The sequence below is a fragment of the Furipterus horrens genome, unplaced genomic scaffold (assembly GCF_987537825.1).
Source record: "Furipterus horrens unplaced genomic scaffold, mFurHor1.1.pri manual_scaffold_11, whole genome shotgun sequence".
Lineage (NCBI taxonomy): Eukaryota > Metazoa > Chordata > Mammalia > Chiroptera > Furipteridae > Furipterus > Furipterus horrens.
In genome coordinates this window covers 77,488,911-77,770,841 of record NW_028327181.1, presented here as the reverse complement: position 1 = coordinate 77,770,841, position 281,931 = coordinate 77,488,911, and the positions used below count along the sequence as shown (strand labels likewise).

The following is a 281,931-nucleotide window of genomic DNA, read 5'->3' as shown; positions in this document are numbered from 1 at the left end:
CATTTTGAATTCACAGATATGCTGCTCTCAATAAACTCAGATGCAGTGGGTCAAGTGCCTCTGCCTTGACTCCCCTCTCTCAAAGAACAGAGAAATTCCAAGAGCACCCCTCCCCGCCAATGCCAAAAGGCAGCCTGGCCCAGGGCCCACCCTCTTCTTCCTTTAGAGCTGCCTGTTCCTCAGGCTTCTTCTCCCCCAAGCCCTCCATGGACTGAGCAAAATCTTCCCAACTCCCTTTGCTCTTCCTTCTGTGTCCAGGGACAAGCACTCAGTCCTCTTCACTTGGGAGGAGGAACCAAAACCCACAAAACTGGGTCTTAACAAAGCTTACTGATAAAGGCCCTCCTCTATTTACCTTTGTCCTCTGACGTGAGGATGACGGCCGTGGGGGCAGTGGCAGCTCACATTGACTAAGTGCTAAGTCCTTTGGGCCACAGATCTCAGAGGCTGTTACCTGATGCTTTCTAGTCTATTGATCTCAGGCTACAGGGATGGCTCTCTTATCCAATCCCACAACCCCTTAATTTTACGAAGGGAAAACCGAGGCCCCTGAAAGCCAAGATCAACTTGCCCATGATCACACAGAAAGCAGAAGAGCCCAGGCTGCTGGTTGTCAGCGCCAGCATGTGTGGGTGGCAGGTAATCACATGGGCCCCGATGCCACCAGGTCTGAGTTGCATGCTAGTGATGCCACACACCACCTCTGTGACCTCACACAAGTTACTCAGTGTCCCTGCTCCCCTTCAGCACTGTTTAAGTGGAAGTGATGAAAATACTAGCACTGGCCCCATCTGTCTTTGTAAAGACTACACATTCCAGTGTCTGGAGCCAAGCAATGCACTCAATACGTGTTCCAGAAGTCTTGGCTTCTTTTTTACTCGTCAATTACTGAATGCAAAACGACTATTATTATTCAGGACATTGAATGGATTTTCTGGCGCTTTCTGCTGCCTTTATGTTTAGACATTGTTTCCACCAGAAGGCGCTCTGCTTGGTACCAACCCTGCTCAGCAGGCAGTTAGCATCTCCCTCTCAGAAAGCCTCCCACTCACCCCAGAATGGGGACCTTCACCAACTGGCATACCTATGTGTGTGGGGAGGGAGGGAGTAGAGGGATGGCTCTCCTAACCCCTAAGGAAACAGGCACCATAATGTCTCATCTCTCTTCATTCTTAGCTTTCTATATTTACCCTCAAAACACTAACTCATTTTCATGTTCTTTAAGAAAAAAAAAAAAAAAAAGGAATATGAGGACTATTACAGAAATCACACCCTGGCAACTTCCCTCAGTGATTAATTTTGAAGGGGGGTGGGTCTCAGGACCCAAGCCTGGTTGTATTATAAGTACATCAGATGAGGCATTGATTTTATTTTTCCAGTTCCTTTTAAGCCTCAATTAGATTAATTGTTGCAATCCCTTAAAAAAACAGATCAAACTAATAAAGCACCTACAATGACATCTGGTACATAACAGGCACTTGGCATATTTGCAGAAAGGATGAATTTAGAACAAGACATATGCTTCTTAACCCAAATAGAAACACTTCTTTTCCTCAATTGAGAAATAACTCTCACGGATGTGTGTGTGCGTGTGTGTGTATACTTTTAATTTTTATTAATTTGAGTGTGAGAGCGAGAGAAACATCGATGTGTTGTTCCACTTATTTATGCATTTATTGGTTGATTCTTGTATATACCCTGACCAGAAAGCGAACCCGAAATCTTGGTGTATTGGGGAGATGCCCTAACCAACTGAGCCTTTGAGCCAGGGCCTCTCAAGGATATCTTGATGGAAAGAAAAAAGCAGCCTTTGTGTTCTTTCAAAGACACATAAAGCCAATACAAGTTTGGGTGTGTTCAGATGGGCTTTAAGCTAATAGGCTCCTGGGAAGGCAAGTTAAGTTTTGTGCCTGGCTGAAGACAGAGCCTCTTCTCCTTAGGTCCATGAAATAACCAAAAAACCCAATTTTAGGCTCCTTATGTCTTCCTTTGCCTGCTTCCTCTCCTTCAGGAGAGAAAGCCCATGGCCCGACAGCCCCCAGACTTGGGACAATGGATCAAAGTGCACTTGAAGGACTTCCCTCTCGCCCAGGGCCCAGAGCTGGGTCTGCCAGTTTCTGGTTATTAGGCAAAAGTGCACACATTAACTCAGTCCTGAGCACCCAAATATATGACTCATAGGCAGCCCTCTGCACAAAAGACACAAAATGAAGAAATAAAGAGCAAAGTGCCAGAGGCACCAGGAGCCTTTCTGGAACAAATTCCTTCCTGGTCCAGTCTTCGGAATCCGGATTCTCCATTTCTGGAGGAAAATCACTTTCTGTGATATAAACACCAAAGGAGAGTGGGAGGCACTGGAATCATGGTCTAGGGCGATTAGAAACAAGCACCAAAAGGCTACAAAGGAACGTCTTTCCTTCATTTATGAAGATTTACCAAGAGGGCCCTTTGAGAAGCAGAAAAGTTCCCACAGGATCCTCTCCAAGGATTCTCCCAGTTCTTTTGCTTGGATCAGATGGTTAAAAACATATCCATCACTGTGGTTTCTGTTATTTCCATCTGAGTTCCTTCTTTTCAGGTGACTGTGCAGATTTGACAAGTAGCAATTACAGAAGAATCTAAGGAGACACTTGTGGAGAAGAGGCCTAGAGCACCGGAGGGCTGGCTGGGAGGAAGGACAGACCTACCCTCTCATTCTGTGAGGCAGTGAGCCTGGCTTGTTCTTCTATATGGCTGCAAAGAGGTATACTGTGGTTCTGGGATCTGGAAGAAGCTGTACGTATTTGACAAGAGGTGGTATGCAGGCTCTCATTCTCCCGCAGCTTCTGATTCTCTCTTTGCAGCTTCTGTTTTTCTCTCTGCAGCTTCTTCTTTTCTCTTTGCAGCTTCTTCTTTTCTTCCTGCCACTTACTTTTTTCCATCTGCAGCCCCTGAATTTCTTCCTGCATCTGGTGGACACAGGATGGTTAGTCAGTCATTATCACAGGGACCTCTGAGCACCCAGTGTCTGTGGGACTGGCATCTGTAGGCAGACGCTGGTCAGGGTTTCACCAAGTGCAGGGTAGAGGGTTTCCAGACCTGGGAAGGTGACTTTCTAACAAGACTGACTAGCTTCCAGTTTGGGAACATTTTCAAGCTGTGCCTGAGGAGAAGGAAGAATTGAATGAAGGCTGCAAAGATCAGGGTACAGGGGCTCTCTGTCAGGTGTGGCCACCCATTGAAGGGCAGTCAGGGAAGTTGAGGTCATTCAAAAATCATCAAATGGATGTTTTTAGATGAAAACAAAAGGTGAAGAAAATGTGGTAACATGCTACCTCTGGTGTAAGAGCAGAGAGAACATGAGACTACTTATATTTGCGTAAAGAAACTCTGGAATAGTATGCAAGAAAATAATGGAAGTCATCACCTGTGGACAGTGGGTGTAGGGTATAGGGAGAAAATGACAGGATGGAAGGGAGACTTAACTTAGTGCATCTTAAAATATGTCTTCTGCTTAAGGAATAAATTTGAATGCATTTCCCATTTTAAACTGTTTGAAAAGCAATAAATTCATCAGATGGGATTACTGGAGTTGGGTGGCTACTATGTGCCCCACTCGGCTTCATGCACTTTGACCACCTGAGCTCTGTAGGCAGAACCTGATGCTGTTGTTAATGGGCTTCCTCTTCGACTTCCTTCTCCTCATGGGCATTTTTATAGAAGCTCTTTTCCCTGCCCTGAAGCCTGCTGCTCTCAATTCACTGGTCCCTGTATCTGAGCCCTCCCATTGGGGCTCCCCCTGAACTATCACTGAGGTCCACAGCCACCCAATTCTCTCCTGGATGGGATTTCAAAGGAGGACCTGACACAAAATAACTAGGCAATTCATCTGAGTTTTATAGCAAAAGCCTCCTTGGAGGGCCTCGTGGTGTCACCGCCCAGGGGACCACAGAGTGAAGGTTGTGGTGGTTCGGAAGAGAAGGCCTGGAGCCTGGAGCCTGGAGTCCCCTGTTCCTGGCCAGGAGGCTGCTGTCTGGGCAGCTTACTCTTCCATGCATTGGGAAGAGTCAGCAGCCAGGAACAATATCAGCAAAAAAATGCCTGCCTACCAGTTCAAGGTTAGGGGGGAATCGGTGTGCTGAAGGCTAGGGGGAGATCATGAGAACCAAGCCCCCCGACTGCCTAGTAAGAACTACCTCTCTGCTATCGGCTCCAAACTGTCTTTTCATGTCATGAACCATCCTCTTGTGTTCTCTCTCCTGAAAAAAATGACAGGTTTACAAACCGGGCCCCTCACATAATAAAATATATTATAAAACTATAGGAATTTTAAAATACTGGCTCTTGATTAGGAAACAGATCAGTGAGAAGAATAGAAAGTTTAGACAAAGAGGGAATCTTAGTCTTGGGGAGGGTGAAATCTTAGTCTAGGAGAGGATGGATTGCTGACTAATAGCGTTCACACAAGTAGCTAAGTGCCTGGAAAAAAAAAAAAGAGCTATGAACTTAGATCCTTATTTCATATCTTAAACCAAAATAAAATTTAAGTGGGTCAAAGATTTAAACATAAAAATATAAGTGACTGTCAGCAAGAGGGTGGGATAGAAGGTTCCAGCTCTCACACCACCCACAGATGAGATGACCTTTATGGGAACCCAGGAATCCAGCTGACAGGTTCCAGTACCTCAATGGAGCAACACCAGAGAATAGATGCACTGAAGAGGAGAAGAACAATTTCTCATTACTGTGTCACCCCTCCCCCAAGGAAGCACAGCTCAGTGTTTGCAAACTTTCCCATAAGGGGAAAAGCATCCCACAACTACCCCAGCCTTGAGGGATGCTGCCCAGGGAGCCCATTTCTGTCTCACCACCCCCCAGAACGGAGGCATTGGTGTGGCTGAAATCAGCATGTGGCTCTGACACACAGATCTCAGCAACCAGCCACAGATGCTACTGGCTGGTTGTGAACACCAGGAGGTGTGGGAGGAGAGATGGTAGAAGGGTAGCGTATTTGCATGCAGTTGAAGTTAAGTTGTTATCAGCTTAAACCAGACTGCTCTAACTATAAAATGTTTTATGTAAGCCTCATACTAATCACCAAAAGTAACACCTATAGCAGATACAAAAAAGATAAAAAGATAAAAGAATCAGAACATGCCACTAGAACAAAGGGCATCAAATCACTACAGACAGCAAGAGAGAGAGAAAATAACAAAGTAACTTCAAAAAAAAGAAAAAGTCTTAACAAAATAGCAATAGTAAGTACTGATCTATCAATAATTATTTTTTATTTCTCAATTACAGTTGACATACACTATTAGTTTCAGTGTACATACAACATTCAGAGAAGGAAAACTCTGACTCCAAAAAACCTCCGCTGCCTTGCGGCATACCTCTTCAGGGGAAAGGCTAAGGGAGTAAACCCCGACAGAAAATCCGGAGCCGGAGTCCCTAAGGCGGTTTGACGTTGTAGTCAACACCGGCAACTCCTGCGGCGCACCTGAAGCCAAGCTGTATCGACTCCGTCTTTCCCTTGGACCCTTCAGCTGCGAAGAGAGGGGGGGTCTGCTGCATGGGCAACAGCAGACCCTCCATATCACCCTGCCCAGGCTCTGTAGCTTCAGCTTCACTGGAGAGGACACTCCAGCGTCATCGCAAGATGTCGATTCAACACGGGAGGAGACAGATACCGTGTCACTCCCGAGTCGGACTGCATAACCATTCTCGGCGGTGCAGATAGACTCTTAAGAAGCTACACCATCGTCTCTCGAGACGGACGGCTGCCGACGACGACGACGAATTACAGGAACCTACATGAGCGCAGGTCTCTCACACAACTTGTATTTTCTACACCCGAGTAAAACAAAGCTCCACGTCAGTTTGGCATATACGGGGCTCCCTCTTCCGCCTCCGCTCTCACTTATAATAAAAGGATCCTTATATAGGGCTTTACAGCTTTCAAAACACTCTCATAAGTCCAAGTTGCAAAAGCAGGGCACGCTGAGCTCAAGCAATTGGGGCCCTGAGAACACCTGCTGCCATCCCTCCCCAAGCTCAGCCCAGGCATGCTGCTGAGTTCAGTACCAGTAGAACCACACTTGATATCGATAGATCTTAGTTTTCAAAACACTTTCTCAATATAGCATCTTACCTGAGCACTGTAGTTCTCCTTTGAGGGTGGCAGGGTGGAAACTAGCATCCCATTTTAAGAATAAAGGAAACTGAAGCTCAGAGCACTGAATGATTTTCCCAAGACCCCCTGCCTCTGACCGGAAGATGGCATCAGAACTTCAACGCCTCCCAGCACAATAACATAACAACAACAGCTAATGTTTATGGTCCAGGCAGTGCAAAGCACCTCATAGGCATTTCAACCAGAAGGTCGAAAGAAGCTGATGACCTTCACTTACTGTTGGGTCCCCAAGGATGTCAATCAAAGTGCACTTCTTGGGCACTTACTTACCTTGGGCCCAGCAAAGCAGTGAGGCAAGATGAAATTGCGTGAAACAGAGAGCAATATTTATGGCCCAAGTTAGTAAACAGATGAAACTTTCAGAGCTGTAGTCACTCAGAGAAGAACCAAGGTGAAAGATTTGGAGCTGCACTGTTAAGTGCGGTAGCCACTAGCTGCCTGTGACTATGGAGCACTTAAAATGTTGCTGGTCCAAGCTGAGATGTGCTATGAGTATTACATACACTCCAGATTTTTAAAACTTAGTACAAAAATAAGGTCACTAAGTATCTTATTAATAATTGTTATATTGATTACATGTTGAAATTCTAATGTTTTGGATATGTTGGGTTACATAATTTATTAAAATTAGTTTCACTTGTTTATTGTTACTTTTTAAATGTAGCTACCAGAAAATTTTAAATCACATATGTGACTCGCATTTGACAGTGTTGGTTTGGAATAGTGATTAGTCATCAACTTGTTTTAGATGCTTAACTAGCATTTTCTTTTTCTTTGTTTCTTTTTTAAAAAATATATTTTTATTTTAGAGAGAGGGGAAGGAAAGGAGAAAGAGAGGGAAAGAAACATCCATGTGACTGGCTGCCTTCTGCAAATGCCCTGACCGGGAATAGAACACAGAGTCCACAACTCAGGCATGTGTCCTAACCAGGAATTGAACCTGTACCCTCTCAGTTTGGGGGATGACATTCAACCAAATGAGCTACACGGGCCAGGGTTGCATTTTCTTATTTAATCTTTGCATCACCTTCATGATTTCATTAGTATTCCATTTTACAAGTGAAGAAGCCACGGTTTAAAGGATTAAAGTATATAGTTTTTAACAAGAATTAGTTAAAATTGTATGTATTGTAATGGAAAATGTCCACAATAAAATTTTTTTAAAAACAGTGATCGTCGATTGTCAGAAAAATAAAATGTTTATATAATTTATTTTAAATAAAGACATTAAGTGATTTGCCCATGACCATCCAACTAACTGCAGAGCCAGGACTGAAACCCTGGACCTATGACAACTTCAAGTTCATGCTCTTATTCTCCTAAGAAACCATAGAAGCAAAAACGCTTTGGAGAGCTTAGGCACTAACTCCCACCCATGTTAGCTCTGTAACATCTGCGGTAGTCAGCCAGCTAGCATCTGCTCGAATACCTTCAGTAATGAGAAGCTCATTACCTTACTAGGCAGCAAGTTCCATTGTTGGCCGTCTGGTTATTAAGAGTTTCCCCCATTACATAAGGAGAAATCTGTCCATCATAAGTTTGTCCTTCAGTTCTGGATTCTCCTAGAGAAGGAGGACAGAAAGGCTGGGCTGGCTTTCACTGGTCTCTAAGGAGAGACCTCAGGTATGGGTCCAGCAAGTTCCTCACTGCTTCATGGGGTAGGGAGCCCCAATCTTCCTACACCCCTCTCCTCCCACCTCTACCGCCCAGCACTTCCTGCGGACTGACCCAGCTAAATCTTGCTTGCTTGGCACACACTGCCTCCAGATGTGGCTGTGAGGTCACAGCTGCAGCAAATGCCTGAATTTCCATTCATAGTAAGGCCTCCCACCGCTGAAAGGGTAATTATCTGCCTGCTGCACCGACAGGTTCCCATATGGTGAGGGCTGGACACTGTCTCTTTAGAAAAGACATCAGACAAAGCAAGCTTCTGGTCTGGCTCTGACAGACTTCCTCAGCTACTCTAAGGAGGAAAAAAGGAATTGCTTGGGTAGGAGTTTAGGGGTAGGAAGGAGAGGCACGGGGAGGAGAAGAGGAGAAAGAATCTGGGATGCTACTGAATTCCTCACTCTCCTTTTTCTAACACATGCTCCTCTGCAAAATTAATGGGGCTGCTCTGCCAGCCAGAGCCTGAAAATATGCCCAGGTAGACAGAACCCTGAGGACAGCTGGGAAATGCCGGCTGCCTACTGACAGATGAAAATACAAGACAGAAAAACAAGAGGAGGGATCTGCAAACAGGACACCGCTTGATATCATCTTTGGGACTCTGCTTTCCTGGTCTAATCTTCCCCTGCTCACTGACATCTTCAGCCCCTCACAGTGACAACAGAGCTGTGAACCCAGGAATATTGACAGCCAAGAGAAGTGGCATCTCCAACCTCATTGCCTCCACTTTAACCATCAAAAAAAAATTAATAATAATAATAATAATAAAAGAAATGCCTTTTAGGAGTTTTAGTAATGGATCTGAGCCTATCATTTGATCCCCAGTTCTACTGCATCTCCCAAAGCTGTGGCAGACCCTGCAAGTTCAAGGCCATTTACTAGCAACCAGGATCGCAGGTTGTTCCTAAGAGTTGGCACAGCTAGCATGGTTAAGCTCGAGTAAACCCATAGTAGCAGTAATGATTGGCAACCATGTTCCAGCTTTGCCCTAAGTGCTTTATATCATGTGCCACAAATTTGTGAACATTTTAGAAATGTGGAAACTAGGCTTAGAAGAATGAAATGACAACATCATCCAGTCAAAAAAATAGTAGAGAAGGTATCTAAACCCAGGTCTGTCCTGCTTTAAAATCTGACCTTACAAGAACAAAACAAAAATTTTAGTATGGAAAATTTCTAACATGCACAGAGCACCAGCAACTAGTACCATGAACTGCAGCATACCTGTCAGCAAGTTATAATAACCATCAACACGGCTGTTCTTGCTGTAGCTCTAAGCCCACTCCTCTCCTTTATCAGATTGTTTTGAAGCAAACATTAAGCATCATGTCATTTCATCCGTAAATATTTCAGCATGTATCCCTAAAAAATAAGGATGCTCAAAATCTGCGCTCTTAGATCCCTCAAAACAATGATGCTTGGTGAGAGATTACCAAGAAAATGCCCAGAAAAATTGCAAAATTTACATCACTCCAGAGGAGAATGAAGCATTCCCAGCTTGTGGCATTTTGTCATAAAGTGGGGGCAGTGTATTCATTACCTGCTAAGTCCACCATGTCCATCTGGCAGCCCAGCTTAATGGGGACCTTCCCACTGGCTGCATGGACATCCCTTTCATGCCTGTTATCTCTGAAAAATATCTACCTAAAGAAAACATGACCTAACCAGTTCTTCCCAACTGTGCTGTCTTAGGACTTGTTTCCTCATTGGCCGTTGTATGTGCACGGACTAATGTTAACATTTTCTCAACATGCCTACTATGTGTCAGACGCTGAGCTAGAGGGTTCTGTATGTACAAGGAACCTAACACTTGATTTAAATTTTTTTTATTTTGCCCTGGCCAGGTGACTCAGTGCATTGGAGCATTGTCCCATTACACCAAAAGGCTGCAGGTTCGATTCCCATTCAGGGCACATACCTAGGTTTCGGGTTCGATACCTGGGAAGCAACTGATTTCTCTCTCTCTCTCTCTCTCTCCCTCCTCCTCTTCCTTTCTCTCTAAAATCAATAAATATATCCTCAGGTGAGGATTAAAAAGAAGCAAAAAAATTATATTGATTTTTGTGGTTTGAATTTCCATCTGGTTTGGAATTCCAACCCAAACTGAAATGTTATGGAAGGGACTCTATAGATTTCCTTCAGGACTTGAATCCACCAATCAGCAGCATTTCCTGAGTGTGAGTGTGTGTGTGTGTGTGTGTAAGCCACCTTGCAAGTCACCCTGGGGGGTACCAAGAATAGGATGCAGCTCCTGCCTCATACTCCAATGGAAGAAATTTCTCTGTATTCAAGTCTGCAGAGAGCAGTCTCCTTCTCTCACGCCACAGGGTTTGCAATCCTGTCCTAAGGAGCTTGGAATTCTGGTTGGGTGGATAAGACAAGGCACACAAATAAGTAAACTTACAAGGCAGAACAGACCAACTGTTACAGCAGATGTAAAAGTAACATGTCATGGGAGTTGAAAGCGATAGCAGTAACGCGTGAGGAGGGAAAGCAGAAAAGCGTCGGTGGGGGCGGTGGCACCGGGGATGTGGCCTGTTTCCCAGGACTCAGGGCCGTTTGCTCTACACGTCATGCACAATAGGCAATGGAGACCACAGAGCAGGCTCTACTCTGCAGTTCCTTCTCCCCGGGGCACTGGTGATGGCCCTTACCAAGGGTAGCTGGCTTTGGTCCTGCCTACATTCTTCTTTCATCAGTCCCTTGACTGCTCTGTGTCCTCTGTACCTTACTGTGGGAGCCTTCTTGCTGGTGGTGACAGCTCCCAGAGCTTGCTTGCTAACCCAGAACGCCGGGTGATGCTGCAGCTCTCTGCATCTCCAGCAGATGGGTTTGCTCATCAAATCATCAGCTATCCATGCACTGTGAGAATGACAGGGGATGTGAAGCACCATTGGAGGAAAGAGTTACATCTTCTGGGGTCAAGGCTGGAAACAGACTTGTAGTCAGGATTTTTACAGGCAGAGGTGATGGGGAGGGAACTATAAGAAGAAAGGAGAGGTGAGAACAGAGCATTTTCAGAGAAGTCCAGCTGGAGGCTGGGCGGTGGTAGAGGGCAAGGGGGTGGAGGGGATCGTGGAGGTGCATCTGTAGAAGCAGGCTGAGGCATTTTGTGAAAACGCATAAAAAGATGCTGAGGACCAACACAGGCGATGAGGAGCCAATGAAAGACCTGGCAGAATTGTCACCATACTTTAGGAACGTGTTAACCTGGTACGGCAAGTAATACGGAATGGAATGGAGGGCGTAAAGGGAGGCTAGAAGACTGCTAGAAGGCCCAGGGTATCCACACTGAATAATTGTCTGCTTTCTTATTCATGAACCCCATTGGAATGTGGGCCCCTTGAAATGAGCTTTCTGCTGGCGCTAAACATCTTGAGGAATGGGCCTGCCCTGCATTAATTTTTTGTTTTCCTAGTGCCTGGCATATAGGAGATGCTCAATAAGTATTTGTTGAAAAAAGAAAAAGAGAGGTAAGGATGAAGGGAGGAAGGGAGGGCAGAAAAAAAGCCAAATGTTGTTATAGGCCATGGAGATAGCTTAGGGGAGAAGTAATGAAGGCCCTTCTGTAGCGGCAGAGGTGGTAGGAATGGTCAGGTGAGGAGCCACAGATGTGCCAATGAGAGCACCTACGGGACTTGGAAAGTGACTGGGTGTGGGAGGAAAACAAGAGCAAGGAATCTAGGATGGCTGGGAGAAGGATGGGGCTATTGATAGAAACAAAATAGGAGGAGAAGCAGGTCACTGATACTTTTCATTTTGGACATTTTGAGGTTCAGGTCCCGGCAGGCCCACCAAGAGTAGCTGTCCAGCCAGCAGCAGGACACGGGGAGCTCAGGAAGGCACTTGCAGTAAAAGCACATTCTGAAGAAGGCACACGTCTGCAAAGAGGTCCTCGTGGCAATCATGGGAGTTTGTGAGGTCAGCCAGCAGAGAGGAGAGAAGACGAGAGGCTGGAGGGCAGAGCCTTGAGGAATGCCAACACTTATGGGAAGGGAACAAGAGAAAAGGAAAATTGAGAAAGTGCAGGATCAGGATGGCGAGGAGGAGGTTTCCAGCAGGGGGAGGTGAGCAGCCCGGCCAGATGCTCCAGCGGCCCAGTGGGAGGAGGTCTGAAAGACTGCCCGCTGGATGCAGCAACAGGCAGGCAGTCACAAGAGCCCTCAGAGGGCGTGAGGACTCTGGTGCACTGAGAGCCGGATCCAGATTGTGCCGGGTAAGAAAGGAGTGGGTGGTGAGAGGCAGCAGGCAGCAGGCAGCCTGCGGAAACATGCTGAGAAGGGCTTTGGCAACCACGTGGAGGAAGGAAGGAAGGACCATGGCTTGAGGAGGGAGGGTTGGAGGAAGATGGCCTTTCAGAATGAGTGAGAGCAAAGCATATCTGTAGGCAGAAGAGGAGGAAGCAGTGAAGTGGGAAAGGAAGGAGGCAGGAGACACTGGGAGAGCAGAGCAAGGTCCCAAAGAAGGAGGGGAAAACCAAGAGAGCAGATTTTTTTAAAGTCTGCATATCAAAGCAGTTCATAAGTGGAGATAATAGCAAGTCCTTCCATGTGAAAAGCAGTGAAATGCAATCCATAAAGCATTTTTATATGCTTTCCTTCATTTAATTTTTGTGATGGGCACATATTATTTCTTTGAAAACGCAGGGAGTTAAATGACTCACTCAAGATCACACAACTAATAAACAGAACTTGGGATCAAAAAATCAATCAAGAGCCATTCATTGATTAAATGCCTGCTAATCCTGCACAGTGTTAGATGCCAAAGATTAAACAAACAAACAAACAAAAAACAGGAAATAGCTCCTGCCCTCAAGAAGCTTACAACCCAGTAGACTGAGCTCCACACTACTGGCAGATATGCTCCAGGACATAAGTGTGCCCAGCAGACAGCACTAATCCAGATGGAGGAAGAAAGAAGATAAGTTGGATCCAAGGGAGGCTTTCAAGAGCAGGTGATATTGGGTTGAGTCTGGAAGGATAAACAGGAAAGAACTGGATGAGAAATGGGCAGTGAGAGGAAAGGCCTTCCCAGCCAAGGAGATTGGTGTGCAAGAGCCTGGGGCCTTTGGGAGCTGTGGGCAACTCTGCTGGAACATGTGGCAGGCGTAGCAAGGTACTGGAGAGGCACGTGCCAAGGTGGGGGTGGGGGAGCAATGCACGCTGCTCTGAGGACTTCTAATTGTGTCCTTAAGTGAGAGCACCTGGGAAGGGTTTTAAGTAAGCGAAAGCTATCCTCAGCTTGGCATTCTAGAACAAGTACTCTGGAGGATCGCTGAAGGCAGTGTAGAGAGAATGGGTTAGAGGAGGATGTTACAGGAAGCAGGGAGACCAGTTAAAATGCAAAAGTAGTGGTTTAGGCAAGAAAAGATAAGGGCCGGCCTAGACTAGGGCAGTAGCATTTATAATGGAATAGAGAATGAATATATAATATAACAATGTAATATTACATTTATACATTATATATATGTAAATATGTATATCTATGTGTGTGTGTGTGTATGTTTGAGTAAAAACTGGACAACCTTAGAGGAAGGAGATAAAGAAATAAGGAAACAGAAAGGCTTAGAATGATTCTCAGGTTCTGGGTTGAACAGAGGCAGGGATAGAAGTAGATATTTGGTGGAGGTGGGAAGTTGAGTAGACAAAAATTTCAGGACATATTGGTCTAGGAAGCCCATGGGACATCCAGATATGGGATCTGGAGCTGACCTGGAGATACATCTTTGAGGTGAGTGTTTGGAGGAGAAAATGGTCTCTCACACAGCCCTAAGGAGCATTGAAATTTAAGAAGTCAGTAAAGAGACTATGAAACTGGAAAGTTGGTGTTCATGCTGCCAGTTACTACCAGAACCAATCAGTAGAAACAGGGATTGAATCTTTATGGGCGCTTTATTCCAACGGCTGGCAATCTGAGAAGACAGCAGATTATATATGCTAAAAAACTGTCTTGACGTCTCATCTCAACCTTGCCTTTTTTATAAGGAGAAGAAAAGGGTAGGCAAGGGGTTTAGAATTCAGGAAAAAAGTAGGTGATGGGTTTGGAATTCGGGGGGGAAAGATTAATCAGATAAAAGCTGCAGTCTGGAGATTTCCCTAGCATCCCAGTTATTCTTTACCTGCATCCAGACGTTTTCTCCCTGGAGCACAGAGGCTCAGATACCATCTTGATCACTTGCAGTCCTCCTGGGGCACAAAGGCTGAATTGCTTGTGGGCCTCCTGGAGTCAGGGTAGGTCCGGTCATACATTCTGGTTCCTGGAACAACAGCTTTCTATATAAATTAATCACTAAGCCTATAAACTATAACTTAAAGCTAAAAGAAATGTCTAACTCTTGAGTTCCCCATTAAATATACCAAGAAGGAGATGAGGAGAGGCCAGAGAGAAAAAAAAGGAGAAAATAATGTCTCAGAAAACTGAGATGAAGCAGGTCACCCTAGAGGATGCTAGTGAGAGTAATAAAAGTACTATTTTCATTTGCTTTCAGGGGGAGGGCAGACAGTTTCCTCCAGGCTGGCCAGAGAAGGCTTTAGGAAACAGAGGGAAAGTGAGAAAAAGAAAGGGCCTTTCAAGATGAGAAATGGAGAGAGAGTTGAGTCCATCTTCTCTTTGCTGTGTTTTCTTGACTCTTGATGCAATAATCAATGCATTCATAGAAAATAAAGCATGTTATTTGATGAAATGTGGAGAATCAGATGTTCAAAATGTGTCTATTATGTGCTTCAGAACCAGACACACTGAAAATGGAGACCGTCCAGTGTGATCATGCTGTCCTTAAAAATGTTCTTTTGATAAACACTAAACTGTTCTATATACCAGAAATGTTAATGAGGAAAATAAACAATAGGGTTATTTAGGATCATTTCAGAATTGAAGTTGAAACCATAATAGAAAACAAGAAACGAAAATAATCCAAAACTGCATGAACATTGCAGACCTCAGCTGCCCTTTAAAATTTTTTTCTCTGCCTAACATGACATAATTCTTCACCAGCCAAAGATATCAGTTTCACACACTAAAATTCAGCAAGTATGTGTCATACTTAAAGGATGGGCTATTGAGAGGAAAAAAATAACATAAAGAGAAACAATGCACAAAGCAACGCACATAAAGGTCTGAGTATTTGTCAGAGAAACTTTAAGAATATTATTGAAAAATAAGTGATACAGACTTGCATTTTAGATGGTAATAATGTACACAGGCAACCTAACTCACTCTCCTGCTGAAAACAACTAAAAATTCTGGATAAAATACTATAAATATTTTCTTCTAAGTACGTGAATAAAAGTGACAAATATTCAGCCAAAACCAAATGACAGTAGGAACCCAGAGAGATAAATGGAGCAGTTGCCTAACCAGTTAGCGTTCAATTTTCAAGAGCTAGCCCTGACCAGTGTGGCTTAGTTGGTTGGGCATCATCCTGGAAAGTGAAAGGTCACCAGTTCAATCCCTGGTGAGGACCTATGCCCGGGTTGTGGGCTGGGCCCCATCTACCAGTTGGGGCATGTGAGGAGCAACTGATTGATGTTTCTCTCCCTCCCGTCCCCTCTCTCTAAAAATAAATAAATAAATTGTTTTAAAAAGCCCTGAGTGGCATGGCTCATTTGGCTTGAGCCTCATCCCACAAAACGAAAGTTCGCCAAGAGGAACTGAGCAATACATAACCCAGGAACATATAACTCAGAAGGTGGCTGTTTGGAATGAAAGTGTTTGGAGAAGGCAACAGGATAATGATTTACTTGTGACTTTGATGAGTTCAGTGCACATGATAAATTTTTAGATGGGGCACTAAAAGCCTAGGAATAGGATATTTAGCTTCCAATCTAATAGAGGGGAAACAATGTAGTGACAAAAGTAATCAATCTAAAAGAAGTTTAAGAAAGAAGAGGAAAAATAAGCATAAAAACAGAAAATCAAACAGACAACTAAAAAAAGAAAAATAATATCTCGGTAACTGCATTAAGTGTAAAGCAATAAACACTACCATTAAAAGATTGTCAGAATAGAAAAAAAAATCCAGTTCTCTACAATTTACAAAAAACCCACCTACAACCTAAGAATGCACAAAGGTGAAATCAAAAGAATGGAAAAGGCACATTTAAGTAAGTACTAAGTAAAAGAAAGCAGATGTACCTCTGTAAGTATCAGAAAAAAAGTACTTGAAAGCAAAAATATATTATTAGATATGAAGACATCACTGTACAATGACAAAAATGTACTTCAAAAACGGACAGACTAAAAGGGAAACTTAAAATTTATCACCATAATGGTTGATGGCAATATCTTCAAGTGATCAAGAAACCAATCAGTAAAAAAAAAAAGAAAATCAGTAAGGATTTATGAAATTTGAAGAGCACAATTACTAAGTTTAATTTAATGGACACATATAGAACAATACCAAAGCAACATTCCAAAACTTTACAAGGACAGCACAAGAAAGGAAAATCACATACCAAGTTCACTCATGCACATCAATGCAAATATAAAACTGTTAGAAAACTGAATTCATTAACATTTAAAAGAATAATACATTATTACCAAGTTGGATTTACCCCATGAGTGACTAGTAGGTTGAATAATTAATTGATTTCTTAATATTAATTTTCTTAGCTGTGATAATATATGTGTTTTGTAGGAAAATGTCCTTATATTTAGGAGCTGCATGCTTTATGGGTGGTGTGTCATATCTGCAAATGGTTAAGAAAAAATATATGTATAACATATATATGATACATAGTAAAGCAAAGATAGTAAAATGTTAATAATTTTTGTACCAAGTCATAGGTATATAGGTTTTCATTGTACTATTATTTCAACTGTTACATACATGGGAAATTATTCATAATGAAAAGTTATGGAAAAAGAAAGACAAGTAATGAAATTTAACACATTAACTGAGTAGGAGGAAGAAGTCTTTGAAAAAAATAAACATATTACATTCATGATCTTAAAGAAGAAAAACTACTGGCAAGCATAATGATGGTATATAAAAATCATTTCCTTTAAGACTGGAAAATAGAAAAGGATGGGTAATTTTCAATATTATACTGGAGACCATCAGATAAGATCAAGCATGAAAATTGGATTGAAAGAAGCAAAACTGTCATTATTGATAGCTGATATAACTATTTACATTGATTTAATAAGGGAACTTAGCAAGCAAGTGTATTAGAAACAAAAGCAATAAATGAAAATCAAGTGTATTTCTATACATCATCTACTGATAACAATTGTAATTTTAAAAGAGATCTCATTTATAATGAAATCAAAATTATAAAGTACCTAGGAATAAATCTAACAAAAGATATGTCAGGCCTCTATGGATAAAAATTATAAAACTTTCTTAACAGATATTAGAGAATACTAAAATTAATAGAGGGCTATACTTTGTCCATAGACTGCAAGACTTGCATTCATAAAAATGTCAAGTGTCCTCAGATTGATCTAGTGAGTCAATACAATCCCATTCAACAGATTGTTAATGTTTTAAAAGGAAAGAAATTTTGACACGTTACAACATAAGCAAACCTCTAAGACTTTACGCTAAATTAAATAACCCAGTCACAAAAGAACAAATATTGTATGATTTCACTTACATGAGGTATCTAGAGTACTTAAATTCATAGAGAAAGAAAGTAGACTTGTGGTTGCCAGGATCTGGGGAGAAGAGGGGAGGGGAAATTAACTAGTATTACCAAGTACAGTTTCATTTGGGAAGATGAAAAAGTTCAGGAGATGGACGGTGGTGATAGTTGCACAAAGTGTGAATGTACTTAATGCCACTGAACTGTACACTTAAAAACAGTTAGGCCTTGGCTGGGTAGCTCAGTCAGTTAGAGCATTGTCCTGATACACAAAGGTTGTGGGTTCAATCCCTGGTCAGGAAACATATAAGAATCAACCAATGAGTGCATGAATAAGCGGAACAACAAATCAATGCCCCCCCCAACCCCTCTTCCACTCTTTCTCTAAAATCAACAAAGAAAAAAAAATTTATTATTTTTTTGAGGTTAATCCCTGGCTGCTGTGGCTCAGTGGATAAAGTGCCGGGCTGCTAACCAGAAGGTAGCTGGTTTGATTTCTGGTCAGTACACATGCCTGGGTTGCAGGCTAGATCCCCAGCTGGGGGCATGCGAGAGGCAATAGCTCTCTCCCTCTCTTTCCCTCTCTCTTAAAATAAATAAATAAATCTTTTTAAAAATAGTTAAAATGGTGTTTTATGTACAGTTGGCAACTTAAAAAAAAAACAGTTAATACAAAATTCCAGATAGTATTCATCTCTGGGCTGAAGAAAAAAGATACAATTGGAGAGGTGCCCAAGTGGGTCTTGATAATGCTCTTTCTTGGCCTGGTAATAAATCATAAATGTTCATTTTACTGTTATTTTTAAGAACTAAACATATTATGAGTTATTTTCATAGATGATGCAATATACACGCTATATTTCTCTTAAAAATTTAAGCACATATACACATATGAAATTAGGACTATAAACATACATATATGGTAAAACATTATGAAAAACAGGGGACTTTATAAACATAAATTCAGGATAATCATTACTTCCAAAGGAAGAGGGAAGGAGAAGGATCTTGGAGAGGACCCCAGGGAACTTTACACATCGTGATGATGGGTTTTTTTTCCTTCTAAAACTTAGGGCTGGATATACTTGGGAGTCCATTACATCATGATCCTTTATTTCTAATATATATTTTGCAAATGTTCTTTTTATTTGTTCAGTACTTAATAAATATAAGTTAAAATAAAACTCTAACACTACACTTTTTAAAGTTTTGGTTTTATTTGTAAATCTGGCACAGTGTCAAACACTGAAGACAGCTGCTTGATTAGACTTGCCTAGGCTGCTTTTTTCCTAATACCTTGTGGTGCCGCAGTGGTCTGAAAAAGCACTTGTGATGTGATGAGCAGACAACTTTAGTGCGTAATAAACTATAGTTCTCCTTTATACAAGTGAATAAAAGGAGAACGTGCCCTCATTTGGGGTATATTAAAGTTTTGCTGCAGTTCCTCCAGTTCCTTACAGGGTGGAAATTGGGCCATTATGTCCTTTGGCTGCATTCAGCCCATTAGCTTCCTTTGCCTTTTCCCAACATCAGCAAAGGAATAATACATAAAATACAACTAAGTAAATAATCCTGTCCTATTTGACAAAGGTAATTTTTTTTCTAGGATAAAGTACTAAGCATATCTGCTGTTATAGCAGAAAGTGAATAGAGCTTATCATAAGGGATATAAGAGAGCCATTTGGTTGAGCCCCCAGTATCAAAGGACCTCACATTTAGATCCTTGGCCTCATCTCCAAATGAAATAACAGTCACAAAGACACATAAACAAGACTCAATGAAGACATTTGTTATGAAGCTTTAAGCATATGTCCCAATATCAGACCACACTTTCTATACTGCCCTATGAGTTAATATTTGTTGTAAGTCCTATCATTATTTGTGACCAGCAGTTATATTGCAATGTATTTCTTAGTTTGGCATTGTAACTTATTAAGTATAAATATTTAAAACTTTATCACTAATTTTATAACACTGCTTTGGTATTTCTTCATTCTGTAATAAATCAGAAACTTATAAAAGTTAGGGTTGCCAGATTTAGCAAAGAAAAATGCAGGACAGCCATTTAAGTTTTAATTTCAAATAAAAAAGTAAATTTTTAGTGTATGTCCCTGCAAAATTTTGGACATACTTGCACTAAAAAAGTGTTGGTTGTTTACCTGAAATTAAAATTGAAATGAGTGTCCTGTATTTTATTTGGTAGCCCTATTAATGGAACTACCCAGCTTGTCCACCTCTGTGTTCCCCTAGAGTAGATGGAAAAAGAAAATAACACTTATCAAGTGTATGCTATGCAAGAGCATGACAAGTGTGATCTCATTTAAACCTGGCAACAAACCTATGGACTTGACAGTGAACACAAAGCTTCAGTAATTTATTCAAGGTGAGACAGCATGAGGAAATGAAGAACAAAATTCAGGTTTGCTTCCCAGATTTGTGCTTTTTCCCCAGCAGTGCACATCCTCTCCAGAAAGCTTCCAAATGGCATTTTTAAAATAAAGGTTTTAATAAAAAGGGGGAAATATTCCAAAGGCTTTTCTATCGTAACTATTTTATATGAAATATATTTTTCATATCTAATTAAATGTTTTGCCTCAAGTGTAACGTGATTATAAGTAAAATTTGCATAACCAGACATGTTTCAAAGAATTTATTTCAGTGAAGAGTCTTGCCTTAGGAAGTTCAGGTAATCTCTTGGGATTTACAGTTTCTTCATCCGTAAACTGAGGGTGTTCTGAGACAGCTGAAGTGCTTTCCAGTTCTCTCTACCTTTAAGGATATCCATGCCTCAGTAGAGAAAATATATTTAATGTTATACAGCTCTCTGCTACCACCTGCTGGAAAAATTACAGCACCTATTTCTGCTTGATAAGCATTCTATTTATTAATCACAATAAATCCCTTTGATCTTTAGGCTTGTTTGCTTAGTAATTTCAGTCAATTAATAAGAATTACAGTTTTCTGAGTTTTCCCAGTTTCAGTGTTTTCAATTAGTGAAGAATTCCAAATGAGTCAAGCCTAAACTTTGACTAGCTGGAAATTAATTTCTTAGCAGTTTATCCCACAGGAGAGTATTAGTCACACTTGTCCCGTGGTTTGCAATGCTGTCCTGCCAAATCTTCTCACACAGAATTTGCTGAAATTGCTATTAGTGTCGCATTCATGAGGTCTGATAAGAAGTATTTAATAGAACAAAAAAGTTTTTTCTTAAATTATCTTTTGAAGATTTCTGAAACATTTCATTTTGTGTTTTGAGAAGACAAGGATATAATGTCCATCTACTTTCACATATAAACACACTGCCTGGTCTGCACGCACATTGTTGTTTAATCTGACTGCTTTATGTCTAGAAAGTCTAGCTTTTTAACCAGAAAAAAATTTTCCTAAGTTAAAGGCTCAGTGCTGGCCTTAATTTTTTTACATATAAACTTTTTTTTTTTTTTAGAGCAGTTTTAGATTTACAGCAAAATTGAGTAGAAGGTACAGAGATTTTTTGCCCCTTGCCCCAATACACGCAACAACCTCCCCCAGCAGCAACATAGCCCCACCACAGCGGTATATTCGTTAAAATTGATGAACCTATAAAAATACATCATTGGTTCCCAAAGTCCATAGTTTACATTAGGGTTCACTTTTGGTGTTGCACATTCTATGGGTTTTGACAAATGTATAATGAGATGTGGCCAGCATTAGAGTACCATACAGAATTGTTTCACTGCCCTAAAAATTCTCTGTGCTCTGCCTGTTCATTCCTCCCTCCTCCAAAGCCCCTGGCAACCACTGATCTTTTTACTGTCTCCACAGTTTTACCTTTTTCACGTGTCCTGTAGTTGGAATCATAACTGTATGTAGCCTTTTCAGATTGGCTTCTTTCACTTAGTAACATGCATTTAAAATTCCTCCATCTGTTTTCATAGCTTAATAGTTCACTTCTTGTTAGCATTGACAAATATTCATCTGGATTTACCAGTTTTTTAAGTCTAATCACCTACTGATAGACATCTTGGCTGCTTCCAAGCTTTGGCAATTACAAATAAAGCTGCTATAAACATCCATGTGCAGGTAATTGTGTGAACATTAGTTCTCAACTCCTTTGGATAAATATTTTGTATGAAATGGCCAAACTGTCTTCCAAAGTGGCTGTACTATTTTGCATTTCCACCGGCAATAAATGACAGTTCCTACTGTTCCACATCCTCACCAGCATTTGGTGCTGTCAGTGTTTTGGACTTTGGCCCTTCTAATAGGTGTGTAATGAGATCTCACTGTTGTTTACATTCGCAATTCCCTGATGACATTTTACAGGGAGTATTTTTTCATATGCTTATTTGCCATCTGTATATCTTCTTCGGTGAGGTATCTGTTCAGGTTTTTGCTCATTGTTTAATTGGGTTGTTCATTTTCTTATAGTTGAGTTTTACGAGTTCTTGGCATATTTAGATTACAGCTCTTTATCAGATGTTTTTGGCAAGTATTTGCTCCCAATCTGTGGCTCATTGGCCTTCGTTTAAAAAACAATTAAAGCCACTTTCCAGAGTTCCCATCATAACGCTAAAAGTGAAGCCCAGATAATTCAATCACAAAATATAAAATATGGGATTAAATTTACTGCTACTTTAGAGTTGAGCTGGCTTTAGAGGGTGGAAGCCAATAGCCATTTCCTTCATATCTGAATCCATGTTATCTCAGGATTTTCTTGTAGAGCTGCCTAGAGCTTGATGCTGTCTAAAGGTTAATAAAATCAGAATCCCATACCATTCTAAACACTAATCTTGGAGGAAGGCATCTTTTAAAAAAAGATTGTGAAAGAAGGTAATACTGACTAACTGCTGTGCTATTTGCTCCTTCTGCCTCATAATGTCCCAGACAGAACTATGAACTGGTTTAAACATTTGAGTACGCTTATTACCGTCTTTCAGTTTATGATGATACTCATTTAAAAATATCCAAAACTACTTTCCAAGTCTCCTTCGTCTCTCCCATTTGTGGTACAGTAATATACAATAATACATATTTTAAATATTTTTTCTAATAATACATATAATATGGGCTCATTCCAGAGAGCTTGGAAAACAGAAATGCACGAAAGAAGAAACAACTTACTTGAGTCCCCCTTAATATTGCCATGCAAAAATAACTATGGCTGACATATTAATAGTGTCATTCCTTCTAATATTTTATATATTTCTATATATTTTCCTCTTAAAATAGTATAGTACTGTACATAATATTTCACAGTAGACTTTTTAATACAGCATTTTTCCAGGCAAAATTTGACATGACCTAAACATAATTACTCAAATTGGCTTCATGCCATGATGCTGGAGTTGAAAACATTGGGAAAGACCTTAACTCCTTGGACCCTGGTGTGCTTGTCTGAAGAATGAAGAATTTCTTGCCATTCTCCTGCAAAGCCTATTTTTGGATGAGAGCTTGTCACCATGTCACACCTAGGGACTCTATGTAATAGCCCCTAGTTTTACATACCCTTTTAATTTTCGTATTAGTATATATTTTTCCAACTGCCCTATGCAAATCACTTGAGTCTGCCTTATTGTTTTTGCTAGCAATTTTTGTGATTCAGCTGAGTTTAAAACTTTTTAAAATAAAATAAAAGAGTAATATGTGGATACATAGTATTTTGTTGAATAAAATGTGGAGGGGTTCCCCAAAAGCAGGAGTATATAGGGCCTACAGGGCTTCTAAAATGCCCCTCTTTTAGGCTGTCTGTGCCTACCTCTCCATGATCTTCATGATGCCTCGCTCTACTTGCTTACTAAACTCAGCCAGCCAGCCTTGCAAATTCCTTGACTGTATATACCAAAATCTTGCCTGCTCTTCCCCCCCTACCTTGCCCCCCAAACCTTATCCTGACTGGCTCCTTCTCATCTATTAGTTTTCAAATTAAATGTAATCTCCTCAAAGAGACCTTCCAGACCTGTCTATTTAAAGTAGGCACAAGGGCCCACCCCTATCTTCCTATTTTCTGGTGCCTTATTTCCTCCATAGCATTGCTCTCTATCTGTAGTTTATTTTGTCTGTTTATTCTGCTATCTTTCCCATTAGAATAACAAGCTCCATTAAGACAGGAAACTTGACGTGTCCTTTTCTGTGTTGTACCCTTAGGACCTACCCCAGTGACTGGCGCAGAGCAGGCTTCAACAAATAGCTACCGAATGAGTGAATAAATTAATGAGAACTTAATCTTCAAGGGAGGAGGGCCAAGCTAGAAAGATCTGTCTTGGACTCGGTCTTGCGAGGCTGGAGGCACTCATTTTCTTCTGACTCCAGGCATTCAGATAGATTTCAAAAGGAATGTTTGGAGGCTTTTTTCCAACAGAAGTTTTGATGAAAACTTTTGTAACTTATCCCATTGGGGTGAGGCTGGGGGAACTAAAAAATCGACTTAAAACTAAGTTGAATAGAAAAGGAAGTCGTTTAAGGGCAGATATATGGCTCTCTAGATTGGGGATCTTCCTTTATAGCTTTCCCTGCCCAGAGTCTAACGGCTCCACCCCTTCCTGTCTTCAGCTAGGAGTGAAGGGTGACTTTTGGCCTGGGTTCCGGCTCGGAGGACCGCATCCTCGTTAATTACGTATTCAAGATGAAGGAGGGCACTATGGGAGCCAGGGTTCCTTATTATTCATGAGGGGGCGGGGCCTCCTTCCCGCTGGGGCTCCTGGGAGGATTCTAAAATCCCCTCGAGGCCACTGGGGCTCCTGGGAAGCCGGAGCGCCGCTCTGGAGCAGGCAGGTCCGGGCCTTCTTTCTTCCCGGAGGGAAAGTCTTGAGGACATTTTTTTTTTTTTAACGTTAAGAAATTTGAGGATAGTGGGGCAAAACGAATAAATCCCATCTTCCTGTGGTTCTTTAGCCGGAAAACTGACAAAATCTGTGGTAAAAAGAGATTTGTTTCCCCAATATTTTCTTCAGGTAGTTCCAACTTCTGAGGGAGTGAAGGGGTAAGAAATGCATCCCAGTGAGGTTTCTCATATTGCCCCGTTTTTCTTTTATGGCCTCTCTAGTTTACCTCTTTGGCGATATTTTGGTCTAATATCCGAGCAGATGGAGTGGGTCTCTTAAAAGGGTTTTCTTTTAAAAGTTCAAACAAAATCGAAATCCCGGTGAGTTGCTGTGGGACGGTTTTTTCTGAAGGCGGGGGGAAGATTTATACAAGAGGGCGCTCGAAGTCTGTCACAAATAGTCAGAAATGAGTGGGATGGACCCGGGCTTGAAAACACTGTACTGCTTTTATTTTGGTTTGGGATTCTCGTTCTCTAGAGGAGTGAGAGGAAACCAATAATTTAGGATTGCACCTTTAAATTTTTCAAAAAAGCCTGTTATCTCCCCCAAAACGTTCAGGTCTGAGAGGAAAATATAAAAGTGTAAAAAGAGACTTTGGTTTAAAACAATTTGGGCATTGTTTTAACCCCCTCAGAGGTTTAATTATATATATTTTTTCGGTAGTTGACGCACTCAGGCCCCTTGGGTACCCCCTGTCAGTGAATCTCGGAAGAGCTCACAAGCCCTCAAGTTCCTCAGAGAAGCAAAACCTGGGCCAGATTTATGTTTTATAACAATGATAATGCTTTAAAATGCCTGCTGTGAGGGGAAAAAAAAAAACCCAACAACCTTATGGATTAAATAAATTAAAATTCTTCTATTTGGTGGAATTATATGCAGCCCTTAAAATATGTTACTTGTAGAAGTATATCTATTAGCGTGGCAAGAAATTACAATTTTGATTACAATTGGAAAGGATTAGAAAACTATGAACAGTGTCACCCCCTCTTCTTTCTTTTTCTTTTCTTTTTTTTTTTTTGTTAAAAAGAAATATAAACGTGAAATTTTGGGATGATATAAACCAAAATGTTTATAAGTAAATTTAATCTTTTTGTTTTGTTTTTGCTGTATTTCGTAAACATTTTGACAAGGCACATGTTACTTGTATAATTTTAATTATTATTTTTAAAATATCTACTAATTTAAATGGCCGTTGAATGCTGAAGTGCTATGATATGTATGGTCTTAAAGGAGGTTCACTGTATGTTTTTCACTAAGCACTACATTTCTTGGCCATGTGTTTAAATGTGTAACTGATTTTAAGTTGCTATAAGTTGCTATGTAATCTTTTAAGATAAATAAGTAACAATGTGATTTTAGCAATTTTCTGACAAAAGGAGAAAATGCATTTTGGTCAGATATACTTGTAACTCCATGATGAAACATATTAGTTGTTACTTCATAAACAAGGAGCTTTAGATGGGAGTTGTGGTTATCCATATGTACATGTACATTACGTGTATATATACAAAGGACAATGTTTTCTGGATTGGAGCATTAGTGACAATGTCAGTGTGTGATGAACAGTTTCTTTTTTTAAGTTATTATTTAGTATAACTAAATTATCAGTGATTTTAATAAATTCTCTCTAAGAAATGTTCATTTTGAAATCAAGTTGTGTAAACCCTTTCTAAGACTTATCAGTAACTATTATTAACCAAAGGTGAACTTGAGGGAAATGTATTATTTATTTATTTACTCAAGTTTTATTAATTTTATTACTTTAATTTCACTGCTTACAGTCTCTTTTATCTTTTTGTTTTTATTATTTCTAACAAAAGATGTCAGTGCTCAGTTTTAAAGAAATAGAAAAACATTACTACAAAATTTTAAAGCTACATCAATGTTTTGATTTTTTTTAATGTAAAAGCAACATATCAATGGACAGATATTGAATGTGTTGAATTTTTTATACTGGCTTCTTTTGTGTTAAATCTTTTAAAATGTTTGCGTATTTCTTAGAATATAATTTATTCAAATACATTCTCATTTTCTAGTAAAACTCTTAATCTACCTAAAATATTTGACTAAGAGGGAAAATATTTTAAAATATTTCATATTATGCTGAGATGAATAATAGACTTTACTGGTGGGAACTCCATAAACTGGACACCATATTAAAAGTTTTGTAAATATAGAGAAATAGCTATTTCCCATGAAAATATCAACCTGTTCATTAAAAACAAACAACAACCAAAAATCCCCAGCTTTTCATCACTATAATTTCCTTTTTTTTTTTTGTTTTTTTTTTGTCTCTTCTACTTTGTTTTTCTAACCAGGATCAATTCACAAGATAAGGAAAAAGATGGCGTCTAGAGTAAATACCAGTTTCACTTTGATTCCCAGCCAGAAAAATAGACGTCGTAATCGTCGATCCAGCTGTGTTTCCAGCACCCTTTACTCAGATTCTCAGCCCTTATCAACACTTGGAAATTTTGAAGCCTTGCCATTGGAAATATTCCAAGCAATCTTAAGATATTTGCCAGGTGAGGTTTGGGGACTATGACCAGGCTACATAGACACTCAAATATTTTTATTTTTCCCAAGAACTCGTTTGTCACCTTTGGCACCGTTAGAATTAATAGTGCTCACATTAAGTTTATTTTCTAAAGGTTCATCGTTGTTAGGTAAGGGATGGGATGAGAAAGTACAATACTCAAACTCTTTAAGCATGCTTCTCATTATAATGACATGGTAATGTGACTGTTACATGCCAAAATATTTCTAATTTATTGAACACTGGATTTGAAACAATTTTAGATTTTCCTCATTATTATACTATTATTTAATATTATTAATGAGCTAACCTAAGTTATTACATTGTACTAATAGTGGTGTTCTTGTATTTAAGCCATTCATATATATGTATATTTTTCCTTTGGTAGTGAAGGATATCAGCATACTAAGCATGGCGTCCAAAACATTCAGCCAGCGCATTATTAATTATATTTCAACTTCAAAAGGAAGCAAAAGGCTTTTACTACAGGACTTTCATAACCTTGAGCTGCCTGGCAAGAGACAAGACTCTGCTATATTGGAACACTACAGATCTCTAGGTGATGTCTGTAATAAGAATTGTAACAAGTAAAGAACTATACTTAATTAAAGGGATTTTATTACACAATTCTTAAGACCCATGGGAAATGGAATATTTTCTAATATGTATCTATTTCTATGATGCTTTTATTCTTCAGTGTGAGGATTTTCCCTTAACAACAGTTCCTTACACTTAAGTTTAAAGATGAGAGAATGCACTTGAATAAAAAGTGTCACCCCTTGTGATTTCATGTGGATACAATGTCACTTATGCTTATTTTCTAGGTGGCTTGCCAGTTTAAGAAATTGATGTATTTTCTATGCTTTATTTTCCATGGATCTAATGAATTTTATCTTGATACTTCTTTTCCCTTACAACCATAATCTGGTCCTTAAAATAAAAATTTGAACACATTATTATGGAAGATCACTTATTCTTTTATGAAAAACAATGTTTTTTAAAGCACTGTACACATTTACTAATAAATCATTATGTTGTGATTAAATTAATCTCATCAAAGGAAATTTCTATTATCTTTTTTCCTTTGATTTGTATTCATTTGTCTTTCACTCCATTTATTGATTTTTTTTCTCCCTAAGAGCGCTGAAATAAAATTCTAATTTTGACTTGACTGATGACACCAGTTTATTTAGAAATCACTTTATGATTAAACAAAGCATGGCAATAAAACCAAATATCGAAATGATGTTGAGATTTAAAAAAGGCATACAAATAAGTTAACTAAATATTGCTTTTTAGTAGCCCAAGGATGCCTAGCTTGAAGGTAATAAAATAAGACTATATAGGTGTGCAAATATATAAAACTGTATTTGACAAGTATATTTAATAAGACTAAATTAAAAGTATATAATTTGATTATAATGTTATTGGCTTCAGTATTTATGGTTCAGCTTAGTAAGTCTGTAACAGAATAAGCAATTACTTTTTGCTACTTGTTATTGTAAATATCTTTTTACAAACATCATTAGGTGCAGAGAAAGTGGTACTTGATTGGGTAAAAGAGGTTATTCTTTGGTTTTGACATGAAAGAATTTTATTCCTTGACCAAGTCTCAATTGCTTAAACAAACAAAAAAAGCATTAAGACAATTATATGGATAAGTCAGTTAAAAATAAAAATGTATATTGATCTTAATAGCTTTTTAAAACAGTTTTATTCATGTAATGATTTTCACCTTACATTTAATTTTGATGTAGACACCTGGCTTATGACTGATTCTTTAGGTAAATGTTTGATGTACTTACCATTTTCTCATGTTGCTATTCCTATCTGATCTGTTCTTATTTTCAGACATTAAAATAACATTTTCAGAATCGTGCTCTTTGAATATTATAAATTTTAATTTGCTTCTTCATGCAAAGCAGAACAGATGGCCAGTGTGGAAAGAACATTACATCTGACTCTTTTAGCAAAAAGAAATTAAAGAAGTTGGTCTCTAAAGGGTATCTCAGAGCACCTCTGTTTTAAAAAAAGTCAGTCGGTATTGGTTTTTATCGTAAATTGCAACCCTTAAAAATAGGAGTTTTACACTAGAAAAGGCAACCAACATACAATCATAGCTTACAGTTCCCCAGCTATGATATGCTGTGGGCCTGGATGCCAAAGCATGAAAGGAAAAGAACTCAGCCTAAAAGCCAAACACTGAAAATGTCTTTTTATGCACAAAATAGGGAGAGTTTATGTTTAAACTTAACTCTGGTCATGTGTTACCCAAAGATAACAACTTCTGAAAATAAATTAGATTCCCATATATTCTACAGAAGTATATGAAGTAATATTTATATTAAGTTAAAAAGTAAATACACAGAAGATGAAAACTGAAGAAAGTAATGGTATGCAGGTATGTATTTTCCTGCAATATATCTTATTTTTAATTTGAAGACATTTGCCCTCATTGGAATGTTAACAATTTATTGCCATTTTAGGAAAACAGACTAAGTCAGAGGAAACAAATTATTCACTTCCTGTCACTGTAGTTGAAATTACGTATCTCACTGGGAAATTGAAGGACTTTTTTTTCTTTTTAAAATATCTGAACACAAAATTCTAAACATTCTTAACATGCAAGCCCCATAAAAGGATGTATTTGAAGAGAAAAATAGATTTTTAATCCAAACTAAATATTTTCTGTGAGCAAAAGTGACTTAAAACCTCTGAAATTTTAAAGACTTATGACTTTAAATTTTTTTTATTTTCAGAAAAGAATACAAAATCTCTTTTTCTATTCTTTCCATGTTTTGCATTAACAATTCAAAACATCTATTTCTGTGGACATGAGGTTAATTTCAAGAGATATTGAAATATGTTTTCTATGGAATAAAAACAATATAAAGTTTCCCTAATATATTTTATGTCTTGTTATTGTATCTTTTTTAATCTAAATAATTTAAAACTTTTCCATATCTGTCCTATAGTATCAATTTCACAATATTTTATAAAATTTTATGCCAGTGCCTCTTAGGTAGACATCAAAGTCATTTAGTCATCAACATATAAATGTTTTACACCCTCCCTAACTTTCTCTAACAAACCCTATCAGCTCTGTCCACTATAGTATATCATACTTGACTTTCAGGAAACGTTATGCTGTGCTTTATAGATATTTTTAAATTGATTGCGTTGTCACCTTTTTTCATGTTTTTTGTTTTTGTTTTTGTTTTTTTACTTTCTCAGGTTTACTATTTAAAAGATGTACATTGCTGCTACCCACAAAGGAAAGACTAAAGTACATTCACAAGATACTCGCAGAAGTAAGATCATACTTTATTTATTTATTTATTTAGATAGAGAGGAAGGGGGGCCATGGGGAGAGAGACAGAATCATCATTTTGTCGTTCCACTTACTTATGCATTCATTGGTTGATTCTTGTATGTGCCCTGAAGATCGAACCTGCAACTTTGTCATACTTTCGAATTAGTTCACAATCTTGATTTTCAGTGAAGATATTTTATCATTGTCTTATACTCATTTAAAATCTATCCTTAATTGGTAGAAATTCATGAATTAGTACTAAAAAATTGATCAATGTTAATTTAATACTTTATCAAGTACTCAAAGATTATAAAACACCAAAATGTAGTACTGTAGTCTTTTACTTATTATAAAATAATTTTATATATAACTAAGTGCAGTACATCATTTAAATTTATTAGGTTTATCAAAGTATAAAAGTATTTTTACCCCACATGGGAATCAGGAGGATTTTTTAAAGTGGTGATTTAGATATTTTATTAAAATGAAATAATTTCTGAATGTTAAAGTCTTACTGTTTAAATATACAAAAACATAAGAAAGTATTTTAATATATAAAATGAAAGCCCTTTTATGATAATTTATGACTTGTATATGTGTATTAATGTGTTAGGCATAATCTCTATGTAAGAAAATGAGTTTTACTATACAAACCCAAACATACATACAATGCTGATGGCTCAGTTCTACACTTAGAATGTGCAAACTATTTCTGATGCCCTGGCTTTTTTCATCTCAATATTTGCATTGAATTCAGGTCTGTATTATTTCAGCAGCTTCCCAGATTATCATTCTGCCATCCAATTTCCCCAGTCCCCAAGACATTCTGCACACTAAATCAAGGTTATTCTTCCTAAAGCAGTTAATGCTTACATATTGCCATTAAATTTGAATGTCAAATCATTGTATAGTTCCACTGAAAAGGATGAATTAATAGTTGTTCTTTTTACAGATTTCCTGTTTTAAATTCAATGGCTGTGCAGCTCCTATGCAATGTTTAGGATTATCATGTTATGGCATACTTTTACAGGTACAGTTCTTTCTTAAGTGAAAGATGAAAAGGAATGTTTTTGAACTGTTGACAAGTACAGCATGTAATGTTCCATTGGTTAATAAAAATAATAATCATTTTTAAAAAGAACAAAATAAAATTGTAAAGATTTGAGAATGTGTCAATCTAATAATGTTTGCTACCTCAAGTTTTCTTCTTGGATTTCTCACTGGTAAGAAATGTTACATTGCTCTTTACCAATGTCCTTAAAGTTTCTAGCCATTATTGTAAAGACTAGAAGTAGAGTGAGGTGAGGTGTGTATGTGTGTGTGTGTGTGTGTGTGTGTGTGTAATGAGTTTTAAGTCTTAGGTTATTTATTTAAGATGTGATTTTAGAAATCAACTGTATGAAAAAAATTTTTAACTATGGGAGGTGATAGATGTAACTAACCTTATTGTGGTAATCAATATGTACAATATAAAACTACTACTTTGTATACCTTTAATTTACACAATGTTATGTCAGTGATAATAGAACTAGAAAAAAGAAAAAAATCAGCTGTGTATTTTAAGAACATTTTTTACTAATCTTTTATTGTAAACAAGGAAGATAATATCGTAATTTAATGTTATTCAATATTAATAATATATTATTAATATACTATTCTAAGCAACGTACATGTACTAGCTCATTTAAAACTTACAACAACTGGACTCGCTTACGTATATGGGGTCTCTGACACTCTCATGCTCATGGGATTCCCATACATAGATTTGGTTATGTTTTCGTGCTAAGCTCTTGCTAATGTCTCCTGTCTATTTGGTTATTAGATAAACCAAAAGAAATTAAGGGTAGAGGAAAATTAGTTTCTCAGCTGGTGCTGTGAGCAGGATGAACTCACTTGCTGGAACCCCACACTTCCCCACAAGGTTGCTACAGATGAAAAGATCCTGGGGCATCTGACACAGGCTGGCAAAAAAAAATTTGTCAGTCAGAAAAATAACTTGATATGAAGAAATTTTCATAAGAAATTTTACCTTAATTGTTTGGAAAAACTAAATTAAATAGGAATGGGAAAGAGGGGGGGAAAGTACAAAAATTTGAATATGAAAAGGAAATATATAGGTTTGTGAAAAGGAATCATGAGAAATGAAATTTTAATCAAGCCCTTGATTACTTAAAGAGAACTGGATCTCAATAGACATAAGGCTTTGACTAGAATATCATATTTGAGAGAGACATGCACAGACTCAGATATGACAAAAAACTTAAAGGAATTCAGATTGACTTTGGAAGCCAATAAAGACCCCCTGGGGGGGAAAAGAAACCTTACAACAACCTTATGAGGTTTACAACAGTCTTAACAACCATCTTGATTATATCCCAGCCTGCCAGCCTGTCCCAAAGAAATGAAAAAAGTCTATCTTGGACAGGTAATATGAACACATGTATTTACGTAAAATTCAAAAGGTACAAAATGATATAAAATGAAAAGTAAGTCTCCCTCCAAGGTCTATCCCTTGTCCCCTGAGTTCCCTTCAACAGAATTAATCAATATTAGTGGTTTCTTGTATGTCCTTCCAGAGATAATAAGATTAATTTTTATACTACTGAAATCCAGGTCAACTATTTTAAGAAAAATTTATGTGATTGATGAACTTTTTCAAAATCTAATTACACTTGACCCTTGAATAACACCGGAGTTTGAGGTGCCAACCAATGTACAGTTGAAAATCTAGGTATAACTTTTGACTCCCCCCAAATTTAAGTTGTCTCTTGGTATTCAAGGGGGATTGGTTCCAGAACCCCACACAGATGCGAAAATCCGTGGATGCTCAAGTCACCTATATAAAATGGTTTAGATCAATGCATACAGTCAGCTCTCCACATCTGTGTCCTCCCAACCTCTCATTGAAAAAACTGTACATATTTCTTGAAAAAACCTGCGTAAAGGTGGACAGTCCAAATCTGTGCTGTTCAAGGGTCAATTGCTTAATATTATACCATTTGAATCTCTTTTTCATATATGTTTAACTGTACATTTGGGTTTACTAAAAGATAATTATTAAATTTTGTCCTAATAAAATTTTTCTGCTTGTTCACATCCAGATGTCATAAATGCTTATAAATTTTCACCTTAAATGAAATCATTATCATTTGTAAGCGCTATCATAAATGATAGCTAGTGGAGGTCAAAGGGTTTCTATTATAGTCTAAAACTAAGCCACAGTATGCTTGTGAGTCAGATGCCTAAAACTGTGTTCTAGGGCTTGGGGCCTTTGTTATTTTCCTCATAGTGTCAGAGTTCAGGATTTAGTACCATTTAGAAGTTCTCTGAAGACATACTCCCTTTACAAAACAAAGAAATTGAATTTGGAGCATTTCTGTATTTTGTTTACGTAAAATTTCCTACTAATTTCAATAGTTCCATAGTGGATAAAAATTATACATCACCTGGATCATGTTCTGTAACAGTTATATGCTCTTAAGGCAGTTGTGACTTATATTTTAATTTGATGGTCTGAACACCTGCATTGTTTCCTTTATTTTATTACCCTCAGATTTTAACAGCAGGTTGGGATGAACGTGAGTGCCATCATGTTTTTAACTTCTTATGTGAACTGACTAATCTCTCCCGCAAGGTGCAGACTACTGTCTTATACAAACCAGGTAAAGAACCACAATTCAGAAATGACATTATACAGAAATTAAAATAGAAAAAAAGCACAGTTCAAAAGTGTATTTAAAAATAAATTGTGGCATTCATTCATAGTAAAAGAAGAAAAAAGTTTAAGGGGATGATAAACACTGAATTGGATAATGAGGCTCAAGTGGCATGTAATTAGAGAAAGAGAAATACTCAGAAGGCTTCAACTATATTAATAATATTTTATTCCTTAAGCTGGATGGAGGATGCAAAGTTGTTCATTATAGTAGTCTTTAAAGCTCTGTATATACCTGAAGTATTTCATATTTTAAAAATTATAGAACCCTACAATCCAGCAATTTTACTCTGAAAAACTCCCACAATGTGCACAAGGAGACATGTATAAGAATGAGTATTGCAGCATGTAGCCATGGAAAGTGAAACAGCCTAAATGCCCATTGTCAGGAGAACAGATAAATGAATTTAACCATTAGCAGTTAAAACAAATGAACTAAGAGCCATGTGTGTTATAGGTAAACCTCAAAATATAATTTGAGAGAAAAGGTTACTAATTGATACTTTCAATATGAAACCATTTATAAACATATTAAAAACATGAAAAATAATTATATTTTTTATAGTTACATGCATATGTTTGAAAGTATAAAAATAAAGTTGGGAGAAGTAATAGGTAATTTTGTGTGCCAACTTGAGTAGGCCATTGTATTCATTGTATTCAGATATTTGGCCAAACATTCTTCTAGATGTTTTTCTGAAGGTTTTTTTGTTTTGTTTTGTTTTAAGATTTTATTCACTTTTAGAGAGAGGGGAAGGGAGGGAGAAAGAGAGGGAGAGAAACATCAGTGTGTGGTTGCCTCTCACACACCTCCAACTGGGGACCTGGCCCGCCACCCAGGCATGTGCGTTGACTGGGAATTTAACCAGCGACCCTTTGGTTTGCAGCCCGGCACTCAATCCACTGAGCCACACCAGCCAGGGCTGAAGTTATTTTTTAGATGTGATTAACATTTAAGTCAGTAGACTTTGAGTAAAGAAGATTATCTTCTATAATGTGGGTGTTCTTTATCCAATCCAAGCTGCATCAGTGATGTTTTATTTACTTTTAAAAATATGAAACAAATATAGCAAAAAGTAAAGTTTTGACAAAGCTAGGTGATTGGTACACAATATTTGTTATAGTATCTCTGCTTTTCTGTCACCTTGAATTTTTTTTCATTTGTTTTATTTTATTGTTGTTCAGTTACAGTTGTCCTAATTTTTCCCCCATTGCTCTTCCCTGCCCAGCCCACCCCCTTGCTCCCACAGTCAGTCTCCACTCTTTTGTTCATGTCCATGGGTCCTTTATACTTGTTCCTTGATTATACCCTTCCCCTTCTTTCCCCCGTTACTCCTCAACCCAACCCTCTGGTCATTGTCAGTTTGTTCCTTATTTCCATGCCTCTGGTTCTATTTTGCTCATTTGTTTGTTTTGTTCTTTATGTTCCACTTATAGGTGAGATCATATGGTGTTTGTCTTTCACTGCCTGGCTTATTTCACTTAGCATAATACTCTCCAGTTCCATCCACCCTGTCACAAAGGGTAGGAGTTCTTTCTTTCTGCTGCTTAGTATTCCATTGTGTAAATGTACCACAGTTTTTTGATCCACTCATTTACTGATGGGCACTTAGGCTGTTTCCAGTGCTTGGCTATTGTATATAATGCTGCTATGAACATTGGGGTGCATTGGTTCTTTTGAATTGGTGTTTCAGGATTCTTAGGGTATAATCCCAGCAGTGGGATCAAAATATTTTATTATAAAACAAATTATGGATTAAAAAGGCAGATTTGGAAGTCCAATGAAACAGTAACAAAATTAAATTTATCATGTTCCTCCCTTGATCAAAAACTTTATTAACTCCCTGATATATACTGACCTTCACATTCTAATCCTAACCTACTTTTAAAACTTTATTGCCCATTGCTCTCTATATCAGTTTGATATAAAGTAGGCATATTGCTCTACTCATTGTGTCTCAGGCACCTCTTACACCTTTCTACCTCATACCTTTTATTCATTCTCTTTTTTTCTTGAAACACCATTTTTCCTTCTTATCATTTAGGACCCAATTTGCCTGACTTCCTCTGTAAAGTCATTCCTGATTTCCCCAGACCTGCGCTAATCTTTCTTCTAAACTTCTGTGTTACTTGGCTTAACACATCAGGGGATACTTATTTGTATATGGCCTTAGGTTGTTGGTAGAATTCCCATTTACACTTATCTTACCTACAAATAAGTAGAATATAAATGGTATAAAAATGTAAAATGATGCCACCACTATGGAAAAGTTTGGCCATTCCTCAAGAAGTTAAACATAGAATTATCATAGGGCGCAGCAATTCCACTCCTAAATATATACCTAAGGGAATTAAGAACAAGGACATGGACAGATTTTTGTATGCAGTGTTCTTTGCAGCCGTATTCTCAATAGCCAAAAAGAGGAAACAACCAAGGGTTCATCAACAGATGAACATATAAACAAAATGTGGCATATACAAATAATGGAATATTATTCAGCCATAAAAAGGGTGATGTTTTGACATGCTACAACACGAATGCACTTTGAAAACATTATGCTTAGTGAAATAAGTCAGACACTAAAGGACAAATACTATATGATTCCACTTATATAGCTACCTAGAACAGGCAAATTAATAAAAACAGAAAGTAGATTGGAGATTATCAGGAAATGGGGGAAAGGGAGTGTTATTGCGTAATGGTTACAGAATTTCTGTTTGAAGTGATGAAAAGTTTTAGAAATAGGCAGTGGTGATGGTTGAACAACATTGTGAATATAATTGATGCCACCAAACTACACTTTTAAAATGCTTTAAAATTTTGTATTATAGGCATTTTACCACAATTTTTAAAAATAGTGATGTAATATAATAAAAACTATTGAATTATATGCTTTAAGGGAATAAAATTGTATGGTATGTAAACTATACATATGTCAATAAAGCTGTTAAAAAAACACACACACAAAATGCCATTTGATACCCACTAGGATAACTAGAATCAAAAAGTCAGAAAACAAGTGTTGGTGAGAATGTGGAGAAATTGGGACCTTCATACATTTCTGGTGGAAACACAAAGTTGTTCAGCCACTTTAGAAAATAACTCTGGTAAAGCCCTGGCTGCTGTGGCTCAGTGGATTGAGCATCGGCCTGCGAGCCAAGTGTCGCAGGTTCGATTCCGAGTCAGGGCACATGATTAGGTTGCACATCAGGTCCCCAGTTGGGAGTACAAGTGAGAGGCAACCACACAGCGATGTTTCTCTCCCTCTCTTTTTCCTTTTCCCTCTCTCTAAAAAATAAATAAATAAACAAAACAAAAGAAAACAAAAAAACCCAAATAACCTCTTTATAAAAAAAAAAAAAAGAAAATACTCTGGTAAGTTCTTCATATGATTAAATACAGAGTTATTATATGACCCAGCAATTTCACTCCTAGGTATATCCATCCCCAAGAGAAATGAAAACACATGTCCACACAAAAAGTTGTACATGAATGTTAATAGCAGCATTATTCAGAATTGCCAAAAGAAAGAAACAACCCACATATCCATTAGTGGGTGAATGGATAAGCAAAATGTGATATATCTACAATGGAGTATTATTTAGCCATAAAAATGAATGAAGTACTGATACATGCCAATACATGGATGAACCCTGAAAACATTATGCTAAGGGAAAGGAGCCCATCGCAAAAGGTCACATACTATATGATTTCATTCATATGAAATTCCAGAATAGGGAAATCTATAAACAGAAAGTAGATTATTGGTTGCTTAGGACTGGGGATGGCTGAGTATGGAGGGATAGGGGAGTGATTGTTAAAAGAGCAGGATTTCTTTTTGAGGTGATCAAATGTTCTAAAATTTACTTGGTGTTGGTTTCACATATCTGAATATACTAAAAACTATTTAATTGAACACTTTAAATAGACAAATTGTATGGTATGTAAATTATATCTCATTAAAGCTGTTTAAAAATAATTCCTTGATAATCTAAACTTTTACAGAGGAAAATTAAGTAATGCTTTCATATACAAAGCATATTAATGATGTATATCTTTGACCTATCCATTATGTACATCAACCTTTCTAGGAAGAATGGTTTACAAGTCTTTTGTCTTCACAGGAAATGCCCGAAAACTGGAGTTAAGGATCAGACTGTTCTGTAGAAATGTTCTGCTTGATCATTGGACACAGAGAAGTGATTCTGCTTTTTGGTTGACATGTATATTAAAACCATGGCCAATGGTAAATCAGGCAAGATTACTGTATATCATCTTTGGACCTATATCTCCTCAAGATGGTAAGCATCTATTTTTTAGCAACATATGTTACAAAACTGGTTAATTACTTTTACTTTAAGAAACATATCTTTTTGTATCTGCTCAGTTTCATCATTCCTAATGACTGAACTGTTTTCATGATTTCATAGATTTATAGTACATTAACTTGTGCATAACTTAAACTTCAAGAGAGAAATTGTTCCCTGAAGGCCATTACCAAATATATTCCTACCATCTCTGGTTTACCTACAGTAGATGCTTTTCATTTTTAAACATTATCTTAAGATTATATTTGCACTGGAGGGGACTAATAGTGCCAGTAAGTCAAAGTAGCAATTGAAACTGATGTTTTGCTTAATTTTTGGTGCATAATGTGATTTGTTTTTGCATTTTTTTGCCTTTCTAATGAAGTTTAGATTAATGTTAAAATTAACATGCAGTTCTTTAGTTCACATTGTCTCATATCAGGAGGTAATCAGTTTAAAGTATGTTGAATAGCAGCAAGAAGCCAATCTGGGATTAAATTTTGTTGTGTAATTCACAAAGAGAATTGATCATAGGTAATTGACTGGATTACTCTGTTTTGATGTAAATATTTGGAAGATCCTCAAATATAGCATGTTCTCTTTTTTAGATTTTATTTTATTTCAGTAAGATTATATTAAGTGTTTATTCAATTTCTCTTACAGAGGAAGCACTATCTCTGAACTAGAACATTGCTTGGTGAAACTACCTTTTCTTTATTTCATTTAGCTATTGTTGCTGTGCTTCATCAATCAGTCAGAGACATTCAAATTTATATTTGTATCAAAATTGATTTTCATTATGGAGGTAGCATATATAAGTAACGAATTCTATTATGCAACCCAATTTCCTTTTTAAACAATCCCAGAAGTCTTTATCACAAATCCAACTATTCTGTCATAACCCAATTTTTGTTTCAATTATCGTTCAGGAAAACTGATTTGGCAGAAAATGATAGAAGAACCTACAGATGAATCAAGTCTGAAAGGTTTAGCTGATGCCATTAAATTACTATATGAAACGAGCATCAGAGAGTGGACAGCAGATGATGTTATCAGTCTTATAGATGAACTATCAGGTAAAATAATATATCACACAGAGTAACAAATTTATTATTAGAATACAGTTATAAATTATAAGGGTAATTCTACAGGTAACAAATGACTTGCCTATTTGAAATCATTAAATGTTCTAAAATATTTAAAGAATTTGACATTGTATGTAGACAAACATATAATTAACTTACTTTTCTTCAATTGTGAATGTTATAAATATTTATTATTATTGTTATTATTATAAAACTTCATAATTTAATTATTCCCATTTTGCAAGTTCTCAGAAGTACCTTACTACCTTATATAAGAAGAAACCCTCTCCTAATGGTATGGCAGAGTTGAAACAATTTTTCCCATTTACACATAATCCTTGAGATTCTGAAGTTTTCAAAATTTCTTTCCTTTCAAAAGACTAGGCCACCTTGCCTGTTGATTTATCTATATGTAGGAAAAATGTTTTGACTATATTACTAGTACATTTGTAAGAGTTGCCATGACATGGCAATAATCTCTGTCTCCAGTTAAATGCTGTAATTGAAAACTAAAGCATTTTTTTCTGAGAGCTTTTCCCTTGACACTAATTGTGTTATTTCCAATGAAGTGATGTAATGTTACATGTAATCAATGATGTTTACTCTAGCTATTGTGCAATCTCTCATTAAATAACTGTTCTTCCTCTAATAAAAGTGATTCCTCGTCAGTGGCTTTTAGAAAATAATGCACGTCTCCTAATCCTGAGTGGGAAGGACATCTGTTTCACTTTCATGGCTAGTAAAGCTGTGAATGGACGGACCACTGAACTGGCAAGACTGATAGTCTTTTTGGCTTTGGTAAGTAAAAAATAAGATTTTCTCTAACAAGTTGTTTAACATTATAGTTGACCTGCCAGGGAGCTGTGCTGAAGGGGATTGAACCCACAACCTTGGCGTATCAAGACAATACTCTAACTAACTGAACTACCTAGCTAGGGCCCAAGTTATATTCTTAAAAAAAAAATTCTGTTAAAAAATAAAGTGTTCCATTTGATTTGCTTCAGAATAATCAATGAGCAGCAGGGAGAGGATGGGGTAGTGAATGGAGATGAAAGTAAAACAAGATTGGTAAGCTGGAAAGTGGGTACAGGGAGGGTTCATTATACTGTTCTCTCTACATTTTATAATTAAAATGTTTTTCAAAACAAAACATTTAAAATATATGTAATATTTATTCATTTAACACAAATTGAGTTTTTACTGTAGACCATACATTGTGTGAGATTCTAGGACTATGGAAATTAATAGGACAATTCTCTGACCAAAAGCTTCTTACAGACTTTTAAGAGATATCAAGGCATATATATATATAAACACACGCATATATATATATATGTATTCTTATTCAATGGGCTAAGTGTAAAAATATATGTACAAAAAAATACAAACAGAAGTAGCAAAAAGGAGCCAATATTGGGTGAGTGTAGAACATAAAGAGGGCTCTCCCAATCCCAATTCATTTTTAAAAATGAATGGCCATTTCCCAGGCAGATAGACAAGGCAAATCATTTATCTTACTATCATCGCAGATGTCAGCTCAACCAATGCATCAAAAGCAATGAAATAATCTTCCAGTTGACTGTTGTGAGAAATAATTGAATGTAATTCATTTCCTATGAAATGGAGACAGGCTCATTACCAACTCAACTGCTTAAAACATGAATGAAACTTCTATGGCTCTTTTTAAAATGTGAATAAAACTACTAAATTTACTGTATTTTAAATATAAATATTTATTTTAATAACTGAGCAGATTTCCTCCAAAAGAGAGAGAAAGAGAATTTCATGGCCATATTTGCAGGACTATAAGCAGCTCAGTATTATTGCTGAAAGGTAAAATGTACAGAAGAGGGAAAGGAAGAGGCCAGGTAATGAAGGGCCTTACACAGACTGTGGAGCTTGAACACATCCTCTAATAGGAAGCTGCTGAAAAGTTTAGGAAGGGGAGAGACATGATCAGGTTCAAGTTTTTAAAAGGTCACTAAAGTGGCACCATAGCAAACACAATGTAGAAGAAGTTGCTAGAGGTTAAGAATCCCCCCAAAAATCCTTCCCTGATTACCATTTCAACTCTAATCATTAATTTTCCCTAAATTGCCTCAGATTTGTCTTCTCTTTATCTTCATTTACTAATAGTTCCCTTAAGCCATTTTATGTGTGGAATAGGTCACCTCCCAAAACAGATTGCAGATTCCTTGAAATCCAGGACTATGTCACTTGCTTCTTTCATAGTGCCTTGTACCATGCCTTACACATAGTAGTCAATACATCTTTCCTGTCAGATTAACGTTATTTAGTTACACAACTATAAAGTTTATTTCCATGCTGTATATTATTTGGTTATGTGAGCTAAATTGGCCATTTAAAGTATTAGTAAACAAACCTTTTTCTTTTTAGATTTAACTATTAACATGTAGTCTTTTCTTCAAATATTTATCTTTTAAATAATAGAGAAATATTTTCTGTAACTCTCAAGATGGAAAGCTGACAATACTATGACATTCTCTTGCCTGTTGAAAGTTCTTATTTTTCTGTTACCCTGATTGGACTTCTTGAAAATAGAAGCACTGTCTTTATGGCTTACCATTGTATGTCCAGCTCTTAGCGTGTGCTCAATAAATATCTATTTAATGAGTGAATAAGCAGAAGTCATATATTTCATCTGTTTAATAATTGTTTTCAATATTAGTTCTTACATTATTAATATTCTACAATAAGATACAGAGGACAGATGGACAGTTGTCAGAGAGGAGAGGGGTTAGGATCTGGGTGAAAAAGGGGAAGGGGTTAACAAGTACAAATTTGTAGTTACAGAACAATCATAGAGATATAGATTACAGTATAGGGAATATAGTCAATAATGCCATGATAACTATGTATGGGGCCAAGTGACTATTTGAAATATTGGGGGGACCATTCTAAAGTACATGATTTTCTAACCACTTTGATGTACATCTGAAACTAATACAGAATAATATTGAGTGTAAACTATAATTGAAAAATAAATTAATTAAAAAGATAATATTCTATGATAATCATGAACCAACTTTTATTTATGTCATACATTTTCCACTAAAATTGTACCATTTGAAAGTAAAGGAGTGTTAGAATATAAAAAAATTCCCCCTTATAGACTCAAACAATGTCATGTGTAATAAATTATGTAAAATCATAAACCATCATAGTTAATATAATTTTCAAATTCTGTACCTTTCTTTACATGAAGATTTACCATAATGCTTTGTATGTCAAATCAGGTGTGTGAGAAAGAACTATACTGCATGGATTGGACAGTTAAAATAATGCAAAGACTCTGTAAAGTCTTTAAGTCTTCAGTGGAAAAACATAACTTCCTGAAGAATGTGGCAAATGCATTTGCATGTATTATAATGGAAATGCTGCATTTAGTTATATCTGGTGAGTATGCATGTAGATCGTGCACAGGTGTGAATAAAATGCACTCTAGTCTCTACTTAAGACAGGGATAATTGTGTGTAGACTTTTTTCTAAACTAAGAATAGAAGGAGTAGACATTTTTTGTTTGCTTTTTCATAAGATATATTTAGTTCCTGGTTTTGTCACTTTTTAAATTGGGTATTGGTTTTAGTGGAAAACAAAGTTGAAGACTCTGCTCTTAAAGGAACCAATTTCAATTTTGCAGAGCAAAAAATTTTAACTTGCTCACTTATCAACTATCACAATCATCATGATAATATCCTATATTTGTATAGTGATTTTCTTTTTTGAAGATTTTATTTATTTACTTTTAGAAAGAGGAGAAGGGAGGGAGAAAGAGAGGGGGAAAAACATCAATGTATGAACGATTCATCAGTCAGTTGCCTCTCATACACCCCCACCTGGGGACCTGGCCCACGACCCAGGCATGTGCCCTGACTGGGAAATCAAACCAGCAACCTTCCAGTTCATAGGCTAGCGCTCAATCCACTGAGCCACACCAGTCAGGGCATGTATAGTTTTAATATATATTTTTCACACTTTTATTAGATAGCCAACATGATAATTAATACTATTTACAGATGAGAGAACTACAGCTTAGAGAAATTATCTGACTTGCCCTAGGTCATAATTACTTTATGCAAGTCAGATAAAGTTATTGCTGACTTGCAATAACTTTATTGCAAGTCAGCAATAAAACATGGACCAGCATCCTTTTTATCTGACTTCTAATTCAGTGCTCTTATAGAATTCTGTGATTTCAGTGGTTAACATCTGACTTAGTAAAGATCACTAACTAGTCTTCTGTTACATATTATTAAGAAAAATGGTAACATCTGATGTTTTAAATAGATCATATATTTTAAAATTTAACTGTCATTTTCCCCCTACTGTTCATTTCTATGTGTGATATATAGGAGACCATGATGAAGAGGAAGGAAGCTTTTTGAATTTGTTCCATCTTGTGCATGCTCAGGCTAACTTCCATAAGGAAGTCCTGTATTTGACCATGGATTCTGCCTCTACCTAAATACTCAGAAAGCCTTGCATTTAGAGACTACCTCACGGAACTAACAATTAGAAGAATGCTACTTTTCCACAATCAAAGAATAGTATCCAAGGGACTTTTTACCACCTAAGTAATTCTGAAATTGCATAGAATTTTAGTAGCAACTGTTTAGACCACTATTAATATAAAAATTATAGGCAAACTCAAAAATATATTAAGATTTCTCTGAAAAACAAGTTGTGCCTCTCCAGATTTTGGTAAACCTAACACCTAACTAAATGGAACATTAATGTCCAAGAATCGGGAGCCAGTCAACCTGCATGTGTGGATCTTTGAAGCAAGAGAAAATTTTGTTTTGTAGTTGAGCAGACCCAAATTCATTAAACAGCATGTATCTCTTCACTTTGCTTAGTTTGTGTAGACATAGCCTAGAATGTTTTGTGAAGGTTTGCAATATTATGTTTTGGAATGTGCAGATATAAATCACATTTTTTACCACCTTCTTGGCATATGGTTCATACATGTTTTGTATGCACTAACAGGTCAAAGCCAAAGGAAGTATGTATGTGTATATACATATTCATATATATGTGTGTATTTACACATACACAGAATATCTTTCCTTCTTTAAGACAAATCATACAAAAACCTATCAATAGGGAAGTATACATTGTTTTAATACAAATCATCTTTTATTTCCTGGGGACTAAAGTGTTGCAAGTAAGGAAAAATATAAAATGAAAAAAAGAAAAACCTAATCCGCTGCCAGAACAATAGGCATAAATAATTTGCACTTCTTCCTAAGGCTTTTCTCCCTATCTTAATGAATAGAACTTGAAGGAAACTGGAAGCATGATGTTTAGAGCAGCCCATGAGTAGAGTTTTTCTTCACTCAAGTAAATGAATTCCAAAAAGCTCCAGGACTATTACAGTCTGTCTAGCATCTGCCACCACCACTATTATTATTAAAGTAGAAAATAATAGTGCCTAACGAGGGCTGAAATAATGCTAGAGCCTTCCTGGATCTCTCATTTTCTTTTCCTGGGGTTTGATCATTTTACTTCTGCTGAAGACACACCCCTTCCCACTCAGCTTTTTTGGAGGCTGGCTTTCTTTTCCTAAGCTCTTGATTTAACTTACCTCTTGAGCTGGTAAAGAGAAGAAACATTAAAAGATATAGAAATTACCCAAAGTAGTAAGGTATAAATTGTAGAAAATACTCAAATACTTGGCAAGAAGGGCTCAGTAACAGATTTAATAGGATTGAGGAAGAGTGAAAATTGTGGAGAAAATATAAACCGTGGTAACAAGATTTTACTGTATTTCAGTAGCATAAACACTTAACCTTCTTTTATGGAGGGTCAGAAATTAACTGCCTTTCTTTGATGGATGGTCCAACTATAATTCCATCAGAGGCAGGAATTGTTTCTCCAGAGTTTATAGCATTTGCATATTTATGCAGAAAACAAAATCCTTGCTTTTATCATGGTTTCATTTTCTTCCTCTCAACTTCATTTTCTTTCTTCCAATTCACAACTAACTTATGAAAATTAAAAGTTGTCAGATAGCAGAGAACAAAACAACACCTTAATTAGGTTTTTCTTTTCACTCTCACCCTTTTTCTCATATACTCTTTGAAAAACAATCCACTTAGGAAACACTGGTGATTCCGAGTTGAAAATATACTCCATTAGATTATTTGTGGGGAAAAAATACTAAAATTTTAATATAAATAGTGAATATTTTAAATATTTTAGTAGATAGATATTGTTTCATTCTCTTAAGAGAAGCAATTGGGGATTGTGAAGTTTCCTCCTTTGACTTATCCAAGTTTTTAGAAACTTTACAAAGGAAAAATAGTTTAATTTAAAAGATATTTGACATGGATTTTGAATATCATAAATGATCTGACCTGCTAGTAATTTACATTATTATGTTATTTATGTCAATAAATATTGTGAAGGGTAAAACACAAAGCTGTTACAAAAGTCTCTTATGTTATTGGATAGCTTACTAGCAATGTAACTTCTTTACTGTTTCCGTAGCAGGTAGCTGTGAAACTAAGAAATCAGGCTGTGGACAGAGGCTCCTTGGTTTATTGAGACATCATTAAAATAAGAAAGATGACCTCAAAGATAGTTGTATCGGAGAGTCCCCTAGGCTAAAAAGAAGTGCCAAAGGACTAAGAACACATTTTTTTTTTTCATCAAGAAAGCAAATATAACTACAGAAAATCCCTCAAGTAACTGGACTTTTTGAAAAAGCTTAGTTTAAACCTTGAAAGCCTTTTCTTTCCTTTTTTTTTTTTTATTGTTGTCCTATTACAGTTGTCCTGAAAGCCTTTTGAATTAAAACAACAACAACAACAAATACTTGTAGGCATTCTAAGATTACTGCTTTCTTCAAGGTGCACAAAACTGAGAAATATGTATTGTTATTTTTGAAGTATTATGTTTATGGTAAAATGTCCTTGATACTTAAATATTTATTTTTTGCTAATTTTATTTAATTTGTTATTTATTTATATTAATAAAATTAAAATTAGAAACATTTTAATTTGTCCAGAGTTTGTCATTATGCAAGTCATTGTGTAATTCCTTTAAATTATTTCTTGTCGAGGGATTTATTTTTATTTAAGCTGTTAATTATAGCCCCACAAATGATCAAAATATAAAATGTATTAACAGAAAGTAATGTTATAATTAGCTATATACTTATATAAGTGTATTTATGCTTAGTAGTATAGTATATGAATTAATTAAATAATTTCATTTACTAGCAACAACTCACAAATTGTATAAACATCTGTAAGTAGAACAGTATCCTATATTATTCTGCTATTTAATTTGGAGACCAAATTCCCAACCAATTAATATTTCAAGTGCTGCTGAAATAGATATGCTACAATTATCACAGTTTCACACCAATGTCAAAAAACAAATATGTAACTAGATATCGTGTGTATTAGTTGCAAGTTCTCATGACTACAAGATCTAACAATGTTTTTCTAAGAACAAAGAAATTGTTAACTATTTCTAAATGTATCTTCCTTAGTATGTTTGAGTTTATAATGGAAGTCGTGTCAATGACTTTTTCTGTTTCCCTCTTTATATATGACTTTGATTTTATTTCTGTTTACAATAGATGGGAATAAAACTAACTTAGAAGAGGTCATTCTAGGCTTAGCAAACATTTGGAGGTTGATAAAGACAAAGCATGTAATTTATAAACAATTTTCCACTTCAACTATTCTTTTGTACTTTATTAAGAGAAATTCCTATTATTTTTTAGTAATTTAAATTAAAATGATACTCTTAAGGGAGTTTAAAGTTTAGATAATGCTAATTTTAAGCCTTTTAAAAGCAAACATATTTTCTGAAACTGAAAAAATTATGTCATGTTAAGTTTCAAACTTAGATTTGGATTTGAGTTCATGTACACAGAGTAATGAGTCTTAAGTGATTCTAACTTAATAACATTATTCTTTTCATTATTTAACTGTTTCCAAAAATATATCCCCTTTCTCCTGAAATAAAATACATCACTTTTCCATACAAACCCCTTATTTTTAATCAGGAAAGCATGTATTAGTGAAATGATTCATAATATTATGCCACATTATTTTTTTCTAAGTAATCTACAATTATCTAGAGATTTTTTTTACTACATTGATACAGGCCAAGTATAATCCCCATTTCAGAGGACATGATTGCCCTATGACACAGGTTTGAAAAATGTATACAAAACCTTATATTACAGAAGTAACTTTTCCCACTGTTTTATTATGTTTTAAGATGCCAATATATAAATAGTTTAAATGTGAAATTAAAAAAAAATTTATCAAAATGGTAAACACTGTAAAACGCAGTTATAAACTGGCATGTTATATAGCATGGATATAGGCACAAAGTCATAAAATTTCTTCCAAAATATAATTATTTCACAAGTAACTAAAAATATGGGTAATTTGTCCTTTTATTGTGCCCAGTGCCAGTGATATATATCACTGGTGTATGATTGAAATTGGCTGATTGTTTTCACTGAATTGATTTGGCGTTTCAACTTTGTATGGATACAGACTGAAGACCTTTGAACTCATAGACTTCAGAGAAAGCTTGATTAGAGACTGTCTTACTTGGATCCCTTCAAAATACTGACGCTTGCCCTAATTACCTAGGTAAGGACATAGAGCTGCTATCTTGACTTGAAGGAAATTTTAGTTTGCAACACAAAGCTAAGCCAGAGTCAGAGGAATATTTTACTGGGAAATGTCATGTCAAGGACTCCACAGATAAGATATCCCTGAATGTATTAATGTTTAGAGCCATGCTTTTTTAATTAGCGTATCTGTCAGATTACCTGTTTTTATTACATACCATTATGTAGTACTATAGTTATTATTCCCTTAACAGCTTAGGCGAAGTATCAGTGATATATGTTTGGGGTAAATAGTCATTTTCTCCTTACAATGTGCCAAAAAAGAGTTTTGCAGTTGAGTTTTTATCCTAAAATATCATTTGGAGAGAGCAGAAAAGTGGACTACAGGTAACTATTAAGAGTTATTTTTCGATGGAATTTCTGTTCTCAAAGATGTTGTTTCTAAGATAACACATCCTAGAATTGTAGAATTTTAAAATGTAAAAAGACGTTAAAAATTTTCTAGTCCATCCCTTCCATTTGCCAGAATAAAATGAAGCCCTGAAAGGTTCCATAACATATTAAAGGTCATATAATTTGTTGCTTAGACCAAGTTTCTAAAATAGTGTCTTTTATTGGCCAGAATTCTAAAATGCAAGTTTTCATTTTATTTATGACATTGTATTACACTACCTCAGTTTTATTTCTTTTTAAACCATGGAAATTGAACACAATGTTATGAATAAAAACTTAAGTTCATCTTGTTTATTTTTAAGCTAAAAGATCAATTGTAGAACAATTATGATGGATTTTTCAAAGGAATAGATACTACAGATTTGGGGCTCAAGTCTCCACTGGACCCCCAAATATATGGTTTCTTCAACCTTAATTGGACATAAAATATGTAGAGAGTGTTTTTTTCCATAAAAGGGAGCATTCGACAATTTTAAAAATATTTATTTTGGGGGTGAGAGAGTTTTTCCCAAGTAACAAGATAGGTATAGCCATCTTGTTTCAGTAATTTATAATTCAGCAGGCACAAAGAATGAGGCCTATATAACTGTTTTCTCTCTTTAAATGAGAAGCTGGAGCACAAGTGGTAGGGAGTGGAAAAAACAAATCTTAAAAACTCAAATGACAAATTCCTCTGGCTGGAGACGAAAACAAGGGAAACCACATAACCCCAGATTGTGCAATCTATAAAGACAGAGAGATGAAGTGGCTACGTGAAGAGAAACAACGTGCTCAAAGAAACACCTTCGTGTGAGGGAAAGGAAAGACTTAAGGAAAGGCTAGCAACATGAATCTTGAGAAGTTCTCCATAATAATTTTAAAGAGTCTACATTTCCGCTCCGTGTTCTTTCTCAACACCCTTTATAGCTCAAACGGACACAGCACCTGCCAGCCATGCCCATGAATTTCTGATGTCCCAGCCCAGTGCCTCAGCATCTGAGCTGAAAAAGCCCATTGCTTGACAGGGGTTAACCGTATCCGGAAAGCTCTGGAAGAGGTCTGCTGGAAGGCAGGACTGCCGCTGTTGCTATGAGGCATCTTGTTGGACTGGAGACCAGGAGCTGTGGGAAACCCAAAAACAACAAGGCTCAGATGGGAATGGCAGCAAAGGTCTAGGTTCCTACTCCTGGTCTTAGTCTCTGGGGACTGAGAAAGGCAACAGGAGTTTCTCTCTCCTTTCTGTGAAATCCCACAGTTGCGAAAGAATAGACAGCTCCCCCAAAACCCCACTCCCAAGTAAATTTCATTTCCTATCCCATCCTCAAGTGAGAATGAGTCACTAAGTAATGCAATTCTGTAAGCATAATTGTAAACCACTCTGTCGGCATGTAATGATGTGTTTTACCTTAACTTACCCGGAGAGAATGGACAACTTGGAGTTTGAGCAACTTGAAGAAAAAAAGTACAAAATTATAGTCCCTCCCCCCACGCACACCACTCCCAGCCCATTCTACCTAAAACGCCTTCACATTATGGGTTTCATTTTTAAAAAATCATTTTAAATTAGGTCGCAAAGAAAAAGTTGGCATTTCTTATTCCTTTCAGAGTGGTCTGAGAAATGCTACATCAATGCATCTGAGAAAAAAAATTAGAAAAACAAGATCTCTTTTAATTTTGTTTTTGAATCAATACCCGAAATAATGGCCAGAAGCGAAAATCCACCGGTGCGTCAGCAAGCAGGATGCTCGGCCAGTCAGCTTCATCCTTCGCCCCTGAGCTGTTCTGCGGCCTCCCGCCGCGGCTGCAGGCCACTAGAGCAGATAGATAATGTAGGAGAGAATGACCAGGCCTATGATAGCAAAGAACATCAGGATGAAAATATCCAGCATTATGGAGTCCTTGGCCGAGGAGGCCTCTGGATTCCAGGGAAACGTGAGCTGTGAGCACGGAGGTTGCAGTCAGTGGAGAGAAATGTCTCCCTCCCTCCTTCTTCCGCTGCTCAGCCCTCGTTTCCCCCCTCCCCCTTCGAAGGGGGAGACTAAGGGATGCTGCAGCTCCATCAACAGCTTACTTCCCTCCTTCCCCCGCCCGCCCCCCTCCACCAACATACCACAGCCAACCAATGATAAAGCCTGGAAGCAGGTAACCAAGGAACTGCTCACTGAGACCAGGCAGAATTGAAGAGGCTCAATTTCTCCCCAGGAACCCAATCCCACCCCTTTGTATCTAAGTGGAGTCTGCATGATATGGACTTAGGAAATCTGATCTCTATCCAGATCCCTTAGGAATGAATCTTCCTTTTCTTCTCGCACACCCCCAGCAAATTAGCTCAGAAAAATAATGGTTGGGAACTGGGTGGGCCATTAGAAAGTTGTAAGGGTCCTGTTATGGAGAGACAGGGACAAAGGTCCCATGTGAGCCTTGGCTGGCATCTCTGGGATGGAGCTAACACAGGATTTCTAGACTGTACCAGCTATTGCACGTGGTGTAATTTTAACCTTCCTACACGTCTTTCATAGATAAGGCTCAGAGATGGTCAGGAACTTGCCTGATGTTTCACTGGAAATGGCAGAGACCAAGATTCAAAACTAGGCTTGCACACTCCAGAATCCATCTTGTTCTCTCTTGCCCAGACTGGCCCTCCTTCTTAGTCTGAAGTGCCCCTCAGCCCTACTTGCACTGCTCACGTTGGGAGGCATTTTTGCTCAGATCACTCCATTTACAGTGTGAGCACCAGAGGCCTCCCCTCCTTCTCTATTTCTTGTCTCTCTGGTCATTACCCACATTCTTGTTCTCTTTTGTATCCTCCTTAGAGGGCTCCCATGGTGTTACATGCAGAGAGGGCACCAAAGAATTTGCAGGCCTATCCCTGTGTGGTAAGTGTCTAGAAACGCAAATTCAAGTGGCTTCTTCTGAGGGGAAAAGAAAAAATTGACATTTTATCTTCTTAAGCTGGGTAGTGGGTACTCAGTTATGAATTGTGTTGCTTTTATTCCTTTTTATGTCTTAGTTCCTGTGACATCTCTGAGGCCTAGGATCTATGGCTCCATCCCAAAATAATTCTTTCGAAGGGTCTAGGGTGAAGAATTAGTATCCCGGCTTCTCATGCTAATAGAAGGGGGTCTAGAAACTCCTCCCATTGGCCCATCCCCAGGAGGCAGAGTGCTGATCCCCTCCCAAGTAGACTGTGCCCTCAAATAGCTCAAGTGAATGGAGCCTCCTGGGGAGAGGGGGCTGCAGCTCCCACACAAAAAGGGGGCAGGCCCACAGGAGGCAAGATTTGCCGACTCATTCCCTTCTAGTGGGAAAATATTAGGCAGCCAGCTCGTTCGGAGGAGAAGCAGGTGTCAGTATTGTCTTTAATTATCCCACCGAGTGAGTGCTGCCTCTGACTCCACACTGCTCAGCCCTGCTGACACACACAGCCTGTCATCCTCCTGATTATTATCATTCCCTTGATTAGAAAAGCTCAATTCAGGCTCAGTACGGGGAAGCCCTTTTCCTCTCCACCCTGCTGTTAGCTGGAAGCTAGGGAATGCCTTCATTCTGCACCCCAAGTGGGAAACGTTCCTCTCCACAGAACAGCCAGACTGACTGGTGGCACCGAGCCAGGGCGGAAGGGTCTGGATTCCTTCTCTACTACTGCCCCCTCCCAACCCGACAAAGGGAGGAGGCCACCTGGTCTTCTAGTCAGAGGTTAGACCCATGGCACCTGCAGCAAAGAACATAGCACAGGAGATAATAAAATGAGACGTGGGTACACAGCCCACCCTAGCAAGGTAGCATGAGGCCATGAGCATCACAAGGGGGTCCTAAGACCTCCATTCCTGGAGCTCCAGTCCAGCTGTGTGACTTCCACCAAACCACCGCCTTTCTGGGCTTCAGTGAACCCTATCTGGAACCTGGACATTGCGGAAGTTAGTTCTCTCACAGGGCTAATAAGATCAAATAAAAAACGTGTTAAAGATCACATTCATAAGGCATCATGAATACAACAGCTTTGGGTTGTCAGACCACCTAACAGACAGCTTCATCCCTGTCTTATCCCACTCTCTCCATCATTTCATTCCTCGAGTATGTGCCAAGTTCCTACTATGTGCAGGCATAAAGCTAAAACTGCCCACCTGCTGAGCTCATTTATTAATTCAACAACTATTTGTTGAGCAGCTCTGCCCCTGGCCCTGGGCAAGCACTGGGGGTTTAAAATGAATTAGACCCATTTCCTGCCCTGTGAGTGCCCTGGCCAGTGGGGAGACAGTAAGAGAATCTGTCACCAAGTCAGTCAGCAGGAGCAGGTGGGTGGGGACCACTCCACGAGGAGGATGTAAGTGCCAAGGCAAATTGCCACTCAAGGCTGACAGCTTCCAAACTGGTCTCTCTCCCCAAAGGATGGAAGGGCTGCTGGGGGGGACGGGGGGGATGACAGGCCATCACCCCAAAACAGATGGAACACACACATACAGCTGCACATCAGAGCCAGAGAGAAAACAAAGTCCACAGGTAAAAATTATACTTTTATTTGAGTCACCAGATTCACTTGTGGTCCAAGTCAAATGTTCAGAATTCTAACAGGCCAGAAGGATCTGATCCCAAACGCAAGCCCACAAGGGAGGGGACCAAACAGACCAAGAAGAGACAACCACCCCATATAAAAAGATGAATGATGGCTTCACACACACAGATGAAATGTTTGGACAGAGGCAAATTTCACATGGTCATTTGTTTCTTTTTAAATACAGGTTTGTGGGTGGTATTTTCCAGCTATTAAAAAAAGGGGGGCCCCAAAGTGCTTATGTAAAGGGGGAAAAAGGCAGAAATTAAGCAGTAGTTTTCCCTAGAGGGACATGAGGAAGAAAACAGGAAGCAGTGTGGAGAGAATTCACTTTCTCACTATTGAGCTTCTTGCGTTTTATTATTGGTCCACTAACATTATAGTCACATTCTAGTTTTGATGTATCTTTCTTGGGATATGGGCTAAAAAAACTTCTGTGAGCTGTAAGAGAAGACCTGGGCCTCAGCCCAGCCCCCAGGTTCTGTGCTCTTCTAGGGATGGATGGTTCTGGAAAGGAACAAGGACTTCCTGCAGCCCTGGGCCCCTCAGCACCAGTGTGACAGTCCCTCCTCTGGGGTGTATAAGAAAAGGTCCCCTATTTTTAGGATGGGAGGAGCAGAGGGCCGGCAGCAAGATTCCAGTGGCTAGCCTGCCTTGTTTTGGAAAGAAAATGAAGCTGAGTGAAGATGCTATTTCTTGCTCCTTGAGGCCTTCTTCCCACCCACCCCACCGCAGGTCCTCCAACAGGATGTGTCTCTGACCTTTGGTGCCACAATCCCTGTTGTGCTTTGAGATCAAGAGGAAACAGGACAGACCAAAGCCTCTCCCAAGGATTCCAATATTGTTCCCTCATCCCCCAAAATGCCCAATATGAGACCATCTCTCTGGCCTCAGCTGGCTGGAGCCGAGCAGAAGGGGTTATTGGTCAGGACGGGGTTCCTGCCCCCCCTCCCCTGCCATTTCCTCAGCTCTCTGATTTGAGGTAAATATTCCCCACTTAACGCACAAGCAGCGAGGACTTGACTGTGCCTGTGGCCACTGCAGGGTATGAGAATGCAGAGGTCCACTACCTACGGGGCCTGAGTGGACTTGGGGTGAAGACGGGAGAGGGAGAGCCGGAGGGTGACGAGGACGCCCAGAGATTAATAAAGCCAGGTAAGGGTTGTCACAGCCACCAGCAGGGGACAGAAGGGACTTGGAGATAGCACCATCTTTCCCTTCCTCATCCCAGGGTCTGTGCTTCCAGTTTTGTAGGCCTGGGACCCTCTCCCAACACCTCAAGGGGGCTTTAGGTAAGTTAAGGGAGAGCCCCCAGAGTAAGGCACCCACAGTGTGGGTAACACAGGGTCCTCTGGCCCCTACTCTGCAGCACGGGACACAGAGATAGGAGATGGAAATATGCCTGGAGCCTCAATGCCATCCCCCTCACCCCCATCCCAGCAGGCTATATGAGCCCCCACTAATCTCCAATCACCCTCTTACTTCTGCCCAGCACACACTGCAAGAGGGGTAGGTGGGCTTCCTCCATTTGGGGATGGAAGGAGGAATTTTCATCCCAAAGAAAACATAAGGAACTTCTCTCCCTAGGACCTCCCCTCCCTCCTCACTGTGGGTTTTGAGGAAAACAGCAGGGAAAACAGTTCAGTGCACCCTAACATAAGCCCGCACCCTGCCCCTTTGCTCACTCACACTAGCTCACACCTACAGACACTCACGCTTCTTCCCCCACGTACTAAGTCCTGGAGACACGGAGGATCCTGTGGCTTGGCACAGTTCCGGTCCACTGGGGGACGAGTCAGGTAGGGGAGGTCACAGGGAGGACACCTTCCCGTGAGGAGTGGCCCACCCAGCCCCAACCTCAGGGGGCTGAGCCTCCAAGGCCAAGAGGCCTGAGGCTTCCTTGCCCCCTTTCAGGACTGCAGCGTCCAGCCAAGGAGGCAAGCCGGGGCCCCTGGAGGTTGGGGGTAGTGAGGAAGAAAAGGGCTACGAGAGAACACCCTGTTCCCTTCCTCCCTGCAGCTGTCCCTAAAAGTAAGCAAGGCCGGAACCTGACCCAGGCCGTCTGTCCTGGAGAGCTCCTAGCCACAGGAGAACAAGATCACAGTGTGAGGAGGAGCCCTGTGAGGATACATGAGCCCCAAGCGGGAACTTTACCTTCCTCTGTTGTCTTTGAAAAGGGGAGAGGGCGGCGAGGGGGCCTCTCAGAGGGCCCACAGCCCCATCTTTGAGAAGCAAAGCCCTCTCACTGGTGCCTACACAGTGGCAGTCCCCCACCCGTCCCACCCCAGGGGAAGGGCAGTGGGGCCCCAATCCTGGGAATGTATGGAGCCTCTCCCCTGGGAGGCCTGGGGGTTTGGGGCTCACCCCAGCCCTGGAATGTTTGGGTGTGTGAGGAGGTTGGCGGGAGGGTCGGAGGGGGCCCAAAAAGAGAGAAGGCAGAGGCCCAGGAGCCAATGGGTCTCCCATTCCAGGGCAGCCCCCATGGGTCTTGCTTGGCCTCCCCCAGGAAGGTCCACACCTGTTCCATCCAGAGAGACGACCAAGACATTGGTCAAGGGGAAAGCCTGCCAGAGGAAGGAGCCCGCGAAAGTGGCAGAACAAGGCTTCAGTTGGCAAAAGAAGCTGGAGGAGGGTGGGAAGAAAGAAGCTGTCGCAGACTTAAAAACACAAGAGACACTGAAGAGTGGACAGGCCACGCCCGCGACGATGCGGTGCCGTGGAATGCACTGAAGGGGGGCGGGGCGGGGCGGGCCGGCGGGCTCAGATGGCCTCCACGTAGTTGGCCGGCAGCATCCCTGTGTCACCGGTGCGCTCCACGGTCCCGTACATCCAGCCATCATCAATCTGCTGCACGTTGACGATGGTGTCCCCATCCTGGAAGGAGACCTCGTCCTCGTCAGCGGCGCTGTAGTCATAGACGGCGCGGTACCGCTTCTGCAGGGGTGAGGGAACAGTCAGCCCAGGGCCCAGCGCCCCCGGGCCCCAGCCTTCCTTCCTGTCTGGGACCCTAGGGAGAGCCTGGGTGAGCAGTGAGCCAGAGCTGGGAGGCAGGGAAGGGCTGGGCTCTGCCTTGAATTTTCTTACCTCTCTGTCTTACTTTCTGAGCATCCAATTAGTTGATATCTACTAAGGCAGGCACAAGACAGGGACTGAGGTTACAACAGCCCTGCTCCACTTCTTGAAACAGGAATGCAGTAACGTCCCATGGACACAATGCCAGTTAGTTTCACAATATGATATGCCTTGTACACTATTATCTGTATGATAGGCACCACTGTTTCTTTTTTTTTTTTTTTCTTTTTTTTTTGAAGCTGTGATAAGTCTGGCTTCACTCCCAAGTTCAGGACAAAGACCTATTCTTGGGAAAAAAATCTCCAGGTGACGTGATAGATTTCCACCGTGCAACCTCAGCCAAAGTCTTATGCTTGAGCTCTCGGATATGTCCAGTAAAAGCACATGACTTCCAACTGTGGTCTTGGAGGTGGCCAAGATTCTAACATACTCTCATCTTACTGCCCTTGATGTTGAATGATCTCTGGGGAGTCAGCTCAACCTTTGTGTTCCCCAGGCCAGTTCCCTGGGATCTGCATGGGACTGGCTGTGAGGCCCAAGTGCCGACTAGTCCGGAGCTGGTTGAGCCCCTCAGGAACCTCCTGTATCCACTGCTACGTGCCACTGCCAGGACCCTGGGTCAGGCCTGTTTCCAGTCTTTGGTTTGCCCTCTCTAACTGTTCAACTATTGTGATTTCAGAGGGACTTTCCAAAAGGCAAACTTGATCATGTTACTCCCTGGCTTTAAATCCTTCAAAGGTCCCCCATCCTCTTTAGCACTAAATTTTAAACTTTTCCCCTCAAGCAACAAAAACTTATGCCATTCGCCCCCAAGTCTATGGGATAAGAGTTCTCTTATCATCAAGTCTGGCTCCATCTTTTGGGCTGAGAAGCCACCATCTATGCCTGTATTCTACAAGAGCCTCCTAACTCATCTCCCTGCTTCCACCCTCAACTCTCTACTACCTCTTCTCAACAGTGGCTAGAGCGACTTTTTACAAACACAGGTCAAACTCCTCACTCTGCATGGCTCACCAGTCACAAAGGCCTTCCTGCGGCCTGTAAGTACTTACAAGGTCTGACCTCCTCTCCTACCCTCTTCCCTTCTCTAGTCCCCATAGCCTTCCTGCTGGTCCTTGAACTTCTCTAGCATATTCCTGCCTCAGGGCCTTTGCACTTGTTAAACTCCTTGCACCACTCACTCCTTCACTTTATTGAGGACTTTGCTGCTCTCTCCCCCCTTATGCTACTGTCTCTTTCTTCATAGCACATGCCACTATCTGACCTTCCGTTGTATATCTACTAATTGCTTCCTTGTTTTCCTTTCAGACTAGAATGTGAGCTCCAAGAGGGGAAGAAGATGGTCTTTTATTCAGAGTAAAATCTCTCCTGTCTAGGACATGCTTAGTATGTAAAGGATTGGCTACTTTAATTCTCTAAGTATTGTCCCTCCTGCTCTTACATGAGCTACTCTGAATTTCCAGACACCCAGCACAGAGGAGCTGAACTCAGCCAGAACCTCCAAGGGGCGGCTCAGCCACACCTGTGAGTGGCAGGACTGACAGACTGGAAACTTCAGCTCTAAGGACTGGTAAGAACGCCTCACTTCCTAACTTGCTCGTTCACTTACTCAGCAAAGCTGACAAGTGTCCACTCTGTGCCTGGCTTAGTCAGTGAACCAAAAGGACAATGCCCTGTCCGCCCAGAGTTTCAAGTCCAGAGGGGGACATAGAAGGTAATAAACAGAACTGTTTTTAGTTGCAGAGAGTGCTCTAAAGGACATCACTGACAGCGTGACAGAAGTGTCAGGAGAGACCCACTTGACAGGAGAGGTTTGGGAGGCCCCTCAGAGGCAGAGGCAAGCTGAGATCTAAAGCCCATGTGGGGTGGTCACAAAGAATAGGGAGCAGAGCCCAGGTCTGGGAAGCCCCAAGCAGAAAGGTACTTTGTCTTTTCCGAGATAACTGGACTAAGAAAATCTGGGTGTGCATGTGTGGGGAGGGTGATGGAGCTGGAACACAGGGCCCCACGGCCCTGCCCTAGAGGCTGAGATCCCTATCATCAGCAGATGACAAAGGAACTTGGGTCAAAGGTCAGGGAATGCCAGGCCTACTAGGTGGGGTTTCTAAGAAAAATCTATGACTTAGATTCTTCCCTAGGCTGGCCAATTTCTGGCTGCGCTGGGCCTTTGACCTCTACTTCCACTCTTTGACCGGAGCTACTCACCCCGCCCCCGCCTGGGGCGCTGCGCTGTATGGAGACTGGGGCTGCGGGTTCCTTGTAGCCACCATAGGATGGGGTCACCTGCTGCTGCTGGGGCGGCTGGTAAACTGGAAGATGGGAGGAGACAGCGCTCAGGAACCATCTTGCCAACACAGCCCCTTCCAGGGCCCCGTCCCTTCCTCCCCAAAGCCTGTATCTTGTATTTCCACCTGCCACAGCCCTGCTCAACCCCCACTTCTCCAAGATGCTGTCTGTGTGTGCACACTTGCAAGTGTTGTATATTCTACAGCAGAGGCTGTGTGTTGTCCCTCCCACCCCCACAACCCCATCACAGAGGGAGCCCAGCACAGGCCCAGTCTCCATGCTCATGACCTTGGTGAGGGGTGGGGATGGGACCTGATCAGGGGTGGGGGGGTGGTGTGTGTGTGTGTGTGTGTGAATGAGGCTTCCCCCCATCCTGTAGCTGGCCTGGCCTCAGGTCGTCTACCCCCACAGGCCTCATGCTCACGTGGGGCGCTGGTCGGGATGTGGTGAGGCTGCTGCGGCTCTTGGGGTCTCCGGTAGCTGCTGCTGTCCTGGGAATCTCGGCGCTCAGGCTCTATGCCCTCACCCCCACCAGGGCCCATGCGGCTCTTTTCAAACTCTTCGTGGTATTTTATCTGAAGGGGCAGAAAGCACTGGGTAAAGGACCCACAGAAAACCAACCTAAGCTCCCTCCCATTGTCACTGAAGATCCTGGGATGGGAGAGACTCCCAGAAGGCCCCGGGCAGAAAAAGCCAGGTTCTTGTGGGAGTGTACCAGTTGTGTGTCCTTGGACAAGCTATGTAACCTTGCCAGGCCTCAGTTTCCACCTCTATAAAATGGGACATCGGTGTCTACTCCAGGTGTAGCAGGAAGACGCAATGCGATGACGAATAAAAAAGGTCCATGTAAACTCCAGTACCAGACAAATATGAGTAGTCATTTTCATGTGCCTGTGACAGGGACTGGGGGCTGCCCTGCTTCCACTCTGGTCAAGGGCAGCAAGAACAGCAACTCTGTTTATTGAGCACCCACTAGGTGCCAGGCACTGTGCTCGGTGTTCCATACCGTGGCTCATTTGATCGGTCAGCACCTATGAGTGGGTATATTACTGTCCCCTCCCTAACAGAAAAGAAGGAAACTAAGGCACTGATAGGCAAGGTGAGTTGTCCAAGAATGTGCAAATTCCAGAGCCTGTGCCCTTAATCAGTAGGTGATTCTGTCTCTTGTAGGCATGAGCAGAGGACACCAGAGCCCAAGAATGATCTGCTGAGGACCACAGCCTTTGGGGACAAGAAATGTCAGGCTGGATGCTCTCTTGGAGATGGATTTCCCCTCCAGTCAGATTCCAAAAATGGGCAATAAGAGGCCTGGAGAAATCACACGCCCCAGCACTCAGCAAGAACTGGCTTGAACTGAACATGCCAAGACCCTGGAAACCGTCTAGAGCTGCGTTTTTAAAAATCTGCTCTTGAGATGATCTGCTTCCACCCTTCCTGAGCTGCTTGTTAGAAAGCAGGTTCCAGGGCCTTCCATGGAATATACAAAATCAGGGCTGGGGTTCTGGACTATGCATTTTTAAAAGCTCCCAGGTGAGCCAGAAGCAGGACGAAGTATGAGAACCAGTGATCTAGAGCAGAGGTCGGCAAACTGGTCCAAGGACCCACAGCCAATTTGCTCAGGGTCCGTGAGTAAGAATGATTACTTCGTTTTTTAAATGTTGGGGGTGTGGGGGGGTCCAAGAAGAATATTTTGTGACACATGCACTTTCTATGACATCCACACTTCAGTGTCTAGAAGTAAAGTTTTATTGGAATACAGCCACACCCATCTGTTTCCCTATTATCTGTGGCTGCTTTCATGCTGTTACCACTGCAGAGCTGAGCAGCTGCGATCAAAGCCAAGTGGCCCACTAAGCCTAAAATATTTACTCTCTGGCCCTTTACAGAAAGTTTGCTGACCCCCGCTTGCCCAAATACTTGGACTGCAACATGTAAAATGTGTTAGCACAGTCCTCCCAAATTATGTCTATTTTATGAATTGCATACAAGTATCACTTTACAAATATTGAAAGTATATCGTAAAACTTACACAAAAAATACAAATAAAAAATAGTATAAGATGAGAAAGAACCATGTCAGGAGTTCTAAGGTTTTCTCCCTGCACCCCAGTGGCATGTTGCCCCTACCCACCTTATAGACCCGGGTCTGTTAGCTTTTCAGAGAGAAGACTGGTGGGGAGGGAGGAAAGCAAGCGAGGGGAGGTACTCAGGCCCGTGGTTTCAGTGTTCTGGGAGGGCTGGGCTGGGCTGGCCTGGGTGTAGGGGAGGAAGTGGGACAGAGAGTGACAGAATAACTCCCCCTCACCCCCAGAGGACACTCAGAAAGCAGGACACTGATGAAAATTGGTCCTGTCCCAGGCAGGCCCAGGCCTGAATTCTCTCCATGCCTCAAGCCACGTCAGAAGCTGGTTCTCACTTCCTCTTCACCAGCATCCTGCCCTGTGATTTTCCCAGTGGAAAATGGGGTGGGGGAAGAGGGATAGGCAAGGAAGGGGACAAAGCCTGCTCTCTGTCCTGGAGCAGAAGGAAGCAGTGACCCTGTGCCCTGGAACCTTGACCAATGCCTGATGAGCTGTCCAGCCTGGGGTAGGCCTCTTTGGCCATCCACTCCCACCTTCTCAGCTGCCTTCTCTCCCTGTCCTTGGCATAAGCTTTGCAGGGAGGACAAGAGTTAACACTTGGCCAGGCAGGGCTTACACATTAGTAACTGAGTCAAAGGTCTGTGGGTATAGCCCATTGGGCACACCTGCATCCCTCTGCTGGCTCAAATGATGGTTACGCACTATAGCCTGGGCTTGGAAGAGAAGGTGGCAGCAGCAAAGCCCAGGATGGGTCCAGTCTGGAGGCACAGAGCGCTTCAATTAGGTGTTTGGGTCAGGACCAGCCCTCTCCTCTTCCTGCCCCCTCCCTTTCTGCCCAAGCGGGGACCCACACTGAGATGGTAAAATAATAGACCGAGCCTGTTACTGAGGGGACAGAGCCAGCCCTGGCCAGACTGAAAACTCATCAGATCTCTGAACTCCCTCTCAGAAGAGTGCCCAAGGGTGAAATTCTCAGATAAGGGAAAAAGGTGAGTCTCCCCCAGCCCGACTCCCTCAGTGATCCCTACCCAGCAATGAGTCAGGGGGACATGAAGAGGGTTCACCCTTCCTGAGGCCTCTAGACTCATAAGGCAACTGCCCTTCTGACTTTTGTCCTAGGAGCGAGGAAGGTCCACTTTCTGTGTTTACTTTCTGTTAATGAAAGGAGGCTGGACCTGGAGCCAGTGACCAGAGAGGGAAAGTGCCTATGTGGAGGTGGAGAGAGGACTGCATGGGCCAGGAGGTGGACTGGGGGACAGGTATCCCTGATGCTGGGGGCCCAGCTACCCTGGGCACTAGACCTCTTTTCTGAGTGTGACTATCTACATTAGTAGAGGAGTAACAGAGATCCCTGGGGAAGAGTGTAAGTCTGGTCCCAGCTCCTTGTATGAGCCAAGGCCTGGTGCTATCCCCTATCAGTATCCTGCAGACTCAATCCTTTATCACAGGCTATAGCGTCCCTCTATCTCATCCCTGAAAGATCATGGGCCCTTCACTAATTTGTGTGACCTTGGGAGAGTCCTGTCTCCTCTGGGCTTCAGTTTCCTCATCTGTGAATGGTACTATGGTACCATCTGCTCCCAGGTGGTCCTAAGGCTCTCAAGCAGCTCTAGGAACCTAATGAAACTCTAGAGCTGAAAGCAAGTACTAATGTGTATGTTTCACAAGTGGCTAGTGAACTCAATCTTGCTCCTTAAAAAGACACTATATGGCCCTGGCTGGTGTAGCTTTGTGGACTGAGCGCTGGCCTACAAACCAAAGGTCGCAGGTTCGATTCCCAGTCAGGACACATGCCTGGGTTGTGGGCCAGGTCCCCAGTTGGGGGTGCATGAGAGGCAACCACGCATTGATGTTTCTGTCCCTCTCTCTCTCCCTTCCCCCTTCTCTAGAAATAAATAAAATCTTTTTTTAAAAAAATACACTATACATGGACAAATATTTATAAAATTAGAGCCAGCTGACCCAGGTGGGTGACATGGTGGCAGCCTGAACATGAAAGAACCCTCTCCTGACTGATGCATGTACCACCTGTTATTGTGGTTATTAATAACCTTCACATTTGCTCATATGTTCACAAAGGCTCTTCGCACATTATCTCCCTTGGCCTGAGTGACAATCACCCTAAGGAATAAATCAGTCAGGTCTACCTTAGTTCCCACTTTACAGAATAGGACAACGAGGCTCAGAAGTTAAATGACTTCCTGAGACAGATCTTTCATTACTCAGTAAGGGCTGAGGCTGGTGACATAAGGACAAAGCTACAGCTGGACAGGCCCTTCCTGAGGACAAGTGTGGAGCAGGGTGACCACATGCCCACACGTCTGCCCCTGGTCCTGGTTCATGTCCCCTATTCTGGAATAAATACGAATAGCACCCTCTCACTCTCAAAAGAGATGATGATCATAAGGTTGCCCTAACTTTGAGAGGACACCAGGCATGTGAACGCAGGAGAGGCGGCACAGAGGAGGTGGTGGGCTGGGAAGAGTGAGGCTGCAGCTCCCTTCTGCCTGGGGGCACCTGGCTAAGAGGTCAGCACAGTATTCTCAACTTCCCTTCCCTTCCTCCCCAGCAAAGGAGGAAACTGTGTTGTTAATTTGCTGACTGACGTAGTAGTTTGAGAAGCAAATGGGCACATTAAAGGGTGCTAGCACATCTGAAAGGGAAAGAAATATTTTCCAGACTCCAAGGGCCTGGCTCATCCCTGCTCCAAGCTCATCAAAGTGCTGATCTTCTAAGAGCCCAAATGGAGGTCACTGTAAGTCTGGAAATGTCAGCAGAGCCCTAGCTAAAGAACCATCCTGGGCCCCCCCCCACGGAAGGACATCACACTCCAACTGTGTCATGACATCCAAATGAATGTGGTTGAGGGGGCCAGGCCGAAGGACCACGCCCACTCATCCAGGCCCCTGCTAGCCAAGACTGCAGGATGACTAACTGAGGGTCCACTCTAAAACTAAAGAAAATACACTTTCCCTGCTACCTGATGTTCTCTTTTTCCTAAGTCCCCCTGCTCTCCTGGTGGTGGTAAAAAAACAAAGGTCTGACTCCACACATTGCTCTCACATGATTCTGTATCATAGCTAACAAGAGAACATCAGGCTTTGAATGGAACAATCAACTCATTAGCCAGGGTCTATTTTTATAACGTCTCCTATTTGTTGAAGGCCTATTTGGTGCCCTTATATGCTTTATTCAGTTCCTTTTCTCCATCCAAGAAAAATGTATAGTATCATCCCCAAGGCTCAAGAGATGGTAAAAAGGTGGGTCAGAATCCAGTTCTAACATCAGATCCTTAGTTCTCAATCACCACAGAAACTAACAATATTTTGTTCTTAAAACAAATGGAAGTCTGTGCTCAATCTCATTAGTAATCGGAGAAATGCGAAGTTAAAACCATAATGAGATACCACTATATACAATGAAAATGATTAAGACAAACAAGTCTAAGGATGCAGATCAATGGGAACCCTCATCACTGCTGAGAGTAAATCAGTACAGCTGCTTGGAAAACAGTTAATTATCTGGTAAGGTTGAAGGAACATCCGCTCTAAGACACAGCAACTGCACTCCATGCTAACACTAGGAACTATGAATGAGAATGGCTCTCTCCTTCCTTCCTTTTATTTTTTCCTCCCTCCCTTTATTTATTTCATTTTATTTCAGGAGAGAACAGGGGAGCATGCTGGGAGAGGGTAGAGAAGCAAGCTGGGAAAGACCTGGGGAGTGTGCTGGGAGAGGGCAGGGAAGCATGCTGGGAAAAGCTTAGGGAGCATGCTGGGAGAGAATAGGGGAGCATGCTCAGAGAGGACCAGGGAGCATTCTGGGAAAGGGCAGGGGAGCATGCTGGGAGAGGCCCGGGGAGCATGCTGGGAAAGCCAGGGAGCGTCTTGCCATGAGGATGTACATAGTGCATAAAAACAATCCAAGGATCCATCAACACCAGAATCAGTAAAATGTGGTATAAGCCTGAAATAGAATGCGATCTAATAACGAAAAAGAAGAAACTACATGTAGATGAATCTTTAAACGCGATGTTGCCCTAAAGAAGCGAGGTACAAAAGAATACATGCTGTATGAACAAAATCAGTTAAAACACCATAACGTTTAGAAATGCATGATTACATATTAAAATTACAAAGACTAGCACACACTTTGAAAAATTAAGCTATTCTACAACAAGCCTGCCTTCAGGCCATTTGACTCTGGGGCTGGAATTTTTTTGACTTTGCTCTTTTCTACTGATAAGGCCCAGGCTCTGAAGACTGAAGCTAACCCAAGGAATATAAGCTGCTAATTATTTTTATCTAATCAAAATGCAAAGGATTTCTGCCTGTAACAAAGATATCTCTGAAGTTTATGGTTTTATGATCCTGTAGGACATTAACCAGGTCTGTATCCAGTTGTATCCAGCACTTCCTTTTCCTGACTAGGCATCACCTCTGCCTGTCATATCCTCCAGGTGGTTCCTCATAAATAAGTAAAATATAGGGTAGATGCTCACCACCTGAGATGTATCTGAAAACTCTTTTTACATGGGTACAGTAATGTTCTGTTTCTTGATTTGCATGGTGAGTACACACAGAGGGTTTACTGTATGGGTCACTGGGTGTTATATTTCAAAGAAAAAAAAAGTTAAAAGACATAAAATTATATAAAGAAAATCAGTATATAAGTAACTATGTAGGTAAATGAAAGCATAGCTTCTCTACTTGAAGGCAGTGGTTCCCACAAAGCGGCCTGAGCAATTCAAGTTCCCCGTCCATATAGCCATTTGAGCTCATGGCCAATGGCCAGGATTCTGAAAGGATAAATTTTACCCCATGGCACGCAGCTCTGGCCTCTCAACCCTTTAGATGACTTTAATGAAGACACAATTACTCACCAGATATATAACTTACTAGTATCCTGCCTCAAATTTTTCCACACATTTTCCATCCTAGACCATGGCCCAACTTTTCAGACAAACTTGACTCCATGCCCCTTAGCCACAATGTAGAGAGCAAATAGGGCTACCTCTAAAGTAATAATAACAGACAATATTTATCAAATGCCAAGCACTTGACGTTTTCCTTGCAACCACTTTTTAAGGCAGGGCCTGGCGAGGCCCTAAATGATGGCAGCTGGGGTTCTGCTCTCACTGGCTCTTCCCACATCACCGTCTTGCCTTTCAGCGGGAAGGATGACAGACCACATGTAGCCAAAGCATTTAAACACCACCTCAGGAGACCAGACACCTATTTTTAAAATGCACTCACCGATAAACCCTCTAGTCTGTAGCATAGTCCTCCAGGGAGGCAAATCATCTCTTTGAAAAATAGTCTGACCTCTGGAAACAGCTGGGAGTCATTGGGTGCTGATCTAGCCACTGAGGGACAAGCCATATATATAGGAATACTATTTTGGACACAAAACAAAAGGTGTGGCTCTAAACATGGTTTAAGTTCGCTTAGAGTTGTGGGATGCAGCCAGGCCCCGCTCCCTCTGACTTAGGACTCGTCATAGCTTTTTCAAACTCTTAAGTGACGGTTCTCAGGAGTCAGTGAGTACCAAAGTAACCCAAGGAATCTGTTTAAATGTTGGTTCCTGAGCCCCACTCCCAGAGATGCTGATTCAGGCAACCTAGGGAGGAGATCTGGGAGCCTGCATTTTCAATAAACCTGCTCCAACGAGTCTAGTACAGTTGGTGGGAGGCCCACATCTGACAGACTCTAATTGCATTCACTGAAACCAAGAGTCTTCCAACTCTGTGGTCACACCTCACAGGTCGCAGCTAAAGCTGCAAAAGCAGAAGGAGGTCAGGTAATTCATCTCCCCCACCTCAGAGCACAGGACAATCAGCTAATTGCAGCCCTGTGGTTAATGATAAGATGGTTATCTCCTTAGGTGTGAATGTCTTGGCCACAGTGAGTTCGGTTACCAGCACTCCTCAGACAGTAATACCTCCAATAACTGGTGGATGGGGGAGGGAAGAACAGGTGCCATAGTCTGGGTGTAGAGTATTCTGGAAACCTTCCAGAAAGGGAGACAGGAATGATTGAACTTGCTTTTAATCAGCCCCCTCACACACCCCAGGGGATCAAACCCACAGATTGGAAGCACTGAGAGAAGGTATTAGGGTTATTAGATAGGGAGCAAGGTCAATGATAAAAGACAAGAGTCTTCACAATGAAAAGCCAAAGAGGCTGAAGAGTCAAGATTCCAGCTTTGTGAGCCAGTCTGGCTTTTCCACACTACCTTAGGCTTCCCCCTCCCTCCAGTTTTTCCCTGGGGAACTCTAAGATACAGACCTTCTTTTCCTCTTTACCTTTGGCCAGGCCCTGACTTGTAAAGAAGGGAGTGGAGGAGGGCGGGGGATTAGAGCCCTCAGAGGAACACCCTCTTAACCCCAGGGAAGCCCTCTATTTCCCCACGCCTTGAATTTCAAAGGTCAGGTCAACAACCTAGTAGTGAAACCCATTCAGTGAAGTCTGCAACCAGCAACTTCATACAATGAAAGAAAATATATGAATGCCCTCCAGTAGTAAGGATATTTTCATGAAAGTTATAAGTCTGTTTTCTCTCTACATAAATAAGCAGGCCTGTTTGCAGAAGCGGGGGGTGAAGCGGGGGCAGTCACAATGTACAATGTATGTCAAGGGCAGGTTGCAGTCAAACTTTGAAAGCCACGGTCTTGAGCATGGCTGGTCCTCGGGGCTGGGACCCTGGCTTCTGAAACTACCTGAGCCATTATTGGAGCTCACTCTAAGCACAACCCAGCCAACCTCTAAGAGGGTCCTGACAAGGAGGCTGGGTAGAGGAATGGGGAGTGAAGTAGGGGGATGGAAAGCACAGGGGTGGATGCTGGTTGGGCCACCTCGAAATCCAGATCCTCTGCAACCTCTATCTCTAGTCCCTCAGCCCAGAGTGATACGTGCTTCATGTGTAGAATCTTCTGGCCCAGCGGCCTGGGCATTTTCTGCAGCCCTGTGCCCCAACACCCATGCACCAGTCTGCAGCCCATATTCATATTCCGTACAGTGGCTCACAGCGGTGCCCCACCCCCACATGCCCAAAGCCCGAGAGGCAGCCTCCCCACAAGCCCAGAGTGACACAGGCTGCAGGTCTATGGCTCAGCCAAGCAGGAAACTGAGGTCTGTTCCCTGGCCGCAGGTCCCAGGGGTCCTGGGGGTCTACCACCCACTCTCCACGCCCAGCCTGGCAGCAGCCAGACACTGCTGACCGTCCTGGGCCCAGGAGACTACAGGGCCCGCAGGCAAAGCTGGCTGGGGTTTTTACACAGGAAGGAAGAACAAGCCAAGGTGGGGGAGGAAGCTGAGGGAGGGCGGAAATGACTGCAATGTCAGCACCCAAAGGCAGACAAGGAGGAGGGTGGCCCCCCTCGTCCCTGCCACCGTTTTGAAGTTCTGACCTTTGTGCTCAGACAAAACAGCTAGCCTGGACCCTAACACCCACCATAGCAAGGAAAAAAACCATAAAATTTCAAAGAGTGGTGGGGAGTCATTGAGCACATACACCCTCCCTAAACCCCTCCCCAAAGTACAGTCCTTTGAAGGTGGAAATACTATGTGGGCAGAGGGTGGCAAAAGAAGAGTCTAGGGTACACAGAAAAGAATATCTGGGAACCCCACACTCTTCCCTTCGCTTTGCTCAAGCAGCTGTCAGGCCCACCCAGGGGCCTTATTCATACCTGCCAGACTGGCAGGGAGGGGACAACGGGGAAGGGTAGCGGGTCGGTGTGGTACCATAGGGGCAGAGGAGCTTACGTTACTGATCTGGTCCTGGGTCTTCTTGATTCTCTGGAGTTCAGGCGTGTCTGCCACCACACTGAAGCCTTTCCCCTTGTTCTTCTCAAACTCCTCCTTGTAGCGCACCTGGAGGACCCAGAGGGGAGAGGAACTAGAGTCAAGCCAGGGAAGCAGAGAGGGCCCTGGCCTATGGCCTTCCTGAGGCAGCAACCAGCCAGGAGGGAGATCCTGACCAGAACTCCCCCGCAGTGACAGCCAGCCTCACCACCCCCCAACTCAAAACAGAAGCCTTACCCAAAAAGTATTAAATAATGATAATCCATTAATATGTATTCAGTGCATTCTGAGTGCCAAGTGCTTTACATGAACTATTCCATTTAAATCTTCCCATATACTATTATTAAGTCCATTTTACATATGGAAATTGAGCCACACAGATGCATAGTCCCATGCCCAAGGTCACACAGCTTAGCAGCAAATGTCCAGAGCCACCAAGATGCAAAGCTTCGTCTGCCTGACTCCCGACCCTTCACCACCAACCCATCCTGCCAGAAAGCTTAGGAAGAAGGCTCGTTCCAGAATTTCAAAGTCTGCCCCAGCCCTCACCCTAGCCAGATGGGCCCTGCCCGCCAAGAGCCCAGGGCAGTTTTTAAGTGTTCAGCTAAGTGAGGGCTGTGCCAAGGGACAAAGCTGGTGCCCACAAAGGAGGGCGGGGAGACAGCCACTCAAAGACTCAGTCAATGAGCCTTTGACAGGCCCTCGCGGCTTCCTGGAGCCTGCTAGGTCAGCTTCTGAGGTCAACACCACAGGAGAGGACAACGCTGGTTTGGGACAATGGACGGTACTTCAGAACGGGGTTCCAAGCTCTAGGGAAGAACCCCACCACCCCACTACTGCTTTCCTCTTCTGAGAATGCCATGGATCCTCTAATTGAGGGACTCAAGTCAGACAGCAGAAAGGACTTTCCAAACATTCAAGGAACTGAAATATGAGGGTTATCTTGTTCTCCCCCAAGGGATTTAAAGAACAGAATGGAAGCTGTAAATGCCCATGGGACAGAGAACTACTGCCTGGCTTCCAGAGACTTCACTGTCCGCCTCGGCAGCCAGCTGTCCTAAACCCCACCAGCTGCCTGGATTTCCTCCATAGGGGCTGCACTATCCTGGAAGCAGGTCAGCCCAGGACATGAGGCCTGGGACCTCGGGAGTTTCCAGGATCACAAGCCCAGGCATGGAATCATCTGGTCACAGTGCCAAGCTGCATGATGACCCCACTGACAACACACATGTATGCAGCGATGGCCACACCTGTCAGTTCCTCTGATACCTCCCAGGAGTCAGGAGTCCTAGTTTGTCCCCTGGAGCCCCCAGCTCATCCATCCGTGGGCTTCTTCCTAAAAGGTTCCAGGAACTCCTTTGTTTTTATCCAGAATAAAAATAAAGGCCTGGATGTGCTAGTTCCCATCAAACGGGAAGTTAACCCAGTGGATAAAGGTACCAGCCCACCCCAAGGGCCCAGAGCTGCCCAGCACCAGCCCATCCAGGGAGGCCTAAGCCAGCATGGTGACTCTCAGTGTTGGGATGAGGAGGGGAAACCCTCTAAGAAGGGGGCATCAGGGCAGATAAGGCACTTAAGAGTCAGAAAAATGTAACTCCAGATACAGAAGCCCCAAATCCAAAGCCTCTGGCCTCAGTTTCCTTTCTGGTAAAAGGGCTGTCATAGGAATCATGGGGAGGGGGCTTCCTATCCCCAAGCACAGCCAAATGCCAGAGAGAGCTGGTATTAACACAGGCTCGGTCTCCCACTTGCTAAGTGACCTTGAGCAAATGACTTAACCTCTTGGGCCTTAGCTTACAAATCTGTAAAACAGGGATAATAATATCACCCCTTCCAGTCAATGGTGCAGACTGCAGACAGTCGATCTGCAGCAGCCAAAGCATCGTGGAGCATGCAGCAGGGCTCACCACGTACTTTGTTAACGTCCTAAACAAATGCCTGTCCCCCATTCCTTCCTCTACTTCCTGGCCTGGCAAGGGTCAGGACCCTAATCCAGGGGAATAATTGCCGTGGCAACACTGTGATGACATCAGCCAGTTCCCAGGCTTAGGAACCGCCTCTGTCTTTGCTGGGGAAAGATAATTCATTTATTTCTGGCACAGAGGGTCCATAGAGGGTGGGGCTGGGGTGGAGTCTGGGGTGAGAAAAGACAGGGCCACTTTGCTGTGTGTTCCTAGGCAGGTCAATCTCTCTCTCTGGGTCCCCCCCTCCAAGAAGGGCTAACTAGCTGATCTCTAAAAGCCCTCCCAGCTCTGGATGTTGTGACCATCTTTAAGCACCTACAGCCCTTAACTAGGGAAGATCAAGGTGGGGAAGATTCTCTGAGAGGATATTTGGTGCTGGAGTGGGTGACAGGTAAAAAACGGGGAGCCAGGAGTATGGGGAGGGCCCTGCCTGGAGTCCCTCCATAAGGGCTCCTCATCACCCAAGCAGGAGTGTTCACCCTCATCTTGGATGGCTTGCCAGGATGTGACAAGGGTCTCTGAGGAGAGAAAGGACCTGTCCAAGGTCACTGAGCCCAGTTGTTGGTAGGGTCAGGAATGCAACTCAGTGCTGTGGCTGGATGAGCCCGTGCCTGGGCGGCACCTGGGCCTCCCAACCTGGAAACTCCCAGCGCAGAGCCAGGACAGCTGCTTGAGTCTCCTCAAGCCCAAACAATCACCACCTATGAAACTCTACTTTTTATATGTAGATTTACTAAATATTCTCCCAGGATCTATCTTGTTCATCCCTTAGCCCAGCAAACAGATAAAATAAATAACTGTTGAGTAAATGATGAATGAATTGAATGTAGACACAAAATTTCCAAACAAACAGGCAGCACAATTTGGAAATTAACTGCCTTGCTGACCCAAAGTAAGAGGAAAGATCATGACTTTAAAAAAAAATTCATTGAAAAAAAAAATACAATACCAACAATTTCCACTTATTTTGTGCCTGCCATGTGCTGGGTCCACATACTCTATAACCCACTCCCATCTAACAAAAAAGAAACCAGGTTCGACAGTTGACACACGGGGAGGAGCGCTGATGAAAGAGGTCAGTGCTGGAAGCAACCATCAGGTCACTGCGTCTGTGCCTCAGTTCTTGCCTCAGCTTATGTCCTCCCCTTTCCAGGAGAATAGTAACAGCGACCACTTATTGAGTGCTGGCTCTACCCCAGGAACTGTTTGAAATGCCTGATGCTAACATCCCCACAGCAACCTTTGGAGAGAGGTAATCCCCATTTTACAGGGGAAGGCACTCAAGCTCAGAGACTTTTAAATAACTTGCCCAAAGTCACACAGCCAGTAGTGGCAAATCCAGCATTTAACCTCTGAGCAGCCGGCTCAAGTTAAAACTGGCACAGGTATGTTATCTGAGGTCACAGGATTCAAGATAAGAGCAGGGACCCTGCCCCAGGACATCATGGGGCTCTCCTGTTTCCTGTGGCAAGTCCCAGGCTGGGCTACACCCCGGAGGGGTGACAGTGAGGGGAAAAAATGAAAGAGATGTTCTCTTTGCACTTCTGCCTGGGTCCAGGGGGCTGCACAGCCACCCCCCGGCTCAGCCCCACCCCAAAGATACTGCCTCTATTCAGCCTGGAGTGGGGGTTGGGAGGGCTGCTGGGGGCGGGTGCTGGGGCCCAGCTGCCATTTCCCTGCCTCGGCCAAGCCTGGCCAGGACCACCCAGAGGGTCATTTCTGGTCAGCTCTGTGGTTCCTTCCCCCGCAGGGGAGGCTCCAGGTGTCCCAGACACCCAAAGTACCACTTGGGGAACCAATCTGGAGCTGGGAAAACAAAGCTGAAATAGCACATGCAGCTTCCCAGGGACAGAGAAGGGCTGAGACACACGGCTGCAAGCCCAGGAAGGGGCCCTGGACAGAGACCAGCTGACACCCTGGTGGGGTGGGGCAGGGTAGGCAGAGGAGGCTCCCACTTCCCTTCCCGCTAGCCACAGGCGGCTAGTGACGGCCCTGCCCCCACAGCAGTCACAGGAACCAGAACCTGTCACCACCCCCAGCCAGGCCAACTCAGCCCTTCCAAGCCTCAGAGCAGCAGGCCCAGCCTCTGACTTCTAGGCTACTGGGGTTTGCTGTCCCCATTTTACCAAAGAAGAAAAAAAAAAGCCACAAAGTCATGAGAGGCAAGCGGTGAGGCTCAGACCACACAGCTGGCGGAGGAGGGGAGACAGAACCAGGCCTGCAAAGAGGGCAGGCCCTGCCTCCCACCTCTGCCTGCCCCTGCCCCAGCCCCCAGCCCCCAGCCCAACCACGGGAGATGAAGAGTAGAACTCTGCGCTCAATGCAAAGCTCTATCTAACTCGCAGGGCTCAGACCAGGCACAGCAGGAAGAGGGTGAGCTCAGGTCCCTCAGCTCCAAGTGACCACCAGCCCAGCTCTAAGCCTCTCAGATCAGGTCTGTGGGACCAAAAGTTTTCACCAGAGTCACCAGGGCAGTCAAAATAGATTCCTGGGCCCCACCCAGCAGCCCCTTGAGTGCGTTCTAACAAGTCCCCGACCCTTCTGGCCACTGGTGCATCCTGTAATCCTGGGCTGAGAGCCTGGGGGGCTGGGGAACTGCTAAGAGCAAAGAGCTTGAAATCTGCATCTGGGCAAGTCACGTGGCCTCTCTAAACCTGTACGATGGGGACAACAGGAGTCCCATCGTCATCAGCTGCTTGGGAGGATTAAATGAGGTCAAGGCCTGGCTCTCAGTGAGGACCTAATGGAGAGTGACTGCTGTTCTCATGATTTCCCCAGCCTGCCTGAGAGTCAGGAGCCCAGGAGCCCAGAAGATGACCCAGAAGGGCCCCTGGGAGCAGGGGGGTGCCCCTCAGGGATAGAGTTCCAGGGACAAAAAAGACCTGCAGCCAAGCTTTAGTGAAACCAACAAAGGCTGAGGGAATTAGCCGGGCTTGAATTTCTCCTCCTGAGAGTATGGACGTGTGTGTGTCTCCCTTGCCTCTGCCTGAGTGTGTGGACACACTCCCGCACCCCTGGACCCACACCTTTACCCGCTGTGCCTCTCCCACACCTCTTCCCCCCAGTTCCTTGGGGTTCTGACTACCCCATCAAGCTGTGGGTTGAGTACAGTTACCCCATGATGACGCTCTGGCCTGCCCACCCCATGACGCTCCCTCTACCTCTGGACTCCCTACAGGATGGAGAGTCTGGGGCAGTAGGCAGGGCCTGGCTAGGGTCTGGCCAGAATCTCCCCTGTGCAGACTGGGCCCAGGCCCCAGGGCTGTCTCAACCCCTCTTACTGCCAGCTGGGCCACCTGGGTCTCCTCAGTTGTCAGAGCTCTGGGGTCCTCACCAGCTCTGCCAGTAACTACGGCTTTCACCACAGCAGGGGTGGGACCGGGCTGGCAGCTGTGAGCTGTTGCCAAGGAACTGACCAGCTTCCCCACTTGTTCCCCATCACCGTGGGCCCCACCTGGGCTGCACATGGTCAGGGTCACTATACTCTAGAGAGAAAAAACCAGAGCCCAGATACTGAAACCTCACTCACTCAGTTTGTGAGTCCACAGCTCAAGGCCAGGGCCTCCCTCAGCCCTGGTTCCCTCCTCCGGCCCCCAGAGTAGCGTCAAGGATAAATGAGGCCAAGGAACTCAAAGCACTTGCCAAGCTACAAACATTCTCACCAGCATGTTTCAAGGTAGCGACAGTGCTCCTCCGGGAGCTGGGCGGAGAACTGGAAAGAACACAAGTCTCAAGAGTTAGACAAACCAGCATTCAGAGTCATCAGCGTCTCTTTCCTCTTCCACAAAGTGGGAACGAACGGTCCTGCCAGCTGCACGGGGCTGCTGTGAAGGTGGAGCGAGCTCATGTGCCCAGAGCATTAGGCGCTCAATATACCGGCTGTTAATGTTGTTCATACCTCTGCTGCTACCTGTATGATCTTAGCAAGTCCCTGAATGTCTCTGAGCCTCAGTTTCCCCATCTGTACAACAGGAATACAGCACCTTCCCCACTGGGAGCGGGAGGGTTAAATGAGAGAATACATGTAAAGCCCCAGACAGTGCAGGGCTCATTCTCCCTCATGAGACCTACTGACAGACAGGGACCCAGAGAAACTATGTCAAGATCACGCAGCAGGAGCCCCACTCCAGAAGGAGCAGGAGTGGTCCCCCCTGCAGCCCAGGAAGACCCTCTACAACATTTTCCTGGCCCTGGGTACCCTGCCCATTTGGTTAAGTTTCCCAAGGGGTCTTTGCTGACCCCCACTCCCCTCCTCATAGTCCAGGCCAGATTTGTCCCAGAAGCTCTCACAGACCCCCAGGCAGAGTCAGGTGTTCTCGTCTCAGGGCTCTTATTTCTCAGTATCCCCTAAATACTGAGCTCTCCCGGGGACAGAAGCCCCACCTCCTCCCCTATGGCATGTCACGCACCATTCCCCACATAGCAGATGCTCAGTGAAATCGGGCCCAAGGAGACAAAGGCAGATAAGCCAGCCGGACCAAGGCCACCTTCGCAGCCTGCCCCCTCGAAGAAGCGTAGGAGGTTTGGGGCCATGGATACAGAATGTGAGCTGTGTGAGCTTAGACTGGCATGAGCCCAGAGAGGTGGGTTCCCTCCTTTAAGGGTGGGGGTGAGTGGAGAGGAAGGAAAGGGGAACAGCTGCCTAGAGGAGGTAGGCTTTATGGGCCCCACGTGAAATTTCCCAGGGCAGAAAGAATCAGACACCCACCCCTCTCCAGCCCACCTTAGGTAAAAAGTGAGGGCATGGTCTCCCCCATTCCTTTGATAAAGTCAGGAAATATGAAGTAACTGTGTACGGAGTTGGGGGCAGGGAGACAAGGCAAGTGCTAGGGTTTCAGCACCTTGGCCTTGCTGAGTAACCCCAGGGGGAAGGAGCCCTTGCCAAATGCAGGAGTTACAACAGCTTTACCTCCCCACCAGGCCCCAGCAGCGGCCCGCCCCCTCACCTGACTCTGGAGCTCGCTCTGTTGCTTGAGGCGGAGGTTTTCCGGGGTGTCGGCCACCATGGTGAAGGATTGCTTGGGGTAGTGTCTGCAGGACAGAAGAAACAAGTTGAGGTCACTTGGGGGAACCAGCAGGAACCTCTAGGCTTCTTACAGACCTAACTCTCTCCTGTCACCTTCCTCTTATCCCCAGGCAGTCCCTGGCCCTGCTCCAGAAGCAGGACCAGTGTCCACTGCCTATGCAGAGGACAAGTGTCTCTCAGACTCAGTCTGGGCTGAACTGGGAGACACAACAGGCCAGAGTGGCAGGCAGGCCATGCAGAACTGTCTTGAGCAAAAGGGAGGCCATGGGACACCCTAAGGGTTTCAGATTGCCATTGTTTTGGGGATATTCCATACCTTAAAGTCTACCAATGAGGGAAGTCAAGAGGGCTAGAAAAGATCCAGGGGAAGATGAGGATGGTGTCAGGACAAAGCTTTCAGTTAAGATCAGAAATGGAGACCAACCAAGGAGACGAAGGGCAGGAGAGATACAGAGACAGGAATAAAGGGAAAGTGAAACGCATATCCAGGGGGCTTCCTGGAGGAGGTGGTGTGAGAGAAAAAATGCACACATCCAGAGTGGTATTTCCAAGAACCAACTTAACTGGAGTATACGCGAGAGATCAGCCTGATGCCAGAGAAGAGGTCACCCTTGAGTGACAGATAATAATGTACCAACAGTTGATGTTTGCCCTGTGCAAAGGGCACACATGCCTTAGTTCATCAAATTTTACAACCACCCTCTTGTCCCCCTTTGAAAGATGACAGAACTGAGGCTCAGAGAGGTTAAACAATGTTGCCAAGGCACAAGGCCAGTAAGTGCTAGCATTCAGATTGGCACCCAGACAGTCTCCCCAGGATCCAGCACCCTGAACCAAACCCTTGAATCTCCAGACACCAGACAGACCACAGCCCTATCCCCCAGAAAGAGGGCTGGCTTGCAGGTAGCAGGAGGCAGGAAAGCCCTTAGAGCCAAGTCTGCAGGGACCTCTTGGGCCATCTGGTTCAACCCTCATTTCCCAGAGGAGGAAACAAGTGTGCTGGCACCAAGAACTTAGCAGTTAGGTGCCTTCATAATTAACTTACTTATCACATCGGTTTATCGTCTCCTCTCTCCACTAACCTGTGAGGCGAGGTGATTTATCCCAAACTCCTAGAATAGTGCCTGGTATCCACTAAATATTTGTTGAATGAATGAAGGTCACACCAGGCAGAGAAGCTGGGTGGGACTAGAACTCAGGTCTCCTACATCCCACCAGGTCATCACAAAGTCCCCAGCAAACCAGCTTCAAGGAGAGGCAGTCCCAAGTCACTGTGGTTTGTGTATACATGCTGGTATATGAGGACTGGGGGTCCACATGGGCCCCAAATATTTCAGGGACTGGTGGGTGGCTTCTCTAAATAGGAGCTGAGATCTGGCCATTTTCAGCCCTAGCTGACCACACCCCACCACAACTGTGACTACCAGTAGGTCCCTGATCACAGGCTGTCCCCAGGTAAAGGAGGACTGCCCCATTCCCGGCATGTTCCACTCCAGTCAGCAAGGAATGCCCTAGAGCTGGACATGAGCAGCCCTCTGGTCTCTGTGCCGTCACCAAGCCTGGCATGTCCTCCAGCCACCATGCCACCCTGAACCAGAGCTAGCGGTGAACACATGACTTCCCTCAATGAAGAGTGGGACTCGGGCTTTGAAGAACTCAACCAAGGGGGTGGGGGCACAGTGCTGGACTCTGGCCCTGCCACTGACTTGCTGGGTGACCGGCAGATCCTTTTCCCCTCTAGGCTAGTTTCACTATCTTGGACCTAAGTGATTCTAGCTATGGCCCAACCCCTAGCCTCCACTGCCCCGCCTGGGTCCTGCCTCCTAGGTCAGCCCAGGCCCACAGCTGACCCAGCAGAGGGAGGAAAGAGGGGAGACTGAAAAGTAAACACAGGTGCTGGCAGCTGGCACGGGCTGTAGATGAACGTGAGGCTAAGGCTGTGGGTCCAGTCCCCAGGCTTGGCCCAGTTCCACGAAACCAACGGCCACCCCCAGCCAAGGAGTGCCATTCAAAATTCCTGAGCAGTTCCAGGGAAAGGGAGAATCAATTGGGAGTCTGTCCCCAGAGGTTAGAAAGAGAACAGCAGGAGGGATCTAAGTAAGATCTCTAGCAGAACTGGGTGGCCCTGCAGTCTCAGGATGGAAAGTTTCAGAAATGACCCTCCCACCAAATAAGCAGCATTCTGAAGGCATCGAAGGTGGCGTCTGTGGTGAGGAGAGCACCTGTTAAGTACAGATTCCTGCGGCAGAGGAGGGAGTTTAGATCTTAACGCAGGGGGAGGGCCCGAGGAGACCTCCAGGGCAGCTCTGGCCCAGAACTTGATGGGTCAATTCTGAAAAGATGGCACTAGTTAGCACTTGGTGGGGAAGGGTAGCTGGCAAACACATGTGCACGAGAGCCAGTCTGCATACCTGGGTTTCCCATTTGCCTTTGTGTACACGGTTAAAACAGAGTGCCAGCTCCGGTGGCCCAAGGACAGCTAGACACATGTACCTGACATGCACCCCCACCCCAGAGTTCCGAGGCTCCTCCACATATGGCATTATTCCTCACACACGATTCATGTACAGATGAGCCTTCTGCAGTGACACGTGTCTCCTAGACACAGGGGCTAGCAGGTACACACGTGACAGTGCGCATTACAGGCCACATTCACACACATCTTACTTCTCCCTATACGCCACCAGAGGGTCTCAGGAGCCGCTCCCCTCCTCACCCCTCCACATGCAGCAAGTACCTCTGGGTAGGGTTGGTGGCTATTTCATCTTCTCTTTGGAGCCATATGACCCCCACATCTGTCTCAGGACCCCCACAGCCAGAACACTAACCCCCTCAGAAGGGAAGGGGGAACCAGCCTAGATGTGTTCTTGGATTAACGTGGCAGAGGAAAGAAAGGGATTTTAATCTTGTATCAGATTAACTAGATTTAAGAGGAACTTCAGAGCCCCCAATCTCTTATCCCTGCTTCCTAAACCCCAACCTCAGGCCAGAGGAAGACAGGCAGGCACGCGACAGCTTGGGCTATATTCCTCCTGCTGGGTCAACTCTGTCCCCTCCCCACAGCCCCCAGCCCTGGCTTGACAACCCTGCCTTTCCCTTCCCCTGCTCACTGAGCTTCAGGTTCCCATGGCAACCTCATCCTCAGCTCCAGGCAGGAGAGCCAGGAGAGCAGAGAGAGAGAGGGTCTGTGGGGGTGGGGAAGAGACAGACAGCAAGGGTGTCCTCGACTGTGACTGCAGAGGACCCATGAGGGCAAAACAGGGAGAATGTGTCTGCAGGATCCTTGGAGACAATTTCGGTGAGGCCAGGAGCCACAGTGTGTGTTTGGAGGGGCAGACATGGCAACGCCAGTGCCGTGCCCCTCCCCCACCAGCATGACTGCCCTGGAAAGGGCTCCAACTGATTTGACCTCCTTCCAGGAACAATTGCTGGAAATTTTACCTTTTCGCTCCCTCTCTGTCCTCAGGTAGAAGCCCTGCCCACCCACGTCCCTCACATGCCAGTCGAGATGAATGGACGTGTGTGTGCCCCATTGCAGGCACTAAGGCAGAAAAGGGGCCACCCGCCTCCAGCTAGTGACCCCACTGGCACCCCAGCCCCACCAACAGACTGGGCCATGGCGAGGGAACAAGGGGCCAGGAAGGGGAGAACCAGGCGTCCTAACCCTGGCCTGGAGCTGGGTCCAGAGCACAGCTGCTCTTTGTCCCTTCCTGGGCCAGCCTCGCTGTTAATCATTCCAGGCGGTGGGCCCTCTTGCAATGCCCCTCCCCACCCTCAGGAGCAGAATCAGCTGCTCTGGGAAGAGAGGCGTGGAGAGGGCACAGAACAGGACAGAAGTCTGGAGGACAGGGGAAGGGATCTAGCACCCACGAGGGCAAGAACAGGGACGGGGCAGGGAAACGAGGCAGCTCTTAGTGGTCGCCTCGGCCGCCAAGAGAACTTACAGGCACACAACGTGATTTCTTGATAGACTGTGACCCGTGCACTTTCCCTCTTGAAAGCTGCCACGGAGCTACGGGCTAGAAACGGCAGGTACTGTATCATCAATGTGCCCATTTTATAGATAAAGAAATTGAGATTCAGTGTCAAGGAGAGAGACCTTGCCCAATGCACCCTCCCGTCTACCACAGCTCCCCAGCCAGCTAAAGGCAAGCCGACATTTTTTCCCAGGTGAACCCCAGTCTACCCCCAACTCTCAGGCCTCTGGGGAAAGATATGCTTGGCAGGGTGGGTGCAGTACAAAGCAATTCATCTTTCAAACCCAACCTGTTTCCAAGCATGGCCGTCATGAAAGACCCTCTGGGATCTCTCGGCCACCCCCAGTCAGAAGCCACCTTCTCCTTATAACTTTCCCAAAGCAGGAGTCTTGAGAGTCCAACAATGATGTGCAGGGAGGCAGGGGTTATCTGTCTCTCACGACCTCTGAGCCACCTTGTGAGGACAGAGAGGATGCTGAGATGAGAGGCTGCTGGGCTCCTGCTTAGGGGCTTCCTAAGGACAGGGACAGTTTGTAGGGCACACCCCCACCCCCGGTCCTGCCATTAGCTGTGTTCCAGAGGCAGAATGAAAAGACCAGAGAGCCTGAAAGCCCAGCGCCCCCTTCTGCATGCACCTATTCCAGCCTCAGACTCATTCAAAACCACAGCTTTTTGTTCAAGGAGGAACAAAAATACTCCAACAAAAGCAACAAGGAACCTTTGGTTTCACCAAACGGGGGGGGGGGGGGGGGGGGAACAGTCCGACATCCTGCCTCTGGAAGGAGCTGCTGATCCCCTGCTGGGAACACTGCCCATGGGTGCAGGGAGGGCTCCCTTCTAACCCAGTTTCTCACCAGCCCTCCAGGCCTAAGGGCTGAAGTGGTGGGGATAGGGAGCAACAAGGAGGCATTGTTTGACCAGAGAAAAATAATGAGCGGCCAAAAAGATCAAGGCTAGACATGAAGAAGAACTTTCCAGCCCTCAGGGGTTGGAGACAGACTGTAAAATCAAAGCCAGCTACTGCCCCTGATGGCAATACATAAAAAGAAATGATTCTGCCAAGCTGCGCCAGGCATGGGAACACTAGGCCTCGGTTTCTTCATCTATGAAGTGGGGGTATTAGGAGCCCTAGGTTCCTTGAGGCCCTGGCACCTGAGTGCAAGGCTTTGGGGGTGAGAGACAGGTGTGGGGGCTGCCTAGAGGCCACATCTGGCCACTGTGGATGTCCCTTTGAGCGCGCCTCCCTGTTCCAGACACACACCACACACACCCTCCCTCTCCTGGTGCTACCCTGGCCCCCTTAGCCATCTGATCCCGTCTGCCCTGTCAGAGGCAGAAAATTCTGGACAGGCGGGAAAGGTCCAGGTCCCAACCTGGATCTGCCCACTAGTGCCCCATCCCCTGAGGGCAGCTGGGATTTGAGACAGCTTGCTAGAATCCAGAGACACTGAGCACGCAGCTCCACCAGCACAGGCCCAGCCCACTTTCTGAGGCCTGGCGGAAGGAGCAGGACCGTAGTCCCTTACTCCCCAGAAGCAGGCACATCTCCACCCTTGTCAGCCCTCGCCCCACACTCAAAGAAACTAAAGAACGAACCCTGGTATCTGCAGTCAGTGAAGAGGGGAAGGATACAATGGAGCACCCCCCTTTCTTTGCCAGCCCATGCCCACCGCCCCACTGGACACCCCAAAAGCTGGTTCCCATCCTGTCCTGCATCTCCTCCTCAGGGCTGAGCCTCTACTGAGTCATGGCCCCCAAGGAAGAACACATTTCTCCCCGCCCCCCACCCTGCCCCTGACCTCCAGACTCCTAGACTATTTCCACGAAAACAAAGCAGCAGGTTTGTAGTATGGACATACTTGTCCTACTTTCAAAAATGTAGTTTACAAAACAAATAATCAAGGGTTATAATATAGCCCTCTCACCAAAATGGAAGACTCACCCACCTACCTAGAAGCTTCAAGGAAGAATTCAATCAACTGGTTCTTCCACTGCTGACTCTCATGCGAAAACAGACGTACACGCCTCTACCCAGCCACAGCGATGTCTGGTGGCTATGGTCTGAGAAGTGCGATCACAATCACACCCTATCTAGCTGACCTCCCTGGCGTTTCTACCCAGCCCATGACCGGCAATGTGTGTGCAGCTGGACATGCACTAGGCACACGTGCAAGTGCATATCCGCAGGGGCCCACCACCGCCCAGCAGGCTGGCTGTGAGTTCTGGCCTGCATTCTCCCCACTGCCTCACCCTAAGGCAAGTCTGGTGCAAGGAGAGAAATACAAGAGGCCTTTTTGCTGCTTACAGTCACTTTCCAGAACATAAATTAGTCTTGAGATGCCACTGGGAAAAGATAAACAGGTTTCTTCTCTCTAGACCAACCCTCCTGCGAGATCCTGGCTCAGGGACTAGCCAGGGACAGGCAGAACCTGGAGGCCTCCCTGAACACCAAACTCACACTCGCTCACTGGGTGGGCCCAACTTCCCGGCCAAGTGCCAGGGGAGACCACCTGCCTCCCTAGGTTCTAAGCAGGAGGGGCTGCTGAGAAGGAAGCCAAGCCTGGTCCACAAAGCAAGGCCAGTATTGGAATCAGGACAAAGCTATCCCCTGGACACCCCAGGATCAGAACCTGAATGTCACTGGAGGATGGGGCCAGAGGCAGGAAGAAAACAGGAAGGAATGAGAGAGAACACTCAGCACAGTCCCTGGCACATAGCAGCTACTCCATATTTTTTGGTCCAGCGTCCCAGGGCAGGAAGTTTTAACCATGGGAAACCCAAGGCTCAGACAGGTCTACAAAGTGCTCTTTACAGGCTAGGCCTACATCTGTTTTATCCTGGAATCTCCATGTCTGAATTGCTGGCACAGACCAACTGCTCCGCAGAAGCTGGCTGAGGGAGTGTGAATGCCTTGAGCAAGGTACTACTACAGCTGGAGCGAAACAGAGCAGGACCACAAAGCCCCAGTCTTCTCCCACCCAGGTAACATCCCAGCTGGGCTCACGGTCAGCTGGGCATGGCGCGTGCCAAGGCTGTAAAGGATGGGGGAACAGGGAAGGGTCTACCTGCTTCTCTGGCTAGGGATCAGAAGATAGACATGGAATCTCTGCCTAGGCAGGTTGGAAGTAGCATCCAAGGAGGGGTGCTTCATCTTCTGCCTCCCCTGAAGCCCCCCAATCAATGCAAGGGAGCTCCTCACCCCACTTACTGCGGCCTCCCCAGAAGAGGGTGAGAAAAGTACGCTGAGACTTTGGCAGGAGGCTGAGAAAACAAGGACACGCCTCTAATTTCTTTCTCCCACTCCCAGCGCTCACTGAATTCTAGGCTACTGCAGTCTTAGGGAAGAGCTGTACAGAAGCATCAGTCCCTGCCACCCACTAGGCTCGGAGCTCAGCCAGATTTCTGCCTGGAGGAGTGGGGGGGTCAGACGCTGCCAGTAAAAGAGCCTCAGTGCCCAGAACCCATCCTGAAGTGGTCCAGCAGTCAAGGGGTTAAAACTGCCCCAGCCTCTGGCTTTGCTGAACCCCACCCCACTCCCCAACAGAGGGAGGAAGTGGCAGAGAATCAGGGCTTGTGTGAGCCCTAAAGAATTCAAGGAATGTCCCATTTCCCTTGGGGGGGTGGGAGGGGTTGGGGGGGTTGCGGGGAGGACCAATGTAAGCTAATAGGAGAGAAGGAGCAGCTGAAGGAAGAGCAGGGGACCCTCCTACCCCAGGCAACCTTCCCAGTGCCCCAAGTCCTCCCAGAAGGGACAACACAGATGTTACTTCTTGAGTGTAAGATTTTATCAGAAATCTGTTTTCCCAGCACCTGGCACAGGTTGGCATGTAGCAACCTGGCAGGCAATACATACCTTATGAATGAAAAAATCACGAAGGAGATGAGGCTGTGGCCTTAGCAAGGGATTGGGGGTGCAAAAAGGGAGAGGCCGCCTTTCAAAGGGGTTTAAGATCCCCAACCCCTCTTAGGCAAGTCCCAAAGTTCCCCTCCTGGGTAAACTTCAGCTGCAAAGAGCCTCCTGACTGGGAATTTTAAAAAAACCAACAACAAAAACTGAACTCAAGTCAGATGCTGAATTGTTTTGAACACTGATCTTGCCACCTACTTGTAGTGACTTGACCTTCTGAACTCCTACCTAGCAGGGTGGCTGTGAGGTCCTACATGTGCATGGACCAGCCTGAGTTGGTGCTGAGTTTCCACTTGCTAGGGACACAGGGTCGCCCTGAAGACGGAAGGTGCTGTACTCTCTGGACCTACCCTACCTACTTCCCTGCAGCAAGCCAAGCTGCAGGTCCCAGTGCAGAGGGAACAGAGTCTAAGCCACTCCACTGGAAAAGACTGGAGGTCCCCACTGCCTTCCTCACCAGCCAGGGAAGAGCTCTGTCCCGGGCCAGGCCACCCCTTCCTGCCGCCGCCCCACTTCTCAAGAAATGAACACTCAGGAAGGGCTGTAGCCAGAAGCCCCCAGAGACTCATGTGCAGGCTCTCTGGCAGGAGGCAGGTGAGAGATGGAGACAGTCAACTGTTCTTATGGGGAGACAAATGAGGAAAGGAGAAGCAGAGAACACAACTGGGCAGAAACAGGGCAGGCCACTTTTTTTTGAAGGACCACACTGGCCCCATCCCTCGAAGCAGGATGCAGCGGGAAGAACATGCCTGTTTTACTGAGTTTGAACTAGCCTCTCACTAGACATGTAATCTTGAGAAAGGCCCCTCCCTTCCTCAAGCCTCAGTTTCCTTCTCTGTGAAATGAGAAAGAGTCCTTCCTTCATCCAGCTGTGCTGAGACTTAAATGTGACTGACACTAATCAGGCAGAGAGCAGACTTGCTCAGCAATGTCACTATGCGTTTATCAGAACAGAAGGAGGAATGAGGAAGGGGCCCGGAGACCCACCCAGCCCCAGGTCCGAGGCAGGACTCACGCGTTGCAGTAGGGCTTCTTCTCGTAGCCCTTGTAGTTCTTCATGTTGAGTGTCATCTTGCAGGTCTCGCAATGGAAGCATGCTTTATGCCAGAACTGGGGACAGAGGCAGAGGGAGGACACCCATCAGATACTAGGACTTCGGGAAGTGGGCTCAGGCCCTAGAAGGAAAGCTGCAGCTCCACCGGGGGAATGGAACATAGGATCACCCTGGGTGAGCTGGAGGATCTCAGGTCAGACTCTGGCAGCTGATGACACTCCCCACCCCCTTCCCCAGTCCCCGCTAATCAGCCATTTGAGCTGTAAGGAGGGGAGAAGGGCAGAAGAAAGTAATAGTGGTGCTGAGCTGTCCCCAAAAGGTCGGTTCCACCTCCCCAGACCATTCCTGCTGCCCCCAAGCTGGAGAAGCCTCATTGCTTATGCAAAGCTGTACCAGGGTTGCTAAGAAGCCGCTGCTGAGCATGAGGGGCAGCTCCTCAGCCTTGACAAGGCCTAAAGAAAGAAGAGGGCCCAGCCCCTGAACACCCAGGCCCAGAACCAGGCACACCTAGCTCCCACCCCAGGGTCTCCAGCTCTGACACCTCCTACCTCCTGTGGGATCCCGACCGCGGACAAGGGTGGGTACTCCAGCTCTAGCACACCCTCTCTCCCTTCCATCACCCTTCTCCCAGACCTCATTCAGTAGGAGAGCACCCTGCAGCTGGTCTCCCTGAGGCACTGAAGAACTCTGCTTAAAAGCCTTGGAAGGGGAACCCCATAGTGGCATCAAAGCTCTATGCTGACTAGCTGTGACCTTGGTCGGGGCCTGCACCTCTGAGCCATATCCAGGTCCATAGAAGGGAAAGATACCTGTCCCTCCTGAGACTGCTGAGGATTAAATGAGGGATCACCTGCAAAGCACTCAGCACAGCACCTGGCACCTCTAAGTGCCTGAATGTTAGATGCTGGGGACAGCAGAGATGAACCTCAGCCAGGAAGGCTGAGTCCCACACTGGAGGTTTGTGTGCATTGTGTACAGGTGAGGCTTCACTGTGCCCAGCCACAGCTACAGTGTGGGTGAGGATAAGTGACAGGTAAGTCTCCAGCAAAGCCAAGGAACCCAGAACAGAGCAACCAGGACCAAGGCAGCAGGGCCAATGAAAGGGAACACGAGGGAAGAGGAAAGGATGCAACGGAAGTAACCCCATCCTAGAAAAGGTGGATGCTGGGCAAACCTATGCAAATGAGATGTAAATCTGCCCCTGGCAGCCCAGGACAAAGCCCTGGGATCTGCCCTGACCAGGAGTCCAGTTTCCAGGGCTCCAGGATCCAGGCAGCCTGGGTGACCCAATGACCTGTGTCTGCCCCATTTCCTAGCAGTAAAGTGAGACACTCCTGACCCCTCAGAAGCGGGCCAGAAGCCAGGGGAGGGCCTGACGAGTCGTCTGAAGGTAACAAGCACAGGGCTGCTTCTTGGCCATTTGACAAGGAATACATCAAGGCAGTGCTTTTCAAAATGTGCTTCCCTGCCAAGGGTGCTTCTGGGACACTTTGGAGAAGGGGACAGAATAAAGGAAGCTGGGAAGTTGGGAGACCACCTCGCCTACCTTGGCCCACTTCAACCAGAGACCACGGGGTAATTTGAGGATCATCGCCTTCTAACAGGATACCTCCCCTGTAAAGGAGACTCAAAGGAATCTCCAATGGTAGAAGAGTAAGTGAAATGATAGGAGAACCACTGATTTGGGAAGAAGGCCAGCTGAAGTCTGGAAGTGAAAGGGTGGCTGGTCTAAGCTTGGCCCCCACCCCAACCGGAGCCTATCCCAAAGCCCAGCGTACATGGTGCCAAACTCCAACACATGTAACCCACCAGAAAAACTAGAATAGGGTAGTCCCTGCCCCCTTCAGCCCTCAAAGTGGCAGCCCCTCTACCATCCCCAATGCCTGGGAGGCACTGGCAGAGCACCCCAGCTCTGTCACCAGCCAGTCTGCTGGCCTTTGCCTGCTTGGTTGCACATGCCCTTGCCTGCGCCCCCACTTCCCCCAACCCCCGCTGGGGCCTGCCAGGAAAAACATTTTCTGGAATCCAGACCATGACCCACTTTCTCACACACACACACACACACCTGCAGGAACACACACTGTCCTAGGATTGGGGACCTGATTGATTTGGGGGAGACAAAGGGAAGAAGACAGATATCCCTATCGTGGCAGATAGACAGGATCCCACCCTGGAGCCAAGGCCAAGCCCCTAGGAAAGAGGGGCAGGGTATACTGACCAGGTTGGGGTACAGGGCCAACACCCAATCCAGGAGTTCCACAAGACCCCTCCAGGCTGCCATTTGAAGGGGAACCCCCACATGAGGGGACAGTGCCCATTTCCATCTCTTCCCCACCTCAACCCCAGAGACCCCGTGCTTTCAGCTAGATACAACAGAGTCTAGGGTGGTGGTTGTCTGTTCCCATTCACGAGCTCAGTCCACTAAACTTGGTCTCTGCAGCTGTACAATGGAACTAAAACCAGGGTCCCTCACAGGTGCTGGGAGGAGTCATGAGATGACTCGTGCTCTTAGGTGGCTTTAGGTCACTTCCCTCACTCTCTGGAGGAGGGCTCCAAGGTTCAGGAAAACCCAGCAGCTCCTGCCACCATGTCCTCTTTACAGGGGCAAAGTGGAGGGCAGTGAGGACAGGATACGGCGAGTGACTCCACAGCGCCTGTGGACCAAGCCTGGACCAGGCACTCCCAGGAAACCCCAGCCCTGTCTCCATCAGGTCTGCCTCTTCCCCCGCCCCGTAAGCCCTGTCCCTCAGAGAAGCATTCCTGAGACTCAGGACTCGGGATCCGGAGCAAAGTACACCTTTGGGCAGGCAACTCTAATCCTTCCCACTGCCCTGGAAGTCCACTGGTTCCCTTTCACAAGAAAGCAGACCTCTGGTGTCTGTTAGGACCCTCTCAGCACATCTCCCAGGCTCCAGCTTCACCCTCAAGTCTCCCTTGCCTGCAGCTCCAAAGCTGAAGGCCCACTCCACAGAATACCCACTCCATCGAAAGGTAAACAGAGGCTGACGGGGCAGAAGCAAGATCCCCTGCACTTGGGCGAGGCTTGGACCAGCTCCTATCTCTCTGTAATCACTGTGGAGGTGGGGGAAGGGCTGCTCCTAGCTCTGGGTGAGGGAGATGTAGCTAGTTTCAGGTCACTGTGCCTGCAGCCTGGCATCTTGCCCTCTGCCCCCAGGCTGCATGGGCAGTCATGACTCAGGGTTGGAGCAGGAGGCCTTCCTCTCCCTTCCTGTCACCCAAGGTAACAGTTTGTCCCTTCTCTAGGAGCAGTGCCAGCTCCACCCTGGTTGGGTCACCAACCTAGGTCAGTTGGCCACCTGGGCCCCTGGCTTAAAGTGATAGACCTTGGCCACACCTCCACAAAGTCCCAGGGGGAGATGGTTATTCCCATTACCCCAGTTCCTAGAGGGAGCATTCCTCAGGCCAGGGTCAGGATGGGGCACCACCCCTGTGGACACTAAAGAGAGTGTAAGTAAAAGTACTGTTTTGCCAACATAACAGGCAGAAGAGCTGAGCAGAAAGAACTGCAGATTTGAATTCCAGCTCTGACTGAGAGGGGAACAAGCCACCGAACTGTCCGAGCCTCTGTTTATGGGGTTCATCATGTAAAGGAGCAACCACACCTGTCGTGTGAGGCTGCTGCAAAGACTGAGCCAGGCACGTCGCCATATGTAGTAGCTACCGTGAGCAGACGACCACAGGTGATTGTGCGGAACTCTGAGCTGGGAAAATGCGGCAGCACAGTTGCAAGGACTTGTCTCCTGTCGTGTCCCACTCAGCCTCCTTCTATCTTGCTGCCCTCATGGGAGTGAGAGGGCAGGACAGGGGGCAGTTCAGACAACCAGAGGCAGGGAGCCCTCCTAATGAGGGACTCCAGGGAAACTGGCACCCAATAATCCTCTACCCTTCCAGAATGAATGTCTCTGCCGCTTTCAGGAGCCCAGGAAAGCAAGTCCAGGGATAGGGGCAGGGCAAGATTCTTGACAAAACAGGTTCTGAAATACAAATGCTTCCTAACACGGTCTGGGATAGAAATCCACCTCTCTCAAAATGTAGGGGACATTTCGAGACACAGCCCGTCTCCCTCCTCAAAGGCTTGTGGCAACCCTTCACAGAGCCTGGCACAAAACAGGTACTCAATAAATATTTGTCCAATGAATGAGTCAATGAGGTCACCCTGTTTCTCCCCCAACTCTACGCCCCGATGTTCTCTGGGGAAGGAAATCTTGATCTCCTTCCTCAAACACTGTCACCAGCAATACATATTTATTCAGCATGCAAAGCACCCTGGGTACTGCAGATTGGGGGCAGGGCGGCCATCAGAGGTGGCGTGGCCTTTACTACCCACCTAAGTCTTTGAGAGATAAGGCTCAGGAAGGAGAAAAGGTTAACACCAAGGACACAGCTTGTGCTTTGGGTCAGATTGTGGGCTCAGTGCAGTATGGAAATGGTAGTGTAGTAAAATGGGTGGGTCTAATTCGGCTCTCTTACTATCAATGGAAAGCCTTGGGAAGTTGGTTAGCAACCTTGTCTGTGGGACTGAATGTTCCTCCTCTCAGGTCTCAGCCCTCGGGGCACCAGTTCCCCAGGAGGAAGTGCCAGTCCTTACTGCCTGGAGGGAGTTAGGAGAAAGAGGTCCCATACCTGGATATTTCCTGCCTCCTGCTCAGTGTAGGCAGTGGTCTCCCTGGACCACCTCCTATAGAGAAAGCTCTAAAAAGAGAGGAATCACCAATTCCCACTTCCCAAGGCAACCCGCACCTGACTGTCCTCCTCAGCTAGGGCAAGAGAACAGCTAGCTGGGGAGGGTACCTTGCAGAATCCCTCCCCTCCTCCCCCCTGACACACAACACCAAAGTTCTTTACAAGGGGAACCAGGTGTGGAGCTAGACACAGTATCTATCCCAGAAATGTAGGGGGTGCAGACTATACCACATCCCTTCGGAGCACTTTAGTGCATTGCCTCACCTCCAAGGAAATAACATCATCATCTGATTGGTGAGAACTGAGGCCTAGAGTCAAAGCCAGTGGGAGAACACATGGAACGTGAACCATGTCTCCCAACTCCCAGGCTAGCAATCTCTCCATCATATATTGCTTCTGCCTTATATGGGTGAAAGTGCCCACAGCCTCTTCCCAACTCATGACTGTGGAGAAGGAGAGCACAGGGAATTCAAGTTAGAGAGGCCAAAATCCCTACCACCAAGGAAGGGCAAAAACACCAGTGTGTGAAAGCAGAGAGTTCTTCAGTTAGTGCCTCTGAGCTCAAGTCCTGCCCTCCAGAGGGTGGCACAGTCATGGGGAAGGTAGGCACCCACATCCTTTGTGTCCACAATACACTCCTCTCCTCCTGTCTGGCCAAACCCAGGAGAAACAGTGAAACAGCAGTAGCCCCATATGCACCCTTCCTCCGAGAAGGCCAAAGGTCACTGAGGAAGCTCCAACCAACCCCAAGGGGAAGGGGAGAAACAAGTATCCAATGAACTGCCCCTTCCCAAACAAAACTTGGCTTCAGGTGGGCAGTGAACATGCTCTGCACCCCCCTTCCATCCCATGCCCCCCACACCCTGCCATTTCAGATGAGAAAGAGGGAGTATTTGGACCTGGAGCCAGCTTTGGGAAGTGGGTGAAAGGCACTATGAGGAAGGAGACAAAAATCACAAAGGCCCCTCCTCCAGACTGGGGCAGGATGCAGAGGCAGATTTTGCTTCAGGATCTAAGGGAGCTTAAAAGAGGGCAGGATCCTACTCCAAGCTGCTGGAAACACCCAATTCTACTCTCCACCCCCCTCCAAAAGTATAATGACAACCAGATGAACGAGTCCAGCATAGGTGGGGGGGGGGTGATGAATCGTAAGGGCCCTCAGGGGACAATGAATTTCCAGAAGGCCACCCTCCCCTCCCCCCAAACACCTCCCCCTTTTCTTGCCTTCCCCTGAACTCAGCCAACCCCACCCTCCATTGGGTAAACCTGCTTTGAAAAGTTAGCTCTTTGTTCTACAAGCCTGTCTCAAGCTCTGAACACAATTTCAGAGAATCTCTGCGAAGCACCCCCCCACCCACTCTACTCCAGCATCCGACCCCGCCCCGCTCAGGCTGGGCAGCCCAGCACTGCGAGTTGGCCTCTAATTTGAGGTGGGGGTTGGGAAGCTATAACCGGCGGTCCATTATTCGCTGAACCACGAAGGGTACTACAGATCGTCCAAAAAGGGGGGTCTTGCAGTGGGGCTCAGCCTTATCCGCAGCCCAATTCACCAGATGCAACACTCGCCGGCTGTTAGCCACCGTCCTCACTCTCCAGGCCAAGAAACCCAGCCATTCGTGGCCAGAGCGGACAGTTTTGCTGGGCCCCCCAGCCTCTGCCCCGCCCCCCCCCGCCCCCTCCCCGAGAGCCCCGCGCTTCCGCCTACTTGGCGCTCCCGGCGGCGGGGAAAGAGAGAGTCAGTCTCTCACTCTCCCGGGCCTAGGGGGCGGGACTGCACCCCTAACCTCCCCCAGCCCCCACCCCTTGGCCTGGCTTCTCTACCCCTCTTCCGTTCTCTCAACCCCGGGGCACAGAGACGACTCTTCTCCAATACTGGATTGCCCACCACGCGTGGACTCCTTGCCTCGCCTCTGATCTCCTGGTTTCGAGACTGGGGTCTAGTCCCCCACACCCCATGACACCGCCCTCCCTCTCTTGTCCAGGGATCGCGGAGATTGACCTGGCCCCCCTCTCTTCCCCTAATCTGGAGCACTGTTCGAGGATGGCAAAGACGCGTCTCCCAGTCCCGGGGCTCACCTTATCCAGACAGTTCACCTTCTCGGTGGGATACACGATCTTGCCGCACCGGGCGCAATTGGGATTCATGGCTCCAGGAAAGGCTGGGGCGGGAACGCCCGAGCTCGCGCGCGTTCTCTTGCCCCGGAGCGAGCTGGCGCGAGACTGCAGCGGTTGCAACTACACAGGCGGTGGCGACCGCGGCTGGAGCTAGGGAACTGGCCTCCGCCTCCGCCCTCCTTCCCCTAATAAACACAGTGGGGAGGAGGGGCTGCACCAGGGCGGGGACGCGCCACGGGCGCGGGCAGGGGCGCGCGCGGGTAGGCGCGCTCCCCTAGAGACTTGGAGCTGCGCGAGGGCGGGTTCTGGGTAGGGCAGCGAGGCCTGGGGTGCGCGCCTAGGTGCTCCCAAGCTGGAGGCGCCCTGGAGAGACAGCGGCTTCGCCCAGAGTCCTTCCTGGTCTGAAGGCGGCACGGAGCTGGTCTGGCCGAACATCTGGGGCGCCCGGGCTGCGGGAGGCGGGCAAAGCTCTCGCATCCGTCGAGGGTGGGGTTGGAACCTCCTGAACGCCCGATCAGATTCACCAGATTCGGGGACTTTCCTTTGTACCCGTCGGTATGAACCTACCTACGGAACGGGAACCCCCGTGCCCCGCCCCTCGGTTAGCCTCCCTTCCCCCTCACATCCTTTCCCACTTCTGTAAGGCGGAACCCGTCCTTCCCGCCTGTACTCAGCGCCTCGCAGGCGGAGCTAGTTCTTCCCTCTCCGCGCCTCTGTCGTGCAGCTTTCCCTGGGTTCCTTAGATTCAAGCACCTTACGCTTTCCCCTTGACCCCCTCTCCTTCATTCCTTTCACTTTACTCTTACTAACCACCTTCGGTGTAGCAGTGTCCTAGTATCCAAAGAACTATCTCCAAGACAGCTAGCAATGTGGGGGTATAGCTCAGTGGTAGAGCATTTGACTGCAGATCAAGAGGTCCCTGGTTCAAATCCGGGTGCCCCCTGGCTGGTTTTTCTTCTCCCTAAAGTAGGTCCATCTTTCTTGACTCTTTTATTTTAACATTGGGTCCTGGATTAAAAGAAAACAAACGATTTTTCAAAAATTCCTTTCTCGTTTTCCAACCTTAGTGGAAAGCTTTCAGTTTTGCTTTGTAGAAGGAGGAAGGGTGGATATGCGCACAAATCACTTACAAAAAGCTGCGCGTCACGAGAGGTGTCGGGATTTCCCTAGCCACAGGTTCCTGGGACAAAATGACTACCCCAAGCTGGCATACCGTTTCCGGTGGGGGTGTGGGTGGGTCAAGAGAAAGAAACCCACAGACACAGCCTTTCTCCAATTTCAACTTTCTTTATTAACAGCGACATTAATGCCTGTGTTCACCCTTCCCTATTGCTCGTAACACAGGGAGAGTCAAAGCACTCTTGAGAACGTTAAAATGCCCAATGCACACCCATAAGCTCATCTTACTTTACAAAAATAAAGTTATCTGCTGATGCAAACTGACATAAAGTAATGCAGTGGTTCTCAGACTTGAATGCATCAGAATTACCTAGAGGGCTTGTTAAAACATCCCCAGTTTCTGATTCTGTAGGCCTAGAGTGAGGTCGTGAGAATTTGCATATCTGACAAGTTCCCAAGTGATTTTTGATGCTGCTGGTCAAGGGACCGTACTTTTAGAGCAACTAAACTAGTAATACAAGTCTACCGAGTTTCATAACCTAAAGGCAGGGACAGGTATTATTGGTTGTGTCACTGACAGTATCAAAAACAAAACAAAACACGTAAATGAGAAGAAACTAAGGGCGTCCCCTTCGACTAGGTTTTGCCCCAAAAAAGGAAAAATAAAGGAGAAAGGGAAAGGCATGCTGCTTGGGTCAGGGGGCAGCTGCGATATTTTAAACCCGGAATCTGGCTGTGTCCTCCCTCGAGGCCCCAGAGGAACACTCCCAGGCATTTTTCCCCACGGCTCCCATTATTACTGCGAGATGCGTCTTGAGGCTGGACATGGGCAGAGCTGCAGTCCTGATGCAAAGCCCAGATCCCAGATATAACCAACTTTTCACTCATTTCCTGGACACAAGGCCTCAAACTTAATACCTGTAGGTTATCAGGCCAAAGGCTTGCCTTTGGGCTAATACGAAGTCCACTTTTCACCTTTTATCTTATATCTGTGTGTGTCTTGTTTAAGCTTTGCAATTTTATAAACCTGAATTTGAATTCATTCTCCTAGTCTAACCAGCCCAAGTGTGAACTAGGCAAAATGACATTGCCGCGCCCATCCCCGAGGCCAATATATATATAGCCATTCATTCATTTATTCAAGTATTTCTTGAGTGCCTACGTTGGGATAAATGCCAGACATACAACAGTGGACAAGCTGGATGTGGTCACTGCTGTCGTAGTGCAATAGGCTAATGACATAAACAGACAATAAACAAGCAAATATACACATAAAGAAATGCTTAGAAACTGTAGCTGTGCAGGTTTGATTCTGACAGAGAATAACAGAGGTAGACCTCACTAAGCCTTTTTTCTTTTTTTAAATATGCTTTATTGATTATGCTGTTACAGTTGTCCCAATTTCTTTTCCCTTTGTTCCCCTCCACCCAGTGACATCCCTCCCTCCAGTTGTCCAACCCCCCCTTAGTCCATGCCCATTGGTTGTGCATATAGTTCCTCTCCCAATAGGTCTTAAACAGCCTTAGAGTTGGGAAGAGTCCGTTGCTTACTTTCCACCTATTCAGAGTAGAGGTGGGCTTGTCGCTACTGAGTAGGGGAACACATTTTAGAAGTAGTAAAGTCATCCCTGTGCAACCTCTGGGTGGCTCGGTATTTTTCACGTACGGAGGACATTTGAAGGGGAAAACTGGGTAGGTGGAAGGGACAAGTGGGTCCTCAGAAGCTGCAGACAAGAGTCGGATTATTTTGGGTTACATCTGAGTGACTGTGAGAAAAATGTGAAGACCACGTGAGGGGGCACCCGGATTTGAACCGGGGACCTCTTGATCTGCAGTCAAATGCTCTACCACTGAGCTATACCCCCTGTAGCTGCCATGCTCTTGCTAACAAATATTTAATAAATTCTTTTTATACCTAATTTTTTTGTCATGAAACTATTTGTTCAAAATTAGTTACTTCTCACTAAATTATGCTGAATTTACTTATGATAAGGAACAAAATTAAAAGACCATCTGAAAACATGAACTTGGTTACCAATCCATCTTTTCTAGGCTAAATTCTTTACTCAAAATCCCTCCCACCATCCAGTTTACACTAAGAAGTGAAAGAACAACCTCTTGCAAAACTGCATAGGAAATCCTTTCCCCTGTTCGCTCTAAAAAAGAATACAGACACATTTCCACTGTGAGACTTCCCCTGGCTATACTCTCTAGTGGTTCCTCTCTCTTTTTATGGAGCAACTACTATGTGCCCCACTCTAGTTACAGAACATAGTTTCACTAGAAAGACACAAAGGTTCTGACTCTCGCTGAGTTTAAAATGCAATGGGGACAGACTAGGAATAAATGTACAAGTGAATAAACAAGGAAATGCCCAGTAGTGATAAAGGAACTATTAAAATAAATTTTTAAATATAAACAAGATAGTGCATTAGCAAGGTACCAAGGGATCCTATTTCAGGTTGGAGAGCCACAAACCATGGAAGACCTCTCTGCACAGGTGATTTTGGAGCTCAGACCTGAATGGAGGGGGGTGGGGGCATTCCAGGTAGAGGAAATGGCTACTACAAAGGTCCTAGGGCCAGAGTGGCTAGAGGAAGATGGACAAGGGGACAGTGATTTGAGAGGGCTGGAGAGGGCCTTGTAGGCCACAGTAAGGAGTTTGGATTTTACTCCATATGGAAGAAAAGCCAGCAATGAACAATTTTGAGCAGAGGGATTTGAAAGCATCACTCACACTCCTGTGGAAAAGAGTTACAGGGTACCCACATCAGCAGCACATATACTAAAATTGAAACAATAAATACAGAGAAGATTATCATGGCCCCTGCACAAAGGGGACACCCAAATTCATGAAGCTTCCATGTTTTTTATTCTTGCATTCTTTACCCTTCCATCACTGTATTGATTCTTTTTTATTTTTAACGTAACTTAATTTTTTTTAATGTATTGATTTGAGAGAGAGAGAGAAAGAAATCGGTTTGTTGTTCCACTCACTGATGCATTCATTGGTTACTTCTTGTATATGCCCTGACCTGGGATTGGGATGCAACTTTGGCATATCAGGAAGATGATCCAAACAGCTGAGCCACCGCCAGGGCTATTGATTCTTTAAAAAAAAAAAAATTAAACCCAACCCCTGCTTCACTTCATCTCTCCAAAGTATTCACAACAGAACATGTTTGGTCTGTTTTTAGTTTCTTGAAGAATTTAGTCTTCCATCAAAAAAACAAAGAAGGAAAAGATTTATAAGAAGTCAAGAATAGACATAGAGAATACATACAATAGACTATTACCCTTAAAAAGAAGAGCTTGCAATATGTGACAACATGGTACATCATGCATGAAATAAGCCAATCATATAATAGGACAAATACTGCATTATTCCACTTATATGAGGTATCTAAATCAGCCAAATTTATAGAAGCAGAGAATGGAATGGTGGTTGCCAGGAACGAAGAGAGGGAAATGGATAGTTACTAATCAATGGGTATAGTTTCAATTTTGCAGAATGAATAAATTCTAGAGATCTGCTGTACAACACTGTGCCTGTAGTTAACAATACTGTATTGTACATTTAAAAATTTGTTAAGGGAGTAGATGTCATGTTGACTGTTCTTATCACAATAAAATGAAAGAAAGAGTGGACACAAAGAGATGGATTAGGATTCTATTGCAATAGAGCACGTGAGAGATGGTGGTGATGCCTTAATCTGCAGTAGTGTATTAGTTCCATATTGCTGCTGTAACAAATTACCACAAATTTATTTGCTTAAAACAACACAAGTACACCATCTTACAGTTCTGGAAGTCAAAATTCCAAGATCAACCTCACTGGGCTAAAATCAAAGTGTTGGCATGCCTGCAGTCCTTCTGGAGGCTTTAGGAAAGAATCAGTTTCCTTGACTTTTGTAGCTTCTAGAGGCCACCTGTACTTTTTGACTCATGGTCCCTTCCTCCGTCTACAAAGCCGAAAGAGTAGCAATTTCTCACTCTCTGATCTCTGCTTCCACTCTTACATCTTCTCTCTGATTCTGATCCTCCTGTGTCTCTCTTATTAGTACCCTTGTGATACATTGAGCTCACCCGGCTAATCCAGAATAATCTCCCCATTTTAAGATCCTTAATTTAATCACATCTGAAAAGTTCCTTTTCATCATGTAAGGTAGCATATTCACAAGGACTGGGATGCGGAAATACATGGAGAGCCATTATTAGCCTACCACAGTGGGAACAGCAGAGCTGGAAGGAGTGCCAGCATCTAGATTAACTATGACAGGGAAGCCACATGCTTCCTGTACATTGGCTTGGAGACCATGAGAGGATGAGAAGAATCAAGAATGACTCTTTTAGTTTTTGTCTTCACTATCTAGGTATGGTGATGTGATTTCCTGAAATAAAGAAGACTGGGAGATTGTACATTTAGAAAAAAAAAATCAAGAGTTTCTTTTTAAAACTCTTAAACTGATAGTAATAAAATACAGCTTCCTATCTTCATGAACTTCACACTCTGGTATGGGATCAACATGTTAAGTTTGAGGTGCCCCATAGATATTTAAGAGGAGGTGTTAAGTACGCAGTTGGAAGTCTGGTTAATCCTGGAATTCAGGGAGAGGTCCACGTTCGAAAAAAATTGGGGGAGTCGTTAGAGTACAGTTGGTAGTTGCTGAAGGAGGTAGTTGATTTCAGAAGTGTGCTAGATTCAGTTCATGCCTGTTAGTGAAAACTGATGGTTAATTTTTCAGGAATTTTTAAAGCCAGTTGACTTCTCTTTCATAGCTTGAAATCGGCAGGTGGGAGTACTTGCACATTGGGAAATCAGGTCCCCCAGAAACAGTTGTTTGAGCATTTGCCAGCATACCACCGCTTTTGTCTGATTCTAAATTTCTCCAAAGAGAAAGAGGCTAAGCTCTTCAGCTAATAGAGTAGGGGGTGGGGGACTGGGGTCGGGGGAGGAGATAAGGTGTGTAAGGTTTGAGACAGGAGACAGTATGTACAGGTCACTTTGGAGAGTGAGAAAGTGAATCTCTTCAGTCAGTGGTGTAGGAGTGCTAGACAGAGAGCCTGTTTGAGACTCTAAGAGTGACACAGACGTGTAAGGTTTCCTCCAACAACACCCAGCTACTTCGGGTACGGCCTTGTAATCAGATGAGTTTAATTAGGATTGTGGTTTGGCCGTTAAGTACAACCCAGGGCTTATAGTGAACCAGACACTGTACCAACTACTGTGGGGAATACAAAACAGAATGCAACATGATCCTACCCTCAAGGAACATACAGTCTAGTTGGAGAAACAATATATATATACACACCAAGAGGGAAAATAACTGATAGTCAAAGCTAATGCAGAGTAGCAGAACTGCAGAAAAAGGTAGTTGATAATGAGAAAAATGAAGTACAGACTTTCCTTAAAATCGGTAGCGAGAAAGAAGAAATGGACAGGAAATATTTTAAGGATATTTTTTGAAAATTTTATTTATTTATTAGAGAGAGGGGAAGAGAGGGAGAAAGAGAGGAAGAGAGAAACATCGACCGGTTGCCAGTTGCCTCTCTCAGTCCACAACGGGAGACCTGGCCTGCAACCCAGGCATGTGCCCTAACGGGATCAAACCGGCAACCTTTTGGTTTGCAAGCCCGGCGCTCAACCCACTGAACCATATCAGCCAGGGCGGATTTATTTATTTATTGTTTATTAATTCTTTTTAATTTAGGGGAAGGCTGTTGATCTTTGAAAGAGCCAAAGAAGAGGAGGAAGCTACTGAAGATACTGGAGAGAATGGGAAAAGTGGGGGCGCCTCTGGTACAGAAGCAGAGAGGGCCTTGGGAAAGACAAGGGAAGCACTTCGCTCGTGCAGAGTACTGGCGGCAGCTCAGGTTGCAGACAGGCAGGATGGAAAATAATCCTGAAGAATTCCCAGATGCCGGAGGTAGAAAGGGCTGTAGTTAATGTAGGAAAGGACCACCATCGCACACACCCACAGGACCTTCAAGCATGAGTCAAAGCGGACTTTGCTCTTTTCTTTCAGAACTTGGGTCCTGATTGCTTCTGCAATGTTTTTTTTAGTTCTTTAGTATCTCTCCGGGAAACCTGACGCAGGTGTTCACAAATACCAAACTGCTATTAATTAGCTGAGACATGTCTGGGCAGTAAACGCTGCAATTAAGCTGTAATCGCACCCTCCCCAGCAGAGGGGGTATAGCTCAGGGGTAGAGCATTTGTCTGCAGATTGAGTGGTTCCCCGGTTCAAATCCAGGTGCCCCCTGGTGGTCTCACTCTTGAGCCTTACCAGCCTCACCAGCCATCAAGAGAGTAACACATAAAGGTAACCTTAATCAAGCAATGGTCTTTCCTGGAGACAAGAAAAACGTAAGAAGTGGATTTCACATTGCAGTATACCAGTGTCAATTTGGAAATAAAGGGGTTGCTGTACAATGTGATATCCACAACCTTTCAGATGTCCTTTCATGTGCAGCTTTCCAGAGGCTACAATGGTATGTGATATTCCCAATGGTTTAAAAGTGGAAACATGAAAATCCAGCTTTCATTAACCCAGATATTAAAGGGATTTCCAAAAGCACATAAAACAAAGCCATTGTTCTCATCAATTTATTATCATTTGGGACAATGTAGCTATTTTTAGGATAATTTTAAATGAATTAACAAATAATTAAACATTCACAATTTTAATAACTAACCTATACAAAACTTTTTGGGATCCTCAATAATTTAAGAATGTAATGTAATCTTCAATGAAAATGTTTGAGAACAATTCTCAAGTGGTGGCTCAGGGCAGAGAATGTTGGGGTTGTGAAATGGCACAGGAAAAAGATAACCTTTGAACAGAGTTTTGAGGAACAAGTAGTGGATAAAGCAAGAAAAAGTCCATAAATCCTAAGCAGTTTGGTATTGGAGTGTGAAGCGTAAGAGGCAAAGTGACAGGAGATGAGGCCAGGGAGAAGATAAGTCATCTCAGGAAAGGCTCTAGTGCTATTCTAAGGAGCTTGAACTTTATAAGCACTAGAAAGCCAACACAGGGTTTTAAGCAATGGCAGATTATGGTCAGACCATTTAGAGGCTGTTGCAATAGCCTCTAAAGGGCAGACCTTTGGATAGAAAAACTTAGGAAGTAGAGTCAAGTCAGCAGACCTTGGTGATTAGGTCCAGGAGTCTGGGGGAAGAGGAAAATGAATTGTGTCCCTGTTTTCTGGTTTAGACACTGGTGGTAGCACACCAACCAAGAAAATACAGGCAGAAGAGCATGTTTTCTGAGAAAATTATGATTTCTGTTTTGGACAATTTCAGTTTGAAGTGCTTGTCGGGTGAAGGTGTCCCAATCATCAGTTCACATGCAGATGCTCCTTGACTTACATTGCGGTTGCCTTCCGATAAACCCATCACAAATTGAAACTATTGTAAGTACAAAATGCATTTAATACTACTTTGTAGAGTATGGTTGTTTACCCTCGTGATCACATGGCTTACTGGAAGCTGTGACTTGCTGCCACTGCGCAGCATCACTAGGGCATCATACTGCACATCTCTAGCCCAGGAAAAAAAATTGAAGTATGGTTTTTACTGAATGTGTATCACTTTTGCACCTTTGTGAAGTTGAAAAATCTTAAGGTGAACCATTGTAAATCTGAGACAATCTGTACTGGCCACAGCTAAGAAGAAATGTCTGGGCTGGAGATATAGACTGGAGAGTAATTAGCATTTAGATAGTAGTTGAAACTATTGGGTAGGGGTGACCATCCATAGAAATACAATAAGAATTGACCATGAGGAAGGAGGAGAGAGCAGTGTAGCACAGTGACTTAGAGCCTATGCTTTGGAATCGGCTAGATTGGGTGGCATTCCAGCTCTGCCTCTCATGACCTGTGTGCTCTTGCACTCATGGCTTGACCTATTGCTCAGTTTTCTCATCTGGAAATAATAATACCTACATCACAGGGTTGTTAGGAGGATCCCAGAAGGCATATTCCTATAAAGTTCTTAACTCAATGACTGGCACTTATTAACACTCCATGAATAGTAACTTCTATTATTATCAGCATCATGGAAACCATGAGTGAAGAGTGTTAAGAACATGGGAATAGTCCCACTGTGAAATGCTGTGGAATCAAGCATAAGACTGAGGAGTGTCCTTGGATTTTGAAAGCTAGTAGATCATGGTGACCTTTCTAGTATATTTCAGTATGTATAATTTCTAGTACAACTTCAGTCATGTAGCGAGGATATAAACTAGTTTACAGGTCTTTAAGGAATGTGTGAATGCAGGAGGTGAGGAAGTAGAGACTAATCATTTCCCAGACCTTTGGTTTTTATAAACCATTGAAATTTTTTAAGAAGAGTGGCATTTGGAGAGTGAAAAGTTGGCATAGGATTGAAAGGAACATTTTCAACACCATAAAAGAAGAAAAGATACTCCCAGAAAATTAGGCAGTCCTTTAAGTTGAGCAAATGAAGCTTTACAAAAAATACTACATTTCCAAATATTTCTAACTTGGCCATAGATAAATGAAAACTGTATATGAGAACAATACTGTATATGAGAACAATGAGGTAGACTTCTTCATTAGTTCAGCAATCATTCAATATGTATTTATTGAGCCAGGTGCTGTGCTAAATGCTAGGGATGTACTGTCAAACAAAAAGGACATGACCCAGCCCCTATGGAGCTTCTAGACTAGTTATAGATTAGTTATAGACTAGTTGGGGGTGGTCGTTCAACAAATAATCAACAAATATATATATTTAAAATGTAATAAATAGTATTAATGGAAAATACAGTGTGTTAAGAGGGCTTATAATATGGGAACCTGACTTAGTATGGGGGTCAGAGTAGATTTCCCTAAGAAAGAGATATTTAAGTCGAGATCTGAAAAATCAGTGGACATGAAATACATGATGAAGTTAAGACAGCATAGAGTATTCCAAGCATATGTGGGCCCTATGGGTATTTAGGAGCATGGACGGTATCTGGGACTAAAAGCCAACCCTGCAGAGCAAGAAACAGCATGGTGCTAGATGAGGTTGACAAGGTAGGACGATGTCAGATCAGGGCCTCATATGCCATGATATGGATTTTAACTTTGATTATAAGAACAATAGAAACCATTGGAGGATTTTCAAGAGAGTGACATCATAATATTTATATGTCTGAAAAATTATTCCTGGCCATTGTATAAAGGGCAAGTGAGTGGAGGAGGGAGAAACAGAGGCCAGGAGCAATGTTAGGAGGCTTCAGAAGTAGTTTAGGAAGAGGTGGAGGTGGCTTAGGCCAGAATGTTAGTAGAGGAGACAAAGAGAAGTGGATAGATTTGAGAGGCATTTAGAAAGCAAACTGAAAAGAACTTGGATGAGAATCTCAGAGGGACACCTGGATGGATGGTGGTTTCATTTATCAAGAGAGACAAATATGGTAAGGAAATCATATGTTCAGAAATACACAGAATTAGGTTGAGAAGTGAAGGAGACAGAAAATTAAACCAACGTTTCTGTGTTCTCTACTACTTTTGAACTCGTAAAAAGGAGGTTCTAGTAGCTACAAAAGCTGGAAGGATCAAATGAAGGTATTTGAAGAGTGATAGAGAAATTTATAAATTCACAGGTTTATAGACATTTTTATTTTTAATTCTCACCCTATGGTGTATTTATTGATTCTAGAGAGAGGGGAAAGGAGAGAGAGAGAGAGAGAGAGAGAGAGAGAGAGAGAGAGAGAGAGAGATTGCCTCCTGCACCCTTCCCACCAGGAACCAGACCAGCAACCTAGGCATGTGCCCGGCTTTATAGACTTCTTAACATTGATGTGCCCCAGAGCTCAGTCCATGGTGTTCTTTATTTACTCTTCTTTGTAATCTCATCCTCTATCATGGCTTTAAGTATATCTGTATGCTGACAATTCCCACATTTATATCTCTTTCTCTCCAGAATTTCAGGCCACTGTGTCCAACTTGCTATTTTAATCTCCTTTTGTTGTCTAAACATCTAATTTGACACATCCAAAACTGAACTCCTACTCTTACCCCACAAACCTATTCCTCCCATAACCTTCCCCATCTCAGTTAATGGCAATGTCATCTTCCAATGGGTCAGATCTAAAGCCTTGGAGACATTTTGACTCCTCTCTTTCTTATACACCTCACAAACACATCCAAAATCTTGATCACATCACAGTATCTCTACTGCTACTGTAACAGAACCCCTAGGCTGCTCCGATTGAAACAGAACCCACGGGCTGTTTAATTAGGGGCCTGATTGCCCGCAACTAGAATTATAACTCTCAATACCAGAGTTTGGTGAAAAGAAAAAAGAATTATTTGCACATAGTTCTGTCGCCCCCCCCCCCCAGACCTGGCCAATCTTAGGAAAGTCAGAAACACCGCTTCCCTCCTTCCTAGACACAGTTCAGCTTTACCAGTAGCTGCCAATCACTCAGTTCTGATTGGGGAGGTCCTTTCTGTGCTGTGGTGCCCTCCAGCTCTCAATGCAGAACCACCTGGATTCTCAGCCTCCTTGCAAACTGCCTTCTTCCTGCAAACCGTATGGATCTCCTCTCCTTCTCAAAACTGCATGGCGAGAGCTTCTTCTTTAAGCAGCCTGGAGACTCCTTCTCCTCCAAGCCACATGGAGGGAGCCCACGAGAGCCAGAGCCAGCCTCTTAAAGCAGCCTGGAGGGCCCTGCTCCTCCAAGCCACATGGAGGGAGCTCACCAGAGCCAGAGAGTGAGCGAGCCCCAGAGAGCCAGAGAGCCAGCTAAAATGTTCGCAGCTGCTTATCTTATCCCTGACTGCCTCCTCTGACCCAGTGGGTGTTGCAAACAGTTCCGACCATTCACCGAACCCTACGCAGGCTCTGTCTGCTCCTTCGCACCATCCCACAGTCCAAGACCCCTCCCATCTTCCTGAGCCTTGGAAGTAAAGCGGCTCTTTGCAACAAAGTTTCCAGCTACTAGCCCCAGGCATGCAAAGGCATCCTGAAAGCTGCTTCCTTTTCCCCATCTCCCAGCCGCAAACTCTGGGGTTTGTTTTTGGACTCCCCTGTTTCTGTAACACTACCACTTGAGTACAAACCACTTTGCCATTTTTATTATTCAGGCACACTCCTGCCTTAGAACTTTTTATTAGCTGATGACTCTCTAAACTGCTCTTCGCTGGACATTGGTATTACTAATTTACCTTAATAAAGTCTTTGTTCTAATGTCAACTTCTTCCATGAAATCCACACTGATGAGTCTATTTTAAATTGCAGTCTGTCCTTCCTCCCACTTCCTGATGTCTCTTACCTTGTTCTACTTTTATTTTTTCATAACACCACCTAACATACTATATATTGCAATTAATTGTATCCATTGTTCAAGTGTCTAATACCCATCTCCACCACCACCCAGCAGTGAGCCCTATAAGGGCAAGAATGTTGATTTGTTTTGTTCCCTGCTATAGTCTAATGTATGCCCAAGACAGTATCTGGCATAAAGTGGGCACTCAATTAAAATTTAAATGAATATAGTGTTGACAGAAAGAAACCAGAAGAATGGGGGAGATTGAAGCTGTGAAAGGGGTAGTTAATAAAGCAAGATAGGGGTAACTAATAAAGCAAGACATCTAAAATACAGATGGGAATGGGACCAGGCATAGATATATGGAATTGCCTGTAGTGTTAGAATGGCACTTCTCAATTGTTTCACATCCCTAATGAGATCATTTAGCGTTTTCCCTACCCTTCCCATGAGCTGTGTTCTTTGATGGCTCCTAGAGCACAGCTGTTTTCATCATTTCTGAACCTAGTATCCCACGAGGTCCCTGGCAATAAGTGCTTAAATGAGGTTGTTGAGTAAATTAACAAACCAATGTTTCCGTGTTCTCTACTTCCGAACTCGTAAAGAGGAAACGCGAGGCTTCATTCATTTCCGCAGCCCTCAACCCCGTAACCACCCGCTTCCAGGATTTACTACGTAATAGCAGCGCGCCCTAGGGGAAGAGGCGGGTTGAGCAAGCTCCAGATCACGTGATGATAATGGGCCGGTCGTAAAAGTTCATATCCCAGCATCCTTTGTTTGTACTTCCTTTCTATCCCTTTCCGGCGTTCAAGATGTCGAAGCGAGGTGAGGTTTTGGCTCTGGGGGATCCTTCGCCATCTGCGGCGTGGTGTCTGCTCGTCTTGCCAGGAGCGGCGGCTATGGGCAGCTGGGGCGCTTTGCTCCTGTTCGAGTGGGAGAGGGTGGGGAGGGGCACCGAAAGAGCACTCCCTGGGCCTCCGAAAGTGGCGGTGGGGGCGCCGGGAGAGTTGAGCTGGCAGGAGCCGGACATGATTCCAGACCCAAGCCCGCAGGACCGGTTCGCGCCTAGTGCTACCTTAATGGGGCAGCATCTGGACTGGCTCAGGTCCCACAGTGCGCGTCTTGAGCGGTCTCCCACCCTACAGGAAGTACACACTGTGGTGCAAAAGTTGGGAGAGAGGGTTGAGTCACCCAGGCCCCTTCATCTCAGTTTTAGTGTGGTCGTAACGAGGAATTGGCTGTTTGAGAACTGGTTGGCTCATAGGGAAATAAGTGGAGCCCTAGCGAGAGCGAATCTGTAGCGCTCTGTTTGCAAAGCATATGCGAATGAATTTATAGCCTGAGAAAGGGAACTCTGAGGCTTGAGCGGACAGTGATCCTTCTGTTGTTTCCCTTCCTACTCACAGGACGTGGTGGGTCCTCCGGTGCGAAATTCCGGATTTCCCTTGGTCTTCCGGTCGGAGCCGTGATCAACTGTGCTGACAACACAGGTGAGACCTTCGGCTGCACCCTGCCAAGCTACCCCTTTTAAAAGCACTCATTGGGCCTCTCGCTAATGACCCACTGAGCCGTCAAAGAAGGGCAAAGTGAAAACACCACTTTTGGGTGAAGTGGCAGCATGTTGTGCTGTTTTGCTTCAATCGGTGGTGTGACAGGATGTTCCACTTTGGGTGACGGGGAGGGGAGGGGAGAGGCTGTGAAGCGTTGGGGAAATATTACACCAGCAGAGCTGCCTAGTAGGTCCTCAAAAGAAGGTCTTTCCTGCTTACATTCTTTTATAGGAGCCAAAAATCTGTATATCATCTCTGTGAAGGGGATCAAGGGACGACTGAACAGACTTCCTGCTGCTGGTGTGGGTGACATGGTGATGGCCACAGTCAAAAAAGGCAAACCAGAGCTCAGAAAGAAGGGTGAGTAGACTAACCCAACCCTCCTATCACTTAGTGGACACTTGAAGAGTTCTCCCTTTCTTGAGAAGTGAAACAATAATTTTACCATTCAAAAGGCCTGTTAAAGCTTGACTTCCTTTGATGGGCAGTGTGAGATAAAGAGTCTTAAGGTCTTCATTGGCTTCCAGTATAAGCTGGAACCTTCCCCCGACTCCCCATGTTTACCCTGCCATTTCCCCAGGAAGTTCACCTCACATCACATAGCTACACCCGTGGAAACAAAAGCGCCAGGTGTGTGACATTTAGGATTGTCTCTTATATTTAAGGTCTTCAGTTCATTATTGATTCTCTTGGCTGCAGATGAACGTGCTGATACTTGGTAAATAAGTTTTTTTGATAGGTCGTTGAGAGCACAACCAGGTGAGATCACAGCATTGAGACTTGTCTCCTCAGGGAAGTGCCATTTTCTGGAACTACTGATTTGAAAGAGAACCATGATACCGACATACTTTCTCAAGTGGTTGTTGATTACGCATGTAGAGCATCTGCCTTATTACCTCGCACGTTGTGTGTGTGGAATAACAGATGGTATTTCTTATTTGTTTTCTTTTATTGTTTTATTGATTTTTAGAGAGAGGGAAGGGAGAGGAAGAAATGTCAATTTGTTGGTCCTCATATTTATGCGTTTTTTGGTTGATCCTTGTAAGGGCCCTGACTGGAGATGGAACTGGCAACCTTGCTGTTTCAGGATGATACTCTAACCAACTGAGCTATCCAGCCAAGGCTGGTATTTCTTATTCTTTAAGACAGGTTCTTTTTAAGATGAGATCTACTTAATTTTGTGATGTCAAAAGTTGGATATGATTGTTTCTAATTTCTTCTGGTAGAAATTAAAACAGGTAGCTGCTCCTTGCTCAGTTGTAGGTTACTTCCCAAAAGTTTTCCTGCTAGGTTTATGAATTAAAGGGGGAGGCCCAGGAGAACTTCTGACTTGTGATAGTCTGTTTGGCTTTAGAGCTTCTGATACTTGGTGCACTTTTCACTCTTCATCTCCTGAGTTTTTTTCGTGTTCATGTTTAGTCTGTCTCTGCACTGGGATGTCTTGTTTTTTCTGAAAAGTTCTAGCCATCTTATACAAAGGTGACAAGTCTCAGCCACATGTCACAGTTACTCCTTGTGGGTTCCCATATGCCTTTCCCCTCTCCAGTTTTTAGCTTTTTGGTCAGAGATCTTACTTTACTAGGTTTTAATATCCTCTTGAGGGTTTGGTAGGCAAGGGGTTAGTAGCATTGTGCTTAAGCATTGATTAATCAGTGTGTAGATTGGGATTGGCATGCACCTTGGACAGGCTTTCCTTTTAGAACACTTAACTGTTCTGATCTGTGGCCTGGGGGCCTGTCAGGAAATGGCAGAGCAATTGGGCATTGCTGTGGGTGCTATGGCGGCAGGATGTGCTGTGGGACAAATCAGAGAACATTTTATGGTTCTAAAAATAGTAATGAATTTCCAACTATTAATGTCCTCTTTGGTCCTTGTTTCTGTTCAATGAATACTTCCCCTCACTTCAGACTTGACGTGTGACACAGAAACATGGAAAGGGGCAGGATGGAAGTCCAATATCCTGATTTTATGTGGCCTTGTTATTCTGCTAAGTTCATCTCTGAGAGTTTAAATGGTTTACAAGTGGATGAGGGTCCAATAGAGGAGACGCTCAGTAAATATTAGTTATTTGTTACTTGTTGTCGTCGGCAGTCGTCCGTCTCGAGAGACGATGGTGTAGCTTCTTAAGAGTCTATCTGCACCGCCGAGAATGGCTGTGCAGTCCGACTCGGGAGTGACACGGTATCTGTCTCCTCCCGTGTTAAATCGACATCTTGCGATGACGCTGGAGTGTCCTCTCCAGTGAAGCTGAAGCTACAGAGCCTGGGCAGGGTGATATGGAGGGTCTGCTGTTGCCCATGCAGCAGACCCCCCCTCTCTTCGCAGCTGAAGGATCCAAGGGAAAGACGGAGTCAATACAGCTTGGCTTCAGGTGCGCCGCAGGAGTTGCCGGTGTTGACTACAACGTCAAACCGCCTTAGGGACTCCGGCTCCGGATTTTCTGTCGGGGTTTACTCCCTTAACCTTTCCCCTGAAGAAGTATGCCGCAAGGCAGCGGAGGTTTTTTGGAGTCAGAGTTTTCCTCCTCTGATGTATATACTTGTTGTATATTCTTGTTAAACACTTGATCAGAGGCTGTCTTACGTACTGAAGTCAACTGGGCTCAAGGATAGCCACTGTTATTTTCAGCGTCTGAACTTGAATGTGAAAATGGTAACCTTTATCCTTGTTTTACAAGATGAAAACTTAAACTCCAGAAGATTAACTTGTTCAAAGTCTCCAGGCTAGTATCAGTCAAGATGTCTGTTAAAAAGCTACTTATGACCCTGGAGGAAAATAGTTCCTCCAAAAGTTTGACAAGGAAAACGAGTTGTTCAGTTAACCAACGCTTAGACCTCCAAGAGATAATCACTGTTAATATTTGGTTGAATGCCCTTCTTTCCTGACTCATAAGCAAAACATTAGCTTGTAAACTTTCCTGTGTAAATGGAGCCATTATCTTCCCATAACCCATTCTACTCGCTTTACAAGTGATTGTTCTATATTTTAAAAACTGCAGGTATGCATAATCGTTTAAAATGGTCCTGTGCATGTGCCATACGATTTTTGGGTTAATTCCAAATGTTTGCGCTGCTAAAAGAGAATATGTATCCTGCAGTTAGGCATTTGAACACATAGCTGGCCTCAGGCTGTTTGAACAGTTAAACTCGAAACATAGATATCAGAACAAATCATACAAATTATGTCAATATGAATGACAATATTACAAAAGAATTGAAGAGATTCTTATTCATTTTATGGTAAACCAAGATAAATTCAGTGTGCAAAAACAGATTCTGATAAGGTACCTAAAATGCATGGTACTATTACTGACAGAGAAGAAAAAAGTCAAAACTGGAACAGATGGCAATGACCACAAATCAAAATCCTCGTCAGGGAACTCCAGATTCAGATAATACCCAAGGAGATGCAACATCAAACCCTCAGGTCTCTGATTATCCTCGACTATATCCCTTAGTAATTTACTAGAAGACGTTAATAAGATGATGTTACCCATGCTGTTTGATCAGTTCCCTGGTTTCAGGGAAGTATATTTGGTACCTGAGAGGCATGACATTGCATTTGTTGAATTTGGAAATGACTGGCTGAAGCTTCCAGGGATGCTTTACAAGGATTTAAGATCACACTGTCCCATCCCATGAAGATCACCTATGCTAAGAAATAACGTTTGGGATGGTTGCCTTTAAAGGACTTGGTATAATATTTATAGTGCTTGTTTATACCATTTGGTCAGGTAATTTTAATGGTTGGGGGATGGGGTAGTGAAAGTGAAGTTTTTGTGCAGGTTTTTTTTTCTTTTCTTAATCAGTCTTTAGTCTTAGTGAACTATGAGTTACGAAGGCGTCAGTTTTGTATAATAAACTTGGTTATATTTTTTAAAAAGACATCTGTGGTAAGTATAGTTAAGATCCTGGGTGTACTTGTGGAGTGTGTGTGTACATAAGCACAGTAGCAGTTAAAGGTTTTCTTTAGGTAAATTAATTGGTATATGAGTTCATATTTGTAAAACATAGAGTATGGAACATTTAATACCAACAAATTCTTGGAAGTGGTAATTATTATAAAACCTTGAAGTTTTATATATACTAGGATGGAATATTGCCTAATGAATTAATAGCTTGGCCTTCCCACTTACTCAGTCTGGAGTTGGGGGTTATTCCTTGTTCTGTGATACTAGGATCGTTGACAGTATCCACCTATCAGGTGAAATGGGAAAATGTATAGGAAGTGTTTAGCAAGTTTCCTACATCTTTTCAAATGGGAAATGTTGGGGAGCTAGATGACAGGTAAACTGCTTTCTTGTGGTGGCAGCGGGACCTGACAGATTAATAACTGTCCTTTTTTTTCCTTCTTAGTACATCCAGCGGTAGTAATTCGACAACGAAAGTCATATCGGAGAAAAGATGGTGTGTTTCTTTATTTTGAAGATAATGCAGGGGTCATAGTAAACAATAAAGGTGAAATGAAAGGTGAGGATCTACATTGTTCCTTATATCGTTTTTTTTTCCCACTGTGTGGTTGCCTCTCACGCCCCCAACTGGGGGTCAGACGTGCAACCTAGTAATGTGCCCTGACTGGGAATCGAACCAGCAACACTTGGCTCGCAGGCCGTCGCTCAGTCCACTGAGCCACAGCAGCCAGGGCTGTACCTTATATCTTTGAGATTGGATGATTTAATTCTTGGGTCAGTAGTATGAGCAAAGGAGGACCCTCTGACCTTATCCAATATCTCATTCTTCTCTGCAGGTTCCGCCATCACAGGACCAGTTGCAAAGGAGTGTGCAGATTTGTGGCCCAGGATTGCATCCAACGCTGGCAGCATAGCATGATTCTCTGGTGTATTTGTAGAGAAAAAGAACATTAAAAATTATTTCCTCCCAATGCTTGCCTTCCTGTTCATTTGTACGTGTCATTCTTTATCCCTGGCTGAAAATTAATAAATAAATTTACAAGTTTACTGATTTTTAGAGAGGAAGGGAGGTACAGAGAGAAACATCGATAGGTTGCTTCACATACACATTCCAGCAGCACCCTGACCAGGGATAGAATTGAACCCACAACCTTTTAGTGTATGGGGCAATGCTCCAACCAGCTGAGCCACCCGGCTCGCTCTTCTCCACACCACCTAACCCTTGCCTCCTTCGTAAAACAGAAACTACTTGGCAAACTTTCTGAGGGCATATGTAAAAAAAGATAATTAGTCCTTATGCCTTGGTGAGTGTGCAGAACATTTGGAACGCCCCAATAAAAACTAGGTATTTGGGTTTGGAGTCCTTAAATAAATGGCAGAAACTGCTTATGACAGTTTACTCCTGGTAATGGCTGAGCAGTTACAAGGGTATTCAAGATAAGTTAGTGTTCAGGTCCTGGACATGTTCGTGGGGTTCAAGGAGTGATGTGAGTAGGAACTATTTACATTTGTATATATGCAAACTTGCATTTATAGGTTTTCTTGGGAGGAGATTTGCGTGTAAATGAGCATATTTGTAAAACCTGTCACATGGGAAATACCGTGTAAATTTGCTTTTGTGGAAGATGATTTAAGTTAATGGTATCTGTAGGTTTTTTGCCATATCTTACAGGATGGCCATTTATCAGCGAAACCCTAGTTTCGGAATAAGATAATTGTGCCAGCACAATAGGCATATATCCTGGCAAGTTCTGCCTGAAAGTATTGAATATTGTATTTTTTCTTTCCAAATCATGATTTAGATGACATATTCAGGGTTTGGGAAAAAGGAGCATGCAGCTGGTTTGAGTCCATAGTCTAGCCTAAAGATGTTGGAATAGGTTTTTTTAGACTAACATTTTGTGTTCCTTTTCTATATGTGAAAATAACTCAACCTTAAATGGGATATAAGGTAGGTATAATGCAAGGCTGAACTTAACAGTACATGAAGACCCTACCTAGCACATAATCACTTGGTGAGATGAGTACCCTTTTGTCTAAGCTTAGGAATGGAATGTACCAGGACTAGGGAGTAGTTTTCAACCAGAGGAATTTAAAAAAATGTGTCCAAGCTATATCCCAGGCCAATTAAGTCAGACTCAAGGTAGGATTAGATCGCATCAGGACTTTTTAAAGCAGACCAGATTTCCAAGGTGCAGATAACACTAAAAACCAGTGCTCTCTCTAGGCAGAGCCAGTCTTGGTTTTAGGGATATATCTGGAAGTCTAAAACAGACTTGGCTTCTCTGCTACCTCATCTTTCAGCCTGGTGAATTTCAAGTCTATTGTGATAAGCACTCAGATCCATTGAGAATGAATCCTTTTACCTCATTGTGAGAGATACATAAGGGCTATCTGGAAAAAGTTCAGCCATCATTAATAAAAGAATGGTTTGTACAACGTCGATGTAACCTGGCAGCAAAGGAGAGTGGACTGGAATGCACATGTGTGAACAATGTCAATTCTACCAGTCAGTGGGGCCAGTAGATGCCATTGAATGAACATGTATACCGTGTGGTTACCGCTTTTAAAATGACTGAGCAAGTAGAGCAATGAATCCATATCAAATTTTGCTTTGAACTTGAACATTCCTCTGTAGAAAGTATTTGGATGATACAGAAGGCTTTCAAGGATGATGCAATGAGTGCAGCACATATAAGAGTGTGGCACAAATGCTTCAAAAAAGGTTGAGAATCTGTTTTAAGTGATCCATGGTCTGGAAGTCCTGCAACAGGCAGAACACCTGAGAGTGTTGAACGTGTATGAGTTGCAATCAACAAAGATCAACAACTAACAGTGCAAGAACTAGAAGTTGACCCGGGGATTCCAAAAACTCCCCAAGATTTTGATGCAGGATCTTGGCATGAAATATGTTGGGGCAAAATTCACTCTGCAGCTTTTGCTATCAGAGCAAAAGGAACATCATGCTGCGGTTGCTAATGATTCAAACTGCTACCAATGAACCAGATTTCCTGAAAAAGGTCATCAGCAGAGATAAATGGTGGATCTATGGCTATGATCCAGAGACGAAGGTCCAGTTGTCCCAATGGAAGTTGCCTGTTTCTCCAGTCCTGAAGAAGGTACAGCAAAGTTGCAGCAAGATCAAAACCGTGTTACCTGTGTTTTTGATTGGGAAGGTGTTATCCATCACGAGTACGCCCCTCCAGGCCAAACAATAAGGAGCACTATCTCAATGTTGTTGGCTGAGAGATGCAATACAACAAAAATGGCCACAGCTATGGGTAACTGGTGATTGGCAGCTTCATCATGGACAATGCACCCCACTCATGCAACACCTCTTGTGCAGAGCTTTTTGGTGAAACAGCAAATCACCCAGGTGACTCAGCCCCTGCACAGCCTGGATTTGGTCCCCTGCAACTCCTGGCTTTTCCCAAAACTAAAATCACCTTTGAAAGGGAAGAGATTTCAGACCATTAATCAAATTCAGGAAAAAAATACGGGGTAGCTGATGGCAATTCCAACAAAGAATTTTGCAGAGTTTTGAACAGTGGAAGAGATGCTGGGAGAACTGTGTAAGGTCCCAACATATCTACTTTGAAGGGGACTGAGGTGTCATTGTCCTATGTACAATGTTTCTTGTAGCTTCTTCAATAAATGCCTCTATTTTTCATAGTACATGGCTGATACTTTCTGGACAGACCTCATATATATGAAATTATTCACCCTACTGCATCATATGTGAAGTGCGAGGGCTGGCCTGTCATTTTTCCCACTTGTCCGCTTGTGTCCACGTTTTTTCCAGGTTCTTTTGAAGGTTTAATAGAATGGACTCAAGACTACAGACTTATTATCTCCTATAATTTCAGATTTAGTTGCTCTGCTGTCATAGTGTAGAAAGATTAAATATGTGGTGTATTGAATTGCCAGGATTGGTGATTTATTTTTTTTAAGACTTTATTTATTTAGAGAGACGGAGAGAAACATCAGTGTAAGACAGAAATGTTGATTGATTGCCTCTGGTACATGCCCTAACCTGGGACCAAATCCACAACCCAGGCATTTGCCCTGATTGGTAATGGAACGAGTGACTTTTCCATGTCCAACCAACTGAGCCACACTGGTCAGGGTAGGATTAGTGATTTTTGTGTATAGATATAATACAACCTTTTTCTGAGAAATGCATGTGCCTTTATATAAAAATATTAATAGTGAATAAAAGAATCCCTCTTTGAGCCCTGGCCAGTATGGCTCATTTAGTTGGGCTTGGGCATCACACCACAAAGCAAAAGATTTCTGGTTCAATTCCCTTTCAGGGCACATGCTTGGGTTGTGGGGCAGGTACCAGATTTGGGCGCATGTGAGAGGCAACTGATTGATGTTTCTCTCACACATGGATGTATCCCTCTCTTCCTCCCTTCCCCTCTCTCTAAAAATAAATAACACACACACACAACTGTCTTTGAGCCTGTAAAATGAGGTTAATAACACCTCAGAACTGGTTTGTATAGACGCTTTGCTGTGTAAAGCATATATGTAAGGGTTTAATCAAGGGAAAATTTGGGGAAGTAAAAAGAATAAAGAAGGAAATAATCACCTGTAGTCATAACTAAAGAAAATTATTGTTCACACTTCGCTGTATCCTATCATATATAACGTTAGCCAGAGAAAAAGTATGGTAATGTGTCAATCTAACTTTTTTGGGGGGCAGGGGGGGTCAGCTAACAAGAGGAGGAATACTAACTGATGAAAACTAGGTGCAGCCCTGACTGGTGTGGCTCAGTGGATTGGGTGTCCTCCCACAATCCAAAACGTCACTGGTTCAGTTCCTGGTTGGAACACATGGTCTGGGTTGTGTGCTAGGTCCCCAGTTGGGCTGTGCAGGTGGCAACTGATGGATGTTTCTCTAGCACAAAGGTATTTTTCTCCCTCCTTTACCCTCTCTCTAAATAAAATATTTTTTAAAGAATAAAAAGAAAAGAATTGGGTAGTGAAGGGGGAAGTGCTTTTTGTGGAATTAACTGGAAGTCGGAAGACCTGAGTTCTGGATCTGGATCTGCCACTGAATGGATTTAGGGACTATTCCAACGTTGCTGAGCTTCAACTTCCAGTTCTGTAAAATGAGAGTTGGAAGTAGATGCTATCTGAACTCTCTGATCCATTCTGGGTACAAGATTTTCAAGGAACTGAGTTGGGAAAATGTATATGATAACGTGGGAACAGAGAACCTTCCTCTTAAAGAAAAACGGGAAGCTGGGCCTGACTGCACTCCCATGGCCCACATTCAGTAATCCTCTCTTCTCCCCTTCCATCTCAATCCTTTTGCGTGGTCTCCTGGTCAGCCCTCACCTCAGGGCCATGAAAGCAAATTTCCCCACAACCCTAAGAGCCTACTCCATTGGATGGGGAACAGTAGGGTTTGTGTCGCAGGGCTCAGGCATCTTGACACCACGTAACAATGAGCAGGGAAGTCCCCACCTAGGGCCCACCACTCCCACCAGAGAGGCCCTCGTAGGCTGCGGTGGTTGGGATGGCGCAGTTGTGGGAGTGTCCTCTGCGGCTGGAGAAGAGCTTCATCTTGGATGGGGTGGCCGTGAGCACCATGGCCCGCACCTATGAGCACTTAAGGCCCAAGCTCTGGTCCGCGATTCCGCCTTACAATGCGCAGCAGGACTGCCACACCCGCCGGTACTTCAAGAGCCATGTGGTCCCTCCCATTTTACGGAAAACTGATCAGGTAGAGAAGCGCTCAATAGCACCCCACTGTCTGCAGTCTGTCTGCAGAGGTTGGCCCTGGTGGCGGGGCCGACTTCCTAAATCCTGGCCTCTCTCACGCGCGTGAGGCTTCCCTACTCCCACCTCCCTCAGCTTTTTTTTCTTTTTAAAATATTTTACTCATTTATTTCTAGAGAGTGGAAGAGAAGGAGAAAGAGAGGGAGAGAAACATTAACGCATGGTTGCCTCTCGCGCCGCCCCTAACCGGGGACCCAGCCGGCAACGCAGGCATGTGCCTCGACCGGGATTCGAACCGGCGAGCCCTTGGTTCGCAAGCTGGAGCCCAATACCCTGAGCCACACCGTGCGTGCGTGTGTGTGTGTGTGTGTGTGTGTGTGTGTGTGTGTGTGTGTGTGTGAGGTATTGAGCCTGAGCTCACTGGGCTCAGAGAATCACCTCCCACCCCCAAACTTGAGAATGAAGTACAGTGGAGAATTTAACTGCGGGCTCACCGGGAGCACGCCCTGGGCCCCTACTTCTGAAGGGCCCCGCAAAACTCCAACTTTACACTTTTTTTTTTCTAATGATACCAAGTTTGGTTTCATTACTACTCTGCATAAAATATGGTTAACATGTATTTTTATTTTCCCTCACTTTTTTATAAGGGGTCCAATATTTTCTGTGCCTGGGGCCTCAACCGACCTTAATCCGCTTCTGGAATTAACTCATTTTGGGTTTCTGTAAGCCTAGGAAAACCGGGCTCAAATCCTGCCTCTAGGCGCTTTCCCTCCAGGGAGCACGTCGGCACCTTTCCCGTCCTCTTCCTCTTCCCTCCAGGAGCATTGATGTACGCTTCTCTCTCCTAAATTCCAAGGCCCCTTCTTTTGTCTCTGTAACTTGTTTCCTGAGCCCATTTCTTCTACCGCTCATTTCTATCTCTGTAACTTTCTAAATAAACTTTCTCTTATTAAAAAAAAAAAGGAGCCCGCCTCTCCCCAACCGGTTTCATTGTCCTTTTTGACATCAGGGACCCGCCCTTTGGGGTGACCTCATGCTGTAAATTCTCAAAAAGCACGAAAACCCATGTGACCTCAGTGAACAAGGCAAAGAACTGTTTAGACCCACCAAGTGCCACGCCCTCTTTCTGATGACGTCATAGTTGTACCGAGGCTCACTACCTGGGACCTGTGAGCTCAAACCTCCCCAGGACTTTTCCTCAGGGATATTGCCCCTTCCCCTCCAAGCAGACTACTTCCCTGGGATCAAAGATTCTGAGGCTATTTGCTGATGGTTCCAATCCTTTCACCACTTTTGCCACCAATATTCGTGCTTATGTATATCGCAGTGGTACGAATACGACTTAATGGGGTTATTCTGTGGACACATCTAGGGTTGGTTTTTTTTTTCCTGTGTGTGATCCTGGGTGTTCGTGTTTATGCATACGTGTTCAGTACACGTATATATGAACATATATCTGTGTGCCATGCTTGAGTGCATACTCGCTGTTTACTCATGTAACTTTAATGACAGAAGGAGCCAGAGTTTGGGGGGTAAAAAGAGAAAAAATATTTAAAAGCTTGAAAAGAATATAGTGTACACACTTTTGAAACTCAGTGTTCCATTTTGTAAGTAGTTAATTGCCATGACCACCATTTATGGTAGGTATTATTTTTATTTAAATAAAGATAATGTTCATTGAATCTTTACTGTGCCAAGCCCTTTGTTTGAACTATCTCACTTAAATCTCACAGCGACCCTCCTTTTACTGATGAGGAAATTGAGGTTCAGAAAACCTGTGTCATTGGCATAGGTCACATAGCGTGTTAGTGGCAGAACTGGAATTGGAACTTGTCTGGCAGCACTGAGCTCTTAAGTGCTAACTAAGCTACACAGCCTCTCCCTAGAGGCAATATAGATCAATAAGTGTATTTCATCAGTCTGACCCTGTTACCCCTGACTATGACCTCTGCCCACTCTCCCCAACAAGCCTCAGGGGAGTGGGCACTGTGTGTCTGACAGTCTCCTGTATTCTCTCCCTCACTCTCAGGATCATGGCGGTACAGGAAGGGATGGCTGGATGGTGGATTATTTCCACATCTTCGGGCAAGGACAGAGATACCTCAACAGGAGAAACTGGGCAGGAGCAGGCAAGTGCCACCTTGCTGTCAGCATCCCCATGGTCCCACCTAGGAAGAGTGGTGTGCATCTCACAGTTTTGAGAGAGAAACTGGGCAGAGGAGATACCTGGTTGGGGGGAAGAGGGCCAGGGAATGCACCCTCCAGCTTTTCTTCTTACACATGAGCAGATAGTACGTCATATTTAGTAATTGAACACCTGCTATATGTTAGGTGCTTTTTACCCTCATGCTAACTCCATGTTGCAATCTGGGAACCTGAGACTCAAGGAGTTAGTGTTTGCTGAGGAGGGCTGGCCTGGGATTAGAATTCCACTTTTTCTAACTCTAAAGCCTATATTCCTCTCATTGCTCCTGAGCAAGCTGTGTCCTGATCATTTTCCAGGCACAATTAAGCAGCAACGGGAAAGGGAGAGTTGAGAGATGTTTTTCTGACAGGGTAAACCCTCCTCCCACCCCAACTCCACCACCCTTTGGCTGCACTCCAGTCACATGACCCTTTGCACCATTTGGCCAAACTGAGCTCATCCATTTTCTCCAGATGCGTAGGAGGCAAGGGTGAAAATGTCTCAGTTCTCCTAGGAGCAAGGCAAGCTCGGCCAAACCCAGAAGTTTCTGTCATTCCTGGATCATTCACCCTCCTCTGGCATGCTATTCCTGGTATGAGGTTGGGTTTCTAGGAAGCCATCTGTCCCCTTGACTTCACCAACCTGTGGCTCGAGACATTTGAGGATTGAGGGTTCAGCTAGACATGAGAGTCACAGTGACTAGCTGGGTTGGCATCCTAATACCAGCCCTGTGGGAGTGGAGAAAGCAAGAGGGGGCTGAATGCAGGTTCAGGCCTCTCTCTCCACCCCCAAGGGCATTCCCTCCAGCAGGTGACCGGCCATGACTACTACAATGCTGATGTGAAAATGAACAGGGGGTTCAATGGTCCGTTTGGCTATCGCAGGAACACCCCAGCCCTTCGCCAGCGCCCATCTGTCTTTGGAGAGGTCACCCAATTTCCTCTCTTCTAACACCTGAATTTCTATGACCGATGTTTAAATGAACTCTCAATGTTATTCTATATAAAAATGGTTTTTACTTGTGCCTCTGAGTGTGTTGTTTCTTCTCTGAGGCAGGGGGAGGGGGCAAGCTAGTTTCTCCACTCTGAGCTTCTCTTCCTCAATGGGGAGGAGGTGAGAGGACAAAGTGCTTCTCAGGCCTGTGCCCTTACAGTCCAGTCAATGAGTGCCAGGCTTGAGAGGCCTCAGTTCTCCCTCGACAGTGTGATAAGCAGGAACAATACTACCTAACGCTCAACAAAGCTCTTCCCTGGCATCAGCAGGATCCGTCTGAAGCTGGCTACTGCTTCTGAATGGAGCAAGCAGTGTGGCCACAGGGATTGGCTATTGGTTGCCCTAAGAATTATTTACTGATTTTCCTTTCGTCCCAGTCAAAAGAACTGACATTTCCTTCTCCTTTCCACTTTGAATTCAGCCAGAGGCTGGGCGTTAACAAGGTGATATCTGGGGTGTTTTTTAACCTAAGGATTCTGACCCAGTAATGCTGTGTGTGTGGACACTTTCTCTACAAATGCTATGTCAGTTTCCCTTACAACTAGTTTCCAGGCTGTTTTTTCAAGTGCCCCAATCCAGTGTATTGGTGGCCAGGAGAAAAGCCAAAGCAGATGATGGATACAAAAGAAGGTGGGGCTTTAGAACACAGAGTTTGCCAGGACTTTAGTGTGGGTGGAACCTCATTATATTGAGTCACCACAAGTGGACAAAGAGGACAAACAAAGCAGGTTCAGGGGGTATAGCTCAGGGGTAGAGCATTTGACTGCAGATCAAGAGGTCCCTGGTTCAAATCCGGGTGCCCCCTTCCCATTATTTTTCACTTCCATTATAAGGACTATAAATACCTCAAGTTCCAGCCACAAAGTTACTAGAGAAGACAAGTAATTCTCAACTCATGTCCTGAAATACTACTAATTGCTTCCACATTCCAAATGACCAGTTAAGAGAGACCTTGGAGAATCTTCTGGAATTCAGTTAATACACATTATGTCACCCCAATAAATTTAAGAAAGAAAGTCCCTTAGGAAATTCTAAATCTAAGATTAAGTCAGAGCTATGAACATAAATTTAGCAATCTGATGTATGATAGTAAAGATAAAGGCATTCATACAACATGCATTTTTGAGAGCTTAGTACATGCAAGGCTGTAGTGAATTTAAAGAAGAGCATCCGTTTGGGAACTTTTCGGTCTAGTGGAGGCTGACACATTCACACACAGCTATCACAGGGAAGACTTTTGTTTGTACCTCAAGAGAAAGGTACCTTTTGAAAATACCCACTTTTTCTAGAAATAATTTCAAACTGAAGCGTTTACACAATTTGAAGGGATATTTCTGCCTGATCTGAAGAGGATTATTAACCTGTTGCTCGTGTCACTGTATAATCCTCTCTCTACAGGATTAGGGGCACTTTCTTCTTAGTTCTTAGAATGGAACAGATATCCACTCTGGCCACTTTAAGCAGAAAAGCAGTCTACTGGAGGGATGGTGGGGACTCAGTTGATAGAAAGCTGGAGAACCTAACTCAGAAAGCAATTAACTAGGAGGTGCTGCCAAGCAGGAGAATCCAGCTCAGTTCTTGACCCTGAAGGTGCCCACTGTTGGTGCCACCAATCTTGGGCTCCCATCGCTACACCTATGGATATCATTCCAGCTGTACCTGCATCTTCAGAACAATTCCTAGAGTGAAAAAAAAAAAAAAAACTAAGTGGAATAATTTGACTGAGCTGTAGTCTGACGCATGTGCTGATTTACACCAGACAAGGGGAGGAGGGAGTGTTGCCTCACCAAGTTTGACAACACAAGGTACTTCCCCAGATGTGGAGGAGTGTTTGAGTGCAAAAATGAATATATCACCACAACACCTTTTCCTCCCCAGAGAAGCCATTGTAAGGAGAGAATGTGATCATTTATTGGTTTCCAGTTCTAGCAGTCAAGAATTTGCATTCTTATATCCCTTTATTTCCCATTTCCTAAAATTAGATCAGATTTTTGTATTATATCAATTATGTTTACATTGTCATGATCATATAAATACTATTTACCAATGAGTCAATCTATAAGCATTATGATAGTATTTCCTTCCATGAAAAAAAAAATTGGGGGGGTATCAAATTATTTGAAGGAATGGTACACATGAAGGACAGAAGTGGATGATTTGGTACAAGGTATAGAAAAGGTAAAGGTAACTCCAACATGCATGTACTGCTTTGGTGGCCAGGGAAATCACTCTCATGGCTGTGGAAAGGCAGCCTAAGTCTTAGCTCTCTTTGCAGTCTCCCAGAATGTGCTTGTCAGAGAGATATTCTTTCATGCCAGATTCAGGGTCCCCCAACCTGCACAAGTTGGTTATGTGGTCACCCAGTTATTTTCAAATTATTCAACAGCCTCACAGTACAGTTACTCACCTGGCCCAAACCTATCAAATTAACTTTTTTCAAAGCAGTCTTCTGACACCTTCATTCTTCATTCTTCTGCTTGAGGGTGTTTAGGGCTGCCACCCAGCTGGTGCCTTGGGAATTTCTGTTCCCTCTCTTCTGTGTTGCATTCTCTCTGTTTCCTGGACACTGTCCTCCTTTTTCTTGGTTTCCTCCTTTATATGATGGAAAATAACCCCCAGGAGCTTCCTGAGAAAGAACATAGGGGAGGTAAAATGTTTCAGTCCTTGCATGTCTGAAAATAACTTTATTTTCCCTGAATGCTTGAGAAATAGTCTGTTTGGGAAAAGAATTCATGAAAATGTCTTTCAAGGGTTTGCAGATTTTCATAATCTTCTAAAGATTCTCTTGATTAGCTTGATGTCATTCTTATTCCCATATGTGACTTTCTCTGCAAAATCTTAGGATTTTTGTTCTTGATGTTCTGAAGTTCTTCAATGATGTATTTGGTGACCCCTTTCCATTTAGAGATTGTCATATCTTAAGTGTTATCAATTTCTCCTCCATCATTTAGGGCCTATCTCTTCAGCTGTAATTCCTTAGGAGTGATGACTTTGGTATGTTTGCTCCTCTTCACCGTGGCCAGGAAAGAATTTTCACTTTTTTTGCATTCATTCATTCACTCACTTGTTCCCAGTAACCATAATGCAAAATGCCTACTACATGCTAGGCATACACTGGATGCTCCTTATAGGAGGGAAGTTGTTGGCTGAACAGTAAACATAATTCTATCAATTCACACATTTGGTCAGATGAAAGCTGTTTTCAGTTTCCTGCCCTGTTTGTGGTGTCTCTATTTTGACAGACACTTGCCAGGACAATATTTGAAGTTGCTTTTAACACACCTGACCACTTAAAACAATTTAGATGTATGTATTGCAGCAGTAAAACCTTTCTTCACACAGAAGTCCCAGTCTCAAATCCAATGGTTCCCTATGGAATAAGTGAATCTTTTCTGTCCTCCTAATATGTAGTCTCTAGAAACTCTGGTGGCTTTGGATCCAATTCTACCTGGCATTGCTGAGGAAGATTTTGAGGAAGGTCAGCTGAAGAGGAACTTGCTTTTCTAATTTCCCTTCCTTTTGTTCTCACAAGGCCCCAGCTACAATATTCAGAAGGTAAGAACAGGTCACAAATGAATCAGGAGAGTCTCAAACAGGCTGTTGGGGGTCAGAATTTACCGGAGTATTTCATACAAAGCAGCTAGTCCCTGCTTCAATTCAATGTTTTTCCCCCAGAAATTTCTTTCTCTAAGAAACTAATTAAACCCAATTGATATTACAGGCTTGTTCCTCATTAGACAATGTACAAAACTGATACCTGAAATGATTTCATGCTTCTTCCTTTGCCACTTAATAAGAATGGCTTAAATAGATGGAGTTGCTGCCACACTCCAGTGCTGTGGCTTCACATTTTTTTGTCACTTTGCCCCAAGTAAGTGCAATTTGACAGCAGCTAGCAAACAGGTCACAAAACAAACACTGAACCACAGAGTGAAAAAATTATCCCTTTTCCAATTCTTTTTCATTCCTGAATAACTTAAGGGGAAAGTTTTATTTGGTGTCAGCTCTCTAACACTTCTGAATTCTCTCTTTTTTAAAAATCAAAGACAATAGACATATCTAGTTAGTGTTTAATAATATTCTACTTGACTTTCCATTCTGTTTATGGCAAGTGATACTGATTTTAAGTAAAAGGTTTATTGATATAATTCATATAAGTTGAGGGAGTTCCAGGATGGTAGTTATAGGAGGGAAGAGTGCTGGACTAGAGTAGGGATAGGGAAGAGAATGAGTCCAGTTTTAGTATCTTCTGGATATTCAATTGAAAATGCCTAATAGCCAGGCTTAAAACCCTGAGCTTAGAAGACAGATATGACTGGAGATAATAAATTTTGAATTCACCAGCAAATATATAACTGAAAGCCCTGGGAGTAGATGAGGTCTTCCAGGGAGAGTGCTCCGTGTGAAAAGACCTGTTAGAACCTAAGATGCAGGATGATGAAGAAAACGTTCCCTGAGAATGGCCTAGTAGAGAAGAAAAGGAAAATCTGGAGACTGGTGTGGAGAGTCAAGAGAAAAGTGTTTCCATAAGGAGAGTGGTGATCAAGCTGAGGAGGAATGTGTCACCTGACTTAAATACAAGGGGATTACTAAACATCATGCCCTGGCTGGTTTAGCTCAGTGGATTGAGCGTCGGCCTGCGAGCTAAGTGTCGCTGGTTCGATCTTCCAGTCAGGGCACATCAGAGAAGGAAAACTCTGACTCCAAAAAACCTCCGCTGCCTTGCGGCATACCTCTTCAGGGGAAAGGCTAAGGGAGTAAACCCCGACAGAAAATCCGGAGCCGGAGTCCCTAAGGCGGTTTGACGTTGTAGTCAACACCGGCAACTCCAGCGGCGCACCTGAAGCCAAGCTGTATCAACTCCGTCTTTCCCTTGGACCCTTCAGCTGCGAAGAGAGGGGGGGTCTGCTGCATGGGCAACAGCAGACCCTCCATATTACCCTGCCCAGGCTTTGTAGCTTCAGCGTCATCGCAAGATGTCGATTCAACACGGGAGGAGACAGATACCATGTCACTCCCGAGTCGGACTGCACAGCCATTCTCGGCGGTGCAGATAGACTCTTAAGAAGCTACACTATCGTCTCTCGAGACGGACGGCTGCCGACGATGACTAAACATCATGGGAATAGTTGAGAAAAGGGATGAGGTTAAGGAGATGAAGTGGAGGCATCTTGTCTCCTGAGTGGAGACAACCTGTTTCAAGTTTGGAACGGAGAGCAGAGTGCCAGTAGCAGCTGGGGGAAAGATAAGCCTTTTTAATTTTGTTTTGCTGACGACAAAGAGCAAATACTGAGGGAGAGCCAGGAGAGAGGACGAAGTCGAGAAATACCAGAAGTGAGGGGTGGGATCCAGAATGGAAGAACTGCCAGCCTGAGACAAGACGGACGCCTCTTTCATCGCGAACTAAGGAAAAAGAAATGGTGAAGCTGGCCGATTTCAAAGGTTTGGTGCTGGACAGACAACGGAATTTCGGTTCAACTGTTTCTACTTATCTCCGTAAAGTAGGTCTGACTTAAGGGAGTCGCGCTACCTCAAGGTTTGAGGAGACAGTGCCGGTTTAAAAAGCCTTTTGGAAAACCGGGGTGTTGTGGTGTGTTCCGGGGCGAGGCGGCCGAAGCTGGTCAACGCTGTGGCCTGGCCCGGAGACGCGGAGTGCAGCTCCGAGGGGGACGCCGTGGCGCGCTGCCATGGCAACCGAACGGCTCCCCGAGGCCCACAGGCTCTGTAACTGACCAGAGTTGCGGCGTTTAAACAGACCTTTCGGGATATCAAGTGTGGTGGCAGCGCGAGGCGTACAAAACCAGACGATTGCTACTGCGACCTCCGCACCTCCAGTTGCGAAACTAAACATGACGCTACTGCTACGCAGCGCCACAGAGTAATAAACGTCATTGCTCCGCGACGCCGTCGTGGGAATAGGACGCCCTCCCGGAAGTGGGCTCTAGATCCGGCCGTGAATGTAGCAGCCGGTTACCCCTGAAAATAGATCTGGGGAGGTCTCTCCTGGACTATTTCTATACGTTTTCTCTCTCTCCTTCCTGAATCTTCTAAGTCCACTTAGTAAGGAAACGCCTCCACCGTCATGGGAGGCGGAGACCTGGTAAGTGAGGGAGGCCTCGGCTTGGAGAGACGGAGACGGGCTAGGGCTGGAGACGGAAATGGGTGGGAGTGGGTAACCTTGTCCACGCAGCCTTGCTTTCGGGGGGAGGGAGCAGATCGCCAAGGCCACGGAAGGGCTGAGCGGAGACTTGGGAAGGTGTGCCAGGTGTGTCGCCAATGGTGGCAGGTGTTGTTTTTGTGCTTGTTGGCGGGGCCATCCAGGCTGGAAATTCTAGGAAAGGGCGGGTCACGCAGGCATCATTTTGTATGTCTTGTCTTGGGATACATCTCCCTCAGCAAGGCGTTCAGAGCGATGTCCTGGGCTGTAGTAGGCGTGGTTTGTGCCACCATTCTTCTTTCCTTTGAGCCGTGTCCTGGGATCCATTTTAAAACTGAAGGGGACCCTTTTCCGTTTCTCCTTCAGTGCAGCATTCTGATCTGTAGTGTCAGAGCTTTCTTCTGAATTTATAGCACTTAATATAAGTTAAGTGGCAACTTCTCTTAAACAGTATAGTTCATTTGTAGGGGCTTAGATCCCAAATAGGACAGTGTGGCCCACAAGAGCATGGTGCGAGATCAGAAAAATGCTAACCTCTTGAAGGGTAGCTAACTGATCAGCAAATACACCAATTTAGTCACCTGTCCCGTAGCTGTATTAGAGTTTGTCAGGTGTTATTGATTAGTATGAGTTCCAATACTCCCGTCAGGTTTCCTCAGATTTAGTGTATTCTTAAGATAACCACATTTAGGGACAGGAAAGTTCTATCCCAGGGTTTCCCAGCCTCAGTGGTGTTGACATTTCGGACTGGATAAGTCTTTGTTTTATTTGTGTGGTCCTGTAATTGTATGATGTTTACCAGCATCCCTAGCCTCGAGTGAGGAGTACCACTTTCTCCCCCAGGTGGGACAGCCAAAAGTGTACAGACATTGCCAAATGTTCTCTGGGGAGCAAAATCACCCAAGTTGAAGAGGGGAGAGGGTGACCAGTAGGAAAAGGTTGACAGGGAGTGGAGGGGTAAGAAGGAAGGAAGGAGGGAAGGAAGGACTGGAGGTCCTGATGAGGGGAAAGAAAAGACAAGAAGGGAGAGAGAAAAGAAAGGGAGACCTCACTGATTGAACACCTTCCACATGCTAGGTACCTTGTGTACATTTTCCCATTTAGACTTATTAACTGGTCTCCTGGTCTCTAATCTTGTTCCTCTCCAGTCCACTCTTCACAGGATAGCTCCTCATGCCTCTCACCTGCATATGACTGTTGAGTATTCCCTACTGTCAGCTGAATAAGTCCAACTTCTTAACATGGTTAACTCCTTAATCTGTGACTTAGCTGGCTTCATCTTGAGCCCCTGTCCATCAGCTTACACTCCATCTCCAGCCACAGTAATTTATTTGTGCTCTGTTCTTTCTCACTACTGGGCTTTCACCTGTGTGTGCTGTTCCTTCTGTTTAGAAATCTTCTTCTTCCCCTTTTTCTACATTACCAGGATAATATGTAATTGTTCTTTGACATCACTTCCTCCAGGAAACCTTCCCTGATTCACGGAAGCTGAGCCAGAGTAGTGGCTCTTGGGGAGGGTGGAGAGGAGAAGCATTTCTTGAGGCGAAGGTGAAATTCCTGGGAGAGAAGGTTGAAAGAGGTCCTAGGTGGGTTTGTAAACTGTGCGAATATAAGGCAGGTTAAGTGAACTAAAGGAAAAGAAGGTTGTGTTCATAAGAATGAATGTTTCTTTTCAGAGTCTATACCTTTCTGTCTCTCTGCCCCATTCCTCCTGTATTGCCATCACTAACCCTCACTTGGCCAATGGAAATCAGACTCATATGCATTTCAGGTTAAAAGTATTTGAAGGGAATTCAGAAAGGGCCTTTTATATCCCAAAGCTTTATGTTCTTGAACAAAAGACCCCTGATATGGGAGAGATTATTGGATACCAGCCTTGTCATTGTTAAAGATGTCTTGCCCTTACATAGGCCTGCCTTGGCACGATTATGGTATAGAAGGGTAGGTGAGGCAGGGCCAGTTATACACTTACACTTACCACTTGCACACTCCCTGAATTGTTTTCTCCCTCCTTTGAACTGCCACAGAATCTGAAGAAGAGCTGGCACCCACAGACACTCCGCAATGTGGAGAAAGTGTGGAAGGCTGAGCAGAAGCATGAGGCGGAGCGGAAGAAGATTGAGGAGCTTCAGAGGGAGCTGCGGGAGGAAAGGGCCCGGGAGGAGATGCAGCGCTATGCGGAGGATGTTGGCGCTGTCAAGTAAGCCAGGAGCTGAGGGTGCGGTGAGGGTGCAGTGGGCAGTTTGGACTGGGGTTGTCCTTCTATGTAGGGAACTGCAGAACTGGCCTGCAGGTGCACCATCCAGTTGTTGCATGATAGCTGGTAAAGGGAATGGGTTTTGGAGTCAGACTGACCTGGATTCTGAGGCTGGCTTTGCGTGTCCTAGCCTAGCCATGTAAGTTGGGGCAAGTTTGGGAACCTTGGTTACCTCAGGAGGCCCAAGAGAATGAGAGTTCCCAGTTTCTAAGGTATGTTGAAGATCAAATGACATAACATGTAAAGGGCTTAGTGTAGGCCAAGCTCATGGTAGCTGATTGGCAATAACCATGACTGGGGATGATTGCTACTGCCTGCCTCCCAGTATGTGTCATGGTCTCATTCCTGCTTTTGTTTGCTTGTATATTGCAGGTTCATTTTAGGAGATGGGTGGTGTGTTTGTCAGTAAAAGCTGTGTGACTGTGGACAGTCCCACCCTATTTTACCCTACCCATCTTGCAAAAGGAGGTGGGAGTAAATGTGTTCTGTGAAAAATAAAAAACATAAAATATGCAGTGCATTCCTAAAATCAGAATTGAGTAAAAGCTACAGGTGGACTAAAATTGAGTCATCTACTATCGTTGCTCTTGTTTATGTCCTTGTGGGCAAGTCTCCAGGGTGATGTGTAGCATGTGGCCCCATTGGATATACAGGGCTTTTCCTTAATTTCATGACAAGAGGATTTGTGACATTCAAGGTTTTGTGTGTGCATGTGAGACAAGTTTCAGTTCATGGAAATGGCAGTGGAACTTAGGCAGGATACAATTACATTTTTTCAGGATAACAAATTGGGGAGAATGCCATCCTGACTTAAGTATGAAATTTGAAATGTTTTAAAATAAATAGAGTTTGAGAATTTAAAAATATATTTAGGGAATTAATATGTAAAGTAAGAGAATGAAATTTTATAGTTTTTTTTTTTTTTTACTGTAGACACATTAAATTATTTTACTCTATACACTATATAAATTTATATAATTTGCATTATAATTTAATGTGAATAAATTTCAAACATTTGAATTAATTTCTGGACAGTTTATAAAGTGAACACACATTGTTATATGTGAAATTTTAGTTTTTGTGAACCCTTGATTTTAAAACAGTATCTATTTTAGAATGAATACCCATTAGTCATAAAAGTTGACTTCCCCTGTTGGGGCGTGTACCAGAGGCAACTGATCAATGCTTCTCTCACATCAATGTTTCTCTCCCTCTTTCTCTCTCCCTTCCCATTCTCTAAAAATAAATAAAATCTTAAAAAAAATAAAATGTCCAAACATGTAACCATGAAGATTTTCTTTGTGCTCATAGTTGTTATATAGTTTTAAACAAAAATAAACATACAAATTGAAAATGTCATATTCGTAAAACATTTAATTTACTGTTATAGATAATACTGTTTTCATAAAAATACTTTGTTGCTTGCGGTATGAATGTGGTATTGACTGCTTCAGCACATGCTCTTATGAATTCAGTGTGCCTTCATTGTCTGCTGTGTGAGGCTTCAGTTTTCTCACCACTTGCTTCCGTCAGAACCACAGGGAAATATTTGTTTGGCATGGTCCCGTGACATGATATGGCTCTCCTCTTTTGGCTTGAAAGTGTAATTTTCTTATGAGGTTATTTCTGGTCTTTTTTCATAATCTCCTCAAATGTAATATAACCGCTTGTGCCAATATGACAGTAAGCACCAAAACACACAATGAACACAACTGCATATGTGGTCACTGAAATTGTTCTTGGTGATGAGATGATCAGGAATATGCTTATTGTTTCAGATTATCTTCGAAATGAAGGGTAATATAAACACTTTGTAGAGGAGACTTGAGAAGCCCTGAGCAAAGATCCATGCCCCACGTTGAGAAACACTGTTTTTGCTCCTAAATTGAGTTAGGTGATGAAAATTATCTCTCCACTAAATGGTAAGCTTCATGATGGCAAGCACCATTTCTTCCCATGTGCCATGTGAAATACTGTGTTTAGCCCATGCTAGGTGCCTGGAGAATGAGTCCTGCTCTGACCAGCTGCGGTTATTTCTCCCTTGTGTTCAGGTTTTATGTGTAGGTTTTGCAAGGAGTCAACATTTTCTTTTCCTTGAACTAGGAAAAAAGAAGAAAAATTGGACTGGATGTACCAGGGTCCTGGTGGGATGGTGAACCGTGATGAGTACTTGCTGGGACGACCCATTGACAAATATGTTTTTGAGAAGATGGAAGAGAAGGAGGCAGGCTGTTCTTCGGAGACAGGACTCCTCCCAGGCTCTATCTTTGCCCCATCAGGTGCCAATTCCCTTCTTGACATGGCCAGCAAGATCCGGGAGGACCCACTCTTCATCATCAGGTACTGATGACGGTCTGGGAAGGGGGTTTTATTGTAGAGATTCTTAGTAGAGATGTCATGTAGCCTCCTCTTAGCTTGGTTTCCTCTTAGCTTTTGACTATCATGTGAAAGGATTTGTCTCCATTTGGGCTTCATGATGTTGGGAAGGAGGCTCCATTAAGGGTGCCTGGTGTAGGCCTTTCAGGAAGATAATGCAAGTGGACCAGACCAGATTTATTCATCTACTGTTGACCCTAAACAAAAATAGGAGGTAGAAGCAAGGTGAGAAAGGTTAGCAGCTTCTTGGAAATTTGGTGATATATAGAGAGTTGGCTAGCTGGGTGAACAGGTCTTTTTTCCTTCCCTGCACCTTTTTTGCGCAGAATCTTTTACAAAGAAAATGTAGAATCTCACTTGAAACCCTAACATGTAACAGATCAAAGTAGCTGCATATTGGGTGCTAAATGAGATCATGCTATACATATTATTGGGGGGGGGGTTAATTTGCAATATTTTATTTCAAGTGGATAAGGTTGAACATTGAAAAATGTTTATATTTCTGTTTGAAAATTCGTTTAAAGTTATTTATATATTGAAGATATTGCATATGTGTATATAAAGCTATTGTATAGTATGTGTGCATGTAAATATTTTCTCCTGTTAGCTTCTTAGTTAATTAATTGTGGTAAGATATGTATGTACACGTATATATATACACACACATATATATATAAACAGAATTTAACCAGAGGGGCGGGGAAAGAAAGGGAAGGGCCTAGTCAAGGAACTAGTATAAATGACCCATGGACATGGACAACAGGGTGGGATTGACTTGTGGGAGTGGGGGGCAGGGAAGTCGAGAGCAATGGGGGAAAATTGGGGCAACTGACAACTGTAATAGAACAACAATAAAAAAAAGAAATTAAAAATATATATATATAACAGAATTTACCATCTAAACCATTTTTAAGTCTGCATTCAGTGGCATTAAGTACAGTCACATCCTTATGCAACCATCACCACTGTCCATCTCCAGAACTTTTTATCTTCCCAAAGTGAAATCCTGTAGTTATTAAATAATAACTCCTCATTCCCTCCTCCCCCTCCCCAGCCTTTGGCAACTGCAATTCTACTTTCTTTTTATTTTTTATTTTATTGATTTGTAGGGGGAGACACAGAGAGATATCAACCTGTTGTTCCACTTATTTAGGCATTCATTGGTTGACTCTTATAGGTGCCCTGACTGGGGATCGAATCTGAAACCTTGGATTATTGGGGTGATGCTCTAACCAACTGAGCTACTTGGCCAGGGCTCTTGATTCTGCTTTCTTATCTCTATGGATTTAACTAGCTACTCTAGTTACCTCCTGTAAGTGGTAATTGTTCTTTTTTGACTGGCTTATTTCTCACAGTATAATGTCTTTAAGCTTCATCCTTGTTTAGCATGTGTCAGAATATCCTTCTTAAAAACAAATTGTAGTGAGATACACATAACATAAAATATACCATCTTGCCCTGACCAGTTTGGCTCACTTGGTTGGGCATTATCCCACAAAGCAAAAGGTTGCCAGTTCGATTCCAGGTCAGGGCACATGGCTGGGTTGCAGGTTTGGTCCCCCGTTGGGACGTGTACGAGAGCAACTGATCAGTGTTTCTCTCTCACATCAATGTTTCTCTCCTTCTCTTTCTGCCTCCCTTCCCCTCTCTCTAAAAATAAATATTTTTTTAAATTGCCATTTTAATCATTTTAAGTGTACAGTTCAGTAGTGTTATGTATGTCCACATTGTTGTGCAACCAATCTCTGGAAGTTCTTCACCTTTGAAAACTAAAACTCTACCCATAAACAACACTCTATTTCTTCTTTCCCTCAGCCTCAGGAACCACCATTCTGCTATCTTGTTTTATGAGTTTAACTACTGTAGGGTCCTCATATAAGTGAAATCAAACATTTTTTGTCTTTTTGTGACTAGTTTATTTCACTTAATAATGTCTTCAAGGCTCATCCATGTTGTAGTATATGTCAGAATTTCTTTCCTATTTAAGGCTGAACAGCATTTCATTGTATACATTTTGTTTATTCATTCATCTGTGGATGGACTTATTTCCGCCTTTTAGTTATTGTGAATAATGCTGCTATGAACATGGGTGTACTAATGTGTGTTATAAACTACTTTTTTCACCTAATCATGAAATGGAACATCTTTCTTTGACACTGTGTTTCTATAGCATCGTGTTTATGTCTGTATTGTATGTATATACCATAATTGATGAATACTCTTGGTGAATCCCTAACAATTTTTATTGTTATAATATGAACACCTTTATAGTGAACACCCTTCCTTCCTTATTTCCTTAAGTAACAAATTTGTGAGACCAAAGAGTCTGTGCAGGCTGTGATAAGTGTTGCCAAATTGTCCTCCAGGAAGGTTGACCAATTTACCCACCTGTGAACAGTGTGTGAGAGAGCAACTTTTTGAAAGAGGAATTCATCCTCTTTATTTCCCAGGCGGTTATTATGCTAAACAGTGGATATTATATTGGAAGGTTACAACCAGCCGATTATACAGCAACCAGTTGACACACAGGATGACACCCATTTATTTACTTGACCAGTTGGGAAGCCTTGAGTGTGAAGCCTCACAAGAAACACACCAAACTTTTGCACCACAGGGGACCAGTGTGGACTTTCCCCACAACATTCAATCCTTTATGCAGATTTGGAGATTGCTGGCTTCCACATCATCATATAGATTTTAACATAGGGCCTGTCTCCATGCATTTAGATAAAAGATTGCTACATAAAATTGTGAAGAGTAGAATGAGTGACTTAATCTCCTTTCAAAAAGAAATTATGATTTTTATAATTTTCTCTTCCTTTAGGAAGAAGGAGGAGGAGAAAAAAAGAGAGGTATTGAACAATCCTGTGAAGATGAAGAAAATCAAAGAATTGGTAAGTAGTGCATCATGTAAGCACCAGGAGTATGTTTTAGCTACTTAACATGAGACCTTCTCTCTATTTATTCTTACCTTATGAGAGGGAAAACAGAATGGCTTAAAAAAATTAATTTTTTGCTCTGACCAGTATGACTCAGTTGGGCGTCATCCCACATACCAAAGGGTCACCAGTTTGATTCCCTGGGGGCATCTGTGAGGGGTAACTGATCAATGTTTCTGTCCTTCTCTTTCTCCCTCACTTCCATTCTCTCTAAAAAGTAAGAAAATAAGTAAATAAAAATTTTTAAAAATTTTAAATTGATTTTAGAGAGAGAGGAAGGGAAAGAGAGAGAGAAACATTGATTTGTTGTTCCACTTATTTATACATTCATTGGTTGTTGTATGTGGCCTGACCCGGTATTAAACCCTGCAACTGTGGTATATTGGGATGACATTCTACCCAACTGAGCTACCTTGCTGGGGCTAATAAGTTTTGTCTTTTAGAGACCTTTTCCTGGTGATTTTATTCAGTCTTAATTTATCAAACTTAATTAAGTTTGATTTCCTCTTTTATGTCTTTTGGTTGGGAAAGTACAATGTGATGTCATTTTTCCAGAAAAAGAGGAATATGGGTTATGCCTGTGGAAAGCATATTCAGATCAGGTGGTAGAGCCTCTAGGGCCCATTGAATGTTCACATGATATATTATATGATTGTTTCTTGGATCAGCTGGTAAGGAAAATTTAAAGATTGCTCTTGCAGTCCCAATTACTTTTAATGGAGTTCTTTTGACATGAACATTGCTAGGCAGTGTAAAAACACAAATTCCTAGCCCCACCCACCAGAGATTCTGTTCACTAGTCTAGGGGGCATTTGTGCACACCCTGGGTTAAGACCTTCTCCCTGTTGACACGGAAACTCCTGGCCCCTGTAGATCCAGAGGATTGGAGTCAGGTAGTTTGTGCTTAATGCAGTCCCCTCAGAAGGACTGACAGGGGTATCAATAATCTGGTATGTTTCTCTTCTGGGCATTTCCTAGTTGCAAATGAGTCTGGAAAAAAAGGAAAAGAAGAAAAAGAAGGAGAAGAAAAAGAAGCACAAGAAACATAAGCACAGGAGCTCAAGTAGTGATCGTTGCAGCAGTGAGGATGAGCGCAGCTCAGGGAGGTAAGCATGTGGAGGCAGGCCTCCCTCATCATTGATTCGTTCACTCATTCATTCCGCAGACACCAGCTGAACGCCTACTCCGTGCCAGGAACTGCCAGGTACTGGGGTTTCAGTGGTGAGTTCATACACGGGCCCTCTGCCCAGAGCTTGCCACCTAACACTAGAGTTCCTTTGGAGATCTTGGCATGACCCCATACCCCTATTGATCTTTGTCCAGACATCCTGGATATGAATTTTATTTCAGCTTGTGATTCCTCCAAGACTGAAGTGAGTTTTATGTAGGCTTTTTTTTTTTTTTTTTTTTTTTTTTAATGCATTAATGGGCCCATCTGGGCCCATTCTGTATGTCTTCTCTGTAGTTAGCATTGTCACTGATGATTCACTCTTAGTCCCTGGAATGGCAGTACGAGGTGAGAGAGGAATGTGTTCAAGCATTGGGGCTAAAAAGCCGGGCCCGTGGTTTTTCACAGGAAAACACATGACTTATGCTTATATATCTTCCAGCAAAGACAGTCCGAATAGAAAGACATATTCCCAAGTAATGGCTGGGAGGTGGGAAAGTTCACCATCAAAGCAGGAAGCACATTTCAGCACAAGAGATTTAAACTGGACTTTTACACATTTTTCTTTTCACTGAATGTGTTTTAATCTCTTAGATCTCAAAAGAAGATGGCAAAGTCTTCCTCTGTTTTGTCCAAAGTTCCTGGGTATGGCTTACAGGTAAGAGTGTGGCCTTCTCAAAGGGAATGGGACTGTCGAATGTGCCAGCTTGACCGCCTTTTTGGATATAGAGCATTTTTAGCAGCCGGTCAAACATGTGGGAAGAAGGGAACTTGAGCACCCAAGAGCAGGGCTGCGGGGGAACAGGTCCTTTCCTTATCCCTGAGTTCAGGGCTCTCTGAGCAGAGAGGCTATATTACCAGTGGAGCAGTTAGGCATTCTGTCCATCGCTCTGCAAATAATTTACATGCAATGCATACATTTTAAGTGTATAGGTTGATGACTTTTGACAAATGTACATCCCTCTGGATTCCTTCTTTTCCCTCAGTGTGTTTAACCTTAGGTACTGTCTTCCGTGCTCTGCCTCTTGCTCGTCCTTAGGCTGTAGTGAAGAGCCAAGCCAGTTTAGATGGTTGGGTGGGCACATTCTTTCAAAGAATTCTGAAGATAACTTTTCTAAGCTTGTATGGTTCTCTGTGGAGGGATTGGTTTACCCAATTGTGTCCTTATAGAACCTGAGTGCTCATTCCTTTTGTTTGTTTGCTTCACTGCGTTTTCTGAGCTGCTAGGTTTTCCTATGAGTAGCTTTTCTTCTTCTTGATACAGATCAGGGACTCTGACCATAGCCAGGGTCTTCGGGGTCCTTTGATGTTCGAGCCAAAGGGAACGCATGGGTGGAAGAATCACTCCAGGTCCAGAAGCTCCTCCCCCTCACCTCCCAGACATGCCAGCAAGAAGAGCACCAGAGAAGCAGGGTCTCGGGACAGGAGGTCTCGATCCCCGGGCAGAACGTCACGGTCCCCAAGGCCAAGCAAACTGTGAGTCTGGGAATTCACTGAAATAACCTATGCATGCATGGGGCCTGGTCACAACAGGGTATTTGTTTTTGGTGACATCTGTTCATTAATTTTTCCAAATGTCTTTGTTATTCCCTTTATATCATCCCCACCCCCGAGCCCCCCACCTCAATGTAAAGCTTAGGCTCCTAGAACTACATATTTATTTATTTGGAATCTTTAGAGCAAGTTTAATAGAAAATCCTTTGTACCTTTATGCCTTTGTTTTTCTTCCACTTCTGCCCTCTCTTCTCTTCTATTTGGGTTACAGTGCTAACACAGTTAGCTTTTCTTCCATTGTTTTAGGGGTATGATAAAAGCCCTTGTATTGAAAAAGCTTTTCTCTTCTCTGCCCTGTGTCTGTTACAGGCACAACTGTAAGGTAAACAGGAGAGAGAGAGGCCGAACTAAGAGCCCATCACCTAAAAAAGAGGTCTACCAAAGGCGGCACGCACCTGGATATACCAGGTGAGTCAAGTGGCCACTAGATAAATTTCAGACCCTGCAGGCCTGAGTCTAGGAGTAGGTTCAGACCAGGGCAAGTGGACAAACTATATCACCTTTTTGCCCAACCAGCTTTTTAAATTATTCCTGTCACCTTTTAACAGCCGGCCCCACCTCCCCACCATGGGAGGCACCTTGAAAGGATGAATTAATTGACTGTCCCTCAGTACCTGTAAACCTGTTATTTCTCACAAAGATTTCCATAGAGAAGCTTTTCTTGAGAGAGTGTTCATTCCTTGAGGTACCAGCTGAAAGGGAAACCAGGTGCTCTCCTCAAGGACAGACACCCTACAATGAGCCATCTGTGTTTGAGCTGGGCGTGGAGTTGGTCAGATGATACAGATGTGCAGCCCTAGGACCTGAGGCTCTGCCCGTGAAAATCTATCCCTGTGGGTCTTTGTTGTTCTTAGTAGAAGTTTGGATGAGATGAGCAACTTCTGTGAACTTCCTTTTACTACCCCAACAAATTGGCTGCATGATAGAATCACGTGGGCAGCTTTAAAAAAAATTCCATTACCCTCCAACATCCCAGTCCTGTAACATCATTATCTCTGCGGGCTGGCCCGGACATCAGTATTTTTAAAGCTCCCTGGTGATTCCAATGTGCAACCAACACTGCGAACCATGGAGCGTCCACAACATCTTATATTCACTGCGTTGTTAGAAGAGAGATGGTCCCTAAGGTCCCCTTTTAACTATGACCTGGTTCTCTTTAAGTGTCCAGGGAACAGAAACTTTTAAAAAAGATTTGAATTTGACTGGCAACTTCCCAAAATATATTACATCTTTCTCTGCCTTCCCAGATAGAGTATGTTACACAGAATTTAATTTGTTACTGGTGAGACTGGGTCAGGTCTTGAGCTGTGCTGTAATTCATGCCGCTCTTAGGGACGGGTGCTCATGAGTGTGCGTCCTTTAATATATTTTAAGGCTTGTTGGCCAGCACATGACTATGCTTTTTGAGATCCTGCTTTGATTTTGTGTCTTTTGCCATCTGCCATCGCTTGAATTTGTCTTGTCAGTCTTTATTATTGCCCTTAATCTTTTTGTTGAATTTTGAAATTTAAAATGAGTTAGAGCACTCAAGACCTGTCTCTTTCAGGAGTAAAAACACAGAAACTTCAATGCATGAATTTTGTTTCTCTCTTTGTCTTGGTTTGGTGTTCCAGGTAGTTGAGTTTGTTTTATGTAATTAAGATGATACTAATTAAGACAAAAAGAAAAATTATGGCTGTAAAACTTTTCTTAGCACTAATCAGTGTTTCTCAGATTGAGAGACACTGAATAGTTCTTCAAGGACCTGAAGGTTTTGTGAGAATTTAAAATTTTTTTGTGTTTTCTTTGTGTGAATGTTTTAATTGGTGATCTCACACAACTTTTCTTACCAGCTGAAAAAATAAAGCTTTTCTTTTGCAATGTGATTCTTAGTTTAAAGTAATTTTTATATAGACTAAGACTATTTTATTGCCTTAAAATTTTGGGGGGTCTTGTGGGATTTCCATTTAATTTATATTATTTTTCATTGCTTTCAGTGCTTTCTAAATTTCTTACAGGCAACACAACACTTTTTTTTTTTAATTCAAATACGGCAAAAGTTTATTTAGAAAGTCACAGAGGTAGAAAAGGTGAGCCAGCTGAGCTGCATGAGCTCAGGGACCAAGTTACAGAGGCAGAAAAAGGGTCCTTGGAGCTTAGGGAAAAGAGGGGTGGAGAGGACATGCCTGAGAGAGAGAGAGAGAGACATCAAAACATAGATTTTTTTGTTCCACTTATTTATCCATTCATTGGTTGATTCTTGTATGTGCCCTGACCAGCAATTGTACCTGCAACCTTGATGTATTGGGACAACAGTCTTAACCAATTGAGCTACCTGGCCAGGGCCAATATAGCACTTTTATAGTAAAAAAAAAAAAAAGTATGCTTGAATCAAATAAACAAAAAAACAAAACTATAAGGTCACACCCCAGATTGGCTAAAATGCCTTCCTTTGGGCTTATAAATTGCCCAGAACAAAGGCGGCAGTAGGAAATAGAACGTGGAGTTATTATTGTATTAATTACCGTTATTATGAAGGCACAGTTTCTTAAATTGTTTTGGTCAGTAATACAGACTTGTTTTTTAAGTCAAAAAGTTTTATAACAAAACCTCACTCAACCTCACTTCAGTCATGCCACCCAATGGCAACTGCTTTCAGCTTTTTGAGCCGTTTTCTTTGGCACTTGTCTATTTCTAAAAATATACATATGTGGCTCCCTCTCCCCCATCCCCACCCCCCAGGAGCACATCCGTGCCTTTCTTCCCTTTCAGGGGTGCGTCTCCTGAACTTTAAGGGTCCTCACGAGACTTATAACCAGGGGAGCAACGGGCAGCAGAAGCTGGTCCCAGGCGTACCCCCTGAACCTGTTCCCAAAGCCCCCTTTTCTCTGACTTCAGTGAGCCAAAGCAGCCCTTCCTTGGCTCACTTCTGTCACTGTGACTTTTACTTCTCGGTGAGTCCACACAGTCCAGCGTGGCTCACTTTCTTATGTTTCTCGAGAGTCAAAGCAGCCCAGCCTACGCTCTTCCCTGTTGCTTCTTCTATCTTAACCCCTTCCTTGTTTCACTGTTGCCAGCTTTCATTAAAAAAGAAATAAAAAAATATACATATGTTGTGGTCTCTTCGTTCATCAGTTTTAGATATCAGATATTTTCTTACTGTCAGGGTAAATGAAGTCTTGGAGGAAATGAGCTCTTATATACTCCCAGTCCCTTGTTTTTTCTCCCCCTCCCCCATCTTTCCTTTATAGTTCTATCACAATTTTTGGTTTAATCAGTATGTGGATTCATGTTACTATGTTACATAAATATTATACATTGATACTTTTCATTGCCAAGCAGAAAAATGAGGTTATATTTCTTTTCTTTACCTTTTTTTCTAGGGTCATTATATACCTCTTTCAATCTGACCCATGGCTTTCAGTCTGGGAAATCTTCTTGTATTATTTCTTAACTTTTTAATTCTCCCTATTTCTAAGAATTGATTCATGCTCTGATGTTTCTGTAAAAAACTCCTCCTATTTCTCATTCCAGTGATGTAGTATCTTTCATATGTTATCTCAGAGTGAGATTTTTATTGCAGATTTTTAAAAAGTTGTGTGCTTTATCTTATTCTCTTTTCCTTTTGCGTAGGTCTCTTTTTCATGTTAGAGTCTTTCCTGAAATGTTTGGTGATAATTTCACTGTATATTCATATTTAAAAGTAAGGTACTAAAAAGCTGAAATCGCTGTATTATGTATGGGCAGGGCATATCTAGATTTGCACTGGTTTTTAGCTAGGGACACTCAGGTATTCGTATCTTTGGTTCTCTTGTCAAGAACCGTTAAATTTCTCCAGAGGAAAAATTCTCTGATTGCCTGACCCATGGCTCTTAAGTCTGGCTGCTGGCATTCTGGAAGACAGGGGCTGGAGCCTCAGTGTTGAGTATGTGAACTTACATTTCATCCCTTTTTGTCCTCGTGGCCCTGCCAGCTTTCTCTGCTGTACCTGCTGCCTCTGCATCTCCTGATCCTCTTGTCTGGTTTAGTTCTCCAGAAACTGCTGGAAGGTTCTCCCCTTAGGAGGGTCTCCTATAGAAGACACAAGTTAGGCAGAGGACCCAGTGATGTCTTAATTGCTTCTTATATAGACTTTAAATTGGTTCTTTTGTTTTCAGCCCTATGCCTCGCTGCCATCCTCCATAGTACTTGGGGCCTTCAGCGTCTGAGCCTTCCCTGGATTTTGCTTCTGATTAGTTTTGGGCGCTTAGAAGTCAGTTTCCTCCAGTTTGTTAAAGCAGTTACCACTCCTTCATCCATTTCTGTCTTCCAACAGTTTGTTGACATCTCTTCTCCAGTGTTATCTCCTCTTCATTGTCTTTGTGGTTTTATATATTTTATTTAATGGAGTTTTGAAAGGGAGCATGTCATGTCACTATAAATAAATTAATGTCAAGCTTTAGTATCTTAAGTTTGTTTTTTAAAATTGCGTTTCCATTCCCTTCCCTTATGAGACTTGGATAATAATTTTTTGTTTTAAAGGGGGATCTGTCCATCACACCCATTTGAGAAGCAATGGAGTTGGGTGTCTGACATTGTTAAATAGTGATTGAGCTGGTTCATCACCTACTCTTCTTGCCCTCACTTCATTTGCAGTGAGTGCTAGGAAAGAAGACCCACCTATTACTTTCTGAGGTTAAGTTAAATTCTTTAGGTATCTGGCTTCTAGCTTAGTCCCATGAATTTTTAGGCATCTCCAGTGCGTAGATGGTAGATGTCAATAGTCACATGAATAACATAGTCCTCTGTTCTTCTATAAGTTGAGCAAACAGTTGGAATATTTTGTATTTAATATTTCCGAATAATCACTCCAGAGATTACTGAATGAGGGTGTGGAATCCTTCACTAAAATTTTTTGAAATTTGGATGAAGCCTCCTGACCAAGATGTTAGGAAGGAAGGAAACTCATGCTGAGCTGGGCACTTGGTTGGGCAGGTCTGTGGAAAGAGCAGTGAGCTGGAGAATCTGGGGTCCTATCTGATTTCTCTTCTCCCTGGGGTGGTCCCCTTTTTTTGAGGGGAGAGAAGTAGACCTGACAGGATGGCTTTTGTGTTCAAAAGAAAACTGTCATCAGAAGAACTTGAGCGAAAACGACAAGAGATGATGGAAAATGCCAAGTGGCGGGAGGAAGAGAGACTGAACATCCTTAAGAAGCACGCTAAGGAGGACGAACGGGAGCAGAGGCTGGAGAAGCTGGACTCTCGTGATGGGAAGTTTATCCAGTGAGTGCATCTTCATGCCCAGTGGCTTTCATGGTTATGGTCCCAAGGAGGCAATTGGGCAAGCTGGTTCAGTCATTGTTTCTGTTTCAAACATTGTTCATTGCCAGTGTTTCTGTGTCTGTGCAGAGAGAACATGAAGCTTTGTCTCCAGACCATCTTGGTTACTATTCCCAGCTTCTGGTCAGAGGAGGCTGTTTTTGATTGGAGAGGAGGAGAAGGGAATTGGTATTTTCACTGAATCTCCTTGGCCTTCCTTTTAAATAAGAATTCATGACTCAGGAAGTCTTTTCAGTGCGCTTTGACTATTTTCCAAAAAAGATAAATTTTCCCTTTGGAACTGGTTTAGAAAATTGAGTTCCAGATGGAGTCACTCGAAAGTGATCTGTGTGGGCTTAAAGGAACTTGTGTTTGTACAGCCGCTTTGTGGCTAGCAACCTGTTTCTTCTAACTTTGCTAGATGACCAGTTGACGTGTTTGTCACTTACATTCGTCTGTCTTTTCGCCCTAGCCGCATGAAGCTAGAGAGTGCATCTACCTCTTCGTTGGAGGATCGAGTGAAGCGGAATATCTACTCTCTACAGAGAACCTCAGTAGCTCTGGAGAAGAACTTTATGAAAAGATGAAAACCATTCTCTCTTGCTGATTTTCCTGAATTTTCCAGGGAAGCTGCTGACCCCATAAAAATTCTCTTTATAAGAGTTCAAATGACTTCTTCCACAGATGTCAAACCACCACTGTTCAAAGTGACTCTCCTCCACTGATTCCTGAAATAGCTACACCTTTGAGAACTAGTGTGATTTGCTTTATAGAACCCTCAGCAACTTTTGCTGGGTGCAGAGTGGATTTTGACTGTTTTTATGGGTGGGTACTGGACCATCTAAGTGTGAGCACTCCTGCTCTGAAAGTCTGCTCCCTGTGCTTGTGATTCTCATGCCACTTCCCTCCCACCTGTGTGAACACACCTGTTCCCTCCACCTCAGTATATACATGACCTTTTAGAAACCTCACTCTCCAGAGTCACTGAGATAGATTGTGTTTAATGAACATTTGCTTGATTTAGTAGATATGTGACAATGATGTCAGATTAGGGCAGAGCCAAGGGAGTGACAAAGAATCTGGAAGGGGAAGGCATTTTAAAATCCCTAAATGAACTGTTGAACCATTGGACTGTCTTTTCAAACTGTAAAAGTCTAGTGTGTATATGTACAAATGGTAATTTTTACATGCTTTTTAAAAAAAAGTTAGCTTTGTGAGAATATCTTGTTTGGGAAGTGACTTTAATGGAACTGCATTGTATCTTGTTATGGAGTAATACAGTAAGGCAAGTCAGCTTTTTTTTCCTCTGCAAATCATGCTAGTTTAGGAGGGGCCTGGGATTATTGACAGGATCTGGGATATCTATCCTTTTACACTGCTTAGAGTCTTGATGTGGGAAGTGCAATGATGAAGTCAAATGATTTTATGAGTCAGGACCAAATTGCCAATATGTTCCCTGGCTCTTAAAATAAAATGGAAGCTGTTTATTTTATAGCTTCCCTTTTAATCAGGTAGTCTTATTACAATAATTCTAGGTTTTCTGGAGTTGTTTACTATTTTTTAGTCAGTTATTAAAAGCCCAAAAACTTAAACGGGACCAATCTCCTGTCTTTACTCCTTTCCCTTCTTTATTATTTTACCACAAGTCCTCATTTGACCCATGAACACTTTATTAGGCACTCTTGACCCACACATTAGCTGGGCTAGTTCCTTTTCTGCTAATTCCTAATTTTGTTTAAAATGCATTTGGATCTATTTTTTTGAGTGCTTATGATGCCAGGCACTGTAATATTTAAAACCCACTCTTCCGTCCTATGCTAGGGTCAGTTGTGTATTTATTATATTACTTGGTAATAAAGGCTACATTTATTTTTGTTCCTTTAAAGAGCGACCATGTGCTGAGAACCAAATTTACGGATTTCCACAAAGAATACTATGACCCACCATCTGGGTCAAATATCTGGAGATATTTGGTCCAAGAAGAATTATATTTACAAAGAGTGGGCAGTTTATTCAAGGATTTCATGATGTGAGCCAGAGAATAAGACGATTATGCTTCCGCTGTAGGACAGGTGTCTTAAGGTGCCCGCGGTCTCTTAACTTGACCCTTTGGCGGGAGGAGGCTGGGCAGCAGGTGGGTGGGTGCCGGACTCATTCATAAAACCCAGGGCTCCCGGCTGGCTCCTCATTGGCCCTGGGGAAAGGGGCGTGCCCCGTGGGTGGAGCATCGCCCTAAACCCAGGGGAGTGGGAAGATCCACGCTTGGGTGGGGCGAGGGGGCGTTCCTTGGTTTTCCCGGTAGGACTTCCTTTTCCCTTGGCTGTGTTCCTCCTCTCTCTCTCTCAGGGTAGGGATGGTACGTCCCACCGTCCTCACATTTCCCGCCCCTTCTCCCCTCCAGAGTGGTGGCGCCGCCGCCATCTTGGCACCTCAGGTTGCAGGAAAGAGCCAAACCGTGGCATTGGGGGCCGGAGAGGGAGCATTTCTCGCAGTAGACATCAAGACCCAGCCAGCCCTTCTCCCCTCCTCCCTCGGGCGCGGGGCTGTGAGGCTCGTGGAAGCCGGCCGGGTTCCTGTCAAGCCCGGGGAGGAGGGGCGGGTGCGGGCGGCCACTACCTCCCCGGGACGGGCGGTACCACCTCAGCCAGGAGGAGAGGGCCTGGGGACGCCAAAGCTGCTGTACCGCTGGGGGTGCAGGGTGCGGAGCCGACCTGCAGCTCCCTCGGGGTGGGGTGGAGTGGGCGGAGCGTGGTGCGGACGGAACCACCGGGGCGGGGTGGGGAGGTAACGGGACGGGCGCGACCATGGCGCGGTGAGAGAGCGGGGGTGGGGATCGGTCCCGGGGAGGCCTGGGGCCGCTGGCTTGTGTGCCGTCTCGGCCTCCCCCCATTTTGCCGCCGCCCCGGGCATGTCGTCCAACTGCACCAGCACCACGGCGGTGGCGGTGGCGCCACTCAGCGCCAGCAAGACCAAGACCAAGAAGAAGCATTTCGTGTGCCAGAAAGTGAAGCTATTCCGGGCCAGCGAGCCGATCCTCAGCGTCCTGATGTGGGGGGTGAACCACACGGTAACCAGCTTCCCTGTGCGCTCCCACGCCCCTCGCCTTCGCTCCGCGGGCGCTGCTAGTGATCCCCGCAGCCCCTTGACAAGCCACTTGCACGCCCACCCAACCCTTGCACGCCGTCCTGGTCTGGTGTGCACTCCCCGCGCGCCACGGGAGAGGCCTGGTATCTTAGTGCTGTGCCGTCGCCGCCCCCCTTCTCTCTAGCCCCTCTGGCTTCCTGCGTCTGGTGTGCTCGCTTGGGGCCGTCCCTGGAGCACAGAGGAAAGGCCTGGGTGCGGTGGAATCGCCCTCATCCCCTCTCCCTCTCTTCTCACCTCACCCTGTTTGTTGCATGTGTTTTTCCCCTTGTTCCTTACAACCCACTGCCTGCTCACTGTCCAGTTGACAGGGCAAGTGGCATTGGCCAGCTTGACTGTTCCTCTGTTTCTGGTCGTTTGGTGTGGCTGCTCGAAGTTTCCCATCCTCCAGACCTCCTTACCCTGACTATGGAAATCCTTCCTGGGTTTCCTTTTTTCTTCTTGAACAAGATGTATCAACTGGAAAAGCACAGGCTTCCTTGAACCACAGACACTTTACCAGGGTCTTCCTGGGTTAGGGGGAAGAGAGAATGTAATCATTTGAGAGAAGGTGAGGCCTGATTATAAGGAGAATTCATAGTAGAAATGTCTTCCTGCATTCTCCTGTGGTGCTCATGTCAAAGACTGACTTCTCATGTATTTAACTTCCTATTGTATAGTCACGAAGGGTGTGATAATGCACGGTGATTAGGTTGAGAGAGGTCCCCTGGATCCTTGGGGTGCTTTGAGATTTTCCAACAGCCCCTGGCAGGAAGCTGGAGCCCAGCCCAGTGTTTGGGCTGGAGGACTTTGTTTATGTCCTGTTTGTTTGGGGTCTTTCTTCCCCTTCCAACCACTTGCCCCTTGCATTCTGACCATTTCACTGTGATTCCCTATACCAGGAACGAGCAGAGGAAGTAAAAGGACCAGAAACAACCAACTTCACCAACTAAAAGTTTGGAATGAGGAAGATGAAGCTAATGGCCTGGATTTCCTCTGACTTTCAGTTCTTTAGTCCCCCGACTTTTCTGAGTACTTGAAATTGCCCTTAAGACCAAAGGAGGACGGAGGGCCCCAGGGCCAGTAAGACTTTGCTTTGCTTTGATAGAGGAACCTTTGGTTGGTTTTCTGATAGGGAAGTAATCAGTCTGCTCAAATGGAAGCATCAGGTGGAAGTCTGAATGGAAGATGTATAAACTGTAGTCTGAGCCAGGGTTCTAGATCTTTGCAACTAACACAGAAAAGCACTTGTGTATGGTGAGGTCTTTGCTGGTTTCTTGGTCTTGGGCAGGTTACTGTTTCAGTACTGGGGTGTGAGGGTCCTGGCCGGCATAGGGAGTGCCGCTGCTTTAATGCCCAGACCTCTGGGAGCTGCTTCTGGCCGATAGTCCAGCAGAGTTTGTTCTTCCTGCTGCCTCGGAGGTCATTTGACAACATTGCAAGGGAATCTGGGTCACCAAAAAGTGAACCCTGTGTCCCCGCATAGAAGTCAGTCCTTTGTTATGTTATGCTGCCTGCTTTTCACTAGAAAGCATCCTGTCTGTGCAGAGAACTAGTAGAGATCTGAGAACTAGGACCATTGCAGCTAGCTAGAAGGGTCCTTGGGTCCCATATTTTATACACAAAGAAATGGAGGCCCCCGGTGGAGGATTAGCTTGCCTATGGTCACACCAAAAGATGCAGCTCATTGTCCAGCGCTGTGGGCTTTGCTGGCCAGTGGTGGTGCTTGAGGGACAGGTCTCATTTTCTTTGCCTCCTGTTCCTTGTCGTCTCTCTCAGCCCAGAGCCAGGACAGTTGGGAATTATGGTCCTGTTAGAGAACCTGAATGTGTGCTCCAGTGTGTGTGCCTGTGCATGCCAGTCCATGGGAATGTGTGTGGTGCTTGGTTTTCTGATAGGCATGTAATCAGTCTGCTCTAATGGGAGCATCAGGTGGAAGCCTCTGGATGGCAGATGCATAGGTATCTGTGATTCCTACTCTGTTGGACTAGGCAGTCACCCCTCTTTCTTTGCTAACTTTCAGAAAGTTCGTTTGAAGGCTAGCTGGAAGGGCATTGACTGTAAGTCAGAGTCTCGGCTCTGGGCATAATGAGCAGGCACCTTGGGAAATGCTCTAGGCCTCACTACCCTGGACAGGCTGAGCTTCAGGGGGTCAGTTAGTCCCAAGTTTTATCGCTTCAACTCAGGCTGCATTAAGTCTAGTACTTAAAGGTCCCCATTTGGGAAATGGAGTCACCTCCCCAGAACAAGAATATAAAATCTTACAATTCTCTAGGGGGAGGTCAGGACCACATTGTTCTTAGTGAATTGCTGGCCTTGCTTGGAGATTACCTTACTTCAGAAGCCCACTATTGCAGTGTTGTTCAGTCTGAGGTTTCAGATCTCACCTTTCCTTTGATTCCTTAGTTGCTCACCCATTTAGGCATTTAGACCACGATGGTTTATGGCTGATGGTGTATGAAGTGTGAAGGATGAATATGTCTTTATCTATAGTAAAATTAGTTGCTCTCTCATGAAGTGGTTGATTTACTTCTAGGTGGGAAAAAAGAGGCTTTTGAGTTCCCTGTGGTCATATGAGCTGCTCTCACGGACAAGAATACGACTCCCCTGGACGTGGTGGAGGGACACTGTGTAGGAAACAGGGAGAAAAATCAGAAGACTTTGAATCTGTCAGGGGAGAACTAATAAAGAGAAGAAACCAGTGTTTCAGTGGGTGAAAAACTGCTCAAAGGGTCTGTAGTTAGGGATGAGAGAGCCTTCGAGAGGGGCGGGGCATGGAGACCAGAGAAGACAGACCCAGCTTGATGGCCCGTTGGCCATTTTAAGAACCAGGTGTGTGTGAAGCCTCATCCAGGTAGATCAGAAGGACTAGAAGCAGCCGATGGTAACTCTATATTTAACCATTTGGGAAGCTACCAGCTTTGTTCTTCAAAGTGGCTGCACCATTTTATATTTCCACCAGCAGTGTATGGGGGGTTCCAGTCTCTCCACATCCTTGCCAGCACTCTGTTAATTGTCCCTCTTTGTTTATTTTGCCATCCTAGTGGGTGTGAAATGTTATCTCATTGTAATTTAAAATTGTGTTTCCTTGGTAACTAGTGAAGTTGAGCATTTTTTTTCATGTCCTTATTGGCCATTTGTATATTTTTATTGGAGAAATGTCTATTAAGAGCCTTTGCAGAAAACAAACAAGACCCTTTGCCCATTTTTTAAAAACTTTTTGCATCTTTTAATTGGATTATTTGTCTTTATTATTGAGTTGCAAAAGTACTTTATATATTCTGGATACAAGTTCCTGATCAGATACATGATTTGCAAAATGTTATCTCATTCTTTGGGTTATCTTTTCACTTTCTTGATATTTTCTTTTGAAGCTTACGTTTTTAATTTTGATAAAGTCTAACATCTGTTTTCTTTGGTTGTTTGTGCTTTTGGTGTCATATCTAAGAAGGCTTTGCCTAACCCAAGGTTGTGAAGATTTTTTCCCTACATTTTCTTCTAAGAAAAACTCTTACAGTTTTAGCTCTTAATCTAGATTTGTAATGCATTTTAAAATTTTTTGGTATAGTGTGGGAAAGAGTCATTCTTAAGTCTACTCATTTATCTCCCACATTTCACCCTCATTATGTTCACTCATTTTTTTTGCTTAATGCAGACCCAGAATCTCCTTTGCCTGCTTTTTTTTTCTCTTGCTCTGCTTTAAAAATCTTCAGTAAATATTTCTGCTCTAGTGAGACCTTTGGTTGAATCTGTCCTTTAGCGAGCCTCCCCACTTCATAGAAACATTGGGACTCAGCAGGAGGAGAAGAAAAACCAAGGCATAAAAGGGGTGAATTTGTTGACCCCTGTGGCTCTCTTGTTCTGGCCTTTCCCTCTGGAGTGTCAGGTCTTGCTGAGGCTCCTTGGTATTGAGAGTGTAGTTCCCAATACGTTGTGTTTTCTGATGGTGGCAGGTAACAAATGATTGTCAGTGGTGGCCAGCCCATTGCTGAGTCACCCACGGAACCCTGGGACATGTCAGGAAGCCTTTATGTTCAGCTCATGCCTCCTGGGTAACAGTTCCAATGAAGGTCACACAAGGAAGTGAAGGCTTTTAGACTCAGAAATTAACCAGACTAGAACTGGTGACTGAATTTTTATCTCCAGTAGAATCAGCATAGAGTGAACTCTCTGATTCTAGGTTGTTCCTCATTTAGTTTAGTTGACCTCCTCATTTTCATGCTAATGTCTCATGGAGTTAATTGTGTGGATAATCCAAAAACCATTTCCATGATGTGAGATAAACTTACCATCCCAATATGTTGTATTTGGTGAGACATTTGAATGCATTTGCATTTCCCAAGTGCATTTCTGCTGAAGGTGGAAGAAGTTGGTCCAGAAATGTGATAGATAGTAAAGGAAAGGCACATCTTTCTGATACATTGCTTCAGTCATGGCCTTTCATGCTTGAAGACTTTTAGTCACTCACTTCCCTTTGTCTGTCAAATAAAGTTTATTCTTCTCTGCCTAGCATTTAAGATTCTTTACAGTCTGGTTGTAGCCTCAGTAGCTAATGTTAATCTTCTCTCCCATCCTCCAGAGCGTGACCCTTTGGTATGGTCACACCAGCTTTGCTGTATCTTTTTGTCTTTATCCGAATGTTAGCCATCCTTCAATCCCCTTTTTCTAGCCACCCATCCCTCCATCCAACATCTGTTGTGCAACTACTGGGTGCCAGTCATGCTGGGGACAAAATAATGGGTAAGATAGTCTCTTTCTTTGTAGCGGCTCACAGCCTAGTGGAGAAATTCAACACGTAAAGGAATAATTACCCAAGTTAATCTGATATTTAGAATATAAAGATGCACAGAGGAATAAGTAATTAAATTAATCTGCGGAAGACAAGGTAGCTATTGCAGAGGAAGTCATTTAATCAGATCTTGGATTGTTCGCTTAGCTTTATTCCTTTATTCTTTTTTTTTTTCTTTTTAAGATTTTACTTATTTTTAGAGAGAGGGAAAGGAGAGAGAGAAAGAGAGGGAAGAAATATCAATGTGTGACAGATACATTGATCAGTTGTGTGCAACCCAGGCATGTGCCCTGACCAGGAATTGAACCAGTGACTTTTCAGTTCACATGCTGGCACTCAATCCACTGAGCCACACCAGCCAGGGCCCTTTATTTATTCTTGCTGCCACAGTCTATCACCTGAACTATTGTAATGGGTCCCATAAATGGTCTTTCTGCTTATTATCTTTGCCCTTTTTATCCTTACTTGATTTTGATTTCAGAACTACCTTTTTGTGTCACCCATCTGATTACGTGAATTCGCAGACTTGAACCTGAGAGGACTTCCCATTGCCTGCATAGTCGAATCCAAATTTATCATATAGTGGACAAAACTAATTCAAATCCAGGCTCTGCCCTTTATTATTAGTATAGCCTTTGAGTAGTAATTTTTCTGAGTTTCATTTTCCTTTTCTATAACATGAGCACAACACTTTCCCTGAAGTTATTAGGACAGAGGCAAGGAAAGGAAAACACTACCCTTAGTCAAGGTAGCTGTCCATAAGAAGCATTGCATGACACAGTATAAAGAGCCCAAGTTTTGTCACCAGAGAGACCTGGGAGCAAATCCTGCCTCTGTACCTGCTATCTGTGTGACCTTGAACAAGGTACCCTGAACCTCTTTTGCAAAATCAAATTAATAATGTCTTATGTGACTATTTAAATTTTTTTTAATTTATTGATTTATTAGCGAAAGAGAGGAAGGAAGATAGAGAAATATTGAATTGTTGTTCTACTCATTTATGCATTCATTGGTTTATTCCTATAATATGTGCCCTGACCAGGGATCGAACCCACAACTTTGGTGTATCAGAACAATGCTCTAACCAACTGCACTACCTGGCCAAACCCCTTATGTAATTATTAAATATAGAAATAATAGTAGAGAACAGACTATATTTGATATTATGATATATATGATATATAACATATAGTAATAAAAAGTACTGGCCACTCATAGGCATTCAATAAATAGAAGCAGCTGTTATTTATTAATTGATAATATGCTAGACCGTTTATCTATCTAGGAAAGATAGATGTATTTCTCTCTCCACTTTTATTTTTTTAATTTTATTTTTCAATTACAGTTTACATTCAATATTATTTTGTATCAGTTTCAGGTGTACAGTACAGCATAGTGGTTAGGCAGTCATACACTTTACAAAGTGGTGCCTCCAATATTTCAGGTACCCACCTGGCACCATACATAGTAATTACAATGTCATTGACTATATTCCCTGTGCTGTAGTTTTCATCCCTGTGACTATTTTCTGACTACCAATTTGCAGTTCCTCCACTTAGTTCTTCTGCCCTATCCTGCCACCTTATAGACTCTCTTCCCCCACTACCTAAAATGGGAATATACTTTCACAACAGTCTTGGTTCTGACTGTTCTCACAGCCTGGGATTCCCTTCCTCCCATTTTTTGAGAACTAGGCCTTTCTCTGTGACTTCCTCTTGCAACCAACTCTCTTACTTCTACTCCCAGTCAGAATCAATCACTTCTTCATCTGGTTTTCCATCTCCCTTTATTCAGAACTCTGTAGCACTTATGACGTTGTATTAGTTATTAGTTGTCTGTCTTCCCAGCTAAAGAGAGAGATGTCTTTTCATTTTTTGTAGCCCCAGCCTCTGGCACAGTACTGGCATATATAGCAATGCCCTCAATACGCTGAAAAGAAGTAAACTGAATAGAAGTTTGGCAGAGTCTAAAGTCAGATCAGGAAAAACCTTAAATGTGAGGGTAAGGAGTTAAACCTTGACCCTGAGGTTGATGAGGAGCCATGGAAGATATTTAAGCAAGGATGTAACATGATCTTGTACATTCTTCCTGAGTCAAGTGCTCTTGGCAATAGCAGGAGGGGCATTAGGTGCTGTTTCTAGACTGATGAGTGAGGCTAGGAGTCTGACTCTCTGACCATACTGACCTCACCCTCTTCTGAACATCAGCTATTCTGATGTCTGTCCCTTTGTTCTCACTAACTTGTATGCTACTTGCCTTCCAGTTTCCCTGTATTACGGGTTTGTCTCATCTCCCTAATAAGAGGATAAGCCACCTACTTTTGTGTGCACGTTTCTCCCACTGCACGCCCCCTCCTCCCTAGCATGAAATGAAGTAGGTAGTAGATATTTCAGTAAGTGCTTGTTCAATTGAAATTGAATAGGATTCTCTGGGGATATAAAGTTTAGCCCAACTAAAAAAGAAGTACAGCTAATCCTTAGAGTGAACTGTCTACATGTGGTCCAGTGGAAATGAGGGATAAGTCTACACAGTTCAGATGTATGGATTGTTCACTAATATATTATCTCAGGAATTTCTTGCTATTAGGTTGTATAGTCAAGAATAGAGGTGAAAGGAGAACTAAAAACTGACCAATTTAATAACCGTTCAAACTACGCTGCACTGAGTTACACAGAGGATTAATGAATAGAGCATTCCTGAATAGCTCCTGTTAGACTATTTCATCCTGGCTAAGGGGCAGTTGAGCCCTCTCAAGCGAATGTTTCAGTTTTTTTCTAGTCCTCTGGTATAAAGTCCTGGCCTTGGCACTGAGTTTGGATATTATACTAGCCCAGAATCCATTAGTAGAAAATACTAGAACGTTTGGTGTAAAACTATACGCTCTGAACCAATGGTACATTCTTTCTAGCATGATATGAGCTAGAAAAGGCAGAATTGCAAAAGACCACGAAATTCTTTAACTCTCAGAACCAATCTTAATATGCCAGGAAGAAGGAAGTGGAACAGCTACCATGAATTGTTTCTGTTGGCAGAAAAGCAAGGAAGTGGAATGGTTTCCTCCACAGGCGCACACTTAACAAACAGGTTCCCTTGTGAGCCCCCCTTGGAGTGGGAATTGGTGTGGCTTTTTTTGTTTGTTTGTTTGTTTTTGGTGGCCCTTTACCCAGGGGCAGGCATCACAGACCTGGATGCTGAAAATTTTAAGTATACAGTTTGATGAGTTTCTACAAATGCATATCTACCCATGTAATTAATCATCACTCCAAACAACATATAGAACATTCCTATTACCCTAGAGTGGCACCTCATGTTCCTTTATAGTTAGCTTTCCCCCAGCCCAACCCAGACAACCTGTTACTGGATTTCTCTTACTATAGATTCCTGTTCTAGAATTTCATATAAATGGAATCATATAGCATTTACTCTTATATCTCTGCCAGTTTTTCCCAGCAGTTTATATTTGAGTCTCTGCCCCACTGGCAACTTACAACACTACCCTACTGTCTTCCTCCTCCCCATACACTGCTGTGCCTTCCTTAATTTCCCCATGTGTCAGCTGGGTTTTTCACCAACTCCAGAAAGGTATCATTCCCCAGCCCAGTGACTGCATACACTTGAACTTCCTCCACCTTCTGATATTTCTAAATAAAAAAGGTTTGGGACATAAAAGAGGCAGCAAATTAAATGCTGCCTCTAAATGAAAAAGGTTTGGAACATAAAAGAGGCAGCAAATTAAATGCTATTTCCCCCCATTTATGCTTCTGGAGGAGTCCTAATGACTGGGCTATTCCCTCACTGCCACATGAGCCTCATTGAGATAATAGGATTTTCAAGGAAAGTATCTGGGAGACCGAAGGCTGTGCTCCCTCCTCCCTATCCATTAAGTCAGGACTAAAGTTGCCTTTGTAAATCCTGAATGCATTAGTGGCAACTGTGTTGAGGGTCAAACGTCAAATACTCTGCTGTGATGGGAGAGGACATCTGTGGCTAATTAGCCCACTAATAGGCAAGCTGGGAATGGGGAAGCGCTGGATTTGCCCTCTCAGCTCTGCGCCAGTGGGAAGCCAGCTCCCTGTCCAGGCTCCAGCGGACTGAAGGGAGATGAAAGACAATGAGGAGGTTTGTTTGCAGTGGGGGCAAAGCATCCTACCCTATCTCCTCCAGGTCAGCATAAGGCAAGACACAGCTTTAGAAACTGGCCCTGCTTTAGTCAGGAGAGTTAAGAGTGAGCCAGTGGCCGGGTGTCTGCCTCTTCTGCACACTTTAAATTTCATCCTTTACTTTGGAGATAAAGAGTTATACACCCAGCTCTTCCTGCCCTAAGCTGATCTCTTGAGTGACCCACAGTTTGTGTGAAACTGTTCAAAGGCTTCAGGACTCACGTAGGTTGGGTGACATTTATTCATTGGTCTGTTTATCATTGCATTTGACAAATATTAATCTACTACCTGCCATGGGCGCATCATGGGGCCAAGCACCATGGAGCCCCCAAAGATAACAGTCTTGCCTAGGTTATAGTCTAGCAGGCTTACGAGGTGTATAAGCATTAACTACGATGAGAGAGGCTGTGAGGTGACCAAAAGATGGACAAACCAGGAATTCTAAGATGGGAAGGAACATTTGGGGTCTAGTCATGGAAAGCTTTGTGGAGGACGGACCTTTTGAGCTGATCCATATCAGGAGGGGAGAATTTCAGTTGGTGGAGAAGATGTTGGGCATTTATTGGTGAGATGGTGGCATCCACATTGTAGCATGCATGTTGTCTCTCTGAGACAGGTGACCTCCTTGCTGAGAACCTCCCTTTCCCCTTGCTTTGCAGATCAATGAGTTGAGCAATGTCCCTGTCCCTGTCATGCTAATGCCAGATGACTTCAAAGCATACAGCAAGATCAAGGTGGACAATCATCTCTTCAATAAGTAAGTAGCCTATTGAGTGGGCGCAGGTTTTGTGGGCAGTCCTTTCCCTCAAGGCAGAGAGCTTCTAAAACCTTGTGTAAGGCAGGGCCAAGCCAGCACCTGGCAGGGTGTGACAGCGACACCTGGATCACAGAGCTGAAAAACTGGCCGGAAAAATGCATTCATTATGTGCCTCTCTCCCGGGTTGTCTTGTCATCTCACTCCTTTATCTGCCTACCTCCATTGTCCTCGGAGCATGTGGCTCAGCCCAAGGTGATTGATCTAGGGCCAGTTTTGGAAGAATTGAGCCGGTCAGGAGCTGAGGTATCTCGTATGAGGCTGACAGCAGTGGCCCTATCTTGATCCTGGTCTGAGGCAAGAAGCTGCCAGACATGATCCTGGCCTGGGATGCAGCCAAGCTCTTTTCTCTCCAACTGGTGTGTGAACAATAGGCTGAGAACGGTGCCTGAGGGTGCTCTCCAAAATAATTCTTCCCACTTTTGTCCATTGTGGCTTCTTGGATTAACACTGGGGTCTGAAGGTTGTCTCAGGCTTTATGGAAGCAGCCACCTCACCTGGCGTGGTATGGGGCCTGCTTAAGCCGTCTGGAGGCCTTGCTTTTTATCCCACTCTGGGTCACCCCCTAAACTGTTTGCTGTTCACTCTTCCTTTCTGCATTTGAATCCTGGTTCCACTCTCCATTGTTCCACAGTCCCCACCACCTCACCAGCTGGGCTCTGTCACCCCACTAGTCTCAGACTGTTAGCTGGAGGAGCAGCTTGATTTGAAAATGTCCCTTAGTGACCTCTCTCTGCCATAGTAATAACATCTTATTCTAGCAGCTGTCTTCTTAGCTGCTGCTTGCTAAGCGGCCACCTGTATAGAAAAAAGTCTCCCGTGTTTCTCTACTTGCACATTACTGCGCTTCTGTAGGACACCAGCTCGGTGTCCTGCAATTCAAGGTAGCCTCAGGTCCCATGAATTAAGGGCTCAGTCCCACAAGGCTGCTGCCTCCCCACCTCAGATGCTGTCACAAGTCCAGGTCGTCACCCGTGCTTCTGATCAACCTCTGCATATTGGCGGTTCTCACAACCCTCCCCCTCGGATTCAATTAATTTGTTCCACTGGCTCACAGAATGCCGGAAAACAGTTGATTTACTAGATTACTGGTTTATTATTAAAGATTACAACTCAACAACAGCCAGATGGAGGAGATACATAGGGTGAGGCATGAGGAAAGGGTGCAGAGTTTCCATGCCCTCCCCATGTGCCCCCTCTGGCCACAACTCCACATGTTCACCAGGCTGGAAGCTCCTGAACCCAGGAGGATTTTATGGAGGCTTCATTATGAAGGCATGATTAATTAAATAATTGGCCTTTGGTGGTTGATTCAACCTCCAGCCCCATCCCCTCCCTGAAAATTCCAACCCTGTAATCCTGGTTGGTTCCCCTGGCAACCAGCACCCAGCCTTAGAGGCTTCCCAAAAATCACCTCACGAAAATAAACTCGGGTGTGGTTGAAAGGGGCTTGTTATGAATAACAAAAGATACCTTTATTGCTCTTATCACTTAAAAAATTGTAAAGGTTTGAGAAGCTCTGTGTCAGAAACAGGAATGAAAACCAAATATACGTTTCTTATCACATCACAATAACAGACCACCCAGGAGAAACAGGCAGTCAGCCCTCTGCCTGGAGGTAGGAAAAGAGGTTCTGTCCCAGAGGTCAGGGCTCTAGAGGTGGGCATTGTGCCACTGCCCATTTTAGGGTCCATGACCGCTGGTGAAGTTCCCTCACCTGACATCTTGGTCTGAAGTAGAGCATCCAATCTCTTATTTTCTTTTATCTTTCTTTATTCCTTTGGTCCTTTCAATGACTGCTGATGTGCTAGTTATTAAACTACAGCAGCATGTACTAGAAGACAGGTATAATAGGGCAGACTAGTCTGCCTTTGTGAGAAGCTACTGCTATTTATATATTTTTAAGTTTTCCAGTGAGACTTTATTTACAAAAATGGTGGTTGGCCAAACTTGACCCATGGAAGCCACTGCTTTTTATTTCCTTGTCGTCTATCATCCTGAAAGAGTCAGAGGAACATATTTCTGAAAGGGAGTTCCCAAGCAGAGTGACTATTGTCAATGTGGAAGATTTGGAGGAGGCATCACTTCCAGGCTTCTCTCCCCTCCTGGGAGCCTGTGGACGGACTGCGGACTGGGAAGGGTGGAGATTCGGGCCAGCGAATGAGGCTCCATGAAAAGATGGGATCCCAGTCAAGTGACTGAGGATCTCCGATTTAAAGCGCACTCCTTCTCCATCCCAGTGGAAGGGAGAGGCTTCCTGGATATAACCAGGATGTTTTGATAGGAACATCCCCAGAAGAGAAGGTCTCTTTAATGAAAAAGGCCTTTCCCTTCAGCAGTCAGACTGAACCAGCTGCAGTAAGTACAGTGCTTGTGGAGTGGGGTCTACACTCAGTCTCACGTCCTGGCAGGTAGGTTTTTTCCTTTAATGTAATTTTATTGACAGATAACATGCACTCCAATAAAAAAGGTACACAAATCTTGAGTATACAGCTAGATTAATTTTTACGAGGTGAACATACGGTACGTAAAGTTTTTAAACTTATGTGCCCAGAATCACCTGGAGTGTTTAAAAATGAAGCTTTCCAGACTCACCTCCAGAATTTATGTGGCCTGGAAACTGACATTTTCAGCGCTGTGGATTGTGCAGATCCCAGTGGTCTGTGGACCACACTTTGGGAGTTCTGCTGTGAGAATTAAGTGAGCAAGAAGACATTCACAAGGATCTGCCTCTGCTTTTCCCTAGGGAGAACCTCCCCAGCCGCTTTAAGTTTAAGGAGTACTGCCCCATGGTGTTCCGAAATCTTCGGGAAAGGTTTGGGATTGACGATCAGGATTACCAGGTACTGGTGTCTTTGCAAAATCGGAGGGATTAGCAAATGGAGTAGGGTCAGGAAGCCACAGGACAAGTAGAGAAAAAAGTGTCTACTGTTCTTGTGCTGTGTCTTCCTGTCCTGTTTCTCCCCGGCCCAGGCACTCTTTTCCTTCTGTGCTGGTGAGCCCTTGGAGGGGTGTGGGCCTTGGTGCTTCTTATGATGCCTCATGGGCTCAGGCTCCTCTCCCTGGGGGGAGACGGTGGGAGGGAGAGGGTGTATGGGAGCTGTTTCACTGTAGTCTGACATTCCCAGTCTAGGCTGAAGAACCCTCCTCCTTCGTAGTTTGACTTAAAGGAGAGAGAATTGTTGCCAACGGGAGATGAGGCCTCTTAAAGCAGATAAGACAGATTAGAAAAGGAAGACTTCAAGGGTAGTGTAACTTCTTGCCAGGTATGAGTACCACCTCCTAAATTGTCCCCTGTCCTGATGTTGGGAGGGGCTAGGTATGGCAGGGAAACTGCCCCTTTCAGGGGGTGATAATGTCATAGGGGACTTTGTCCTATTGGGAGGAATCAATCCCAATATTCAATCCCAATATCAGGGACATTATAGCCTGACGTGTAGTCTATGGTTTCTGTTACTTCTCCACCTCTCCCCTTCCCTGGACCTTCTTCCCTTTGCAGACAGCCCAGTGGTGAAGGTGGGAGAATCTTCCACTTCACCTTGGTAGCACTAAGAACTAGAGCTGACTTTCCATTGCCTGTGGGGGGGGGGGGGGGGAGGAGTGTACAGCCTAGTGAAATCTAAAATGGATGCCCCACTTTTTAAAACATGACTTCCTCCGCCCCACTCCCAGTAAGCCTTTCCCAGAGTAGTTCATGACAAGCAGATGGGGTGAGCCTCCCTCCCCCCTCCTCCACTCTGGAAGGCCTCCTGCAAAGGTGTATATCCTGAAGAGGAGGGTGAGGGGGATGTGAGAGGGGACTGGGACGATCTGGAATGTCTAAGAGGTACTGGGAGGTCTCTGCAGCCCCCTCTGTTAGGACCAGATCCTAAATGGAATCATGACCTGATTGGAGCCTGAGACTTTCTCAAAACTTCTTGCCACTGTTACAATCCCAGGTAACCTGCTCAGGCTTCTTCCATGGTCGCACCTTCCCCTCCCCTCGGCCATCTAGCCACATCCTCTCAGTGTCTGCCTTCTTTTTCTAATAGCCTTGTGGGCAAATGACTGAAAAATGCAGGGAGGGGACTCTGTACTCTTGGACTACTGGTGATTTAGAGAGTCAGAAAAGGCTGCCTGAAAACGAGGCAGGGGTAGAGCTAGCCTTCCCACTGGGCTTGAGGCCTCTAAACCCTCCTGGTAAAAGGACCAGGCTGGGAGCGTGAGGCCCTCAGTCACATAGCCTACTCAACATTCCCAGACTGGGGACACTTTTTAGGGGTGTGTTCCTTTAGTTTAGAGCACCCCTCACCACTTCAGACTTCAATTTCCCCCATGAAGGCAATGCTCCCTTCTCATGAGGACGTGTTAGGTGAAGGTGAAGAGTCAGGTCCTAGGTAGGAGACAAGGAAAAAGCTTAGGGAGGAGACATTTCCGTGAGCAGTTGCCACATGTGTTTTCTTGGGAATAGGGACAGGTGGGATCTCCCTCCCTGCCTTGCCTCCCAAAGGTCTCCTCCCAGCATCTGCTTGATGAACACGTCTCTCTGCTCTCTGATCCTAATGGGCATGGGGCCTCGAGGAGGATAAGGGACAGAACCAGAAAAACCACTCAGAACTGCCTAGTAGCCCTGCACAGATAAGCAGGAGTCTGAAGTGAAGGGAGAGGTATTGGGCAGAGAGGTGAGGACCAACTTCCCACGTTGGGAAGGCTTTTCTAGCATCAGGGAACATACAGGGAGAGGAGATGGCTGTTTATCACTTCTTCATGCTCGACCTCTTGAATATTTCTAAGCTTTGCTTTGGTCACTCCGGGACACTGGAAATCACCTCAGTCTGCCTCCTTGTGTTCCAGGTGAGGAAAGTCAGGAGTAGAGATGTTAAATGGCTCACCCGAGGGTCAGAGCTCATGTGAATGGCAGGATTAGAACCCAGTCCCTTAACATCTGAGGTCACTGTCTGGGATGAGAATGAGAGGAAATGCTTCACAGGAAATCCTCTTCCCAACGCAGTCAGGGATTAGGAACAACTCTTGTCACTCTTAAAGAAGACTCTTGGGAGAAATACGAGCTTCCTAGGAGAGAAGGGGTGGGTCGGGTCCCATCTGTCTCAGTGTTGTTGGCTTCAGAGCAATCTGGCCCATAACAGAAGACTCAGCATAAAAGTCAGAGTTCCGTCTCCTTCCCAAGACCAGCCCGCTTTTGTCTTGGTCCATCAGAATTCAGTGACGCGCAGCGCCCCGATCAACAGTGACAGCCAGGGCCGGTGCGGCACACGTTTCCTCACCACCTATGACCGGCGCTTCGTCATCAAGACTGTGTCCAGTGAGGATGTAGCTGAGATGCATAACATCTTAAAGAAGTACCACCAGGTATGGTGAGTCCGAGCCCGGACAGCACGGGGTGGGGTGGGAGAAGGAGAGAGAGCCCCTGGGAAGCATCTCGGAGGGAGACTGGTCCTCTGGTAGTGGCAGGCACCTCGTGGGAGCAAGTGCTTGGCCCTCCCTGGCATCATGTTTCTGTGAGGAGAAATGCCTATTTGGAACAATTTAAAAGGAGAACCGAAGGCATGTGACTGACTCAGACACAGCTGAACAGCTGTTTCTTGCCAGACTTGGAAGTTTTCACGCTTTGGCACCTGCCTCATTTCTTCTAAAGGTGGTCCTGTCAGCTCGGTAGGGTTGCTTTTCTTCCTGTTCCCACTCCCTGCTCATCTGGAACCTGTCCCTGAGAAAAGCAGGGAGTGTGGTGACATGATCTGAGTGCCTACCTACCCCAAGCCCTCTTGGGTCTTCAGGGAAAGCTGGCTTCTCTCCAGGGCACCTGAGAAGTGGTGAAAGGGGCTTCTGGCCTTTTGGGAATTACAGCAGAAAACCCTGAGGCATGGCACGGGTGAGAGCTTTTGCTCTGGAGCCATTCTGTTTTCCCAGACAGCCGGATCACAGAGCTGCCGCTGCGCCTCCCTGCCCTGTGGCTTTCCCATTTCAGCCCACAGAGGCCATGCAAGGCCTAGATTAGTGATGTTCCTGCGGTGGGACCCCAATAATATGAAACCAAAGGGGCTTTGCAGTGCCTGCTCAGCTTCTCACTGTTATGCCAATTGGGGGTGGGGGTGGCTGTTGCCTGTTGTGAGGCTAAGGAACCCCGTGACTTCACATAACCCAGTTTAGAATCCCGGGCAGGGAGCATTTTAGCCTGGGGAGAGCCCCGTCCATCCTGGCACCTTCGTTTGTTCCTTAACCTTCTTCCCTTCCTTTCTAGTTCATAGTGGAATGTCACGGCAATACCCTATTGCCACAGTTCCTGGGCATGTACCGCCTGACCGTGGATGGCGTGGAGACCTACATGGTGGTCACCAGGAACGTGTTCAGCCATCGGCTCACTGTGCACCGCAAGTATGACCTCAAGGTAAAGGGCTCTGTTCCCAGCTCTCTGGCTGCTCTCTCAGAGGCTCAGAAGGGCCACGACTCCAGCTGCCGCATAATGGGAAAGCCAGAACATATGTTTGGCATGGACAGGGGACTCTGGAGTTGATAAGCCTAATTCTTGTGGGCCAAAGGCTGTTTGAAGTCCAGGTGACAGTGACAGGAGGTTATTTAAGCCCCCAGTGTACCATATTTATGTAACAAATGATGTTCTTCAACGCCTGTCAGTGGGATATGCACAGTAAGGACGGCAGTGTGGGACAGGCTGTTCCGAAGCAGGCACCCTGGCCTCTGTCCAGTCCCTAGGGACTGACAGCACATGGGAAAGAACACATTTGTGCTTGTGAACCCCAGAACTCTGCTCTTCTGGAACCTCACTTCCCGACTTCACTGGTCCCCTCAGGCCACTCCCCCTGTCTCTGCTGTAGCCACACCGGTTTCCTGCCATTCCTGCAGTGTTTGTGCTCTCTGCGTCCCCAAGGTCTCACCTAGGCTGCCTGACATTATTTCCCTTCCTGCCCTTTTCTCTGCCTCCACCTTCCCCCATCAAATTACTTCCTGCTTGCCCTCTGAGCTCAGCTCAAATATCACTCGTTCCAGGAAGCAGGCCTTGGCCAGTGCCCCTCTCCAGTCCAGGCTTCTCCCTGTGCTTGGAGCTCCCAGAGCATCCTGTCTCCTCTCCTGTGCCACTTAGCACCATCGTAATGAATGGGTTAATTAATTGTGTAACTAGTGCTTAATACCTGCCTCCCCTGTTAGAGGGAGAGTTCCCTAAGGGCAGGGACCGAGTCTCTGGGTACAGCCCTGTTTCCTGAGCATGTATCTTGTAACAGCTAAAGCACTGTAAACGGTCCGCGACAGGGGGGGGTGAAGCAGCTGCCGCCTCCTGGCCACTCCAGGATTCCAGCTGGCCCGGTTTGGCTCACCTACTGCCTCCCCCCAAACACTGGTGCACGTTGTCCTCCCGCTCAGCGGGTTTTGCCTCAGCTGGAGTCCTGATGGCTCTTATCCTTTCAGGGTTCTACCGTTGCCAGAGAAGCGAGTGACAAGGAGAAGGTATGCTGGGACTGAGTGCGGGGTGGGTCGGCTGGAATGCGGCTGTCCTGTCAGCTACCCGGTTCCTTCCCCCTTCCCAGCCCCTAGGCCACTCCCCAGACGTGCCTCCTGTCAGACCTTTGTGTCGCTAAGCACCTCGGCCTTCCTGGATTCTTCATAGTCCTGCAGGGTTGGCAGTACCTGTGCTACGGGGCAGCCTGGGGCAGCGAGTGGCCGCCTGAGCGCTGAGGTGGCCTAGGCCCAGCAGGAAGGCAGGCTTTGGTCAGTCCTCATCGTCTGACATATGCCACATATTTGCCATCCCTCCTTGCCCAGCTTGGGTCTGTAGCCTCCTGTGCTGAGCTGTTGATTTGGCAGGTTGATCATCTGTGCTTTAAAGACCCTTCCCCTTTCTGTGCCATTGTCCCCAGCAGGGGTCCCTGGGGTGAATGAATCAGGCCACCCAGCTAATACTGCTCTTGTTCTCCCAGGCCAAAGACCTGCCAACATTTAAAGACAATGACTTCCTTAATGAAGGGCAGAAGCTGCACGTGGGAGAGGAGAGTAAAAAGAACTTTCTGGAAAAACTGAAACGGGATGTAGAGGTACTTACTAACCTTGTTTTCACCTTAGTTGAGCAGGGCCCCCTCTGGTCTCCAGAGCAGGAGCCTGTTTAAGAAAAAATTGAATTCACTACTTTCCAAGTGTGTAGACAGAAGGAAGGGTGGTGGTTTGAGCAGTGTGGGTGGTTATTTGCGCCTAAATCTGGTGCAAATGACGTTCCATTTGGGGAACACCGTTTGTGCCAGTAGAATCTTGGTAACTTAGTTAGGAATGCTTTTCCTCATCTGCTCCAACACCTTTTCAAACTCCCCTTCAGACTTCCTTTCTGGGGGTTCCCACAGGGGAGCCATCCAGCCATCAGAGTGATAGGAAACCAGCCAGTAGGACCCACCAACTTTGCCTCCCACTGGCCCCGATTCTCCACTGACCTGTAACCTTCTGTGGAGAAGTTCCTCCTCTGAGGACAGGGGTGAAATAGCGTGATATCTGAGTCACCTGATAACTCAGTGTCTCCTATTTAAATAAATTGGGAACCTGCTCGCTAAAACCAAACCCTATAAAAAATTTTAAAATGTTTTACTTCTCAACCATTTTAAGTGTACATTTCAGTGCCATTAAGGATATTCACACTGTTGTTCAACCATCACCACCATCCATCTCCAGAACTTCATTGTCCCAAACTAAAACTCTATACCCATTAAACATTACTTCCCCATTCCCCCTGCTCCCTGGCTCCTGGCAGTCACCTTTCTTTCTGTGTCTATGAAATTGATTCCTCTGGGATCCTCCTATGAACGGAATCATGCAGGATTTATTCTTTGTGCGACTTAACTTCACTTATCACAGTGTCTTGAAGGCTCATCTGTAATGTAGCACATGTCAGAGTGGCCTTCCTGTGTAAGGCTGAGTAATCCTCCATTGTGTGTGCGCTGACAGCACGAGTGCATTTTGTTTCCCATTCATCCACCAGTGGACATTTGGTGTATTAGTTAAGATTATCCAGAGAAACAGAACCAACAGGGTGTAGATACATAGGTAGATACATGGATAGATAAATTGACTGATAGAGGGATATTTATTATAAGGAATTGGCTCACATGATTATGGAGGCAGACAAGTCTCAACATCTACAGCTGGCAAGCTAGAGACCCAGGAAAGCTGATAGTGTGGTTCCAGTCCATCCAGAGGCCAGCGGGCTCGAGACCCTGCAAGAGTGCGTGTTTCAGTCTGCATCTGAAGAGAGGAGAAAGCTGATGTCCCAGCTCAGAGGCAGGCAGGAAAGGGAAGTTCCCTTTCACTCACAGGAGGGTCAGCCGCTTCGTTCTGTCAGGCCTTCAGTTGATTGAATAAGGTCCACCCACATTAAAGAGGGCAATCTGCTTTACTCCCTTTACTAATTCAAGTGTTCATTCATTCATAAGCACCCTTACAAACACACTCAGAATAATATTTGATCAAATGTCTGTGTACTTAGTGGCTCAGTCAAGTTGACACGTAATACTAACCATCACACCTGAGTTGCTTCATTGTGAGTAATTCTGCTTGAACATGGGTTTTATGAACTTCTTTTTGCTAGGAAGCTTTTCTTTAATCATTCCCTCTTACGTTTGTACCTTTATTCTAATGTTCAGTTTGTTCAGTCTTTCTCCTTCCTTTCCTGCTTTTCTCCCTACTTTGCTTCTAAGAAGAATTTATGGCAGTTTACACAATTAATTTGTTTTCACTTACATGTTACTTTATAAATTGTTCTCAGGTGGATAGGAGGGGGTGTGGTCATGGACTCTGTCTCCTCTGGGATCCCGGCCCCTTCTCTCTAGGCCCTGAGAAGGCTTTGTCCAGAGGTGCTTGGAATGGTGCCCTCACCTTTCTTTCTCTGCTGTGGAGATTCTGCTGATCTGTCATTGGAGCCTCTTGTGCTTTTAGTTGTTTTCTGGGCCTGTGTGTAGAGCCTCTTTGGTCCTGTTATAATTCTCCTCCTAGTCCCTTAGTCACAATGGTCAGTTGGACAGTTTCATGGTGCTGCAGGCTCAATTTGTGGCTGGTGGTGGCTGCTGGCTAGTTCACAGAGGATTTAGACCAGGCCTTACTATTAGCCAGACTGGAATGCTGGCTGGCCATCACTTCCATCCTGTGTCATTTCCACACTCTTTGTTCTTCTCCAAGTCGTGGAGTCATTGATCATGAGAACTGAGACACCATTCTGCTCACAACACGTTATATAGATGAGAAACGGAGGCCAAGTGCCGGAGAGGACCCCAGCGTTCCCCCCAGTACCACACAGCCTCTTTTGACCTTGAGGGAAGAGCTGAGAATGTTGGTCAGCTCTGTCATTTTTTTTTGCCAAGCAAGTGATGTCAAATTCACTAAAGAAAGGCTCTGTCATTCTTACATAGTGTTTCCTTTTCTTTTTCTTTCCATTTTTACCCTGACTAGTGACGAAGCTAAATTGTATAGTTTTTCAAACTTTGCCTATTACCTCCAGTTAGAAGTACATTTTACCTTGCAACCCAACACACACATACACACACACACACAATGAAATATTATCTACCTTTACTTCATGTTATGTACTGGATTTTTAAATTCAATTTTATAGTATTTAATAATAATTAAAAAGTCCTAGTCCTAGCCCAGTAAATTGGACTTAATACTCATAGTGGGGTGAGAGTCGTGGTTTGAAAGACACTGCTGCGTTGCATCCATCTTTCTAGCCTCTGGCACAGTGAAGCATTCCATTATGCTGTCCTCAAACTTGCCGCAGCCTCTCTCAGTCCCAGACCATGTGACTTCCTGCAGTGCTCCATCCACCTTTCCTTTACAGCCCCTGCCCGCCTGACTCCTCTTTATCCACCAGGCTGTCTCAACCTCTTTCCCCAGGGAGGCTTCCCTCCCCGCTGCTGGACTCCTGCAGCTCCTTGCCTTTGCGGGATGACCACCTTCCCCATTAGACATTGAGCTCATGAGGGCAGAGACTCTGATATACTCTGTTGTGTTTCAGAACTGGGGAACTGGTTTGAAAGGAACGCCCTTTCCTCCCCTTTCCAGATGCCACTGGGATGTCCTGTGTAACCTTTTCCTTCTGTCTCCTTCCTCCATCTCCCCTAGTTCCTGGCCCAGCTGAAGATCATGGACTACAGTCTGCTGGTGGGCATCCACGATGTGGACCGGGCCGAGCAGGAGGAGATGGAGGTGGAGGAGCGGGCAGAGGACGAGGAGTGTGAGAATGACGGGGCGGGCGGCAGCCTGCTCTGCTCCTATGGCACCCCCCCCGACAGCCCCGGCAACCTCCTCAGCTTCCCTCGGTTCTTCGGTCCTGGGGAATTTGATCCCTCTGTTGATGTTTATGCCATGAAAAGCCATGAAAGTAAGTAGGAGCTGATGCCTGCCCTGCCCACCTCAGGTTCGTGGTTTAGCTGTCCTGTGGGTGTCTGGACCACCACCTCATTAATGGCTGACTGTGGCCTCTTTCTGCCTCCAGATTCCCATACTGAGTCATCATCTGTCTTCTGGCCCCTGGGGTCCTTCTCTGTTAGGCCTTTCTTCCCCTTTCTGCTTCTCCTGGATGTTTGATGCATGGCTCAATGTTCGTGGGGTGGACAAAACCTTATAAATACTCATATTCCCATAGGGAGCTGTAAAAATCAAATAAGATAAGAGCTATGAAAGCTTCTGAGAGGGACTCTATTAATCATCTTCTCAGATCCACAATAATAGGGATCAATCTGGATCTCATATCCGAAGGGTTATAGACCCAGCTGCTTTCTGTTCTTCTCCCTGCCACCTCTTCCTCCTTGCTGCTTCCCTTCCAGGTGCCCCCAAGAAGGAGGTCTATTTTATGGCCATCATTGATATCCTCACACCATACGATACTAAGAAGAAAGCTGCACATGCTGCCAAAACAGTGAAGCATGGGGTGAGTACTCCCCGATTCCAGCCAGGCCCAGACTTTCAGGCCTCCTGCTTTAAGGAGACTCTCCTGCCCCTTTCCAAGGGCAGGGCACCAGAAGAGCAGCCTGCCTGGTTGGCTGGTGTTCCCTCTCCACCACCTGTATGCCACCCCCGGGCAGTATGGCCAATTGGTTTTCCCCTTCATTCTCTGGCCCTCAAGACTCTAAGCCCAGAAGCATCTTTCCCCAGGGCTGCTGGGCACATGGTGCATCCTATGGGCTGCCAGTCTTAGCTTGTTTACATGCCCACACTGCCCCCCAGAGGTCCATTTCCCCATGGACTTCAAGCTGCTTTCTCCAAGCAGCGGCTCCCACAGAGATCCGGAGTCTCTTGCTACCTCACCAGCACTTGCCTCTGCTTTAGTGGGTGAAGCCCTGGGGTTGTGAATCAGAGGAGGGGGCCAGGGCAATTACCAGACATAGCCACCACTTGTCGAGGTGGCCTGCCTGGTCTGAGGGGTTGTACTCAGCTCTAGTGCCAGTCCTGAGGCTTCAGAATACCCAGGCCCCTCCCATGTGCAGTCTACCAATGAGAGCCAAGGAGCTGGACCTGAATTGGCCTCTGTATTACAGGCGGGGGCCGAGATCTCGACCGTGAACCCTGAGCAGTACTCCAAACGCTTCAATGAATTCATGTCTAACATCCTGACGTAGTGACCTTCTGCCTTCAGCCAGAGCCAGAGAATGAGATATGGGGTCCGGGACTGGTCTGGGGAGAGGGTGTATTTGGGCTAGATGGGAGGGGTGGGAGCAGAGTTGGGGTCGGGGAGGGCGTTAGCAGTGTGACTGCAGCCTGTGACACTGATAGATTCTAGGGAGGCGGGGATGTGCTGTGTTTGCCTGCAGTCACAGGATATAGCCTCACCTGCTTACCTTTGATTTTCCCCCCCATTTGACCTCGGTTAAAAAGGGGGTTTCCTTTTTGTTACCTTGTAGCCTTTTGAAATACCTTGGGGCTAGAGGTGACTGTGGGCTTATTTGGGTATTACTGAAATTTCATTGCTCCAGGTTTGCTATTTATAATGATGTATGTCATCCCCTATCCACCATCCCCATCCCTGCCCTGAGTTCCCTTCATTACAGAGGCCCCTACAGACCCAGCCCAGGGTCCTCTCAGAGCCAAGTGCTCTGACACCTCATTCCTGCTGGATTAACTTTAGTTTTATGAAGGATTGTGCACAACTTCCCTCACCTTTCCTCCTCGGATCCCAGTGACCCCTTCATCTGAAATCTGCCCCCTGGCCGGGACACTCCAGCTCAACATCAGCCATCGTGGATCACAGTCAGACCTCAGAGGGGAGTGCACACATCCTCGTAGGCTGGGGAGGGTGGGGGTTGCTGCCAGGCTCTCAGACAGCTGCTTCTGAGACCCACATGATCATCACTCAGGCCCCTGTGCTCTCTTGGCCCCTGGAGTTCAGATATCTTCTCTGGAAAGCCTGCCACCCACTTTGTCAAGAAGAACTAGAAAGGACTCTTGTGCTTGAATGTTTTCTTCCCCTTGGAGAAACCCCGGAAGCTGATGATCAAAGGAGGGCTTGTGCCCTCCCTCCATGTACTTCCTTCTGACCTTCTCCCAGGCCCTCACTTGTAGGTGAGCTTTTAGCTGGGAGCATGTCTCCAGGCACCTGGGGTACTCCTTGCCGAGGTTCCTCTTCAGGCCCCAGCGCCACCATGTAGGTAATCTGACCCTGTGCCTGTGGTTTGTCACCTGGACGTTATGGCCAGCAGGGACTGATGCCTCCTACCCTGGAGTATGGTGGCCAGGCCTGAGGTTGTTTCTGGATCATTTGAGGATGTGACCCAGGAAATCCAATATGGAGGCTTGAGGTAGTATTGGACCTGGGCCCAGCCTCAGGGCTGTTTTTCCTTGAGGCCCGTTCTAGGCTTCTAGCACCTCTGCCACCCACAGGTTTCCTCAGGAGCAGCCTCCTGCAGCCTCCTTCAGGATCCCCACCCACCTGCTGAGCCTTGTTATCCAGGCCTCAGAGTTGAACTGTGTGTCATTCTGTGATGGCCTCTGAGCGGTCTGGTCTGGCTAGGAGAGAAAACAGCCCTGCACTGGGGAGGTAGCTTCCCGTATCTTCTCAACCACTCACCAGGAACTGGGGGCTTAGGATATGATAAAACTCCACGGATGTGAAGAAAGTTTGTGGGGGCATTTTGAATGGATTTGTTTCCTATGGCTCCCTCCAAACCTGGCCAAGTTCATCTTCTGGAGCAGGAACCAGCATGGTCTCTGCCTGACTTGTAGTGTTTAGGCCAGGAAGGCATGGAGACAGTATTTTTGGACTCCTCTGGGGCTGCAGGGACCCTTCTGGATGAAGCAGATGGTTCAGAAAACTGCCCTGGCCCCAAGAAGGGGCCATAGGTAGCTCTGAACGTCAGCAGTAAGACCACGAGGTGACTTGGGGAAGGACTCACGGAAAAAACAAAATTGACTTAGGAAGGGATTATATAGGAATAAGGTTTGGACTTGATTTTCCCACCTTCTAATCAAGAATGAAAATTTGGATCTGCTCACAGCCAGGCCCAGCAACTCCAAAGCTTGGCAGGCTCCTCGGCAACGGCAGCCTCCATAGCCTCAGGCTCCTGCCGGCTTCCTGCGTTTGGTCTGCTGATCATGTTGCCATAATGTGTATGAGTAACACAGTTCTGTCAGTTAAAGATGAGCTACCAGGTATCTAACTTCTTTAACATTGAGTTTGTGTTTTTGTGGTTTTTTGTTTTGTTTTTTTTTTTGTATATTGTTTACATTTTGAGAGGTAGCATCCTGTTTCAAATGCTCTTTTGTGTTTCTGACAGTGTTGATTGGGTCAGAATATTTGAGATGAGGTTTGGTGAATTTTAGATTGTTTTTTTAAAGGTCATTCTCTGTGCTATTTTCAAAACCTTGGGTTTGGCCCTCTTCTTTTGGCATTCAAATGTTTAAAAGCTATTTATCTTGGTTTATACAAGTTTTCTTTCTCTTTTTATAATGATGAAGATATTATATTTGGTTTGCAGTCTGAATGTAAAGAAAGTGAACTGATCCCCAAGCTTATGTCTGCCCCCGGTTTTTTTCCCCAAGTCCCACTCCTTTTCTGAGCAGTAGAAGGCGTCAGCCCCACTCTATGGAGCCATGAAACTCAACAGCCTTAAGGCATCCTAGCATAATTTTGGGTCTCCCAAGAACAAAGGTATAAGAATAGGACATGGCTAACTGGGTGAGGTCTGGGTGGGGATTAAGGGAAGATTTGTCTCCCAATCCTTCTGTCTACTACCTAACCAGCTGCTGCTTCTCCTATCCCACCCCTCTTCTGAGCCTACAGCTAAGAAACTAGTTTCCCAAGTTTCCCAGCCAAAGTGAGGGGTTGTCTGAAAACACCACTGAGACCTCTAGATGAAGGCCTCTGGCTCTTGTTCCTGTTCCCAAGCCACTGAGTCTTATCCTCTGGGTCTGAGCTCCTTCCCTGCGCCCCATGGTGGGCGGTAGGGAGCAGGGCTGGGAAGCCAGCAGTTCCAGGAGCACTGGCTGAAGCAGCGCTCCATCTTTCCTCATGTTGCTCAGGGGTTACTGGTCTGTGGCTCTTCTCAGTGGTACTCCCTCGGTTCTCACCACAGGCAGCTCTTCCTGCTTCACTTGTTTCTCTTGCCTGGGCTTCAGGCCTCAAGCAGGTCCCCGGGTGGTACTCAGGGCTCGGGGTCACAGACTCCTGCCCTAGTGACTTGCCCCTCTTTACAGTCTGCCAGGGCCTGTCCTGGGGAGGCGGACCAAAGACCCAGGGCTTTTCTCAGTAGCCAGTCCCAACCCCCCAATTATGTTTACCAGTTCAAATTGGGAGAGAAAACATTTCAGCACTCCCCAGCATTTGAGCTACTTGAGTGTTAACGGGCCGAAGTGTTTAATCAACCCTAGAGCCCTGGTGTTAAGACTGTGGCTGCAAGCCCAGGGACCTCACCTCTTTCTGGCAGAAATGTGTGGAGGGGGAGTCCACTCCAAGTACAGGAATCAAAGGGAAAACACATCCAAATAAATGCCCCCAAATGTACCAGCCATCTGCAGGGGGCCGTGGCATGGCCCCAGCCTTCCTCTGAGATGTGCCATTATGAACAGTGCCTCCAAAGGGAAGAGGAGACTCCGCTTTCCCCATCACGTTGTGCTGAGATCCTTCGGAGGCTGGAGAGGAATCTTCCAGAGCAGCCCCTTCTTGCTCAGAGCCATTTTGTGAGGAACTAGGAACCCACCACCTCTGGGGGAAGGCCCGGTGCTACTCAGCACACCCAAGCATCAGGTCAGATCGTTATAATAAAAAAAATGTGAAGTAAGTATAGATTCAATTTTGGGGGGAGCAGGATAAACTATCACCCCACCATATGTGTGACTTCTCCACTTCCCACTGCAATTTCCATTTTTTAAATAGGAATTTTCAGCCCCCTGTGCTTGTCTAATGTCTCCTTGGAAGTTTTTGAGACCCTGTTACTGTTTTAAAATGCATGCGTGTTAAGATGAAGCTCCAACCTGAGGAAAATAAAGCTAAAAAAACTTTGTGTACACAGCTGTTGTGTGTGAGTCCTTTGGAAATGAGCCTCTCATTTTTTTTTTCCCCCACAAATTAAGAGGTTTCGGTCCCAGTATCAGAGGCTGCTTGAGCTAAATCAATGTATGGCCTGAGTTTGGGGAGTCGACTCTGGTCACCCCCTTTCAGATGTGGTTCGTAAGCATGGCTACGAGCAAGGCACGGGAGCTGGTTTGTTAGCTGTCATTTCCGTGCAAACTGAGGACTGGACAAACCTCCTGTCCCTCACCTCTCCAGCTGTGTAGGACCAACACAGCCGGGAGCCCCATGCTCTCCCTCGACGAGCTATAAGGCTGACATCGAACAAGTCACTTGTATGTACCTCAGATTCTCAGTCTAGACTCTCAGCTTAAAATTGAATGGTTCTCAAAGAGGGGTCCTAGACCAGCAGTATCAGCAGCACCTGGGAATCAAACAAACTGTTAGGTCCCTCTGCAGATCTGAATCAGAACTGTTTTAACAAGCCTACCAGGTGATAGGAGCTAAAGTTTGGGAGCCACTATGCTATACAACTTGTTCATTAGGGCATCTATGATAGGTTGCAAAGTAGACTCATTTGGGGAACTTTTAGAAAAGACAGGTGCTCAGGCCCCTTTAAAAGGCCAGTTAGATAAGAATCTTGAGGGTTGGGGTCAAAGTAATCTGTTTTAGTAAGTGACTGATAATGCAGCTGAGGTTCAGAAACACTGATCTACAGAGTATATTATTACCTGCGGTACTTGGCCAAATTTTTACCTGAAACATTAAAGAAGATTTAAGGTTTTCTAGTAGGGTTGAATGAAAAGGATTCTAGGCTTTGAAGTCAAATAGAACATGGGTTTACATCTTTGCACTACCACTTATTAAAGTGGCCCTGAGCAAGTTATTTAACTGCCCTTAAATGAGGATGTCAACTACCTTAAGTCCAGGATGTATAAAGTGCCCTGTGCAGGCAGGGCCTAGCACATACAAGCACTCAAGTGCTGTGCAGACACTACCCCCTCCCGTGTGCCAGTGGACATGCTGCAAGTCAGGAACACCCGAGGGCTGAGCTATACCCTGAGTAGCTCTTCGTAACTACCCAGATGGGAACAGAGTTGTGGTAAAAGACTCAAAGAAGCAGGAGTGAAAGAAATACTTTTTATTAAAAAAAAACAACAAAAAAAACGTGGGCTCTGGGAACAGAGGGTTAGTCCATTCGGGCCTTCAGTGTCCTGGTGGTGATTTTGTCCTTCTCACTGCAGAGGGAAAACAATCACAGAACATCTAGACTGCAGAACAAGCAGCTGTTAGGAACTAGGTTTAACTGCTCTGCTCATGGACATCACTGTTGGCTTGCTTCCTCAACCTGCAGTGAGGCCGGGGAGAATGGAAATGGGGGAACTCTGGCAAAGGCTTCCATAGGTGGAACCACCAAGAGTTGAGATGATTCAGGGCTGGACTGCAAAGCCCTCCAGAGGGAACGAGCTCCCCCAGGCCTAGAGAACAGCTTAGGAAGATGTGAAGGGTTTCACCCCATGAACATAAAAGAACCTTGGGTTAAACAGATTGATTAGTCCCAATCTGTTTTTCATGGTATTTAAGCAGACTATCCCATAACAAAAGGGTCCAAATGCTTATTCTGGGATGTACCCAAGGAAAACAGCAGGACACCTATCTCACCCAGTCAGGCTCCTGGTGACATCCCTGGACAACTAAGAGGAAAAGGGATGGCAGTTGGAAAGCGACTGGGAGTTGGAAAAGTTCCCAGAGCTCAGTGCTTCATGGAGCTCTGGGCTCCACACTAGTGGGTGTTGGGAGAGAGGAAGGGAGCCAGCCAGTATTTTGGTCAGTCAGCAGCAGGCTCATCACCACACAGATCCCTGAGGCTTCGGGGACACTTAAGGAAAGAAAGAGACTCGGGGTCATGGAGCCTCACATGACAGAGGCCAGGGGAATCTGGGTAGTCTCCCAGGTGCCACCCTTAGGGAAGCATGGATTTCTGCTATCCTATTTCTGCCACAAAAGCCTTATCTCACACCTGATCAGGGGGCTGGGAAGATGGGGTGTTTCTGTGGGGGGGGGGGGGGGGAGGAAATGTCTGCAAAGCTTCTAGATGTCCAGCTCATACTCACATGACGTGGACGATAACTCCCATGCCGGACACAGCATCACGGTCCACGGCATTCAGCATGGCTTGTGAGATGGTTTCAAATAGGTGGTCTGGGTCCTGCCGACAGAGCGGAAGTCTTTCAGTCCCCAGAACCTGACCCTAACCTGGTCTGGCTCCTTCAGTCTTTTTTTCTAGGCTCAATGACCCCAGCAGGGGCCCGTTGTGTGCCTAAAGTGAAAAGTCCCCTCAGCTCCTTTCGGAAGGAAGCAGAGCTCTGTAAGGGAGAGTTTAAGCCCTGCACATCCTCCGTTTATCATCAGTGTGACCTTGGGCAAGTCCTATATCCCCTCACTAAGCCTCACTTCCTCTCCTATAAAATGGAGGGAAGACTCCTTAGGCTCCCATGTCTGCTATCTGATGGACTCTCCTCCTGGGTGTCCCACTGGTACCTCAAAACTCAACCTGCCCAGCCATGACAGCAGTCTTCCACCCACTGGTTTTAGCTAGACAACTCAGGAGTCCTCAATACCTCCACCTCCCTCACTTCTGTTTTAAATGACCAAGTCCCCTAGACTGTCTGCCCTGCCTTCCCACCACCAGTCTTTGCTCTGGACCTCAGCGCCTCCTGTTGGTGACCACAAGAGCCTGTCCCGCCCACCTGCAGGCCTTTGGTTCCCTCAGGTTCCTTACTGCTTTGACACCACGCTAAAAGGAAAAGTTCAAACTTCCAGGCTTGGCATTCAGGGCATTTCGGAGTCTCACCCCAACCTCACTCTGGGTCACCACCTTTCCCGGCATCCCGCCCACACTCCAGCAGCCATGGGGAGTTCTCTGCAGTCTCTGAACACTGGGGCCCCACCTGCACCTGTGCACAGGCTGTTCCTTCTGCCAACCAGGCCCGTTCTTTCCTCCTCCTCCTGGCAAACTGCATTTTAACAGGTATTTATTTGGGTGTATGTAGTAAGCCCTGAAGACAGACTACCTGATCTATCCACAGCCTGTCAGCCACTGTTCCAATCTTTTCATGTGATTTCCTCACACCTTCATTTATATACGGCAGGTTCTCTTAGTACTCCCATTTTACACTGAGGAAATGGAGAAGTAGATTGTCTTACCCAAGGACACAACTAATTAAGTGGGTGGAGCTGGTTTCCCAACCCAGACAACCGGGCTCCAGAGCCCATTCGGTTGAGCTGCCTCTAACCCTACACTTTACACCTTGTTAAATGAATCAGTGTAAAACCCCTGAAAACCGAACATGAGGAATTATTTGTTGCAGCAAATAACTGACTGGGGTCTTCTAACAGAAGATGCTCTTCCCTGGAGCCAGCAGCCCACATCAAAGCCCTGGTGGATGGAGTTTCTGGCTCAGAGCTGTGGCTTTCTCTCCTACCTGCACCATTCTCCCCATTACCTGAAAGGTAAACACATTTTCCCCTGATGGCCAAGGAGGGGAGGGCACCTCAGAGCTCAGCCCACTCCCTGCAATCAACTCACCATGTCAGGCTCCCAGAGGGACTCACACATTCCGTACATTTGTTCGGCACAGGTGCCACTGACCACAAAGTCGTCAGTCACCATGGGGCAGCCAATGAGGTCTAAAGAGCAAATGAAGGGCTTGAAGGTCTTCGGGTCCAACCCAGCAATGACTGGCTCAGTGTAATAAGGGCCAAACCTGTGGGGCCAGGAGCAGAGAGAAGCCAGAACTCAAGAACACCTTCTTTCTTGTTCAGGACTATTCAGACAAGGCCCTGGCCCAGGCCCGGGGAGGAGGGCCTGTTTGGGGAGCCCCCTTTCCCTGTGGTCACTTTGATGAACTCTTTCCCCCCTCCTGGCATCTGGCAATGCTCTAAGAGTCTCCATTTTTCTGACATTTACCTTCCTATCCTTTTCACTCGACCGTCTCTTCCTCATACTTTCTTTGGGAATTCTGCTCTCTTCTAAGCTTCCCTATCCTAATCCAGTTCCTAGCACCATTCAATCCTCTATTTATACATCTATACTTCTACTCTCAGAAAAGGATCTGAGGCAGTTTATAAGACAAATGCTGAAAAATACAAGGAAACCACTAAAACAGAATGCAAGGCACTCAGACTGAACACAAAGTTTTGTTTTGAGCCTTCTAGAAGGCAAGGCAAAGAAGGATCTTCAGTGGGCTGGGGTCATTCTGCCAGCACGAACTAGCAGCTCATCACAAACTTGTTCTGGACTTTGAGAAGAATCAATGTTAGGGATCTTCATATATAAAATGCTTAAAAACTAATGGCTACTATCCTCAATAAAAGCTGTAACTAAAGAGGCATTATCCATGTCTTATATTGACTCTCAATAATTCTGAAGGGCATGACCTTAAGTTATAGCTCTATAAAAAAGAATTCTAAAAAAATAAGTGTAAGGTGGAGGAAGGGGTTAGGGTAAGGTGCTTTGATCTGGTGTTTCTTAAACAGATGTGTGGGTATCAATTTCTGTAAGAAGTTAAAATTTTTGTATTTCCCCCTCAATAAACTGAAAATAAAGTTAGTATAAAAATATCCTGGATTATGTGGGTAACAGTCTTTTTTCTATTGAATTTAGTGGGATGACACTGGTTAATAAAATTATATAGGTTATCGGTTTTAGGTGTACAACTCTCTAACACATCATCTGCATATTGTACTGTGTGTTCACCACCCCAGGTCAAGTCTCCTTTGGTCACCATTTATCCTGCTTTCCTATCTTCTACCTCCCCCTTCCCCCTTCCCTCTGGTAATCACCATAATGTTGTCTGTGTCTATGAGTTCTGTGTTCTGTTTTATTTTGGTTTTGTTTATTCCCTTTACCATTTTCACCCAGCCCCTAATCCTTCTCCCCTCTAACAGCTGTCAGTCTGTTCTCTGTATCTATAGTCTGTTTCTATTTTGTTTATTTTGTTCATTAGAATCCACACATAAGGGAAATCTAGGTAACAATCTTAAAACCAAATATAATAACACAGTTCAGGACCTGCATTTGTACTTCCAATTATGTTGCTGTCAAGGTATCACCCAAGGTCAGTGTTTAACTTTTCCTACAGTCTTTCACCAACAGTGGTGCCTAGATGGATTCTCTGGGGTCAATGAGAAGCTGTTCCTTTAAATAGGGTCTGTAGCCTCGGCTGGTGTGGCTCAGTGGATTGAGCGCCAGCCTGTGAACGGGAGGGTCTCCGGATCAATTCCCAGTTGGGGCGCATGCCTGAGTTGTGAGCCAGGTCACCAGCTGGGGGCACATGAGACCACCACACATTGATGTTTCTCTCCCTCCTTTCCCCATCTCTCTAAAAATAAATAAATAAAAATCTTAAATTGGTCAACTGTGCAAATCACTGCATTAGCCTATCTGGCTGGAAAATCAATGACTGTAGTTGAGCTTTTAGAGAGAAAGCTCTTGGCTATAGCAAGTAAGAATCCAGAATTTTCCAGGTCAGCCTTAATGTCCTGTATTTTTATTATTTTCAATAAAGATGAGCCATTAAATATATATATATATATATATATATATTTTTTTTTTTTTTTTCACTGTGTGGTTGCCTCTCACTCGTGCCCCCAACTGGGGACCTGACGTGCAACCTAGTCATGTGCCCTGACTGGGAATCGAACCAGCGGATACTTGGCTCACAGGCCGACGCGCAATCCACTGAGCCACAGCAGCCAGGGCCTTAAATATATATCTTAATGTGAGTTAATTTTCACAACTTTATATTCCCCCCCCCCCCATAAATCAATTTAAAGACTTTTGTCAAACCATTCTCAGTGTGGGATTTTAATAAATGTGGTTACCACATATGGCAGACAATTCACAGCTGAGGATATTAACTTATACCTTAAAAAAAAGGTAATCCTTGTTTTGTTTTTAACTTTTTAATACTAAAAAGGCAATAATATTGCTCCAGGTAGCAAAGACTTAGTTTTGAAAGCTAAAGAGTACCCATGCAACTTTTTCTATAAAGTCTAAACTTATTCCCAAATATAAAGTTTTTAAAAAGAAGAAAGGAAAAAGAGCTCCACTTGTGTTCTTGCCCCCCAGTTTTGCCCAGAGGTGGGTGAGGAAAAGACCTAGGGGGTTCCTTCTCCCTTCAATTCCATCCCAGCTTCTGCAATGAGTTGTAGTTATGCCCTTTCTTGTCTTACCATAAAGTCCTTAAAGAGAACAGACAAAAGTCAACATACCCAATTCCTAGGTTCCTTGCTATTCCGGAGAACCTATGTCAGAGAATTAATTAGCTTTGGAGTAAGGGTGGCTCCTGGCCGGAGACAGCAGGGTACTCTGGCGGTAGTTAATTCTGTTGCCTAGAAGCAAGTTTATTTGCTATTTGCATTCCCTACCTTCTGAAGTAGCCCTTTCTTTCCCATTTGGTGGTCAGGCCCACTGAAAACAGGCCCATAAAATAAAGATATTGTCTTGCAAGTAATGGAAGAACGAGGAAGGGAGGGATCCCCTTCCTGGACACTGCTCCATACTACATGCCTACTCGGCCAATCAAAGGTTTCTGATTCTCCACATCTCAGGCTATATAAGAAACCCTCACTTAACATTGTAGAAAGGTTCTATGATTTTAAGTGAAATGATGTATAATGTATCCAATTGTACACAGACTAATTAAGTTCCTATGGCATCTCAGCCTTATTACAAAACCACATTAAACAAAAAACATTATTCTAGGACCTGCTATACTTCCACTAACCGTTTCTCATACAAGAGGTTGGCCACCATGCTCATGAGGGTGTAAGGCTTAATGGGCCGACCTTCCTTCAGCTCATACAGGTTCAGTCGGAACTTGAGGCGCTGGGCTCTGTGGGAGGAGGAGAAAAATCAATAAGTCACTGCTGAATGTTCCCTTGGGCCCAATCTGTGGAGGTCGGGATGTACATAGGAAGACATAATCATAGCCCTTGCCAAGACTCCTCTTTCCCTCCCAGTGATTTTCTCACCAGAATTCCAACCTCATCTCCATTTTTCAGGATTTATCCAACATTTAACATCTATAAACACACCGCTGTACTACCCGTTTTTCCTATACTTTCTAATTAATTTTTAAGTATGTTATTGATTATATTGTTACAGTTGTCCCAATTTCTTTTCCCTTTGCTCCCCTCTGCCGAGTACCCTCCTTCCCTCCATCAATCCCACCCCCCTTAGTTCATGTCCATGGGTCCTGCATATAAGTTCTTTGGCTTCACACTTTCCTATATTATTCTTAACTTTCCCCTGTCTATTTTGTGTCAACCAATTATGCTTCTTAATCCCTGCACCACTTCCCCATTTCTCCGACTTCCCCTCCCAGCTGATTACCCTCCAGTGATCCCCATATCTATGATTCTGTTCCTATTCTGATTTGCTTAGTTGGGTTTTTTTATTTTTTAGATTCAGTTGTTGATAGTTGTGAGTTTGTTGTCATTTTAATGTTCATAGTTTCAATCTTTTTCTTAAATTAGTCCTTTTATCATTTCACATAATAATGGCTTGGTGATGATGAACTCCTTTAGCTTTACCTTGTCTGGGAAGCACTTTATCTGCCCTTCCATTCTAAATGATAGCTTTGCTGGATACAGTAGAGTAATCTTGGTTGTAGGTCCTTGCTTTTCATCACTTTGAATACTTCTTGCCTGCAAAGTTTCTTTTGAGAAGTCAGCTGATAGTCTTATAGGTACCCCTTTGTAAGTAACGCTCTGCTTTTCTCTTGCTGCTTTTTAGATTCTCTCTTTATCTTTAACCTTTGGCATTTTAATGATGTGTCTTGGTGTGGTCCTCTTTGGATCTAGCCTGTTTGGGACTCTGTGCTTTCTGGATTTGTATGTCTATTTCCTTTGTCAAATTTGGGAAGTTTTCCTTCATTATTTTTTCACATAAGTTCAATTTCTTGCTCTTCCTCTTCTCCTTCTGGCACTCCTATGATTCGGATATTGACACATTTAACGTTTTTCTCAATTCTTATTTCCTCATTCTGTACTGGTTGACTGTTTTCTTCTTCCTTACATTCCAAATCATTGATTTAAATCCCGGTTTCCTTCCCTCCACCATTGGTTTTGTGTGGATTTTCCTTCATTTAATTTAGCATAGCCTTCACTTCTTCCCGTCTGTGTTTGCCGTACTTAAGCATATCTGTCAGGCCTGTGAGCATCTTTATCACCAGTGTTTTGAACTCTATGTCTGTTAGGTTGGCTATCTCTTCATCACTTAGTTCTCCCACTGGAACCTTGATCCGTTCCCTTTTTTAGGCCATACTTCTCAGTCACCTCATCTTGACAGGCTCCTGTGTTTGTTTGCCTCCGTGTCTTAGGTGTCACACCTGTTATGTTGTAAGGGGTGGAGCCTTAGGCATCAGTACTAGCAACCCATTTCACCACTTGATGGCGCTGTATGTGGGGGAGGGGTCTGAGAGGGAACAATGCCTCTTGCTCAGCCCTCACCCCCTTTCTAGGCACTTCTCCTACTTCCCGTATGGAACTGGCGCCCCTCTAGCTGTTGCCCTGGCCGTCGTTCCCAGAGTGGGTGGGTCTGCGGACCTTCTAGGATGATGGGGCCCTCTTTAAACAAGCGGACTCTGCTGAAACATTGGCAGTTTCTTCCTCTGCCCCAACCCCCACTGGTTTTCACAGTCAGAGGCGATGAGGCTTTATTTTCCCTGGCGCTGGAACCCTGAGCTTCGCAGTCTGGTCTGGTGCTGGGAGTGCTCCCCAGGTGTCCCTCCCTACTTTATAAAATGTGTGATTGCACTTTCTGCCGGCATGCTGCTACCGCTGCCACACCGCTTCCTTTCCACCCTACCTCCGCCCCTCCTACCTGTCTGGATGAGTATTTCTTCTTTATATCTTTATTTGCTGGACTTCCATGCAGCTCGATTTTCTGAAACTTCTGGTTGTCTCTAGTTTTGAGATAGTTGTATTCCTTCTTAGTTGTGGAGGGAGACCCAGCAAGTGTACTAGGCCTCCACGTTGGTCAGAGGTCTCCCACACTTTTTCCAAGAGGAGATTTTCACCCTCTTCTTTTGAGGAATAACTAATACACAGTAAAATGTACAGCTCCTTCCTTCTACATTCTTGGCAGAAGTATGCTAACAGTAATGGCAGCTTACAGCAGAAGGAGCAGCAGGGTGAGAGTTGACCTGTGCTAAGCCTTCATCCTCCAACTTAATTTTTCCATCCATACAAAAATAAATCACCCGCCAGTGAAATCATGTACGTGTATATGACAAGATGCTTGGAGAAAACTGCAAAGTCTTACATGTATTAAGCAGCAGTTACTGCACCGAGGGACTGAAAGGTGCCTAAGAAAAAAGGCCATGACCTCTCCAGTGCCATCTGAGAGCCCAGGGATAGGGCACTGCAGGGAGCAGACTAATGCCATACCTGCCAGAAGCAAAGCAAAGAGTCACAGGCCACCAGAACAAAGAGCCTCAGACATGACTTTAGCTTCACCTTAAAGGCGAGGAAGTGGCCCTGGTTGGTGTAGCTCAGTGGATTGAGTGCTGGCCTGTGAACCAAAGGGTTGCCAGTTTGATTCCCAGTCAGGGCACATGCCTGGGTTGTGGGCCAGGTCCCCAGTTGGGGGCATGTGAGAGGCAACCACATATTGATGTTTCTCGCCCTCTCTTTCTCTCTCCGTTCTGCTCTCTCTAAAAATAAATAAATAAAAAAAATTTTTTTTTTAAGTGAGGAGACGAAGGCCTAGAATATTAGCAATTACTGCCCACAAGCAAGCAAACAGTGAGAAAAACCTCCTGAAGAAAAGGAAATGGTCTGAGAACAGCAGTGTCTGGAGAGGGGAAGACTGATGGGGGCCCTCACACCGATTAGAACTCTAAGCTATCTTCCTTTGATTCCACCAGACCCGGAAGGAAATGGCTGGTTGAGTTAGATCACAGGAAAAATTTCCAACTTATATGTTCTTGAGACTTAGGGAGTTGTAAAGGAAATGAGAGAGAAAATTTTTCTGCCTAGCTTCCATCCACATTAGTGAACTGGTCTCTCAATCTTCTAGAAACAAAGTCCAGGAACTACTGCTTCTTAGGCCACCGGCTTCCAAAAGGACCTGTCATCACCTGTGACCACACCTTCCCTCTTGAAACCCTATCTTGATTATTTTCCTTTGGCTTCTCTTCTAACCTGCTGCTAATGATACAGTTCAATTCTGGAACTGGAGCTTACTTTTTCCTCTGTTTTGTCTCTCCAGAATCTGATTCCATAGGTTTAACAGTTCACCAATGCCTCTCTAGCCCTGATTTATAATTTCATACCCTGACTGCTCACAAGATGTTTCTACTTGCCATGCCTTGTCCCCTCAAAATTAGTGTCAAACTCAAAGTCATCACCTCCCTCTAAAATAATCCTCTCAATTCATATATTTTAGTCAACATGTTCAAAACTGAAATCATCTTTAAAACATTCACCTACATGCCAGGTAACGAGTCTAGACACTAATGACAGATAAAAGACACAAACCCCAACCTCAATGAATGATTCTTTGGACTCACAATATCCAAGCAGCCACTAAGGCTGGCCAGCAACAACTCTCAGAAATGCCTTCCTTTGCTTTCCCATCACCATCACCGCATTAGGACCATAACCCTCACACCTGGACCATTCCAGTAGCTACCTATTTAATCTCCCAGACCCTCCCTTGTCTCAAATCAAAAAACTATTGCTAATCTAGATAACTAATCTAGCAGTCAGTAAGCATCAGCTCATCACGGGTCAGTTATCTTTCTGTATGCCTGCCTTGTCTCCTCACTAGACCTAAGGTTCTTCAGGGACTGAGTGCAGGCTTTGGCTTTAGAGAGGCCTGTGTGGGATCCTGGCTGACATTCATTAGCTTGCATCTTGGGCAAGACACGCTCTGAGACCCTCGGTCCCCTGATCTGCAAAACAGGACAGCACCATGATAATGTCACTAAGAGGATTACATGAGTCCATGCAGTAAGGTGCTTTCCACAGTCTGGCACAGAGTACGTAAATGCTGATATAAGTTGGCTAGGGCACAACTCTCGTGTTGCTTACGGTGTTCGGCAAAGACTCAAATTCACTGGAGCTGTTTGGTAGATGACTGACACCCAGGCCACTCACGACGCCAGACAAGGCCTGTCCAAGAGGCCTGGGTGTGGGTGGGGACCCTCGGCACTTACACGGTCTGGACGTCAGTGGCTAGACCAGCCAGGCCGATGTATAGCCGGTCGCCCATGGGAAAGATCTTCTGGAAATCTGTGGTCACCATCTGGGCCTGAATTCCGAAGCGCCTGTCGGCAGCGATGGCGACACAGTCCTTCCCCTTCATGGCCATGACGGCCCCTCCGTTATAGGACATAATAGACTAGGACAGAGAGAGTGGAGGGGCTCAGCGCGAAGGGCCAAACGCAGCCATAGCCCCCGGCCCAACCCCTGATCTGGAGGCTCCAGTACACACCATCTTCCACTCTGGAGGCGCCTGGATGCCCCTAACTCCAGTTCTGAGATTAGCCCTATGGGGCTGTGAGGAACCGCATTCACCCACCATGATCCTCACCAGGGTGCGCGCCCCTTCAAACCGAAGTCGCTTCCTTGAGTCGACCACCAGGCTCTGTCTCTTAAACTTCCCATGACCCCTCCCCGTTCCTCAACCCCACCCCGTGCTCCTTCTACTCGGGTCCCATCTCACCATGATTGCGGTGTACTACGACCTCCAAACGCCTATATTCCAGCAGTCCTCCTCCAAACCTCACTGCGCAACCACCCTTGCTGTTTTCTCTCTATTGCCTGAAAGACCGACCCTTTCCGGGATTTTTTGGCGTTCTATTGGCTAAGTGTCCTTGTCAATCACCGGCACGGAATGTTTGATTGAGAAGGCAAAACGACGACTGGAAAGCAGAAAGTGAAAAGTCACTGTGAGTGCGGAAGGACCTGTCATCGCGGTGCAGGCTGGGATCGCGGAGGACCAGGTCTCAAGACCTGAAAGACTGGAGACCAGACCTGCGGGAACTTGGGGCAGAAGCCAGGGATACGGCACTGCAGCCCCTGCTCAAGGGCTATGATGTTGCTTAACACGTTATATGAGTCGAGCTTATTTTCCATGCTAGTTTGCTTCATTTATTCCAGAAATCCTTACATCTATTGTGTGCCAGGCACCATGCTAGGCTCTGGACACTAGCTGGCCTAGAACAGTGCCTGGTACTTGAGAGGCAACCATTAAGTGCATATTTAATAATACGAAGGGGAGGAACAGGCGGAGGATAATCTGCAGCTCCAGGGGTTCAGCTGCAAAGGGGAGGTTTGGAGGCCGAAAATTGTTCTGCTTTGGGGGACTCTCGGCAGGTCGAATTCACGGTATTCCCAAGTCTCAGATTGCTCTAAAAACAGACGTTCCGAGATTTATTTTAAGATTCGGAGGAAGCTGGTGCCGACCCCTCTAGAGCCAGTGGAGGAGAGGCGTGGGTGTCCTGCCACTTTCCCTCTCCGGATCGAGACCCTTCGCTTTCTCTCCAGGGTCCGATTTCTTCTGCCCCCACTACAGGGTTTCCGTTCTGACTTCCGCTTCGTCTCAGACTCAATATCATTGACTCGGCTCACCGCCACTCTGACAGTTATCGCAGTCTCTGTGGCGCAATCGGTTAGCGCGTTCGGCTGTTAACCGAAAGGTTGGTGGTTCGAGCCCACCCAGGGACGCTACCTTTTTTTTTCTTTTTTCCTCCTAAACATAATTCTTCCAACTGCTGGAAAGCCAAATTTGGTGTTCAAATGACAGAGAAACACTTTTTTTCTATAGCAAGTCAGAAGGTCATTGTAATAGAAAATTTGTTTAGTCAATGATGGGATAATTTCTGCACTTTCCCCCACTGCTCCACCTCCAATCTAGATCGCAGAAAAAAGCAGCCAGAGGTTTCTGTCTCACTGTGCAGTAGGTTTCAGGGTGCATTTTTTCATAGGATTAAGAATTAATTTGCAGTGGAGGCGGACAGTTTTCCATTGTCGGCCTCAATTGATGTTATAATCTTACTTTTGAAAGGGAAGAAAGCGCCTGAGAAAAAGGCAGAAACAAATTGAGGGATGACGAAGATAAAGGTGAGAAAGTGAGAACAGCTGTGACACAGAGACAGCAAGAGGGACTGTGACAGAGGAAATAGGCGAGGTGAGTGGAAGGAAGACCCAGAGGAAATGGAGAGAGGGAAAAGAGCAGCAGTTAATATGAGGCATTAGAAAAAGGAAAAGAACAACAACAACAACAAAATAACTTTTTCTAGAAATACAAACACAAGTGAGGAGGACTGGAAAATAGAAGCAAAAACTGACAAGGGACATTGTTTTGAGGAGACACAGATCTCCCCTTTACAGAAGTGAAGGACAGAAGTAGACAGTCATAAAATCATTAGAGAAGCTGCTTCCCTCTCCTACCAGTGTCATCATCTTCAAGAGGATCTGATCCTGGAAGTAACTCTTGAAATGTGCCAGAAATAATCAGCTAGATTTTTCGAGTTCCTCTCCTCTAGAAGAATCTAGTCTGTGACACAACGACTTCTGATGAATAGTTAGTTGTCAGAGGATCACGTGATACAACTAAGACTGAGGCGAGGCATGGGCACCTAAGTCTGCAGAATTGCATCCGAAGGTGTGGGGTGGAAGCCTCCAGTTTTATTAGTTAAGCAAAGGACTCTCAAAACAATTCTCTTTCGCTATCTGGTCTCTTCTCAAGATTGGACTCAAAAGAGGCCTCTTCTGAAAGCCATGCCCAGTCCTCACCCATCCCAACCTGACTCTCACACGGCTGGTGGGAGCAATTGGAGGGTACATAGTGCCATGGAAGCCAATAGGACAGGCTGTGTAACCCTCCGGATTTGCCCCCATTGGCCTGTGAGCACTCTGCGGGGAAAAGCCGGGCTCATCAGCTTTATGTTCCCTGTGCCTAGCGCGGTACTTGCATTGATTGACACATGACCGGTGCTTCTTTGTTCCGACACTAGACAAATTCAGATGTAGGGAGGGTTGGGTCAGAAGGTTCCTTTACTAAACCAGAGAGGCCAGGGATATAGGAACCAGTTGCTCAGGACAGAAATGATTAAAATAAAGTTTTAGTGGGTAGTGGGGTCTGCAGCATGTTTCTTCTGTCTTGCGGTTTGCTCGTGACTGGCGCTTAATAGCTGAGGAAGAAGTAAATGGACCCCAGATGAGCACGGTAGTCTCCTCCGGCAGCACTCTAGGACCAAAGAGCTGCAGTGGGGACTCAGGGAGATAGAAGCAGATACCTCCCTTCCCCCACATACACACACACCCAAGGGCAGCCCCTGGATGCCCATGTGGATCGTGGGTGAGATTGAGATATTCGGAAGCCCCTAGATTTCTTTTGGTTGGGATCTTCTAGCCCAAAAGGAGTGGCAGCCCAGGAATATCTGCGACGCTCCCCTCCCGGAAGGGCGACTTGCCGGACAGAGGAGGATGCTTGGGTTTTCCCTGGCAGAGTCCACACACTTGTCCTAGGGACAGTGAACATGTCCACGCCAAAAGCCCCCTTTCCAAGAGGGGAGGCGAACTCTGGGTCTCCGCTTGCAAACACAGATGAGCAGGTGACAAGATCCTCTCCCGGCCCTTCTTCTGCGGGTTCACAGACTACCTCCCTATGGGGGGAAATATCTCTCCCCTTCCTTTTCCTCCCCGCCTCCATTCAGCCAGTGTGGGCTGAAGGCTGAAGCTGGGGTCACTTGGCGGCCAGTGTCCACCGATCTCTTGGTCGCCGGCCAAAAGCATGGGGTCCGCTAGCCCCAGCTTCGGGTCGGCCTGGGCCGTGAGCGAGAAGGGAAGGAAAAGGCAGGCACTTCGAAGCTCTCCGAATATTCGTCTCCTAATTTCCTAACTTCGAGCCAGCCACCGTCAGCGCTTAATGGCGCGTCTGGCCGGATGATCGAGCTCTTTGAAAGGACAGACACATTGACCATCCCCAATAAATCTTGACTAACGAATAAGCGAATCAACTGTCTTAATGAGGAAGGCCCACGGTCGTCACCGGAACGTAGTATCGATTAGCTTTCCCCGGCGCCATCCTCAGCCGCTCCTCCCCGTGTGTCCAACCAAGCCTCACTCCTCCTTTTCTCCCTGTGGCGGGATCCACTGAGGACAGGATCCCGAACCCCGGGGTGAAGCCCGGAGCAACGGTTCGGAGTCGGAGGGCACTAGTCGCCTCTGGGCTCCTCCCGCCGCCCCGGCAAAGGAGGCGCACCAACCTCCCCAAACGCCGAGCGCGATTCGCGCTGGGGCGAAAAATGCGGCAACCAGCGCGATGCAGGGTAAAAAGCGCGGGCCCACTTTCCAGCCCCAGCGCCTGGTTTTCTAGTTTATTCCGGCCTCTTCCACTCGGCCCGGTTATTGTGTCCCGGGCTTGGGGCCGGAGTCCTGGTCTTCAGGTCTCCCAGCCCAGGTTGTGTCCCATTTTTCTCCACGCCGGGAGCACCAGCCTCCAGCACAGCGACCAAGCCCCCCATCGCCTCTCCCTCCGTCCCCAGTCTGTTTGCTCCCTCGAGGCGCTCCATCTGGGTCCCGGTGTACTGCATTTTAGAGCCGCTGATAGGGCCACCGAGAGGGACCAGGAGGGTGGGGAGGACATACTCTTACAATTGTAGTTATTAATTTAAGGGAGTGTTAAAGTGAATGAAAATAACCCGGACGCATGGCTGAGGTGTCGCATCCCCCGCCCGAGCCCAGGGCCCTATAGCTGAGGCTTGAGGGCTGCAAAGTGAGCCACATTGCATGAAGTCCAGCCTTTATTTCACCATTTTCTAGGCGTCCCAACTAGGGGCGGCTGGGGAGCACACACTTATTTTGGGGGAGGGAGGGGTGAGTTGCAGAGTGTAACAGAGAAGAGGATTTCATCCTCTGGGGTCAGGGGGCTATTTGGGAAGGGTGAAGTCGTGTCCTAGTTTGGGGGACCCAGTGCCCGGTGGGAGACAGCCGCGTTAGCCTGTCCCCCTCTTCTCTGCCCCTCTCCGCAAACACCCTGAAGGAATGAGGTCACGTGGGGGAGTAGTGGGCGGGACCTACTCTTGTCTGGAGGAAAAAAGCCATTTTGTCCCCCCCCAGCCCTGGTCCCTCCCCTCCCCCCTCCGTCCCCTCCCCTCCCCTCCCCTCCCCTCTCTCCCTCCCACCCCAAGACGCTTTCACAAACTCCTTTCTTACCGTAGGTAGCTCCCCTCCCGGTGCCAGACCGAGCGACTCGACTTGGGGCCCCTTCCCCTCCCTTCCCTCCCTCCCTCCCATTCCCCCTCCCCGAGACCCATCGGACCCCGAACCCAGGTAAGCGAACGCGGACTGCCCTTTCCTTTCCTCCTATTACCCCGTAACCGTCTGGGGATTGGGATGCGGGGCCAGTGCAGCCTCTGTACACATCCCTGTGGGAGGAGGAGGCTCCGAGCCGGGCCTGCTGCTCGCGTCTGCGCCCCACCCCCGCCAGCCCCGATCTACCTCGCCCGGTCCGCCTTTCTTCTCCCTTTTTCCTCTCCCCCTTTTCCTTCTTTCCCTTCCAAGATGGCCGAAGTGGATTCCCCTTTTCACGATTTGGCGTCTCCCTCGACCACCACCTCTTTGTGCCTCACCCCCTTCCTAGAACTGCTCCCAAGGTAGCGAGGGGGAGGGTCCGAGACGGCCACAAAGGCTTTGGGGCTCCATGCTGGGGTGGATCCCTGCTCCTCTAGTCCTCGGAGCAACCCTGGCTTTACCCTACTACCGCCCTGGGTCTGGGAAGGGGTCGCTGTCTACGTTTTCTGTGGATACCGGGCGTCGTGGACGTGCAAGGACTTGAGGCCGAGAGGAAGGGGACGTGCTTTTTTATTGCTGCAGAGCCCAGGGAGGGCGCTCTTTCCTGCCTGGGTCCGGGTCCTCTCGGACACCTCCCCCAGCCGGTCCCTTCCCCCCTTCCCCCCAGACGGGCGCCCCGCCTCCTCCCCAACCACCTAAGCAGAGCCTCTTTCTCCGGAACACCCTTCCTAGGGCCCCGCCGAAAGTTTGGCTCTAGGGAAGATAGGAGCAGCCACCCGGTAACTGGGGTCCCTGACCCTCTGACCCAGGCTCCGGGGGCAGCCGGGGCGGAAGGGGTAGAGTGGAGATGCGGAGAGATTTGTCGCGGTATTTCTCCTATGGGGAGCCGGGCTGCCCCCTCCCTCCCCAGGCCCTCCTGCTGCTAGCTCTGAGGGGGTGGGACCCCTTGGCAAGTAGACACTCCTGCTCCTCCTGTCTCCACGTTGGGCCTAGGCATGCCTGTGTCTCCCCCCTCCTCCACAGCCCCCATCCGCCCAGAGTTGCTCCGGATGGCTGGAGGAGGTCTGATGTGGTGCATTGGCCTGTAAATATTGCGCAAGTGTTACCCCGCACTTGGCCCTGGTCTTTGTCTCTCCGAGTTACCCCAACCCTCCACCCCGTGCTGCCTCAGTCTCTCCAGGGCTGTAGCTGGGGGTAGGTGATGTTCCTTGGCTGTCTTCCACTCCATTCTGATGTCTCCTTCTCTGGGCCTTTTGCAGTTTGTATCCGTTCCTGAAACTCTTTAATTTCTCTTCTTCCTCCTTCTTCCACTCTGTTCCAAGGTGTTAGTACTTGGAAAAGAAGCGTAAAGTCAGCTCTGTTGTAGGTTTTTGGTGGTGAGGTTTTCCCAAGGGCTCCCACTTTTGGAGTTGGGGGTTGTGGTCTTAGAGCTGTCTTTGGAATGAGGCAGTAAACAGACCTGGGACTCAGGATCCAGACACTGTGTAGCTGGGTGGGGTTCAAGTTGAAGTGTTGAGGGGTGGGAAGAAAGGGGGTTCTGCTGCCCTTGGCCTTGCCTGAGCTATCTTGGTGGATGGAGCTGTTGCCATGGGAATGGAGAGAGCCTGAACTGGAAGAGGTTATATCTTTGTTCAAGTCAGATGCCCACCCAACTCCTCGTCTCTGGCCCCCAGAGTGGAGGTTGGGAGCCGCACTGTCTTTGTTGCCAGAAGACTTATGTTATAATTTACACCGGGTGAACCAAGGATGCACAAAAGGTTAGTGTGTGTATGCAGCTGTGGCTTCAGCCAGGGGTGTCTGGCTCTGTGCTTCTGGATGGGGTGGGTGGAGGTGGCTGCATCTGGTAGATGTGGGCCTGGCTCTGGCCTGGCTCTGTATGTGACGTGGTGTGTCTGGCCAAGTATTTGGCTGTGTGTGTGTGTTGTGTCTCTCTAGCCTTGTGTGTTGTGAGTGTGCGAGAGATGGAGGGGGTGTGGCTGGCTGTGTGCGTGTGTGTATCTGGCAATTGTAACTCTGTGTGCATATTTTGGATTTTTGTCTTTGTTTGATCTTAGGAAGCTGAGAGGTAGGAAAGGGAGGGACGGTAGAGTGATCCCAGATTGAGATGTTGACATGAGTGTTCCCAGGTAGACCCCCATGTCCCCCACCCAAATACATGGGGCTTGTGCAGTTGCACCAACACAGTTGGGAGAAGAGTGGACTCCTGGGACCTAGAGTCTTAGTCCTGACAGTATACTGTGGCTCACTGTGCTTCTGTGCAGCCTCAGTTTCCCTGTCTGTACCACAGAAGTGGGATGAGGCCTCTGCTCCCTCTTTGTACTTCAGGGTGAGAATGTGTGTACTGATGGTCATGTTTTGGGCAGACCTTGAGCCCTCCCAGGAGGTTCACTAAGTGGTCTTCTAAGGAACCTGGAGTCCTACTTTCCAACTGCCTGGATGGAATCAGTCCAGGCTTATTGGTTCTTAAATGAATGGGGAGCCTGGCCCAGGTGCCAGCCAGTGTGTAAAGAGCACTGGATGGGGAGTCAGGCAGTTTCTAGTTCTAGGATTGCCACCACGTTGCTGTGTGACCTGAGACAAGTCACTTCTTTCTGAGTTTCTTCATCTGTAAAATGAAATGATCAGACGAGAGGCTTTCTAAGATCCCTTCTGCCTCTGCAATTCTAGACATCTGGATGTGACATTGAGTGACTTTTCCCCAGACCTGGAGGTTTTCTATTGGGCATCCAAAGGAGCAGAGGGACCTCTGGGTTATCGGAGACTGGCTATTTCTGCAGGGGGGAAACGAAAAAACTGACAGCGAGAGAGGCCTAAATCTTGGAGGAGCTCCCAGAAAGAGATTGGTTAAAATGAAGAGATGGGGGTGGTCTTTATTAGTAGGAGACTCTGAGGATGAGGAAAGACAAATGCCAGGCTTGAATGGCAAGGAGAAGTTGGAACTGGCTGCTAGGTGCTTGATCAATCTCCTTTCCTGCCATTATAGCTGAGGCCAGGGGCCCCAAGGCCCAGAAGCAAGGTTCCACCCAACTGTTGTGCCCTTGCAAGGACAGTGGTTTGGGGACAGAAGACACTGAAGGACTTGGTCCCCAGTAGGGGGAAGGCATTGAGGGTGGGAGATAGTGCTCAGGTTCACTGTGTGGATATGTTTGGGACTGACCTGTTAGCCTCCAGAACGCCACAGAGGCCACTTCCCAATTGCCTCTGGTTTCTCTTTTCTGCTTCTTGGGTTTGTCTTTCCTACTCTGTCTCCCTCGGGCTATTCCCCTCTCTTAGCCTCTTCCCTAAAGTGATGCTGGTGGTCCAGCCACATATCAAACCTCTGCTTCTCACAACACACCAGCCAGTTGCAGCTGTGGAGGAACTGAGTGTCAGTTGTAGGGCCCTAAGGCTTTCTAGTGGGGGGGTGTAGTGGGGAGGGGCCGCTTGGGGGAACAGAACTCTTGTTTATGGTTCTCCGCACCTGCTGAAGGGCTCTGCGGGTAACCATGGCAATCAGGTGAGGAACCAATCAGGGCTTCTCCCCAGCCCCAGAGGTAACAGTCTGAGGCTCTGGGGATGGAGTTGGGGGTGGGGGGAGCAGGGAGTGTCACATTTCTTAAAGGGGAGATGGAGGAACATTTTATTCCTCAATAAGCACCACCACTCTTTTCTTTACCCAGGCATCTAGATAGAAGCTGGAGAGATAGAGCTTGGGTCTACATGTTCACAAATGCTTGAAGAAGTGAAAGGGTAAAGGTCACGGCCATGTGCCTATGAGTTCCTGTGTATTGCCATAGTCTGCCAGGCAGGAACTAGATGGGCATTCTTTTTGTTTTGTTTTGTTTTGTTCTGTTTTTCCTGTTACTGTTGTCCCACTTTTCCCCCCATCGTAGATGGGAATTCTTAAGAGCAAGTGTCTGAAAGTGCAGTAAGTGTGTGAGTGAGATGGCTGAGGCAGTGTGAAGGGCTATGTGTTTGTGTGTATGTGAGAGGGAGAGAGAGAAGGGGCGTGACATTCACCAACAGCAACCTGGACCCTCAGCATTATCAGACTCCAGAGTGTTTTGTTTCTGGCTGTACCTGCACACAGATTCATTTGGACACAGACACACACACACAGGACAAGCAATCACACAAAGTACCTTTGGAGGCCCAGGCGGCACATACACATCCGACGGATATTACACACACTCAGTGAGACGGCTACACGGGGTTTGTTCATTCCTCTGGATGGTTGTAATAATATTTGGGCATCTTGCCAGGGACGAAGTTACTATGGAAAGGACCAAACAGTGTAGTCGCCAGTGAGCCTGCTGCATAATTGTGAACGGGGGACCTATGCAAGGGAGGCAGAAAGAGGCCACCCTCTGCGGGGCGGGAACTGCTTTCCTCTGGCCGGGTCCGCAGGGCTCAGCCACTGTATGGCTGCCGGCTGTCTGGGCTCGCTTGTTTGTTCCTGTCTGCCCTACAAGTTGGTGTTTCTCCCATGTGTGGCCTTTGTGTCTCTCCCTCTCTTTCGGTCTCTGGCCAGCCTCTGTTGGCTGTTTGGGTCCTGGCCAAACTCATCCTGGGGTCTCTATAGAAACTGCTGATCCCGGCTGTGAATTTCTGGTCCTAGAAAACCCAATGTGGTGGCTTTAGAAATGTTTCTGGAAAGGAGAGAAGGGTGTATGTTGTAAAGGAGCCGTTGGTTGGGGCTTGGCCACCCTCCCAGGCCCCACCCCTTGGGCTTCTACTCTGGGAAAGAGGAAGAAGGGAGGGGCTGTCCCTTCTCAGTGCAGCTTTGATTTTTCTACCAAGAAGTAAGAACATCAGCCAATCCAGAGCTGGGTTTTGCCTGACCTCCCTGGACCCTGCCAGAGCTGGCTGGGTGCTCGGAGGAACTGGGGACAGAACTTCCTGTCCAGCGCTGGCAGGCATCTTTGGGAGCCTGTGGTTTGTCGCTGGACAGTCTGTGGACAGGTTGCAGAGGAGGTGTCACCAGGTGGGAGATGGTGGCTGGCAGTGCCCACGTGGGGACATTCCTGCATGTGCATGGGGAGGGGGGTCCTGGATTCATGTGCTTGTGGACACGGGTGGAGCTGTGTGTTCCTCAGTATTTCCTGCCTGAGCACCAGGCCTGGAACCTGCATGGACAGCATACAGTGGATTTCTGGGCTGCTCTGCTGGGGCTGAATGCAGAGCCAGAGGGACAAGTGTTGGGGTGCCCCCTTCAAACTTAAAGCAGCCTGTGTTTCCAGGGAATGCTTTCTGGAGGAGGAGTGGGTGGGATGGAGTAGAAATACCAAGTCAGGGGCCTTGCACCTATGTGGAGGGGGTGAGAGGGCAGGGACACTTTATTCTTTCCCTTCTTTTATTTTCTTGAGCTTCAGGTCACCGGCTTCTTTATCTGAGTTTCCTCAGAGCTCCTACCATTCACTTGAGTAAATATGAATTGGGATTAAGGAGATTTTTAAAAAGTGTTTTCTCTTCCATTTTCCTGCCTTCCCACATCCTCTGGAAAGTTGGATGGTATTTTCTGTGGTCTAACCTCAGTCTTTCCTGCTGCTCCTGAGGTGGATGGAATGGAGCCTGATCTTGTTGCTCAAGGTTGCAGGAGTCTCCAGAGCTCCCAGCACCCAATAAACACTCAGACGGGGCCAGAAGGAACTAGACTCTTATATGCACCCAAGCCAAGACAAAGAGGAAAGGCCTTGGGTACAAAGAGGATGCTGGATTCCTGGGTTTATGATTCCACTTTTATTTCCCAGGGTAACGCTCCCCAGCCCCCCACCCCTCCTCCCCGGCATCATGCATCGGACCACACGGATCAAAATCACAGAGCTGAACCCTCACCTCATGTGTGCCCTCTGCGGGGGGTACTTCATCGATGCCACCACCATCGTGGAGTGCTTGCATTCCTGTGAGTTGGGTGGGCTTCTCAGGGTAGGCAGCTCTGCCCAGGTTGGAGGGGCACTGCCCAGGGAAGGCAGAGCACAGGCCCTGCTTCAAAAAGTGGGCATCTCTGTGTCTGGTGGGGGCCCCTAGGTCACAGAGAGGCTTTCTGGGGGGGAAAACTGGAGGTTTCAGCCCAGAAGTTCATTTCAGGGACTTTGATCACTGTGGGCTTGGGGGCAAGGGAGATGTGTAACAGATAGGCTGGCTGTTGTTTTATACTCCATGAGAGGAGCTTGGGACTTGGGGCTCACCATATACATGACACATAATACTAGCCTATCACACACACACACACACACACACACACACACGATCTGTCCTCTCACAAGGGTGGATATGAGGCACTTGCCCTCTATGCAAAACAGGACCCTGTTGGCCCTCTGAACAGGCCTGAACGGCCAGACAAGGTGGAGAAGGAATATCTAAACCTGAACAGAGGGGATGGGGGCTGGCCCTCATTATGAAGGAAGCTCTGACTCTCTCTCTCTGTACCCCCAAGTCTGCAAAACTTGCATCGTGCGCTACCTGGAGACCAACAAGTACTGCCCCATGTGTGATGTGCAGGTTCATAAAACCCGTCCGCTGCTGAGCATCAGGTGGGCCTGGCACTGCCCCTCCGGCCCCTGTGATCCTCTGGGTCAGCTCCCCTCTGTCCCTCAGCCCTCCTTCCTGTAGCCAAGGTGGCAGGTGGGGGAGAAGCACTGGGCCTCTTCCTTTCCTCCGGGCTGTATCCATCTGAGAAGTACTGGAGGACTAAAGACCAGGTCTACAGGGACCCCAATGCTGGGCCCTGAATCTAAAAAAGGGAGGTGAGAAGTGGGATCCCTGGCTGGGGAGATCAGGGTAAGAGGGGTATTAATAGAGCCCTGTACATTTTTTTCCAGATCTGACAAAACCCTCCAAGACATCGTCTACAAATTGGTCCCTGGGCTTTTTAAAGGTATCCATACACCTTTCCATCTCCTACCCACCACTCCTCACTTCCCACCCTGTTCCCTCCTCACCCTGTTTCCTTCCCTCTTTCAGATGAGATGAAACGGCGGCGAGATTTCTATGCAGCATACCCCCTGACAGAAGGTGAGTTCATATGTGTGCGCTCCCAGGTCTGAGGCCATGTGAGTGCGTGGCGCTGCCCCATGCATGAGGGCTGAATGCACGCTGCTGTCTGTCCTCCATGCACCACCACGCCATGTCCCTGGCCCAGAGGATGGCTGGGCTCATCCTACTGAGCTCTGAGATCCTGGGTCCTTGGTGGGACTCCTTTCCCCAATCCTAAGCCAGCCCCTCAGAGTTCTCTCCTTTTGCAGTCCCCAATGGCTCCAATGAGGACCGTGGTGAGGTCCTGGAGCAGGAGAAGGGTGCTCTGAGTGACGATGAGATTGTCAGCCTCTCTATCGAGTTCTATGAAGCTGTCAGGCAAGTCTGTACTACCCGCTGGTCCTTTGGGGGTCCTAGGCTGGGTCGTCCCCTTCTTCCACCCTGGCCCCATTCCCCTAGGAGGGAGGGCCTTCTGGATGCATGTACTAGGAAATCCTGCTTGAACTAGGGTCTCCTTAGCTTCATTCTTTCTCCTCCCCCAGAGATCGAGAGGAGAAGAAGGGCCCCCTAGAGAATGGGGACGGGGACAAGGAGAAGGTGAGTGCTGGGACCTGCCCAGGAGTGGGATGTGGGCTGGGGGAGAGTGCCTGGGATGGACCGTCGCCCTTGGGTACCTCTCCCCTGGCAGACAGGGGTGCGTTTCCTGCGATGTCCAGCAGCCATGACAGTCATGCATCTCGCCAAGTTTCTCCGCAACAAGATGGACGTGCCCAGCAAATACAAGGTGAGTCCCCAGGCCCTTTGAAAAAGTGAGTGCCTGTGGGTGGGTGTGTCTGACAGTCTGTGCATCCCACCCATTGTTCAGGGCTGGCTGGGTGTCACCAAGGGCCTAACCGGTTATGTAATTGAGCCCAAGTAGAAGGGTAATTGAAACCAAGATTAGGGTGGGGCGCTCTGTCTGTGGAAAGCAGTGTGCAGAGAGGTCCATGGGAACAAGGTGGCAGAAGTATGTGTGCGAAAACACAGGCTCTTAGCTGGGGCCAGCTGGCTGAAGGAGGACCAGTCTGAAATGCCAACAGAACTCTAGGACACTGCTCTTAAACTTGAATGTGTCTGTGATCCCTTAGCAATCTTGTTAAAATGCAGGTGCTGATGCAGTAGATTGTGCATTTCCAGCAAGCTCCCAGGGGCTGCCAGTGCTACTGGTCTACAAAGCACACTTGAAGTATCAAGGGTGTAGGACAGTGGATCCCAAACTTCACTGCATGTCAGTCATGGGAGCTTTAGAACAACTCATATCTTAACCAGTTTAATCAGAATCTCTGGGAGTGAGATCTAAGCATTGGTATTTTTTCAAAGCTCCTTGGATGATTCCACTCTACAGCCTGGGTGAGATCCAGTGCTCACCTGGGCCTTTTCTTTGCCCATCAGCTTCTTTGGGGGACCTGCCAGGATATAAGGGGATCCAGATGGTTATGTGGATGGCTTGTTAATGATGTGGGTATCTTCTCTGGATACCTTTCCACCTGGTAGTCCGGAGTTCTGTTGTGACAACTCTGATGGGGAAGTCAAATCTACCATGAAACCTCAGAGTAATGAGGGGCCACCTGCAAGTCCACTTTGCCACTCAAGATTCCTAGTTTGGATCCTCTTGGCCTTGCCAGGGTCATGGTGTTCTCCCTTTCCTCCTCCAGGTGGAGGTTCTATATGAGGATGAGCCACTGAAGGAATACTACACCCTCATGGATATTGCCTACATCTATCCCTGGCGGCGGGTGAGTGGGGCTGCGAAGGGACGCCTGCAGGTCTGTCATTGGTCCGTGCCCACAGTGACCACATGAGCCACTCTGCTCTAGTCACAGACAGTTCATCTGGTGTCCCATGAGCTGGCCATGTCCAGAGAGGTCATGTTTCACTGATGACCTCCCACACTCAAAGGAAAAGGATCCTGGGCAGATTACATGCCCCAGTTTGGGGTCAGAGAAGAGAGTTGGGTGGCTGTGAGGAGTAAATGTTGCTTTCTGCTCTTTGGCCTCCCTCTTTCTCTCCAGTCTTGGGTCTTACATGTTCTCTCTGGGTCTTGTGTGCCCATCTCGCCTGCCTTGCCTTGCTCTTTCAGTTGCTCAGTCTCGTTTTGCCGGCTCTTTCTCTCTGAGGCTTGAACCTTTCCTTTCTTCCTCTTTGGGCACTAGGGGGTGAAGGTGGATGGCTGCCTGGTTAGCCTTTCTCTTGACACCCTCCCCTTCCCTGCCTCTCTTCCCCCCACTCCCTACAGAATGGCCCTCTCCCCCTCAAGTATCGGGTCCAGCCAGCCTGCAAGCGGCTCACCTTGCCTACAGCACCTACCCCCTCCGAGGGCACCAACACCAGTGGGGCGTCAGAGTGTGAGTCAGTCAGCGACAAGGCTCCCAGCCCTGCCACCCTTCCGGCCACCTCCTCCTCCCTGCCCAGCCCAGCCACCCCCTCCCATGGCTCTCCCAGCTCCCATGGGCCCCCGGCCACCCACCCTACCTCCCCCACTCCCCCTTCAGCAGCCAGTGGGGTCACCACAGCTACCAACGGGGGCGCCTCGAACTGCCTGCAGACAACATCCTCTACCAGCAGGGGGCGCAAGATGACTGTCAATGGAGCTCCTGTGCCCCCCTTAACTTGAGGAAAGGGACCTTCTTTTCCAGCCATGCCTCTCCAACCCTCCACTTTTTCTGGGCTCCTTTTTCCACCTCTTCTACTTTCCCCAGCTCCTCCCACCTTAAGAGTGGGGGGTGGGTTTTATAAATAAATCTATATATATATGTATATAGGAAAAACCAAATATACATACTTATTTTCTATGGACCAACCAGATTAATTTAAATGCCACAGGAAACAAACTTTATGTGTATGTGTATGTGTGGGAGATGGGTGTTCATTTTTAGGGGGTCTTGTGTAATTCGCTCTACTCTTTTTGGGGTACCTGGAGGTGGACTGGTACCACTTGAGGCTCTCAGTAAAGCTCTGCCCCATCCTCCATTTCCCAAGGAAGGTGGGGTACTGGGGGGCCCACCAGCCCCAAGCTTTAAACACAACTCTGGTTGTATATGGGGTCCACCCTTTCTCTCCCCATCTTGGCTGCTGTCCTGCCCTGACCCAACCAGCACCCTCCCTACCCCTGCCATGTTGAATGTCCAGACTTGCTAAGACAGTGCCTTTTACAAATGCAGTTTATCCCTGGCTGTGAGGAGCCAGTGGGCAGTGGAGATGGTATCTCCCTCACCTCCTCCTCTTGCAGTGGAAACTTTGTGCAAAGAATAGATAGTTCTGCCTTTTTGTGTGTGTGTGTGTGTGTGTTTTTTTCCTGTGCGTGTGGCCTTCGCATCATTTTTCTTGTGGAAGAGAAGATTCAGGCCCTGGGAGGCCTCAGCCCTTGAAATTCCACTGTGGCTTTAGCATAGTGAACCACTTCACTCCCTTGTGCCCCTGCCCCCACCCAGGGAACCCTCACCAGCAAGCCAGGTGATGAAGTCTCACTTAGGCACCTGGAGTGGAGAGCTGGAGTGGGATTAAACTCAGACAAGCACAGACCCGAGATTTTGCCAAAGGCAAACAGCCCTCCAGTACCCTCCCCACCCCCAGTTGAGGCCCAGTCAGGAAAGAGCCTCAGGGGCATCTGAAAGCACAAACAGACACACTTGTAAGCTCTGCCCTCAACTCCATCCTGAGGTCAGTGGACCATCCTCTAAGGGCACCTGTTGTCTTCAATGTATATAGATCAGATGGGGAGGAGGTGAGGAGGCAAGACTGTCACAACCTAGGGGTTTGGGGTTGGGTCCCCTCAATGGGTTTGTCTGTATTTGCACCTTGTCCTGTGTCTGAGGTGCTATCACTGTACCCTCCTCCTACCCTGGGACATTTGTATCTCCTGGCTTTGTAATAAATGCTGCATACTCTCCAGAGCCTCTAGTTCTTTGGGGCAGAGGGGATAGGGAAAGGATGGGTGGATCCCCTGGCCTTCTCCTCATGTCTCTTCTCTCTGGCTCAGCTTGCCTTGGAGGATCCCATGTAGAATAAACCTGAACTTTGGCTGGTCAGGTTTTCACAGTCCAGGTTAGGATCCGGAGCAGGGGTAGGCCCTTTGCCTCACACCAGCGACCGCAAGAATATCACTCTGGATGGGCAGGGCTGTTTAATGCCACCTTCTCCAGCAGCAGGTGTTAAAGCAGGGACCTGTTCCCAGCTGCCCCAGATGAGAGACCTCAGGTTATGGGAGGCAAGTCCTTTATAAGCCAGCTGTGGGTACTTGGGTCCATGGATGATCCCTTCTTGGGCTTGGCACTCACTTTCCTTCCCCACAAAGGGGATTCTGTCAGGCTGAGCGGCAGCCATCCCCTTAGAGTGGGGACCCCACTTCTGCCTTCTGCACCCTCTCACTCCTGTGGGTGCCATCGCAGTATGGGGGCTTCTGAGTGGCCTTGCAGGTACATAGGGCCACTATTCGGGTCTCCTGGGCTTTGAACTTGAGTGGGGAGAGGCCAGTGCGTTGGAAGAAGTGGGAGCCATCACAGAAGGGCTGGTGAGGGAAAGAGAAGTTAGAGACCCAGTCCCGCCTGATGGAGCTGGGCCATGCACAGTGGTTAGGACTCAGGCTCCCGAGTGACACTAGTTTACTACTCATTTCTAATGTGAGGGTTATGAGATGAGCTGTCCCAAGGAAATAATAGTCATTTATTACGCACTTTGCATACAGTAAGTTTGAGTCATTACAGCATTAGTGTCCAGGGCACAAGGACAGAATTTTCAGGGTGGAATTGGGGCCTTAGTTATCAGCACTGTGTACACTGATAGATTTTTTTCCTTTTTAAATGGTGGAGTCTCCATTAGTTCACGAACTTCACCTCTTTTCCCATATTCTTGGGCAAAAACGGTTGGAGAGAGCTTGCATGCATCACAGGGCTTTAAGCCTGGGGTATCAACCCACAGACATGGACAACAGGGTGGGGACTGACTGTGGGAGAGGGGGGAGGTGGGTGGGTCAGGGGAGAGCAATGGGGGAAAAAATGGGACAACCATAATAGAAAAACAATAATAACAAACACAAAACTAATGTGACTATGCCTCCTCCATTGTGGCAGTAATAAAGTTTTATCTTAAAAAAAAAAAAAAACAAGACTGGGATCAATTTTTTGGCTCCAGGAAACAACTGGGCATGTTATAGGGAGTGGGTGTTACAGGGAGGAACAGGATGTCCCATAGTGAACTGGCAATCTGGTGCCAGCATACACTCCCCAGTGTTCAAGCAGAGACTGGGACTGAGGCCCAGGCATGCTGTGACATGCTATTAGGGGGCCTTGTGACTTAGGGGTTAGGGTGGGATAGGACAGATGAAGGAAATGTGCCAATAAAGTCAGCCACCGGTCCCAGAGGACATGAGGCAGAGAGGTACAGCCACACTCCAGCTGGCATTCCCTTAACACTGCTCCACCCTCATGAGGACCTGTTCAAAGTCAAATCAGTGGCAAAGCAGGGCTGCTGACACCAGTCACATTGCTTGAAGGAAAACAGTTCAGAGCTCAGCTGGGGCCCTGGAGGCTAAGAATACAGAGCAGTTTCCTGCTGGATGAAAGGCTCCTGGGGCAGAAGGGAGAATGAGTTGGGAGCAGGCCGCCAGGCTGAGAAGATAGCGGGCTGTGGCAGGCAACCAGGAAAGTCATGTAAACAGAAAGGGGAGGGTTTTCAGGAGAAGACACTGAGACACTGGGGAGGGGCGCTTGGCAGCAGAGCTGGGCAGAATGTCCCCAATGTTGGGTGGGTTCCCAGGGCTGGGATCCTTTGGCCCAGATGCTTCTTTGAAGGAGCAAGGAGAGAGGGGAAGACAGGCAAGTCTCTCCGCTTAGAGTGGGAACCTGGAAGGAGCTTCTGAAAAGGAGAAGGCACCAGAAGCAAAGTCCAGAACCCTGGGCTCCACCCACCTGGCTGTGTGACTGAGTTTCTGTCTCTCTGGGCTCATCTCAAAGGGTGGATGCAAAGAACAGAGCTCCAGTTCTGGGGAGCACTAGCCTGAGAGTATTTTTATCTTGAGAGGGAGCTCCCAGGAGACACCCTGCTTTCCCAACCAGGGGTGCCATATGTCAATGGGAGAGGGAGGGGGTCTCTCACCTGTTTCTTGCTGCGGCCACACACACACCACCTGTAGGTTTTCCCTGCCACTAGTTCCACCTTGATGGGTGTTTTCAGGGCCACCACGGATTTGGCTGGGGCTTTGGGGAACCATTTGGCCTGTGGCAGGGAAGATGAGGGGCTTGGGGTCAGCCCAAGTCCTGGAAGCACTTTCCTGCCCATAGCCTTGTCCAGTTTCCCACTGTCCCTGTCTTGTGGCAGGCTTCCTCTGCAGGAGGCTGATCTGTTGACACCCAGCAAGGACATAGCCCCCAGGACACTGTAAGTAACCCTGAGTTCCAGATAAGGAAAGATTTCAAGGCCATGCAGGCATTCAGGTTTAGGGGCCCAGGTGCCTTCTCTCCAAACCCTGCCTCCACCCAGGTGCTAGGGAGGAGAGAGCCAGGATTCTACCAGCCTAAGCAGGCCAACTGCACCTGAGGCTTGATTTATCAGGCACCGCTGTTCCCAGCACAGGAGCCTGGCTTCCTGCCCTGTGCCCTCTGGTCAAGACTACCTCCCGTGAGCCATTCCCGGAAGCAGGGCTGACCCTTTCGTTCCCTGGTCTCTACCTTAGGAGTCTCTGGGCCTGGGGAACTTGGGCAGAAAAGAGGGGAAACTGGAGGTACTTACCAGCCAAGAGGAGATGTCACGCGTCTGGTTCAGTTTCTGCGAGGCACGCAGTCATCACCAGACGGTGGTGTGGAAACAGAAAAATAAAGTCAATGGAAAGCGGATAACTTCCAGAGTAAAGTCCTCTGGGATCACAAGATAGAAAGGAGAGTCGCTGGCATGCAGCAGGCGCTCAGGGAGGGCTGTGAAGCAAAAGGGGACGCGGGGACTTGAAGGGGACGCTCAGCCCAGGGGTAGGGCTCGGGAGGAGGCATTGGGTGGGGAGAGGAGGGACTGGGCCGCACCCGCACGGGGATGCTCACCCCGGCCACTGGCCGCAGGAGCGCGACGACACCCCTCTTGCTGGCCCCGGCCGCCATGCCGCGTCGGCTCCGCCCTGCAGTCGGGTCACCTTCCCGCGCTCCCCCGCCTTTCGGCCGGCCCGCCCCGCCTCGGCCCGGAAGAAGCCGCGCGGTTCCGTGCGGGTGGGGACCGCAGGCCTACGCGGTCGGGTCCTAACCCAACCGCCGGAAGCCAAGCCCAGTACCAGCCCAGCAGCCTCCTCGGCCTCCTTGCAGGTGTGGACTGGGCTCTCCCGGTGTCCCCCTTGGTACCCGCAAGTCTGCGGAATGATCCGCAGAGCGTCCGTCGCCTTGCGTTTCCTCGCCTGCGCGCCCAGGCCACACCCCCACCCCCTTGTGAGCCGGGACTCTCCTAAGGGAGTCGTTTTCTCCTGTAGAGTCTAAGACAGTTGCTAGAAGTGCAGGGCGGGTACATCTCATCACCTAGGGAGCTTTAAAAAACAAACAAACAGATTCCCGCCATCCCGGCTTACACATCACGTTCTTGCGGGTGGGGCACAGGTATGCGAGTATTCAATATGCAGCCTGGGTATTTTGTGCATTCTGGCGAACTATTCTGAGTGCTAGAGGAAATGTAATAGACCATCCCCCCCACCCCCTGCCAAGGCTCCCACAGTTGGCAGGTCACCTCCCTTTCCCTTCAATAAAGGCAAACAAAGCAGGGTCTCTTTGGATTTCTTTTTTTTTTTTTTTTGTAAAACATTCTTTTATTAAAAGAACAAGTGCTGTTTACGAACTGCCCTTCGTACAAATAACATCCGTTATACAAAGATACAAGATCCGAGTTATGCACAATTCCAGGCTTAGAGGTGGTGGGGGTGGGAGGTGGGACATTGCTTTTTGGGCTGAGGATATAAAGGAGGTCTTAGAAAGAATGATTAAGGAGCCCTGGGTTTGCAAACCATGGCTTCCCCTCCCTGCTCCCCTAGGAAGGGTCTGCAACATTGAGACAGGCTGGGATGGAAAGAGGATGGGGTGGGTCAGGGTTTGGGTCACAAGTCCTGCCACCTGAGTCCCAAGTTGGGCTGGAGGAAGCAAACAAAGGGCAATGAAGGCACCCTTCAGTCCCCAACTTTTCAGTAGATCAAGTCAGAGTGATCAGGAGCTAGACACTTCTAATCTGATTGATGTGACTGGAGGGAACCAGGTCACTGGGCCCCACTTTCCATGAAGTCTCCAAATGAAATGACTAAATCCCTCCAGAAACCTCTCCCCAGGAAAATAAGCTGTAATGAAGGAGAATTGGGAGTAAGCTGCCTACCCCTAACTCTGGCCTACCACACACCAAGGAAGATGCTGGAAGCTGGCAGGGGGAGATTGTGCCTTGGGAAACTTGTCTGCATTTTCAGTTTGGGAAAGTGTGAAGATTACCGTTTCTCAGAACTTGCCTCTGGCCCTTTCCCCACCCCCCACTCCCTTTCTCTAGGCCCTTTCTAGGAGCACTTCCCTACCACTAAGAACAGGGATGGCAGGGTGCTCTCATCAGCTTCAAGGTAAGGGCACCTGGAGGCAGCAGAAGACCCAGGAGCCAGAGGGGAAAAAACTCACACACAGAAAAAAACTCTTAAGAAGCATCCTTTAAAGTGTCATTGTCTACGGAGAGGATCCATCAGTTCTGAGCTGAGATAGCGCTACATAGATACCCTCCCACCCTGGGCACACCCCTGCACTCACACCACACACCACACACACAAGGACAGCCCGACAGCCACATCGAGGCGGTGCAGTGGAGGGGGGGAGCAGAGGACCAGGAGACAGGGTCCTGAGGGCTGGTCCTGGCTCTACCTGAGCCTCTGCCCCTCCTCAGTTTGGAGGTATCACCTTTGAAGTGAGGAGCTAGCTCAAAGGATCCCTAAAGACAGGTTCCTTCCAGCTCTGACACTCATGCACCAGTTGTGATCTCAACATCAGACAGTGGCTCTGCATGCACATTCCACTCACATCTACAAGCTGAGGGTGACGACATAGAAGCTCCACTCTCATGCATTTTCAGACTTCACTTCCGCCCTGCAAACCACATCCTTTCCCTCTCTCAGACAGAGCAATCTACAAGTCTGCTTCCCGTCCCACTCCCCATCCAAATTTATCCTGAAAAAAGGGACTAAGTCTGGGAGAGGAGGGTTAGGTCAATATAGCCATTCCCCCCACATTGGGACCCTGCTCCTTCCGGAAGACCTCCAGACCTTTCTTATTATAAAATTCCCGAAGATAAAAACGTACTACCTCTCTCCTGCCCCACTCCACCCCAAATCAAGGAATAGCACCAATCCATACCTGGCCTAGGTTCAGTCTTCAAATCTAGCCTGACTACCTGCAGCTGCACCCAGCCTGGGGAAAGCTGGAAAACGGAGACTCTTGGAGATGAGAACCCCAGGCTCTCAGGTGCCCGGAGGAAGAGGCCCTGTTTCCAGTGCACTAAATCATTTGGACCTCTTACTCTCTGCCACAGCAGCCTTGGGCGGATTTACTTCCCTCGCCCATCCAGAAGTTGACTTCAGCTCTAATGCTCGGTCTTGGGCAAGGGCGTGGGTGTGAATGAACAACTCTTCTAAGAATCTCTGAAGGTTATTTTTCATTTCAGTGATTTGGGGGCAGGGAGTTAGATAGCTTAATAGATGAAAAATTTAAAAATGCAGAATTCTATCATTTCTTTCTAACTGATATTTAGCATTAATAAAAAGTGAGTACTTTCTGAGGTCATCACAGCTGCCTCCCCCCTCCCCCCAAGCCCTTGCAAGTGCCTAAGAAATTGCCTCTGAAGGATTCCCACCCCCCCTATTCTCAGTTCCCTAGCATCTTACAAAGTCTTATCAACAGTAATATTAATATTATTTTCAGTATCAGAAAAAAACCACTTGAGCAGCACAGGCAAAAATATATCTGCACTACGTTTCTGTCATTGCCAAAAATATACACCTCTTTTCTTTATTTAAAAAAAAAAAAACCCAACAGCAACAAAAACCCAAACAGACACAGACACACACACACACATACACACACACGCAAAGAGACTGACAGGACATGAGCATCAGGGAAAGCTGGAAATGCTTTCTCCTGGCTCCAACCCCAGTGCAACTGAAACAGACCCAGGCTTCAACCTCGCCCATCTCCTGGCTGTCCCACTGGCCCCTAGGCCTTTGACACCAAAGGCTCTGGGCAGGTGGGGACTCTTTAAGGTGAGAATTTAAGTGTTGCCCACTATACCTGGGAGGGAAATACCTGGTGTGTGAAGGGACAGTCATTAGGTCGGCTTAAGCTTAAGTCTCTCCTGGTGGCTGAGGGTAGGGTGTGGCAAGTGGGCAGTCTAATTCTAGGAGGGAGGTCTTCACTATACGAAGTGGCACTTTACCCTCCTTTGCCCTGTACCCCAATCCCTGGGGCTCCCCTTGCGCCAGGGAAGCAGGACAAACTATCATTGGGCGGAAAGGAACTCTGAGGGGGCACTGAGACCATATGGGGTCTGGGGAAGGGAAGACAGGATACTACCCTGATTCAAAACCCTCGGCCCCCAGTTACTCTCCAATATTGGAGTACTGTTCTGGTTTTTGTTAACCATCCATGCCCCATGAAGGGACCAAAGTTGGTGAGCTGGGGAGGGTGCACACAAGAGCTGGGAGAATCCCTTCTGAGCACTGCTCCTATCCCTGCCCTTGGCTGCCCCAAGTAGAGGGGGAGACAGACAGACAGACAGACAGACACACACACACACACACACACAAGCTCTCTGAGTCAGGCAGCTCCACCTCCCCACCCTCGGCACTCCTAAATCCAATAGTGCAAAAAGGGGCAGGGTACCCAGGGGGCTGGGATTCTCCCTCCCCCCCTCCCCCAATCCATCACTGGACTCCCCCCAGAGGTGGGGAGGTTTAGACTGAGTTTGAGGCCATTCTGCCCCTTCCTCAGCCCCCTAGTTTATGGGCTTTTACAAGCTCAGCTTGTGACCCTTATAGGGGGAAGGGGACTGGTGAGAAATAGTTCAAGGGATCCCTCCTGCCATCTGCCCAAGTTGGGAAGAAACTGCAGGTACAGTAGGGCCACCTCTTCTTCCATAACAGACTTCCGCACAGGGGCAGGCCCAGGGCCTGCCCTCCACTTCTCCCACTCAAGTGCTGATCCATTTTATGTGGTGGGTCCAACCAACCCCCCACTTATGCCATGGCCACTATGCTCTCTGGGGGATCTCAACACATTGGCTGAGAGTAGATGGGCTTGGAGCCTGTCCTCCCTCTGAGCTCCTCACAAAGGTGTGTGTAGAGGGGTACGGGGGACAAATGGAAGGAGCTCCCCTCTTGGTCTCAGTCCTCAGGACCAGGCGCACCCCATACTCCCCAGGTCTCAGCATGTGCTCTGGGCCAGGACTCTCCAGTGTCTGGGCGCAGGTGCCTACTCCAGGCCAGGGTCCTCTCAGACTGGGATTGCACCCTTCACTTTAGGGGTCAGGAGGGTGTGGGTAGATTTAGCCTTTCTCCTGGTTGGCTGAGGCTGCTTTGTCAGTGGTCTGGAAAGAGAGAAAGGGAGGCTGGGGATTTCGGAGGTGACTGGTCCTAACACCCAACTAAGAATAGCTCCTTGGGTCAAGAAAGCTTTTGTAGTGTGCAGTGAGGGAGCCCAGCTGAAGCTCCTGGGTCTGGGCTCTTGTGGATGCACACCAGTCAACAATGCATTGCGTATATGTGTTGCCCTGCACAAGGGTGCCTGGCTAAGCGGACACATGCTGGCCAAAGCCAGCACCCTGTGTTCTGTATGCCCTCCGAGGAAAGAGGGAGGGCATTTCTGGACATGACCCAACCAGAGCATCATCTTTCTTACTGGGCCAATCAGAGAGAAAATGGTCTTTTCCAATTGGTCTTCCCAGAGGAATGTTGTTTTCTAATTGGTCCTTTTACTATTAGTCAAGCTCAGAGTGTATCTTTCTTGGATCTGCAGGAGGGGTACCCACATGCTAGCAGAGGTCCTGGGGTCTGGAGCAGGGTGCTTTGCCGAACTAGGTGCCACTTCCCTCCTCCTTCTGATAATGTACCTTCTGGTGTTCCACCTCTGCCCATCCCAGAAGAGGAAGATAGGGCAGCCCCAGATGACTTACTCACCCCTCCTTTGGGGCCACTGCCACTGCTGTCCGCCCCGGACAGGCTGAGGAAGGGGTTAGTCTGAGCAGTCAGGACTGGAGGGCCACCAGCTGCGGCTACTGCTGCGGCTGCAGCTGCGGCGGCCATGAGACTTGTGTTGTTGCCGAGGGAGGGAGCCACCAGGGCTCCTGCGGGCAGCAGGGGTGGGGCAGATGCTGTGGGCAGCAGGCCAGGAGTGCCAGCGGACAGCAGCGGGGCGGAGCTCCCTGCCAGCAGACTGGCCATAGGCAGCTGGGAGCCCCCCGCCATCTGCAGCCGCTGCAGCTCCCGTTTCTGCTGGATCTGTTGGATCATCTGGTAGACAACGGTCTGGTGTTCCTGCAAGTAAGCCAGACTGCTCATTGGCCAGTGGTCCCTGAGGCCAGCTTGCCCTGCTTGGCCCAGGCCCCATCCCATCACAGTGGAGGCAGGAGACAGTTAAGGTTCTCTTGTCTCTTACTCCCCACTCTGGACCTCAGTCTCCCCACCTGGACATGAAAATGGTTGTACACTATCAGTGTTTGTCCAGTGGGGCAATGTTGGCCAAGCACAGGATATTTAATATCCCTGGCCCCACCCTGCTCAATAAGTCAGTTCCTTAGTCACTATGACAATGACAAATGTTCCCAGGGGTGGTAAGACCCCAAGGTGAGAAATACTACATTAGGTCAATAGTTTTCAATGCCCTCTCTTTTCTTCATTTAAGATTAATTTATTTTTGCTTTGAGTAGGCAAAGCGTTTTCAAGTGTTCTGAAAACCAAAACAATATATCAAAGTTCACCTTAGGAAATCTTGCTCCTACCCCTGTTCCTATCTGCGCTCCCCCTCCCCAATAGATAACCAGTTGAATTGGTTTCTTGTCTCTCTGATGTTTACGTGAAAATTATTTAAAAAAAATAAATTTTCAATGCCCTCCTTTTTGAAAAGCACAACTCCTTCTCTACAAAGAAATCTTAGCGGAGCCCAACATATAAGGCAGAACCAAAAGGGGCTGCTCTGGGTGAGGGTGTTACCTGCTCAGCCACCCCTCCACATAGACTGAAGTTCCCTCCTACCCCCGAAGATCCTTAGGGCTGGGACTGGAAATGCTCAGTAACTGAGGACTAGCATGTGATCAGAACAACTACAGCATCCCTTCCTCAATGCCTGGGACAACCCTTATCTCTCTTGTCGCTGATGCTCCAGTCCCACAGGTGCAATTGCAGCCCAGCCTGGGGTTGCCCTCCCTTCCCAGGCTGGCCCAGACCCTCTCAGATGGGTCCTTCTGGCAGAGCTGGGGAGGGGCAGTGGCCTCGGAAGGGAGGGCATTACCGGGGTCAGCTGTGGGGAGGCAAGAAGCTGCTGGAGCTGTTGGAGCTGCTGCTCTTGTTGTTGCAGGAGGTGTCTCTGCTGCTCGGTTAGGCTGAGGCAGGGGGACAAAACACAGACGATGGGAAGGGACAGGGAAACACTCCCCCCACCAAGTTCCCAGACTCCCTCATACCCAGGTGGAGAGAGGCAAGGAGGTGTGATTTTAGAGAACTAAAGAGAAACAGAATGAGCTCAGAGAGTACAGCGGGAGATAAGTTAGAAGGATGAACTTTCCCAGATGGAAAACCTAGATAGGGGTACCAGAAATAAACAGACGGTTTTGACCTAGAGAGTTACCATCCAGAGGCACTCCCATTTAACATCTAAGGAGTACCTGGGGTCAGGAGGTGACTAGATTCTAAATCCTGTAAGATTGGAGGACATTTTTTTCCTTTAGGGGGACTGTGGATGTTTGGGGGGGATCCCCTCCCAGAGATAGCCTCCCCGTTCCATTCCCCAGGCTGAGCTCTCCCTCACCTGTTGAGACAACCTGGCAGCTGCAGCGTGGGGGCCCCACCAGCCTGGCTCAAGCCTGCAGGGTTGGGGGCAGCAGCCCCATTTAACCCTCCTAGGAGCCCATTGAGGGGCAGGGCCCCACTGCCCGCCAGCCCCCCCAACAGCCCCTCAGCCATGGGCATAGCCCCCAGCCCCGCTGCCCCCGGTGCCCGGCCCAGCCCGTTCTGTGGCTGAGGCGGGAGTGGGGCAGGGGCCCCAGGGGCCCCAGGCAGGGCCAGGGGCAGAGTAGCAGGGCTCTGCTGGAGCAGGGGCAGCGGTGGGGGCGTGCTGTGGAAGGACAGCGACGAGCTGCTGCGGCTGGGGCAGCCTGAGTGTGGGTCCTGGGGAGGGAGGGGGAAGGGAGGGGTCAGAGGGGCAGGGGGCCAGCATGATCTTTCTGGCCCCCCTGCCCAACACCCACCAGCATTCTCATAGAGCATAGCCACCCCACCTCACCCCCAGGCAGAGCCACCCATGAGGAAAAAGCCCAGGGATTAAGGCTAAGAATCCTAAATATCTTCACAAATTATGTTTACAGATCACTTCCTGAGGGCCCAGCAGCCCTTGTTATCTTTAAGACTAAACATCAATGATGGTAGTGAGCACCTAGTAAACCAGAACCAAGGTTCGGTTCAGTGCTTGACCTGCATTGACTCCCATTATTTCCATTTTATGGGTGAACCACTGAGTCTCAGACAGGCTAACTAACTGCAGACAATGGGAGTGAAAGGCTCAGGATCAAACCCTATGACCACAATTCAATGGCTTGGGTAGCTTCTCTGCCTCAGTTTACTCACTCATAACATTGGGGTAACAGTAGTACTTACTCCATAGAGAAGACTAAACAAACCAATGCTTTAAAAGTCTCAGCACAGGATGTGACAAGGGGCAAGTGTGCAATTACTGTTAGTTATTATGATGATGATCATTGCCCAAGTCACAGTAAGTGGCAGAGAGAACAAGAAACTAGTTTGCCTGATTTCAATAACCACAGCGTAACAGTAACTGCTACCCCGACCAGCACAAGTACACAGGAATTCTTTTGTGTGACGCGCTGTAACAAATCCTTCTGAAATGCTTCTCACACAGGCCTTCCCTAACCATCTTATATCTACGGAAGAATCCCAACCCCCATTCTTCCTCACAGCCTTCAAATTATTTCCAACTTGGTACTTATCCCTCTTTGTAATTATTGTTTTCTTGGATTTAGCCTATTTTCAGGAGCAGGACTGCAACCGTTTTTGCTCACTGACTGCTTTGCCAGTGCCTGGCACTAAGCAGACACCTCATAATTATTACTTATTTAATGAAGGAATTAATTGATCAGTCAACTCATTGCTCAGCCAATCACTTTGTTGTCCAGCCTTCAATAACTGCAGGGTGGAGGTTGGACGGAGGCCCTTGCACCTCCCCTCTTCTGCCCTTCCTTAGTGGCCCTCCCTGTGGTGCCCACCTCAGAAGACGTGGACAGCGAGTTGTCCAGGCCGAGACTGTTCTTCCCCGGGGGGCTCTTGCTGGTGCTCAAGGAATCGCTGCTACCGGCTGAGGGAGGAGAAATCAAGGAAGGAGGTCAGGGCTGATGTATAGGCTAGTTCCTATGCCTGGCAGAGGCCCCTAGTCCCGGGCGGGGAGGGATCCCTTTACCCTGGGGAGGCAGGCCATAGGGCCCAGGGACAGGACCATTGGCGGCAGGCAGGACGGCAGGCAGGGCGGGGAAGGGCACAGACAGCTGCACGTTGAGAATCTGCAGCCGCTCCTTCTTGGCCGTCAGGCTCAGGATCTGCTCCTGAAGCCGCTGGTTTTCCTTCTGCAGCGCGTGCAGCGCCTTCAGCATCTCCACGACTGCAGAGAGAGGGCGGGAGTGCCTGAGCCCGTGCCTGAGCCCCAGGGGTCCCTGGAGGCTGGGCGTGGGCTGGGGGTGGGGCCGGAGGACCGAGGGCGGAGAAGTAAAGGGCTGGGCCTGGCGAGGGAAATCCCAATGAAACCTAGAGAAGAAGTTGCGGCAGCCAGGGTGAGCTCAGAGAGGATGGACCTGGGGCGCTAGAGGTGTGAGGTCAAGGGGTGGGGCCGGACGCTCGGTCTGAGACTTTGTGATTACGGGGGAACCGGAAGGCGGAAGTTCGGGCTTAATAAGGCATGGGCCACAAGTCCACGAGGGCCAAAGGCGGGGTGTAGAGGGCGCGGGGCCAGAAACAAAGCCTAGCAAGGGTTAAAGGTAAGGCTGAGGTTGGCAAGACTTAAGACTGGGGCAGGGCCAAGGGGCGAAACTTTAAAGACATTTGGGTACTTCAGGGAGAAGGGTGACCGAGCTTCGGGGGGGCGGGGGAGGGGTCCTAGGACAGGTCTCCCAGCTCCGAGCCACCCCTTCTCACTGTTAACGCCGGCCTCGCCGTCGCCCTGTTTTTCCAGCAGCTGCTCCATGTTAGTTGTTCCGGGGGCCGTTGGGTCTAATTGGCTGCCCACACAGGGTGCGGACACTGTTTGGTCGAAGAGTGCGGGGAGGCTGCTGATGGGGGACCTGGGGTCAGAAGGGAACACCCGCTCAGGCTTACCTCACGCCCCCACTCCAGTCTCCCTCTCTTCCTCCCTTCCCCATCTTAAGAGATTCTAGTCATCCCATTCTGGACCCCACCCTCTCCAGGTGCCCGTTTCTCGCCCCCTCCTCTCGGGGTATCCCTCCATACCCCGCTCCCAGACCATCCCCCAAGCCGCCACCTCCTCCCTCACATGGAAGACAGACTCTCCTGTGGGGAGGTCCCCCGACACCGGAAACTGCAGTCCTCCAGGTCTGGCTCTTGGAAGGAGAGGGGCAGGGTTCAGCGGAGGGGAAAAGGTGCCCATGGGCCTCAAGGTCCCCGCCTGGGAAGTGGGTATGGGATCTGGAACCTTACTGCAGACCACTTTCCCAGGATCTCCCCACCTCTGACTAGCAGTTCTAGCTCATAAGGTGCTGGGAGCCCTGGCACGGAAACACGGCCTCTTGGGAGGTAAAGCCAATGAATCTGGTCTCCTCCCTTTCTCCAAGCAGAAAGATTTCTGCTGCCTGGCTAAAGATCCACCTCCCAGTTTCTTTCCTGGAAGCTTAATGTTGTAGAAATTTGGGATCTAGGCAGTCCTGGGTTGAACTTGGACCTAATACTTGCTCTGTTAATTTGGGCTTGAAACTAACCTCTGAAGTGATTACGATTAAAATAAGTAAATGTGAAATGTTAAGCTTCATGCAGCAAGCCCTTAATAATTGTAGCTATTATGTTTTGTATGGCTTTTTATATTCATAAACTCACAAATTGGGTGGCAAAACCCTTGGTTGGGACACAGAATTCCGATTTGGATTGGGGGGAAAAGTCACCCCACTTATCGGGTCTTTAATTCTGAATTGGACTCTGTCTCTTTAAGGTCTACCTGAACTGGTAGCTGGGTGGCAGGTCCCACCCTCTAACTGGCCAGGTGGTTGTCTCTGCACCAATCAGCTCTCTGGGACTAGGTTGATTCCCCAAGAAGAGGGTTGGGCGATGGCGACCCGCCCCTTTAACCCCTACATACCCTGAAAGCAGATTGCTCAACCCCAGCAGGTAGGATCGCTCTAATCCCCAATCCCAACAACTCAAGGAGCCACACTGCGGCGATAAGAGAACTGCGGTTGGAGTGAGGGGACCGGAACTTGAGTCCTGGCTCTGCTTTTCCCTAATTAACTGCCCTGAGCACTAATCTCTTTGCCATTCTTCTGGGAGGTGGAACTGTACTAATTCTTCCCTGCCCTACACCAACCCCTCACTGGTTTTAACGTGAAAGTGTACCCTGGTTTGTTGCATGTGAAATTATTTTTTGCATAGTGAGCAAGGGCCAGAGGAAGGGAGCAGCCAGAACCTTTCTATCCTTTTTAGGGGGGTGACATGCAGGGGTTGGGTGCCCCTCAGGCCTTTGATAAGAAAGGGGAATGGGGTCAGACTCACATACCTGTGTGGCTGCTCTCGGCTTGAGTAAGGAGGGGGTTAACAACACCCATAGGGGTTCCAAAGATGTGGGTAGAAGGGAGGCTAAAGGTAGAGCCAGCCAGAGAAAACACCTGAGGGAAAGGAGGTAGAGTCCAGCCTGGTGGTTATTCTCGATCTAGGGCACAACTGGGCACAACTATGTTTACTGGGTGGAGGGGCTCAGGTGCGCTGGGGAGGAGAGAGGACCAGAGAGATGGAGAAGTTCTGGTAATCAAGCCCAGTATCTCAACTTCTCATGGAGGGCTGCGGTGTTTGGCAGCCTGTCCCCCACCTGCCCAGGGTTGGAGAAGCCCAGGAGTAAGTCCTCACCTGAGTGGTGGAGATAGAAGCAGAAGAGGAGGGGAGGGTGCTGGTGAATGGGGAGCGGCTGAGCCGGGGCAAGGCAGAGGTCCCTGGGGGCCCCAGCAGGCTGGAAGACAGGGGGGTGCTGCAGACAGCTCGCAGCATTCCACCACCATGGGAGATGGGGTCCTTATTACTGGTGTAGATGCCTACAGGCACAAGGACACAGAGGGAAGCATACAGGCACCACCTCCCCAAAGCCCCTCCAGTCAGGTGGCCGGGGAAGCCCCTCCACAAGGAGAGCACTCCCCTGGATCTGGCCACACACACATCTAACCTTTTTGCTGCAATGATGTCACTTGCCTGAGTGATACCTGCTTGACATGTCTGCTTATTAGACTGCTTTGCCTGGGCCTGGGGAATACCCAGCTTTTCTAATATCCCAACCAAAACTTCTTGTCCTACTGACATTCTTACTCAATCTCTTCTACTACAATCATGCAGAAGATGGGTATGAGCAGTGACATGACTGTCACTGTCATCCTTTATCTGTCTTTTGGAGTACTTTCTATCACATTTCCTTCTAACTGCATGCTTAAGCCTCTGTTCCATCACTAGACTGGCTGTGCCCTCAGATGCCCTTCATCCCAAAGGGTCACTAACCTGCCCCTAGCAGGGGAGACTCCAGGCTCAGGCTGGGCAGGCTCCCGGAAGGCCCAAAGGTACGGGAGGCCAGACTACCCAGGCCAGAGCTGACCAGGGAACCTCCTGAGAAAGGCGAGGCAGCAGTGGCAGTAAAGCCAGCCAGCTGGGCACCAGGCAGGGAGGGGGCAGCTGGGGCCCCAATGCCCTCCTCGGTCCGGCTGCCCTTGGGACGGCCTGGCCCATGTCGGCTCCTCTTGCTGGCTTTGTGCTTCTTCTCCTTCAAGCTTGTCTCAGGGGTCTCCTCAGCAGACGCAGGGGCAGCACTCAGTGTGGGCATCCGCTTGTGGGTGCCTGCTGAGGTCCCAGACCCTGAGACGTGGGGAGACTTATAGTCCCCAGGGGACGGGGCCCGGGCCCGGCCTGAGCTGGAAGTGGTGGTGGAGAAGCGCATGATGGGCCCAAAGCCAGAGAAGACCACCTTCTGCTCAAAGAGGTCAGTCTTGGGGGGCTCAGGGGCTGAGGGAGAGGGGGGAGCTGAAGGGGTGGGGGCTGTGGGCTTGGAGTACTTGTCCTCCTCTGGCTGTTCCAGCTTGGGGAAGGCAGAGAAGTCAGGGGAACTCTGCAGGGACGAAACTGCAGAGGGAAAATAGAATTACAGCCGGACCCCAGACCCTTGTCTCCCTCCCGCTGCCAGTGTGCACGAGTGGGAGAGAGCTCTGGTCAGGGGATGGGGAAGCCTGGTTTCCTGTCCCAGCTCTGCCACTGTTTTTGTGTCCTGGTATGAGTGAACTCTCCCTCCCCAGACTCCCCCACTTATGATGAAGAGGGAGGAGAGGAGAGTTCCAGCTCAAAAGGGAAGGAATGAGGGGAAGGAGGGTCTGGAGAAGTGTAACTTGGTGGCAATTCCCCATCTTTAACATGAATGATTTAAGAAGCAAATGAGATGCAGACCAATATACAAAGGCCCTTGGCTAGAAAAGTTCAGGGACAAAGGCTGTCCCATCCCAGCCTCCTCCAGGAGGCTCACCTGCCCACACTCACCTGCAGGCTGGAAGGGCCCCCCAGAGGAGGAAGAAGAGGAGGAGGAAGAGGAGGAGGAGGTGGAGGTGAAACTGCTCACACCTTTCCCACTGCTCAGCTTCTTCCCCTTGTGACTCAGGCTATGACTGGAAGACTTTTTCCCCTTTGAGTCCCTGCTGTTCTCAGAGACCTCCTGAGTGCTGGCCTCATGGTGGGAGGAAGAGGAAGCTGAGGAGGAGACCTGAAGAAAGGGGTAGAGAGGAAGGCTTGAGACCAGGGTTCACTCTGACTTGGGAGTGGAGCAGGAGCATATAGGACCTGGGGCTCTGCTGGGACAGTACAGAAGTAGCTTCAGGAAGGACTTCTGGGTACGGCCCCTAGACCTGGGAGGTGGGGAAGCAGCTGTGGGATTTCCGGGTGTGAGAAGAGGTGAGCAATCTGAACCCCGGAAGATGCCTATCCTTCACCTCAGGTAGGAGAGAAATGAAAACAGTCGTGGAGTCTGTACAGATATCATCATTTGTTTGTTCATTCATTTAAGAAATCCTTAGGGCCCTGGCTGGTGTGACTCAGTGGACTGAACACTGGTCTGCAAACCAAAAGGTCACTGATTCGATTCCCAGTCAGGGCACATGCCTGGGTTGCGGGCCAGGTCCCAGATGGGGGCAATGCGAGAGGCAACTGAATGATGTTTCCCTCTCTTTCTCCCTCCCTTCCAGTCTCTCTAAAAATAAATAAGTAAAATCTTAAAAAAAACAAACCAACAGAGGACTGGACCTGTGCTGGGAAGTGGCACAGGCTGCCTGGGCTACATCCTTGGGCCCCCCTGTCACCACTACTCCCTCCCTGCTCACACCAAGCTGCAGCCACCTGGCTGACACCTTACTCCCCGGCCACTCCCTGTCCTTCCTAGACAACCTGAGCTTGCAGTACCTAGCCCTCTGCCAGGAAGCTATTCTTATTCTTCCTAGAAAACTTCTCACCTTCAAAATCTAGCTCAGCAGTCCCCTCTTTCATGAAGCCACCCTGGATATCTGCGCTGGAACAAGTCACTCTGTCCTTATTTCCCGGTACTACATAGGCACATCTGCCATATCAGCAATTGCCACACTCTAGTGCAATACACTGTCCCCATTACCTGGGGTCCCCAGTCATCTCTCTGAGGGTGGCAGGGCAGGGTCTGGGGTAGGATGGGCTCTGGTGGGCTCTGCCATTTACTGCCATGTTTATGTTGCATGGTCTCTCAATCTCACTGAGCTTCAGTGTCCTTACGGGTCTAATTATGCCTATTTGGAGAGTTATGAGGAGCATAATGCCAGATACATAGTGTAGGGTGAATAACAATGATGATTCTGATGGCTGTGGCTGCTATTAATATACTGCAGAGACAGTGTCTATGGTGGTTAAGAGTCCAGGCCTTCAGGTCAGACTGTATGAGTTCAAATCTTGACCCCACCGCTTACTAGCTGTATACTTTGAGGCAAATTACCCAATTTCTCTGTACCTCAGTTTCTTCATTTATTAAATGGAGTTAATAAAATACCTACTTCATTGGACTATTTTGAAAATCAAATGAGCTCATCCCTACACACCCCTTAGGTCCCCCTGTTATAGAAGAGGCTGGCATGTGGTGACTGAATTGGAGCTTTGTGTCACTGCCAGGGACAGCACTTCCTCCTGGGGAGAGCCGGTATTTAGTCAACTTTCGCTAAATCGACATATGCCAGAGGGAGGATGAATGAGGGAATGAGAGCCACCCTGCACTGCCCTCCCTGGGGGGAGCCCTTGTCTCCTCTTCCTCTTTGTTCTTTTCAACAGCTGGAGTTCTGAAGGGAGCCAGATGTGGCTCTGAGAGCAAGGGAGGAGAGGGGCTAGGGGGAGGGGTAGCTGAAATGCTGGGGTCGGGGGAGAGGGATGGGCAGAATGTTCCAACATGTCCAAGGGGATACCCAGCCACTGGGGGAACTCCCATATCCCTGGCCATCCGTTTCCACCTGTCTGCAGGCCCCAGGGAAAGGTCAAAGGGCAGAGATGACAAGCTTTTCCAGGTGAGTCCTGGGAAGCAGGACAGGGAGAGGGTTACTGGGGCAGTTGCCACAGCAACATCCCCCTGGAAATCTGATACCTGAGCTTTCTGCTAAGATGCCCAGAGCTCTGCCAACCTCCTTAGGCAGCGGAGGTGAGTGAAGCAATAATGGTGCCAGGGGGAAGCAGTTTCTCTAGGGCCCTGCTCATCTTCCCTGGGGAGGGCAGGGTGGAAGGAGGGGCAGAGAGGGCTGCTCTGGCTTGGATTAGCAACTCCCTCGCTTGCCGTCTGCTTATCCAGATGTTGCCCATTTGTGGAGTCAAGCCTGACATACCATGCCCTCCTGGGAAGGTGGGATGAGTGGGGGACTCAGGGTATTGCCAGGGGCCTGCCATGGGCTACACTTTCAGCCCCTCCAACATGCACAGAGTAGGATTCTAGTTAGGTCACTGGCTGTGGGTGTCTTCCTGACATGGGGGACAGGTGAAAAGGAGAGGGGTGAGGGGTCCTCTCTACCTATCTCTGGGGAATGGGCTCTAGAGCTTGGAGAACTGGCCTGAGTACTGTACCCACAGACAAGAGCCCAGTGCTGAGGCTCTGTGTCTGGACAGAGGCAGATGTGAACATCTGGCAGCCAGCAGGCAGGTGGTAACCCCTACCCCACCCCTACCCTCCTGGCTGGTAAGTGATTGGTGGGGCTGAGGAGTAGAGGAGGTTGAGGTGGGGTGTGGAGGCACATTAACCTCAAGCTGTGGGGGGTGTTCAGGTCCAGGGCACACTCTGCCCCCTCACACCTTGCCTCCCTCCCACTGCTGTGGCCACCCTTCCTGGCTGTGGGCAGCAGTACCTTGTCAGCAGTGGGGACCGCAGGTGGGGTGAGGATGCTGGGGGGTGACTCAGGCCGCTTCTTGTGCTTCTGTTTAAGGCGTTCCTTGTCCTTTCGACTCTGGGGAAAGACAGATGACCAGATATTGGTGTTGGGGGGCATCTGGGTAAAGATAACATGGGCATGTGGGGCGTGGGCCCCTCTCAGAGATGGGCTCTGTGGACATCATCTCCCATGAAGGGACTGGAAGCTGGGCAGGGCAGCAGTGGCTCAGGCAGGTCCCTCTGAGAACCAACAGCCCCTTATCCTCTCTGCCTGCTAGCAACAGTCTGTCCCATGATCACACCAGTGACACAGAGCACCAAACACGTGAGCATGCACCTGCAAGGGTGTCCACTGGGGGCACGGAGCTGCACAGAAGGATGGGAGTCAGCATACTGTGACATCAGGCATGAGGGGACACAGGCATGTACACGTAAAAACTGGGTTGGCACAAGGCTAGACTGTGGAGATGTGCAGGGCCGTGTGTTGGAAGCTTTGGGGACACTCATGTCATGGGGAGGTCACTGGAGGAATCACACAAACACAAAGAGCCCCAGGAAACCAGGCCCTCAGCTCACTCTCTGTGATCCTCATGTGTTACTTCCTCAGCCCCCTCCAGCCCTCTGGGAGGGGAGCACTTGGGAGCACTTATGGTGGCCTCTTGAAAGAAGTATGAGTTTGTGAGTGTGAGCAGGACAGTTAGAGGGAGATTTTTACCTTCTTCTGTCCCCTTTCATGGTGGGAAGGGTGCTTCTCTTGCTGGGTAGATGGTGAGGCTGACCGGCTTCTCCGGCCAGTGATGAAGCCACTGCCACTTCCCCCTGTGCCACTGCCTCCTCCTCCTGCTCCTCCACCTCCCCCGCTGCTATGCCGGGAAGTCTTCTGGGGAGAGAATTAAGAGGGGTTGCCAAATTCTCCAATCATTAGCTTAGAAAAAGGTTCTTGAAGGTCAAGTGATCCTGGGGGCCAGTCTCCCTGTCCCGCTTATCACTAAGATCTTGTGTTCTTAACAATGCCCTGCTCAACAGAGGGGCATTCCCTTAGCTTCCCCCAGCTTGTCCAGTGCACAGATTTGGCAACTGAAACCCAGAAGGGGTGTTTTGGCAACAGCAAGGTACCCTGGAGGTAGGACTGGGGCCTAGGTCCTTGCTCTCCACCCACCTCTTTGGTGCCCTCTTGGCCCATCTCAGGCAGCTGGAGCCACGGCCCACCTCTGCCTCATTTCCTGGAGTAGAGGATGTGCAGGGGACCCTTGTGGGAGCACCTGCTCCTCTGCACTCCACACTCCATCTTCCCCTCCAGACACTTCACCCCTCTAGCCATCAGTCCTTCTCCCTTGTTCCTGGCCCTCCTCTTCCACCAAACACAGTGGTTCCTTTGGCCCAAAGGACTGCTGCCCTTAAGAAGCGTGGGGAGTAAACATCCACAGCAAAAACTGCAGTGATCCTCATGCTGCCTCTCCTCCCAGCCAGGGCCTGCTCCCTCCTCCCCTTCACTGCCAATAGGCTCCCCACTGCCCGGTCTGATGGCTTCACCTATCCCAGATTTGCAGCTGCCCCCTCTACGGTCACCCACTACTGCCCAATGGCCAAACCCAAGGACTAATTTCAGACCTTGTCTGACCCAATCGCTGCCCTGGGCACTGCTCTTACCAAGCCAAGCTCTTAAGACTCTCCCATTCATGGTTCCCTTCACACCTGGACCCACCCTACCCTGGTGGGCACCTGGGGATTCTAGCCCCAGCCTTATACACATGAGACTGGTACTATCACCCTGCCCAGGTGGTCTGAGAGCCACCAAACCTAAATATTCCCACTTGGCAACTCCTATAAACCAAACTGAGCTCCCTACTTTGTCCTAAGTCATCATCATCATCAAACCCTGGAGCGAAGGTGACCATATAAGTTATGATCCAAATCAGGACACAGTTGAAAATGAAAGGGGGAACTATTGATAATTACACCAGGACAAGAGGCACAAACTGGGACTGTCTAGGGCAGACCAGGACAGATGCTAACCCTGTACAAGCCTGCTGTACTGCTGTTCACAGCACTGCCAGGTGCTCAAGCCCCCATCGACCCAGCATGGAGAGCCTGAGTCCTAATTACCACCCTCTACTACTCTTTCTCAGCTACCCCGACACATAGGCAAGCCTACCTAGCAATGTTCTAGAGTCCAGCCTCATCTCTCCATTCCACCCCTCCCCGCCCCACCCTTCTGCAGCTGTCTCTTAGTTGCCAGCCTCGGCGCTTTGGATCCAGCTTCCCAGTGCCTGCCAGGGTAATCTTCCCTAAAGAACAAATCTGATCATGTTACCCTCCTGCTTACAAGTAGCCTTACAAGCCTGTGGCCTGGGGGTGAGGTCCAAGCTGCAGTCCCAGTCAGGCCACAGCTTCTGGGACATGCAGGTCTTTCCACAAACATGAGACAGTGCCCCTTCTTCAGCCTCTCCTTGGCTCCCTGAAGCCTGGGCAGAAGGAAGCCCAGCTCTGGTCCTGCCTGAGCTTTTCTGCCTCATCTCCTGCCTCCTCCCCACAAAACACTTTGTCCTGCTGCTCACAAAATTCTTTCTCCTCTCAGGACTTGACCCATTCCAGTCCCTCTGTCTGGGGTTCCTTTCTCTCTGTTTTTGCTTGGCAGGCTCCTGAGGAGCTTTCAAATCAGACTGCCTTGTTCTGAACTCCATACAGGCGATAAGGTAAGTTATATACCTCGGTGGGTCTTAGTTTACTCATCTGTAAAATGGGAAAATACAGTACATCTAGGTCTTAGGGTTGTTGGGAGGCTCATACAAAATAAGACATGTAAACAACTTAGTACGGTAACCCCCCCCCCAACATGCTGGCTCTCATTGTTCCCACCTCCATCAGCTTCTGTGGTACCTCTTCCTTGAAGCCTCCCAGACTGACAGGCAGGGTCTGAGCGCTGGCTTCTGGAATGGACTGCTTGGTTTAACTCTTCACAGTCCTCAGGCTCTACTTCAATTTATTCTACACTCAATGAAGAGCTCAAAGGCAGGGACTGGATTCCTTCCATCTGTCTTCTCAGCACTAGGCACCAGCCTGGCCCAGAGCCCATGCCCTCTAAACCATGCCTGACTGACCCACTCACGCTCTGGCAGACAAGACTCACCATCTTGCTGAAGTGGTATTTGCAGTAGCCGCAGTACTTGACATTGTCAACCTCCAGCACTTCTTCCTCACAGAGCAGGCCCGCCATTTGGGCACTAACCAAGAGAGGTCAGCCTGAGAAGGGTGTGGCCACAAACCAGACCAGCCTCCTCCCTTGTCCTGCCCTGGACCCCCCTCTGGGGCAAAGCCAAGACCCTCCAAGGAAAGCACTGTCGTGATAACCAAAGAGACAGCAGCTAGGATGAGCCCATTCGGCCGCCATCCATGGCAAACCTCGGAGGAGGTTGGTACCGCTGGCCTGGGATCCCAGACCACTCTGGAGCGGGAGGCATGGGGGCAGGCAGGGGTCTCACCAGGTGACATGGAAGGCTTGTCGACACCCGTGGCGGTTACAAGTCATGCAGGCTCCAGAGGCTGCCTTGCTCTCCCGGCCCTGCTCCTCGCAGATGTAACAGGTCTGCAGGACACAGCACAATCGTCCTCTCCTCCCTTCCGCCTAAGGGGCCCCTCAATCCCACCCTTTCCAGTCATCCCAGGTCAGTGCTCCCCAACAGCACTTTCTGCGCTGATGAGAATGCTCTCTATCGCACTGTCCAACACAGTAGCCAGGAACCACATGGGCCACTGAGCACTCAAAATGTGGCTGAGGAACTGAACTTTAAATAGTGTCTAATTTTAATTAATTTACATAGCCACATGTGGCCGATGGCTACTATAATGGAGAGCACAGTCCCTGGATGGTGAGGACTGTCTGCCTTGCTCACTGGTGAGCTTATTCTCTCACCTCTGAGCCTGGAACCCCACCCTCCTCTAGGCTGGCTCCTTCTCATCCCCCAGGTCTCAGCCTGAATGTCACCACTTTACTTAAAGAAAGCCCCCCCACGAGGTATTCTTTATTTCAGTACCTTGTTTTCTTCACAGGACTTACAACAAACTTTACTTTATATGCCTGTTTATTGATATTTACAGTCTTCCCATACAAGAGTGCAAGTTCCATGGGGTAGGAAGCACATCTGTCTTGATCAGTACTGAACACTGTGCGCCTGGAGGTACCTTGTCCCAGGTTTAACACATAGTAGGTACTCAGTACAATGTGTTTAGTGCATGAACGAAGGAACTGCTTGCTAAGGTCTACCACTGGCATGTCTGTCAGTGAAAGGTGCCTACTCACTTCCTGAGTTCCCTGAAAGTGTCTGTTGGACAGAATCAAATTACACTGGATAAAGAGCGAGGTGGAGGGACCCAGCTAGGGAGGGGACTAGCAGGAGGGCACCGCGGGGCCGCTGACCTTGTTGAAGCGATCATGAGGCACATACTGCAGCACGATGGGTTCCATGGTGAGCACGTTGGCAAACTGCACCTCAGGGATGTAGAGGGCACACACCACGTGGGCCCAACCTGGGGCAGTGTGGGCAAAGCCTCAGCTGCAGGGCAGGCCGGAGACCCTGACCCCTCACAGCCCCACACAGCGGACGGTCCCCTCCTCCATGGCATTCCCATCAGATTCCAGTGCCAGCTGGGAAAGGGAAATGAAGCACCCCCAACACACACACTCCTGCCTTCCCGGACCCTGCTCAGGGGACCTTGCTGACCTCAGCAGATGAGGCCTGAAGCTCAGGGCCCCCCTCACCTCCATTGTCAGTCCTCTTCAATGCCCCGTCTTTGTGTGGGCACAGCTCACACCTCTGCCAATGCAAGGGGCACAGGGATTGAGGGAGGCCTTTTCAAAAGGGGGTGAGGATCTGCTGATCTGCAACCCCCAACATATTCAAAGGGCCCCAGGAGGAAATGATAAGCTGTCAATGGGGGGATGAGTTGGGGTATAGAGGGAACAGGATTGGCCATGAGCTGGTAATTGTTGAAAGTGGGTGATAAGAACATAAGGTTCCTTACAGCGTTCCCTCTACTTTTATACAGGTTAGAAATTTTCCATAATAAAAAATTCAAACAAACAAGCAAAGAAAAATAAAAGGCCCCTTGCCTGAGGTGGGGCAGAGCTGAGGGTGAGATGGGGTTGGTGATAGGTGTGCAGAAAACAGGAAGTCCTGTGTGACAGTCCCACCCTCGTCTCAGGCTTAAAGTCCCCTAGCTTAACCAGGGGAGATGCTCAGGTGAATGGGTGGGAGGGAGGAGGGGAGTGTCAAACTCACCACCCTGGCTGCTCGCTCCTGAGATTCACATTTCCGGCAGAACCACGGTCCAGTTGGCACCTGAACAATGCCATAGCAAGCTGGGGGTGGGGGAGGAGAGTCAGGGAGCAAATTTGTCAACAGTGGCTCTTTCCAGAGTGACTGGGGAAGTGGGGTGACTCAAAAGCACTAGAGCCAGTTCCAGTAGGGGGGCTGCTCCCCTGGCTGGGGGGGTCACTCACTAGCCAGCAAGACCACAAAGAATGCCCAATAGCGCACAGGCCAGACTTCAACCACACAACCAAGCACTCCAAGCGGGGACAGGAAGTCTGAATCCTTGACCTTAAACTCTAGAAGACCCTCCTTCACGCCCTTTCTGGACCTATTTCCTAGCTTCTGCCGGAGATCATCGGAATAGAAAAAACTAGAGGGACCATATTACAATAGTGAAACACGTTTTTTGTAGTTATGGGGGGGGGGGCGTTTCTTAAAGGGCCAGTAAGGGAAGAGGCGGAAAAGTTGGGGGTCCAGGGATCTCTTCTGCCTCTTAACTATAACAGGGCAGGTCAAAAGTTAAGGCCGAGGGCAGGTGCAGTACAGGTAACCTATAGGAGAGTGGCGGGAAGAGCCGACAGTGACAGCAATAAGGGCTGTCCCAGGAAGGGGTGGGGGCAGCTGGCTGTGCCAGACAGGCGGGAGATGCCAGCCAGCACCCTCGGCAAGATTCCTCAAGGAGTTAACTCCCGAACCATGTGCTGCTGGGGGAAACTCCAAACCACCCTCTCCTCGATTCCGGCCCCCTGCACAACCTCTCCTATCTGCAGCTCTTCCTCAGAGGATTTTAGGAGTCCCCTCTCCCCTGGGACCCTTCTCCTCCCTTCCCCATACGCTCCTCCCAGAATCCGGAAGCGGGAGGGGGGATGACTCCCCCTTGACCTATCCCTTTCAGGGGCCGGGACCAAAATAACCGGACAGGAGGGGACACCTCTAAGGTAAACATTCTCCCAAGAGCCCCGACACTGACGGTGCTGGCTCGGAGAGTGCACTCATTGCCCCCTAGACTGTCTCCAAACTCCCTCAACTTGGGGTGGGGGGCGCAGGGCTGGAACAATAGGCAAGAAAACAATGCCTGACCCGGTCCTCCAGGACAGGGCGGGGGGAGCCCCCGACGCCTCCCAGCCCTTCAGGTGGGGTGGGGGAGGGGCGCCGAGCCCCGGGAGGTCTCCGGAGGGCGCGGCCGAGGGCGCCCTGCGCACGCCGCCCCCGGGGTCCCGCCGCCCCCAGCGGACCACCCCCGTACCTTGGTGGACAGCCACGCTGCATGCGTGCCCATCACAGTAGACCAGCGGGTTCTCGGCCCAGCCCCTCTCGTCCGAACATACGCAGCAGCCTCCTACCATCTCCTTCATACTCCCATGAGCTCCCTCCGGGGCTGGGGCGGGTAGCCGGCCGGCGGGGGTCGGGGGTCAGGGGGGAGGGAGGGAGCGGGGGGCCGCGCGCCTCCTCGCTCCCTCCTCCTCCTCCTCCGCCGCCGCGGCTTCTTTTCTTTGCCTCCTCCTTCTTCCTCCTCGGCGTCCTCCTCCTCCTCTTCGCTCGCTTGGTCTGGCCGCCCCCCCCGCCGTGCTCTCGCCCTCATGCCCCGACGGGCCCCCCCCGCCCCCCAACAATGAGACCCGCGCGCCGGGCTCACCCTCTCCGCGCTGCGCGCCCAGCTACCAGGGCCGCCCAGCCGCCGTGCAGCCCGGGCCGGGCGGGGGAGGCGCCGAACGGCACATCGCGGGCGCCCGCCCCGAGCCGCCCGCTCACGCACCGCCCCCCCGGCCTCCCTGCCCCGCCGCGGCAGCCATAGCCGCGCGCCTCCGCTCGCTCGCTCCCGGCCCGCCTGCCGCCCGCCGCCGGGTAAAGTCTTAGGTTCAGGGAACAAAGCCTGGCTTGGTAGGGAGCTTTTCGCTCCCTCGATCCACGCTAATTTTCCCTCTTTCTTTCTCTTTCCGTAGTTCTTAGTTGGTGCTCCTGAGCCCTCCCTCTGCCTGCCCTTTGGTCTTGGCCCCGGGTCCGATTCCCCAAGCTTCCTCCGCCTAGATCTTCGTTCGTTCCTGCGGCTGTTCTTCAACCTCAAGGAAACTTGGGAGTGGAGAACAGGGGAAGGAGCGCTAGAAGAAGCTGGAGCGACTGGAGTCGCTCACCACCACCCCTCCCCGTGTCCGGGGGCTCTTTGGATAGTTGCCTGTACGCTCTTTTCTCAGAGACCATTCTGGAGACACTCTTAACACGCACTCGCGAACATCTGTTCATTCAACAAGTATTTATTGAATGCTTACTGTGTTCAGCCACTGGGTAGAGCAGTGAACAAAACAGGTATTCCTTCCCTCGGGGACCTTCCGGCCCTGCTCACAGACACACACACCCGCAAGCACAGGGACTCATAACTCTTGGAGGCACCCCAAGGCACTCAAACACACTGACTCACTCCCAGCCTCACCCAGCCACACTATCTGCCCCTCCCAGGGAGATAAAAATCCCAGGTCCAGCCCCACAGGCGCGCTTAGAGACCCACGCGAGTTAGAGTCTCACGCCTATGAAAGTAGTCACAGACAACAGTTACACTTGACCTCTAGGCACGCACACAGACACACAACATGAAGTCACACAGTACCCCCCCCCCAAATTAAAGCCCCTGAAATTGAGTCTGGGAAGAAATGAGGAGGTGTCATTCCGAAAGCTTCATCCCCAAGATCCGTGTGGGCAAGAGGGACGAAATCTGACCCCCTAACTTCCTAAAGAGGGGTGACGCCTACAGGGACCAAAGGTCACACTCCCTCATTGGGAGATGGGGTGGCAGAGGAGAGATGGCAGCTCGGGGAGGCATCAGCGACACTTCAAAGACCGCTCCGCCGAGAACGCTTCCTGCGGGGGAGGGGCAGACGCACAGTAGAGGGGAAGACCCGCAGGGTACAGAGGGTGAAGGAGGCTGCCCTCTCTTCCGCGCACTGCCCCCCAGGCCGACTCTTCCGCCGGGACCGCCTCCTTTTCACCAGCACCTGTTCAACCGGAACATCAAGGGGCCCGGGCCCGCCGCCACCCCTCCCTTCGTGTCTATTTAGTACCTTTCATCCGGGAAGGGGTGGGGTGGGTGAACCCCCGCCCTAGAGTGGGGAGTAGGGCGGGGGAGAACTTGTCCTTGACCTGGTCTGTGGCCTCAGGGATTGCTCCCTTAATCCCGGCAAGGCTGAACTTTAAGATGGTTGGGGAAGCTGATTTCTCTACTGCAGCGACCACCTTCCTGTGCTCCTGCAGGGACTCGAGAATTCCGGAGGGCTCCCAGGATGAAGAGGTTCTGTCTAAACGGGTGGGGCGGTAGGAGGCCTGTCTGCCGCATCCATGCTCAAGGGAGGGGGCCGAAAGCCAGGGGATTGTCGGGGCGGGTCCGAAGTTTGGGATCGTTGCAAGGACTGCCACGCGCGAGTATTCTTGGTCCGCTTTGTGAACTTCGCTCATACGAAAAGTTAAACAAGACTCATACGGGAAGCCTCAGGAAATTACCTTTACTGACAAGAATAAAACTTCAAGAAAATTAAACGCAAAAATGTCAGCCATAGCCATTCGCCAGTTTCGGAATATTTGAATATTTGCTTTTGGGACCGACCGTGGCCGAGACGGCCGCAGTTTCGGGAATTCGTGGGATGAGGGTCACTCGGAGGGCCGTCGGTCCGCGAGTACTAGATGTGGGCGCCCTGAGGAATGAGACCGAGGAGCTTTTGTCTCGGGTCCTCACCCGGTGCGGATGGACCGCCTGAAACTTGTGGGATGAACGTGTGACGATACTTGTGCGTTCAGTAAGTGTATTAGGAACAGCTTCGTTTAGTCCTCTCCACACCCTTTGGGGTGGGTGTTAATATCCCCGTAATATAGATGGAGCAACTAAGGTCCCAGCAAATGAAATGATTTGCCCCAAATCATACAGTCTAAAAGAAGCAAATCTGGGATTTGAACCCGGTCTGTCCTCCTCTAGGGCTGGGGCTCCGCCACCACTTATTCGCTGAATGCCTGTGTAGAAATCGGACGTCCGCCCTCCCATCGCAAAAGTTCCCTTCCGAGGTCTGGGGGGACCCGGTAGTCCGCGAGCTGAGTTGCATTCGCGACGAGTACTTCCAAGTCTGAACTGTCAAACTCTTTCTCCAGCTTCCAGTATTTTTCTGAGCACTTACTATGTGCCTGTACACACACACACACACGCACAAACACACTGACAAGAGCAGGATTTAGCCAACAAGTGACTCAAATTCATCGTGCTTGGTATAACTGAGCGCTGATTTGGGGTGTAATGCTGTTCCAGAGTGTGCAGTTTGAGTGACTTCACTTTTCAGAGGTTCATCTTGCCCCTTTTAAGTGGGGGCGTTAAATGCTACTTGCAAGAGCTGTAGGGAAGATTTAACGAAGATCCTTTTGTAAACCGCTAAAGCATACAGTAGGCGCTCTATCCGTGCTCTCCTGCTCTCCGCCCCTCTAAGCATGCCAGGGCTTCGCGTTCCCGCTCCCTCTTCCCGCCTCCAGCATCTCAGACTGTCCTGCGCGACCCGCGGCTAAGGGACTGGGGCAGAGAGGACCAAACAGAAAATTATTTCCGCCTGCTCCGCCCGCCCCGCCCCGCCCCTCCCCGCCCCGCCCGTCCCCGGAGCCAGAAGGGGATTGTGGGGCCGCAGCGGCGGCAGCCGAAGCTGAGAGGGGCGGAAGCGCGCATCGCGCTGCTTCTCGGGCCCGACCGCGCCTCGCCCTGCACCTCCCGGCCCGGTTCGGCGGGCTGTAGTCGGGGAGGCTCTAGGGCTCGAGGCGGCTGTCGCGGGCGCGCGTTTCCACGAAGTCTGGCCCGCCGGTTCCCAGAACCGAGCGGGGGAGACTGAAGGGTGTAGAGGTTTCACTTCTGCTAGCCAGCCGGGCGCTTGGTTTCGCAGGTCCCAGGGGCCGGAGACGCACCCTCTCATTAGAAAGCCCCGTGCTCCGGGAAGGGACTGCGCTGACGCTCGTGGATTTTTGTTTCGTTTGCGTCTCGTTTGCATACCGATTTCTTCTCCAAAAGCAGACCTTCTGACCTTGGTGGTGTCCAGAGAGGTTAAGTTACTTTCCTAAAGTAAACCCAGCCAGTAAGAGGCTTCAGGTAGTTTATCTGACCGCGTGGGAGAGTCGGGCGTGACCTGATGAAAGAAGGGGCGCTAGAATCAGAAAGACCTGGGTTTGAGACCCATCCTCGTCACTTAACTTTGACCGTGGGTTAGTAATGCCTCATCCGGGACCCTCGGTTTCCCCTTCTCAGAACGCGGACACCAAACGCAGGGTTGATGTGAGTAGTGACACTGTCAAGTGCCAGGCACGGGGAAGGTTGAGGGTGATTTCCCGTCAAAGGTTATGACTCGGAGGTGGTCTCTCCAGCAGGCTTAATTGGGGTGTGAGGGTGGGTGTACTGATTCTTTCCTATGCAAGAGGGATGGATGCTCAACTTACAGAGGAACTGGTGGGAGTGAGGGAATTCCCCAGCATGAGGAGGCCAATCGTCATGATTATTGTAAATAGTGACTCTGCAGGGGTGGGAAGAAGAGCACAGTACTGAGTGCCAAATCCTGCCTCTGTCATTAGCTACCAGTGTGGCACAGTCTTTCTGCCTTGGTTTGCCAGTCTGTAAAATGGGGATAATTGGATCCCCTCCTCCAAACTACAAGGCTCTGGCAACTCCAGCCAGCCAAGGTCCCAGCAGGTGCTTTGAGAGCTGTAACCCCAGGTAGTCTTTTTAGGAAGTTAAGATGGGTAGAAAGGAAAGCTGTTCATGATGTGAGGTAGCCACCTACCCAGACTTTTTCCAGAGCTACCTGGAATCTAGTTCCAGCCCTGCCTAGCTGACTCCTTGACCTTACTTAGGCAAATCAATTGCCCTCTCTAGCATTGGTTGGGTGACCAGATCTCGAAATTCCCCTTGGAGTTAACATTCTGTGGTTGATGACTCTGCTCTTGGGGAATTTTCCAGGCTGAGTGATAACAGATGTGTTCCTCTTTTCCACCAGTTCCTCCTGAAGTCTAATCTTTATTCCCCCTGTTATAGTTACCATCAGGACAAAAATTGAAAAAGTCGAATTATTTAGTATTTCAGCAAACTTCATTGAATCATGGATGGGCCATAGGGGATAGATACGCAGATATAGTACCTGGAATGGTGGGAGTGACAGACATATAGAGAAATAACTTCAATTCAAGATGATAGTTCTAAGAGCACTGCTCACACAGGCAAGAAGGAAGTAACTGTGTTTACGGAGTCAGGGAAGGCCTGACCTGGAACTAAGTGTATGAAGGAGGGTCTGCAGGCAAATAAGGAGCAGAAGTGCATTCTTGGGGTGGGGGTAGAGGGGAGGCAGACAGCATGTTCAAATGCACAGAGGTAGGAAACAGCCAAGTGTATACTGAAGTTAAATAAGTAGAAAGGCATAACGTAAGCTTCACTTCATAAGTGCATAGGTGAGTGACATGGCCAAACACCTTATATCCTGCAGCAAGAACACTATCACTTTTACTGTGATAACAGTGTTGTATTTCATCTATATATATATATCTGTGATAAAGGAAAATGAAACCCGAAGCAGTCTTCAGACAGGTCTTGTGCACTGTGTCAACTACGTAGTGGTATGTGTAGTAGGAGAGCAGGGGGTGGGGTGGTTAGAGGATGGCTATAAGGCGAAACCAGATTAAGGAGAACTTGGGTATTTTGCTAAGGGGTTTGGCCTCACAAGGCCTATCTAGAAAGTATCCAGCCATGTGATATGAAAAAGACATTTATTGAAGAAGATACAAGAAACACTGTACAAAGGACAATGATGCCTCAGTTCCCTTCAAAGTAGGCACCTTGGGACCTCACACAGTTCTCCCAATTGCTATCAGCTGCCCCGTCGTATTTTCCTGAATCTCACCGACAGCCTGAAATCTCTTCCCTTTCAAAGGTGATTTTAGTTTTGGGAAAAGCCAGAAATCACAGGGCGCCAAATCTGGGTGTAGGGGAGCTGAGTCACCTGGGTGATTTGATGCTTTGCCAAAAAACTGCAGAGATGTGATGTGTCAGTGGGCACATTGTCGTGATGAAGCTGCCAATCACCAGTTGCCCATAGTTGGGGCCTCCTGAACATCTCAGTAGTTTCTGTGGAGGAATGTTCAAGCTTAATGCAAAATTTGATCCAGGTTTGTTGCCCTACTCACTCAGTCATTTTGAATGTGACAGCCACACAGTACACATGCTCACTCAATGGTGTCTACTGCCCCCACTGCCTAGTACAGTGAAGTCAGCATTGTTCACGCATGCACATTTCAGCCCACTCTCTTTGGCTGCTAGGTTACATTGATGTTTCGCAAACCGTTCTTGTTATATTAACAATGGCTGGACTTTTTCTGGACAGATCTCATAATCCTGAGGGCAGTGGAAGACTAAGGGCTACTAAGCGCTTTAAGGGCTTCTTCTTGTTATTATTTTTCATCCTCACCTGAGGATATTTTATTTTCCATTTGAGAGAGAGGAACATCGATGTAAGGGAGATACATACATTGGTTGCTTCCCACATATGCCTCACCAGGGATTGAACCGCAACATTTTGTTGTACCAGGTGATGCTCCAATGAACTGAACCACCCAGCCAGGGCTTCAGTGCGCTCAACTAAGGGGCGCATAGCTGTATTTGCACACTGGCTGTCAAATATGGGATTGGTTAGGGTTGAGGAGAGGCTAGAAGTTGAGAGATTGATTAGGACAGCAATTCTCAACTTTTAGTGTGCATGAGAATCCCCTGGGGGTGTTGTTAGAGTGAAGATTCTGCCCCAAATGGTGTGGCTCAGTAGGTTTGGCACCATCCCAGGAACCAAAAGGTTGCTGGTTTGATTCGCAGGTGAGGCGCATGCCTGGGTTGTAGGCCAGATCCCTGGTTGGCGGTGTGTGAGAGGCAACTGATCAATGTTTCTCTTGCACATTAACCTTTCTCTTTCTCTTTCCCTTCCTCTCTTTCTAAAAATAAATTTAAAAATCTTTTGAAAAATCCAGATGCCAATTCAGTAGGTCTGAGATTCAGTTTTTTAAACAAGCTCCATTTGAATAGCCAATGGTAGGAGACTTGTAAGGGTCCAGTTGAGGGATGAGGGTTTGACTTTGGCAGAGCAGAAGGGATGAGAGGAGGGAGGGCTGGGCAGGAGGATGTTAAGAATGTGGGATGTTGGCCCTGGCCAGGCACTCAGTTGGTTAGAGCATCATCTCGATTCGCCAACCTTACGGGTTTGATCCCCAGTCAGGGCACATGCAAGAATCAACCAATGAGTGCATAAATAAGTGCAACAAATCAAAGTTTCTTTCTCTCTCTGTGTATCATCTCCCTTTCTCTCTCTCTCTCTCTCAAATCAAGAAATAAAACATTTTTTTTAAATGAGATATTAAGAGCAGGACTGGGACTACTTGGCAAGGTAAAACTCAGAAGTGCAGCCTGAGGGATTTGGTGGATAGGCTTATTTGTCCATTCACCAGTAAAACCCAGGAGTGGGAGGTGGAGGTGGTAATGAACTGTCTTGAACATGCTGAAATCAGGTGTCTGTGGAACATGGGGTGGTGATGCTCAGTGGGCAGTCAGTTATTTGAATCTGGATCTGCAGAGAGTCTGGATGGGAGAGATCCAGAATGATAGGGCCAGAAGCTGTCCTGAAGAGCAGGAGAGTTCTTGTCATGGAAGTCATAGAGGTACATTTAAGAAGGAGGAAGTGATACCAGGGTCACATGCCATTGAGAAGTCAAGGGAGAAAAGGGTTCTGCGAAGAGGAGGTTCCCTGGTGACCTCAGCCTGGAAAGTTCCGTGCATAGTTGAGGTGGAAGTGACCATAGTGGGACAAGCATGAATTGGGGGATGAGAATAGAGGAAAATAGTGGAGAATAGCACTAGAGAGACGGGAGGGTCGGGAGGCTAGGATGGCTGCCAGTGCTGGGGATGATGATCATGACAATAGCAGTGATAACAGCTCACTTATTAAAAAAATCCTCACCTGAGGATTTTTTTTTTCATTGCTTTTAGAGAGAGAGGAAGGGAGAGAGAGGAACATTGATGTGAGAGAGAAGCATCAGTTGGTTGTCTCCTGTACATGCCTGGACTGGGGACTGGTGCCCAGATCAGGGAGAGCAGTGCCCAGCAAGGAGTAGACATTTCATAGGCATTTGAAAGATGAATGAAGTGCCTGGTATAATTCCTTGCATACAGTTGATGGTCCCATTTGCTACTTGTTATTTTTTAATATAGTTATTTATTTTAGAGAGAGAGAAAAATTGATGTGAGAGAGAAACATCCATGGGTTGCCTCTCATACGCAACCTGACGGGGTTTGAACCTGCAACCTAGGTATGTGCCCTAATCAGGAATCGAACCTGCAACCTTTCAGTAACAGGATGATGCTCCAACCAACTGAGCCACACTGGCAAGGGAAGATAACAGCTCACTTTTAATGAGATCAATATGCCAGGCACTGTGCTTAGCATCCAACATTCTCCTTGCAATAACACTGAGATGGGTTCTATTCTTGTTCCCATTACATAGGGAAGGAAACAAGCTCAGAGAACACAGCTAGTAGGTGCAGAAGCAGGATCTGAACCTTGCCTTTAACATGCAAGGTCAGTTTGAATTAAGGGGGCTGGCCTGGGGCTAGTTCAGAACTCATTATCCCTATCTCCCCAAGTCTCCCTGTCTGACAGTACTGCAAATTCACTGTCATTTATTTAATCCACCAACGTTTGGTGACCTCTACTACATGCTAGATAACGGGCCAGGCACTGGTGATGCAGAATGGATCAAAGTGTTTGCAGCCCTGCAGGCACTTTGGGTGGAGAGGAAAGGCTGGATGGTAGGCAGGCAAACTGCACCATTCAGTGTGATGTGTTATAATGGGGGATGGACCATGTACAGAGGGAGCCCTGGAGAAGGAGCTCCAGAGTCTGCCTGGTGAGGTAAGAGCAGATGGGAGGGAAGGGATCAGGACACCTCTCATGTGACCCAGACTTGACCCCAGCGCCATGATGTCCTGTGGAAGATGCTGAGTAGGTGAACATGTTGCGAAGTTCACTGAGCCCTCAAGGAACTTGGCAGTCAGAGTAGTTAAGGTGGAATATAGAGGGGGGCGACTTCTGGAATTATTGCAAGTGCTAGAATGTAAGTTTCATAGGGCAGGGATTTTTATGTGTTGTGTTCACTGATATATCTCAAGCACTTGAATCAGTGTTTGGCACATAGTAGGTGCTCAATTAATACTTAGTGAACAAATTAATGCGTGAATTGGATGAATGTTTGAACTTCTGTTGGAGTGAGGCAGGGGACCTGGACTGGAGTGTTGATGGGGATGGAGAGGGGAATGGGTAGGGGCTGAAATCAAGATAAGGGGTAATTGACAGTTGGTGGTCATGGAGTGGGAGGGTGACTCACAAGCTTCTGTCTTAAACAAGTTTCTGACTGCTGAAGAAAGGAGGAGAAACAGGATTAGGAGAGAGCAGATGAGTTCAGGTTGGGGCTTGCTGCATCTGAAGTCCAGTGGACTATCCCAGAGAAAGGTTGGATATGTATATCACTTTAAAAGTTGTAAAATACTTTTGAAGCATATGTAATATTCTGTCTGCCTCTTCTTCCATATCTTTGATACTCTGAACAAAATATTCAGAGATACCTTTGAGCATTGTCAGCAGTAGATGGTAACTGAAGCCCCAGCATGAACAAGATCATGCTGGGAGGCTTGCAGGTGCGGAGAGCAGAAGGCCAAGGCCAGAGGCCCAGGGGACACCTGCATTTAAGAGGAGGCAGAGGAGAGAAACCAGGGAAAGGGCATGAGAAGGAGTGTCTAGAGATGGAGGGGGAACCCCAGGGAAAGTGGTGTCATGGAAACCAAGGAGGAGAGAGGAAAGAGAGAGGGAGTGACCCAGGGGGCAGGTGTCTCAGGGAGGGGTGACTGGTCCAACATATTAGAGGAGGGTGATGTGGATTGCAGCAGGAGGAGAGGAAGACTGTGAGTTTAGACAACCTTCCTAGGGCTGGGTTGTAATCTAGAGGGAGACAGGACAGCAGCGGTGGAGAATGCAAGGTCAGGGAGATGTGACCCAGTTTTTTGGGACAGTGTCCAGAAAAAGGGCTTGGGTGGGCCAGAGGGGACCATTCTACTTCCCCCAGAGAGAGGGAGGAAGTGATGGATTGGAACAGATATATGTGTGTGTAGGACTTCTCTGCTTGATAGTGTGTATTTTCTCTTAAAAATATTTTTAGTTATTTTTCCAGTTTTATTGAGATATAATTGATATAACATTGCTTTCATTTACCGTGTACAACATAATGATTTGATATATGTACAGTTGATTAGTGCCATAAGTTAACACCTATCACTCTATTAAAAAAAAAAATACTGGGTGGAGGGGAGTAAAGGGGAGAAAATTGGAACTATTGTAACAATATAATCAATAAAGAAAAGCTGGGGGGAAAAAAAAACAACTCCTTAATGGTACTATTTGCATATAATAAAATGCACACATTTTAAGTGTGCAAGTGATGATGTTTTTAAAAAGATTTATTTTATTTTTAGAGAGAGGGGACGTGAGGGTGAAGGAGAGGGAGCGAATCATCAGTCAACCGGTTGCCCCTCATATGCATCCGCACCCTGACTGGGGACCGAACTCGCAACTCAGTCATGTGACCTGACCTGGAATCAGACTGGTGACCTTTTGCTTTGTGGGACAATGCCCAACCAGATCAGCCATGCTGATCAGGGCACAAGTGATGACTTCTGATAAATATATAAAGTCATGTAACCACCAGCTCAATAAATATATAGAACATTTCCATCTCTCCAGAAAGTTCCTTCATACCCCATTGCATTGTCCCAGCCCCAGGCAACACTGACCTGATTTCTATCACTATAGATTAGGACAGATTCATTTTCCTGGTTCTAGAACTTCAAAAAAGTGAAATCTAAGAATATGTCTTTTTTTTTTTTTTTTTTTTGAGTCTGACTTCTCTCACTCAGCACTGTATTTTCTTTCTGAAACAGGAAGCAAAGCCATGGCCAAGCTGGGGGCCCAGGTGGAGAGCAGCAGGGGAGCCACTCAGGGCTGGGGGACAGAAGGGCTAAGCGGGGCTGGGGACAGCCAGTGATTGGTGCCTCCCAACTGTGGCCTGCAGCAGAGGCAGAGAAAGCAGCCACGTGGATTTGGACTCCGGTATGAGGATATCAGTGCCACCACCTCTTCTGTCAAACCAAGGCTGGAATTCTTCCCTCTGTTTACCTTAAGCTTGAACCTTAGCTTTCCTGGGCCACTCCTCAGCTGGGACCCACCCCTCCTCCCTCTTGTGGAGTTTCTCCATCCTGATCTGCAGCCTTTCCCTCACTTGCCTCTCCCCTCAGCCTCCAAATGGGCTCAGGCCACCTCCTTCTAAAAGGCCATCCCCCCTCACCCGGACTGGTGGTTCTGTTGGTTAGATCATCATCCGATACACCAAAACATTGCAGGTTCAATCCCTGATCAGGGCACATGCCCAAGTTGCCAGCTCAATGCTCAGTCGGGCCATGTGTGGGAGGCAGCGATTGATGTTTTTCACATTGATGTTTTTTTCTCTCTCACCCTCTTTCTCTCTCTCTAAAATCAATAAAACATACCTCCTCCCATAAAAAACCCAAAGGCCATCCCGTAGGGTTGGCCTTGTCTCTGGATCCCTCTGTCTCCCATCCCTGCTCTGCTTTGTAAATCAGGAGACCCCAGGTGTTTGACTCACGCTTACTCTCTGGCTCCCCTGCCCCTCTGAGAGATTGCTTTGCCAAAGGTCACCAGTCATGGACATTTTCTGGAGGCTGTGGCTGTCCAGTGTCCCCCTTCCTATTTCATTGGATGATCTACCCTAGGACCCTCCACCTACCCTTTCCTCCCTGCCACACCTGTCCCACCTGCCTTGCCCACAGCAGTTTCCCTCTCAATCAATGGCAACTCCATCTTTCTAGTTGTTCAGCCCAAAGTCTGGAATCATTTCTGATTCCTCTCCCACATCACTGTGTCAGCAACTCCTGCCAGTTCTACCTTCACAAGCCACGCAGAATCTGATGACTTCCTACCATCACCATCATTCTTTCCCCTGGATTATTGTGGGAGCCTCCTAACTGGTCTTCTTGCCTCTATCCTTGCCCCTGCCACCTCTTCCTACACAGTGGCCAAAGAGGTCCTATTAAACTGTAGGATGATCAGGTCAGTCCTGGGGTCCAAGTCCTCCCAGAGTTCCCACTGTACTCCCAAGTCCTTACAGGGGCCTACCAGGTTCTATCCAGTCTGCTGCCCCAATCTCTCTGCCCTGTCTCTTCCCCTTTCTCATGTGCTGCAGTCACAATGGCTTCTTTGCTGTTTCCGGTGCACACTGGGCATGCTCCTGCCTTCTCAATTAGGCTCTCCTTGATCACACTGTGTAAAATTGCAAACTGTGCCCTTCCCATCCACTCCTTATACTTTCCAATTTTCCTTATACTTTTTATTTGTCCTATTAAACGTCTACATTATTCATATTTTATGTCTGTTGTTTATTGTCAGTCTTTCCCCTCCAATGACAGGGCCATGAAGACAAGGATCTTTGTGGATTTTGTTGCTATTTCCAAGGGCCTAGACCTGTACCTGGTGTATACTAGATGCTCAATAAGTAGTTACTGAAATAACTGAAGGAAAGAATTCTGAGCTTCTGTTTTTTGTTCTGGGCACTGAGATGCGGGCATGGGATCTAAGCCTTGCCAATCTGATGTCTTTGCACGCTGCTCTGAGGAGTAAGCAGAACAGAGGTGCATGGGGTCCCTCTTGTTGGCTTTGCTAGTGGTGCCAGTGGCTGTCATGTCTGGTGCCATGTCTTGCTAAGAGACAGCTATGCTTTTTGCTTATTTGGCTCCACCTCCACGTGATCTCTCCCATTTCTCTGCTTTTGCTAATAAGCCAGAGTCAGTTTCCTAGACTCCTGACTGATTCATTCAGAATTACTAAGGCTGATAACTTTTCAGTCACTGTCCTATTTAACCTATCCATACATTTGCTACCCATGACCTCCCTGCATGTATCACGCTCTCACATTTCTCAGCTGCTTTTGCTCGGTCCTGTTCTCCTACCCATCCCAAAGGGGTCTTCTGGATCCACATGACCTTCCCTGGAAGAGCTTATACACACCTATAGTTTCTACCTTGATCTGTGTGCTTGTCACTTAGTTTTGACTGCTCTTAAGTCCCAGACCTCCTTTCCCAGGTCTCCTCAGACCACACCCACTTAGATTTGGCTCACTGAGACCCAAACTGTACTCAACACCTCCCCAATCCCTGGCCCTGCCCCTCTGCTGTAGGTCCCAACTTCAGTTAATAGCCTCTACTCTCTCCCAAGACAAAACCTGAGGGTCCTTCTCAGCTCTTTATCTCTTCACTCTTCACTCCTTCTCTGGATCAGCCACCAAATCTCATAAAATCTACCTTGTTTACACCTATTAAATAAAAAAAGTTTCCCTGATTCCTCTAAACATAGCCCTCTTTCAGCCCTAAGCATTGTTGTAGCTGACCTTGGCAGCTGCCTCCCAACTGACCATCTTCCTTGTCACTGTATCCTCCAATGTGGCTCCTGGGACCAATCTCTTGACCACACTCCAGCTGGGCATTGACTGGGCAGGGGCCAGGACTTCAACCTCAGACAGCTCTCTATCTGAGGGGGACCCCACACCCCAGAGACAGATCTAGCTGAGAGGACAGGCAGCCCACCCACCCTATGACTTCAGTCTCTGGCCCCCTTGAGCCAAGAGAGAGACCACACAGCTCCAGGTTCACACTTACCCTGTAACACAGAAAAGAGGCCTCATCAGAATGAATGCAGGAGTGTCCTTGCTTTGAACAAAATACCAGTGAGGGATAACTTAAGCTAATTATCGAGTCATGCCGGAAGCCAAATTATAGACATTGTCATGTTATAAACATCATTTCTCAAGAGACCAGCTTGGAGACATCTGGGCAGCCGGGAGCCTGAGCTCATTATCTTCCTCTCCAACCTGCTTGTCTCCTTCTGCATCCCACCCATGAGTCAGCTTCAGCCAGGGGCCCTGCGTCCCCTCCCCATGGCCAGTTGTTTACAAGTGCTGCTGATTCTGCCTCAATATCTGTTTGTACTTGGGGTCACTGCCTTCCTTAGGTCTTCACCATCTTTTGCTGTGACCTTGGACGAGTGATTAAAAGAGTCTGAGCCTCCATTTTTCTCATCTGTAAAATACTGTGTAAGTTTCACTTAGATCAAGCGTGCCAAACATCTAGCAGAGAGCTGGGTTCAGGCTGTGCATTCAGGAAATGCTCGTTCCCTATTCTCCTCCTGCTTCCCCACCCCTTGCCCTTGCCAAGTGTGATCACATGATTTCCTTTGCTTAAAGTGGTCTGTAATTCTCCATCCTACAGGATCAAGTCCAAATTTCTTATCAAGGCCTTTGACCCTTTGAGTTCTGGTTTCTGCCCGTTGTCCTCACCACTGTTCAGCCATACTGACCTACTCCATTCATTTATTAAAAATATGGTCATTTCAAAGTATCATCCCATAGATTACCTGCTGGTCCTAAAGGAAGAAGCTTCTCAGTAAAGGGATCAGCTGTCAATAAGGGGGCCTACCGATCAGCATTCCATCACTGACAGTGGCACTCAGGCAGGGAAGAAGCATCATCATCCATGAAGTGTTTTTGCCAGGCAATCTGAATTTAATCAAGCCTGTAGATTTAATTTCCAGTTTACAGGAAATCCAGGATAAACAACACAACTAGGAAGCAATCAGAGAAATCTAGAAGGTGGGACATGATGTCTGCCATTTACTTAAAGTACTTTAGCAATTCAACAACTCAGTGGCATAGGGGAAAAACTTATTCTAGATTTAAATGAGACTTAAGATATATAACCAAATGCAATGTGGGGACCTTAGTTATATCCTGGTTGAAACAAACCAAACACAAAAGAAGCATTTTGGGGGCACAAGTAGGGAAATTTGAACATGAGCTGGTTACTGGATGATTTTAAGGAATTACTGTTTATTTTGTAATGTGTGATTATAACATTGCAGTAAGAAAACCTCCTGAAGTATATAGGAGATAACAGTCATGAAAACTCGAAATCACTTGAAAATATTTCAGTAACAATGAGAAAAATGATAAAATTGTGAGTAATTATCTATCCAGGTAATGGTCATATAGGGTTCATCTCACTATTCTCTACTTCTTTTTCAGTTTGAAATGTGCATAATAAAAAAAGATTTTTAAATATGGATTTGAGTTCCAACTATGTACTCATCACTGAGCTAAGGCAAAATCTAATGCGGTCCTTGTCTTATGAAACATGGAGTGTGGTAGGGGAGAGGTGAATAATTGATTAATCACACTAATATATGAACAGTGACAAGTGAATGAAAATGCTTTGAAGGAAAGTACACAGGTCTCCAGGGGGGACGATGATGGAAGCTGAGCTGATCATAGTCTGGAGGGTTGGGAAAGGTTTTTTCCAGGGCAGGAACGATTCAGTGGAGCTCCAAATAGGTGTTGGCCAGGCACAGGAAAGGGAGGTGGGGAAAGTTCACAGTCATAGGGAACAGTATGTGCTAAGGGAGGGAGAGAAGGGATCTTCCTGCTTTAGGCACTAACAGAGGTCTGGGTGGCTGAAGGGAGAGAGGACAACACATGGGAGGTGGAGGCGAGGGAACCCGTTCCCTCTCCCCAGGGGGACCTGTGGATAAGGTTGTCAGACTCACCTGTGAGCCAAGTTAATGATTTCCCTCTTCATCCTAAAAGCAATAAGAAGCCAATAAAAGGTTTTAAGTAGGGGGTAACAATCCAATTTGCGGCTTAGAAAGATAACTGCTGGCTATGTAGAGGGCATGCAGGCTGTGGGGGTGCCATGCGGTGGGCTGGAATGGAGGTAGGGGGAGCAGACCTAGAATATAATGCCAGGGAGGTGCCAGGATCATGTTTGAGTTTCTGGCAGTGGCAGTGGGTGGATGCAGGAGCCATACATAGGGCCAGGTTCCTTGGAAGTGGTCACTGTGGCAGAGGAGGAGGGTCGCTGATGGTTTGGAACAGGTTGAGTTTGCTGGGCTTTTGAAATGTCCGTGATAGGAGCTGAGTGGGCAGTGAGGTGTCTTGGTCAGAGCTGAGAGGAAAGGTGTGGGCTGAGCCCCTCGGTGGCCAGACGGTAATTGCGGAGTGGGCACGAGAACGTCCAGAGAGAGAAGGGAGAAGTTCTGGACTGAGCCTTGAGGAACTGCGGTGTTTGGGCTGAGAAGGGCAGAATGAGCCTGCGCTGAACACCAAGGAGGAGCAGAGTGACGCGGGGGAACACCAGGAAAGCAAGGTGCCTGGAAGGCGGGGGACTAGGAAGTTTCTGGAAAGAGGAAGTGGTCAATCATGTGGGATGCTGTTGAGAGGTCAAGACCAGAAGGCTGGGAAGAGCCTGCCAGTTTTAATGAGACAGAGGCTACGGGGACCTCAGCAAGAGCTATTTCAGGGGCAGTGGAGGTGGAAGCAGATGGAAGTGGGTTGAAGAGTAAGTGGGAGGTGAGAAAAGGAAGACAGTGTGTAGAGATCTCTTGTGCAAAGTTTGGCTGTGAAGGGGAGGAAGGATGGGCGCTAGAGACTATGGGGTCAAGAGAATATTTGGCTTTTTTTAATCCTCACCTGAGGATATACTTATTGACTTTTGAGAGAGAGAAAGAGAGAGAGAGAGAAAGGGGGAGAGAAACGTTGTTATGAGAGAGAAACACCAATTGGTTGCCTCCTTTCCTGCTCATCTTTAGAAACTAAGTGGAAGAGTACTCCTTCTGAAAAGACTTTCCCCTCAAGGTCACCCTGCCTGGACCATGGTCATTCCTCTGTTGCCACTTCTCAGATTAGCTGTAATGTCCAATCTCTCCCACCAGACTGTGTCTCCATCATTTCTGATCATTAGAAATTTGGACACTATTTGATGATGTTAAAGTATGACTGTTAATTCTTTTTAGGTTTGATAATAGCACTGAGGTTGTATTTATTTTTAGAGTCCTTATCTTGTAGGAATAAGTATTGAAATATTTAGGATTGAAATTATATGATGTCTGGGATTTGTTTCAAGATAATTGGGTTATGTTCTATATCTTAATTGTGGTGGTTACATGGGCATATTCAATTAGGAAAACTATTTGAACTGTGTGCTTAAAATGTACATTTATTATATTTAAATCATACCTTGGTAAAAATTGATTTTTTGATTTGTAGGGGAGGAAATGGGTAAAGATAAGGATAAAACAAGATTGGCCATGAGTTGGTAAGTGTTGAAGCTGGGTGTTGTTGGGTATGTGAAGGTTCATTATACTCCTCTGCTTACTTTTATACAGGTTTGAAAAATTCTGTAATAACATGTTTTAAAAAATAACTTTAAATTTTATTTTTCAATCACAGTTTACATTCAGTATTATTTTTTATTAGTTTCAGGTATACAGCATAGTGGTTAGAGAATCATATACTTTACGAAGTGTTCCCTGCAGTATTTCCAGTATGCCTCTGCCACCATAAGTAGTTATTGAAATATTACTGACTATACATAATGAATCATTTTAATTGCCTGAAGGAAGATGCTATTTCTGTTTTACAGATGAGGAAACTAAAGCAGAAGTTAAGTAACTTGCCCCTAAATCACACAGCTGGTAAAATGATGAGTCGGGAATATGAACAGATCCATCTGAGTCCAGAACTTAAGCTATTCACCCTGGGTGCAAATTTCCAGAAGGGGTAGAGCAAAGTGTGGGTGTGGGTAAAGGGTGACGTGGTCCTGCTAGGTTGGAACAGAGCCTGACTTAGGAAATTCCAGAAGCAAGATAGGCAAAAATGGTGGTGGCTACAGTGTGGTAGGGCAAGAAATGGCTACCCTCTTAGATTCATTGTCATGGGCACGGACGTGGGATCTGGGGTTGAGTCCAGGCTCAGACACTTGCTAGCAGTATGACCTTGGGCAAATCACTTAAAGTCTCTGTCTCTCACTTTCCTAATTTATCACATAGATATCAATGGAAATGTAAAATGATATAGCTAGCCAGTTTAGAAAGCAGTTTGGCAGTCTCTTCAAAAGTTAAACATAAATTTATCATAAAATTACCGTACGAACTGGAAATTCCACTTTTAACATTAAAACATATGTCCACACTAAGACTTGTATGCAAATATTCATAACAGTATTACTGTACTTATAATAACTGAAAAGTGGAAGCAACCCGAATGTGGTTGGATAAACAAACTGTGGTATATCCATACCATGGGATAGTACTCAGCAATAAAAAGAGACAGACTACTAATACATGCTACAGCATGAATGAACCTTAAAAACATTATGCTTTTATGAAAGGAATCAGAGTCCACAGACCACACACATATAGTGTGATTCCACTTCTGTGACATGTCTGGTAAAGGCAGAGCTGGAGAGCAGAAAGTAGATTAGTCCCTGGGGGCTGGGGGTAGGAACAAGGAGTTACTGCAAGGAGGGATGAGGAAGTCTCTTAGGAAATGCTCTAAAATTGGCTTCTGGCGATCATCATATCATATAACTACAAGTTTAATAAAAATCATTGAATTGGGCACTGAAATTGGGTTATGTATGGTATGTAAAATTTTAAAAATATAGTGTCTGTCTTATACAATTGTTCTAGGGATTAAATAGCATAAAGTTCTTAAACCAGAGGCTGGAATGTAGTCGGTGCTGCAGAAGTTGTTACTGGGCTGGAACCTCTGGAGCCAGTTTTGCTGCTGTGCCTGCCTCCAGGGAAAGGACAACTTGGCAGGTCCCCTGCTCCCAAATTCTTGAACACGGGCCTTTGGGTGAGACTTAGATGGGACACGGTCCGGGAAGGGCCGGCTTTCAGGTCCCTTGGGGCCTATCCTATGCCTTATTCCTGAGGCGCCAGCTGGAACCCGGCATTCAGCTTCCTCTTTTTTCTCCTATGGGGAGTAGGGGTTCCTGCGAAGGGTGTTGCGTTCTCAACCCGCTGGCTGAAGACGGGGTCGAGTGTCCTCTACTGTAGGCAACAGGAATTGCAACCGCGGGGCCAGCCGGCTCACGTTTCCACCCCCTGACAATGTTGAGGCAGCGTTGTCCCCTTTTCTCTGATAGGGACATTGAGATTCAGAGTGTCTAGGTGACGTGCTCAGGATTGCACTGCTCGTATCCCAAGTCCAGGTGCTCTGAAAACCGAGTCTTGATTACTCTAGGTCCCCTCAGCTGGAGAATACACTAATTCCTACTGTTTGCAAAGTGCCTCCATGCCACAGACTACTTTTCTATCTGGGCTATATTCTGGGGTGCCTGATTCAAGGAAAGAGAAAGAAAGGAAAATGGAGGAGGAAAGTGGTGAAGGACTCTCATTGGTGACAGTGCCTGACAAAGCGCCTAAACTGGTGGCTTTTGGAGTAGGAGTACGAGGTTATTGATCTGCATTGTCCAGGTTCCTGCAGGTGGGGCCCAAGCCCCCTCCCCAGACATGGCAGCTGCAAAGAAGCTGAATAGAGTTGGATTGAAGCAGATGCCCCTCTGCCCCACAAGCAAGAGAAATCAGGCACTGCTGTCTCAGAATAAGAGTTCTCAGTCAGCACTGTCCCCCAGCAGAGACAACTGTGAAGGTCATCATCCTTCCAGAAGCAAGATAGGCAAAAATGGTGGTGGCTACAGTGTGGTAGGGCAAGAAATGACTTCCCTCTTAGATTCATTGTCATGGGCTAGACTTTTGGTTATGAGCACAGACGTGGGACTTCGGGTTGAGTCCAGGCTCGGACACTTGCTAGCAGTATGACCTTGGGCAAATCACTTAAAAGTCTCTGTCTCTCACTTTCCTCATTTATCACATGGATATTAATGGAAATGTAAAATGATATAGCGACTTTAGAAAACAGTTTGGCAGTTTCTTCAAAAGTTAAACATAAACTTATCATGTGAACTGGAAATTCCACTTTTAACATGAAAACATATGTCCACACAAAGATGTATGCAAATGTTCATAACAGTATTACTTATAACAGAAACTTTCCCCTTGTGCGTGTCTGGGGTGGGTGGGGTTAGGGTTTTAGGGGCACTTATGAACCCTGAAGTCTAGACCAGCAGGGCCCTAGGATCTCCCCTCATGACAACTGCTGCCCTGGAAACCTGTAGAAGACCTGGAGGGTGAGAGTTTTGAGCAACAGAACACTCCTTTTCCCCCATTTGTTAAACTCTAGCCCCACCTTGGGGCCTTTATCTCTGGCCTCTGCAAAGGGAAGTGGGGAGACCAACTTTCCTGATTCCTTTTCTCCCAAATGTTATTTGATGACGAAGGAAAAAAAAAGATTTGGTTGTCGTGGCCAGGAGAGCCAGGATGTAAGCCACATCATTTGTCCCCTTACAGGAACCTTCTCTTCCCCCAACCCCAGAGTGAGATATTTCTCTCTGCGACTTTCCTCCAACCTCCTTCCATGCTCTTACTCCAAGCCATCATCCCAAACTCTATATTTCTGGGGATGGGAAGCAGCCATATTCCAATAACCTAATTTTTATCAAGAGAGAAATATTCTAGGGATTTATTTATTCACTTACAAATATTTATCGAGCACTTGTTATATCTGCACATGATTCTAGACAGTGAAGATGCAGTAGTAATTAAGACAAAATTTTCATCAGCTCATTTCCAGACTAATAGGAGAGACAGACAATAAAGAATAAGTATGTTCTGATTTTCATATCACTGTGCTACACAGAAACTAGAGAAGTGTAAGGAAAATAGACCATGCTGTGGGATTTATTGGGGATTCACTTTTTCTTTGCTTTACTTTTTTGGGGGAGATAAGCGTTGAGGGTCTGTGTGTCCCCTCCTCTGACTTCCTCAACGTCTTCTCACATCTCAGGGCTCAGAGGGCAGAGTCTTGGGATTCAAGGGGGTCTGCCGGGCCAGTCCCTTCGAATTTGGTTAAGAGGTCGTTTAGAAACTGCATTAGAGACATGAACACAGGTACTGAGAAAGTCTGTCGTCTTCCGTGGTGTAATAAGACCTCCTTCCGAATTTGTTTTCCTTTGTTCAACTGGCACACACTTACTCAATTCCTAACAACTCATTCAACATTTTTTGAGCCCACTGTGTACCCAGCACTGTTCTAGGGGACTGGAACAGAAAGGTAGAGAACATTCTCTGCTTTTAAGCCACCATTGCTTCATTTCATATTTTCCCTCAACATTGTTTTGAGATTCATTTCTTTTCATCCAAGTACCCCAGAGAGGGTAGCTATGAATACGTATTCCCACTTTACAGATGCGAAAATCGTGACTTTTAAGAGGGAAAAAAAATGAATTGCTTTGCAACGACTTAATTCCCGGACGTCACCTGGCCACGTGTACCGTTGCATTTCGCCCCTCGCGGTCCCACCCGCGCACGCTCTCCCCTTCGTTCCCTCCCGGCGGCTGCCGCGCCAGGTCCACGTGTGTGTGTCTGTGTGCGGAATGGGGACGGGGGCGGTGCCGCCGGAGGGGTGGGGTCCGGGCCAACGTCACAGTCAGTGCTGCCCAATCAGCGGCGGGCTTGCGGCCCCGGCGCTGGTATTGGGGCAGCGAGGGGGCAGTTCTCTATAACGCGGTCTCCGGGAGCCAGCGGGGAAGAAAGAAGCCGAGCGGGCGGAAGACGCCTTCCCCGCCGCCTGGGCCCGGGCACCGGGTGCCGGGCCCCGGGTCCTTCCCGCTTCCCGCGGCCGCCGGTCGCTTTGTTTCCCCCGCCTCTGCGCTCCGGGCTACTCGAGAGGGGCTCCCGCCGGGGCTGCCCAGGGAACGCGGCGGCAGGAAGGGCGGCCGATCGCGCAGGGACTCGCAGGGACCCAGGAGTCCGGCCGCGGGAGGGCCGCGTGACGAGATCGAGGAGGGAGTCAGAGCTTCGCGGTCCAGGGGTGCGGGCCGGGGGCGCCCGTGAGCAGAGACCTCCCCGTCGAGGGGGGGCGATGTTCCCCTCGTCCGTGGGCTCTTCGGGCAGCCAGGGCATCCCGCCGCTGGGACCAGGGCCCCCGCAGTGGGCACCCCCCTCGGCGGTTCCATGGAGACTCTGTGCCCCGCTCCCAGCCTCACAGTGCCGGCGTCCCCGCGAGGGTCGCCCTGCTCCCCCACACCTAGGAAACCGCGTCTGGGGACCCAGGAGTTCTCTCCGCTGTGCCTGCGTGCCCTTGCCTTTTGCGCCCTCGCTAAACCCCGGGCGTCCTCCTTGGGCCTGGGGCCTGGGGAGCCGGCGCCGCGGGCTTCGTTGCCGCTGGGCCCTCGCGCCCCGCTGTGCACCGGCGGCTGGGCCCCGGAGGGCCTGAAACACCTCGCGGGACAGGCCGGGAGGTCCAGCGATCCAAGCTTCCCCGCCGGCCAGGATGCCGACGCCGCAGTGTGCCGGGGCCGCGGTGAGGAGGAAGAGGGCGGAGGCAGTTTCCCGCACTTGGGCGATCGCTCCGGCAGACCTCCGGGCCGCTGCCCGGCGCCTCGGAGCCCTCGGGAATCTCTGACCAGCTCCGCCTCGGCTCCGCCTTGGCCAGCCCTGGGTCTTGATTCTCAGCTTGGCCCCGCCGCCGCCAGCCCGCATCGGGAGCCCGATTCCCGGCCTCCGCCGCCACCTGCGGGCCTCTCCCTCGAGCCCGCGGGGCCCGGGGCCGCGCCGGAGCCGCCCCTGCCCGGCCAGACGGCTGCAGTCGATGGAAGCCCCCCGCAGGCTGCCCCCGAGGCACCCGCCGCCAGCCCCTCGACGGCCAGCGGCGCTCCGACCGCGCCCGGCAACCTCCGCCAGGAACATTTCGATCGTCTGATCCGCCGGTCGAAACTTTGGTGTTATGCGAAGGGCTTCGCCCTCGACACTCCGAGTTTGCGCCGGGGGCCGGAACGGCAGCCAGCCAAAGGGCCCGCCCGGGGAGCAGCCAAGAAACGCCGACGGCCGGCGCCCCCGCACCGCAGCGTGCAGCCCCGCCGCCCTACACCGACGCTCCCCACCACCAGCACCTTCAGCCTCCTCGACTGTTTCCCCTGCCCCCCGGCCCTGGTCGTGGGCGAGGACGGAGACTTAGGGCCGGCATCCTCCCTTCGCCTCCAGGGAAACTCTAAGCCCCCTCCTGCCCACCCCCTGTGGAGGTGGCACATGGGGGGTCCCGCTGTCCCTGAGCCCCCCGGCGTCAAATTCTGGGGGATCAACCTGGAGGAACTCTGAGTGTGATACCTCCTCTGCCAAGAGGGAAAAGTTGGGGTCACAGCCAAACTGTGGGCTGGTTTCTCACATTTGCCTGACCCTTTTATGTTTTATCGGTTGTGGTCCCAGGGACCTCAAATGACAGTGATCTTCAAGCACCTAACTGGTTGGGGCGACACCCCCTCCCCCTCATCCTTTCGAGATGGACTGTGGGCTGGAGTCAGGAGAAGGCTTAACGGAAAAGGGCTTTAATGACATAGTTTGCAGCCCCTCCCCTATTCCATCTCGGATCACTGGGGGCAGTGCCTTCACCCCAGGGGGAGTAAAGGAGGTTGCTGCTCGAAGACAAGGGGGGGTGGGGGGAGAGAGAGAGGGAGAGACCTTGGTGATGGACAAACCGGTTGTTTCTGTGGGCGAGCCTGGGGATGAGGGGGCTGTGGTGGGGGTGGGGAGGTGATTGGCAGCTCCCTGGGGGCATCCCCCACCCCCACCATGCAGGCCTTTAACCCTTCACTCCCCTCAGGCCTGCCCCAGCACTCCAGGCACCACGGAGCCTTCATGGGGGAAGGGGCAGCTTGAGCAAGGGGACTATCACCCCCTTCCTAGGGGCCCCCAAGTCAGGAGAGCTTCAGTCTCAGCCACTTTTCCATTTTGTCCAGTTTTGGAGTTTCCCTCTTCAGTTTTCCTGTTTGCTTTCAGTTTATAAGGTCTACTGGGTAAACGAGGTTGCCCCTTGATAAACCAACTGCCTCCCCTAGTTTACTCCTGATATTAGGAGGAGCAAGGCTGAGCGAACTCTTCCCCTCCTCAAGTGCCGACTTTGCCTGGGGAGGGGGCCAGAGACTGCTCTAGGGGAAGTAATGGAAGGTGGAAGAAAACGAAATCAGACCAAGCAAGTTGCCTTTCAAGGTTCTCTCCACCATCTATGGATGGTAGGGTTCGACGTGGAGGGGAGGCCTGGGTCCATTCTTTGGACACCGAACTCAGCCCCCTTAACGGGTCGTCACAAGACAAGCTGCTTTTTTGTGAAGGGGGTAAATGAAAGGACTCTTGGCCTGATAACCACGAGGTCCAGTGAGGTTTGAAGGGGCAAAGTTTGGGCTTGAATGGGAACTGGGCTGAGGTACCTTCAACTTCTCCCTCTTTACTTCAGGCATTTTGGGAGTTGTCAGGGACCTGATGGATCCGAAGAGGGCAGGGCCAGGGGATTAGTTTTGAGGTCAGAGGTTCTGTTTTCTGGGGGTGGGGGTGAGCTAGGCCTGGACCACACCCTCAGGCTGGGGGGATCCCCTAGTGTCAGGGAGGGGTGGAGTCGCTTTCTCCTCCACCCAGGTGAGGTTAGGGGAGGTTAGCTTTTAGGGTCATTCCAAGTTTAGGTGTGAGGGGAACCTGGGGGTTGAGGACCTGCCCAACAACATAAAGACCCAATGACCCTTCTGTCCACACCAGTGAAGAATGCCCCCCTTTCCCCGAAAACAGGGTGAGGGAGGAACAATTCCCACTTACAATACTGGGGAAGGACTTGTCTCCTTTTCTGTGAAAATGCTTTGTAAAAAGTTATTGTTTGCATAGAGCAGATTCTTGAGAAAAACTGTTTCGAACCACAAAAGTTTTGTTCATTTAAAAAACTGTCTTTTAATTTTTTTTCCGCTGGGGGTGGGGGTGGAGTGGTGGGCGTGGGGTGGGCACTGCTCTCTTTCTCCTCAACATCTGGCCTTTATGAACCCTGCTGACCTCCCCTCCCCCCTCCAGCTGTGTCGTGGGAGGAGGGGAGGAGGGCAAGAGAGTGCCTTCCATTCCTGTGCTTCGGGGGTATCCCTCTTATCTTGCCCCCCAAGCCTGGGGAAGGCAGAGGAAGAAGACAGGCATGAGAGGTGGGGAGAGGTGCTGTGAAGAGGAAGAGGGGGTGATGTTTGCAAGGACAAATTCAGAAAGGCCCAATCCTGTTTTTTAAAAAGCTCCTTGCTCTTAGTAATGTGGTCTGGGCCCGTCAGCTGTGGTCCTTTCCACCAGCCTGGGTGGGATGGCGTGAGCTTTGGGCGAAGAAGGAAGCGGTGGTGGGTCCTGAAATACTCTTTCGAACTCTCCTTCCCTGAGTAGTGGGAGGTGGGCCTTTAATTAGGCTTCTCTCCTGACACAAGTGAAGGTACTAAACCTCAACCTGTAAGGGGGGTGGTGCTCTGAGTTAAAAAACACACCTTTTGGCCAGACCTGGAACTCACTTCGTTGCTGACAAAGTTTAATTTGGAGAATCTCCGGACTGGAAGCATCCCTAGGAATTTTCTAGTCATTTTACAGAATAGGGAACAGTATTCGTTTCCTGGAACTGCTGTAACAAATTGCCACAAACTTGGTGACTTCAAACAGTAGAATTTTATTCTTTCACAGTCTGGAGGCCAGAAGTCCAAAATTAAGCTGTTGGAAGGGTCATGGTCTCTGAAGGCTAAGGGAGGAGAAGCCTTCCTCGCCTCTTCCAGCTTTTGGAGAGCCCACGCGTTTCTTTGGTTGTGGCTGCATCACTCCAGTCTCTGTCTCCATCTTCACGTGGCCTTCCCGCTCCTGTATCTTAATGATACTTGTCATTGGATTTAGGGCCCACCCAGATAATCCATCTTGATGCTATTTTGACAACCTTAATTTAATTACATCTGCAAAGACCCTTGTTCCAGGTAAGGTCACACTCATGTCTGGAAGGAAGGGAGCTGGGACACAGACATACCTTTTTGGGTGTTACCATTCAGCCCACTACAGACACTGAGTCCTGGAAAGGAGAAACTTGTTCATACTTTCTCGAAGAAAATGTGTTCGGGGTCGGTGTGGGGTGCCTCCCCCACCCTGAACTGGGGCCACAAGTCTCCTTGAATTAGAGCAGCCTGGGGGAAAAGGTAGAGTTGGATTCCTTGCTTTTCCCAGGCTGACCCTGAGGATGCTGGGACTCCCCTCCCCCCAGTACTCAGTCTCCCCAGGAAGGTCCAAGGAAACTACCGTGCTCCCTCCCTGGTTTCCTGGCTATTCCAGGTCAGTGTCCCTAGCCCCTGTTCCCAGCTTGTCGATGCTAATCCTTTCTTCCACCTTGCCCCTCTCCCATCCTCTGAGATTCAAGGCTCTGCCACTGATCACAATGTTTTGTGGGATGTGGAGATTGAGGGTCTGAGCTTCTGTCTGGGTCTCTTAAGTTCTCTTACTGGGTTAGTCTCAGAGGGTCTCTCTTTGTGGGCCTCTGTCTCTTGACAGCTCTGGGACCTGTGTCTGCCCCTTTTTATCAGAGCCACCTGCACAACCCTAAGAGTGAGTGCCTTCTTAAATTTTGTCCCCAAGGTGTTTTGGGGGGCTGACCTCACCCTAATCCAGCCCTGCTCACCACCACCTCTCTCCTTGGAGCTTCAGCTGCACCCCCCACACGCCCCCCGCTCTCCCTCTAGCCTCTGAAATCTCTCTGGTTGGATTTCTACCCCCTGGAATCGCTTTTTCAAGGTTCACTCATGACAACCTCCAACCACAGATCCAATGGTTTCCTCCCTGCCGTTCTGACCCCTGGAACTCTTCATGTTCTGACCCCTTGATGTCTCCATGATCTATGACATTGCTGTATGCTGACCAAGCTCTCCTAGTTTTCTCTAAGGTCCCTTTCCTATCTTCTGTGCCTCCTCTTCCTTCCCTGTCCTCAGGAAGCTTAAAAAACAAAACAAAACGAAAAAGACAGGAGCCCAATGATATCCATGGGGTTACTACCCTCCGTCCCATGTCTCCCCAGGTGATTCCCTTTGTCTTCCTCTCCCAACTCTTCAGATTGCACCTGCATGGGTAAGTGACTCCAAAGTGACTGTCCCTGCCTCTTCATCCTCCATCCCAGCTCCTCTCCAGAGCTTTGGTCCCGTATCTCCATGTGGATACTGGCAACTCATGTTTTCCCTGTTGAAGACCAAGCGGATTGTCTCCACCCCCTGCCCACATCAGTCCCCTGGTCATGTCTATGTTCTGATCACAGCTCTGCCTTTCTCCCCAAGACTCAGCACCTTGAATTCTTATCCAGGTCTCCCATATGACCCACTGCTTTCTATTTCTGAACCTCCCCCTGCTTCTCTCTCTCTGGCTGGGTACATGTACTTTATTGATGGTGCAGGACAAGGTAGAGCTTCTTAAGTCCCTCCCCTTCTTCAAAGGGTCAGAGGTACCAAGAAATGAGCTTGACAAAGTGGTCACTGAGGGCAACGCCAGCCCCAGCATTGAAGGTGGAAGAGTGAGTGTCACTGTTAAAGTTGCAGAAGACAACCTGGTTTTCAGTGTGGCCCAGGATGCCTTTGAGGGGCCTTCGTCTAGTCTGGACGATTGCAGTCGCCACCTAACTAATTTCTGTATCTCTGGTTTTTCAGACCAGATCACCTTCTTACTCAGTGGGTCCCCTGATTTTATTAAATGCATCCTCCTTGACCTGGCATTTGGAGACCTCTGTGCTTTGGCCCTAACTCTCTTGTCCAAGCTGTCCTGTTATTTCACTTTGTACACCTTGTGGTGCATCACACTAGAATGCCCTTCCTTCCTTAGCCAACCAACCCTTTCTCTGCCTTCATTCTCCAAAGCCCATTGGAAACGCCATCTCTTCCATGAAGTATTCTTTGATTTCCACTGTTGGATGTAATCATGCCACCTCTAGACACTCTTTACTCTAGACCTCTAGACCCCTTTGCTCTGGGGGAGGGGCAGTGGAGTGTGGTGGAAGAAGATGGGCTTTGGGGCCAAACACTCCTGCTTCCCCTCTTCAGGGAGAACATGGCCAGCTAAGTCAGGCTACCCTGGGGGGATCACCTTTCTGACCTAAGCTTTCCTTTCGTTGCTTTGGCCTTAACTGAGAGTCATTGACACGAAATGGCCACTTCAAAATCACTCCTGAAATTCTAAAAGTTCCCCAAGAAGACAGTGCTCCAAGTCCTTCTACATGGTGTTTATATTTTCTTTAATATAAAAAATTAGCGTATCAATGATAACTGTTTGTAATTTCTTGCACCCCTCCAAGTCATCCTGTATATATTAATTTTATTTAAGCCCTGGATCTATTTCCTTTCACAGCAGGCCCCTAACTAATACTTGTGCAATGCAGAGTGCATATTTAAAAATGTTTATTTAAAGGACTGCACAGCCGCTTGGCCAGTGGTACTTGGCTAGATGCAGTTCCAGATATTTCCACTAGATGATGCTGTCTGCTAGCACTAGAACAGCGGTTCTCAACCTGTGGGTCGCGACCCCTTTCACAGGAGTCGCCTAAGACCATCGGAAAACACATATATAATTACATATTGTTTTTGTGATTAATCACTATACTTTAATTATGTTCAATTTGTAACAATGAAAATACATCCTGCATATCAGATATTTACATTACGATTCATAACAGTAGCAAAATTGTAGTTATGAAGTAACAACGAAAATAATTTTATGGTTGGGGGTCACCACAACATGAAGAACTGTATTAAAGGGTCACGGCATTAGAAAGGCTGAGAACCACTGAACTAGAAGAAGAATGCTGGGCTGGCGAAGGGTGGGTGGGGAAGGCATTAATTCTTTCAAGCAATTGAGCATTTCCCAGTGCTGGGTTTAGTGAGAGGAATGTGTAAGACATGTTCCTTGCATACAAGGACTTAGTCAGGTGCTTTGCATGCATTGTTTTGCCTTAATAACAATAGATTATTATTGTTATCTCTGTTTAATAGATGAGGAAATAGAGGTTCAGAGAGGTTAATTGATTTGCCTGAGGTCACACAGCCAATGAATGGGCAGAGCTTAACTCTGGGATGGGCAGAGCTTAACTCTGGTCTATCTGACTGAGTTTTCCCCTAATAGCATGTATCATAGTAAACAGTTACATGGAATTTTCTTGGAGCCAGGCACTGTTCTAAGTGATTTATGCTTTGTGCTTAGTTACTCATCGAATCCTCAGAACAACATTATGAGAAAGGCACTATTATAATCCCCACTTGTAAATAAGGAAACTGAGGTACAGAGAAATTAAGCCAACACAGTTACAGAATACTGCCTTTAGAGTTTGTGCTCTCAATGACCACACTGCTGCCATGTTTAACCAACCCGGCAGCATTCCGTTTCAAATTGGAGGTTGCCCCCTGATGTTTGGAGGTCACAAGGCTCTGTGCCAGAAACACAAAGACACAGAGTTTGACCCTGAGAAGCCTCTAGTTGCATGGGGAAAGCAAGACATACAGTCCTCTCCTTAGGGTGTGGACTTTCCACAGATGTGCTGGGTGACTTTAACTGAGTGGTTTACCTACTCTGGGCTTCAACATTACTAGCTAAAATCAGGGGACTCTGTAGCAGGAGGTGACTCTCAGACACAGGAATTTCATTATTCATGATTTATTTACTTATTTATTATTAAAAAAAAATTCTCATCCAAGGATATGTTTATTGATGAGAGAGAGAGAGAGAGACAGAGAGAGAGAGAGAGAGAGAGAGAGAGAAAGACATTGATGTGTGAGAGAAACATCAGTCAGCTGCCTTCCAAACAGTCCCTGACCAGGGATCAAACTCACAACCTATGTAAGTGCCCTGACCAGGAATTGAACTTGCAACATTTTGGTATACGGGACTATGCTCCAACCAACTGAGCTACCCAGTCAGAGCCCATGATGATTTATTACAGAAACTATAGCATTAAAAAAAATAGAGGTGACATTATCTAGTTTAAAGTTCATAAAAAGTCCAGCTTGATTAATGTTTATTCAGGCACATGCCTGTATGATTGCCACACAGGTTGAGATAAGCCACATTGCCAGCCCACTGGGAGGCTCCCTCAGGCTGTCTGTCTCCCACGCAATCCCTCTTACCTGGCGACCATGCTGGCTTCTGTCACCACAGACTTATTCTGCCTGCTTTTGAGCTTCATATAAATGGAAGGTATTTTTCTGGGTCTGGTTTCTTTTGTTCTACCTTATGGGTGCAGATTTATCATGCTGTTGCAGATAACAGTAGTTTATTCTTTTCATTACCATGTAATATTTCATTTTATGAATAATCTGGAATTTACGTAGTCTGTTGATTGATGATTGGGTCATTTCCAGTTGTCAGCTTTGTGTATGAAGCTGTGTGGCACAGTTTTAAAGGAAAGGGGAGGAGCAATGGAGGGACGTGAAGAGAGTTAACATTTACTCAAGTGTTAACTGTTCTGGACAATGGGCCAAGGGCTGGAGATGAGAAATGACTAAAACCCTGTATGTCTCTCCCCAAAGCTCAGAGCTTAGTAAGGGAGAGAGACAAGGGAGCAAATGGTCACAGTACAGCAGGACAACTGGAGATGGGCATGTGGGAGGAGCACCGGGGGGACAGGGAGGACTTACTGGAAGAGGAGGTATCTGAGTTGAGTCGTGGAAGGGTAGGCAGGTGTTCATGAAGTGATGAAGGCCTGGGAGGTGCTGAGGACAGAGAGGGAAGAGCAAACGTGCTGAGGCTTGAGTGAGTAGAACTCTTAAACCAATCATGTTGCCTGAAGCACGATGTGCATGTAACAAATAAGGTAGACCGAGTCCAGATCACAAAAGGTCTTGTATATCAGTGTAAGGAGTTTATTCTGCAGGCAATGGGGAGCTCCTGAGGGATGACCCAGACCATGGTGGCCATAAACTTCACTTATCATTTTTTCAATAAACGTTAATTGAGTCCCTATTAAGTGCTGGGCCTTGTGCCAGGCACTGAGAGACAATGGTGAGCAAAATAGTTAGGGTCCTGGCCCTCTGGAGCTTTCAGTGGGTGGGTGGAAGCAATGGTGATCAATAATCATGCAGCTGAAACAGAGATGGGGAGGAGAGTGTGCAAGGGCCTGGTGGCTCTGCTGGGAGCATTTAACCTAGGCAGGGAGAGCAGAAGAGACTTTTCTGGGGAAGCAATGCTTGAGAATAGCTTGGAATGATGACTAGGAATTAACAACACGGAGAGGGGAGGGAAGTGTTCCAGGCAGAGGGGACAGTGTGGCTAATGGTCCTGGCACTGGAGGCATGACTGTGCATCAAAAGACTGAGTGTGGCTGAAGCCTGGAGTCGTGGGGAGAGTGTGGCCAGAGGTTGGGGGAGGGCCAGGTCTTGCAGGGCCTCTTATTTTGACAGCACTGGTTTTAAGTGGGGCTGTGAAAATCAGGTTTGTTTTGGAGAGGATCACTGTGGCATCAGTGTGGACAATGGGGACAAAGGTGGATGTGGGGAAATCGGTGAGGTGACTATCATAGTCCAGGCAAGAGATGATGGTGGCCTTTGCAGAAAGTATGGGTGCAGGAGTGGGGATGCAGCTGTGTGTGAAGTGGATTGCAGGTACAGCTGACCAGATGTGCTGAGAGTTAGATCTGGGGGACAAGTGTGATGGAGGTGATGAGAGCAAGTCTTGGGACTCTGGCTTTAGACACTGTGGTGACAATGAGACAGGAAACGCTGTGCCGAGTTTGGAATGTGGGGAGCATTCTGAATTCAGACTTGGGCATGTATAGTCTGAGGTGCCTTTGAGGCATCCAAGTGGATGTTTGGATCTGTGCTCAGAGACTCAGAGGGAGAACCAGAGATACACTCGTTTGAATTACCTGGGTGTCTGTGGGAATGGTGGTTGGGAGGCTGGATGTGGGGCTCAGGGAAATAATAAAAGGTAAGAGGAGAAGAGGGCTCAGGACTGGGCCTTGAATTCCTGCATTTCACTGGAGGATGGTGTGAAGTGTTGGGGGATGGGCAGAGTCCGTGAGATCAGTTTGGAGGCTGTGAGAAAGGACCAGGGAGTCGCTGGGAGGAGAGGAGAGGCCTTCATAAAGGAGAATTGCCAGCCTTGGTGACCATTGGATATAGGGGTCACGGAGAGGCGGGAATCCCAGCTTTTGGCTCAGAGTCTGCTGCTAGAGAGCAATCTGGGCTGCAGGTAGAAATGTTGGGACCATCAACATGTGAATGGAGAAGAATGACCAGGGCATGTGTGTGGGAGTGAGAAGAGACCTGAGAATAGCCTGACGAACATTAACCAAGGTGAGAGGAATGGCCTGGAGGTAGGAGGGACACTGTGGCACTCTGGTGACAACTGCTAGTCCTGCGCCAAAGTCTGTGCTACCCTGGCTGCCCAGGTAGACTTGCTTCCTGGCTTCCCTTGCAGTCAGGTGTGATCATGTGATTTCATTCCCACTAGTGGGATGCCCACTTTTCCGCCTCGGATTTAGGACCCTAGGCATACACCCACGGTACACTCCCTCTCCCCTTCCCGCGGCCGGAGCTCTGCGAGGCTGTTCCCTGCTGCAGCCTGAAATCACTGATGGTGCCCTAGGGGGCAGTGCAGCAGCAGCACGGAAGGAACCTGGGTCTTCAAATGACTTCACAAGGAGGGTTCCCCATTGACCTGGAGTGTTCACTGGGAATGTGAGAAAGAATAAAATCTTACATTCTGTTAAAAAAATCCTCACCAAGGACATGCTTATTGATTTTAGAGAGAGAGAGGAAGGAGGGGTGGAGAGAGAGAGAGAGAGATAAACATCGATCAGTTGCCTTCCACAGGAGCCTGACCCCTCCCATAGAGCCCTGATGGGGGATTGAATCAGAAGCCTAGGTATTGCCCTGACTGGGAATGGAACCTACAACCTTTTGGTGTTCGGGGTGACTCTCCGACCCACTAAGCCACCAGCCAGGGCTAAAACCTTACACGCTTTAAGCAACTCTCTTATTTGGATCTCTTGTTACAGTTAGCTTAACTAATACAACTTAGCTGCATAACCCAACTAATATAACTAATTAGTTTAACAAAAATTGTTAGACTAACTAGTACATTATAAAACTAAAATACAATATAACAAAATATTAGCCTAACTAGTATAATTTATCTTAACTCTTAGGAGAACCAAGGGAGGAGAGTGCATGAGGAAAGCTAAAGTGGGGAGTAGAGCTGAATGTTACTCCAAGATCAGATAAAATGAGGGATGAAGAAGGTCCAATGGCCTTGGCAACTAGGCGGTCACTGGTGACTCTAGTGACCCCTCCCCCCCTTTCAGAGGTGTGGGGGGTGAAACAGGAGGTAAAGAAGTAGATACAGCCAACGCAGGCATCTCTTTTGAGGCACTTGGGTGTGAAGGAAAGAAATGGAGAAGGATCTAAAAGGGCCAAGCATGAGCACAGAGGGAAAAAGGATGAGGCAGGGAGTGAGGCCTCTGTGGAGGAGCAGGGCTGGGATCCAGGTGGCCAGGGAGGAATGTGTGTGTTCACAATTGTGCTCTGACTCACACACATGTGCACACACATACACAGACAAGACAAAAGAGAGTGGGGAGACCGGCAGGTTGGCAGCTGTGGGGGCTGGGAGTAGGAGTGCTTTCTAGAGAGCTTCCATGTTCTCTGATAAGTGAGAGACTAGGGCAGGGGTGCGGGGGGAGGGGAGAGAGTTGAGTAGGGGACTGAGGCACTTGGAGAAACTGTGAGGCTAAGAGAAGAAACCTGCTAACCATACAGAGACAGCTGAAAGCCAGCAATTGATGGAGGCAGCAAACTTCCTGGGTGTGGGGGCTTTTCCCAACTGAGCGTAGCCGCTGGGGTTCAGGAGTGCAGCAGGCAGGTGGGTGTGCCCAGGGGTGGGGGGTTTTGCCACTGCGGCAGGGGAAGTCAAAGACCTCGAAAGTGAGGCAATAAAGTGTGGCCCCAGGGGAGGAAGCTGAAGCCAGGGGTGGGGACAAGAGTTCAGTGGAAAATGGAGGAACGTGAGGTGAGGGTGTGGAGGTGCTGGGGAGGGCATGGAGCAGCTGCAGTGGAAGAAGGGAGGCGAGGACCTGGGGAGAGAGGGGTTGGTCTATGCAGGCTGCCTCCCTTCCCTGTTTGGCTGGGACCCCAAGGCTACCCGGGATGACAGCAGGACTGGGGTTGGAGGGACATTCTGGGAGTCAAGAACCAGAGACTTTGAAATAGGAGGGGTGTGGGCAGGGTGGCTGGTGACAGGAGCCTTCCCCGAGGGGCACAGGATGGGCTGTCGGGAGGCAGTGGTGAGAGGTCCCCTCTGCCCACCACGTGGACATCAACCGGCAGAATAAACAAAGATCTCTCATGTTTATGGCTTCTATAGTCCCTACCCGTGCAATCATGTATTTGTTTTAATAGAGGAACAGCTGAGAGAATTGAGTAAAATGCTCAAGACCCCATAGCTGGGGTTCCTTACCCCACCTCCTGTCATCTCCACAGACCAAGGTCACATGACTTTAAGTTTGTTGCCATGAAAATAGAAGGGAAGTGTCCCCTCCCCTAGGTCCCTTCCACAGAGGTATAGGGTCCAGTCTTGGGGAAATAAGTCACCCACAGCTCTAATAGGTGGAGGGAAGAAGGGAGACTAGGGATCTTTTCTTGGACTTGGGATGATCCCCAGTCCCATGTTTGGGACAGTATGGCAGCATGGCCCTGTGGGGAGCTATGTGCCTCCTTTGGTGTTTTCCTGCTGAAGGATTGGGGGAGCTGGAGGTGGAGATGGAGTGAGGAGCCCCTTTCGGGAATCTTGTCTATGGCTTAAGAGGACCTGTATGTCTGTCCACATGTGTCCATTGGTCCTATGAATAAGGGAGGCCTGGGTGTGTGTGAGGGGGTCCCTGGCATGTTCCTCAGTCAGGGAGTTGTCTCCAGATGTGCATGCATGTGAGTGTGAGTCTGAGTGTGTTTGGGAATGCATGCAGTAAGTTTCTGCGTCAGGCTCTCCCGAGTGCATTGAGTGGGCGTCTCTTCACTATGCACGACTCCGTGTCTAAGACTGTGTAAGGACGTGTCCCCTCCGCATTGAGCCAGAAACTAGGTCAGCAAGCAAGAGGCAGTGGAGTGAGGGATCGATTTCTGGCAGTAATAGGCTGAATGGGGAAAGATGGCAGGGTAGTGGGGGAGGGGGCAGGGAAGGGTACCCTTGGACCTGGGAGGCCCTCTAGCTTCTTCCTGACACCTGCCCTGGGAAGAGTGAGCATAAAAGGGAGTGGGTGGGAGGAGGGGAGAACCTTATCACTCCAGACCGGGAAGGGGGGTTGGGGAGGCAGACAGGCAGGTGGAGGTGTTGAGGATGTCCTGGCCTGGGGCTTGTGGGGTGGGGGTCAGCTGTTGCATTGAACAGCCCTCTGGAGCTTTGGTTCAGAAAAATGTCTCTTTTTCCCTTGTTAAAAAGTCTGGTATTCCTCCTGTCTGATACTATCAGATATGCTGTAGCAAGATCCCCTAGCAACACCCCTCTCTCCATCCCTCCTTCCCCTACCTTTACCTGGGCAGTAAAGAGAAGCTGTAGGTAGACCCTGAGGAGTGAGGAGCCTCTCTCCTGGGTGGCACATAGGACTGAGGGATGTCTGATCAGATCGCAGAGTGAGGGCTAGATTTAGTTAAGAAAAGGATGGAGAGCATCTGTCTCCAGATACTAATGGGTCTTTACCAGGGACCTGGGGAGGGGAACATGCATTAATTGTTTTGTTCTTTTCCCTGGGGAAGGACACAGAGGATCAGGACCACCTGCCCAAGGGACCTGGCTGTATGGGAAGGGCCTCCTATCCTAGGGAGTGAGCATCCTAGTCCTCTGGGGCCTGAGTCCCCCAGTCAGGGAGATGCTTATTTGTCTGTTCCCCCTGTGCTGGACATCCTTTTATCTGGGGTCCCTAAGTGTTAACCCCATAACTTCCCAAGTATCCGCTATATAATGAGAGCAGGGAGTCTGAATGCCAGGGCCCTGGAGAGGGCAGTGAGCCCTCCCTGTGCCGCCCTGCCTCCAGCTTCCCACTTCCTCCTCCATCTGAGCTGCTGCAGAAGCAGCAGCACCTTCTCCCTCAACACCTTCCAACCCAGGACTCAGCCAAGTACCACTCAGCCCACGGCAAACAGTCCCGGAGCTGGCAGCATCTTGGCTCTCGCCCCTCCCCTCTGCAGCCTCCTCTGGCCCCTCCCTTCCTGTCTCCCGAAACCTGGGGAGTCCATGGAGAGCCTCCGCTATGTCTGGGGTCCATGCTGCAGGCCTTCTTTAGATCAGGGGCTTTGTATTGTGTGCTACATCAGTCCATAGCCCTGGGAGCCCCATGTCACCCTGGGCTAAGGTGGGTATCACCTTAGTCCTTTGCGGGTTCCAAGTAAGTCCAGACCCCTGTGGCCACTGTGGGCTCTATCTCACTCTAGGTCAGAGTCGTCGTCGTCGGCAGCCGTCCGTCTCGAGAGACGATGGCGTAGCTTCCTGAGAGTCTATCTGCACTGCCGAGAATGGCTGTGCAGTCCGATTCGGGAGTGACAATCCCTGCCGCACTTGGTACAGGTGAAGGCAGATGGCTGTTGTTGCTGCTGCTGACGCTGCTTCCGCTTCGATCTTTTCTGGACCGCCTCCTCGTTGCGCGCAGCCTCCGCGCGTGACGTACCTTGCCTGACTGCGAGCCTCCAGGCTAGGCGGTCGTCTGCTTGAACTTCCCATGTGTTGAGATTGATGGAGCATTGTGTCATGTCCTTTTTGCAGATGTCTTTGAACCGCAGTTTTGGGCGCCCTGTCATCCTCTTGCCTTCTGCTAGCTCGCCGTAGAGGAGGTCTTTGGGGATACGGCCTGCATCCATTCTTTTGACGTGGCCGAGCCACCTGAGGCGTCTCTCGCTAAGAACTGCATGCAAACTGCTCATATTGGCTCGCTTCAGCACCTCGGTGTTGGGGACCTTATCCTGCCAGGCGACATGCAGGATGCGTCGCAGGCACCTCATGTGGAAGCTGTTGAGTTTCCTTTCGTGCCTTGCGTAGGTGGTCCACGTCTCGCTGCCATAGAGGAGAGTGCTGAGTACGCAGGCTTGGTAGATGCGCAGTCTGGTTTTCTCAGTGAGGCTGGAATTGTTCCACGCTCGCCGGTTCAGTCTGGCCATAACTGTGGCTGCCCTGGCGATTCTCCGGTTGACCTCCAAGTCGACTGACAGAGAGCTCGAGATGGTGGACCCGAGGTAAGTGAAGTCGTTGACAACCTCCAGGGTGTATCCGTCGATGGTGATGCATGGGGGAGTCCCCGTGCCTTGAGCCATAACATTCGTCTTCGTCAGGCTGATGGCTAGTCCGAACTCCTTGCATGCGTGGGAAAGGCAAGTGACTAGCTGCTGGAGTCCCTCTTCGGAGTGTGATGTCAAAGCTGCGTCGTCGGCGAAGAGCATCTCATGGATGAGCACCTCTTTGACTTTGTTCTTGGCTCGTAGACGGGCCAGGTTGTAGAGCTTGCCATCGGATCTGGTGTGAATGAAGACACCCTCGCTGCAGTCCTTAAAGGCGTATTGGAGGAGCATGGAGAAGAAGATTCCGAACAGCGTAGGCGCGAGGAAGGACATCTCTAAAATCAGAGAAGGAAAACTCTGACTCCAAAAAACCTCCGCTGCCTTGCGGCATACCTCTTCAGGGGAAAGGCTAAGGGAGTAAACCCCGACAGAAAATCCGGAGCCGGAGTCCCTAAGGCGGTTTGACATTGTAGTCAACACCGGCAACTCCTGCGGCGCACCTGAAGCCAAGCTGTATTGACTTTGTCTTTCCCTTGGACCCTTCAGCTGCGAAGAGAGGGGGGGTCTGCTGCATGGGCAACAGCAGACCCTCCATATCACCCTGCCCAGGCTCTGTAGCTTCAGTTTCACTTGAGAGGACACTCCAGTGTCATCGCAAGATGTCGACTCAACACGGGAGGAGACAGATACCGGTTATAAGCTCATCCAATTGGCGAAGGAAACGAGCGCCAGGGGTCTCCTCTGATGGTGGGAGAGGTCATCGCACCTCACTGGACAGCTACCGTTTTGCCATGGCTCGCCTGCCCCACTGGGTGCGTGGGGATCAGAGAGGCGCCTCTCGAAAAGTGGGCCACAAAACACCCGCACCAGTTAATTCCAAGCAAACAACAAGAAAGAAGCCTCCGGCTCTTCGCCTCGCTAGCTGGAACATCAGGACCATGTGCCCCGGACTTACTGCAGACCTTCCGTGGATCAAGGGTGCCAGGAAAACCGCTGTCATTGATAGGGAACTGGCACGACTAAACATCGACATTGCGGCTCTACAGGAGACCCGGTTGGCCGACAACGGAACTATCAGAGAAACCAACTACACCTTCTACTGGCAAGGGAAGTCTCCGGACCAACCAAGACAGCACGGTGTTGGGTTCGCTGTGAATAACACGCTTGTTAACTCCATAGAGCCACCCACAGGAGGCACAGAGAGATTACTTACCCTCCGATTGTCAACAACTTTCGGCCCAGTCAGCATTCTTAGCGCGTATGCCCCAACCCTCTGCGCCACCACCGAAGAGAAAGAACAGTTCTACCATGCACTGGACGAAGCGTTATCCAAGATTCCCAGAAGTAACGCTCTCTATCTCCTTGGAGACTTCAACGCAAGAGTAGGAGCCGACCACATGGCCTGGCCCACCTGCCTTGGAAACTTTGGGAGAGGAAAGATCAATGAGAATGGTCAGCGACTGCTTGAGCTTTTGTGTCACCACGGCCTGTGCGTGACAAACACATTCTTCAAGTGCAAAGAGATCCACCAGGTGTCATGGAGGCACCCCCGCTCCCGTCATTGGCACCAGCTTGACCTCGTCATCACCAGAAGAACGGATATTGGCAGCACCCTCCTCACCCGCAGCTACCACAGTGCAGACTGCGACACAGACCATGCCCTCGTGGTAAGCAAGGTGCGCATAATGCCGAAGAGGTTGCACCACTCCAAGATGAAGGGTCGCCCACGCATCAACACCAGTTGTGCCAGCAACCCAGTTAAGACCCAGCAATTCATCAACAAGATGGAAGATGCACTCGGCGAGGGAGTGGCGGCAGATGACATTTTCGAATCCAATTGGCCACGTCTCCGCGACGCCATATACAACTCCGCCATTATTGCTTACGGAAAGAAAGAGCAGAAGAACGCTGACTGGTACGAGGCTCACTGGGAAGAAATGGAACCCGTGATCGAGGCTAAGAGGAAGGCCCTACTGGCTTACAAGGCCATGCCCACTCCCAGTACACTTCAAGCTCTACGGGCTGCCAGGAACAAAGTCCAGAAGACCGCCCGCCACTGTGCCAACACCTATTGGCTAAACCTGTGCAGAAGCATCCAGGAAGCCGCCGATATAGGCAACGCACGAGGAATGTATGAGGGTATCAAGAAGGCAACAGGCCCAATCCCCTCCAAGATCGCCCCCCTTAAGTCCAAGACAGGTGAGGTCATCACTGACCAGGAACAGCAAATGCGGCGGTGGACCGAGCACTACCTCGAGCTGTACGCAACGAAGAACACCGTAACAGACACTGCTCTTAAAGCCATCCCAGACCTACCAGTCATGGAGGAGCTAGACACCCCACCTACTGCGGCAGAGCTTGGCAAAGCCATCGACCGCCTCGCTTGCGGGAAAGCACCAGGAAGCGACGGAATCCCTCCAGAAATCCTAAAGAGCGGGAAACCAGTCCTGCTACAGCCGCTCCACCATCTACTCTGTCTCTGCTGGAAGGAGGGTTACATCCCCCAGGATATGAGAGACGCCAACATTATCACCATGTACAAGAACAAAGGAGACCGCAGCGACTGCAACAACTACCGGGGCATCTATCTCCTCAGCGTCGTCGGCAAAGTATTCGCCCGGGTCGCTCTTGCCCGCCTGCAGACCCTTGCTTCCCGCGTCTACCCAGAGTCCCAGTGTGGCTTCAGAGCTGGCCGATCAACAGTGGACATGATCTTCTCCCTACGCCAGCTGCAGGAGAAGTGTCACGAGCAGCATAAACCACTCTACCTCGCCTTTATTGACCTCACGAAGGCATTTGATCTGGTCAGTCGAAGCGGACTCTTCAGCTTGCTACGGAAGATTGGCTGTCCACCACATCTGCTTGCTGTGGTCATGTCCTTTCACGACAACATGCACAGCACGGTGTCCTACAACGGCGCAACCTCTAGGTCAGAGTAGGCTCTGTTTTAATCTAACTCCTTGTGGGCTCCATGGTACTCTGAAGCAATGTGGACTCCGTATTAGTTAATTCAAGCCCCCCTGCCCCCTGGCCTCCATGTCATTCCAAGCCCTGTGGACTCTTTTGTGTCGGGCTGCTGTGGGAGCCCTGACACACTGGCTGGGAGCTCCATGTCTGCCTGGACTCAGGGAGGGGTTGTATGGCTCCAGTTCCTCGACCCATCTTCATCAGCACCCTGGGCCCCGTGAGACTCCTGTGAGTTCTATGTCCATCCGAGCCAAAATGAGCTCTATGTTGTTCTAAGTAATTCCTTGTAGACCATGGCTGCTCAGTTGGGGTCAGTGGACCAGCAGCACAGGCGTTACCTGAGACTTGCTAGAAATGCAGAATCTCAGGCCTCCCCCAGATCTCCTGAATCAGCTCTTCTTGCGTGGTTGACAAGATGCTCGTGATTCATGCGCACATTAAAATTTGAACACCATTGTCAACCTAGATCAAGGTGGAACCGCTCTGAGCCAATGCCATGTGAGCTCCATGACACCCAGGTCAATATGGGCACCTATTAAAGAGCCTCCAGAGCCCCATGGGGCTTGAAGCATTGTCCCTGTGACTCCCCAGGCCTCTGCCTCCTCCTCTCTCAGCTTTCTCTTCTTCCTTCCTGAGGCCTTGCCTCTAACCAACTTTCTCCTCCAAAACCGAATGCCCAGGCCCCTGCCCTGAGCCTCTGGCCCCCTCCACCCAGAGTCCCAGCACAAAGGGCTTTTGTCATCCCCCACTCTGAGCTCTCTGCTTTGGGGAGCCTCCTGACTCTCCCCCCAGCCTCCTGCCAACCTCAGGCCACCCCAGCTGGAAGGCTGCTGTGGTAGTTTTCCATCCCTGCTGTTCCCTGCCTTATACACACGTTGCACAGATAGATCCAAAGACTATATCTATATATACTTCTCACCCCCCACCCCCGGACGGCGCGTGTCTCCTCTGCCAGGCTGTGGTCGTGCAGTCTGTCGCTCGTTAAGGCACTGTCTCAGATTTGCATGTTTAATATTTTATCCAGGAAGTGCTCCTGGCTGGGGATCTGGGAGGTGGTGTGAATCTGACAGAATGTCAGGCTCCGGAATGGCTGCTCACGGGTGGTGGCAGTGGGACTGGAGAATGGTAACGCCAGTTCCTGGCTGCTTGTCTGGCTTTAGCATTGGGGTGGGGGTAGGGAGGCCATATCAGAGATCAGCAACCCCCGCCTGCACAGAGAACCTCCCTTCCTTGGGGCTCATACAGCCATTAGAAGGGTGAACTCTGATTTGAACTTGTGTTTTAGATTCCTTGGCTCCTGCAGGTCCTGGTCATTCCAGTGTCTGGGGATTTTCCAGTGAGAAGCCCTCTGGCTCTGTGAGGAAGTGGCGAGTCACCCCAGGCCCAGGGCAAACCATGGAGGAAGACAGAGTGGGAGGGAGGAGATGGGCAGAACAGCAGGTCTGGCTGGTGCTGTATGACCTTGGGGTGTCATTGAGCTCTCTAGATTCCTGTGAGTGACAGGGGAGGATCATTAGCATCTTCTCTCCCTCCCAAGCATGTTAGAGATCTGAGGTAGTGGCTTTAGTACTGAGTATTGAAGACATTCTCTTCTGTTCCCAGATATTTGTAAAGAACCTAGCAGGCCGGAGAGGGAAAGGAGGGAGAAAGATGAGGCTCTGGCTCAAGGGCAGATGGAAAAAATCTGAAGATGGAAGTGGGGGAGGGGAGCACAGACAGACACAGGCCTTTCATTCGGACCCTTGGGAGGCATGAAGCGTTTGATTGTGCCTGTGTCCAGAGGGTTCAGTGGGGCCTGGGGGTTAGTGGGAGAAGGGAGAGCCTGCTCCATCTCCAAGCCCCTTGGGAACAAGGTCCCCACACATTGTGCTGCTGCCTGGCAAGACTCTGACAGAAAGGGCTTCTTAGAGATGGCAGGACAGGGCATGGCCCCAGACCCTGCTCCCCACCCTTTGCCAAGTTTCAGAGCCTGGAGGTTTATCTGTGCAAGACTGTACTCTGGTTAGGGGCACAGGCCAGGAAAGGGTGTAGGGGGAGGTGTGGTGTGATTATCTCTCAGCCTGTGACTGGGAAACCCTCCTGCCCCAAAGCTGCCTGCTCCATAGCAGCTCCCAATTACTCCTCTCCAGTTGCCAAATTGGGAAGTTCTTCCCGGTGTCTCATCTCAGTTCTTTCTGCTGCCACTTCAGTGCAATTACTCTCTGTTCCGCTATATGGGTGGATGAAGGGCAGCCCTCATGTCCTGGGGTTTACTGCCTTTTCTTTCCAGGAAGAAGCGTGTGGTCTGAATCAGAAGCCTGGAGGCCTGGCCTGCCTCTGGGGTCCATTCGCTGGCCCACATACAGTGACCCTCTCTTGTGGGCATCCCTGTCATCCACCCAGTCAGTGGTAAGGAGCTGGGAGGAAGCTTAAAGGGCTTGCAGACAGGCATGATTGACACCACAAAGCTGCATGCCACAGCACAGACATGTTAGGTGTCGGTGCTGGGGATCCCCCATCCAGGTCAGCAATTTATAAATGCCTTTTACCCTTGAGACTTTTTGTCCAAAGGCTATCATGCAGAAGCAGAGCGAAACCAACCTGAGAAGAGTCCAGCTGCTGTGGTGGAAGCCATGGTGGGGGCCAGAGAGACATGTCTGCTTTTTTCCTCCTGCCCCTTGGGAGCCTGTCCTGTCCCTCCTGCCACCCCCCAGGGGCTTCCGAAGGCCCCGCAGGACTCCCAGTGCTTGGCAGAGCATAATGAGAAAAACACTGATCTGCACAACCTAGTTTCTTAACTCCTGGGAGCTGCCAATCAAAGGCAGCGGGCACAGGCAGAGAGGAGCGTGAGTGACAGTCCCACAGATGACAGCTTGATGACAAGGGAAGAAGAGGTAGGATGACTCTAAAGAGCAGACATGCAAACCCAAAGGGCTCAAGGCTGGCACCATTTAGTTTGCGTGTGACCTTGATTGCTCCTCAAGAATCTCTAGGGGCAAAACTGAGTAACAACATGTGCCCACAGTGAGGGCCTGGGGCTCAAGGGAAAGTCATCGTTGGTGGAAAGAAATTAGGTGAGAAATTTCAGAAAGACTGCCTCCCGCAATGGTTAAAATACAAAAACACAAAACAACACGAGTTCTTGAAGATCAACCTGGAGCTCACTGAGGGTTTTCTTTTTTTAGAGGTTTTATTTATTTATTTATTTTAATTTTTAGGAAGAAAGAGAAAGAGGGAAACATCAATGTGTAGCTGTCTCTCTCATGCCCCCAACTGGTGACCTGGCCTACAACCCAGGCATGTGCCCTGACTGGGAATCAAACCAGCAACCCTTTGGTTCACAGATTGGTGCTCAATCTGAACTGAGCCACACCAGCCAGGGTGGAGTGTGTTGACTCACTCAAGGAGCTTATAACCTTAGGGTCTTGAGCACTTGTTCTCATCTGGGGTGATTTTGGCCTCCTCACCCCCACCTCAGGGCACATTTGGCAATGTTTTGGGACATTTTTGGTTGGTACTACAATGGAGGGGGTGCTACGGCATCTAGCAGGTAAAGACCAGGGATGCTGCTAAACATCCTCCAATGCACAGGACAGCCCTCCCCAACATTGCCCAGCACAAAACATCAGTAGTGCTGAGGCCGAGAAACCTTGGTCTAGACTCTAGACGATACTGGAGGCTTTACTGTATCTGTTTATTTCCCGCACTAAAATATGTTCCCAGAAATTAGAAATAATGAGTCTTCTACTTGTCTGCTTCATTTGCCTCTAGTTACTTTACAAATATTTGCCAGACAAATGTGTGATTAAATGACTCACCTGGACATGGTAGGCAGCACTCTACTTCCTGTCCAGAGACTGGTTTGCCTTGGGGGAAGGCACATGCTACTTCTCCAGGTTACTTAATAGACCCTGCAAAGGATCCTGACCCTGGGCAACCCTGGAAGAGAGCTGAGGAGGGCTCCCCTAACAGTGCCTGAGCTGTTGACCAAAAATAACAGATGCTCGTTCACAAATCAATTTGCACATCATTTGCATGTTTCTTTGAATATAATTTGCATCTTGCTCCTTTAAAGTTGAAGGCACAGATTTCCCCTCCCCTGCCTTTTCCACCTCTGCCTCTCTCCCCTTTCTTGGCTCACTCTCTGGGGGAACACCCACCTGTTGGGTCCACATTTGCTTAGTCAGGTTCCCCAGGGCCAACAAAAAACTTATGAAACCTCTTCATGGACAGATGCAAAAAAAAGGAATAGAAGAAAAACAGAAAAAAAAAAAAAAAAAAAAAAAGGCATGCCCCTTGCATTCTGCCCAATCCTTGTGGTCAAGATCAAGGCCTTTGGTGTCTCACACACTTAGGTGTCAGCATGGCCTCTGCCATTCCACACACTACACAATCTTGAGCAATTTATTTAATCTCTCTGGCCCTCAGTCGCCTCATCTGTGAAATGGGGGTAATGATATTTACCTCATGAAATTACTGCGATGAGTCAACTAGAAAATCTATTCAAGTGCCAGGCAATTTGGTAGGCACTCAAGAAATGGTAACTGTGAGCTCACTATCGCGCATGGTTTTTCTGAATTAGCTGTCACCAGGGCAGAACTTCTAGCTCTGCTGTCAGTCTCTTAGCTGCTCTCTCTTTCCTTTTTGAAGCTCTCTTTTCTTGCCTTTGAGTTGCCACTATCTTCCGGTTTTCCCCCCACCTTGCTGGCCACTCCTTAGTCTGATTCCTTCTCTGTTCTACCTCTAAAGTTTGAAGGGCCCCAGGGCTTGGAAACAAGACCACTCATCTTTTTTTTCTTGGGCACCCATGGCTTTCACCACTAAACCCATGCCATTATTCTCCAGCTTGGAAACTTATAACAACACGTACATGCTCTCTCTCTCTGCTTGGATGTCTATAAGGCATCTTAAAATTAACCTTGTGATTTCAAATCCTTTTCCTCTCCCTGGCTTCCCTACTTCAGTAAATGGTACTGTGATTTACCCAGTTGCTTAAATCCAAAATCTATGTAAGTCTTTGATTCCTCTCTCCCTCACCCTCTGTATTGGTTATCTATTGCTGCATAACATATTACTCCCAAAACTTAGTGTTTTAAAACAATGAGCATTGGTTATCTCACTGATACATGCTTCTCTGGGTCAGGAATTCAGAAGTGAGTTGACTGGGCTCAGCGTCTCTCATTAGGTTGCAGTCAGGATGTCAGCGAGGGTGCAGTCATTTAAAAGTCTGGCCTGGGCTGGAGGATCTGCTTCCAAGGGGCCGCATTCACATGCCTGTTAAGTTAGTGCTGGTGGTTGGCAGGAAGCCTAAATTCCTTGCCATGTGGGCATCATAGAGCTCTTGAGGGTCCTCATAATATGGCAGCTGGCTTCCCCTGGAGTGAATAATCTAAGAGACAGAGACAGAGACAGAGAGTGAGCCAAGAGGAAGCTGCAATGCCTTTTCTGATCTTGGGTTGAGAGTCACACACTGTTACTTCTGTTGTACGTATTCTGTTTGTTAGAAATAAGTCATGAAGCCCAGCCTGCATTCAGGGGGAGGAAAATTAAGTTCCATGTTTTGAAGGGAGGAATATCAAATAATTTGTGGTTATACTTAAAAACCATTGCCTAATATGACTTGCCCTACCTATTTCCACTGCCACCATCCCAGTCCGAGCCACCCTCCCTGCTCACCTGTGCTATGGCAGTGGCCTCTGGACTGTCTTGCTCTGACTCTTGCCTGTCCACAATCCACTCTCCACAAAGCAGCTGGGATGGCCGTGGGTCAATGTAAGTCAGATATGGGGGCTTCTATTTAATTGTGATGAATTGCATCTCCTTTTTCTTTTAAGATCCCACTAAAATGTTAGTAAAGAAAGAAGAAAGGCATAAATCCACAAGGACAAAGAAAATGATATTTCAGCGGCTAAAGGAGTTCAGCAATGTTTTAGAAGATTGGAAGTGGATTGGGGAAGAGTCATAGACTTAGCTACCAGGACAGAGGAAGACAGACAATAACAGAGGGAAAGGGATTTGGAGGCACCAGAGAGGCAGAGGGGCAGAGGTGAGGTGTGGAGTAGAAGAATAGTTAACCCCTCCACCGTTGCCCTGCACAGAAAGGCAGAAACAAGATTCCTAACTACTCCAGGCAGGAGACGAGAAGTTTCTTACCTGGAGAAACTGAAAGGCTCCAAAGAAAAATTCCATGTATTAACATTTGGAGGGTGTCCAGTGAAACAGCTGGCTCTTTGCCCGATGACTAAAAAGCAAAATCCACCAGTAAAAAAGCCTCACTCATGCCTATGGAACTTCCCAGTCTGCTTTTTAATGCTTTTCCCTTAAATGCAAATGGCTGAGCAAGGATCACCTGACAAATGAAGAAAACTCCTGCATCAGTTCCAGTCCTCTGGGAAACAGACACCAAATGAAGTAGGAGAGCCTGAGATTTATTGGGGGGTAATGCTTGTGAAGAGTAAAGAGAAGAGGGTACAGGAGTAGACATGGAGAGTCTTCAGACTAAGATGTACGACCCATAAGTGAGAAAGAAGAGGGGAAGGAAGGAGGGTCAGGTAGGAAGAGTCAGACTGTGGTGAGTGCCAGGAGGGTCTCAGCCAGTTTCAGAGCAAAGCTTGTCCACTAGAGGAGCCTGCTGGACTGAAATGTCCGCACTGCCCCCCACCCGCACCCAACCATGCTCAGTAAATGCCCGGAGTTGCCTGGGGTGAGTGTGTCCCTCAGTTCAAATTCTCCTAAGAGTCTACCCAGAAGAGAAATGTGCGGGAAAAAAGTATAGAATATGTAGGTGGATTAGTTCAGTAGGTACACTATTCGACTAAGAGGAGTCCTAGAAATAGAAGACAGCAATGAAGAGGGCAGGAAATTGAAAAAAAATTAATACAAGAAAATATCAGACTTGAGGGACATGAATCTCCAAAATGAATGATCTGAACTTCTGCTTTGTCCAAGATGGAATAACGGAATGCATTTACCACCCCATCTGAAACAAGTGAAAAAACAGACAAAATATATGAAATGATGGGGTTCAGATATCAGAAACCAGGCAGCACAGGGCAACGCTCCCTGAGAGCAGAGAAACAAAGCCCTGTGTGCTGCAGCTGCCCAGCTTACAGCCTGGAGGGAGTTTCTAGGCCACAGCACAGGAGGGGTAATTCAGAGCCCAGTGGTCTACCCGAGTTTTAGTAAATCTATACAGTTGTGCAACCGAGATGCTAGATTTAAACTCGATCATATAGATAATCACAATCAACCCACATGGTCTAGGCAACCCAATTAAATGGCAGATATGTGGAATTTAATGAACAAAATAAACCAATGAACAAAATAGAACCAGAGGCATGGATACATGGGAAAGACTGACAAATGTCAGGGGGGAAGGGGTGGGGGAACTGGATGAAAGAAGGTGAAGGGATTAGCTAAAGAACTTGTGTACATGACCCATGGACACAGACAAGAATGTGGTGAAGGCCAGGAGAAGGGGGGGGGGCGGGTGCTGGGTGGAGGTGGGCAAAGGTGGGGAAAATGGGGTACATCTGTAATAGTGTCAACAATAAAAAGTTTTTTTGAACTGGAAGATAAAGTCCTGGCTGGTGTGGCTCAGTGGCCTGCAAACCAAAAGGACGCCGGCACACACCTGGGTTGCTGCCAGGTCCCAAGTTGGGGGTGTGAGAGAGGCAACTGATGGATGTATCTCCCACACATCGACGTTTCTCTCCCTCTCTTTCTCTCTCCTTTCCCCTCTTTCTAAAAATAAATAAATAAAATCTTTTTAAGAAGGCAGATAAAAAGGGAAGACCCAGCTATATGCCATTTGCAAGAAGTCCAATTATTTTCTTTATTTCTTTTTTAAAATCATGTATTTGTTTTTCCTTTAAATAAAAAAAGTACACTAAATGTAAGCCCATTTAAAGTCTAAAGTTCTCATGAACTGATATGGCTGCATTTTGCTGGACCAGGACTGAGAGCTTGACCTTGGCTCTGTTGACATTTTGGGCTGGATCATTCTGTCTGGTACTCTCCTGTGGATTGTAGGATGTTCAATAGCAGCCGTTGCTCTTGATCCACTAGATCCCAGTTGCACCCTCTCCTGGTCCTAACAACCAAAAATGTCCCCAGATAGTCCCTGGTTCAAGATCACCCCCGGGGGTGAGAGCTGCTGCCTGGCAGGAAAAACAAGGCCAAACACTAGCAGTCTCACGTAGTCCTTAAATTGCTGCCAAGCTGAATTTCGGTCACATCACCAAAAATGTTTACTGCAGCATCAGTGCTGTGCTAGTTGCCCCCGAAGAAGGGCTGCCGAGAATGTCCTAGGATGCACCAGTCTTCCCCTTTCACAGAGCTCATGCCATCAGGGCTGGGCCTCCACCTCAGAGATGACCCTTGGCTTAAATCCAACATGAAGCCCACTTTAACAATAAAGATACAAGTAGTTAAAAGGAAAAAGATATACCATGTTAATACAGATCAAAAGAGTGCTAGAGTGGTTACATTAATATAGGTTATGTCATGCTAACACTGGTCAAAAGGGTTCTATTAACATCAGACAAAATAGCCCTGACTGGTGTTGCTCAGTGGTTTGGGCCTCGTCTCCCACGAGATGAAAAGTTACCCATTGGATTCACTGTCAGGGCACATGCCTAGGCTGCAGGTCAGGTCCCTGGCTGGGTGCATGTGAGGGGCAACTGATCAATGTTCCTTTACCTCTCTTTCTCCTTCCCTTCTCCAAAGTAGACAAAAGGGATTTCAGAGCAAAGACTATTACAAAGGGTAAAGAGGATCATTTCATGACAATGGGTCATTTCAAAGAGGACATAATTCTGAAGGTCTATTCACCTAATAACAAAGCATCAAAATACATAAAGCAAAAACTAAGAACTGCAAGGAAAAACAGACATATTTACAGGTATAGTCAGAGATTTTTAACTCCCCTCTCTCAGTAAGTGACAAAAGAAGTGGATAGAAAATCAGTAAGCGTATAGAAGACTTGACCAAAACTATTAACTATATTTATATCATATAATATATAACTATTAACTATACTTAACTATATATAACTATTATATAGAGTACATTTTTCAATGTACACTGTTATATTACTTGTGAATAATGATGATAATGTCTTCCTTTTTAAATCCTGTACCTGTTACATAATTTTCTTGCTTTATTACATTGACTAGAACTTCTGGCACAGTGTTAAATAGTGGGGATAGAGACATCCTTGTCTTGTTTTCTGTCTCAGAGGAAAGCTTTCAATATTTTAGAATTTACTCAATTAAGGAAATTTTCTTCTCTTCTTGCTTAGCTAAGAGTTTTCTTTGTTTTTCAAGATTTCATTTATTTTCAGAGGGAGGGGAAAGGAGGAAGAAAGAGAGGGAAAGAAACATCAATGTGTGGTTGCCTCTCACACATCCCCCAGCCGGGGACCCACCCCATAACCAAGGTAAGTGTCCTGACTGGGAATCAAACCAGTGACCATTTTGTTTGCAGGTCGGCACTCAGTCCATTGAGCCACACCAGTCAGGGTTGTTTTTTAAAAGTTAGGAATTGCTGTCAAATTTTTTCAAATTCTTCTTCTGCATCTATTGAAATAATCATATGGGCTTTGTGCTTTATTCTGGTAAAGAGATGAATAACACTGTTTGATTTTCTAATGTTAAATCAATTTTGCATTCCTGGAATAAACCCAACTTGGTAGTCATTTTTTAAAATACATATTATTGCACTAGATTTGCTAATGTTTTGTTTAGATTTTTTCCATGTTTTGTTCATGACAGAGACTGACTTATAATTCTCTTTTCTTTGTATTATCCTTATCGTGTTTCAATATCAAGGTTATAATGGCCTCATACAATGAATTGAGGAGAGTTTATTGTATAAGTTTTGTATCTCATTCTTAAATATTTGGAAGAATTTACTAGTGAAGCCATTTGGGTCTGGAGTTTTCTTTGTAAATAGGCTTTCAATTACTGATTCAATTTTCTTTCTTTTTAAAATTACTTGTTTGTTTGTTTTGTTTATTTTTAGAGAGAGGGGAAAGGAGAAAGAGAGGGAGAGAAACATCATTGTGTGGTTGCCTCTCATTCGCGCCCCCAGCTGGGGACCTGAGGTGCAACCTAGTCATGTGCCCTGACTGGGAATCGAACCAGCAACATTTGGTTCGCAGGCTGACGCTCAATCCACTGAGCCACAGCAGCCAGGGCTTGATTCAATTTTCTTAATGGATATGGCACTAGTCAGATTTTTAATTTACTCTTGGGTCAGTTTTGGTTAGTTGTGGTTTTAAAAGAATTTTCCCACTTCTAAATTTGCAGATTTATTAACATATAGTAATTAATAGTATCCTCTGATTATTTTAAAAAACTTTTTAATGAATGTATAACATGCATACTATAAAGTACACAAATTTACAGCTTGGTGCATTTTTCCATAGTTATATGGTGTAACCACTCCCAGATTAAGATATAGAATATTTCTAGTCCAGGAGGTTGCCCCATGCCCCTCCACACAGGTAACCAATGTTTCTGACTTTATCACCATAGATTTGTTTTGTCTTTTTTTTTTTTTTGCTTATTATTGAACTTCATATTAATGGAATTATACGGTCCATAGTCTTTTGTATCTGGTTTCTTTCACTCAACATTATGTCTGAGAGATTCATTCATATTGTCACAGTAGCAGTATTTCATTAATTTTCATTATTGTACAGAATTCCATTGTATTACTATAACATAATAATTTATCCATTCTACTCTTGATGAACATCTGGTTTATTCCAGTTTTTGGTGGGGCATTTTTTTTCTATGAAATGAACATTCATATTTCTTGTGTATGTACCTAGGGGTGGAGTTGCTAGATTGTAAGGTAGGCTATGTTTATCTTTCATAGAAACTCCTATCTTTCATAGGAGTTTTTTGGACTGACTATACCAATTTATATTCCCATCATAAATGTTCTGTTTTAAAAATTTTAGCCATACTTGTAGATGTGCATTGGTATCTCATTGTGGTTGTTATTTGCATTTTCTTGATCCCTAGTGATTTGCACACTTTTTCATATGTATTTGTTGGATAGTTGGATACTCTCTAAAGGAAAGTGTGTTCAAGTGTTTTGCTTATTTTTTTAAATTGGATTTCTGAACTATTTTTATTCATTTGTAGTAGTTGTTTATGTATTTTACAATTTGCTTTTCAACTTTATGGCATCTTTTGATGAAGAGGTTTTTAATTTTAACGAGTCAAAGATATCAATCTTTTACCTTGCGTCTGGTGCTTATTGCGTCTGGATTAAGAAATCTTTGTCTACCCAAAGACCATGAAAATATCCTTGCATGACTTTTTCTAGAAGCTTTGTTTTTATTTTTCACACTTAAATCTATGAGCTATCTCAAATTAATTTTGGGGCATGTTTGAGATAAGAGCCACAATTCCATTTTTCTTCTATGTGGATATCCAATTATTCTAGCATTATTTATTGAAAAGCACCATTATTTCCCCTCTGAATTGAGGCTTTATTGTAAATCAGGTGATGGTATGTGTATAGGTCTGTTACTGAACTCTGTTCTGCACCAGTGGTCTATTTGCCTATCCTTATACAAGAGTAGTTTATATATTTATAAATATATATACATATATCTTTTAGAAAAAGTCTTGCTATCTGGTAGTGTATGTCTTTCCACTTTGCTCTTTTTCAAGGTTTTTTGGATAATCTAGTTCCTCTGCATTTTCACATAAATTTTAGAATCAGCCCTGGTTGGTGTGGCTCAGTGAGTTGAGTGCCAGCCTGTGAACTAAGGGGTTGCGGGCCAGGTCCCCAGACCCCCCCTGGGAACATGAGAGAGGCAACCAATCGCTGTTTTTCTCACACATCATGTTTCTCTCCCTCTTTTTCTCCTCTTTTCCACTCTCTCTAAAAATAAATAAATGAAATCTTTAAAAATATATTCAACTGTGATTGGAGATACATCTACTTCTCCTTTAATTCTGTCAGTTTTTGCTTTTTATATTTTGAGGTTATATTATTAAATGCATATAAACTTAGAACTGTTATGTATTCCTATTGGATTAACCCTTGTATCATCATAGAATGTCTCTCTTTGTTTTTAGTAATACTTTTTGACATAAAGTTTATTTTTTCTAATATAACCACACCACCTTTATTTTGGTTAGTGCTTGCATTGTATCTTTTTTCATCCTTTAATTTTAACTTTTTGTGTTCTATTTAATACGTGTCTCTTGTAAACAATATATAATTGGATGATTTAATAAAGTCTGACATCTTTTTCTTTTAACTGGAGCATTTAGCCTACTTACATTTCATGTGAATACTAATATAGTTAGGTTTGAATCTCCCATATTCTATTTGTTTCCTGCCTGCTCAGTATTCCCACTGGCAAAGGTCTCTGATTGCAGTGTGAAGATTTGGTTGAAGGAACAATTTTTGTCTGGTCATCAAAGAAACACGTGGTCTTGTATTATCCTGATGGAAGATTATGTGTTTTCTGTTGACTAATTCTGCATTAGTCAACAGAAAAGTACTGCTTTCAGTTGCTCAAGTGCTGCTTTCAGTTGGTCTAATGGGGACCAGTACTTGCTGAAATTAGTAATTTGGTTTTCTGAAAGAAACTTATAATAGAGGACTCTCTTCCAATCCCACCATATACATAATGTCACCCTTTTTGGATGAAGACTGGCCTTTGGTGTGGTTGGTGGTGGTTCACTTCACTTGCCCCACAATCTCTCTTCTGCTCCACATTATTGTAAAGTGTCAATTTGTCACCGCCTGTCACAATGGAACATTTTTATTACATTAAAGTAAAGAATTTCATGCAGAAATATGGTCAAGGAGATTTATTTTGGTTAACTTATGTGGAACCCAAACACCAAACAATTAGCATAACCAAGCTGGCGTATATGATTTTCAACTCTTGATTTGGATACTTTGAGTATGTTGGCTGTCTCCTGTGTGGCAGAATGTTGATTGTTCTCAACTTCAGTTTGATTGCTCTCCACTTCAACCAGTCTACCTGATCATGAAGCAGCATCCGGCGAGAACTCTTCAGCACAAAACCTCGCAAACCACTTTTGACACATTTGATCAGTCACAGCACCTTCTCCATACTCTGCACAAATCTTTTTTTAAGTATATTTTATTGATTATGTTGTTACAGTAGTTTCAATTTTTTTCTTCTTTGCTTTCCTCTGCCCAGTACCGCCATTCCCTCCAGCAATCCCACCCCACTTAGTTCATGTCCATGGGTCATGCATATAAGTTCTTTGGCTTCACCCTTTCCTATATTATTCTTAACTTCCCCCTGTCTATTTTGTGCTTCTTAACCCCTGCACCATTTCCCCATTTGTCCCCCTCCACGCTCCCAGCTGATAACCCTCCAAATGATCCCCATACCTATGATTCTGTTCCTATGTATTTCAGAGCTTTAATTGCTATTATGAATTAAATAATTTTTCTAACATTTTAAAAGTGGATTTTGTTGCTAAAAAGGAAAGCTATTGATTAATCTATATTTTTATTTTAACTGGCCATTTTATTAAACTTGCTGATAAGATCTATAAGGCTTCAGTTAAATCTTTGACTTTTCTAAGTAGATAATAATATGATCTTCATGTAGTGATGATTTTGCTCTTTTTGCCAATATCTATATCTCATTTCTCTTTTCACATTAACTCTTTTGTTTTATTTAATTATTGCTTCTTTTTGTTTACCTTTGTATAGCTTTATTGACTAATTGACAAGACATAAACTACACACATTTAAACTGTACAATTTGAAAGGTTTTCACATATGAATATGCCGTGAAACCATCACTATGCCAAGTAATGAACCTCTCTGTCACCCCCCCAAGGCCTCCTTGTGTCCTTTTTTCATCTCTTGCTCCTGCTCCTCTCCACTTCCTCCCCTCTAGGCAACAACCAATGTGTTGTTATCTTTTGCTAAGGATAAGTTTGCATTGTTAATAGATACTATATATATGTAGAGGAAATCTTACAGTGTATACTTTTACTTTTTTTTCAATTTTCAAATATTAATGTAATGTAATAAATGTAGTTTGCTGAAAACAAATCAATAATGCTGAAGTTAGTAACAAAAAGACTGTCCCTCCTGGCCATTTCTAGATTCAACTTTATGATACCAATCATAACTTTATGATACCAATACAGAAGATGCTTGTTCACAAACATAGAACATGTAAAATTGTCTTTAAAAACTTCAAGTCCTAGTCAAGGAACATGTATGAATGACCTACAGACATGGACAACAGGGTGGGAGCAGGGCGGGGGGCTGGGTGGAGGAAGGCAAAGGGGGAAAAATTGGGACAACTGTAATAAAATAACAATAAAAAATTTTTTTAATTCAAGTCTTTATTGACTAGTTCAAAATAATCTCACTTCATATGCATTACCCAGCCAACCTTCACTCCTCAAATGTCAATTTTAATTCATTGCCTCTGTATACTCTTTTCTGTCTGCCTTCCTTCATTTAATATAATCATTTTGAGACTCAGCTATACTGTGTGTATCAGCCATTCATTGATTTTTATCATTAAGTAGTATTCCATTGTATGAATATGTTATAATTTGTTTATTTATTCACTGTTGAAGGACATTTGGGTTTTTAGGTCTTGGCTATTACAAATAAAGCTGCTATAAATATTTACATATACAAATTTTTGTATGGTTATACGCTTTCATTTCTCTTGGGTAAATAATAACTTGTGAGGGGAGTTGCTGGTTAAAGGGTAGCTGTCTGTATAACATTTAAAGACATTTGCAAACTGATTTCCAAAGTGGTTGTACTATTTTACATTTCCAGTAGCAGTGTGTGAGTTCCACTTGTTCCACATTCTCACTAACACTTGCTACTGTCATTAAAAAGAAAAGTTCACTCTTCTAATAGTTATACCTAATTGTGGTTTTAATTTGCATTTCCCCAATGACTGATAATGAGTATCTTCCCATATGCTTGTTTGCCATCTGTATATCTTCTTTGTTGAAGTGTCTGTTCAAATCTTTTGCTCATTTTAAAAATTGGGTTATCTGTTTTCTTATTATTGAGTTTTGAATGTTTTTTAAATATATTCTGGATAAAAGTCCTTTACCACATATGTGCTTTGCAAATACTCTTTCCCAGTTGGTGGCTTATCTTTTTGTTCCTTTAATTGTCTTTCAAATAGCAAAAATCCTTAATTTTGATGAATTCCACTTTTTCAATTTTTTTCTTTTAAGGTGTTGTATCTAAGAAATCTTTGCTTAACCCAAGGTCACAAAGATTTTCTCCTGTTTTCTTCTAGAAATTTTATATTTTTAGGTTTATGTTTAGGTCTAGGATCCACCTTAAGTTAATTTTAAAAATAATAATTTATTTATTTGTTTGTTTATTTATTTTTAGAGAGAGGGGAAAGAAGAAAGAGAGGGAGAGAAACATCACTGTGTGGTTGCCTCTTACTCGCGCCCCCAACTGGGGACCTGATGTGCAACTTAGTGATGTGCCCTGACACTTAGTTCACAGGCCGATGCTCAGTCCACTGAGCCACAGCTTTGAGTTAATTTTTATATGGTATTTTATTATGTATATGGATGTCTATTTATTTCAAGGTATTTTTTGAAAAGTCTACCTTTTTCTCACTAGACTGACTTTACATCTTTGTTGAAAATCAATTAACTATATACATGTGGATCTATTTATATACTTTCTGTTCTCTTCCCTTGCTCTACTTGCCAACAGACTCTGTCTTTATTGCTGTATTTTTCTATTAATCTTGAAGTTAAGTAGTGTAAATCCTCAACTTGGCTTTCCTTCCTTCCTTCCTTCCTTCCTTCCTTCCTTCCTTCCTTCCTTCCTTCCTTCCTTTCCTCCTTCCTTCCTTCCTCCCTTGCTCCCTCTTCTTTCCTTTTCTTTTCTTTTCTCTTTTTTTCCCTCCCTCCCTCTCCCTCTCCCTCTCTCTCTCTGAATGAGGCAATTTATTAATCTAGCATTTGTTCTAATGCTTCTCATTGGCACTTGCCACCTGTCTGACAATTCTGTCCAGATCTTTCTGTCCCTGAGGTGATGCAACCCCCATTTTGGTCCTTGTCCACAATTTTCAGCCCTTCCAGAACTTGGAGGACTCCGTGGGCCATGCTCTCGGAGGCTTAACTGAAGTGGTTGAATGTGACGCTGTCTCTCTTATGTCCCCCATACATCTTGGTCATGGGAGGCGCAGTGCCAGGCTGTGCAATCAGTTCAGGTGTAGAACCAGTTATCATTGTAGGGAGCAAGCCCTTTATGCTTGGCCAGCTTGATGGTGTCCACCCATTCAGGGACTTGTGGCTTCCCTGACACTTTGAGGAAGGCTGCCAGAGCCCTGATGAATGCCTGCTGGTTCCCATCTTTACAGTAAGTCCAGGCATGGCGCAGCCTCCCACTGCCAGCCAGGGGGAAGGGCCCTGCATCCCCCTTCTCTTTCAGAGTTGTTTTGGCTGTTCTAAGTCTACTGAATTTCCATAAGAATTTCAGAATCAGCTTTTTAATTTCCAAACAAACAAACAAAAAACGCTGCTGGGAATTTGACTTGTGTTGAATTTAAAGATCAATTTGGAGAGAATTGACATCTGAACAGCATTGAGTCTTCTGACCTAAGAGCATGGAACATCTCCAAATTTATTGAGTCTTCTTTAATTTCTCTAAGCAGTGTTTTGTAGTTTCCATTGAACAGTCTCGTATATACTTTGTCAGACTTAGCCCTTAGTAGTTCATATGTTTTTATGCTACTGTACCTGGTATTATTTTTAAATTTCAATTTCTATTTATTCATTGTTAATATATAAAAAATATAATTGACTTTGCAGATTGGTCTAATACCTTACAATCTTGCTAAACTCACCTAGCAGTTCTAACTATTTTCTAATATTCCATCATTTTCTACATAGAAATCCATGATACCTGTAAATAAAGACAGTTTTACTTCTTGTTTTCAATTCTGAATGCCCTTTTCTCCTTGCTTTGGTACACTGGCTAGAATCTCCAGTACAATGTTGAAGAAGGATGATGAGGGTGATATCCTTGCCTTGTTCCTGATGTCACCAAGGAAATCTAAGGTTCTTTTAGGAAAATTCACTTGTAGTGGTTGCTTCTATGGGGACATGGATTTCTCTTCTCTTTTGGGTTTTGCCATCAATACAACTTAGTCTGCTTTAAAACTCCAGTATATTTTTTCTCTGTCATTTCAAAGAGATTTTTGAAGATGGAGTGGTTAACATATGTGCTAAGGTGACTTCCTTGCATCAGAAATCCAGTGTTAAAGTTTTGCAAGGCAAAAAACAGAGGGTAGAACATTAAGATGATCTGATAAAGCACAGACTCTGGACTGCAAAGGAAGAGCATGAAGACAGAAGGGAGCTGATGGATGGAGAAAGCGTTTCAAGGGGACTGAAGGATAGTGGACTGAGGACAAATTCAACAAAAGGAGCAGAGGTGAGGTCAAAGAAGAAAATGGGAACATGTACAGGTGGTGACAATATCTGGGATGGAAGCAAGGATGTGGGCAGAGGAAAAAGTAATTAGACATGTGAAGGTTGTAGAGCAGAGAGCTGGGACTTTAGAATTACCCAGGCTGCACTAGGAATCAGGATGCCAAAAGGCTTCAACAAATGAGAGGCAGTGCCAGGAAGGCAATGGACTACACTAATGAGCCGGGACAGAGGGTGGCACAGGTGAATGGAGCAGGGGCTTTGGCAAGAACGTGAAAGAGTGATGTTCTGGTTGCAGCAGTAGGGAGCTGGGAAGGTCCTGCTCCATTTCCTGACCCTGGCCCCACTTTCAGACACTGAAATTGGGGTGAGGTAGAGTAGGTCACTGCCCCGAGAAGGGGTGACAGGGAAACAATGACCCAGGGAAAGTGTAAGACTCTTTCTTCCCAGTTTTTGGGTCCCAGCTCCCCTACTTCAGGTTACACTGGGATTGGAAGTCAGCCCCTGGCCACAGCCCAGAGCCCAGGGACTGAAGGGCCAAGTGTGGCCAGTGCCCAGAGGTAGACAACTGCAGGGTCTTTAGATTTCTTGGTCAAGTCACTTTGCTTTTCTGAGCCTCAGTTTTATCAGCTCTAGGATGGGATTTGCATACACACCAAAGAGTAAATTAAATAAAATAATGCCCTAAGTGCTTAAGAATGGCCCCAACTATGACGCTTTTGTATTCCTTAGGCTAGACTCTGACTCGCTGTCCCTCTCTCAGAAGCTCCTTGATTTTGGCCAGAGACTATTCCTCCCCTGACTCAGGCTGAATCTGCCCACCCCTTCAAAGTGAAAAAGCTGGAGTTCCACTCTTTGGGTCTCATCTGGGCCTAGAAGGCATTCCCTGAACCCTAGGCTCTTACAGTCTCCAATATTCTTGCATCAGATCCAGGGCTGGACCTGGACAGGAGGCTGGTCAGCCAGCAGTCTGTAACAGGACAAAGAGCAGAGACTGCAGGTGGCTTGGGAGAAAAGGGGCAGGAAGTGAAGCATGTATGTGCCTGTCATCAGCAACTCCAGGCCACTGGTGTGGCCTGGGCCAGACATGGGGGGTGGGGTGGGGGGCAGGAAGGGTCCTTGCTGATCTCACAGGGTTGGAGCAGGACTGCTCACCTGGGAGGCTGGCAGTGACAGAACATATGTTCAGCTTTCCTGGGCAAAGCATCTCCTCTCTGTGTTCTTCCTGTTTTATAGATCTAGAAGGAGGGAACACCAGAGTGGCTCTCCCAGGCTCCCACAGTCAGTAGGTAGGACTTCATGGGAGCAATTTTTGAGTGCTTTCTCTGGGCCTATGACCCATTCATGACCCATTCCCCTCTCAATATTTATCTTAGTCTCCAGTTTGGGAGACCAGGGGCTGGTTTCGGTTTTCTGTTAGCTCCCAACATTCAGAAGAGGCTCCTGTTTCTACTAGGTGCTCAATACAGTAGTCCCTTTCTATATCGCTGTTCACTTATTGTGGCCTCATTGTATCGTGGGATTTTAAAAAATATTATACTTAATTATTTATCACGAATTTTTTGCTGTATAGCAGGATTTTGCGGTATTGTATACGTATGTTGTTAAAGTTACGTAAGTTTAAGAGTGTAGAATATGTTTAAGAACATAAGTAGTATTTATAAAAGTATGGAAAAGGTTAATAAGGGAGTGGGAAAGGTTAATAAGGGACTGGGAACAGCTTATAAGTGTGTGGGAGGGGTTTATAAAGCCTTAAAATATATATAAATACTAAAATAAATGTAAGGTTCCTACTTCGCGGATTTTCACCTATCGCGGGGGCGTCTAGAACGTAATATCCGCGATAAGTGAGGGAATACTGTACTGTAAATACTTGTGCCCTGGCTGGTGTGGCTCAGTGGATTGAATGCCAGCCTGTGAACAGAAAGGTCACTGGTTTGATTCCCATTCAGGACACATGCCTGGGTTGCAGGCCAGGTCCCCAGTTGGGAGTGTGCGAGAGGCAACCAACCATGTGTCTCTCATACACTAATGTTTCTCTACCTTTCTTTTTCTCTTCCCCTCTCCCTAAAAAGTAAACAAATGAAATATTTAAAAAAAACATTAAAAATATATATTTATTAACTGTCAGATGAATGTCAGGCACTGTGCCAAGTGACTTATGTCTGGGCACCTTCTCATTAATCCTCCCAGCTCCATTTTACAGAAGAGGAGATGGGAACAAAGAGGCTAAGTGCTCAGGAAGAATGAGGCAGAGTGATGAGGTGCGAGAAGGGATCTGAATCCTCCTTCCAGGCCAATTAGCTTTATGTCCTCAGGCAAGTCACTTAACTTCTCTGAGCCTCAATTTTCTCACCTGAGACTGGTTGTCTCATGGGTTGGTGTGGGGCCCTGGAGGCCTGATCCAGAGTGGAGAAGGTGAGAGAGGGGTGATAGCTGGGGAGTCATTTCTTTGGAATGGAGCCTTGGCTCTTATCTGGGAGTTGGTGAGAGATGAAGGGGATGGATCCTGGGACAGACAGACTGGAGTTCTTATCTGACTTAACAAGCTGTGTGACCTTAGGGAAGGGGCCTACTTGTCCCTTTACTTCTTTAGTACTGAAACTTCACTTTCCACAACGATGAAAAGGGGAAAAGCGTACCTACTTCTTGGGCTTGTTGTAAGGATTTGGTGAGGCCGTGGTATAAAATACTCACAGCGGGTGCTTAATAAACAGTGTCCCCTTGTCGCCCTCACCAGCCTTTCCAGCAGAGTCTCTTCATATGCGACCACCAACTGGACCTTGGGCCCTTTAAGCAGGCAAGTCTCTAACACCTCTGCAAGGAATTCATTTCTCCTCTTGGTCTACCCTCCCCCAGCCACAAGAAGTGCCCCTGCCCGCAAATGTGGTCAGGGTGGCTGGTGGCTCCAAGAGGACTCCCCCTCACACCTGCCCCTCCCAGGGTGACTCCTGCCTGCCCACTGCTCCATGTTCTTTCTGAATCATGGCCCTTAGCCTCCATAGGCCCTTGCACCCCAGGCTTTGTAGCAGGGCATTCACCATTAACAGCTCCTTCGCCGATGCTAGCCTGACCTTGCCGTGTCTCTCTGCTGCCCTTCCCTTGTCAGCCCTCCACCCTGCTGGGCACACTGGTTGCAACATACCCAAAGCACATCTCTTGGCTGGGAACGCCCTTCCCCATCTTCTTCACCCAGCAAAGTCCTGCTTCCCATTCAAGCCTCACCTCAAATGTCAGTCACCTGTTCCATAAAGCTTTTC

At 46.6% G+C, this 281,931-nt stretch overlaps 10 protein-coding genes, 2 long non-coding RNA genes, 6 other non-coding genes and 1 pseudogene across 27 annotated transcripts; 13 read left to right on the top strand and 6 right to left on the bottom strand.

Annotated features, from left to right (window-relative positions):
• The first annotated feature begins 24,215 nt into the window (after positions 1-24,215).
• On the top strand, positions 24,216-43,831 carry FBXO47 (F-box protein 47). The gene is made up of 11 exons (XM_090291499.1): positions 24,216-24,320; positions 26,546-26,752; positions 27,152-27,322; positions 29,998-30,074; positions 31,029-31,106; positions 33,630-33,738; positions 37,917-38,093; positions 39,029-39,175; positions 39,840-39,982; positions 42,442-42,601; positions 43,558-43,831. Exons 2-11 carry the CDS (start codon positions 26,572-26,574, stop codon positions 43,668-43,670), a joined length of 1,356 nt encoding a protein of 451 aa, XP_090147625.1. The 5' UTR covers positions 24,216-24,320; positions 26,546-26,571; the 3' UTR covers positions 43,671-43,831.
• A 4,705-nt stretch (positions 43,832-48,536) lies between these two features.
• On the bottom strand, positions 48,537-50,290 carry LOC149998364 (uncharacterized). The gene is made up of 2 exons (XR_016514236.1): positions 49,932-50,290; positions 48,537-49,360 (listed from the first exon to the last, which is right to left on the bottom strand). It is a non-coding gene; the product is annotated as an uncharacterized LOC149998364 (long non-coding RNA).
• A 4,253-nt stretch (positions 50,291-54,543) lies between these two features.
• LASP1 (LIM and SH3 protein 1) lies at positions 54,544-91,335 on the bottom strand. Its single transcript, XM_090290997.1, has 7 exons — positions 90,740-91,335; positions 83,921-84,015; positions 74,942-75,026; positions 67,993-68,100; positions 58,574-58,724; positions 58,069-58,172; positions 54,544-55,725 (listed from the first exon to the last, which is right to left on the bottom strand). The coding sequence occupies exons 1-7, from the start codon at positions 90,806-90,808 to the stop codon at positions 55,552-55,554; spliced, it is 786 nt and encodes a 261-aa protein (XP_090147123.1). The 5' UTR covers positions 90,809-91,335; the 3' UTR covers positions 54,544-55,551.
• A 314-nt stretch (positions 91,336-91,649) lies between these two features.
• On the top strand, positions 91,650-91,721 carry TRNAC-GCA (transfer RNA cysteine (anticodon GCA)). The gene has a single exon. It is a non-coding gene; the product is annotated as a tRNA-Cys (tRNA).
• A 1,968-nt stretch (positions 91,722-93,689) lies between these two features.
• Positions 93,690-93,761, bottom strand: TRNAC-GCA (transfer RNA cysteine (anticodon GCA)). The gene has a single exon. It is a non-coding gene; the product is annotated as a tRNA-Cys (tRNA).
• Positions 93,762-94,657: 896 nt separating this feature from the next.
• Positions 94,658-94,768, top strand: LOC149998360 (U6 spliceosomal RNA). The gene has a single exon (XR_016507392.1). It is a non-coding gene; the product is annotated as a U6 spliceosomal RNA (small nuclear RNA).
• Positions 94,769-103,921: 9,153 nt separating this feature from the next.
• On the top strand, positions 103,922-109,606 carry RPL23 (ribosomal protein L23). The gene is made up of 5 exons (XM_090291992.1): positions 103,922-104,000; positions 104,582-104,665; positions 104,957-105,085; positions 109,081-109,194; positions 109,472-109,606. Exons 1-5 carry the CDS (start codon positions 103,988-103,990, stop codon positions 109,552-109,554), a joined length of 423 nt encoding a protein of 140 aa, XP_090148118.1. The 5' UTR covers positions 103,922-103,987; the 3' UTR covers positions 109,555-109,606.
• LOC149998359 (small nucleolar RNA SNORA21) lies at positions 104,697-104,832 on the top strand. The gene has a single exon (XR_016507329.1). It is a non-coding gene; the product is annotated as a small nucleolar RNA SNORA21 (small nucleolar RNA).
• A 4,556-nt stretch (positions 109,607-114,162) lies between the features above and the next one.
• SPMAP1 (sperm microtubule associated protein 1) lies at positions 114,163-117,501 on the top strand. Its single transcript, XM_090290498.1, has 3 exons — positions 114,163-114,369; positions 116,395-116,494; positions 117,344-117,501. The coding sequence occupies exons 1-3, from the start codon at positions 114,163-114,165 to the stop codon at positions 117,499-117,501; spliced, it is 465 nt and encodes a 154-aa protein (XP_090146624.1).
• A 775-nt stretch (positions 117,502-118,276) lies between these two features.
• TRNAC-GCA (transfer RNA cysteine (anticodon GCA)) lies at positions 118,277-118,348 on the top strand. Its single transcript has one exon. It is a non-coding gene; the product is annotated as a tRNA-Cys (tRNA).
• Positions 118,349-123,445: 5,097 nt separating this feature from the next.
• On the top strand, positions 123,446-141,155 carry CWC25 (CWC25 spliceosome associated protein). Of its 2 annotated transcripts, XM_090292140.1 has the most exons (10): positions 123,446-123,643; positions 125,728-125,900; positions 128,061-128,297; positions 131,158-131,227; positions 132,251-132,378; positions 133,035-133,098; positions 133,705-133,916; positions 134,304-134,402; positions 139,073-139,234; positions 139,743-141,155. In XM_090292140.1, the coding sequence occupies exons 1-10, from the start codon at positions 123,626-123,628 to the stop codon at positions 139,855-139,857; spliced, it is 1,278 nt and encodes a 425-aa protein (XP_090148266.1). In that variant the 5' UTR covers positions 123,446-123,625; the 3' UTR covers positions 139,858-141,155. The 2 variants fall into 2 exon arrangements, with proteins under 2 accessions (XP_090148266.1, XP_090148267.1); XM_090292141.1 differs by lacking the exon at positions 125,728-125,900 and having other exon boundaries at positions 123,447-123,643.
• A 914-nt stretch (positions 141,156-142,069) lies between these two features.
• Positions 142,070-166,337, top strand: PIP4K2B (phosphatidylinositol-5-phosphate 4-kinase type 2 beta). Its single transcript, XM_090257895.1, has 10 exons — positions 142,070-142,337; positions 151,999-152,096; positions 154,900-154,996; positions 157,350-157,502; positions 158,392-158,538; positions 159,573-159,611; positions 160,082-160,195; positions 163,260-163,518; positions 163,964-164,067; positions 164,675-166,337. Exons 1-10 carry the CDS (start codon positions 142,179-142,181, stop codon positions 164,753-164,755), a joined length of 1,251 nt encoding a protein of 416 aa, XP_090114021.1. The 5' UTR covers positions 142,070-142,178; the 3' UTR covers positions 164,756-166,337.
• A 3,454-nt stretch (positions 166,338-169,791) lies between these two features.
• Positions 169,792-180,478, bottom strand: PSMB3 (proteasome 20S subunit beta 3). The gene is made up of 6 exons (XM_090292116.1): positions 180,377-180,478; positions 179,868-180,052; positions 175,431-175,538; positions 172,229-172,406; positions 170,754-170,848; positions 169,792-169,877 (listed from the first exon to the last, which is right to left on the bottom strand). Exons 1-6 carry the CDS (start codon positions 180,377-180,379, stop codon positions 169,829-169,831), a joined length of 618 nt encoding a protein of 205 aa, XP_090148242.1. The 5' UTR covers positions 180,380-180,478; the 3' UTR covers positions 169,792-169,828.
• An 828-nt stretch (positions 180,479-181,306) lies between these two features.
• TRNAN-GUU (transfer RNA asparagine (anticodon GUU)) lies at positions 181,307-181,380 on the top strand. The gene has a single exon. It is a non-coding gene; the product is annotated as a tRNA-Asn (tRNA).
• Positions 181,381-184,851: 3,471 nt separating this feature from the next.
• Positions 184,852-194,869, top strand: PCGF2 (polycomb group ring finger 2). Of its 5 annotated transcripts, none has more exons than XM_090257914.1 (11): positions 185,204-185,315; positions 190,683-190,834; positions 191,369-191,465; positions 191,754-191,809; positions 191,896-191,946; positions 192,177-192,285; positions 192,450-192,504; positions 192,596-192,691; positions 193,602-193,682; positions 194,183-194,291; positions 194,442-194,869. In XM_090257914.1, the coding sequence occupies exons 1-11, from the start codon at positions 185,224-185,226 to the stop codon at positions 194,558-194,560; spliced, it is 1,017 nt and encodes a 338-aa protein (XP_090114040.1). In that variant the 5' UTR covers positions 185,204-185,223; the 3' UTR covers positions 194,561-194,869. The 5 variants fall into 5 exon arrangements, with proteins under 5 accessions (XP_090114037.1, XP_090114040.1, XP_090114039.1 ...); XM_090257913.1 differs by having other exon boundaries at positions 194,439-194,869; XM_090257911.1 differs by lacking the exon at positions 185,204-185,315 and adding an exon at positions 184,852-184,992 and having other exon boundaries at positions 194,183-194,869.
• Positions 194,870-196,052: 1,183 nt separating this feature from the next.
• Positions 196,053-221,652, bottom strand: LOC149998350 (protein AF-17). Of its 5 annotated transcripts, XM_090257909.1 has the most exons (22): positions 221,361-221,534; positions 220,082-220,161; positions 219,562-219,616; positions 219,220-219,329; positions 218,285-218,388; positions 217,933-218,026; positions 215,518-215,682; positions 214,780-214,878; positions 211,928-212,147; positions 210,905-211,519; positions 210,269-210,450; positions 209,922-210,030; positions 208,692-208,758; positions 208,337-208,482; positions 207,609-207,806; positions 207,418-207,506; positions 205,947-206,305; positions 205,431-205,521; positions 204,101-204,457; positions 198,673-198,708; positions 198,040-198,159; positions 196,053-196,453 (listed from the first exon to the last, which is right to left on the bottom strand). In XM_090257909.1, exons 1-22 carry the CDS (start codon positions 221,467-221,469, stop codon positions 196,274-196,276), a joined length of 3,585 nt encoding a protein of 1,194 aa, XP_090114035.1. In that variant the 5' UTR covers positions 221,470-221,534; the 3' UTR covers positions 196,053-196,273. The 5 variants fall into 5 exon arrangements, with proteins under 5 accessions (XP_090114035.1, XP_090114034.1, XP_090114030.1 ...); XM_090257904.1 differs by lacking the exons at positions 196,053-196,453; positions 198,040-198,159; positions 198,673-198,708 and adding an exon at positions 200,576-203,511 and having other exon boundaries at positions 221,361-221,652; XM_090257906.1 differs by lacking the exons at positions 196,053-196,453; positions 198,040-198,159; positions 198,673-198,708 and adding an exon at positions 200,576-203,511 and having other exon boundaries at positions 212,009-212,147; positions 221,361-221,652.
• Positions 221,653-224,817: 3,165 nt separating this feature from the next.
• On the top strand, positions 224,818-231,926 carry LOC149998349 (uncharacterized). Its single transcript, XR_016507268.1, has 2 exons — positions 224,818-225,398; positions 231,672-231,926. It is a non-coding gene; the product is annotated as an uncharacterized LOC149998349 (long non-coding RNA).
• Positions 231,927-242,718: 10,792 nt separating this feature from the next.
• Positions 242,719-244,645, top strand: EPOP (elongin BC and polycomb repressive complex 2 associated protein). The gene has a single exon (XM_090291103.1). It carries the CDS (start codon positions 243,175-243,177, stop codon positions 244,315-244,317), a length of 1,143 nt encoding a protein of 380 aa, XP_090147229.1. The 5' UTR covers positions 242,719-243,174; the 3' UTR covers positions 244,318-244,645.
• A 32,558-nt stretch (positions 244,646-277,203) lies between these two features.
• On the bottom strand, positions 277,204-277,612 carry LOC149998347 (small ribosomal subunit protein eS19 pseudogene; annotated as a pseudogene).
• Between the last annotated feature and the right edge of the window lie 4,319 nt (positions 277,613-281,931).

What these genes read in the sequence shown, in the direction of transcription:
- FBXO47 (XM_090291499.1), top strand. Translation starts at nt 26,572, where the DNA reads ATGGCGTCTAGAGTAAATACCAGTTTCACTTTGATTCCCAGCCAGAAA. An exon ending in GGAACACTACAGATCTCTAG is followed by an intron (nt 27,323 to 29,997) that starts GTGATGTCTGTA and finishes TTACTTTCTCAG; the next exon opens with GTTTACTATTTAAAAGATGT. An exon ending in TACTGTCTTATACAAACCAG is followed by an intron (nt 33,739 to 37,916) that starts GTAAAGAACCAC and finishes TTGTCTTCACAG; the next exon opens with GAAATGCCCGAAAACTGGAG.
- LASP1 (XM_090290997.1), bottom strand. Translation starts at nt 90,808, where the DNA reads ATGAATCCCAATTGCGCCCGGTGCGGCAAGATCGTGTATCCCACCGAG. An exon ending in AGGTGAACTGTCTGGATAAG is followed by an intron (nt 84,016 to 90,739) that starts GTGAGCCCCGGG and finishes CTCTGTCCCCAG; the next exon opens with TTCTGGCATAAAGCATGCTT. An exon ending in CATCCCGACCAGCGCCCCAC is followed by an intron (nt 58,173 to 58,573) that starts GTGAGCATGAGG and finishes CCCATCTTCCAG; the next exon opens with TTTACCAGCCGCCCCAGCAG.
- RPL23 (XM_090291992.1), top strand. An exon ending in CAACTGTGCTGACAACACAG is followed by an intron (nt 104,666 to 104,956) that starts GTGAGACCTTCG and finishes ATTCTTTTATAG; the next exon opens with GAGCCAAAAATCTGTATATC. An exon ending in CAATAAAGGTGAAATGAAAG is followed by an intron (nt 109,195 to 109,471) that starts GTGAGGATCTAC and finishes TCTTCTCTGCAG; the next exon opens with GTTCCGCCATCACAGGACCA.
- SPMAP1 (XM_090290498.1), top strand. Translation starts at nt 114,163, where the DNA reads ATGGCGCAGTTGTGGGAGTGTCCTCTGCGGCTGGAGAAGAGCTTCATC. An exon ending in TTTTACGGAAAACTGATCAG is followed by an intron (nt 114,370 to 116,394) that starts GTAGAGAAGCGC and finishes CCTCACTCTCAG; the next exon opens with GATCATGGCGGTACAGGAAG. An exon ending in GAGAAACTGGGCAGGAGCAG is followed by an intron (nt 116,495 to 117,343) that starts GCAAGTGCCACC and finishes TCCACCCCCAAG; the next exon opens with GGCATTCCCTCCAGCAGGTG.
- CWC25 (XM_090292140.1), top strand. An exon ending in GAGGATGTTGGCGCTGTCAA is followed by an intron (nt 125,901 to 128,060) that starts GTAAGCCAGGAG and finishes TCCTTGAACTAG; the next exon opens with GAAAAAAGAAGAAAAATTGG. An exon ending in TGAAGAAAATCAAAGAATTG is followed by an intron (nt 131,228 to 132,250) that starts GTAAGTAGTGCA and finishes GGCATTTCCTAG; the next exon opens with TTGCAAATGAGTCTGGAAAA.
- PIP4K2B (XM_090257895.1), top strand. Translation starts at nt 142,179, where the DNA reads ATGTCGTCCAACTGCACCAGCACCACGGCGGTGGCGGTGGCGCCACTC. An exon ending in TCTTAAAGAAGTACCACCAG is followed by an intron (nt 157,503 to 158,391) that starts GTATGGTGAGTC and finishes CTTCCTTTCTAG; the next exon opens with TTCATAGTGGAATGTCACGG. An exon ending in TGCCATGAAAAGCCATGAAA is followed by an intron (nt 163,519 to 163,963) that starts GTAAGTAGGAGC and finishes CTTCCCTTCCAG; the next exon opens with GTGCCCCCAAGAAGGAGGTC.
- PSMB3 (XM_090292116.1), bottom strand. An exon ending in GCCACTGACGTCCAGACCGT is followed by an intron (nt 175,539 to 179,867) that starts GTAAGTGCCGAG and finishes CTCCTCCCACAG; the next exon opens with AGCCCAGCGCCTCAAGTTCC. An exon ending in CCCTCTGGGAGCCTGACATG is followed by an intron (nt 170,849 to 172,228) that starts GTGAGTTGATTG and finishes CTCTGTCGGCAG; the next exon opens with GACCCAGACCACCTATTTGA.
- PCGF2 (XM_090257910.1), top strand. Translation starts at nt 185,224, where the DNA reads ATGGCCGAAGTGGATTCCCCTTTTCACGATTTGGCGTCTCCCTCGACC. An exon ending in CGTGGAGTGCTTGCATTCCT is followed by an intron (nt 190,835 to 191,368) that starts GTGAGTTGGGTG and finishes TGTACCCCCAAG; the next exon opens with TCTGCAAAACTTGCATCGTG. An exon ending in ACATCTATCCCTGGCGGCGG is followed by an intron (nt 193,683 to 194,182) that starts GTGAGTGGGGCT and finishes CACTCCCTACAG; the next exon opens with AATGGCCCTCTCCCCCTCAA.
- LOC149998350 (XM_090257909.1), bottom strand. Translation starts at nt 221,469, where the DNA reads ATGAAGGAGATGGTAGGAGGCTGCTGCGTATGTTCGGACGAGAGGGGC. An exon ending in CTATGGCCTGCCTCCCCAGG is followed by an intron (nt 207,507 to 207,608) that starts GTAAAGGGATCC and finishes CTCCTCCCTCAG; the next exon opens with CCGGTAGCAGCGATTCCTTG. An exon ending in CGCTGTCCACGTCTTCTGAG is followed by an intron (nt 206,306 to 207,417) that starts GTGGGCACCACA and finishes CTCCCTCCCCAG; the next exon opens with GACCCACACTCAGGCTGCCC.
- EPOP (XM_090291103.1), top strand. Translation starts at nt 243,175, where the DNA reads ATGGAGACTCTGTGCCCCGCTCCCAGCCTCACAGTGCCGGCGTCCCCG.